This window comes from Capra hircus, chromosome 7, assembly GCF_001704415.2.
Source record: "Capra hircus breed San Clemente chromosome 7, ASM170441v1, whole genome shotgun sequence".
Classification (NCBI taxonomy): Eukaryota; Metazoa; Chordata; class Mammalia; order Artiodactyla; family Bovidae; genus Capra; species Capra hircus.
Genome location: NC_030814.1, coordinates 58,896,440 through 59,184,797, shown reverse-complemented (window position 1 = coordinate 59,184,797; position 288,358 = coordinate 58,896,440). Strand labels below are relative to the sequence as shown.

The window sequence follows — 288,358 nt, the reverse complement described above, 5'->3', positions numbered from 1 at the left end:
TGCTTTATTTGAGCTTTTTGTGTATACACAATCCCAAACTGGAAGAAATAATAATTTAAAAAAAAGGAATCCTGCTGTGAAAGGTATATATTACTCTAGATTTTTCTTACTGTAAATATTGTAAGATTGTAATACTGTCGATATTTTATTAACCAACAAATGTTAATCTATGTGAATTCAGACTTATTTTAAATGTGCTTCTTATTTACTGTGTGTGGTCCCTGTTGCTGACAGTATTAAGTTATATTCTGATGTAAGATTAACTTTATTAAAGAATGTAAACATTAATGTTTCCTTATGGGAAAACAAATAAAGTATAAAGAAGACAATTCTTTTCATTAAAATATACTGTGTATTTACACTTGCTAGACCCAGCACCACTTATAAATTTAGTACACTGTTCAAAATTTTAGTTAACACAGCTGACATGGTTGTGCTCTGAAAGCCTAAGAGTAGGTATTGTTGAAATATGAACAGTTTGTATTTGTCTGCTGTGAATCATAATCTTGAAATTTCTAATCAAGTTTGTAAAATTTTTATAGTAAAACATTTTAATGACAATTTAAAAATTTATCTTCTCTAAAGAATGGTCAAAACAATATCCTTTCAGAAATAGAATTGTTCTTTAATATCTTTCCAAAACGACTTTGGTTAAATGGACCAGATGTATATTAGTTAAAATTTAGGACAAAGTTGTAATATTCTTTGAGTTTACAAGTTAATCCTTATTGGAGATGTGCCAATTATACAGTAGAATATCATTAATTTGCACTGTTTGGGGACCCCATTAAGAATGCTGAATTTTGCCAACTAAGAAGTAAGCAAATGCAATTTAAAAAGTAAATTTGAGCATTCTGTATTAAATCTGTGCAGCTATCATCACATGAAGAAGCGCAGTGTGTCGGGCTGTAATATAACCATACTTGCTGTTGTGTCCTCCCATCTCAGTGCTGGGAACTCACCATGTGGAAACCAAGCAAATGTGTTGTGCATCAGCCGGCTTGAGTTTGTTCAATATCAAAGCTGAAACTAGCGAGGTCTGCTGTACTGCTTATTGAAGTATTGTGATTCTTTTAGGCATTGATTCTTAAAAAATATATACTGTAACAGTATACTTTGTACAGATTTAAAATTTTATTTGAAAAAAATGAAATAAAGTAGGCAAAAAAATAAAGATGTTTATTTTTCATGTGACCGTATAAACAGATCAGTCTTTTGTTTCAGTGCCTTTGGTGGGGGTGGTTATGGTTGCTCTTGGATTTTTTTTTTTTTTAATAAAAACCATTTTAAGGGTTCAGTAGCAGGTATATTTGTCTGATAATTGATTTGCTTCAGGCATTAGGTGTGCTGTCTCACACTGGAAAACTTTCCTATTTTAAAACAAATTAGATTTTATGTGAATGGCTTCCCTATCTTGCTACTTAAGTCCGTTTTAAAAAGTCTCTGGTGGTGGGATGGTTAACCAAGCCATCACGACTAAAGAGAAGGAAAAACTTTTCCCACAGACTATTCCCCTTTTCCACTGGAAGCTTTTTGTTTTTTGTCGTTTAAATTTGAAGTTGGTTTGGGTTACAAAAGAGTCATGACAAAAGATGAAGAGAATCCTCTGCAAAAAGTAATAGTTGTGCTTGAAAATAAGATCCTTTTGAAACTGCTTTTTTAGTGAAAGAAGTTACCAATAAAAATGTGCCACAGGAGTGATTTTCAGAATAATTTTAATGGGACCTTCTCATAGAAGATTAGATTATCCGACCAAAAAGAGCTATATCTGTTTTGGCCTCTAACTCAAAAACCAGCAGTGGCTTCAGTTGTATGGTGTTTTCCTCAACCTTTAGAAATGGAGTTGGAAGTTTGGATTTCTGCTTTCTCCTCAATTTATCTTTTCTGGTGCTTTCAGTTACTTTTAGGCTGGATATGAGAAGGCTTAGAACAAGTGGTTGCAGAAACAAAGTTCCTGTAAAAATCACACTATAAAAGATTTTTTTCTTTGCACTTCGAATGCAAGGAGCATGTGTTTAATCCCTGGTTGGGGAGCTATTTTGGTTGGTACAAAAGTAATTGCGGTTTTGAGGTGTGAATTTTAAATCATTATAACTAGACTCAAACACATCTTTATTAATCGAAATAGGAATCATTACAATTAACACATTTTTGCCAATGAGAAATAAGTTTGTTTATTCCTATAGTGTAAAAATCCATGCTTAGGGAGTGGACAAACTCCTGGGAAGCATTTTCTGCCTCCTGCTGGTTGTGGAAGCATTTCCCTGCAAAAAGTTGTCAAGTTCTTGAAGAAGTGGTAGTCAGTTTGCGAGAGGTCAGGTGAATATGGCAGATGAAGCAAAACTTTGTAGCCCAGTTCATTCAACTTTTGAAGCATTGGTTGTGTAACATGCGGTCAGGTGTTGTCGAGGAGAAGAATTGGGCCCTTTCTGTTGACTAACGCTGGCTGGAGGCGTTGCAGTTTTCTGTGCATCTCATCGATTTGCTGAGCATACTTCTCAGATGCAATGGTTTCTCCGGGATTCAGAAAACTGTAGTGGATCAGACAGGCAGCAGACTGCCGAACAATGACTTGACCTTTTTTGGTGCACGTTTGGCCATCGTAAGTGCTTTGGAGCTTCTTGGTCCAACCACTGAGCTGGTTGTCACTCGTTGTCGTGTAAAATCCACTCTTCATTTCTTGTCACAATCCAATAGAGAAATGGCTTGTTGTTGTTACATAGAATAAGAGAAGACAGCTCTTCAAAACGACGATTTAAAAAAAATTTTCGGTCAGCTCATGAGGCACTCACTTATTGCTTTTTCACCTTCCAATTTGCTTCAAATGCTTAATGACCATAGAATGGTCAACACTGAGTTCTTCGGCAACTTCTCATGTAGTTATAAAAGGATCAGCTTCAGTGATTGCTCTCGGTTGTTGTCAACTTCTGAAGGCCATCCACTACGCTCCTCATCTTCAAGGCTCTCGTCTTTGCAAAACTTCTTGCACTACCACTATACATTTGTTAGCAGTTCCTGGGCCAAATGCATTGATGTTGCAAGTTGTCTCTGTTGCTTTATGACCCATTTTGAACTCTAATAAGAAAATCACTCAAATTTGCTTTTTGTCTACCGTTTCCATAGTCTCAAATCTAAAATAAACAGCAATAATAAGTCATTACCAAAAAATAAAGTGAGAAATGCACATTAAAATGATGTACAACATAACCACATTTATTTAAGAATATATTCCAATATCAAACGGCAAATTTCAACAATGCAAAAACTGCAGTTACGTTTGCACCAAGCTAATAAGCTCCTGCATGCTGTGCAGCATGGCCAAAAAAAAGACAACCAAATAAATACATATACACATATACTTGTGTATAACAGTAGTTATATTCCAAAAACTGATGCATGGTCATTGAAATATCTCATGTGTGCAGTAACACAGTTTCAGGCTTCCTTGAGTAAATTCCAAGAAAGCTTTCCTGTTGTCATTTGGATTTTTTCTTGCTGAAATGGCTCTCCTTTGCAGAGAGCAGCAGACCAGCTATTGGAAGACAGTCACAGCTAGCCAGCTGTTGGACCAGCTTCCACACCTGACAACCACCAACTCCTATAAAAATAGCACAGACTTAAAACAGAGGGGCCTCAGTTTTGCATGGGTAGGGCAGGTGGCAGTGCCTCTGATTTAGGTGGCACGCAGAGGACAGATGGGTACTTCCTAAAGATTCCCCCTTTCACCTCAATGTAGAGTCAGACAAACTCCTGGGCTTGTCCCAGAGGAGGACTCTCTAGTATTGGAGATTGTGGTAGAAACTCCAGCCACGATTTGTGGTAAGGTAAAAGGGAGTGAAAAGCCAGAAGCCAGGCCCCTTCCTAACTGTCTCATGGCCTTAATCTTGGAAAGATTCCAAATGGGAATCCCTGACCTAGGGGAATATGCCCTGAGGTCATTTTGGAGAGGTGGAGGTGAGATTCTGTTGCAGGGCTGCAGGGGAACATCCCAGACTTGGGATGGGTCTGAACTCTAGGGCAAGAATTATGGGCCCATGGGAGCCCCTGAGGAAAGGGGCCCAGCATGGTCAACAGAACTGTTAGCCATTTTTATTTAGCACTTTTCTAAAGTGATAAAATTGGCAATCTCTCCCCACCCCCACCTCCAGTGGATGTTAACTTTCATTTAACCATGTAGTATGTCATTTACGTTGGCTCTTTTGCATTTTTTTTAGAACTCTGTTCCTAGTGCCGGTAACAGTTTCTTTCTAAGCAGACAGGACTTTCTGATTTGGGGTACTGGGTTTTGGAAGAGGTTCTGCTCTTATGAGATCAGAGGAAGGAGAGCTCTTTTTGTCTGCTAGCTAACCTCAGGGTTAGCACAGGCACTGCTGCTTTCATTTCACTTCAGCACCATCCCCCACACTTCAGGAACTTGAGAAGGAACCACTGATTTTTCCCTCTAAAAATGGGGATTTTACCTTATTTTTGCAAATCTCTGGAGTGTTTCCAATAATGTCATTCCCATTTTCCTACCAGCTTTGATTTTCATTCATTTTGATTTGTTCAAATCAGGCCATTTGGCACTTAGGTTGGCAGTGACAAAATGTCACAAAAAGGCTCACTGAATGTTGCAATATTTAAAAGAGCAGGATATCCCCACCTCACAGCCAGCAGAGTTGTCCAGTTAACCCCACCATCCTAGGAATCCTGACTCTCCTTGCTTGCTTAGCTCACAACTCAGACCTTCCCCAGGAAGCAGGAATTTCTTTGTCAGCCTCCCAGGGAGACTGGCAGCGGCTCCAGGCTCAGCTGGCCTTCTCTTTCTGCCTCTGGCAGTGACACTGAGGGTGAGTATGTACTGCCACCATCCTAAATTTTTCCAAGCCCCTCACTTAAAAAAAAAAAGCTCAATGTTGAGTGCTTAAAATATGCAAGCTAAATGTTTTGTCTAGGTTATTTCATTAAATCTTACCCTATGAAACAGGCACTATTATTACCCCCATTTTACAGAAGAGGAAACTAAGACACAAAGAGATCAAGTAACATGCCTGGGTCACACAGTCAGAATTCAAGTCACACGTCCTGGCAGATGATGCCAAGGACCCCCTTGGTCTCAGTCACTCTAGTGCCTCCTCTTCCCCTAACTCCTAGGGACTCCCTGACTCTGACAGTGCCTTAGCTTGGGATGTATTCAGCTGGAGGGCAAAGCCAATGCTCCCTGAAGTAAAGGAAGATTTCTCTGTATAGCTCACAAGCCACACTTCCTATTCGGAAGGTTGATTCATGAATGAATCTACATTTTCATTTCCCCCTCCACTTTCATGGGGGAGTGACTTACTCAGACAAGGTCTGAGGAAACGTGGTGAATGGCCCTTCCAGGCCTCTCTCCACTGCTCTTGCTTAAAGTACAGTGCTAGGTACTATTCCTGCCTCTTCTCATCTTCATGACAATGACCTGATCAAAGAGCCCTGTGAATGAGCCCTTCAGTTCTGTCCAGTGGAGCTGTTGATTCCTTTCTTGTCCCCAAGTTATACCCCCAGCAGATACCCTCTGTCTTCTTTATGGCTGACCTCCTATCTGGGCCCACTTGGCTGCAGATATAGGCTCAAAAGAGAACAGGAGGCAGCTTCCAGGAGAGATCTGGGTCTGCCCAGATTCCCTAAACCTCAGTACTTGCCAATAAATGGCCCAGTAATTGGATCCGTCAGGGCCAGCCATGTAGTTTCCAGCTTAGAGTTTTGCTTGGGCTTGTAACGTTTCTGAAGGCACTTAGCATCCTCCAAAAATGCTATTTCCCAGATGCTTCCTGAGCTCTAAGGGAAGGTCCTGAGTGTCACTCTCCTGGGGGCTTCTTCCAAATACAAAATATGAAATTCTTTGGGACTTAGGGCTGGTTTAGAGGGCTATGGTATCTATTAGAACTCTTGTCTGAAAAAGGACTCTCATAATCCCTCATGTTTCTTGTATCCTCTAAAGCAGTGATTCTCATGGGTGTTCCCTCACCCAAGAGCATTAGCACCCCGCTGGAAATTGTTAGAAGTGCAAATTCTTGGTCCAGACTCCAGACAGAACTGAATCAGAACCTGCCTGAAATCAGCAGTCCCTGTTGAAGCAAGCCTTCCAGGAGACTCTGATGCACACTGAAGAGTGAGAACCCCTACTCTCTAGAACAAAGGTTCTTTATCTTTTTTGGCGTTTTTGGTTTGAGAATCTGATGAAAGGTTAGGACCCTCTCACCTGCTTCACAGACCTCCTCAAGTCTGAGTTAAGAATCCCTGCTCTGGAACTGAGAGCTTGTGCATGCCTCTCTGGCTTCCTGCCTCTCCACGCTGCCTTGAGAAGCGGTGGCCACGCACTCTCTGTTAGCGCTTTCATTCCTGTCCTGTTGGTTGTTGCTGAGAGTGGGCAGCCCCCACACCAGGGGAAAGGGCTTCCTGCCCCATTTGTGCTGCAACTGTAACCCGTGGCCTCTAGACAAAAACCAAATGCTCAGGCATGGGGCATCAGGCCAGGGCCTGGGCAAACAGAAAAGTGATTCCATCTCCTGGAGCTGGGAGCTCTGTGTCAGAACAGAACTGCTAAAAACTGCGGCACTTCCTGTGACAGTCCCAGCTGGGGAAGATGACTGCAGCTAGAGCTTTGTCAGTGCCGAGGCCTGGTTATTCCGGTTGTCCCTGTTTGATTATTTGTGGTACCCCTGTTTGCTTGTATAAGTATCTTGGTTTAGACAACAAATCGTACATGGTCACCCCTTTTCTCACCTAACAGCCTCATCACTGATCTCCCTGTGGCCATTTTTGCCCCCCTGCAATCCATTCTCCATGCAGCAGCTCGCCCATGAATACGGTTACAAGGCCCTTATGACCTGGCCCCTCCTGACTCCTCAGTTTTGTCTCCTTCCTTTCACCTCTGTGTTCATCTCTCTTAAGCTAAGCTGGTCATCTTCCCATGTCTTAAATGCATGAAGCCCATTGCCACCTAAGAGTCTTCGGCCTTGCTCTGCCCTCTGCCCAGAACATGCTTCCCTACAGATCCTCTCACATGGGCCCTTTTTCATAAACAGGCATCAGCCTTCATGTTCTTTCAGGGAGGCCCCCTTCCAATCCCTCTCCCTCAGAGCTCCATTTCCATTTTCTTCCTAGTGCTTATCACTGTCCAAAATTGTTTTTTTCTTTCTCTGGGAGGCTAACACTGTGAGGGCAAAACTAAGGCATTCCCAGTGCCTGGATAAGTCTGGCACACAGCAGATACTCAGTTAACATCTCTTAGCTAAACAGTTGGACTTTAGCGATGCCCAGAGTGCTTTTGGGGCTGACTTCCTTATCCATGTTAAATGCAAGTACTGTCATCCTGTTTTATCTCACCTCTGGCCCACAGGTGGCATAGGACAGGGACCCTGAGTATGAGATGATTCTTCTCTGCCCGCTGCCAACTCTCCCTAGCTTCACGTACCTCCCATCTCTGAATAGGCCTCAGCATCTCCTCTCCCTAGGTATTTCATCTCCAGGTGAGCTTCTGGGGAAAGGACAATAACCCTGGCCTCAAAAGATGCTGCCCCCCAAGCACTGTTGTTTGGGGCTCCAGCCATTCAGTATGCATTTAGGGGGGCCCTCGACCACTAAGCTTTTGATGGACAGCATTCTTCTGGGCTTCTTGATGAGCTGGGAACTCAGTCTCCCTGGAATCCACTAGCTGAGGGAGTAGAGGAGACTAGCTCTTCAAGGAGTTATATTCCCTATTTCCCAGTGCCGCAAGCTGGAAGGTGTCTAGAGAATTATGGCTTCCATAGGGCACTGACATCACTGGTGACATTTTACCAAATCCTGGCTCTTCTCTTCTCTGTTCCTTGGCCCTCCCTCCGATCTTTATTTTTTATCTTTGAAACATTTATTCATTTATTACTGGCTGTGTAACATCTTAGTTGCAAGCCTCAGGCTCTTTGTTTCAGCATCCCTGCTTCTCTCCAGTTGCGGAGTGCAGGCTGAGTTGCCCCAAGGCATGTGAGATCTTAGTTCCCTGACCAGGGATCAAACCCAGGTCCCCTGTATTAGAAAGCAGATTCTTAACCACTAGACCACGAGGGAAGTCCCATCCTCCCAGTCTTTAAAATGAGAGCTTTGACAATGAACCCCTCCCCCAATTGCATTCCAGAGCAGCAGTGAAAAAGAACCTCCCTCCTTCATTCTAAACCTGAAGAGGAAATGAGGCTCCTGAGCTCAGCTGAGTTTAAAATAAATTTAGGCTCCAAGATAAATTTAGGGCTATGGAATATGGACTCAAATAGCAAAGTCATACAGAGAGAAGAGAGAGAGTTCGATGGTTTTCAACCAACTTGCCGTAAAGTGAGTCCTTGGTGAGAGCCAGGCTGCTGTGTGGTGGGCAGAGGACAGGGAAGGGGAAGCAAAGACCTGGAGACAGATTATCACTCTTGAGGATTTACAGGGTCTTTGTCTGAGTTCTGGCCTTTGAGGAAGGAGCATGGAGGTGGAGCTTAAAAATATTAGTTTTGAAATCAGATCTAGATACAAATGCAGACTCTGCCACTCACTAGCTTTGTGGGCTTCAGCACCTCTACCTAACCTCTCCTGGTATCAGTTTCCTCATCTGTAAATGGCATAAGAGTGCCTGCTTCATCTGATCGTCGGGAAGATTAAATGAAATAACTCATGTTAAGAAATTACAGCACAGAGTAGTGTTCAATAAATCCTTTCATCATCCTTTTCCTCATTGAGGTTGCTGGTCAAAAGGGAGACAAATGTAGAACTTGTGTAGTTGATAGGAGCACTTCCTCCAACAGCCTCTGAGTTCCCAGGTGGAGGAGCCAGAGAAAGAGTAGACTCCTCTTCTAGAGTGATCAGCTAGTCTGCATTTAGCTAGAAGGAGGGGAACCCATTCTGACCCCTTCCTGTTTTGGCTTTGGTCCTACATTCCTTTCCCTACTAGCCCAAGAGGATCCAGTCTGCGGTGCCCTCGTCACAGGCCTAGTTGTGTACCAGACCAGATTCCATTTTGGTTTGCCTCTCACTATCTCTGTTCCAGGCCTGGAGTGTCTGAGGTCTTTTGGCGATGGAGCAGAGTGCTCTTTTGAAAAACAAAAGGAGGTATCCGTCTAGGCGCTCTGCTTCCTTCTGGCTACAAGCCACAGCAGAGAATCTGCCATCTGCTAAGGGCATGGGATGACTAGAGGTCAATGCTGAATATTAATTCACCTGTTGGACATCTAAGATAGCAGTTAATCAGCCCTGGGGAACAGCTCTTGCATAAGGAAAGGAGAGATTTGCCTTTGGCAGACATTTTTATGCTGGGGCTTTTGGGGGTCTGTAAAGCTCCTGAAGTTTTTTAAAAATATATTTATTTTTAATTGGAGGATAATTACAGTGTTGTGTTGGTTTCTGCCATTCATCAACATGAATCAGCTATAGGTATACATATGTTCCTTCCTTCTTGAACCTCCCTCCCACCTCCCAACTCCGTCCCACCCCTCTAGGTTGTCACAGAGCACCAGACCAAAGCTTCCAAAATTTTACGCAAGTTTATACCTGTATGTGCAAGGTACATTTTTCTGAGAAGAGGATCCAGAGTTTTCTTCAAAATTCTCAAGGGAAGTCAGAGCCCAAATAGGTTCAGAATCACTGGTCCTGATCTGAGAGTAGAAATAGAACCGTCCTCTAGGGGGTCTCTAAGAGGCTGTGCCCTTCAGCTTGGCTGATCAGCAGGACTGTTAATGAAAAGCGCCTGCAAGTGAGGTTGCTGAGGCTTGGAGGAAAGAGAGTTATTCTCTTTAGTGGACCTGGGGTGACTGGTTGGAGCTTGCTCTATCCATTTGGGAAGTTGGGGATTTTGAGCTAGGTAAATATCCCTTGTTTCCCTGAATTTTGGTTGCGACATTATAAAGCACTCTAAACTGTGGTATTTTGTGCCACATGGGGGGACTAGTCCAATGTTGTCTCAGAGGTGAGAAACAGGGTTGAGTGACTTTGCTAGGTGTGTGCTGGAGGTAGGGGTCTCCTTACGGGGTCTCTTTACATGGCCCTAATTTGGCTGCTTGTTACATAGTTGGTACTCAGCCACAGTTTTTACATTGCTTTGTCTTTGTATCCTTCCTTTTGGAGACAATAAATCTAAGTTCCATAGTCCATTTTTTTAATTTCCCCGGGGCCAGTGGCTTCTCCTTACCCCTGTGGCATTCTTTCATGAGAGGCCAAGTGCCCCGGTCTTATCCCCAACTGTGCTTATTTACTCCTTACCCCTTACCCTACAAATCCTGAAAAATAGCTCTGAAGGCCAACTTGGGGCCTTTGAGATTGTCTGCTGCTTCTGGGAATATAATTCCGTCACTGAGTCTATTTCAGTTCTGGCCAGTCCTGGTACTATCTCCTGCTCTTCTCAGTACCCATCATTCCTTGCTTCATCTACTTGTTCCTATTGACAAATGGCATCTCTCTCCCTGCTCAGAATTTTCTCCCTCCTCTCCAACCCCAAGTCCATGTGCTCAAGCCAGCTCCCTGGATGGCCTCAGAATGCAGCAAGGATTTCCTAAGATGTGGCTGTCTTCCTGCCTGAATCAGGGAAACACGCTCTGAGCTCAGAGTCAGTTCACAAGTAGGAAGTATGAGCTGAAAGTAACTGAACACAGTGGTTCCCTGGACTCCCCTAAGAGCACAGCATGATCCCTGTAAGGTGAATTTACTGACAGAAGCCCCACGAGACAAGTTTCAACTTTGCTTTTGGAATACTCTCCAGACATGAAACGGAGTCAAGTCTCCAGACATAGGCCTCTGATTTGGAGTCATCAGACTGTGTAAGGTCCTCCAGCTCCCAAGAACATGGGTGCTTCCATCCTCACTGCCACTGGAGCTCTGGGCAGGGCCATCACCCCAGGACTGCTGTGATCCCCACAGAGCTGAGGGTTCGGATGGAGGTATTAAAGGCCACGCAGGCCAATATTTTCTCCAAAAGCTCTTCCAAAAGGTTCTCTATACAGGGAAAATGAGGTCCTGGGAGGAGCTGCCTGAGCCACATTCCCCTCTTTGAAAGGTGGGCCTACGGTCTGGAGACCATGCTGCCTGACAGAGGGTCAGGGCTTCCTGCCCCTCCTCACCCAGCGCCGGCAAAAGTGTTTCTGCTCCATCCATCTTGCTTCACTGCTCCTCTCCTGCACCCGGATGCACTTCACCCACTTGTTTTGCGCCGGTTCTGAACAACTATGACTTCGGATGCCTCTTGATTGTAGGGCTCTAAGGATGATAACAATGGGAGCAGCTACCCTCTGGTGTTTGCTTCCTCCTGAACCCTGACTTCCATGAAGGAATTGTGAGGGAAAGGAAAGGCCTCCGAGGCCATCCGGTCTCACAGTCTGCTCCCCGGCAGGATGAACTACCCGTTGGCCCAGGCTGACTGGTCCTTCTAACCTCATAATAGTTTCTTGGGTTATTACAGAGGCTTTTAATTTTGATCAAATTACCTATCCTTTCCTTTATGGCTTCGTATTTTGTGGTTTTTAAAGGTTTCTCCATCCCCAGATAGTAAATGTATTCTCATATTTTCTTATATTTCTTTTATAGTTGTATTTCTATGTTAGTCCTTTATGTGGAATTTATTTTCATATATGGTGTGAGCTAGGGATCTAACTTTTTTTTTGCAGAGGGAAATTCTGGTCTGCTGCCCAGAATTATCTGTCCTGTAAGCCATCTTCTCACCAGTGACTTGAAACACTACTCTTCTCATATTCAAGTGTCCCATGAATTCATGTGACTGTCTGGATTCTCTATTTTGTTACATTGAACTTTTTATATTCCTTGTACAGTTCAGTTCAGTTCAGTTGCTCAGTTGTGTCCAACTCTTTGCGACCACATGGACTACAGCACGCCAGGCCTCCCTGTTCATCGCCAACTCCTGGAGTTTACTCAAACTCATGTCCATTGAGTCGGTGTTGCCATCCAACCATCTCATCCTCTGTCTTCCCCTTCTTCTCCTGCCTTCAGTCTTTCCCAGCATCAGGGTCTTTTGCAGTGAGTCAGTTCTTCACATTAGGTGGCCAAAGTATTGGTGCTTCAGCTTCAGCATCAGTCCTTCCAATGAATATTCAGGACTGATTTCCTTTAGGATGGACTGGTTGGATCTCCTTGCAGTCTAAGGGATTCTCAAGAGTCTTCTCCAACACCACAGTTCAGAAGCATCAATTCTTTGGCACTCAGCTTTCTTTATAGTCCAACTCTCACATCCATACATGACTACTGGAAAAACCATGGCTTTGACTAGATGGACCTTTGTTGGCAAAGTAATGTCTCTGCTTTTTATAATGCTGTCTAGGTTGGTCATAACTTTTCTTCCAAGGAGCAAGCGTCTTTTGATTTCATGGCTGTAGTCACCATCTGCAGTGATTTTGGAGCCCCAAAATAATAAAGTCTGTACACCATTTTAATAGTTGTATCTTTGAGTATGTCTTGATATAATGTATTTTTCTCTTTTGTTCTTATTCCAAACACTGTTTTTTGTTATTCTTACATATGTTTTCTTTCCAAATGTACTTCCCTGTCAGTTTGTCAGATTTCTTTTAACAAGTACTATTGGAATTTTGGTTGAGATTTTATTTATTATGCAAATTAAGTTGGGAGAGAGTCAATATCTTTACGATATTGAATCTTCTTATCCAGAAGTAGAATGTCTCAGATGTGTTCCTAAGGGCCTCCAGGGGAGACTCTCTCTTCTCCTGACCCCCACAGTCCCTCAGTGGCCGTTGGCTAGTGCCTGAGCCTCCAGAGCCTTGTGTTGCAGGTACTACGCTTCTAGTTTATTCATTCCCTCTTCCCACTCAGAGATGGATGAAACAGTTGAATATTTGATTTTGCTCAGAAATTCCAAGTTTTATCTTTCCAAGACCTGAAAGTACTCAGGGGAATTGTCCCATCTCTTCTACCCTCTGCCTTTATATCCCATTCCTGGAATCCCCCTTCTTGTCTTGCTGTCTGCTCTTTAGAGTAGAACTGATTAATGGTTTCTTTAGTCCAGATTTCCCCAAGAATCAGGTTGGCCTGAAACACCACCCCTCATTCTGACCTCCTCTCTTTCACATTGTTCCATGTACTTTCTAAGCTTCATCCAGACAAGATGATAACTTGGAAGGAGAGCTCACAGGTATCTGAGGGTATAGCAGTGTTTGTGATTCTGTGCCTGTTGCCTACACAAGAAGCAAGAGCCCACTTCCCCAGATTTGCCAGCAGATTTGCCTGTGACTTGGCTTACCACCTTCAACTTTACTAAGGGTCCAGGAATTCCCAGCCATTTGTGACTTCTGATTTCTGTCATGTGCAACAGCTTCAAGAGGCAGGTTGTTAGATTCGACTGACTGCCAGAGGCCTAGGGGTGAAGCAAGGCGTCCTAGCCTTTCTGCTCAAAACTCTTTCAGGAATAGCCTTTTCCAGCTGTCTTGTTGCCAGTGTGAAAGCCTAAAGGGCCAGAACTAAAGTTCTGTGGGCTCTCACAACAGGTGTGATAGCCATGAAGAGGGAAAACAGGAGCCTGACTGGGGTCTAGGGCCCCACCTCATTCCCCAGAATACCTGAATGTGCTTTAAGAGCAGGTACAATGGCAACACAAAGACCTAGGCAGTTTGCCCAGAGTTTGCATATGCACCTGCTTACCAAGAAAGGCCACAGAGTCCCGACTGTCAGACACGCTTTGCTCAGCCATGTTCCTCTTGTGTTTCTGCATCCACTTGGCTGTCTCTGCATCACCTCCTCCTGCTTCCAGATGCCATTGGGTCAGGTCAGCACCAGTTAGCACCAAAATATCCCCTTGACACATCTTCACCTGCTGCTTATCCAAGGGATAAGATTTCAGGGTAAGGACTGCGGAATTTGTCACAGTGGTTGGAAAGTCACTCCCACATAAGACTCTTAGAGAAAATGATTTCTAGACATTTGTGTTCCAAGGGACAGAAGGAGCCACTACAGCACAGTGAACTGATTTCAGGGACAGGAAATCTGCCACAGGGACTGAAAAGTTCTATACACAAACATAAGTGCAGTATCTGATTCCTAGAGATCTCGCTTCCAAACACAAGATGCTACAAAGAATTTTCCCTGGCTATCTCCCACCACACCCCCCAAGTTGCTCAAGGCCCAGCCAGCCACCCAGTTTTACATGTCTAAATCTGAAATCAAAGTCCCAGGCAGGGAGAGGGATTGTCACAAGTAATTGCAACATCCCACAAGAATTTGTTTAGGAGTTAAAAGAAGCCAAACCTGGGCTTTCTCCAAAGCTTGCAAGTCTGAGCTTTTTGGGAACCACATCTGACCCGTTCCAGTGTGTTGAATGTAAATGTTTGTCTTGTGCCTGCTTGGCAGTTCTGGGGGACTCTGCAGGGCTCCTGTGGCCCACCATGGTGACCCGTGTGGCTTTCTCTAAGAGAGGACAGTGTGGGGGACTGCCTGCTATGAGCCACAGCCCCCTAGAGTTGGCAACACTATCCCAGGGAGAAAGGAGGGGTGAGAGCTCTGAGGGGCAAAGGCTCCAACATGGCTGCAGGAAGGGGCTTACATGGGACGGGAAGGGACATGGGAGTCCTGCCACACCGCCACATTCATTCTCAGCAGTTTGTGTACTCACTCTGCCCTTGCCCTCACCCTTACCTTATCTCACTCTATTCTTACATGTTAACTTCATGACATTATTTTGAGATGCTGTTCTTTCTTCTTCCACATAGAAAATATCCATCTTCAAAGTGACAGCTTAGGGCTCAAACACAGTAGCTACTCCAACTACATCTCAAGACAGACCAGCATTATTAGGGATACAGTTGGTTGTTACGAACCAGGGACAGTCATCATCAACATCAAGTAGTTACAACGTACTGAGCCCTTACTTTGTGCACAGGCCCCTGTGAGCCTGATATTACTATTTCCCTATTTAATGGAGTAGGGCCAGGCCTGATGAGGTTAAATGGCCTGCCCCAGGTCTTCCAGTTGGTCAGAGGAGGATCTGGGCCTCCAGAGGGCCTGGGCCATTGCCATGGCTCATTATCTTCAGGAAGAAGCAGAAGGAAGCAGAGCCCAGCAAGGCGCCTGCCAGCCCCAACAATCTAAAACTGCCAGGAACAGTTGGAAGGGGCTTTCAGAGCCTGTCTTTCCTAGGCCCCAGGTCACCTGCAGCCAACCCAGGACCGCAGGGACATGACAACTCAAGATGAGGATGAATGGGAAGGGAGAGGGAGAGCTGGGTGGTTCTGCCTTGTTCCCTACAGAACTCTCCTGTGGTTGCGGGCATAGGGGGCCCAGCGTGCATGTGCATCCTGCCTCATTCCTTCTAGTTCTCCAGGACTTCAGAGGGGAAGCTTTCTCTAAGAAGGGTAATTCCTTATCCCACCACTCTGGCTCAAGCTTCAGAGAATGCAAAGGGAGCCAGAGCAGGCCAAGATCAACTTCTACTTGAGGCCAACAGTCCTACTGTCTCCCAGCACAATTCCTCTTCAAAATAGCCTATTGTCTCTCTGTCCCCTCTGCTGATTTACATGGTAGTTTTATTTAATTAGCCAAAGGTAAGTTAAAGTGCAGTTTGTCCTCAAAGTTAATTAATATTTACTGAGCCACCACACAGCGAGTGACGCCAAAACTGGACTGTGTCCTCTCTATCAGCACAGGGGACAGACTTCAACCCCCTGTGCCTGGCTGGGATTGGGGACTGGAGCTAGGCAAAGGGAGGGTGATGGGGCCCCAAGCTACTGTGAGGAGCAGATGAGGCCATGCACCAAACACACTTGCTACAGTGCCTGGCACACAGTAGGGACTTAGATACTGATGGCTGTGTTTGTAAATTTTAAAAACAAGTTGGCAGGGAAAGGTGGCTGGAGGATTGTGTTCCCCTCTGGGACATGTTCCAAGGGAGAGCAGGATAAGGGTAGCCAGAGACACAGACCCTCAGGCATGCCCCCATCCCCACCCCCATACTGCCCATGAAGAAATGCGCATGCTTCTCCCTGCTTTCACCAGGCCCCTTTAGAAGATGGGGAAACTGCAAGTGGTTGACCCTGAAGGAATTCAAGCAGAGCACGTATACATGGAGGCTCTCCTTTAATTGTGATTTATTAGCAAAGGTGAGGAAATCTGTCCTGGGCAAGAGTACTACTAGCTTTTGCAGTTCTTCAGTTCTTGCTAGGCCAGAACCCTTCCCCTCCTCCTTCCGCGCCCCCTCCCCCTCCCCGCCATCCCCCCACCCGCCACCCATCCCACCTGGTCTCTGTACACACCAGAACCGCACTCCACCCTTAATCCAGAAGACTTTTTTTTCCCTTTTTTTGGCAGAGTGACGTGTGGAGTCCCTCAACATGTACCTGGTTAGTCCCTCAGCCAGGTATCGAACCTGTGCCTCCTGCATTGGAAGCACAGAGTCTTAACCACTGGACCACCAGAGAAGTCCCACCAGGAGACTTCTGACCCTGGCTTTCCTTTCAAATGGTGCTTCCTTGGGCCCTCACCGGTGGAGGGCCCTGATCACAAGGGCAGAATTTGGTGACAGCGCTTGCCCTCTCTCCCTCATCGAGGGCTGCCCCCATCTGACTATGGGGCTTCAGGGAAGCTCATTCCCAAAGCCCTTTTTGCAGCTGGTGGCTGGGGCATCGTGCTCCTAACTCTCTCAGTTCAACATCTGGGCAGTCTCAGTCCACCTCGTGGAAGTGCTGGTACAGCCAGTGCCTGGGTCTGTGGGCTCTTCACTCTCTGCCAGGCTTGACTCTCTGACCGTATCAGAGCCTGCCCCAGAGTGAGGATGAGAGGTTACCATGAAGCAGTTCAACCCCAGGCTGGCCTTCCTGGATGCTGAGGCCAAGTGGGAAGACCACATTACTGAGACATGACCCAGTGACTGTCTCCACTGCCAGAAAGATAGCTTTTCCAAGTCAGAGACAGAGGCAAGATACCAGCAGCTCTAAGACCTAGACAGGGCACTCCTTTGGGAAGGAGGGCACACTGAGGCTTAGAAGTTTCATCCTAGGTTTGCCACATCTTCAGTGCAAAGCCAGAAGCTGAGTGGGAAGCCTTCTTCTGAATTACCTGAGATGACTTTGGTAAGGAAAATGGAATGTGCAATGGGGCAGAAACTGACAAAGCCAGACTGTCAACTACCCTTTGGCTCTGGTGGGCCTGCAGTTCTTGGGGCCCCTGTGCCCCCTGCACCCCCTGCGCCCCCTGCGCCCCCTGCTGGCCCCTCATAGGGGCTTCTACCCTTCAGCTTCCTCCTCCCCAGGAGGTAGCCTGATGCTTCCTTCCTATCCCAGTGCTACTTCATCTTCCCCTCCCGCCTCACTCTCTTTCTCTTTTCACCTTTGGACCTAGCCTACAGCTGCTCCCTCTTCCTTCCATAACCTGGGTTTCCTCCTTCTGGACAGAAACCTCTGAGTGCGACCCGGGACTTCATTTTTGTAAGGTATGACCCAGCCTCTTGAAGAAGCCACTCAGAACTGTGCAGGTGGCAGCCTTCCCAGCCAGCACCTCGGAGCAGCCTCCTCTGCTGCTCCCCAGAGGGCACCTAGCCTCAGTGCTGCCTTCTCCCTCTGTGTCCCACTGCAGAAGCTGACGCTTCCAGCAGAAGCCCACCCTGACAGACAGAGCCTCTCTTGGCTCCCCAGCGCTCCCAGATCAGCCCTGCACACCACTCCACTCGACTCGGAACATCTTTCTCTCTTTCCCTCCCTCTCCCTCTGCTCTTCCAAACCCTGTCCACTTGGCAAGTTCTGCTGGCTCTAGTGGTCACACTCTAGCCCATCTCCACGATGTCCGCTCCTGAACCTCCTGCTGCCGGGTCACTTGCTATGACAAAAGTCTCCCAAGTGTTTTTGTCCTCTGAGATTGGAAGCACCCAGAAGGCAAGGAATTTTACCTCCTACAAAGCTTAGGCCAGCGCTCGCAACTGCGCTGAACGCTGATCCTCTTCGAACCTAGCGCTGCCTCAGGGCTTTCCGCACAAGGTCGGAGTGGCAGGTCTGGGTGTGGTTGGGCCTCCGAGGCGCCCATTGTCAGCTCACTCAGGGAGGGAAGACAGAGGAACTTTTCCCAAAACTGGTGAGGATGAGAGGGGAGGCTTTTATTTCCAGGGTGAAAGGAGTGAGGACCAGTCGGGAGTCAGGTCCCTGGGTGTCAGCCACCACTCTGGTGGAGAAGCGCACGCGGGTTGTAGAGGACGTGGATCTCAGGAAAACCCCCAGACCTCATAGTTGCCTACGCCCCTCCACCACCCCTCCATCCCTCCACCACCCCTATCCCTCCCAAGGGCCACCTGCCTACCGGTTCGCAGCCCTGGGACAGATTCTTGCGTGACTTCGGGCGGCGCCCAGTGCTACTGTGGACAGCTCATTCCGCGGCAGTGGCGGTGGCATCGGCGGCGCCCGTCTTGTCCCCGGCGCCGCCAGGGGGCGAATAGGGTGCCCGCAGGCTCTCGGGACGCCCGGGGCGCCGACGCAGCGCTCGGGAGAGGCCCGCTCAGGGAACTCGCGCCCGCCAGAACCTCCCAGCTCCCCGCCGCCGCAGCGCGGCTGGGCCGTGCCGCTACTTCCAGCCCCGCCTTCGGGCTGGCTCGGTCTTTCTGGGAGCCCCAGGCCTGGGCCGGGGCGCAGCCGCCGCGCGCCCGCACAGGTGGCAGGGCCGCCAGCGCACTCAGCTCCGCGGCACAGGGCACTGCCCCGCGGACTCGCCGCACTCCCTTCCCGCTCCTCCTCCGCCCTCTTGGCAGCCCTGGCTCTGCTCTCGAAGCCGCCCCGATTTGGGGGCCGGCGACTGAATAGGCCGCACCCCGGGCGCAGCAAATGGAGGACGCTGGAATTTAAGGAGGGGGCGAGGGAGGACGCGTCTCGGCCTCCCGCCTTTTCCCCATCCGTGCGAGGCGGCCGCGGGCGGTGCGCAGGCCGATCTCTAAGGCCTGGGGCTCCCGCCCTGCCCGGGCCGGTGTTGGTGCGGGTGCTGGGGAGAGACCCCGCCGAGGTTGGCCGGGCGCACCCGTGCCACACCTGTTGGAGCCGGCCTCCACCCGCTCGGACCCGAGCCGGGCCGCGGTACACGCTGCCCGGGCGTGTACTGAAGGGCCACAGCTGGCTTCAGGAAAACAAAACGAAATCGTGGGTTCACAATTATGTATGTCTGCTCCTTCCTGGGTCAGCCGGTTAGGACCACATTTCGGTCAGTCTAGGCCTGCCGGCGGAGACCCCGACGGCTCAGGACCTGCGCCCTGGCCTTGGCTTTGCTGAGGCTCTTCCGACTCGATGAGATGCTGTTTCCGTAGAAAAACTGTTCTTTGGAACCCAAATCAGCCTTTATCAAAACATGTCGGGCCTGACGGAGTTGGTGATAAACATGTGTGTGTTTAAATCCTCTTTGTGCCCACACACTAGCCTGCATCCATTCTAGGTAAGTATATCTACCACTGAATAAAAGGAAGTCAAGTTTATGTTTCGTTTCACCGAGAGTTTTGGAAACAGTACCTCTCTACTCGCCGCTAGTCAATCACACACACTTAATTTTGCTTTGATTTGGTCAGTTTCGGGGGTTTTGCAACCCTGAAAGTCAGAATTAAAGGTTAAATTATGTCTCAAGCTGCACAGGAGCTCTGTTTTCAAATCTGCATGCGGCTGTATTCGTGCTGGTTTGATATACGCTGAAACAAACCGCTGGGGGCGGGGATCCGCAGCAAGTGCGCTCCTCTTCCCCGAGAGAGTTGGAAATTCACAAGGCCTGACTGTGTGTCGGCAAAGAGGGACCAGCTCTGTAGTCTTAAGTGGCTTTCAGGCTCTGGGATGTGGTGTTGGGCTGCAAACTCCAGACTCTAAATCTGTTTAGCATCTGGGACCTGGGTCCCAAGAGACTCCCTGCCTCCTCCTCAGTTCATCTGGACATGAAAGGTGGGTCCAGAAATCAAGCCATGGTCAGAGAGCCTGGCTGCAGCCCTGAGGGAACCTCCCCTGTCCCCCTGTCCCCTGACCCCACACCTTCCCAGGACACAGCACTAAGTCTCCCTGAGCCACCCTATGCCCAAGGTGAGATCCCGGCCCTGGTCCCCCAGTCATTCAGTGTCTGAGACTTCCTTGCTCCGTGGAGACAAGAAGGGGCCTACAGTCCAGAGCCTCACATCTGAAGAGCAGCACTTATGGGAGCCCTGGCCCCCATCCCCACCTCAGGAAGCTCAGGAGATGGATGAGGTCAGGTGAACTGTCTGCCTGACCGCAGCCTCTGAGCTTGGCCCAGACACCTACCCTGCTGCCACTCTGTCTTCTCTGAGCTTCCCCAGAGGTGAGTGCTTGCCACGTATGCCTCCAACAGTTTCCCCATTCACTTGCTGGAAGAGCACCCCTAGTTCAGCCCACCCAAGGCCTCAAATCCTGTCCTCTTCTCAAGTCAACGCTACCCTTCCCACTGCCCAGCTCTGCCAGGGAGTCCTCTGTTCCCAGGAGACCTACCCAGAGGAGAAGGCCATGTCCTCACTACCTCGCAAGTGGGAAGGGATAGACAGGAATACACCTGCCAAGGTTCCCCTTGGCCTACCTTTAGTCACAGAGGGTCTTCTGTCCCACACTGTTTAGTGGGTACCTACTTTGTGCCAGGCACCATGGCGGAGGTTGGGGGTACAAAAATAAATGAAGCCATTCCTGCCCTCAGACAGCTCACCATGTCTGATAAAGGAGTTTATTCTCATTCTTTCACCAAATGAATGAGGCCCCGTGCCAACTGCTAGGGAGACAGCAAAGACAAGCACAGCGCTGGCCATCCTAATAGTGCCACCTTGAAGATCCACAGTCCATAAGGGATACAGACATTAATCAAGCCATCTGGCAAATAGAGAATTATAAGCCATGGTAAAGAGAATCACAGGATGCTTGTGAAGCGGTGAGGGGGAGGGATACAATCTGAGGGGGAGGGGAAGTGGGAGAGGACTGACCGGGACACAGACCCCCGCGGAACCTGGTATGGTGCTTATCTTCCTCCTGAAACGTGACCCCAGAGCTTTGAGAAGGCCCCTCCCTGTACCCTATCCCTCACCCCCAACACCCAGGAATTCTGCCAGCCTCTCTCCCTGAGGATGCCACGCACTTTTTCTTTGCTGCCCGTTGGTGGCAGGAGGCCACAGCGCCCCTTGTGGCCACTGACTGAAGTTTCCAGGACAGTGGCAGGGCGGGGTTTCAGGCTGTGGAGCCGCTGTGTCCCAGCCTCCTGAGCTCCAACTAGCCTGAGTCCTTGGGCAGAGTCTCTCTCTCAGGCCTCTTGGTGTCACCAAGAGACACCTCCAGGGTGGCCTGCTGGGAAGGCCAGGCCCCCTCAGCTGACACACAAGTACCTATGCCGCTGCCACAGGTTAGCAGGCAGCAGCCTGGGGTGGATGAGGTGGCCTAGACCCACAGGCAGCTGTGGCCTCTGCATTTGCTTCCTCGTGTCTTTACAGATGTGCTGGATATTAGCCCCTGAGTGCTCCACAGGATGAGGCCAGAACCTGGGACCCAGGGGAGTGCTTTACATACCTGCCGCCCTTTGTGGCCCAGGTCTTTGGGGATATGGGGCTCTCAGCCTCCCCGCTCCCTTCTGCTGGCCACTCCACTTTCTCAGCGGCTACAAAGCTCCATAGCTGGATTTGGTCACCCCTGAGACCCCAGCACAGAGAGGCCACTTCCCCTGCTGGTATCATTGTCCGTGAGTCGTGTCTGTGGAGAGGAAAGTCCTAGAATCCTCATTGGAAAGCCGGAAGCAGGCATTAAACAAAGATATGATCCTTGTTTGCACTTCCTAGCCAGGCATGCATCCCAGCCAGGGCACTTGGGCCTCAAGTAGCACGGCTGCCCTCCTGCCTGAGTTTTCACATCAGGAAAGTGAGGCAAGAGCTCCTGGAGCTTTTAGACATGGAAGAGCTAAGGCGAGCCGCAGGGTCACTGGGGCTCCAGGCAGGAGTTGGGGCAGAAAAGGAGAGCACCCCATGTCTTAGAAGCTGGTGGGCCCCTTTTTCCTCTCATTCAGTTGACTGAACACCTCTTTAAGGTATTATAAATATTTATTTATCTGGCTGTGCTGGGTCTCAGTTGAGGTATGCAAGATCTTCAGTTGCCACATGAGCAATCTAGTTCCCCTACCAGGGATCGAAGCCAGGCCCCCTGCATTTGTAGCGCGCAGTCTTAGCCACTACCACCAGGCAAGTCCCTTAGGCATTATAAATGTTGAATGAATTCCAACTCCATTAGTTTGGACGGCATTAAGGTATCCTGAGTAGACGGTGGGAACACAGCAAGGGACAGGTAATAATAGTAAGATTACTATGTATTGCTCACTTGTTAGGGGCACTCTGAGCTGCACGAACCACGTGGGTTATATTATTTCATCTTTATGACTTTCTCAGAAAGAACTGCTCCTGTCACCCCCATTTTATAGCTTAGGAAACTGAGGCCCAGGGAAATGAAGTCATTTGGCCACATTCACACACAACCAATTAGGATTAAAACTGAGGTCTCTGTGCCTCCAGGCTTCACACCTTCTTTCCCTCCTACAGACCATCCCTCAGAGCCCAGAGCTGGGGGAAGGAGAAGCACTGGAGAGAAGGGGTGAGTGCCACGCTGGCCTCCACCCCGGTCAAGTTCATCCTGCCCCTGCACAGACTTGGGGACGCTGGCCTGAGGGTGGGCAGTGAGCGCTTCAGATGCCAGGGCAGGAAGGTGGCAGCTCACCTGTTCCTGAGGGCTGAGCTCCCCAGATGCCTGTGCTCTCTGATATGCTTAGGTGGTGACTTCCCAGGGTCAGGCACCTGGCAGGCAGGTGGGCTTAGGAATAAGGATACATCTGTGGAGCCAGAGGTACCCCCCGAACCCAAAGCCAAACACAGACACATGGGCAGAAACCTGCCACTGAAACCCCTCCCCGGAGTTTGCTCCATGTCCCAGAGCAGCCCTGGCTTCTGCACTCTGGGAAAGTGTGGCCCTGGGTAGGGAACAGGGCAGGAGTGAGGGGTGTAGAGCTGCGGCAAGCAGGATGGGTGCCAGAGCTGCCCTTCCCTCTCCAGAGGAGATCAAGGCCTCCAGGAAAGAGAGTCACCAGTTAGGGGAAAGGGGCTTCTTATGGGGATTATCACATTCAGTCTTTAAAGCCATCCTATTATCCATTTTACAGAAGAGGGAACTAGGGCTAAGGGCTTTTCCAGCTGGGAAACCTGGGTCCTTCAGCTGCTGTGTAGCCTTGTGTCATCTCCTCGGCTGGATCATCCCCATGGCCTTTATCAGGTGGTGATGGGAGTGGAGCCAATGGGGAGGGTTTAGCAGAAGAGAAAGGACTCCCGAACCCCAGGAGTTAGAGAGGGGAGAGGCATTCTCTCTGTACCTAAGGTGTTGGACCTAAAGCCTAAATGTGACTGCCACTCATTAATCAATTCCAGTTGATCCCTTCCACACGTAGGTCCAGACATGGCAGCGTCCCTGTCCTGGGGCAGGTGAGAGGGGACAGATGCTTTCCAAGGCAAGTACTCTGGAACTAGCATATGGCAGAGTGGAGGGACACTCAGCCTGGATCAGCAAGGAGCAGAGGGGTCAGCAAGGCTTCGGCGGGGAGTCCTAATGAAATAGTAAAAAGTAAATCAGGGAGACAGACGGATGACTGGAGGTAGGGGCAGAGGGGACCGCAAGAGCAACGCCCAGGGAAGCCTAAGCCCTTTGAGGGCTGCTGAGAAATAGGGAGGGGGATGGGGGGAAGGTGAGCAGAGGCAGGAGAGGGTGGATGGGCAGGTCAGAAGTCACAGACCCTGAAAACAGGGCGTGTGGTTTCCAAGCTGAGGAACCAGAGACACCCTCCCACAGTCTCTCCTGTTGGACATTAGACATTGCTGCGAACCGGACTGGGAACATTCCAGCCTAATCAAAGATCAGATCATGAACTCCAGAGGCTCCACACACAGGGGCTGGTCTCCTTGGGGAGCTCACCTGTCCTCTCAGGCCAGTTCCCAGGGGTGCTGACAGGTCCTCAGAGATTCAGACCCTCAGCAGGCAGGAGGCCCAGAGTTTTCCCTCCCCAGATTCTGGGGGATCTGGGTAGGGATGGAGGTTAGGAAAATGGAAATAGAGCTGGTGGGGTTCACCTGCTGGAGGGGCCAAAAGACCCTGCTTGAGGATTGGGACTCCAGAGCCATCCTGCCTCTCGATGGGCCCTACTCAGGCCAGTGTTTAGGAAAAGGGCTGAAGGGCAGGATTTCAGTCCCAGCCTGAGCCTAAGCCCGCACGGCTGCCTTTGCAAGGCCCAGCCCCACCTGTTCTCAGGTTGAGCAAGGATACAGGCTGGGATATGGGAGCAGCAGCCCCCAGCCCTGGAAATGGGGTGTCAGATGGCCACCTGGACTGGAGATTCGGTTGTTGGAAAAAAGTCATTTTTACTTCTTCATTAAAGCTTCCATTCTTTTACTTGGCCAACAGCATCATGCTTAGGAAAAGAGCTAAGGGGATGGGGACAATTACCTCGTTTCAGCCGGAGGTAGAAGTGGCCCCATCCTCTTTATACACTGGAGAATCTTCTCTATCCACCGCCCCCCACCAGCTCCTTCAGCCTTCTACACACTCGACCCCGGCCCCCCCCAACCCCAACCTTACCCCGTCCCACCACCCACTGCACAGGCACTGGCAACAGTTAGAGAAGCAGTGAGAGGAAAGGAAGAGACACCAGGTTGCCTCAGGATAAGCGGTCCCTAAGCCATCTCACAGGCCGGGGGGAGGGGTGCAGAAGGGGTGGGGGACTCCCCCTTCCAGGACCTCTGAGCTTCCTCCTTCAGGTCCAAGGACCTGGTGTCATTATCAGTGGGACCAGGCAAGGAGGAAGCTTCCCCCAGCTAACCTGGCTGACCCTCTTCCAGAGGTTGGCCAAACTCTTTTCGTGGCCTTGTCCCCAAGCTGTCATCAGTAACAGTAGTAGCAACTACAGCAGCAGCAGCAAAGGAGATCATGTATGGAGAGCTGACTAGGTGTCTGCCTTGTGGTCCCACATTCTTCATGCATTAGTTTTTGAAGTCCCCATAAACCTCAGGTGAGCTTAATAACCCCATTTTACAGATGAGACAACTGAGGCTCAGAGAAGTTATGGCTTCCCAAAGTTAGATAGTTTATAAGTGACAGTATCTGGACTCAAACTTGGTCTCATTGACTCTGGAGGGTGGGCAAAGCTGGACTGCCTCTTCCCTTCCCCACCATGCCCACTTACTCCCAAACCCAAGGCCTCACAGGGCAGCATCTTCTACACTCTGCAGCCCTTCTCACCTCTTCTTCCTCAAGCTCAGTTCGGCCCCAGCTCCTGGCCTACCTTTGCAGAGCAGGGGAGGAAGCAGGATGGCCCTACTGCTAGGGTGGAAGAGCCCGTGCGCCCTGGCACTCGGGAGGGGGCCTGAGCTCAACTTGGCACGCTGACTGCCCTGGCCTGACCAGCAGGCATCACACACGAGTCAGGGTAGCCATGGTCACTTTTGTTATTCAGGACGACTGAATTCTGGAGGGAAGAGGAGAGAAGGAGGGGCCCAAGCCCAGTGGGACAACGTGGGTGTGTGGGGGCCGCAAACTCCTGGGGGTGCTGTGAGAGGAGATGTGTGGCTCAGGCTGGCCTGCCAGGCTCTGTAGGTGGCCTCAGCCCCTACCTGCCCTGCGGGGTTCCTTCCCTCTCCTTTACTGCCTGCTCTGACCCCATCATGCCTCGGGCACCTGGGACCACTTCCCTCACCTGCCAAGAGCACTGGCTCTGAGATCAAATCTGGGTTTGAATCCTGGAACCCTGAGTAAGTTACTTTACCTCTCTGGGTCTTAGGTTCCTTATCTCCAAACTGGCGGAACCTTGTGATAAAGGAGCTAAAGAGCGAGTGTTTAATGGTAGTAGCATTAATGTTAATAAGTGCCCACAGTGTGCAAGATGTTCTATGTGTTAGCTCACTAAATCCGCAAAACCACCTTAGGAGTTCAGTGCTATTATCATTTCCCCAATTTTATAGGCAAGGAGGCTGAGGCTTAAGGAAAGTGATTTGCCAACACTGGTAAGCCACAGAGCTGGGGTAGGCCTCCAGAGTCTGTGCTCTCAGCTTTCCCAGTGTGTGAAGTGCGGGTGCCTATGTGTTTGGGCCCTCAGATCCTCTGGCTCACTCCCCAGCCCACTTTGCAGAGGGGCTGCAAGAGTCCCTGATAGCAATGGGGACTGGAATGCTGCCAGGATCCTCTTCCTAGGCCTTCTGAGTCAGTGGCGGGCTTCTCTTGCTCACCTCCTTGAATGGCTCTTCTTCCTTCCTTAGGGCTGGGGCATGGTGTGGGTACATCTCCTGGTGACCCAGTGAGGATGGCAGGTCTCAGGAGGAGCCTGTGTACTGGGTGCACTTGTTTTGAATCTCCTATCCGACCACTTGCCTTGCCCAGGAAGGGCCTGAGGTTCCACTGGGTCAACCGATGAGGAAACTGAAACTCAGAAATATTAAGTGATACATGTAAAATTGCCCATCATATGTGGGGTGGAAGGGAGATTGTGGAGCCAGGCAGCTGGAGCCCAGCTCATTTATTATGCTGACAAATATTTGTAATTGTATTTATTTATTGTTGGCTGCACTGGGTCTTCGTTGCTGCACAGGTTTTTCTCTAGTTGCTTCAAGTGGGGGCTTATCTCTAGTTGTGGTGCTCGGGCTTCTCATTGAGGTGGCTTCTCTTGTTGCAGAATTCAGGCTCTAGGGTGCCCAGGCTTCAGTAGTTGCCCCCTGTGGACTCAGTAGTTGCAGCTGGTGGGCTGTAGAGCATGGGCTCAGTAGTTGTGGCACTGGGGCTTACTTGCTCCTTGGCATGTGAGATCTTCCCCAACCAGGGATTGAACCCATGTCTCCTGCATTGGCAGGCAGATTCTTTACTATTGAGTCACCAAGGAAGCCCCTATGTTGGTAGATATTTATTGAATACCTACTGTGTGCAGAGAATAGATGCTTTCAAACTGTGGTGTTGGAGATTCTTGAGAGTCCCTCTGACTGCAAGGAGATCAAACCAGTCAATCCTAAAGGAAATCAATCGTGAATATTCATTGGAAAGACTGATGCTGAAGCTGAAGCTCCAGTCCTTTGGCCACCTGATGCAAACAGCCGACTTATTGGAAAAGACCCTGATGCTGGGACGACAGAGAATGAGATGGTTGAATGGCATCACTGACTCAATGGACATGAGTTTGAGCAAACTCTGGGAGATGGTGAAGGACAGGGAAGCCTGGCATGCTGCAGTTCATGGGGTCGCAAAGAGTTGGACACGACTGAGCAACACTGCACCAGATCCTGTGCTTGGCAAACAAAAGTCAATCTGGTACCCGCTCTGCTGGAGCATATACCCACGTGGAAAAGAAGCAAACAAACGTGTCCAATTACTAGTTGTGATACATGACAAGAAGCAAAACTACAGCGGATTCTAAGGCACAACAACAGGGGGGACATAATTTACAAGAAGGGGTGGTGTGGTGCCGAGCAGCAAGGCCTTTTGGAGATGATGTTTATTATTATGCACTAAATGGCAACCCACTCCGGTAATCTTGCCTGGAGAATCCCATGGACAGACCAGGCTGATGGGCTGCAGTCCATGGGGTCGCAAAGAATCGGACACGACTTCGCGACTAAACAACAACCAATCAATCAGCCAGTTGATAACCCAGATCGGAAAGGCTTAGCTTGCTGTGATTTGCAGAGTAAAGAGGTTCCCACTTGGCTTTCCTCTCCATCAAGGAAAAGTGCTGTAGTCTACGGGCCGTTTGCTGACAGAAGAGGCCTTGAAATTTCAGGTCCGGAGACCTCAGAGTAAGGGTGAGGGAAAGCATAATGCGACTTGGTTTTTTGGATAAAACAGGAAGTGCTGGGTGCCCACTCGCCCTGATGGGTGATTGAGCGCCGGCCCCTGGCCTCGCTGCCCGCCCTCAGAAGTGCAGTGCTCTGTCGCCACCTGGTGGACATAGCAGGCCCCCGCACGGGGCCGCCCGGCCTCGCGGGTCTAGGGTAGGATCCGGAATGCGGCTTCCTTCGGGCGGAGGCTGAAAAGGAGGCAGTGGGTTTGGGTGACTTCCTGGCAGGGGGCGGGAATGGGGGGGAAGGAGCGAGGGTGGATGGGGAACTGCTGCTTGAAAGTCAACTGACTGGAGACCGACAATGGCCCCATTGTGTCCGGGGCCTTGACCTTGATTTCCTGCCGCTGTCGTCTCCCGGCGTGGCATCACCCGGGGCTGATTGGCCCGGAGTCCGCTCGGTGACACTGGGCGGGCCCCGGGGCTGGACCGTGAGCGCTGGGCTCCCGCGGGGGCTGAGACGCGCGACTGGTCCTGTCCCGCAGGGAATCCCAGCGAGGGCGGGTGGGGCAAGGGGCCGACGTCTCTCAGAAGTCGAGTCCTCCTGGCTACTCCCTGTCAGGAGTTTGGGGGCAAGAACTCAGGACTTTGTTTGAAAACCACTGCTGCCTAGCGGTTAAGGGCTACGATCTGCAGTCTGAGAGAACCGGCTTCGAGTGAGCTGCGGGATCCCTGGACACAGTCTTTAATACCGCCCACCTTTTTCTCTTTCTTTTTTCCTTCTTTCCTTCCTTCCTTCCTTTTTTTTTTTTTCCTTTCAGCACACACACAGGGATACACATTCCCTTGTAAAAAATATGAAACGATACAATTAAAATGCTAAAGCTCCGCACCCTTGTCGTACTCACCCCCTTCCCCCACCTCAGATAACTGCTACTGTTAGAGTAATATGTGTCCTTCCTGACCTGATTCAATGAATGTACATGAGCCTGACGTATGAAAATAAGTGATTTCGTGTTATGTACTCTCTAGGCCTCAGTTTCCTAATCTGAAAAAATGGGAATGAAAATAATAGTAGTTAAGTCTGAAGAGTTACTGAGAATGTTACCTGAGATCACTCATGTGGAGCGCTTATCTTAGCACCGGGCACACGGCATCTGTGACTATTGTCATCATCCACCATCCTTATTATTATTATCATTGGGCCCCAGACCCAGTTCTAAGGTCTGGATGGGAGCCCTGACTTCTACAGCCTGCTCTTCCCCTCCCCCTCTCCCTCCCAACAGCCTGATAAAAATCTGTGTTCCCTAATGCCTGTGTTTTTTTAAACCTAGAGAGAGCATCTGGTGTTTTCTGCATGTTCTCCCCTCCTTTTCCCTCCCTTCACCCCCACCCACCCCTTGCCTTCCATATTTGACCTAAATGCCACCGCTCACCCACTGCAGAGAGAACATTCCATTCTGTGTCAGGAGAAGAGTCCCAAGGTCCCGTGCAGTGTTGTTGGACCCACAGTGCTTGTGCATAAAGGCTGTTCCCTGGGTAGGGGTAGGGCTAGTGGATGAAAGGGAGTAGGGGTGGGGATGCTCCATGAAAGACAACATAGTAAAGCAGGTAAGTAGGCATAGGGTTGGTTGTCAGAACACCCCAGGGTGTGGCCAAGGGCAACTCATTTCACCTCTCTGAGTCACAGTTATCCCACTTGTGCAATGGGGCTGCTAACAATAGCCACCACATTCAAGCCCTATGAGGATAACACAGAGCCTGTGAAGGAACTTGGCACTGAGAAAGCAGATAGTAGTTATCAATGTTATTATGTTGGAAGACTAAGTGTCATGTTTGTTTAGCGTTTGATGTTTATGAGGAGAATTTCTAACTTCTTTTTTCTGTGTAAAATGAGCTAGTCTTTGCCACATGGAGAAGGAAGCTTGGTTTGGATTTACAAGTCTCAGGAGAAAGGTAAACACCTTTTCCTGGGTCTCTGTTGAAGCAGTGCCACTTCCTGGGGTTGTTGCTGGCCCCTCAGATGGCCACAGAGAGCATCAGGATACATGAGACCAAAGGACCTCACTGTTCCCAATAATACAGCAGGAAATACATCAAACCTGTGTGAGTAAGACAAGGCCATGTTACTCATAGAGGCATAGAGCAGAGCCTACACAGCGGAGGCTCCCCAGACTATAGGAGTTTTATTGGGGGAAACCTTACTGCTCATATGAGCTAATGTTTATTCAGTGCTTATTAGATGCTAGGTGTGTTATAAGGAAAACAAACAAGACTTAGATAAGATCTTTGCCCCCCAGGAGCTTGTGTTTTGGGCTTCCCTGGTAGCTCAGCTGGTAAAGAATCTGCCTGCGATGCAGGAGACCCCAGTTCAATTCCTGGGTTGGGAAGATACCCTGGAGAAGGGATAGGCTACCTACTCCAGTATTCTTGGGCTTCCCTGGTGGCTCAGACAGTAGAGAATCCACCTGCAATGCTGGAGACCTGGGTTCGATCCCTGGGTTGGAAAGTTCCCCTGGAGGAAGGCATGGCAACCCACTCCAGAAATCTTGCCTGGAGAATTCTCACGGACAGACCGACCTGGCAGCCTACAGCCCATGGGGTCGCAAAGAGTCAGACATGACTGAGGAACTAAGCACAGTACAGCTTGTGTTTTATTGTAATTTTATTTTTTTAATTTTACTGAAGTATTGTTGGTTTAAAATGTTGTGTTAATTTCTTCTGTTCTGCAAAGTGACTCAGTTATATGTATGTATATATATATTCTTTTCCATTATGGTATGTCACAGGATATTGAATTCAGTTTCCTGTGTGATACAATGGGACCTTGCTGTTTATCCACCCTATATGTAATAGTTTGCATCTGCTAAACCCAAACTCCCAGTCCATTCCTCTCCCATGCCCACGTGGCAAGCATATGTCTGTTCTCCCTATGAGTCTGTTTTTGTTTTGTAGACATTTTGATTTGTGTACTTTAGATTCCACATATAACTGATACCATATGGTATTTGACTTTCTTTCTTACTTTCCTTAGTATGCTAAACCTTAGGTCCATCCATGGTGCTGCACCTGGCATTATCTCATTCTTTTTGATGGCTGAGTAATACTCCATCTTCTTATCATTCCTCGTCAATGGACATTTAGATTGTTTCCGTGTCTTGGCTATTGTAAGTAGTGCTGCTATGAACATAGGGGTGCCTGTATCTTTTTAAATTATAGTCTTGTCTGGGTATATGCCCAGGAGTACTGAGCGACTTCACTTTCACTTTTCACTTTCATGCATTGGAGAAGGCAATGGCAACCCACTCCAGTGTTCTTGCCTGGAGAATCCCAGGGACAGGGGAGCCTGGTGGGCTGCCGTCTATGGGGTCGTACAGAGTTGGACACGACTGAAGCGACATAGCAGCAGCAGCAGGATTGCTAGATCATATGGCAACTCTATTTTTAGTTTTTTAGTAACTTCCATACTATTTTCCATAGTGGCTGCACCAGTTTACATTCCCATCAACAGTGTAGGAGGGCTTCCTTTTCTCCACACCCTCACCAGCATTTATTATTTGTAGACTTTTTAATGATGGCCATTCTGACTGATAGTTTTGATTGTAGTTTTGATTTGCATTTCTCTGATAATTAGCAATGTTGAACATCTTTTCACGTGCCTATTGGCCATCTATATATCTTCTTTGCAGAAATGTCTGTTTAGGTCCTCTGCCCTTTTTTGATTGGGTTGTTTGTTATTTTGTATTGAGCTGTGTAAGCTTTGTATATTTTGGAAACTAAGCCCTTGTCAGTCACATCATTTGCAAATATCTTCCCCAGTCTATAGGTTGTCTTTTTGTTTATGGTTTTATTAGGTCCTATTTGATTTGTTTTGTTTGTTTGTTTGTTTGTTTGTTTGTTTTGCTATTGCCTTGGGAGACTGACCTAAGAAAACATTGGTAAGATTTATGTCAGAGGATATTTTGCTTATGTTCTCTTCTAGGATTTTTATGGTGTTATGTCTTACATTTAGATCTTCAGTAGCTTGTGTTTTAATGGTTCTTCTACACATGATACTTCCCTTTTGGAAGGATATAATTTACACACATTAATTTTTACCATTTTGAGTGTATAGATCTATGAATTTCAACAAACACAGTCATGTAACCACCATCACAATCAAATAATAGAATATGCCCCCCACACCAAATTTTTCTTCTGTTCTTTAGTCATAAGACCTCTCCCCCAAGCCCAGCCACTGGAAACCAGTGATCTGATTTTGTCCTTATAGTTTTGCCATTTTTTCTAATTGCAGAATGGAATCTTGCAATTTGCAGCCATGTGCCTCTTTCATTTACTGCAATGCTTTTGAGAGTCATCCATATTGTCGCACATATCAGCAATTCATCCCTTTTCTCCTTTTTTCAACTTTTCATCACAAAATGTTTTCAATACAAATTTAAAAGAATAATGAAGTGAATACCTATAAACGTACCACCTAGTTCAATAATTGTTTGCATTTTGCTGTATTTTAAAGTGACATCTACAATAGGTATGTATTTGTTGAACCATTTGAAAGTAAGTAAGAAATGAACAACAGTTCATGTCTAAAACTTCAACATATATCACCTAAGAATGAGTGATGTGGGACTTACCTGGTGGCTCAGTGGTTAAGACTCTGCATTTCCACTACAGAGGGTGTGGGTTCAATCCCTTGTCAGGGAACTGAGATCCCTACAAGCCCCAAGGTGTGGCCAAACCACTCGCCCCCAAAAAGAAAGAGTGCTGACCATATGTTATCTTACCTAAGAGGGCTGACAATACATTCCCAAATGCCATCTGCTCTCCATCATTTGCAGATCTCCCCTATCTCAGAGAAAGCCTTTTATAGTTTTTTTATGCACATGCTAGAGTTTTATTTCTAAACTTTTAGTTTTGAAATAGACATACACTCACAGGACCCTGCAAAAATAATAGAGTCTCAGACATCTTATATTGTGCTACAGTAAAATATCAAAACTAGGACATTTGCACTGGTACATTACTGTTAACTAGACAACAGACCTTACACCACGTGGCTTATGGGATCTTAGTACCCCAACCAGGGATTGAACCCTCACTCTTGCAATGAAAGCAACACAAAGTACTAACCACTGGGCCACCAGGGAATTCCCTAGTTTTAACCAGTTTTTAACCTGCATTCATTTGTGTAGGGGAGCTGTGTGTGTAGTTCTATGCACGTAAATCCAGAGTAGAGATTCCTGTAACTACCACAGCCCGTTGAGATGGATAACTGTTACATCATCATGGAAGAACTCTCTCATGCTCACTCTTTGTAGTGATACTCACTCCCACCTCATGCCTCCCTGGTCCTCCTCCCTGATCCCTGGCAACCAATAATTTGATCTCCATTTCTATAGTTTTGTCATTTTTAGAATGTTGTATAAAGAAATCATTCAATATGTAACCTTTTGAGATTGAGTTTTTTCTCTAAGCATAAGGCTCTTGAGGTTCTTCCAGGTTGTTGCATGTATGATTAGTAGTTCATCCTTTTTTGTTACTAAGTAGTATTTTTACACGGATTTGCCACCTTTTAGCCTTTTACCAGTTGAAGGGCATTTGAATTGTTTCCAGTATTTTGGTGATTATAAGTCAAGTTACTGTGAACATCCGTGTAACAGGTTTGTGAATATAAGCTTCACTCCACTCCGGTAAATCCCTAAGAATGGGATTGTTGGGTTGCATGATAAATGTAAGTTTATCTTTGCTTGTCTTTATGTGAAATGACTGAACTCTTTTGCCAACTGGCTCTACCACTTTGCATCCCCCCAGCAGTATACGAGAGCTGCAGACACCCTGCGTTCCTGCCACCACTGGGTATTAGCAGTTCTGTTTTAATTTCAGCCATTCTAATACATGTGTCATGGTAGCCTGCACAACTTTTAAACCGTAAATGAGACTATGCCATGACCCTTCTTAAAACCCCCAGCGGCTTCACACCACACTCAAAATAAAGTTCAAATTCACTTCTGAGGCCTGCCAGACCCTCTCTCCTGGCCTCTGTGCCTTAAGCTCCAGTTGCAGTGACTTCCCTGTTGTTTCTCTAACACCCTAAGCTGCTTCTGCCTGGAATGTTCTTGCTCTCCATATACAGGTGGCTCAGTTTCTCACCCCATTTACTCTCTGTCTAATATCAGCTTCTCAGAGGCGTTCCCTGATGGTCCAAAGGAACCCCCTCCTGGCACTCAGCCTCACAGTTCTCCTACCCTGTTTTATTTGTCTTCATAGTACTTTGCTTGATAAAATGCTGTATCAGTTACCAAACTGTTTACTGTCTGTCTCCTGTTGGCTTTTTGATGACTGTCTCCAGTGCTTAACACAGGGCTTGGCACAGAGGAGACAATAAGTATTTGTTGAATGACTGTGGGTCCGAGACCTTTCGTGACGCTTCTCCCATGCTTCTGGCCCACCCTTTACTCAGCCATTGCCATGACAACAGCTTCGAGCAGGTTGGCTTAGCTGCTCCCCACAATGTGTGCCTTCTTGCTTGTATCTGGGCTCAAGCATGATGGTCTGGAAATGTGGGTGAGTTAGCCCTGCCAGGGTAACCCTGGACCCACAGGACTGGTACTGGTGGATGTATGCTCGCTGCTGTGATGCTCGGTGGACAGTTCTGAGGTGCCCTCTGTGCTGCTCCTCAGCAGGTCCTCGCTGGGTTGAGCCCCACGGTGGCCACCAACTCCACAGCACATGTCTTGCTGTCCTTCCTTCCCGTCCCACAGCCTACTCCTGTTCCCAGGGTCACGTCTAAAATTAACTGCTGAGTAAACCTTACTCTATTTCCTCTCCCTGCAAGGGGGTAGCAGTGGTGGAAAAGAGCCCAGATTCAGTTAGAACAAATATATGGAGTTTACAATCTAGTGGGACAGACAAATAATTAGATGAAAAATTCAGTAATTAAAATTTAAGTAACTATAGGTGAAGGGATAGACTTTCCAGCAGATGGTGCTGGAATAATTGAATATCCATACGGAAATGAATGACTCTCAGTCTCTACTTCACAACATGCTTGAGATGGATCGAAGAACTAAATTTTTTAAAAATAAAACTTTAAAACTTGTAGAAGAAAGCATAAGAAAATCTACATGACCTTGGGATAGGCAGAGATTTCTCAGATCATGGAAAGAACTAATTATAAAAGGGGGAGTGAGTTGGAAGACAGCATTAAGAACATGAAAAGGTAAGTTGCCAACTAGAAGAAAGTTTTGCAATCACATTTTTGACAAATAATTTGTATCTAAAATACATAAAGAAATATAACTCAATATTAAGAAGATGACCAAAATAAAATATGGGCAAAAGATTTTAACAAATACTTTAAAAAGAAGTGGCACAAATTCCATAAACACATGAAAAGCTGTCTAATGTCATTAGCTGTTAGGGAAATACAAATGAGATAACACCATACATCTATTAGGATGGCTAAAATTTAAAAGATCAGTAATAAGTGTTGTCAAAGATGTGGAACAACTGAAACTCATATCTTGCTGGCAGGAGTGTGAAATGGAAAATCACTTTGGAAAGAAATGTGGCAGTATCTTATAAAGTAAAATATACACTTACCATATGCCCAGCAATCTCTAATACAAGTATTTAGCTGAAAAAAATGAAATGTATGTCTACACAAAGACTTGTCACAAATTGTCCAAGCAGCTTTATTTATTTATTTAGATAATTAAAAATTGAGGTATACTTGATTTATAATGCTGTTTTAGTTTCTGGTATACAGCAAAGGGATTCAGATAGATATAGATATATTCTTTTTCATATTCTTTTCCCTTATATTTTGTTACAAGACATTGAATATAGTTCCCTGTGCTATACAGTAGGACCTTGTTGTTCATCTATTTCATATGTAATAGTTTGTATTTGCTAATCCCAAACTCCTTATTTATCCCTCCCCCACTCCTTTCCCCTTTGGTAACCATAAGTTTGTTTCTTGTGTCTGTAAGTCAAAGCAGCATTATTCGTAATAGCCTGAAAATGGAAATGGCCCAGGTGTCCATCAACAAGCAAATAGATATATTCATACAATAGCTTACTACTCAATAATAAAAAGAAACAGATGCTGATAACTGCTACAACATGAAGGGACCTCCAGAACATTATGCTAAGTGAAAGAAACCAGGCAGGAGAGTACATGCTGGTGGATAATAACATTTACACTGTTCTTTTCAGGGGGTGCTGCCTCTGCCCAGCTTGTGGGATCTCAGTTCCCTGACCAGGGATTGAACCCGGGTCACAGGAGTGAAAGTGCTAAATTCTAACCACTAGACCACCAGAGAACTCCCTGGATGATTACATTTAAATTCAGTTCTAGAACAAGCAACATGAAACTATGGGAACAGAAAGCAGAGCAGAGATTGACTGGGGCTGGCCCTGGGGAGGGGGCATACTGACTGGAAGGGGGAATCAGGAAAATTATACAGATTATGGAAATATTTTACGTCTTGAATAGAGTGGTAAATATTTGGCTATTTGTCAAAACTCACATAACTGTACACCTTAAACGTGCATTTTATCATATGCAAATTGTACTCCAATAGGGCTGATTTTTAAAATGAATTAACTATAGCTTATGGTAAGTGCTATGAAGGAAAGAAAATATAGTATACAAGAGGCAATGGAGGGAGGGAGGATTACTTTTGATTGGTTGGCCAAGTGATTCTTGAGGAGGTGACATTTGAGAGGAGATCTGGATGTCAAGGGGCTTCCCGGGTGGCACTAGTGGTAAAGAACCCGCCTGCCAATGCAGGAGACCTGAGGCGTGGGTTCGATCCCTCAGTTGGGAAGATCCTCTGGAGGAGGGCATGGCAATCCACTCTAGTATTCTTGCCTGGAGAATCCCCATGGACAGAGGAGCCTGCTGGGTTACAGTCCATGGGGTCACAAAGAGTTGGGCACGACTAAAGTGGCTGAGCACTCAAGAGAGACAGCCATGAAAGATCTAGGGGAGGCCATGCCAGAAAAAGGTCACTTCAAGAACTGTGACCCAGAACAGGAAGCAGTCTGGTAATCTTGGAAACAGTTCGAAGGCCGGAGTGACAGGGCGAAGTGGGTAGGGCAGAGTGATAGGAGTCGGGGTGAAGAGGTAGGTGTGAGCCAGATCATACTGGACCTTATCAACCCTGATAAAGGTTTGGAATTTGAAATTACTGAGATGGAAATCCCTCGTGGGTCTAGAGGGGCAGAAACACACAAGCAAATAAAGGCAATACAGAGTCATGGGTGATATTTTGAGGGCATGTACGGGGAAAGAGGAGGGAGTAGTCTGCACTACCTGAGAACATCTGGGAAGGTGACAGATATTCTATTTACAACCTCTCACCAGAGGAGGTGACACTTCAGCTCAGACTTGAGGGAAGAGTAGCAAAGAAGACTGTTCCAGTGAAGGGTGCTGTGTCTGTAGTAGCCCAGAGGCAAGCAGCTCCATGGAAAATTCAAAGATCTGGGCATCAGATAAGTCCAGCTGGAGTTTTCCTTCTAGGGGAGTGGCCAGAGAGATGAGGCTGAGGAGAAAGGCTTTTAACTGCTTCATAGACTGGATCCTGCAGGATGGGAAACCACTGGAGAATTTTAAATACGGGAATATTAGAGCCAGGTGTCCATTCCAGATCAAGACCTCCAGATTAGACAGGTGAGAGCAAGACCACTCATTCTGGTGTGAAATCAAGGGGAAGGCCTGAACAGGTCTAGGGGGTGAGGATAGAGGGAGAGGAGAAGGGCCAAACTCTGTTATGAGGTGATGAGGATGATCCCAGACTCCCAGGGGACTTCAGGTTTGTAGCTTGAAGGCCTGGCTTCCCTGCAGGACAATGGCCCAGTTAAGCAGGACACCGGAGGAGAGACAGGTTGAGGAAAACATCTGCAGAGTTTGAGGGACCAGAGGGCCGTAAATGCTAACTTTTATAGGCTTTGCTCCCTCAGAGGGTTTGTTACTTGAGGATTCCTGGGGCCCTGGCCCCAGTGATTCAGAAGCAGTGAGTCTTCCATGGACTGTAGCATGCCGGGCTCCTCTGTCCATGGGATTTCCCAGGCAAGAATAATGGACTGGGTTGCTGTTTCCTTCTCCAGGGGATCTTCCTGACCCAGGGATCGAAACTGCATCTCCTGCTTGGCAGGCAGATTCTCTACTACTGAGCCACCAGGGAATCCCAGAACAGCTCGTCCAGGACACCTTAGGATAGCACTCTCCAATAGAAATATAATGAAAAGCATACATGCAATTTTAATTAAAAGTAAAAAGCTCAGGTGAAATGAATTTCAACAATATATTTTTCACCTATGTCCAAATATTATAAGTTCATATAGTCAATAAAAATTAAAATATGGAAAAAAAAAAAAAAGAAGCAATGGGTCTAGCCTGGAGCCGAGGAAACTGAATGGCCACAGTGCCCCTCCCTCTCTGATGGAGGTGGACTCTACACCCAGGAAACTGCGAGTTTGGCCTCTCCAGGGAGGGGCCTGGAGCAGGAGGTAGACAGGCTTACTCTCCTCTGGCCTGTGGCCAAAGCAGCCCAGAAATTCAGGTAAAGGTGACACTTAAATAAGGCTCCGGGTGTAGTTGGTACCAAGGTCTCCCCTGCAGCAGCTAAAGAAGTGCACTAGAGGCAAACCACAAGGCCCTGCTCCACAGCGCAGGGATTCAATAGCCTATGATAAACTATAATGAAAAAGAATGTGAAAAAGAATATATAATGAGTCAGTTTGCTATACAGAAGAAATTAAACATAACATTGTAAACTGCATAACTGTGCTATGCATGCTATGCTAAGGTGCAGCAGTTGTGTCCGACTCTTTGCAACCCTATGCACTGTAACCCACCATGCTCCTTTGTCCGTGGGATTCTGGAGTGGGTTGCCATGCCCTCCTCCAGGGGATCTTCCCAACCCAGGTATCAAACCCCTGTCTCACATCTCCTGCATTGGCAGGTGAGTTCTTTACCACTCGTGCATCCTGGAAAACCCAAATTAACTATACTTCAATAATTTATTTTTTTAAAGAATTGTACTAGAGTGACCCTGGTCATCATGTATAACTCCTGATCACCTGACCAAGGAGCCACAGAAAAATTAGTGGTGGGGCCAAAGGGAAGCAGATGCCTTTTAATTTGTACCCTCTCCTAGGGTGTGGATGCTGGGTCAATGGTGGGGATACATGGAGGCTCCCATGACCTGGAGAACGTGTTCTGTGCATTTATGGGCATACCCATAAATGGTATGGGTATGCGCATACCATTTAACCCTTGCGACAGCTCTGTGTGTCTGGACCTATTATTATTTCCACTCTACAGATAAGGAAAGTGAGGCCTCAAAAGATTTAATAAATGGTTCTGGGTTCCAAAACAAGGATTTAGGGGAACCGGGGCTAGAATGCAGGTCTCTGAACACCCATAGCGCTGCCCTGCCTCCCTGAGTGGGAGAAGTCACTTCTCCTCTTAAATGATCTTTCGAGTAAGGAATGGGGGAGTTTTCCTGCTCCTATTCCTTTCAGAAAGTGTCTAAGTCCTTACTATGTGTGTTTTCCAAAAAAAACAAAAACAAGTCTTCCAGGGCCCAGGAGAGGTAGGGTTTAGAGCCTTGCAGTACGAACTGAGTTGTAGGGCCCCAGCCAAGAAAAATTGCCTGATCTTCTAAGAATCTCACAGCAGTGCCACATGCCTCGGCTTTATCCAGGCAACAGAAGGAGGTGGTGGAGGCGGTGGTGGCAGCAGCAGCCTTAGCAGCAGCAGCAAATCTGTCCCCAGCGCACGACAGCACTGTTGTGCTGTGATGGAATACACGTGGCATATGTCTGCAGAGTTACTATCTTGAGAACAGATAGAAAGGGGATTTTTCATGTGCCAGATTTCACTTTCCTTTTTGAAACAATCCTTGTAGTAAACAGAGGTTTTCTGATCTTGTGAAGATCCAGGAGATGGAATTCCTTTACTCATTTTAAGCAAAACTATTGTCTTGTAGAGTCTCAGCCTATTGATGGTGCAAATGTTTCTTTCACATGTGGAAGCTTTCCTCTCCCTCCCTCCAAAGGCCAGGACAGGAAGAGGCACTGCCACCAACAGGTGACCAGCCTTGTTCTGGTCTCAGACCACCCCAGTGATGAGACCACCATCTGTCCTGTGACTGCCAGTCGCTGGGGTGGGTAAGAGGAAAGGCTTGCTGAGCGCGGGAGTCCTGGGGCAGGGGGAGACTAGGAAGCACCAGGAAGCGAGCAGAATGTAATTTTTAGGAGAATTATTTTGAACTGCGTCTTGTGCGCTGACAGCATAATCATCATTATTAGGGCCTCAGATGTAACATGGAGCCCGCCCTGAAGTTAAATTTTCTGTTTCAGATAAGCATGGCCTGTCAACCCAGCCTAACATGGCTCACTGCAGCCTCCTCCATGATAGTGGGTAGGAACGCCCCATCTGCTCCCTCACTGTTAACTTTCATTAAGGACTTTGCTTTACTGGTAAACAGGGGCACCTGTTTAACTTAGCCTTATCAAATCAACCTGACAATTACTTCATGCAAGCCCCCAGAGCTGTATTTTTCTACCCCATTTTTCGTTTTGGGGTGCTTTGTCATAGAGGGGCAGACCTGTGGCCTGAATAATGCTCAGACAGATTTTGTTTATCTTTCACTGTATTTTAAAAACTGGTTTTCACATCAAAATTCTGTTTGCTAGCTTCTCTTGAAAAAAAATCGTAAGACTTGGCCACACTGGGCCAACTCCCGTGTGCCAAGTGGCTAGATAGTGGCTCCCTTTGCACAGAGCTTGTTCTCCAGTTTGCCATAATCCCACCACTTCGCATCATCCTCCTTCCACACTTGAAGAAAAGGGTACAAATTAAAAGGCAGATGTAAAGGGACTTTCCTGTGGTCCAGTGGTTAAGACTCTGTGCTTCTAATGCAAGGGGCTCAGGTTCAATCCCTGGTAGGGGAACTAAGATCTCATATACCACGTGGCATGGTCAAAAATAAATAATAAATGATACAAGCGTAAGGAATAAAATAATTTTTAAAAAGGAAGAAATGGAGAAATGAGTTTCGATCTTGGCTCTACCCCTTACTTCCTAGGGCCTCTTAAACAGGTGTGTACATCTCTCTGAATTCTGTTTTTAATCCCTAGGAAGAAGAGAATAATGAGAAAACGTACACAGAGCACTGGACAAAAGCCTTGCTTAGAGGAAGCACTCGCAAAGGATTTGTCCTGCATGTTTACTGGTGATTATGACAATCACTGTCAGTGACACAGAGGAGACCCAAAGCTGTATATGAATGGACACAGCTACTAAAATGTAAGTTTGATATAAGCAAGGATTTTGAAAATTTTGTATTGCTTATTCCTACATCTCCAGAGCTTAGAACAGCCCCTGGCATGTGGTTGGTGCTTAATACATGTGCTGAATGAATATGTGGATTTAATGTTTTCCCTGAGTTCATATTCTTCATATATCAAGTGCTAAATCATCATTTGTTATTGTTTAGTTGCCAAGTTGTGTTCAACTCTTGGTGACCCCATGGACTGCAGCCTGCCTGGCTTCCCTGCCCTTCACTGTCTCTCTTGGAGTTTGCTCAAACTCATGTCCTTTGATTCAGTGATGCCATCAAACCATCTCATCCTCTGTGGCTCCCTTCTCCATGAATCATTTGTTCATTGAATAAATATAAATGCAAATAGACATATAGGCTGAGTATCTCAAATTTATAGGTGCTGATTTTTTTCCCCCTTATTTTCAAAATATCAGAAATCAGGGAGATTCTTAAGAGTTGATGAAAACTTCATACTCAGTTGAGTCACAGCCTATGAGAAAAATGTGTTTTCCTCCAGGGCTGGGTTTCTAAGATCATTATCTAAATGCCAGGCCACTTTAGGAATCAGTGCTTTGAAAAGTCACAATTAAAATTGCACGCCTTTATGTGGTGCATCTTGAGAACTCAAGGTGCTGTACAAACACATTTTAAAGCATGAAGTACTCTCTGAAGCACTTTCCTCAGAAGTAATCCTTCCAGAGAAGAGAGTGCACTTAGGTAAAACCAGTGGTGGGTTCTCTACCATGATCTCAACAAGGCTTAACCTCTCAGTGCTGGAGTTTGCCCCCCAGTGGATGCAATTTTCCTGGAAACACTGGAGAAGGTGAGTTGGCTCCCAAGTAGAGTCAAAGCTACTCTTTTGGAATAATACTTGAATTTCATATTATTGAATACATGTGCCTACAGGACTCTTCAATAAGCTTGTGGTTTTGGTATCAGTGGCCTGCAGGGGTCAGCTGTGTTTTTTGTTTCCTAGGCATCTGTTCTTCCTAGTTCTGGTAACTAAACTTCAATTTTCCTGGGGAAGCTGTTCTTTCCGCACTTTCCAACGTGGGGTGTGAGAGATGGCTAGCCTTACCCCTAGTTCCAGATGACAGCAAGAACTAGCCAAGATGCCACATCCCCTGGCCACAACCACACATTCAGAGAGAAGCAGTTTACCCCAAGCCAATGCAAACAGTAAGACTCCAATCTGGAACTTTTCTTAGTAAAAAGTTCTCTAGGAAAAAGAAAGCCTTTTGTCTGTTTTGAGAATGTGCTTCTAACACTCTCAGAGGGGCTGCACTCTCAGAGAATGCACAGAAAAGAGAGCCAAGAGATAGAGCAAGAGAGGAGATTTCTGGTGAAACTGTTTGAGTGCCTGGATCCAGCTATGCCTGAAGTTCAGATTTGTGTCTGGACTCCTGGTTTCAAGAGCCAATAAATTCTCTCTCTCTCTCTTAAACTGATTTGAAGAGCATTTTAGTTCCTTGCAATGGAGACAATCCTGACTAGCAAATTGGAACCTGAAAATGTAAATCAGGAAAAAGATGTGTAAAACTGAAACTCATTGCTCAGGTGAAAACCCAAACGTCGAAGCACGACCGAAAGCAGACTGACACCTTTCTCCTTCACGTGGACCTCAAATCCTGTCACAATCAGGCAGACCAATGAGCTAGCAAACAGAAGTGAAGCTTTTTTTCCCCTTTCTTTAATATCCTCAAACATGAAAAAAAATCTGATTTTTTTTTTCTGGTTTCTGTGTATGTGCTGGCCACATTGACTGGCTTTCCTTTCACATGTGTTCCTTTGTCTGTTTCCATGGGAGGAAAGCCAGAGGCTAGCTTTCAGTGGATTCCCCAGTGCTTTAAAACTGTCCTGAGAGGAGTTCCACAGTGTTTGCTGCTGAGCCTGTGAGCTCCAGAAAGACATTATTTGACCTGTGCAGCATGTAGAGATGTTCATTTTAATAGGGTTTCTGTGCACCTCTGCCTGCCAGGCTCCAACTGCCACACACATGTGAGTAAAAGACAGCCCTCCTCCTCTCCAGAAGGGGTGGTTTCTAGTCCTTGGTCAGCCCTTCCTCAGCTCTTGGGGCTGCACCTTTGCCCCTACTCTCCCTTCTGACCATGTTGGATGCTGCTTCCAAACGATTCTTTACGAAACCCTACATCCTCCAAAAGGAGGGGATATATGTATACATATAGCTGATCCACTTTGCCATACAGTAGAAACTAATACGACACTGTAAAGCAACTACACTCCAATAGAAATTTTAAAATAAATAAAAATATATTCTTAAAAAACAAACACAAAAACATTGCCTCCCATTCCCACTTTCCATTCTGAGGAGCTTCAGTAGATTCCTATAGTTTTTGTATTGAATCCATACTCTTCTTCTCATGCCTTAATAAAACCAATACCAATAATAAAGAAAAGTGAACAGTTAGGAGCACTTCAGTTCAGTCACTCAGTCGTGTCCAACTCTTTGCAACCCCATGGACTGCAGCATGCCAGGCCTCCCTGTCTATCACCAACTCCCAGAGTTTACTCAAACTCATGTCCATTGAGTCGGTGACGCCATCCAACCATCTCATCCTCTGTCATCCCCTTCTCCTGCCCTCAATCCTTCCTAGCATCAGGGTCTTTTCAAATGAATCAGCTCTTTGCATCAGGTGGCCAAAGTATGGGAGTTTCAGCTTCAACATCAGTCATTCTAATGAACATTCAGGACTGATTTCCTTTAGGATGGACTGGTTGGATCTCCTTGCAGTCCAAGGGACTCTCAAGGGTCTTCTCCACCATGGTGGATTCATGTTGATGTATGGCAAAACCAATACAATATTGTAAAGTAATTAGCCTCCAATTAAAATAAATAAATTTACATTTAAAAAAAGAGTCTTCTCCAACACCACAGTTCAAAAGCATCCTTTCCAGTAGGAGCACTTACTAGGTGCCAAGCTCCATGTCTAGGTTTCATATACATTATCTTAGTTAATCTTCAAAATAACACTATAGATACACTGTGGTTAGGGATGGGGGTAGGAAAAAAATCTATAAAGTAGATAACAATGTAATCCATTTTTTTTTTTTCTGAATGAGGACACTAACACAGAAAGAGGTTAAATAACTTTCTCAAGGACATGTGGCCAATAATTGATAAGAGTTCGAATGCAACCCTGTCACCCTGGCTCCAGACCCTGTGTTGCTACCAGAAGATTCTGCTGTTTTAAAAGCTCCTCTTACAGTCTGCCTTGTCCCTGCCTTGCTTCTCACAACTCTCCAGTTTCCATAGCCGACCTAGGCTGGGCTTATGTCTGTGCCCACCATTCTTTAATGGTGTGGCTTTTGCTTATTTGTTCAATCTTTCATTCATTCATTTATTCACTCAGCAAATATTTACTAGGCCCCTGTCCCAGGTGTTCACGTCATCTGGATGACATGACCAAGAAGGCTCTTTTCTCTCACTGCTTCTCCAAATCTTGCCTTTCAGGCTGTGTTCCAGACCCTCTCTTTCATACATCCCACCTCAGCCAATGTAGCCAGCATGGTGTCCCTCTTCGTGAATGCTGAGGGCAGAGAAGGGCATGACATAGTTTAGCCTTTAGTTTCACAGGGCCTTTGTGGAGCTCTCATACTGTCCCACTGTCCTGTCGGGAGTCTGAAGTCTGGAGGACCAAGTCAGAGAACTTGCTCCTTTCATATCCACCACGGTGTAGTGTGTATATTAGGCATCCAAGAAACATTCTTTCATCCAGTTGGTGAGTGAACAAATGGGGCCAATGAAAATAGAGTGATTTTTTTTAATATTTATGTATTTGGATGCATCAGGTCTTAGTTGCAGCATGCAGGATCTTCATTGCACCATCCGGCATCTTTTGTTATGGTGCATAGACTCTCTCTAGTTGTGGTGTGCAGGCTCCCATGGGCTCAGTAGCTGTGGCACGGGCTAAGTTGCCCTGTGGCATATGGGCTCTTACTTCCCTGACCAAAGATTGAATCTGCATCCTGCTCATTGCAGGGCAGATTCTTAACCACTGGGCCACCAGAGAAGTCCCCCAAATACAATGAGTTTGAAATGGCCTTCTGAAAACCTGAATCTGTGTCTTTCCTTTGACCTAGAATTCACCTCGAGTTAATGACAATCTCACGAAGTAGGTATTATACCCATTTTACAGATACGACTGAGGCTCAAGGAAAGTGGATAACTTGTCTGATTTCACAAAATGGATAAATCACAGAGCATATGTTCCCCACCCCTGCATTATGCTGCCTCCGCAATCCTTGGATGGTTTTCCTGAGCTCACAAATGTTGAAAATCCTTTGCCATTTCTGTGGCTAATCCATTCACAAAACTTTGCATTGTTAAGACCTTTCACATAGGCATTTTTCTTTATTTTCAGGAAAGAAAATCTGAAGAAACTCCAGCAACTTCTACATCTGGCTGACTACTCACTTCTGGGATTGGAGGTCAAATCCTAGAAATGGCCATGCTCCTTGGCCATGTCTCAGTTCTGGATTGCTGCCAAGTGACACTCCTTGAGTTTGTATTCATGGTAGCACTCCTTCCTCAAGGGGGTGGTGGGAATGAGGGTGGGGAACATTCTGTTTTTCCTCTGATGCTTATGCCCCATCACACCCAAGTTCAGTTCAGTTCAGTCACTCAGTCATGTCCAACTCTTTGAGACCCCATGGACTGCAGCATACCAGGCCTCCCTGTCTATCACCAACTCCCAGAATTTACACAAATTCATGTCCATTGAATCAGTGTTTACATGCCATCCAGCCATCTCATTCTCTGCTGTCCCCTTCTCCAGCCTTCAATCTTTCCCAGCATCAGAGTCTTTACAGATGAGTTAGTTCTTTGCATCAGGTGGCCAAAGTATTGGAGTTTCAACTTCAGCATCAGTCCTTCCAGTGAATATTGAGGACTGATTTTCTTTAGGATGGACTGGTTGGATCTCCTTGTAGTCCAAGGGACTCTCAAGAGTCTTCTCCAACCCCACAGTTCAAAAGCATCAATTCTTCGGCGCTCAGCTTTCTTTATAGTCCAACTCTCATATCCATACATAACTACTGGAAAAACCATAGCTTTGGCTAGATGGACCTTTGTGGGCAAAGTAATGTCTGCTTTTTAATATGCTGTCTAGTTTGGTCATAACTTTCTTTCCAAGGAGCAAGTGTCTTAATTTCATGGCTGCAGGCACCATCTGCAGTGATTTTGGAGCCCTAAAATAGTCTGTCACTCTTTCCACTGTTTCCCCATCTATTTGCCATGTGATGATGGGACCAGATGCCATGATCTTAGTTTTCTGAATGTTGAGTTTTAAGCCAACTTTTTCACTCTCCTCTTTCACTTACATCAAGAGGAGGCTCTTTAGTTCTTCTTCACTTTCTGCCATAAGGGTGGTGTCATCTTCATATCTGAGGTTATTGATATTTCTCCTGGCAATCTTGATTCCAGCTTGTTTTTCATCCAGTCCAGCATTTCTCATGATGTACTCTGCATATAAGTTAAATAAGCAGGGTGACAATATATAGCCTTGACGTATTCCTTTCCCAATTTGGAACCAGTCTGTTGCTCCATATCCAGTTCTAACTGTTGCTTCTTGATCTGCATACAGATTTCTCAAGAGGCAGGTCAGGTGGTCTGGTATTCCCATCTCTTGAAGAATATTCCACAGTTTGTGGTGATCCACACAGTCAAAGGCTTTGGCATAGTCAATAAAGCAGAAGTAGATGTTTTTCTGGAACTCTGTTGCTTTTTTGGTGATCCAATGAATGTTGGCAGTTTGATCTCTGGTTCCTCTGCCTTTTTTAAATCCAGCTTGTACATTTGGAAGTTATCGGTTCATGTACTGTTGAAGCCTAGCTTGGAAAATTTTGAGCATTACTTTGCTAGCGTGTGAGACGACTGAAATTGTGCAGTAGCTTGAGCATTCTTTTGCATTGCCTTTCTTTGGGATTGGAATGAAAACTGACCTTTTCCAGTCCTGTGGCCACTGCTGAGTTTTCCAAATTTGCTGGCATATTGAGTGTAGCATTTTCACAGCATCCTTTTTCAGGATTTGAAACAGCTCAACTGGAATTCCATCACCTGTACTAGCTTTGTTCATAGTGATGCTTCCTAAGGCCCACTTGCCTTCTCATTCTAGGATGTCTGGCTCTAGGTGAGTGATCACACCATTGTGATTATCTGGGTCATGAAGATCTTCTTTTAATAGTTCTTCTGTGTATTCTTGCCACCTTTTCTTAATATATTTTGCTTTTGTTAGGTCCATACCATTTCTGTCCTTTATTGTGCCCATCTTTGCACAAAATGTTCCCTTGGTAGCTCTAATTTTCTTGAAGAGATCTCTAGTCTTTCCCATTCTATTGTTTCCCTCTATTTCTTTGCAGTAACCACTAGGGAAGGCCTTCTTATCTCTCCTTACTATTCTTTGGAACTCTGCATTCAGATGCTTATGCCTTTCCTTTTCTCCTTTGCCTTTTGCTTCTCTTCTATTCACAGCTATTGTAAGGCCTCTCAGACAACCATTTTTCCTTTTTGCATTTCTTTTTCTTGGGGATGGTCTTGATCATTGCCTCCTGTACAATGTTATGAACCTCTGTCCACAGTTCTTCAGGCACTCTGTCTATCAGATCTAATCCCTTGAATCTATTTGTCACTTCCATTGTATAATCGTAAGGGATTTGATTTAGGTCATACCTGAATGGTCTAGTGGTTTTCCCTACTTTCTTCAATTTACGTCTGAATTTGGCAACAAGGAGTTTATGACCCAAGCCACAGTCAGCCCCCAGTCTTGTTTTTGCTGACTGTATGAAGATGGCAAGAGTGAACATCAACATTTTAGGAATCTGCGAACTAAAAGTGACTGGAATGGGTAAATTTAACTCAGATGGCCATTATATCTACTACTGTGGGCAACAATCCCTTAGAAGAAATGGAATAGTCATCATAGTCAACAAGAGTCAAGTACAACAAATACAGTACTTGGATGCAATCTCAAAAATTACAAAATGATCTCTGTTTGTTTCCAAGGCAAACCATTCAATATCACAGTAATCCAAGTCTATGCCCTGACCAGTAATGGTGAAGAAGCTGAAGTTGAGTGGTTCTATGAAGACCTACACGACCTTCTAGAACTAACACCCAAAAAAGATGTCCTTTTCATTATAGGGAACTGGAATGCAAAAGTAGGAAGTCAAGAAATACCTGGAGTAACAGGCAAATTTAAATTTGGCCTTGGAGTACAGAATGAAGCAAGGCAAAGGCTAACAGAGCTTTGCCAAGAGACTGCACTGGTCATAGCAAACACCCTCTTCCAATGACAGAAGAGAAGACTCTACACATGGACATCACCAGATGGTCAATACCAGAATCAGAATGATTATATTCTTTGCAGCCAAAGATGGAGAAGCTCTATACAATCAGCAAAAACAAGACCGGGAGCTGACTGTGGCTCAGATCATGAACTCCTTATTGCCATCACCCCCAAACAACTCAGTAAAATGGGAGTGGCCAAGGACCTTACTGAAAACACCATTCTTCTCCCACAGCATGGCTCTATATGTCCAGCTGCCCTCTCTTCCAAGGCAGTTAACCTTGCCCCCACCCTCATCTCACCTTGCTCTGCCCACATTACAGCCTCAGAAGCTCTGGGCTTTCCCATAGGGCCTCCATCATGTTCTTCTCACTGCTCCTCCTTCCTTGCAGTCCTCATTTTTGTAATCTCCCTTTCCTTAATGCTGTTAGCACACCCTTCCTTTCAGTAGTCCCTCCTCAAACCACCGCTCCTTCTCCTTTCTCTAGATCCCTTCTCCATTCTCTCCACTCCCTCACTTCTCCCCTCTACTGCATCCCTCAAACCTCATTCCAACCCAGCTCTTCCCCCACACATCCCTAACCTGCACTTGGAGCTCCTCTCCTCAGACCAACCAGCCACCCCAGGTCTGGCTACCCCTGCCCTGCTCCCACCATCTTCCTGCCTCCTAATCTCTGCTCTTTGGGACCTGGGCTCATGTTTTAAATCTCTCTCCTTTTAGTACAACTCTGTCTGGAGCCATGATTCTTCTCTTTCACAGCTGTCTTCCCCGCACCACCCCCCGCGCCCTGCCATTTATATGCTAGTTTCTTTTTTAAATGTATAAAAATAAACAAGTGTCACTTGAAACAAAACTATTAAGTAAACAGTACAGGTGGTACTTGGATATAAGATGCACCACTCATAAACCTTCAGCCTTCAAGGATCGTGCCTTAAGCACCCATTGCCAGGCAAAGATGCTCACTGCTGCTGCTGCTGCTGCTGCTAAGTCCCTTCAGGCATATCCGACTCTGTGCGACCCCATAGACAGCAGCCCACCAGCCTCCCCCATCCCTGGGATTCTCCAGGCAAGAACACTGGAGTGGGTTGCCATTTCTTTCTCCAATGCATGAAAGTGAAAAGCGAAAGTGAAGTCACTCAGTTGAGTCCGACTCTTCGCAACCCCATGGACTGCAGCCCACCAGGGTCCTCCATCCATGGGATTTTCCAGGCAAGAGTACTGGAGTGGGGTGCCATAGCCTTCTCCGAAAGAAGCTCACTAGTTATTTATAAAATAACTTTTTGGTTTAAAATCCTATACATACTGTTAGAGGGAAGGACAACATACATGAAACTTCTATAATGGTGCAGGGAGTAGGAGAGTAAAACTTAAATGGAACTCAGAAAGAAGTAAAGGGACAGAATAAGCAGTGGCTCTCAAACCAGGACCTCCACAGGATCTTACATTTTCATTTTGAAACTGACTGTCTATGTCTAGTGAGTGGAAAGTCACAGAGATGTAGGCATACCATCATAATGAGCTAGGGGAGGAAACTGAAGGGAAAATCAAATCGGACTGAAAACAAATCGGACTTCAACTAGGACTTTCAGGCTTGTGCTAAGCTTTGTTCTGGGTGTTTCAATGCTTTCTCTTTCCGTTGGCTGAGAAGGAGGGCTGCAGGACAGGAGGACTGGGCTGGCCTACAGCCTGTTCTTCATCCTGAGTGAATGAAGTCTTATTATTACATTCTCCAGCAAAGGCTGCACTACTTGCTGTGAGGCTTATGGGTAAAGTTGCCAGTGAGCAATCCAGTTATCAGCCTCAGCCCCAGTCCTCTCATGTACAGTTTTCGAAGCAAACCCTCGAACCTAGCTGGATCTAGAAGGAGAAGACGCAGAGAGAAGCGGCCCACAAGCGAAGCCTGCAGCAAGCTTTGCACTGAATCCCTTACGGGTTCGGTGAGGACACAGGCCCTGACGCCAGGCACTTGCCCTGACGACGAGGGGATAACGTCTGGAGTCTCGGAGCACTGATCCAGCCTTTTGGAGTCTCAGGTATCCATGCCCACTTATCCATGCCTACTTGAAGGCCAGAGCAGAGAGGCTGGATGCGGACGGCCGGACCCTGACCTCGAGTTTCCGTAAACCGCTCGGGAGCGCCCCGGGTGGCGCCTCCAGACCTCGCTGCTAGGGGCGGGGCTCGCGCTGTGACGCCTCTCCCCGCCACGCCCCGCCCCGCGCGCGTTGCCAGGGTGATCAGGTGACTCCGCGCTCGCGGCGCTCGGGGAGGCCTTGACGTCAGGCGAGCCTAGTCTCACTCGCTCCTTGGCAGGTGCGGCGCCACTTGTGCGGTCTCGTCAGGTTCCAGCGGGTCCCGGCCGAACCAGTGCTCAGCGGATTCGTAGAGAGGAGAGGTGAGGCCCGCGGTGGACCTGGGCCCAGCCAAGCTGGGACCAGGGAGGGGGTTAGGCGCGGGCAGAGCTCTTCGGGGCTTTTGCGAGCTCCCCAGAGGGCGCCGGGAGAGCGACGGGCTCCCGGGCGCGATGGGCGGACTCGGGCCGGGAATCGAGCAGAGCTGGGGGAGAGGCCGGGAGCCGGCGGAGCTGTAGGAGCCGGCCTGATACACACCCCAGCGCTTCGCGGCTGCTCCTCCGGGTCCCGTCGCAGCGCCGCTGGCTGAGGCTGGGAAGATCCCGCACTGCCCGCCGGGCCTCTGGGCCGAGGACTTAGAGGCTCCGCGTAGCGAGGAGTCGGCTGACTGAGAGCTAGGCTCGCCACACCCGGTCTCGAGGGACGTTTGCGGGAGGCGTCCGTGTCTCTTCGCCTTGAGCTGCGATTTCTAGATCACTGCGGGCGACCCACTCCATGCGCAGAACCGACCCTGCTGAGTGCGCGCGCGAGGCGGGGCGGGAGCTGGGACCAGAGGTGTTCAGAAAAGATGTTTCAATCCAGTTGAGTGCGGTTGACAGAAATGTGAATAGATCCGTTGGGGGGAGTGAAATCTGAGCGGAGCCCCAAGGGATGGAGCTAATCTCTGGCAGCTGTGGGGGTTGGAAGAGTAGGGGGAGGGAAAGGGGACCTCTGGGAAAGAGACCTTGAGCTGGAAGTAAAGACTTACTGGATTGAGTGCTAGGGCAGTTTTGGGGGCGGAGAAGTTTGGAAAGTTAGGTTTGGGCCCGTTTGGAAAAACTCGTGAGTGCTCAGCTGAGGGTTTGTGGGTGGGAGCCCCTGTAGCGTCGGCTGGATTGCGGTAGGGGGAACACTGGTATGGGGAGACTGAGGAGGCTGTTGTGACAGCCTGGAAAAGAGATGACAACGCCTAGAACTCTAATCTGTTGGGATTCTGGAAACTTTGCTTCGGAAATGTTTGTAGGAGACAGAGATGGGGGCGTAGGCAGCCAGGTGCCAATTATCCTAGATTTTAAAAAAAATTTCTTCTTCTGAGGGAAAAGAAGCACCCAGCTGCTTTCTCTTATCTCATTTGACCCGATCAGTTATGGCTGTTTACGGGGTTTGCCTTCCTCCATATGCATGGAGGTTGTATTGTCCACAGCACTTACCCTTTAGAGGTTTCAGTGTTCTACAACACCTCTTATACCTAGGGTGAAACCCAAAGTCCGATTGAATGATAGGAGATTTAATGGCACAGAAGTTCTTGAAGGATAATCAGTGCCCAAAACATGAATATGGCGGCGCTGGGAAAGCTGAAAGGAGTTTCATGCTCTTTGCTAATTGTAGAACAGATTCCCCCCCTTCCTACCTACTACTTTCAGTTTGTGGGCTTTCCAGGTAACGCTGCATAAGTGTTAATTGGCCATTTGTGTCTTAAATTCTTAAGAAATGAGAAGAAGATATTTTGATTATCGAAGAGGAATGATTGAGTGATGTACAATTTTTTCCAACTCTGAAATTTACTGATCCTGTGGGGAGAAATTTTAAAAAAAAACCACAACAGCTGTCCCTTTTATATTGAATCTTCCACAAACTTCTTTTTTTCTGGAGGAAGTGAAATAGCTGAAACTTCTCACCAACTTGTTTTGTATTTGTTTGACTCCAGAAAACAGAATTGAACCTCCAGGGATCCTGTACAGTAAAAGCCAGTTGAGGGAATTGCTGAGAACTTGGCAAGGTTTGTGCATAAATGGAGAAACCAGCACAGCACCCAAGGGAGGATAAATCCAGAGTGGTGGTGGGGAAAGCAAACTTCCAGTCAGATCAGCAACATCATTCTCTGTAAATGACATCTTAAGACAGGCCAAAAAAAAAAAAAAAGACAGGCCATTTGAGCATTGAGCAATGTGTGTTTACAACATATTTCTACTAACCCGAAGAGCTTTTCCCCTTGTGTACTTATTCATTGGTAGGGTTTGTTAGTGTTTATTGGGCTCTCCAGGAGCCCCATAATATTAAGAATCACTGGAGATTAGATTTCTGGGCCACATTTTTTAAAAATTGTTATCAATTTTCTAAATCTCTTTGGAAATATTTGAAATGGCCAGTTAATCATGCTTTCTTTGTAAACGGTCCCCCCACCCTCCAAACATGATAACTAATAGGGATAGAGTAGGATATCCCCTGGAGCAGGAAATGGCAACTCACTTCACTATTCCTGCCTGGAAAATTCCATGGACAGAGGAGCCTGGTGGCCTGCGATCCATGGGATCGAAAAGAGTCGGACTGAGCACACACGCAAGCAAGCCCAAGGATAAGTAAATAGCTAGCTTAGAAACCCGGTTAGGGAATTGTAGTTAGAGAGGGAACTTCAGGGGGCTTTGGGAGACTACAGTAAGATTAATGCTCACTCAAAAAAATAATGGGACGATTCTGAGACCATGTGCGCTTGCTTGACTCATAAAGCAAAACAAGTGACTTAGCATCAAAGCCAGATTGGTTGGCTTAACAATAAAATCAAATCTAACCTGCTTAGCAACAAAACCATGCAACAGAAGCACCAGACGTGCCCCCAGACAATAAAGCAGTGGTGACATGAGACCTACCTCCTACCCAGTGAGCCCAGTGAGTTAACGATCCCCAAAACATACTCTTTGACCCCTAAGACATGTTCATTGCACAGTGCCCCTCCAGCAATAAAACAATAGTAGAGAGTAAGGCCTACAACCTACCCAGTGGCATCAACAAATTAATGACCCTCAGGACGTGGTCTGTGCACACAAAAACAGTCATTTATAGGAAGGTGACTTTTCAAAATGAAAGACCCACATTGTACTAAGACCTGAATAACTTTTCCAAAGTGCTGTGACAGTCCTGGCCTGATCAAATAGGGACAAGAAAACTTACCTGCTCTACCTGGGGGAAGAACTGATCATGGAAGTATGATACTACTCAAGAAAGACAAAGATCTTCTCCCCCACCCCTCTCTTTCTCTGATTATAAAAATGTAACCCACTGAGTACTCAAAGGGCAGTGCAACACTTGCCTGCCTGCTTGTAAACCTTATAAGCATCTTGTTCTAGTAAATCTCATCTGTGACTCTGCCTCTCGCTGAATTCTTTTCTGTGCTGAGGCATAAAAGACTGGGAGCTCTTTGGAGGCCCCTGAGACAACACCCAGCGGTTTCCTAACTGTCAGGGCAGTTAAGTAGGCCAAGAGTTTTAGGAAATTTTCTGCTTTCATTTACCCTTGCTACCTCCACAAGTTTCCCACTGGTAGAGAATTTAAGACTTTGATAGGAAGAAAAAATAGTGTTTCCCTAAACACAGTCTATGATAAACACCAGGGCTGGTTGGTCTTTTGAAGAACAGAAATAACCTCCCTTAAGGGAAACTGGGCCCAGATGAGAGGCAGGGCTGGGGTATGAGCCAAAGATCCCATGGAACCTTCTAGGCCTGTGCCTTTGTCACCCAACAGCAGGCCCTCCTTTCCTGGCTGGAAACATTCCTCACCCTTGAAATGGGGTAATGGGCAGTGCTCTCTTCACAGAGATTCTGAAGGAGTTTTCAGACAGGTATTTGAAATTTGAGCTCCTCCAAAGCAAATATTTTGCTTTGTTGGATGAATGGTATTTTTTTGAGATACCGTGAAATAAAAAAAAGAGGTGGACATTCTGAATTTTTATAAAAGCTTCATTGAGCACCCTAAGGCTTTTTTGTTTTTGTTTCCTGGTATATTTGGGTTTGGTCACCAGTAAACCAATAGTGTGATCTGGAGGCCTGAGGGTAAGTTCATGTTTGCATTTCATATGTAAATAAGTTCAGACTGTTTTACATTTTATCCAGCTGGTTTAGAGTGCCTGGAGTAAACCAGTAACCTAGCAGCCTCTTGGGCTTTTGACCCAGCATCCTTTCAACTCATACTTCAGCAGTGGCTCAGACGGTAAAGCGTCTGCCCGCAGTGCAGGAGACCCGAGTTTGATCCCTGGGTCGGGAAGATGCGTGGAGAAGGAAATAGCAACCCACTCCAGAAGGAGTTAGTTATTAAGCTTCTTAGTTATTAAGCTCTTCAGATACTGAAGTGAGCAATAATGCTCACTAAATTGAATGAGGAGTGAAATAGTCACCTTTTAAAATTCCCCTTTCCTACTATGTCACGCTGCCAGTCCTTGGTCAGGTAGGGATTCAGGTGCTTGCTGAAGCATCCAGGGACACCCTACAGAACTACAAAATCCATCTCTCAGACTTGTGGCATAGTTATCACATGAGGGAAGTTGCTGACAGGAGAGGCTTCCTGTTTTTCTCATGCTGAATTGAAAGCTGTATTCTAGGCCTCCAACCTCCTCTCACTTGAACAAGGCTACTAATTGACTTGGCCGTAAAATGGGAGTCAGCAATTAAAACCCAGCAGTTTAGAAGCAAGGGGAGTGGGCATGAATTGACCCTCCAGGCTCTGACCAAAAAGGTTCACACCATCTTGGGCACTGTATATAACAGGGTCTTCAAAAGGAAGTGAACTTAGAAGACCTCTTTTGTAGTTTTTCAGAGGCACATGTGGAATATTACTGCAGAATCCGCCTGCAGTGTGGGAGACCTGCCTTCAATCCCTGGGTTGGGGAGATCCCCTGGAGAAGGGAACGGCTACCCACTCCAGTATTCTGGCCTGGAGAATTCCATGGACTGTGTAGCCCATGGAGTTGCAAAGAGTCGGGCACGACTGAGCGACTTTCACTGTGCTGTGTGGAATATTAGTACTTACTTAGGCCTCAGAATCAGAGCTGGGAAACTGAATGGGCCCTCCCTTCTAAAGCAAGGGAGATAAATGCTTTGAATCCAGTCTCTGGGCAGGCAGCAAGTCTTTTATGTCTTTGCCAAAAACAAGAGATAGTGTCTATTTTTCTGAACCTTTCGATTATAGTGTCGACTTAAAAAATATTTGCAACTTAAAGTTGAGTGTTATTCAGTGGGAATTTTGAGGAATTTTAAGCCCAGAAGACATCTTCTGAAGTAATCCTGAGAAAATTGCTCCAAGGAGATAAGGGGAGCCAGGTTATATAGAAATTTTGCAACAAAAGGCAGGTAGTCTGAACATCAAAAGGTTATTATTATTTAAAGAAACCCAGATAACCCAAGTTAAGGAATTTATCCATTTTCTGTATGTGGAAGATGTGAGAGGCTGGGCTAGCTGAAATCATTCCTTTGATATACACCTCAGCTATCAGGCCAGTATCCTGTGAATGAATATCCTCAGTTCATCAGGGCTTACTCTCACTGTAGGAAGAGGCTGTGTAGTCTGAGGGAGGCTGGATGGCAGGCATTCTCCTTCCTGAGTTCCCTTGGGGCTGCCCGGCTCAGGCTCACGATAGAGGGCTGCAGTTGAATTGCTAATGATGGTGATGTCCCTGTTTACTAATCTGGCAGGAAACACTCCATTTCTCAACAGGCCTCCGTCATTTTATTGTACTTGGCTCTGTTGTGCTTTGCTTATACTGTGATTATTACAGATTGAAGGTTTGTGGCAATCCTATGTCTGTCGATGTCATTTTTCAACAGCAGTTGTTCACTTTGTGTGTCTGCATCACATTTTGGTAATTCTGTCAATACTGCAAACCTCCACTAGCAAAGAGATTACAATTTGCTGAAGCCTTGGATGTTTGTTAGCATTTTTCAGCAATAAAATATTTTTAAATTAGGTGCGTTCAGTCGCTCAGCTGTGTCTGATTCTTTGTGACCCCGTGGACTGCAGCACGCCAAGCCTCCCTGTCCATCACCAACTCCCAGAACTTTCTCAAACTCATGTCCAATGAGTTGATGGCGCCATCCAACCATCTCATCCTCTGTCGTCCCCTTCTCCTGCTTTCAGTCTTTCCCAGCAGCAGAGGTTGTACATTAAGGTGTGTACATTGTTTTTTTAGACGTAATACTTTTGTACCCTCAGACTATCGTATAGTGAATGCATAACTTTTATCTGCACTGGGAAGCCAAAAAACTTGTGTTAGTTGCTTTATTGTGATACTCAGTTTATTGTGATGATGCAAGTAAATAATACAAGGGAGTCTTGGTAATCGTGGTGAGAAGAGGGTTTGATTTACCTGAATTTACTCATTAGAGTAATGCCTTATTCACAGATGCCTCTTATCACTTCTCTGATTTGTGCTAAAGGGTCATTAGTGTTAAGAGAATTGGCCCAGAAAATAGTGTAGATCACGACTGAAAACTGTCTGACCTCGTGGCCAGTGTTCATAAAAAGGTAGGGGCTGGGGGCTGTTGAGTTGCAAAGTTCTTTGGGACGAAGAAACCTGGGAAGTGGCGCCTGGCTTCTGGCCTCAGTATTTCACCTGTCAGCTTTCAGTGCTGGGACCTTGGGCAGGATCATGTGGGTAGAAGGCATGTGAAGAGGGGGACTTCTGTAGGAATGTGCCCAGGTCATGAGTCCTTATCTTTAAGCGTGTTTTTAGTGCTTTCCTGCTGCCTGCCAGCTTCCCATAGACCCCAGACCCAGTGTCCCTCCTTCCTCCACCCCCAGCCTTTCTTCTGCAACACCCTCACTAAGATTGTGATTCTTCAGTCTGATGCAGTTTCTGCATCCTTCTGGTTCTCCTGGCTTTGTGGAGCTAAACCTTGGCAAATCTTGTATGTGATGGTGGCAGTAGAAACACCAGTGATGGCTGTTGTTGCCGTTTAGTCACTCAGTCGTGTCCAACTCTTTTGCAACCCCATGGACTGTAGCCTGCCGGGCTCCTCTGTCCATGGGATTTCCCAGGCAAGAATACTGGAGTGGGTTGCCATTTTCTCTTCCAGGGGATCTTCTCAACCCAGGGATTGAACCCATGTGCACTGTGGATTCTTTACCACTGAGCCACCTGGGAAGGCCCCAGTGAAGGCTAGTTGCATGCAAAGTCCAAGGGCTTAGAGGTGGATGCTTTACCTGTTTCTCACAGTTCATTTGTATTCCACCTGCGTGATTTTTGTCTTATTTCTTTGCTATCAGTACTGTTAACATTTTTTTCTTTAAAGTGTGCCATTTGAAAACAAAACACTCCAGAAGTTATTTCAAGGGGAAACTATGATTGGCTTAAATTGGAAACAACTATCACCTGACGCAAATAGAAGGCAAATCTTAAACAGCGTAACTGTTACAATTGTCCACATTCCCCACACCTGCCACATACCCCGCTTGGAAAAATACTGCCTTCATCCAAAGATATGACTCACTGGGAATTTTTTCAGGCAGCAGTAGACAGGTGATAGGGATGGTTTGATAGTAGCCAGGTTTCAAAGAGGGCCTCTTGAACCCCACCTCCTGAAACTCAGAGTGGCTCTGTGATACCAGGAAGACAGCAGAGTGAAGGGTCTGGTAACTGAAGAGAAAGGCATGCAGTCAGTTGAAACCACTGGTGTTTTGATAGGAGGTTTGCCAAAAGAAGGTCTGGGTGGTGGTGAACCTGTATACTATATCATCAATAAATTCTAGGCCCTCTGCCAAGGATGTGACTTTATTGATGCTGTGTTCTATTGCTGTTTCTGTGCAAGTGTGCGCTTGGAAAACTCAAAATTTTGCTCAGGGTGGATGCAGTTTGTGTTTTTTGTTTTGCTTTTAAGTAATTACCACCCCATACTCCTTTGATCTCCTTGGCTTCCATATATTGACATACAGTTGCTCTTGGTGGGTGTAACTAATGACAGAACTCTGAAGTTAGCATCTAGCCTCTGTTTTGTCTAACCTCTTTGTCTGTAATGCCTATTTTAAAAATTCTATGAAAATGAAGAAAAGAAAGGAGGAAGGAATGAACTGCTCTGGGTTGTCTGGTCCTTGGGGTGACCACATGGCAGGGGCGGCTGGTGCTTGCTGGTGTGCAGTGAAATCCACTCTTGTCCTTTGAAGCTGCCCTGCGGTGCTGACTGAGCGGCAGCTCCTGCACAGGGTCAGGAGAGCTTGCTTTAATGATGAAGCGAAGCCAGGGCCGGTCTGGTAGCCTGCAGGAACCAGGAGTGCTTAAATTACCAGCACATGAAGCTGTAGGGGCCTCTTTCTAAGCTATCAAGATTTTAACTTTCCCACAAAGCCTAGTCTAATACTCTGGGAGGGGCCAGGCAGAGCCCGTCTTTCAGGGGCTGAGCTGGTGGGGGACCTGGCCTGGGAAGTGGTCTTGTCAGCTTGTGGGAGGGATGGACCTGTGCCTTTCTAGTGTGTCCTCTCAAGTTGGCAGGGGGCAGAGTTCCTCCCTTTTTTCTCTCTCCCTGCTCTAACCTGTCCTTTCATCTCCTCAACTGACTTTCTCTGTTAACAGCTTTCTTCCCTTTTACTTTTCCTTCTGTTCACTGCTGCTTTCACTTCTACCCTCCCTCTTGCTGAACTCATTTTCTCTCCATTGTCACTTTGAGGACTGGCTGTTTGAAGTTGCAGAGTGACAATGCCGTCCTGTACATCCCAGTGACTAGATGTAATTCAGAGATCCCAGCCTTTCTTTCTGAGGAGGAGCCAGTCTTCTCTCCCCCATGGCTTTCAGATAGCTGCATTAGTGGGGTACTGACCAGAGTCCCTGAGCTTGTGGTCAGATGAAGCTGGACACTGGAGTTCCCAAGGAGGTAGTGAGAGGTGGGGGAATTGCTGGCATTTGGGGAGCTGTCAGACAAGGGGCTGAGTGAGGTCCACCTTTGAGAATTCCTTCCAGAAGCCAAAGACAGTAGTCTGTCCTGCATTTAGGAGTCCTGTGGTTTCTGCAGAGAGCCATCCAAGATTAATAAAGGCTGGAGAAGGAACCCTTGGTGAGGTTCGCCTGGAATCTATGGGTCTGTTCACAGCTGTGGATCCTGCCCTGAAACTGGAACAAAACATATTCTGAGTAGTAGTCAGATGGTTGTTGGAAGCATCTAGAAGCATGGCTTCCCTGCTCAATAAGTTAAGAAATAGGTTGTGTGCCTGCTCAGTTGTGTCCGACTCTTCACGACCTTATGAGGTATAGCCCGCCAGGTTCCTCTGTCCGTGGAACTGTCCAGACAGGAACATTGGAGTGGGTACAGTCCCTCCTCCAGGGGATCTTTCTGGCTCAGGGATTGAACCTGAGTCTCCTGTGTCTCCTGCATTGACAGGTGGATTCTTTACTACTGCACCACCTGGGTTCTCCTAAAAGCTATGAAATAGACTTTACCTAAAGATAATTTCCATTTTTTAGCATGTATAGGCACCTCTCAGTAGTTCCAGGACCCTCTTACCAAAAGTATGTGGATGTTCAAATCTCTTAGGTAAAATGACATAGTATTTGCATATAACCTATGCATATCCTCTGAATACTTTAAATCATCTCTGGATTACTTGTAATACCTAACACATTGTAAATGCTTTATAAGTGGTTGCCATTTAAGCTTTCCTTTCTGGAACTCTGTGGGATTTTTTTTTTTTCTGAATATTTTTAATTTGCTGTTGGTTGAATCCAAGGTTGTGAAACCTGCAGACACAGAGGGCCAACTGTGTAGAAAAGTGTGTATGACAAAAAAGTATAGTTTAATGAATAATTATATTCACTAATATAACTGTATCCTATTCAGATCTAGAAATAGAACTTTATTTTTAAGCCCAAATGGGATAGTGAGAATGCTTTGTATTGTAATTTGCTTTTTTCACTGTGTTGGCACTTTTCCATTATCAGTGCGTGTAATTCTACCTCATTCTTCTTAAGGGTCACCTCATTCTTCTTAAGGGTCAAATAACAGTTCTGTGGTTTGGAAATTCCATTGCTTATTTAACTGTCCCCATATTGGTGGACCTTTAGGATGTTACATATCATTTACTTATGTGTATGTATTTTATATATAATATATGTTATATAGTTATTATAACCAAATGTTATAATAAATATTTGTGTTTGTGGTGGCAAAGAATCTGCCTGCCAATCGTAGGAGATGCAGGTTCGATCCCTGGGTGGAGACGATCTCCTGGAGAAGGAAATGGCAACCCACTCCAGTATTCTTGCCTGGGAAATATCATGGACAGAGGAAGAGTTGGACACGACTTAGTGACTAAACAACAACAAACAAATATCATATATGTATTTGTATGTATTTTATATATAATATTATGTTATATAGTTGTAAACAAATGTTATAGTAAATATTTGTGTTCATGGTATAAAATTGTGTAAGTGGTGTTTTTTTTTTTTTTTTTTGCATACAGGCACTAGTCTATACCTGTAGGATAAATCCTAAAGGTGGAATTTCTCATTCATAGAATAGACTTCTTTTTATTATTTGAAAGTTTCACTTAAAAATGAGTCTTTATTGAAGAATTTATAAGGAAAAAGAATGAACTCTCAATAAAAAGAAGGGGTATTTCCTCCAAACATTAGAGAGGAATGGGATTCTGATGCCTGGATGGTTCAGCATACACTATTTTAGCTGTTGGTAGATATTTTCAGATGGCGATTTTTGTTGTTTTTGCATTTGCACTTCTCGTTTTAAATGTTACTGAGGTACAGTGGATCTACAGTGCTGTGTCAGTCTCTGCTGTACAGCAGAGTGACTCAGTCCTACATATATATTCTATTCATATTCTTTCCCCTCGTAATTCGTCACAGGATATCGAATATAGTTCCTTGTGCTATTCAGTAGGACCTTGTTGTTCATCCGTGGCATACATAAAAGTTTGCCTGTGCTAATCTCAGACTTCCAGTCCTTTCCTCCCCTACTCCCCCTCCCCATTGGCAACCACAAGTCAGTTCTCTGTATCTGCGAGTCTGTTTATGTTCCGCAGATATGTTGACTTGTGTTGTCTTTTATATTCCACATGTAAGTGATAGCATATGGTATTTGTCTTTCTCTTTCTGATTTGCTTCACTTAGTATGGTAATCTCTAGGTCCATCCATGTTGCTGCAAATAGCATTATTTCACTTTTTGATGGTTGAGTAATTCAGGAGCTTTTTTTTTTTTTTTTTTGAGGGCTGTTTAATAAAGGTTATATATCTTATTCCTTAGAGAGTGACAGGTCTCCCAAATGACAGGATCCAGCCAGAGATTCTGTATAGAAAGCTTTAGGCAGTGAGATTTTAGCAGATGATATGTTTTTCTGTGTTGAGGGGAACTTCTCCAGATTCTCACAGTCTCCAAGGCTGCAAGTTTATTGTTGGAGGGAGATGAGATTGGCTATAGCCATGCTTTCAAATAATATTGAACTATTGTGGGTTATTAATGTGTGTATGACTTTTCAGACTTCATTGTTCTTCATCTAATGTATCAGGACAAATGGAGAATGCTTACATCTTTGTGTTTAATGTTGGAGATAGTGGCTCAAAGCAATTACCTGAGTGGCTTTAGCAAGCCATGTTACTAAACAGTTTGTAGATTTTTTTAGTTTCGTGTGTAACTCAGTTGTATAAGCAATAAATAGTTTTTATAGCCTTTGTAAGAAGGGAAAACAAGACAGCCTGTGAAATTCTTCATTACTCTAGGACAGGGCCTCCAGCGGTGAATGATCCAATATTATTTTTTTGCCTCCTTTGTGCATTTTGAGGCCCTTGTTCAGTGAAGAGCCCATTTCTGAGCTCTGTGTCATTGTGCATTCCACTGAGAGGCTACGACGCTAAAGCCACAAGCCAAAATGCTGATACAAAAGGCATGCCCTGGTTTATTCATTCATTGATTATGTGAGGACTGCTCCAGGCCCGGTTAACTCTCTGGCAAACAAAAGATCATGAATGAAGTAGGGAGGGTTAATAATATTTGGGAGATTGATACTAGAATCAGTATTTAGACAGTAATGAATAAAACAGCAGGTTGTCTCCTTCCCGCCTGTTCCCCAAAGAAAAACAGCTTAGGAAATGGTAACACAGCCAAATGTGTTACCCATAGTGAGGAAGTCATAAAAGCAAAGATCTTGTCTATGTCACAGTATCAACTGTCGGAGTCTCCTGGTGTTGCTCTGTTATTGTGAATGTCACTGCCACCTTTTAGAAGGGAATCCTGGGAATTCCCTGGTGGTCCAGTGGTTAATACTCTGTGCTTTCACTGAGGAGGCCACAGGTTCAATCCCTGGTCCAAGAACTAAGATCTCGCAAGCCATGCAGCATAGCCAAAAAAAAAAAAAAATCAGTAGACGTGAACCCTTGTTGTTACTGTTCCCCAGGGCCCCAGTGTGAAGCTTGCATGTCAGGAGTAGGTTCTTCCTAGGTGAAGGCCTGTGGCTGGCTGTGGAATGACTGTTCTTGTGGCTTTGGGGTTCGGATTTGATTCTGTTGCTTCTTTTCTTGGCCCACAGCAGGCTCACACTATGTGGCCCACTTCCTCTGTTGGCAGGGTCATTCTCTACTTGTACATGAGTTTCAATAAACTTGAGTAACTCTTTGAGATAACTTCCCTCTGAACCAGGCAAAGGTGGTTTAGCCAAACTACCCACACCATACCCTTGAAATTTGGCGAACTTCCAGATTTTTCCATCTGATGCAGTAACCAACAAATGGAAAGATAATTTTATTTTTATTATCAGAGGTACTGAAGAGGAAGAGCAAGCCAGCTAGAGTTAGTTCTTCCTCTGATATCCTCGTTACTAGGCCTGTCAGGTAGTAAGTACTTAATGTTGAATAAACAAATGATCAGGTTTGCCAATAGTTATCTGCCAAGCAAACAGAATTGCATGAGATATAAAGAATAACTAGAAAAAGTTATAAAAATAATAGAAAAAGAAGCTGCAATGATCCTGAAAGTTTACTCTTAGCAAGGTTGTTTTTGAGTGTTATCTCTGACAAGAGTGTGAGGTTTGAGTAATCTGAATTCATCTTTCTGCCTAATTCTGTGTGACCGTTGCTTCCTCTTAGAAGCCTTCTCTGACTCCCCTGACCTGTTGTCTCTACTTTTTTTAGAATGGCCAGATGATTGTGAATAGAATAAACAAACATGTCAACACCAAAATTAACGAAAACTATAAACCTGAGATGGTAGAGCAGCACAGAGCTAGTAATTCTAAAGCTTTTTTTTAGCACAGTCATACCCAAAATTATGGGTATGAGAATAGAAAAAAACCTGAGCGACCTAGAATATAAAATAATCTATTCACAAAGATCCTATTAAAAGGCCAGCTAATTAGGGAGTTCAAAAAAGACACAGAGGAGGTCTTTAGAATAAGATCAGTTTTCATGTTTTCAAACTTTTCAGTTTTGTAAAATCCAAAAAAGGATATATAAAGAGAGAGGGATAAACATAACTTCTGGCTTTGAATATAAGAGTAGTTCCAAGGTGGGGAAAGTCTGTATGTAACCTAGAGAAAATTTTTTTTAACCCCAAGTTTGTTACTTAGCCAAATAACTTCTCAGTTTGAAGCAGAAGAAAACATTTAAACAGCTTAAGGAACTGTGGTGTCTTGTGAAGAAAAGAATCATGGGACTTCCCTGGCTGTTCAATGGTTCAGACTCTGAGTTTATACTACAGGCTGCACAGATTTGATCCTTGGTTGGGAACTAAGATCCTATATACCTTGTGGTATAACCAAAATTAAAAAAAAAAAAATCACAATTACAAAAATCACTGTAAAAAGCAATGATGAGCAGATATAAAGTAGTTTATCCATAAAGGAGAATTTTTAGTAATAGGAAGGGAAATTAGAGTACTAGAAGGAAACAGAAGGTCTACAGAGGCATTCTGCTGCTGCTGCTGCTAAGTCGCTTCAGTCGTGGCCGACTCTGTGCAACCCCACAGACGGCAGCCCACCAGGCTCCCCCGTCCCTGGGATTCTCCAGGCAAGAACACTGGAGTGGGTTGCCATTTCCTTCTCCAGGCATTCTAGCTATCTAAAAAAAAAAAATAGATGGGTAGCATGAAAACACCAAAAAGCACTAAGAAAACAATTTTATTCTGACTGTGGAATTTTAAAAAATACAGAATAAATAACAATTGCCTGTAATTCTAGCACCCAGGGAAAACCACTATAAATGTGTTGGGTTTTTTTTTCCATCTAGCCAAATTTTATCTGTCTACTGTTACTGTACACTTAAAGCAGGAAAATCTTAATGTACAACTCCAGGAGTATTCCATGTAATCATGACTCAGCTTAAGATGGGAAACATCTCCATTATCCCAGAAGTCACCTCCAGTGCCTCTTCCAATCAATATCCGTAGATTGGTTTTGGCTGTTCTTGAATCGCATATAAATGGAATCTTAGCAATATGAAGTCTAGGTTCTTTCATTGATCATTGTCTGTTTGACTCATCCATGTTGCTGCAGATAGTAATCATTCTTTCCTTATTGCTGGGCAGTTTCTATTTGATAGACTGTACTGTAATTTTTCTGTTCTGCTGTTGATGAACACTTGGATAGTTTCCAGTTTGGGGCTATAATACATCAAGCTGCTTTGGCCTTTTTTTTGTCCAGATCATACAGCATATGGGATCTTTAGTTCCCTGACCAGAGACAGCACCCGCTCCCCCTTATTGGAGGTGCAGAATCTTAGCCACTGGGCCACCAGGGAAGTCACTGACGACTCTTGCATATGTCTTCGGTGTGCTTATGCACTCATTTTATTTCAGTGTATTTCTAAGAGAAGAGTTGCTGAGTCATAAGGAAAATACTGCCTGAGTCATGAATATATTACAAACTTTGTTCTAAAGGTATGTTTGCTTTAGCTTTTATATAAAAGTCCATGGTGTAGTATGAATTATTCATGGTTTATAAGGATGGAGATCATTTTTTTTTCTCCCATAAGAATAGTTGGCACTATTTATTGAAAAGACTAATTTTTACTTTCTGAGTTGCAGTGGTACCTTTCTGTTAAATTACATGACTACTATGTGGGTCTCTTATAGGATTCTTGATTCTGTAACATCGATCCATTTATTAATATTTAAAGAAAATCAGGATCATGCTGTTGCATTTTTCTTACACTTAATATTATAGCATGCTTTGAAAGCAAATTAAAAATAAGTGCAAAGAAACTATTACATAGATATACCGTAATTTATTGTTTTGGTTTTTTTGGACATTTGGGTTTTCTTTCTTTTTTCTTTTTTGTTTTGCTCTTTTATGTTTCAGGCTTTCTGCAAATGTCTTGATAATCCTTGTTCATTCATTTATTTATGAGGCAATAAAAAGTCGATTAGAAGTTCTCTGTTCATGGGCTTTATTGTAGAATGACTAGGTGAGTCATTTCTTTGGACTCTCGAGTATCATTATCAATATGTTTTTCCTTTTGGGGCTGCAGTTTTTCCAGAGGAACATTCTCCACCCTACTGCCTGCAAGGTCAGTGCCAAGATACCAGGTATCTTGTCATTTAAAAAATAACTTTGAAAAATATTCTTTCCTTTATCTCTACTTTGCTGAGGTCTTTGATTGTTATCTCCATGGGCCACTTTCTGAAAGAATAGTTTCTACTCTTCTCATTTTATGGTTGGATGACTGAAAATCCTGTGACTTTGAGCATGTCTTGAGTGGGATCATCAGATACTATTCAACACAGTCTTTTAAAAAAGTTTTTATTTTATATTGGGTTATAGTTGATTTATAACGTTGTGTTAGTTTCAGGTATATAGCAAAGTGATTCCGTTATTCATATACAGGTATCTGTTCTTTTTCAGATGCTTTTCCCATTTAGATTGAGTAGAGTTCCCTGTGCTATACAGTAGGCCCTTGTTGGTTATCTATTTTAAATATAGTGTGTATATGTCACTCCCAAACTCATGTTTCCACTTCGGTTACCATAAATTTGTTCTCTAAGTCTGTAAGTCTGTTTCTCTTTTATAAATAAGTTCATTTGTATCATCTTTTTTTAAGATTCTGCATATAAGCATTATCATATGATATTTGTCTTTGTCTGTCTGTCTTACTTCGCTTAGTTATGATAATCTCCAGGTCCATCCATGTTGCTGCAAATGACATTATTGTTTTTATGGCTGAGTAATATTCCATTGTACGTATGTACCACATCTTCTTTATCTGTTCATCTGTTGATGGACGTTTAGGTTGCTTTCATGTCTTGGCTGTTGTAAACAGTGCTGCAGTAAACATATGGGTGCATGTATTAAGACATGGGATTACAAAAGAATCAGACATGGCTTAGTAACTAAACAACAAATTCTTTCAAACCATGGTTTTCTCCAGATACGTGCCCAGGAGTGGAATTGCTGAATCATCTGTGTTTACTTTTTTAAGGAACCTTTGTACTGTTCTCCTTAGTGGCCGCACCAGTGTACATTCCCACCAACAGTGTAGGGAGGACTTCCCTTTTCTCCACACCCTCCAGTACCTGTTGTTCACAGACTTTTGGATGATGACCATGCTGACTGATGTGAGGTGATGTCTCACTGCAGTTTTGATTTGCATTCTCTGATAATTAGCAACGTTGAGCATCTTTTCATGTGCCTATTGGCCATCTGTATGTCGTCTTTGGAGAGATGTCTATTTAGGTCTTCTGCCTGTCTTTTGATTAGGTTGTTTGTTTCTTTGATGTTGAGGTACATGAGTTTGTATATTTTGGAGATTAATCCCTGTTGGTCACATCACTGGCAAATATTTTCTCCCATTCTGTGTGTTGTCTTTTCACTTTATTTATAGTTTGCTTTGCTGTGCAAAAGCTTTTGAGTTTAATTAAGTCCTATTTGTTTAAATTTTTGTTTTTATTTCCATTACTTTCAGAGTCAGATGAAAAAGACTTTGCTGTGTTTTATATCATAGAGCATTCTGACTGTTTTCCTCTAAGTTTTATAGTATCTGGTCTTATATTTAGGTCTTTAATCTATTTTGAGTTTATTTCTGTGTATGGTGTTAAAAAAATTTATTTCATTCTTTTACATGTAGCTGTCCAGTTTTCCCAACACCACTTATTGAAGAGACTCTGTTTCCTCCATTGTACATTTTTGTCTCCTTTGTCATAGATTAATTAACCATAGTAGCTTGGATTTATTTCTGGGCTTTCTATCCTGTTCCATTGGTCTATATTTCTATTTTTGTGCCAGTACCATATTGTTTTTATGACTCTAGCTTTGTAGTATAGTCTGAAATCAGGGAACCTAACTCCTTCAACTCCATTTTTCTTTCTCAAAATTGCTTTGACTATTCAAGGTCTTTTGTGTCTCCATAAAAAATTTTTAAATGTTTTGTTCTAGTTATGTGAAAAATGCCACTGGTAATTTAATAGGGATTGCATTGACTCTGTAGATTGCCTTGAGTATTATAGTCATTTTGACAATATTGATTCTTCCAATCCAAGAACATGGTATTTCTTTCCATCTGTTTGTGTCATCTTCGATTTCTTTCATCAGTGTCTTACAGTTTTCAGAGTACAGGTCTTTTGTCTCCTTAGGCAGGTTTATTACTAGGTATTTCATTCTTTTTGATGCAATGGAAAATGGGATTGTTCCTTTAATTTCTCTTTCATTGTTAGTGTAGAGAAATGCAACAGATTGCTGTGTGTTAATTTTGTATTCTACAATGTTACCAAGTTCATTGATGAACTCTAGTAGTTACCCAGTAGCATCTTTAGGATTTTTTATGTATAGTGTAATGCCATCTGTAAACAGTGAAAGTTTTACTTCTTCTGCAGTTTGAATTCCTTTTATTTCTTTTTCTCCTCTGATTGCCATGGCTAGGGCTTCCAACACTATGTTGAGTAACAGTGGCAAGAGTGGACATCCTTCTCCTGTTCCTGATCTTAGAGGAAATGCTTTCAGCTTTTCACCATTGAGTGTGATGTTAGCTGTGGGTTTGTCATATATGGCCTTTATTATGTTGAGGTAAGCTCCCTCTGTGCCCACTTTCTGGAGAGTTTTATCATAAACGGATGTTGAATTTTGTCATAAAGTTGTTCTGCATCTACTGAGATGATCATGATATTTATTCTTCAGTTTGTTGATGGTGTATCACATTGATTGGTTTGTGTATATTAAAGTCTTTGCATCCCTGGGATAAATTCCACTTGATTATGATATATGAGCCTTTTAATATATTGTTGAATTTGATTTGCTAGTATTTTGTTGAGTATTTTTGCATTTATGTTCATCAGTGATACTGGCCTCTAATTTTCTATTTTTGTAGCATCTTTGTCAGGTTTTAGTAGCAGGGTGATGGTGGCCTCATAGAATGAGTTAAGGAGTGTTCCTTTCTCTGAAATTTTTTTGGAATAGTTTCATAAGGACAGATGTACAATTTTCTCTAAATTTTTGATAGAATTTGCCTGTGAAGCCATCTGGTCCTGGACTTTTGTTTGTTGGGAGTTTTAAACCATAGTTTCAATACTTGTGATTGATCTTTTCATATTTCTATTTCTTCTTGGTTCAGTTCTGCAAGGTTGTACCTTTCTAAGAATTTGTCCATTTCTTCTAGGTTGTCCATTTTATTGGCATATAGTTGTTTGTAGCAGTCTCTTATAATCGTTTGTATTTTTGTGGTGTCAGTTGTAACATCTTTTTCATTTCTAATTTTATTGATTTGAGCACTCTCCCCTTTTTCCTGATGAATCTGACTAAAGGTTTATCAATTTTATCTTTTCAGAGAACCAGCTTTTAATTTCATTGATTGTTTCTGGGTTTTTTTTTTTTATCTATTTCATTGATTTCTGCTCTACTCTTTATGATTTATTTCTTTTTATTAACTTTGGGTTTTGTTTGTTGTTCTTTCTCTAGTTGCCTTAGATGTCAGGTTAGGTTGTTTGATATTTTTCTTGTTTCCTGAAGTAAGATTGTATTGCTATAAACTTCTCTCTACTTCTAGAACTACTTTTGTTGCATCCCATAGGTTTTAGGTTGTTGTGTTTTCACTGTTGTTTGTCTACAGGTTGTTGTTTAATTTCCTCCTTGATTTCAGTGGTGATCCATTGGTTGTTTAGTAACAGTGTTTAGCCTCCATTGTGTCTGTGTTTTTTAGTTTTTTTCTCTGTAATTGATTTCTAATCTCATAGCATTGTGGTTGGATAAGATGTTTGATATTATTTTAATTTTCTTAAATTTACTGAGACTTGCTTTGTGGCCCAGCATGTGATTTCTTGGAGTATGTTCCATGTGCACTTGAAAAGAATGTATATTCATCTATTTGGGGATGAAATGTTCTAGAAATATCAGTTAAGTCCTTGTAGTCTAATGTGTCATTTAAGACCTGTGTTTCCTTTTAAATTTTCTGTCTTTATGATCTGTCCTTTGATAAAAGTGAGGTCTTAAAGTCCCTCACTATTATTGTGTTACTGTCATTTCCTCTTTTTATGGTTGTTAGCATTTACCTTAAATATTGAGATGCTCCTATGTTGGGTGCATATATATTTACAATTGTTATATCTTGTTCTTGAATTGATCCCTTAATCATTATGTAGTGTCCTTCTTTGTCTCATGTAACAGTCTTTATTGTAAAGTCTATTTTGTCTGCTATGAGTATTGACATTCCAGGTTTCTTTTGATTTCCATTTGCATGGAGATTACTATTCCCTCACTTTAGTCTGTATGCATCCCCAGATCTGAATTGGGTCTCTTGTAGGGAGAGAAAAATAGGTCTTGTCTTTTTTAAGACTAGCAGTCTCTGTCTTCTATTGGAACATTTAATCCATTTATATTTAAGGTAATTATCAGTATGTATGTTCTTATTTTTTTTTTTTTTTTTTTTTTTTTTCTTACCAGACTGCAGCAGGTTTAATAGCAGCCCCAAAGGTATGCCCAAGTTGTAACCTCCAGAACCTACAAAGAGGACCTGATTTGGAAAAACAATCTTTGTACATGTAACTGTGGATTTTGAGATAAGCTCAGTCTGGATTAAGGTGGGCCCTTGTTTGTGCTCAGCTGCTCAGTTGTGTCGACTCTTTGCGACCCCATGGGCTGTACCCTGCCAGCCTCCTCTGTCCACAGACTTTCCCAGGCAACAATACTGGAGTGGGTTGCCATTTCCTACTCCATGTATGTTCTTATTGATGAAAGTGAAAGAGGAGAGTGGAAAAGTTGGCTTAAAGCTCAACATTCAGAAAACGAAGATCATGGCATCTGGTCCCATCACTTCATGGGAAATAGATGGGGAAACAGTGGAAACAGTGTCAGACTTTATTTTGGGGGGCTCCAAAATCACTGCAGATGGTGATTGCAGCCATGAAATTAAAAGACACTTACTCCTTGGAAGGAAAGTTATGACCAACCTAGATAGCATATTGAAAAGCAGAGACATTACTTTGCCAACAAAGGTCCATCTAGTCAAGGCTATGGTTTTTCCAGTGGTCATGTATGGATGCGAGAGTTGGACTGTGAAGAAAGCTGAGCGCCAAAGAATTGATGCTTTTGAACTGTGGTGTTGGAGAAAACTCTTGAGAGTCCCTTGGACTGCAAGGAGATCCAACCAGTCCATTCTAAAGGAGATCAGTCCTGGGTATTCTTTGGAAGGAATGATGCTTCCAAAGCTGAAACTCCAGTACTTTGGCCATCTCATGTGAAGAGTTGACGCATTGGAAAAGACTCTGATGCTGGGAGGGATTGGGGGCAGGAGGAAAAGGGGACGACAGAGGATGAGATGGCTGGATGGCATCACGATGGACGTGAGTCTGAGTGAACTCCGGGAGTTGATGATGGACAGGGAGGCCTGGCGTGCTGCGATTCATGGGGTCGCAAAGAGTCAGACACAACTGAGCGACTGAACTGAACTGATGTTCTTATTGCCATTTTGTTAATTGTTTTGAATTTGTAAGTCTTTTTTCCTCTTTTGTTCTTGTCTCTTGTGATTTGATAACTAACTTTAGTGTTGTTTTGGATTGCTTTTCTTTGTGTGTGGTGTTTTTTTTTTTTTTCATCTATTGTGGATTTTTGGTTTGTGATTTCCATGAAGTTTTGATACAGTGGTCTATATATAAACAAAACTGTTTTAACTTGCTGGTCTTTTAATTTCAAATGCATTTTCAATATCCTGCATTGTGCTTTCCTCTTCTTATGATTGTGGGTTTTGATATCATATTTGTATGTGGATGATTTCCTACCTTTACTATATGTGTGCTTTGCTGGTGAGCTTTTCCATTCATAATTTTCCTGTTTCTAGTTTGGCCTTTTCTTTTCCACCTAGAGAAGCTCCTTTAGCATTTGTTGGAAAGTTGGTCTACTCGTGCTTAATTCTCTTAGCTCTTGCTTGTCTGTAAAGCTTTTGATTTCTCCATCAAATTTTAATGAGAGTCCAGCTGGGTGGAATTCTTGGTTGTGGGTTCTTCCCTTTCATCACTTTAAATATAGTGTGCCACTCCCTTCTGGCCTGTGGAATTTCTGCTGAAAAATCAGCTGATAACCTTAGGGGAATTCTTACATATGGTTTCTTTTTTTGGTTTTGTTTCTCCACTGTGCAGCTTATGGGATTTTAGTTCTACCAGGGATTGAACTCAGGGATATGGCAGTGAAAGTACTATATCCTAACCACTGGACCAACAGAGAACTTCCCCCTTGTATGTTATTTGTTGCTTTTCCCTTGTTGCTTTTAACAACTTAATGACTAGAGACATATTAATATATCTTGTTATCTAAGCATTATTGACTGGAAACATTTCAGTATTCACTTACGTAAGAAATTGCCAGCCACAGGCATCAGTTTCTGCGGAAATCTCCCAGTCAATAATGTTTTAATATTTTCTGTCAGTTTGATTACTATGCCTCTCAGCACGATCTTCCTTGGGTTTATTCTGCCTGGGACTCTCTGTGCTTCCTGGACTTGGCTGTGACTGTTTCCTTTCCCATGATAGGGTAGTTTTCAGCTATTATCTCTTCAAATATTTTTTTCAGGTCCTTTCCTTTTTCCTTCTGGGACCCCTATAATGCAAATTGTGTGTTTAGTGTTGTCCCAGAGGTCTCTGAGACCATCCTCTTTTTTTCCCCCCATTTTTTTTTCTTTATTTGGTTCCATGGCAATAATTTACACTGTTCTATCTTCCAGCTCACTTACCAATCCTTCTGCCTCATTTATTCTGCTATTGATTTTTTTCTAGCGTATTTTTCATTTCAGTTATTATTCATCTCTGTTTATTCTTTAGGTTTTCTACCTCTTTGTTAAACAGTTCTTATATCTTCTTGATCTGTGCCTCCATTCTTTTTCTGAGACCTTGGATCATATTTACTGTCAATACTCTGAATTCTTTTTCAGTTGATCCTGGCTCCTGCTTGATTTGAGCTGTCTCTTTTGGAGCTGTGAACTGTCCTTAATGCTGCAGTTTCTACTGTTTACATTTGATCTTCAGTATAACATACTCTCCTAGAGCAGTGCTTACGTTTCACCCAACCAAATTTATAAGGGAAAAATTCATGTTTTAAAGTTTTGTATCATACCTTAAATTTAAAGCTCATTTATATTTTTGTTATGTTAAATGGTTTGTACTAGACTGTGTTAATGTGAGGGAGTCTTTCCTTACTTGGGTTTCCTTCTGGGCAAACTTGGAAACAATTGATTCCCACTGGGTGAACTCCTGCTTTTCAGATGCCAGCTCTGGAATCCTTGATCTCAATATAGATGGAGTTTCTGTGATTTTTGCTGTTCACTTGTTGGGATTTTTTTCCAGCCTAGAGGACACTGAAAATAAATCCAGATGTTATTGCCCTAAGATGATTGTGTTCTGGGAACACAGGGACAGAGTGTGCAGTAGGGCTGGGTCGTGACAGCAGAGCACTGTTTGGTTTAGCCTCTTTATTAGTGCCTCTGAGTAGCACATGAGGTTCCCCCCAACCCCAGACATCAAGCAGTTTCTCAGGCAGGGGAAAGATATGCACCAAAAACGAGGGGGAAACATGATTGAGGGAGAAGGGGGAAGACACATTTATTTGAGAGAGTTTTGAGGGTCCCAGGAATAGTGAAGAATACATACACAGAAATCAATCAAGAAAAGTCATGAAACATTGAGATGTGAGGTTGTGATATTTCTAAATACTTTGTTCTCTTTACCCTTTCACTGCTCATTGTTTTTAGAAGGGCAGTGTCTTCCGAGAAATATAGGTCCAGACTTTGCTAGAGGGAGAACAATCATTATTACAGGGTCTTGTTGGATTAATGAAGTTATTAAACTAGTTTTGATGGAATTAGGTCAATTCAGAGGATACCCACTGACCCCAACCCCTATACACACCCACTGAATTTTAGGAAAGAATAGTTATGATGGCTGTGTTCTGTAACTAATGGGATAGCCATAGGGGATTAATAAGACTGATTTCTGTATTAACCAGGGCTCACTAGGTTTACCACAGCCTTCCAGGTAGGAGAGAGGAAATGCAAAAGTAATCAGCAGTTAAGTATGCTCAGATTCACATGATGATTGCAGTGTTAGTCACCACCAGCCTTTGCCTTAGGTTAAAGGGAAAGTCATTCCCAGATCAGAGTATGATGCCATGTTGGCACAGGCCAGAGAACAAACAGGGGAAAGAACTCCCATTCTTTTCTGAATCCCTGTTAGGCCCCTGGAAAAAGAAGACTGGAGACAGAAGACAGATGTGATCAAAAGAGAGAGCTTCCAGCCATTCTGACTCCATATTATAAAGTTTCAGTTTATTATCGCCTCCTTCAAATGACAGTCTCACTTGCACCTCCTCCCACTGGATTTAAGCTCCTACTCCAGCCCAGTAATCTATTTACCACCTTTTCTAAAAAACACTATCCTTATGTTTCTCTTTTTAACTCATTGTCCAGGGAAGGATTTGAACCATGTTCATTTCTATACCCCACTACTTAGACCAGTGCCAGGCATAGTCCGCACTATATAAATGTCTGCTTGCTTGAACATCACTCAGGGATTCCTTAGCTTACCTTACTATTGGCTCCTAGCACTGGAAATTCTACAGAGGTAGTAGTTTAGGTTAAGTTGGGATTCAGTCTGATTTATGAGCTATTATAAAGTCATCTTTTAATTTCATGGCTGCAATCACCATCTGCAGTGATTTTGGAGCCCAAAAAATAAAGTCTGACACTGTTTCCACTGTTTCCCCGTCTATTTCCCATGAAGTGATGGGACCAGATGCCATGATCTTAGTTTTCTGAATGTTGAGCTTTAAGCCAACTTTTTCATTCTCCTCTTTCACTTTCATCAAGAGGCTCTTGAGTTCCTCTTCCCTTTCTGCCATAAGGGTGGTGTCATCTGCATATCTGAGGTTATTGATATTTCTCCCAGCAATCTTGATTCCAGCTTGTGCTTCTTCCAGCCCAGCATTTCTCATGATGTATTGTGCATATAAGTTAAATAAGCAGGGTGACAATATACAGCCTTGACGCACTCCTTTTCCTATTTGGAACCAGTCTGTTGTTCCATGTCCAGTTCTAACTGTTGCTTCCTGACCTGCATATAGGTTTCTCAAGAGGCAGGTCAGGTGGTCTGGTATTCCCATCTCTTTCAGAATTTTCCAGTTTGTGGTGATCCACACAGTCAAAGGCTTTGGCATAGTCAATAAAGCAGAAATAGATGTTTCTCTGGAACTCTCTTGCTTTTTCGATGATCCAGCGGATGTTGGCAATTTGATCTCTGGTTCCTCTGCCTTTGCTAAAACTAGCTTGAACATCTGGAAGTTCACAGTTCACATATTGCTGAAGCGTGGCTTGGAGGATTTTGAGCATTACTTTAGTAGCGTGTGAGATGAGTGCAATTGTGCGGTAGTTTGAGCATTCTTTGGCATTGGCCTTTCTTTGGGATTGGAATGAAAACTGACCTTTTCCAGTCCTGTGGCCACTGCTGAGTTTTCCAAATTTGCTGACATATTGAGTGTAGCACTTTCACAGCATCATCTTGCAGGATTATGACCAACCTAGATAGTATATTCAAAAGCAAAGACATTACTTTGCCAACAAAGTCCATCTAGTCAAGGCTGTGGTTTTTCCAGTAGTCATGTATGGATGTGAAGTTGGACTGTGAAGAAAGCTGAGCGCCGAGGAATTGATGTTTTTGAACTGTGGTGTTGGAGAAGACTCTTGAGAGTCCCTTGGACTGCAAGGAGATCCAACCAGTCCATTCTGAAGGAGATCAGCCCTGGGATTTCTTTGTAAGGAATGATGCTAAAGCTGAAAATCCAGTACTTTGGTCACCTCATGCAAAGAGTTGACTCATTGGAAAAGACTCCGATGCTGGGAGGGACTGGGGGCAGAAGGAAAAGGGGACGACAGAGGATAGCATCACCGACTCGATGGACTTGAGTTTGAGTGAACTCCGAAAGTTGGTGATGGACAGGGAGGCCTGGCGCGTTGCGATTCATGGAGTTGCAGAGTCGGACGAAACTGAAGTGAACTGATAAAGTCATCTGGAATTCCATTTCTTTCCTTCTTTCTGCTGTACCTTTCTAAAGTACCTACTGCATCTTAAGGCTGGTGACCCCCTCAGGGCTGAAGATTGGCTGTCAGCAATTTGTAGCCCGTGTCCTTGCTGGACTATGTGTTTGCCTATGTTAAGGTAAAAGGACGTTTGGGAGTGTGTTTGAAGAGCCCTAAGATTTTAACTGATCAAACCACTTTAGAAATAATCCGAGTGACCAAGGATTGCCATTTGTGATTGGCTTAGTCCTAAATTCCTTGAATCAATCTTGATGGAAAAGAGGAAGGGGTGAACTGGATTGGCTTAGGTTAGACTAGGTTTACCCTGGAGCTGGTAAGGAGCTTCCTATGAAGCACATGAACTGCAGGAGGAAAGAATGGATGCGTAACTGGAAATCTGACTTATTATGAAGGAGGATATGGTTGTTGTGTGGGCAGCCAGCAAAGTGCACTATTTTAATCCATATTTTTTAGGGAGGCTTACTTTATTTATAAGTAAGAAAATTTATTACTTTATAAGAAGTTGTTCTCTTCTTTTTATAGAGTCATTTATGAATTTATTGATTGCATGTTATGAAGAATTAATGGTGAAATTATTAAATTTTGAGCATGAGACTCTTTCCTTTATTAACTTAGATAGGTAAAATATTACGTATCAGCACAGGAGAGGGGTAACAGTACCAGGCAGCAAGATGACAGTATCAGATTCATCCAGTGTGTATGGACTTTGCATTCTCCAGAAATGCTTTTAATCAGAAAGGCCTTGATCAGGCACTTCAGGGGCTACAGAGATGATAGAAAGGAGATGCTGACCCCCTCCAGACTTCAGGCCTAATCAAGAAAATGGATAAAAGGCTCTGGGGGCTGGGAGGAAATGGCCTCCCTCACAGAACCAAAGCACCCAGAACAGGAACTATAAAACAGTGGGGGTTCCTGGTGAGCCCTCCCGAGTCCTGGGAGCCTGGATGGTCAGAGAAGATGCTTGGCATCCTCTGTAAATAGCTCTACCGTTTGCACGGTGACAACCGAGCACACCGCTCAGCTGCGCAGAGCTAGGGGTCTGGGGCAAGCGACCAGGCCACCCAGTGCCCGGGGCGGAACAGCCCTTACCTCGTCCCTGGTCACTCACTGCTGGCATGGCTGCTTGGCCTGATTCCTGCTGTCACAGCCTGTCATCTAGTGAGGCAGGCAGACAAAAAGCAATCAGATACATAAGATATTCACGAGTGGGGAGAAGGAAACAAAATGGGCAGAGCTGAAAGTGTGCAAGAGGTTTAGGATATCTCTAAGGCAATTGGTAAATTGTTTCATGATTACAGTTTTTTTCTGATGATTTCCTCAGGTTAAAAACAAATAACTTTCACTGTTTGTCTCCTAGGTGTACTCTGCAGGTCCCTGATGAACCAAGGGAACCCTCCGCCGTATCCGGGCCCCGGTCCGACAGCCCCGTATCCCCCTTATCCATCACAACCAATGGGGCCTGGGTTCTACCCTCCAGGACCTCCAGGGGGACCCTACCCACCTCCTCAGGGCGGGTACCCCTACCAAGGATACCCACAGTACGGCTGGCAGGGCGGACCTCAGGAGCCTCCTAAAACCACAGGTACTGTGATGTCAATGGGGTGGGTATACAGTCGGCCCTCCGTATCTGTGGGTTCCGTACCCATGAATTCAACCAACCACCAGATTGAAAATATTTGGGGAAAGAAATTCTGGAAATTTCCAAAAGGCAGAACTTTTTGCTACACTCTAGAAACTACTTCCATAACATTCATGTTGTATTTACAACTATTTAAACAACGTTTACATTGTCTTGGGTGTTATGAATAATCTATAAGTGATCTAAAGCATACAGAAGGACATGTGTAGGTTATATGCAAATTTCTTTCATATAAAGTATTTATATATAAGGCACTCGAGGCACCACAGGTTTTGGTATTATGTGGGTCCTAGAACAAGTCCTCACGGACACTGAGGGACGACTGTGTGTGTACCCGGGTGCACGTGTGCAGTCCCACACCACCAAAGGAGATGTTTGCTTTGCATGTTTTCTTTGGCAGAGGAGAAACTCTGCCTCTGTGTGTGCTGTGGTTGACATTCCCAAAGCTTGGTGACTGCATAGATTGGCTTCTGACTCAGGAGAGTTGACTCAGCTCTGCTTCCTCCTTCATATCTCTTGACCCCTTCCTTCCTTCACTTCACTTCCTGGCTGGCATGTTTTTTGAGGGGACCTCCTCAAGCAGTGAATGGGGGCAAATTAGCAGTTGGATTCTTGCTCTGGCAGCCAGTTTTGTTTTCCAAGTTTAGCCTGTTGGGATTATTTTATCTCTCAACTTGTTGACCCTCAAGTCATCCTCTTGCCCCTGCTGTTGAGGTTGGTTTTCTTTGCTAATATGTTTTCATAATTCTGTGTAACCTGCTAGCTGAGTTGTCAGCAGGCTTGTGGTCCTTCTTGTGTGCTAGAACAGTGCTTCTCAAAGTTTACTCTGGAGACAAGGGCATGAGGTAAATACTGAAAGTGTAAACATTTTTAGAGTAAACATCAAAAACTTTGAAAACAGTTTGACATTGCCGTGACATTCAAGCCTGTAATCTCGCATTTTACAAAAAGTAGCAGTCTGTGAAGGGTTAGGAAGGAGACATCTTGAGAAGCACTGTGCTACATGTCTGGGTGACTGCTGTGACTGTTCTGTAACCTTTTGGTTTGCAGAATTGTTGCTCTCTTAGAGCTTTCAGCTTTTGAATATAGCTCATTCTTACTGAGTGCTTATTATGTGCCAGGTGCTTTCCTAAGAGCTTTATATACATTCACATTTAATCCTTGCAACAGTCTTATGAGGTTATTCCCATTTTACAGTGAAGTGATTGAGGCACAGAGTGGAGTAATGACTTGCCCAAGGCCACCCAGCTAGAAATGGCAGAGCCCAGATCTGAATCCTGACAGGTTAACTGTGGACTCTGTACCTGTATCTTATTGCTGTTGTCCCTCTCCTCTCTTTTCTGAACTGCCGCATTCGTCTGAATTTTAGAACCGTAAGCTGCCTCAGAGATTTTCTGAGGTTAATTTATAGTTTAACCCCTAAGGTTAAATTTTATAGTTTAACCCCTTACTAATCAAAAGTAGTAACAGAATTGAAGGTTCTTTTTATTTCAGAATTTGAGGGTTCTTTAGAATGGGTGGATACCAAAGAAGAAAAATAGGTTTAAGAGGAGTTGTGGGCTCAGTATGGGAAACATTACACTTTTATGGTATTAAGTCAGAGGCTATATTAAGGTTGAATAGATTTGAATACCTTTAAAAGATTTAGTTTATTTTGAAGAAAAACTTTTACAATCCAAGGTTCTGTTTCTGTTTTAAAGTGTTACAACATGTGCTTGGAGGAGTTCAGGAAGTACAACCAGTATAATCAGAATAGTTGGCATCCAGGTCTGTGACATCAGAGGGGGATTTCCTGAAAATAAAGCTCAGTTTCTAGGTTTCTGTTTCAAAATAAGGTAACCCTGTGATGAATGAAAGAAGACAGTCTGAAAAGACCACATAATGTATGTGGTCTGTTTATGTGCAATTCAAGACTAAGCCAAACTAACCTGTGGTTCTGGAGATCAAAATAGTGGAGTGGGGGGCTAGGGTGGGGTTTGTTATTGACTGGGAAGGGCACAGGGAACCTTCTGGGTATTGGGAGTATGCTTTTATCTTAATCTGGGTATAAACATTTTACAAGCCTCAAACTTTTTATCTGTGCACTTTAGTATATATGTCAATAAAAAAAAAAGTCAGCCCAGCATTTGTATTGAACAATAGACTCAGTCCAGTGCCTCCCTAGGTTGTATCTTTCACCCAGAGCCCTTCTGGCCTATACAATACAGGCAATACAGGCCTATCCGAACATTTCCGGGCCTGTATTGTTTGTACTGATTATAAGTAGCATTCAGTGGACTGGAATGTTCCAGAGCTCGTCTAGAATAAGTGCTTCCTGGGCTCATGCAGAAAGTATTCATGGGTTTGGCCCTCTTTCTTACCTTTGGTGTCATTTAAGTATTAATATTATGTCAGCATTTTTGAGGAAAAAATAGGATCTTAATTGTTCTTAGGATTAAAAGGTTCTTTTAGTTTAGTGTTATCAATTTGTCATGATTTCATAAATGCATTCAAAAGCTGTTGAACATCCTTCTCTACAGGGTTTCTCACTGACATCAGCCTGGGTTAATTGCCTACACCCATTCTGCGCCAGACTTGGCAGGCGATGCCAGATGCTGAAGTCCTTCTTTCAGTCTGGCTTCTGGGGGATCCAGATTCTGTGAATGGGACCCTCTGACCCCCCTCACTAAGGGATGCCCCTTTAGGGAACCCATTTCATTTATTTCTCTCTGTTGCTCCTGGAATCTTCAGTCAGAATCATTCTTGGGGCCTATATTCTAAGCACGAGAATTTGAGTGCTCTGCAGAAATTTAAAGGGTTTTTTTCCCTCTAGCAGGATGATTTTAGATGTATCTACTGCTGCATATGCCATCTCTCAGCTGGAGTTCTAGTGTGTAGTCCATTCTGTTAATAGCCACCGAGGTGGAAATTATTCCAGGGTCTTAGTGAAAGTGAAAGTCACTCAGTTGTGTCTAACTCTTTGCGATCCCATCTCCAGGCCAGAATATTGGGGTGGGTAGCCTTTCCCTTCTCCAGGGTATCTTCCCAACCCAGGAATTGAACCCAGGTCTCCTGCATTGCAGGCAGATTCTTTACCAGCTGAGCTGGAGGGGGTCTTAGCTATTCTTAATTGATATTTGGTAATTAGTAAGGATTTAATAAAGATGTGTTGAATGTACAAGAAGGTGGGTAGATGGCTGATCTAAGCAGACCCTTCTTTGGTACTCTGTTTATAGTTCAAATTTCACTTTCTCAGATACTATATATTTTTTAAGCATTTGTTTTCCTCAGCAAACCAGCTTTTTGGAAACCATGTGATTGGAAGGAGCAGGTGTTTGTGAGAATCAGGCTTCCCTGGGGAGCACACCCTCAATATGTCAAGGGTCTCCGGGGATGATTTTTAATAATAATAATAATAGTTAATATTTCTTGCATTGGCATTAGCTTCACATGATTGTCACAATGACCCTCTGGCATTAGTCCCGTGTTATAGTGGAATATGAAGCTCAGAGAGGTTGTGTTTCAGTTACTATTGTATAACATATCACTCTGAAACTAAGTGGCTTAAAACAACAGTGATTTATTATTTCTCATGGTCCAGTGAGTTGGCTTTAGGGGATCTCTCCTGGGGTCACTTGCATGACTTAATTCAGCTGTCAGCCTGGCTGGAGCTGAAATGTCCAAGACGACCTCACTCACATGACTTAGACCTCGTTTACCTCCATGAGGCCTCTCTCTGCACATCTCCCTGTCCTTCAAGAGTGTGAAGGTAGCAGCTGCCAGGCTTTTAATAGTGAGGCCCAGAACCGGCTCCGCCTCGCCCTGTATCCTGTTGCGCAAAGGCTGGCCAGGTTCAACAGGAGAGGAAATCGATGCCTTCTCCCCCACTTCTGCTTTTTACTTCAAGTGTACAGTCCAGTGGGTTTTGGTATAGTCACAGAGTTGTGTGACCATCACCACTAATTCCAGAACATTTTCATCACCCTGAAGAGAGACCCTTTGGCAGATATTCCCCATATCCTTAAATCTCCTCCTCCATTAATTTATTTTCTGTCTCTGTAGATTTGTCTGTGCTGAACTTTGAATCATGTAATATGCAGTCTTTTATGACTGGCTTCTTCTACTAAGTGTAATGTTTTCAAAGTTCATCCACATTGTAGCAAATATCAGTGCTCCATTCCTTTGCCAAATAATATTGTATGGATATACCATATTTTATTCATCCTTTCATTAGTTGATATATATTTGCTTTTGAAATATTATGAATAATACATAAATGGCTGTTACAAACATTGGTGTAAAACAGACTTCAGCTCACTAGGAGGAACAGGGGCTTCCTAGGTGGCTCAGTGAGGTAAGGAATCTGTCTGCAGTGCGGGAGACGCAGGAGATAGGGGTTCAATCCCTGGGTCGGGAAGATCCCCTGGAGGAAGAAATGGCAACCCACTCCAGTATTCTTGCCTGGAGAATCCCATGGACAGAGGAACCTGGCGGGCTACAGTCCATAGGATTGCAGATTTGAATGCAACTGAGCAGGCACACACTAGGAGAAACTGCATGTGAATCCAGGGTGAGAGGAGCTGTTGGTGGCCGTCTTGGCAATTGGTCCACCACGCACCAGCCTTCGCTTTTAACAGTTCACATCCCTCCCAAGCGAAAAATATACCCACCCCCTTACTAGACTATCAGATGTCTCATCCAGTAACTACCTTGGCTTGGAGTTAAGGATGTCACCACTGAGGATGGCCTCTAACCAGCCATGTTGCTCCCTTCAGTCCCTGCTCCTCATTCTCATTCTGCCCAGCCCTACAGAGAGATCAAACAGAATATCAGCACCTCCTTGAAACTTTCCCTCCTGAATCCCACACCTTCCTTAGAACTTAGCACTCCTAGGTGCTTCAGCTGCACTCCATACAGACTTCTTTCAAAGCGCTTCCTCTCAGCAAATTCAGTTAGGTTTCATGTTCTGTAAAGAACCTCTTAAATGACTGACTGCAGTCAACCTTGCTGTTACTGTTTTAGTTTAGACTTCCACCATTTGTGTTAGTCAAGACTCATAAGACTGCAAGTAATAGAATCTCAGCCTTAAATATTAACGAACAACAGAGGATCTTCAGAGACCTGAGTAAAGGCCCCAAATGATAAGACAGGAAAAAGGGTCACTGAGGGAACAGAGGCAACACAGGGAGCAAAAACCTTGCTACAAAAAGAAAGGGAGGAGAGGAATCTTATATTCTTAGATGTGCAAGGAGATTTCTTATTGAAATAGGAGGGATACTCTATAAAAAGCAACTCAGGAAACAAAAGCACTTAGGCAAGGAGCTGTATCAGCCCAAGGATTGGGTTCAAAGACCCACTTGGAAAGCCAGGTCTTACCAAACCAGAATTTAAGGCTTTTTCCCTCAGGTGGAAGTTTGACATATGTTTTGGGTGTCTACTACTACGTAGTCAGTCAGTTTAGTCACTCAGTCTCGTCCGACTCTTTGCGACCCCACGGACTGCAGCATACCAGGCTTCCCTGTCCATCACCAACTCCTGGAGCCTACTTACGTCCATCGAGTCTGATGCCATCCAGCCATCTCATCTCTGTCGTCCCCTTCTCCTTCTGCCTTCAGTCTTTCCCAGCATCAGGGTCTTTTCCAGTGAGTCAGTTCTTCACACCAGGTGGCCAGAGTATTGGAGTTTCAGCTTCAGCATCAGTCCTTCCAGTGAATATTCAGGACTGGTCTCCTTTAGGAGGGACTGGCTGGATCTCCCTGCACTAATACACATTACTACGTAGTAAGTTACCCTAAATCTTGCCATTAAAGATTCTGTAATTTGGCAGAACTTGGCCAGAAAGATGTGTCTCAGCTCACTGGGGCTGGAGCATAGAGGATGACCTAGAGGGGGCTGGGCTGAGTCTGTGTGCTTTCTGCCCTTGAATGGGATTTACAAACTTTCCTTCTTGGCTTTCATATTTATAGCTGTCTAAAGGGATACTCTTGGTTTGGCTTACACCTGTATCACAGAGGAAGAAGCTGTTTGGTTTGGCAGATTCTTTGGAAGGGAGAGGGGGGTGGGAGCATGACTGTGGCTGTCTCACTGCTGGGAGGGGTCAGGTGATGCACAGGCTGAGAAGTTACTCTTTTCATCTGTATGCAGTCCAGGCTTGGGCTTTTCCACTCCTGCTGGCTTGATCTGACCCTTTTATTTCCCATGAAAGTTTAAGTTTTGTAGTATTCTGTCAGTTGTTTCAGTTTCAGTTAAATCTTATACTTCTTCATTATAACAAGAAATTGTTCTTTCAAATGCAAAAACGAAACAAACAAAAACACCCAAATGCGTCTGCTGTCCTTTCCCCCTCGAGCTCCCTCCACATGGCCCCACAATGTGACAGCCTCAGGAGGTCTGGGCTCCTTTGGCAACTCCTTTGGAGTTGCAAAAGTAGCAACTCCCAGGCCTTCCTTAAAAAAAAAAAAAAAAGAAACAAAAAACTTTTCATTTAACTTCTAATTTTGAAAAAATTCTGGACTTTATAAAAGCTTTGCAGAAATAGTACAAGCAGTTCTGTGTACCTTTCACCCAGATTTCCCCAAACTTTGTATAACTTCAGAGTAACGATCAGCCTGGCTTTTTCACTGCCCGGACTCAAAAGTCTCAGCACATCACTTCGTCACACTCTCTGGTGGCAAAGCCACATCAACATGAGTAGGAAGATCGTCGGAAACCTCCAGGCCCTGGTGCGGGTGAGCTCATGCTCAGTGAAGCATTCTAAATAACGAAAGTTTCTAGGTTCTTGGGAATATGCCATAGTAACAAAACTATTTAAGGTGGCAGTTAAACACAGCAGCATCTCCAGTCTTATGTCAGAAAATAGGCCATCTGTCTTTTTAAGGAAAATTCTGTGAATTTGTTAGAAAGTCCTGAAGTCAGAGGTTTTTAAATTCTGTCACCAAAATTGAAATGGCTTCCACTCGGCTACCTCAAATCATCGAAGTGTCCGGTTGCCCTCACCCTCCCAAGCTCATGGGAGACGTCACTCACCAATTCCAGCTCTATCTGCTCAGCCCAAATGTGGCTTCGGAAGCCTCCTTAGCAAAGGGTCCTAGGCAGCAGCCATGAACAAGGCTTAAATTGTTTGTTAGGTAGGATGTGGCCATTTACCATTCCTTATTCAGCCAGTGCCCTCTTTCTTCAGTTCAGTTCAGTTCAGTCTCTCAGTCGTTTCCGACTCTTTGTGACCTCATGAACTGCAGCACACCAGGCCCCCCTGTCCATCACCAACTCCCAGAGTTTACTCAAACTCATGTCCATTGAGTCAGTGATGCCATCCAACCATCTCATCCTCTGTTGTTCCCTTCTCCTCCCACCTTCAGTCTTTCCCAGCATCAGGGTCTTTTCAAATGAGTCAGCTCTTCGCATGAGGTGGCCAAAGTATTGGAGCTTCAGCTTCAACATCAGTCTTCCAGTGAACACCCAGGACTTATCTCCTTTAGGATGAACTGGTTGCATCTCCTTGCAGTCCAAGGGACTCTCAAGAGTCTTCTCTAACAGTTCAAAAGCATCAATTCTTCGGCGCTCAGCTTTCTTTATAGTCCAACTCTCATATCCATACATGACTACTGAAAAAACCATAGCTTTGACTAGACAGATTTTGTTGGCAAAGTAATGTCTCTGCTTTTTAATATGCTGTCTAGGGTGGTCATAACTTTCCTTCCAAGGAGTAAGCGTCATTTCATGGCTGCAGTCACCATCTGCAGTGATTTTGGAGCCCCCCAAAATAAAGTCAGCCACTGTTTCCACTGTTTCCCCATCTGTTTGCCATGAAGTGATGGGACTGGATGCCATGATCTTAGTTTTCTGAATGTTGAGCTTTAAGCCAACTTTTTCATTCTCCTCTTTCACTTTCATCAAGAGGCTCTTGAGTTCTTCTTTGCTTTCTGCCATAAGGGTGGTGTCATCTGCATATCTGAGGTTATTGATATTTCTCCCAGCAATCTTGATTCCAGCTTGTGCTTCATCCAGCCCAGCATTTCTTATGATGTACTCTGCATATAAGTTAAATAAGCAGGGTGACAATATACAGCCTCGACGTACTCCTTTTCCTATTTGGAACCAGTCAGTTGTTCCATGTCCAGTTCTAACTTTTGCTTCCTGACCTGCATATAGGTTTCTCAAGAGGCAGGTCAGGTGGTCTGGTATTCCCATCTCTTTGAGAATTTTCCAGTTTGTGGTGATCCACATAGTCAAAGGCTTTGGCATAGTCAATAAAGCAGAAATAGATGTTTCTCTGGAACTCTCTTGCTTTTTCGATGATCCAGCGGATGTTGGCAATTTGATCTCTGGTTCCTTTGCCTTTTCCAAAACCAGCTTGAACATCTGGAAGTTCTCAGTTCAAGTATTGCTGAAGTCTGGCTTGGAGAATTTTGAGCATTACTTTAGTAGCGTGTGAGATGAGTGCAATTGTGCGGTAGCTTGAGCATTCTTTGGCATTGCCTTTCTTTGGGATTGGAATGAAAACTGACCTTTTCCAATCCTATGGGCACTGTTGAGTTTTCCCAATTTGCTGCCATATTGAGTGCAGCACTTTCACAGCATCATCTTTTAGGATTTGAAATAGCTCAACTGGAATTCCATCACCTCCACTAGCTTTGTTTGTAGTGTTGCTTTCTAAGGCCCACTTGACTTCACATTCCAGGATGTCTGGCTCTAGGTCCTCTTTCTTAGAGATACTGAAATACAGAGAGGTTTAGTGACTTGCCGAGATGCTTGTATTTTTATGAGGACAGAAGTCCTGCTGCTGCTGCTGCTAAGTTACTTCAGTCGTGTCTGACTCTGTGCAACCCCATAGATGGCAGCCCACCAGGCTCCCCCATCTCTGGGATTCTCCAAGCAAGAACACTGGAGCGGGTTGCCATTTCCGTCTCCAGTGCGTAAAAGTGAAAGTGAAGTCGCTCAGTTGTGTCTGACTCTTCACGATCTCATGGACTGCAGCCAGGCTCTTCCATCCATGGGATTTTCCAGGCAAGAGTACTGGAGTGGGGTCATAAGTCCTGAATCCAAGCTAAATGCATTTCCTCTTTACTGCATGCTGCTGCAATCCAGCACTAATTCCACAGCAGCCCTCAGACACCCATCCAAGGAAAGTAGCTTCTTCTCAGCCTATTTCTTCCCGTCTCCCCCTGTTTCCTCCCTCCCCCTCAGCCCCCAGCCACAGAAAGAAACACAGAAAACTGGTAGTTATAACAGGGATAACCGCTTTCCTGGTAGGCAGGTGGCAAGTGTGATAAAAGCTGGATTCAAATCCCCTTATTAATGCTAGGACCTGGGTAGATTGCTTAACCTCTCTGATCTTTGAGTGTGCCTGCTTCCCCTTGTAAGCTTCATGAAGGTGATCCTTTTCTCTCAGCCTCTGTTTCCACAGAACCTAGAACAGTGCTGACTCATGGTATATGCTCAGTAAATGTCTGCTGAATGGATGGAAATAACATCAGTTCGAAAGATGTTTGTGAATTCATGTTCCATTTCTGGTCCCCTTTCCCTTTGAGACTCTTCCCTTGCTATTTAACTGTCGTAGGTCCAGATACTGGGCTTTTATTCATGTTCTTCTGGGTTAGGACTGACATTTGGCAATGTATGGATATAAAATGAAATGAATTCTGCTTCAGCAGAGTCCCTAGGATGTCCCCATGGAGTTCAGAAGGCTGATTGGCCTTTGTGCAGGGTTTCTGAGCCTGTAAAGTGTGCCTGTTTTTGCTCTTTGTAATTTGAAGATGCAAAAGGTGAGTATTTGCGGCAGGAGAGCCCTACCCAGGTCACTGGCCAACCAGCCAGCCTGTCCCCAGTCCACAGTGGCCTGTCCCCAGTCCACAGTCGGTGCAGGCTGGCACCGCGGCCTGGTTTGCCTGCGCACCACCTTCATGTCTGACGCTGCTCTTTCACTCAGTGCAGGGGTAAACAAAGAATTGAATGATCCAGAGTCTCTGCTAAGAAATTACAGCTGGCTTGTTTGAGCCATTTATGCTTTTTTTTAAAATCAGAAACTCTGATGAGGCATTTTTCATTGCCCCGGGAAGCCTTTCCAGTGCAGATAAAGTCCAGCTTAGTACCTTCTTTCTTCACCAGGTGTCAGATGACAGAATGTCCTGGCAAGGACTCTGCATGGAGCCACCAAAAGCCACACTGGCTCAGGAATCTAGGTGGAGTCTGTCCAGTTCCTTGAGCTTCTGCTTCCTTATCTGTCCTACTGTGATTGCCGGACTGAGGCAAAGCACAAACAAAGTCATATACCGTCCAGTGTACAGGCAGCGAGGACTCAGCATCCTCCCTTGGCCCACACCACTTTTCTGAATTTTTATTTGTGGGTGGATGGGGCTGCTGAAGACAGGAAGCCCCCAGGGGAAAGGTGGGGATCCCAGTTGCTGAGAGTCATTCCTGATCTCCCCCCAAGAATCCCCACCGGCCTGAGGCAGCTATGGGACCCTCAACTCCAGAGTCACGTCATCTGCCTTATAGCTGGTCTCCCTCCTGCTCTTGCCCCTGCTGTCTGCTTTCTCCCCCAGGCCCTCTAGATGCTTCGCTTGTCACTCAGAGTAAAACCCAGTCCTTCGGTGACCAGCCAGGCCCTCCGTGGGCAGGCTGCCGCTGTGCACTGCTCCAGTGCTCCTTGGTATTTGTGCTGTTTGCTGTTCCCTTCCCCTCTGCCTTTCTCTTTGCTCCGAAATCGACCCGGCCTGTGTTCTCTTGATTCTTGCTCAGCTGTCACCTAGTCAGAGAGGCCTTCCACCCACCTTCCCTCTCCCCACCCCATTAAATATGACTCCCTAGCCTGCGCTCTCCGCACCCTGCCTGCCTCTTTCCCCTTCCCAGCACGGTGCTCCCGAGTTCCTTGGCTGCCTTCGTCCTCCTGCTGAACGTAGGTTGCTGGGAGGCGGGGCCTTTTGTGCGCCATGTTCACTACTTGATGCCAGGGTGTGTTGGCTGGCAGGCTGTCCCCTCCCCGTGTCCTCTGCCTGCACAGGTGTCTCTGTAGCACCCGCTTGTGATGTTACCTTGGGTTCCTCTCCCTTCTCATCTTCTCTGTATAGAATCCTGGGAGTGGCTGAGTTTTTGCTGTGGGTCAGACCTGGTGCTGAACACTATATATCCTTCAGCTTTTAATTAGGGGGACAGCTCCATGAGGTGGGTCTTATTAAAGAAGAGTTTGCCCAAGGTCAGAGCTAGTAAGTGGCAAGCAGTCATTCTAACACCATGTGTGACCTGAGACAGACCCAGTGACCACAAGGAGGAAGTCTCTAGAAAGGGAGGAGGAAGAAGAAGATGAGCAAGGAAGGGGTATGAGATGGAGACAGTAAGGTTCCCAGAGCTGGCACAGTAGCTGGTAGTGAGTAGGGTTTCCAGAAAGAGCTATGGAAAGCATCAATCCCCAGGGCCTGTCCAGACAAAGGCACAGAAATGGGGCAAAAGGGACAGTTGCCTGTGGTCTGAGCCAGCCTGAACACACTCACCTCCTTAACCAGGAGGAGGTGGGCTGCTTGTGGGGTCCTCCAGGGATCTGTGGCTCTTGACCAGGGCTGTGGCACCAGTATTTCTCTCAGCACTGGAGACCTCCCCTCTCCCTGATGGAGGGGGTCCAGGACCGCGGCCCACTGGGCTTTCAGCTTGCACATCCTTACTTTGGAGAGAAAACTGCTCCTTCTTACTTTTGGTCATGGTCTCTTGGCTTCCATTTAGTTTGAGGCTTTGCTGCTGGCCTGGGTTTCTGTGTGATAGGCCTGAAGTTTTGATTTACCTGAGGATAAAGAGGTTTTGGGAAGAGCTGTTCCTCACCTAACCCTTGAGTGTGCCAGAGTAGAACCTATACAAGTTAAGGATTTAAACATTTCTTTTCCCTTCCTATTATTAGAATAAAGACCAATATTTCCAAAGGCCTTGAGAGGTCCTTCATGTTCTAGCCTTGCTAGCAGATTCTGTTTTCAGAGAGGCCTCAACCTCCCTAGGCCTCTCCTCCCGTGTGGCTTTTGCAAATGGTGTTTCCTCTATATGGCTTGCAAAATCATAACTCTCCTGACTCGGTGCAAATAACTCTTATTAATCCTTCCCATCTCACTCTTGCGTCACTTCAGTGATGCTGAGTGGTACCTCGCCTTCACTCCCCAGCGCAGCTTGGGTCAGCTTTCTGTCCTTCATAGTGCGCTCTAGGCTTGTAATTTTACAGCCTTGGCTCTAGTTAGAGAGTTAAGGTCTCCACCACTGTCCAAAAGTGTCCTGATTGCAGACACTTTGAATAAATTGACTGACCCCTTGATTCCCCAGTGAGTACTTGTTGAGTGATTAAAGATGAAGAGGAGTTTGAAGATACGCAGGAGAGAGGACAGAATGAGTTTCAGAGTAAGCTTTGTCAAGTTGTTAAACTTTTGAACTTGAATTTGCAGAAAGGATCATTTACACCACTTTCCCCTCCCTCGTGCAATTCATTTGTTGGTCTGGGCTCTGAGCAGGATATTCACTGAGTCATGGGTGTGTGGATTATCAGAACTGAGAGATGCAGCTTTGGGTCATTTTTGCCTCCACTGAGTGGTCTGGTCACTGAACATAGTGACAACTCTGACAGGAAAAAAATTTTTTCCACTCATAGTCCAGATACCCCATTATCTCAAATCATTTTTGTGTTCTTCTTTCCCCAGCAGTTCTGCTTAGATGCACGTGTCGTTTGCACCTGGCGGCCACTGTAGTGTAGAGTCCGTTGTGTGTCCTGTCCCCTCCTCCAGCCCGCTTACCTGTAGAAGCAGATTCCCTGTAGGGCAGGGTTTCTCACCCTTGGCACCTTGATATTTGGGTTGGATGATTCTGGCGGGGGGAATACAGAGCTGTCCTGTGCACTGTATGTTCAGCAGCATCCCTGGCCTCTGCCCACTCTCTGCCAGTAGTATCCGCTCAGTTTTAACAACCAGCAGTGTTGTCCGGACTGTTGGCTTTGACTTCTGTATGTCTTCATATTAAAGCTGTAAGTTGGGCTTTTGAGCCCAGTGGAGGAAAAGGCCTTCCTAATAAACTTTATCAGCAGCTAAAAAATTCATGACTATTTTTTTGGTGGCCAGCCCAGGAAAAAGCCTCCAGGAACCTGGAGCTTTAAAGAATTCACTCGTGACTTCTTACTGGATAGACAAGCTTTGTTTCTGAGCCTCTCTGCAGGTAGGTCTGGAGAATCTGGGTGTCTGAAAGCAATTCCTAGATTAAAACTAACAGGACAAGAAGAGTTTGAGGCCAGTGGTCTAAGTTTTTGAACATTTAATATTAATTAGTAATTGTTGAATAATTAATAAAAGCTAAATAAAAGAATGAATAGTTATCACGTGATTATGGTGTATCAGGCATTTTTATGAGTCAGCTCTTTTAGTCCTTGTAACAACCCTGTGAAATAGGTTTTTTACCATCCCCATCATACAGATCAGAGGTCCCCAACCCCCAGGCCACAGACTGGTGCCAGTCTGTGGTCTGTTAGGAACTGGGCCACACGGCAGGTGGTGAGCCGTGGGTGAGTGAGTGAAGCTTTATCTGTTTTTAAAGCCGCTCCCCATTGTTCACGTTACCGCCTGAGCTCCACCTCCTGCCAGATCAGCGGCATGAAATTCTCGAGTTCAGGTCCTACTGTGAACTGAACCTACAAGGGGTCGGGGTTTTGGGCTGCTTATGAGAATATGAGAATCATCCCAAAACCATCCTCCTCGCCCCATCCATGAAAAATAATTGTCTTCCACGAAACTGGTCCCTAGTGCCTAAAAGCTGGGGACCACTGGTATAGATGAAGGGACTGAAGCAGAGAAAGCATGAACCTTGTTCATGGTCCTACACCTAGGAGGTTGTAGGGCTGAGATTCAGACCCACCAGTCTAACCCCAAAGCCTGTGCTCCTCAGTGGCTATTGAGCACCTAGTGAGGTGCCCCATGCTGTGCTGGAAGCTGTATGGACGTGGCTTTGATTCTTTCTATAGTCCTTCTGGGTAGGTTATCCCAGACCTTACACTCAGGGAACCTGAGTCTTACAGAGGCTGTAATGTCTTGACCATGGTTGCCTGGGGATCTGACCCAAAGCCTGACATGCTTCCATGTATCATTTGGCCTCCCATGAATAAGTAAAAGTTGGTTTCTGTTTGTTTTTTTTTTAATAACTTTGTCTTTCACTTTCCCTTGGAATCTCACCTCTCACTCCAATAGTTGTTTAAATGCCTTGTGTAATTTAGTGCTAAGCACTAAGTAAATGTTGCTGTTTCTAATTAGGTCTTGTTCAGGTGTTTTGTGTATATTATCCTATTTAATCCATACAGCAGTCCTGTGCTGGTGGTTTCCTATTTCAGAGATGAGGACACAGGTTCAGAGAGATGAATTTAACTGGCCTAAAGTCAGAGAGTCCCTGAGCCTTGAATTGAACCCAGGTCTGTCTGGTTTCAAATTGTATTCTTAACTTGCATGCTTATTTACATTACATTAGAAAATGCCCTTGAAATACTTCAAAATATTAATAATATATATAGTAGTTTAAATATAAAATGTATAATATTCATAACAATAACATACATTGTTAACAGCAATGAAGAGGCAGGCCCACCTCTTCTCTCTGGGACCCTCAGTTGCAACTCTTCACAAAAGAAGATGAGACTAGCCTTTCGTGAGTGGGCTCTTGGCACCAGTTTCGATTCTCACTCCCCGTGTTTGTGACCTCAGGCTTTAACTCGACAGATCTGCTCCGGTAGGCCTGCGCTTAAATGAAGCCCCATGCCCTGTCCCCCACTGCCTAGTGACTGCCCAAGGTCTAGGGCCTGGCGTCACATGAAGACAGCCTGGTCACAAGGACCCTGAGGGACCACAGGCTCCTAAAGATGGCCTTGGGTTTTTAATTCTTTTTGGATATAGAGACACAGTCTGTTTTGGTCAAGTGCTTAATGCAAAACACTTGCTTTTTCAAAAGCCTTGGCCCGCCCAGCACTCAGGGGTAATGGAGTGTAAAAGGGCGGCTGCTCTTTGCAGGTCCGGTCTGCTTGGCTGGCCAGGGGCATGTGGCGGGGGTGGTTAAAGTCCTGCCCGCCCCCGGACAACTCTGCCGCACTGCTTCCTCAGCCTCCCCCGCCCTCCAGGTGCTGCCGGGGTTTTCTGCTCTAATACTGCTCTCATCCAGTCTTGAAACTTGACAAACGCCTTTCCTTTACTTCTCACATAAGCCTTTTAAGTTAGGTTGGTATAAACAATGAGGAAATTGGTTTGGCGGGCAAGGAGAGGAAGGCTGCTTTGGGTGAATGGTATCCAGGGAAACTGGGAGGCATGGGTGGGCTTGGAGCCAGCACCAGGGTGTTGGGACCGCCCTGTGAGTGTGAGGCGACTAGAGTGGCAGGGTCTTTCCCTAGGACAAACGCTTCCAAACAGAAGGAAGACTAGCCTTGCTGAGAGCATCCCAGGCCCGAGCACAGGCCCTGAGGCTCTGCTGCACCCGTGCTGCTGTGGCCCGGTGCCCACGGGCACCTGTTTCCCTGCGGTCAGTGTGGTTAGCCACAGGGGGAAAAATCTATATTCTGTTTATATTGTGGCTCCCCAGAGTTGAGATTCTCTAAAAGGTGGGATGCAACATGGGATGGTTGTAACTAAAATGCTGACATTGAAGATGGTAAGGACTGGCATCCTCATTAGTGGATGAGGGCTTAGCCCAGCAGATGTCGACACGAGTGTGGGGACCAAGCGCAGTGTGGTCAGGGGCCAGAAGAGTGGCTTTCTCCAAACCCTGACTTAGCGCCACTTACGCAGACCCCAGGCCACTGCTCCTGGGGCCAACCAGGTTCTCACACAGAAAAGCACGGCTTTGTTTTTAAAGAACTTTTTAATTTACAGAAATAGCTCTTCCTTATAAAAAGTGATATACCCATACTTTTGCTATCCAGAGACAATAGTTTACATTTTCATGTAAATCTTATGGTCTGTGTTTCTTTCTTCATGATGCAGCCCTTTTGAAATTTGACTATTACGTTCATCTCTGTCCAGGAGATCTATTTGTAGCTGATATAAATGCTGCATAAAAGTGTGGTTTGGTGTTCTGGTTTTTTTTCCTTCTTCTTAAATTCATTAAGTCTGTGTCTCCTCAGCTGCATCTTGGCCCCATACAATGTGGGAGTCTTGTGAGCGGTGAGCAGTGGTTCTGTGAGGTCTCCATGCAGATGTCAGTCTCACCATGCTGACTTCGTGCCTGGCCTCCACCCAGTCTCTAGAACTGCTTTTCCTTCTAGCCATTTATTTTTTTACAGTAACAGTAATACTTACAATATATTATCCACTTACTTGGTGCCTGGCACTGTGCTGCTTTTCAAGTTAGCCATCTAATCTTTATAACAGTCCCAGGAGGTGGGTGGTGTTATTGCCTCCATTTTTCAGGTGAGAAAACCAAGCCACAGAGAAGTGAAGGGAAATAAGTGCATTTTATTGAAATGGGCTATTTCCCATGTGGCAGGCTTAGCCCCAGAGCCAGTGAACCTGGATCTGCAGCGGCTGGATTGGGCCGGGGGTGGGGCACTACAGGGATGAGGAGGGCCCAGCTCCCACCCTGAGAGCTGGTCTCAAACCCACTGAGAACCGCCAGCGAGTGGATCGTGGCAGTGGTAGTAGCCTGCCCTGGCCTTCTGCTGTTCCACACTTGGCCTTGGCTCCTTGAAGGAGTGGCTTCCTCCTCCAGGAAATGCACTTTCCTATCCACCCTTCTGGAAAGCCTTATCAGCTTGCAACCAGGAAGCTGTGTGCTGTCAAGGCTGCCCAGCCTTATAGAGAACATCAGGAGCGCTCAGGGTGGTATGGCTGTAGATACAAACCCTTTTAGTTTCGAGAAGCCAGTACCGCTTGCCTCCTTGTCCCAGTGCTGGGCTCGGTGGCTTTTTCCTCTTTAGATCCGTGGTGCGATGGAAAAGGTGCCTCACTCCCTCCGGCTACCCTTACACATTCTCAGCCTTTTAGACTCTAGAGGTTTTCCGAAGCCAGAGAAGGGCAGCCCCACCCTACCCCCCACACACATGTACAAGTGCAGGCACACGCACACACTTTTCCTCTAGAGGTTATCCCTGGGTGTGTGTGGTGACGTGGAGAGCTTTGTTCTTGGGATCCCAGGCATCAGAGTCTTTTCCCAGGGACATGCCTGCTTCAAGACTGTAAATCAAAAATGGTCCATGGAAGATTCTAGTGCCTTTCAATTGCATTTTCCTTAGGGGAAAAAAAATTCCATTAGATTTTCTTTTTGGTAGTGTCTTGATTCCCTCTGAGCTTTTCCATTTACCCCTGAAATAAGTCCATTTGGTATCCTGGGATACCTTGTCAGCCTGGAGGATTTTAGAGTGGATGAGATTGTTTTTGAGTAAAAATGGATTTTTGCTTCTGAAAGTAGGCGTATCATGGGTAGTTTACAAAGGATCAGTATTCCTCCCTCCACCCCAATCCCTGTCCAGCACCCCAGGCAGCTGTGGGTAACCATGAATTCCTTACAGCTATGGGCGCAGTGCCCTAGGCCTACGGATCTGAAGGAAGGGCTCTCAGGAGGGTCCTCCCTCTTGAGAAGGTGAATCCTGGGGCTCTGGGGCCCATTCTCCCCAGCCCAGCCAGACCTGGGATCCTGAGCTGTCTGTGCTTGCTTCACTCATTTCCAAGATATCCTCCTAGTCACATGGATTCCTTCTGGGATAGAGTGATAGCCCTGATACCCTCAGCCATTTCAGGGAAGTTCAGGATGAGCCAAGATCTCTCAAAGGATTTCAGTTGACCAAAGTGAGAGTGCCACCTTCCTTCAGAACTTCAGGCTGACAGGGTACTCATCTCTTCTTGGTCGCACTCTGCCATTGCTTCAGAGAGGAGCCAGCTGAGCCTGTATCTGAGCTTGCCTGCAGGGCCAGCTACAAACAGCTTTTCCAACTGAGGCAAAAGGTGCAAGACACCTTTTGTTCACTCCTCCATTCATTCACTCACTCATTCCATGTCTCCTGTACCTCAGGTCTGTGGAGTAGACTCGGGGCGTGGTTAGTAACGTTGGCATGTGCAGCAAAGAATTGGGAGCTGAGGGTCACCAGACTTCATCTTGGAGATCTAAAGGAATTCCTGGACTGGACCTTTCCACTTTGTGGACCTAGTAGAAGGGGCAGGAGGGTGAGGGACTGGTAGGATTCTTGAGGGTCGCCAGCTCCAGCTGCTGCTGTGGGGGGGATGGGGGGGTCGTGGGGATGCCTAGTGGTTGTGCCTCATTAGGCAGCTGTGCCCCCTGCCTTCCTGGGTCATTGCCCAGCAGCCTGGCATCCACAAGGAGGGGGTCTAGGCAATACTTAACGGAAATAGCCACCTCTTTCACCCGATTTCCACGTCACTTGGTTGTTGTTCAAAAACCTCAGTTCGTCAAGTAGAAGGAGAAGCTGTCTGTAGGCTCCTAGCAGCTTACATCGTGCCAGTGTCGCCTCCAGTGTCTCCGCACCTTCTGCCCTTCAGGTCTCTGTCTCGAGAGTAGTAATGGCAGCTGACAGAAACTTCGAGCCTGCCGTATACCAGGCAGTTAGTGTGGCTTAACTAAGTCCCCAAGGAACCCAGTGAGGGACAAGGTGCTGTTATTATTCGCATCTCACAAGTGAGAGAAACGAAGCTGGGAGAGGGGGTCACCCCTCAGAGTGGCACTTCGAGTGGACCCTGGGGCACCGACTCTGCAACCGCCTTTCCTCATCCCCACAGGGTTCCTTGGTGAGCTGTTAGGAGGCCAGGGTCTGTATGTGTCGTGACCTCGGGGTGCTCCTGACTCAGGACCACAGCTGGGCAGCAGGAGAGGCCCTCGGCCGAGGGGGCTGGGCTTTCTGACTTTGCTGAGAGGCCTTGCATTCTCCAGACCAGCAGGGCTGTGAATAAACCCACCACTTTGGGCAACTGAACCCCGCTCAGCAGATGAGGAGCAGTCAGCTGCCTCTGTCACTCTTGACACAATGGGGCTCCCTTTGTACCCGCTTCATCACCAGGGCTAACCTCACCTAGCTTCCCACCTCAGCCTTTCGTGGCAAGGATTAGCCTGTCTCTTCCTGTTTCACTGGAAAGGTGGTTGGTCACGATGTTGGGAGACTTTTTGGATCTAGCTTCAATGACAAGCTGGCTAGAACTATTAATATTAATAGTAGAGTTGACCATGGAAAGAAGCTTTTCCACGGGCCAGGCTCCCCCTCTGTCCCCCTTTCTCCACCAGGGAGGTCTCTGGCCTCGTATTTGCCGAGGGGCACACCTCAGCAGGTTGGGTGGTGGTTTTCGGGGCCCTTCCTGGTTGGCTTCTGGGTGGATGCTGGCTTGTGGCAGTTACAGAGCAGGAGGAACTGTTGGGGATTACTCGGCAGAGCCCAGGCGCCCCTCACAGTTCTTTCCAAATCTACAAGGACGACCTTTGTTGCTGGAAAATGGCTGGTGGTGTGCTTCAGGGAGTACAGGCCTGTTGAGGAGACAGTCGTTACAAGTGAGGTTTGCCTTGCTGAGATCACCTTCTCACCATGCTCACTGAGAGTGGTCATCCTGTCCCACCCCGCCCTAGAGGTCACTGTGTACCAGGGCTCTGCACTGGGGTGCATTCAGGTGAAAACACCTATTTTTACTGTCGCCAAATTAAGCTTGACCAAGGAGGAAGAAATCAACCTGGGGCATTTTGCATAAATATATCTGCTAGGACTGTTAATCAATAACGTAGGAACCTGGTACTTGCAGATGCCAGTTGTGGTCTGTATATGTAAGATAAAGACACACTCGGTGTTCGATAAAAAACAATAGGGTGGTGTTTGCCTTGTGAGAAAATGCAGCAAGACCTATTTGAATGAGACTCCTGAGGCCGGTGCTCAATGTGAGTCAGACTAACATTGCCGATAGCAGAGAGGCCTGTGCCCGTCTGTGCCTGGACACTAATGGGAAGGGTCTAGCAGTGACCTTCGTGCTGATCTCTGTCCATCTGGGCCCGTTCCAAAGAGCCAGTTCAGTTCAGTCACTCAGTCGTGTCCGATTCTTTGCGAGCCCATGGACTGCAGCACACCAAGCTTCCCTGTCCATCACCAACTCCTGGAGCTTGTTCAAACTCATGTCCATCAAGTCAGTGATGCCATCAAACCATCTCATCCTCTGTTGTCCCCTTCTCCTTCTGCCCTCAATCTTTCCCAGCCTCAGGGTCTTTTCCAGTGAGTCAGCTCTCCATATCAGGTGGCCAAAGTATTGGAGTTTCAGCTTCAGCATCAGTCCTTCCAATGAACACTAAGGACTGATTTCCTTTAGCATTGGCTGGTTGGATCTCCTTGAAGTCCAAGGGACTTTCAAGAGTCTTCTCCAATACCACAGTTCAAAACCATCAACTCTTTGGCGTTCAGCTTTCTTTACAGTCCAACTCTCACATCCATACATGACTTATGGAAAAACCATAGCTTTTACTAGACAGACCTTTGTTGGCAAAGTAATGTCTCTGCTTTTTAATATGCTGTCTAGGTTGGTCATAGCCTTTCTTCCACAGAGCAAGCATCTTAATTTCATGGCTGCAGTCACCATCTGCAGTGATTTTGGAGCCCCCAAAAATAAAGTCAGCCACTGTTTCCAGTGTTTCCCCATCTATTCCCCATGAAGTGATGGGACCAGATGCCATGATCTTAGTTTTCTGAATGTTGAGTTTTAAGCCAACTTTTTCACTCTCCTCTTTCACTTTCATCACGAGGCCCTTTAGTTCTTCGCTTTCTGCCATAAGGGTGGTATCATCTGCATCTGAGGTTATTGATATTTCTCCTGGCAATCTTGATTCCAGCTTGTGCTTCATCCAGCCCGGCATTTCGCATGATATACTCTGCATATAAGTTAAAGAAGCAGGGTGACAATATACAGCCTTGACGTCCTCCTTTCCCAACTTGGAACCAGTCTGTTGTTCCATGTCCAGTTCTAACAGTTGCTTCTTGACCTGCATACAGATTTCTCAGGAGGCAGGTAAGGTGGTCTGGTATTCCCATCTCTTGAAGAATTTTCCACAGTTTGTTGTGATCCACATAGTCAAAAGCTTTGGCATAGTCAATAAAACAGTATATGTTTTTCTGGAACTCTCTTGCTTTTTCAATGATCCAATGGATGTTGGCAATTTGATCTCTGGTTCCTGTGCCTTTTCTAAATCCAGCTTGAACATCTGGAAGTTCTCAGTTCACGTACTGTTGAAGCCTGGCTTGGAGAATTTTGAGCATTACTTTGCTAGCATGTGAGATGAGTGCAGTTGTGTGGCAGTTTGAGCATTCTTTGGCATTGCCTTTCTTTGGGATTGGAATGAAAACTGACCTTTTCCAATCCTGTGGTCACTGCTGATTTATCCAAATTTGCTGGCATATTGAGTTTAGCACTTTCACAGCATCATCTTTCCAGATTTGAAATAGCTCCACTGGAATTCCATCACCTCCACTAGCTTTGTTCATGGTGATGTTTCCTAAGGCCCGCTTGCCTTCTCATTCCAGGATGTCTGGCTCTAGTCCAGTCATCACACCATCATAGTTAGCTGGGTCATGAAGATCTTTTTTTGTATAGCTCTTCTGTGTATTCTCGCCACCTTTTCTTAATATATTTTGCTTTTGTTAGGTCCATACCATTTCTGTCCTTTATGGTGCCCATCTTTGCATAAAATGTTCCCTTGGTATCTCTAATTTTCTTGAAGAGATCTCTAGTCTTTCCCATTCTGTTGTTTTCCTCTATTTCTTTGCATTGATCGCTGAGGAAGGCTGTCTTATCTCTCCTTACTATTCTTTGGAACTCTGCATTCAGATGCTTATATGTTTCCTTTTCTCCTTTGCCTTTTGCTTCTCTTCATTTCTCAGCTATTTGTAAGGCCTCCTCAGACAGCCATTTTGCCTTTTTGCATTCCTTTTTCTTAGGGATGGTCTTGATCATTGACTCCTGTACAGTGTCAGGAACCTCTGCCCGTAGTTCTTCAGGCACTCTGTCTATCAGATCTAATCCCATAAATCTACATGTCACTTCTACTGTATAATCGTAAGGGATTTGATTTAGGTCATACTTGAATGGTCTAGTGGTTTTCCCTACTTTCTTCAATTTAAGTCTGAATTTGGCAATAAGGAGTTCATGATCTGAGCCACAGTCAGCTCCCGGTCTTATTTTTGCTGACTGTATAGAGCTTCTCCATCTTTGGCTGCAAAGAGTATAATCAATCTGATTTCTGTATTGACCATCCACTGATGTCCATGTGTAGAGTCTTTTGTGCTGTTGGAAGAGGGTGTTTGCTATGACCAGTGCATTCTCTTAGCAAAATTCTAGTAGCCTTTGACCTGTTTCATTTTGTATTCCCAGGCCAAATTTGCCTGTTACTCCGGGTATCTCTTGACTTCCTACTTTTGCATTCCAGTCCCCTATGATGAAAAGGACATCTTTTTTGAGTGTTAGTTCTAGAAGGTCTTGTGGGTCTTCATAGAACTATTCAACTTCAGCTTCTTCAGCATTTCTGGTTGGGGCGTAGATTTGGATTACTGTGATATTGAATGGTTTGCCTTAGAATCAAACAGAGATCATTCTGTCATTTTTGAGATTGCACCCAAGTAGCGACCCAGGAGAAAGGAGCAGTGACCCCACAAGAGACTGACCCAGACTTGCCTGTGAGTGGCCAGGAGTCTCTGGCAAAGGTGTGGGTCAGTGGTGGCCTGCTGCAGGGTCGGGGCCACTGAATGTGGCGGTGCAGGCGTGGGACCTTGGAAGGAGGCCGCCATTATCTTCCTCACCTCCACCATAGTTTGGCCTCAGGTCAAATAACAGGGAGGGGACACAGCCCCACCCTTCAACAGAAAATTGCATTAAAGACTTATTGAGCATGGCCCCACCCATCAGAACAAGACCCAGTTTCCCCCACAATCAGTCTCTCCCATCAGGAAGCTTCCATAAGCCTCTTCTCCATATCCATCAGAGGGCAGACAGAATGAAAACCACAATCACAGAAAACTAACCAAACTGGTCACATGGACCACAGCCTTGGCTAACTCAGTGAAACTATGCGCCGTGCCGTGTGGGGCCACCCAAGACTGACAGGTCATGGTGGAAAGTTCTGACAAAATGTGGTCCACTGGAGAAGGGAATGGCAGACCAGTTCAGTATTCTTGCCTTGAGAACCCCATGAACAGTATGAGAAGGCAAAAAGATACAACACTGAAAGATGAACTTCCCAGGTTGGTAGGCACCCAATATGCTTCTGGAGAAGAGTGGAGAAATAACTCCAGAAAGAATGAAGAGACGGGGCCAAAGCAAAAACAACGCCCAGTTGTGGATGTGGCTGGTGATCGAAGCAAGGTCCGATGCTGTAAAGAGCAATAAAGCATAGGAACCTGGAATGTCAGGTCCATGAATCAAGGCAAATTGGAAGTGGTCAAACAGAAGATGGCAAGCTGAACATCGACATTTTAGGAATCAGTGAACTAAAATGGACTGGAATGGGTGAGTTTAACTCAGATGACCATTAATATCTACTACTGTGGGCAGGAATCCCTTGGAAAAAATGGAGTAGCTCTCATAGTCAACAAAAGAATACAAAAAGCCAGCTACCCTCTGATGAACCTCACCTTTTTTTCCTATAACCTAGTGCCTGAAACCAAAAAAAAATAATTTTCCTAGTTCTGTTTAGCATCCAAAATCATGGCAATTGTTTTCTTATATTCAGGGGCAGCGACGTTGGGAGTTTGTGGGTTCTGAGTCTATTTCTGTTCTGCTCTTATCTTGTCTCTCAACGCTTGTTCCCCCAATTGCCTGGTTCTAAGCGTCTTTCCTGCTGCTCAGCAGGCTGTGAAATGACAGATCCTGCGGTCAGGCCCCGTCACCACCACTCCCTCCTTGAGATTTCAGGGCATGGTGAGTCTTACCAGTCAGGAGAGGTCGGGGCTGGAACACAGCTGGGCCAGCCTACAGCGCCTCCTGTTTGTAAGTAAGCCGCTCAAAGCCAGCATTTCTCTAGGCTTCCTTGTGAAGGAAGGAACGCGAGGACAGGGCAGTAACGGGCTGGCGTTCCTGTCTCCTCAGCTCACCGAAAGGCCTTGTCCGGGCTCTCTGTTGACTACTGGTGACCGCTGCCCCCAGCGTGGCGTGCCAGCGCGCGCTTCCTCAGCTAGCTCGTGGGCTCTTCTGTCCAGGCTGTCTGTGGGCCGCCTGAGTCAGGCCCGGTGTCCTTTATTCCCAGACTCTGCTGCAGAGTTGGCCATGTCAGGGAAATGTGAAGTGAGCGTGTGAGCTGGGAGGGACCCTGAGCAGTGTCCCTGTCTCCTCTGGCACATCCTCTGTCTGTGAGATCCAGCTGGAGCATTCTGGAGGGGTCTTCGGGCCGGAGGGCAGGCAGGCACCTCACTGGCAGAGCAGACCTCCTTTGCGGGGTGGCGGGATCCACCACCCACCAGCCCAGGAGAATGGACAGCTGCTGGGACAGAACGGCCCTGAGGCACCAGCCCACGGAGCTTTGCCTGCTGGGAAGCGAAGCTCTGACTCATATCCCTTTCCCCAGGTGTTGATATGCCTGGAACCCTCCCAAATAAGCAGAGGATGAGAGTATAGGGTTTACCATTTTAACCACTCATAAGTGTACAGTTTGGGTGGCAGTAAGCCTGTTGACATTGTTGCGCAGCCGTCACCACCATCTGTCTCCAAAACTTGGTTCATCATCCCAAACTAGAACTCCTCACCTGCTAAACAGTAAATCCCCTTTCTAGCCCCTGGCAACCACCATCCTACTTCCTGTCTCTACGAATTGACTCCTCTAGGTACCTCATGTAACAGAGGTCATACAATGTTTGTCCTTCTGTGACTGGCTTATTTCACTTAGCAAAATGTCTTTAATCCATGTTGTGTCATATGTCAAAATTTCTTTCTTGGACTGAAGAATATTCCATGTTCCTTTCGTCCACCAGTGGTATCTGGGTGGCTTCCACCTTTTGGTAATGCAAACACGCTGCTGTGGACATAGGTGTGCAAATACCTGTCCAAGCGCCTGCTTTCAGTTCTTTTGAGTAAGAGTTGTAAAGCACAGGAGCAGGATGTCTTTGAAGGTCAGTTTCTGATGACTCACCCTTTTCCACTGAGGGCTGGACTTACGGGCCAAAAGGAAGCTTTACTCATGGCCTAATTTTAGACTATAACGCAACCACCACTGGTCACTCGTAACATCAGGCTTCCTTTTGATATTTGATAGGATTTCACAACGTTAAAATTCCAGTTTTATGTATTACCTTTTGTTGATTACACCTAGCTGGCGACTCCCTTGTGATTGTGGCGGCCCCCTTGTCACTCAGTGGTGGGCATTGACCCTAGGCAGTGCACTTCCTTACAGCTGGCTTGTTCCAGGGGTGCGGGCTCTTGCTGACTTCGCCCCTCGTCACCCAAGTTGGACTGGTCTTCTGGCCTTGTCCCCACCCCGGGCTCCGTCCTGGGACCCAAAACCCTGAGCCCCTGCCAGCTGAGAATATTGAAGTCACTTGCTTCAACTCCCAGCAGCTTTGGGCAGGCATGGTGTTATCCCCCAGGTCTACTGGTTCTCATCATCTGTTTTTATTTCATCCAGTTTTCTTACACATTTAGTGTTATTTGAATTATATGTCATTTTTTCCCCAGGAAAATAAAATACTTTTCTGAAACAGCTTGGCATTTGGAGTTGCCACAGGAAGTGGTCTTCCCCGCACCAGCTTAGACCAGCCTGAGGGCCCACATCTAGGGATGACAGGCTTAGTGGATTCACCTGTCCTGTCATGGGTCCCTCGACCTCTAGGGGAGACTTCTTTGGCCAGTGCCCGTCTGTGCCAGACCAGTTAGGAAGTGGACATGGGAGCACTGGGAGAAGACCTGCTCCCTGCACTTGAGTACCTTTATAGTCTGTTAATAGTTATGGCACTTAGAAACCCTGAGGATAAATGAGCCATTTCTGAGGCAGTCCTGTTTTCTTATCTATTCCAGTGCTTCAGGTAAACAGAAAGCACTGCTGGCCCACAAAGGGAAAGGCCATCGCTCTTAGCCCCAGGCTTTGTTCTAGACACTGACTGACCACTGTACACGTAGCCTCCCCTTTTCCTCTGGGGACTGCCCTCAGGCCTATCTCTGTCTCCGCTTGGTATTTCTCAGACCAGGGTTTGTGAATGATTGTACTGATAGGTGATAGCAGCAGATCAGAGTCAGAAAGATCTGGGTTGGGCTGGACCAGGTCAGAAACGCTTCTCGGAGATGCACGGGGCCCCAGGTCAGGGTGCTGTCCTGCAGGTGGCCTTAGTATGTACTGAGTACCAGACAGCCATTCTAGTCTCCTGAGGGTTGCGTTATTTGGCTCTGGTTTTAGATGCTGGAGGAAGAAGGGAGGAGTTTGCCTTCAAACAGACGGCAGAGAAGATGCTTCTCAGAGGGTCTGAAAGATCTGTGTGTTGAGTGGAAGGGGAGAGCCTTTCACATAGTAACCCAACCTAGAGCGCGATCTCTGGCCTGACCCTGGGAGGAGCCTGCAAGTGGATCAGGCTGCTGTTCCTGGCGCTGACGTGGAGGACAGGGGCACTTCTCTGCCCTGGGGCAGGCGAGCAGTTCTCTGGCAGAGAGAGGAGGAGAGGAAGCTGTTCACGGGGTGCAGAGCCGGACCTGGGAGAGGGGCTGGCATCTCTGCTCAGGTGTCACAGGCTGGATGGGAACGTGGACGACTGGCAGGTGGTCTGGGAGGCCCTGTGCCACCCACTGTGGGCTCTCGCGCTGGGTCAGTGCCACAGAGTCCCGAGCGCCGGGTCTCAGCAGGTGGGGTGGGTTGTTGCTGCTGCGGTCCTGGCAGTCAGGATGCAGGTCAGCCTCTGGTCCTTGGGTTACACCTTGTGCTGTTGTCCTGTTTATCCCCTGCTAACCAGGCCCCTCTTCTGTCCCAGCTCCCTGTCCTGGACTCTCTCTGAACTTCCCAGAGTCACACCTCCCCAACCCTGAACTTGGGCTCTGATGCCATGTGGTTGGTTGAGGCTGAAGGAAGAGCGACAGGGAATGAGAAAGAGAGAGAATGTGTGTGTGTGCACGAGTGCCTAAGTTGGGGTGAGAGCAGGGCCTAGAATTGCTGGCAGCTCTCCTCCAGCAGTCTTCCAGCCTGCTGTGGGGCCATGGGAGGTGGGGGCCTGACTCTGTTCAGCCACTCCCCTCCTCAGAGCTTCGGGCACACCCTCCCTCGGGCTGGACGTACCTGCTGCACAGTGAAGGACTAGGCGACCTTGCAGGCCCTTGGCTCCCAGAACAGCCTGTAACTGCCTCCTGGCCTCTGGTTTATTTCTGAGTCCAGGTGAGCCCCCCAACCCCTTCTCTCTACCAGTGTGTAGGCCACCTCTTTTGTCAGTCCTGGGAGTCAGTCATTTTAATATGGTAGTAACACCAATGAGCATTTATTGAACAGTGACAACGTGCTGGGCACGGTGCTGTAAGCGTTTTACATGTCTAATCTCTTCATTTTCCCTGCAGCCCTGTGGGGTATAGATTACTGATGTCACTCTTGTTTTACAGCACAGGAAGCTGAGGCTGAGAGAGGTTGTCACCTACTCAAGGTTACATGGCCAAGGAGTAGATAAGCCTATATTTAAATCCAATTTGATATGTCTTATTAAAAATCTCTGTTCTGAAATTCTAATTGTGGTCTCTCACTAAATTGGAACAGAGTGTCTGGGAATTGAGACCTGGACTGGGGCAGCCATATCTGATAGGGAAGTTTCTTCCCTGCTTCTCTGAACTTCCCTATCTCTGGAATCTGATGAGAACCCACTGCCTACTTACCCCACCCCTACTCCTGTTGAACCTCGAGTTCCTAGGGAGAGACACTGGAACCTCTGGGGCTGCTTTAGGGGGACAGGGGTCTGTGCTGGGGGGCCAGGTCTGTACTGGAGGGGCCAGGTCTGTGCTGGGGGGCCTTGTCTGTGCTGGGGGGCCGGGTCTGTGCTGGGGGGCAGGTCTGTACTGGAGGGGCCAGGTCTGTGCTGGGGGGCAGGTCTGTGCTGGGGGCCTGGGTCTGTGCTGGGGGGCAGGTCTGTGCTGGGGGGCTGGGTCTGTGCTGGGGGGTGACTGGGTCTGTATGGGGGCTCTGCTGCAGTGGTGGGAACAAAAAGATCTTGATGTTGGCACTTAAAGCAGTGAGTGAGAAAGGGGAGCCAGGAGGGGTGGTGAGGGGCCTGAAGGCGGCCCCTGGCAGATCATGGGCTCCCCGGAGTTTGCAAGGCTAGACCGACTGTACCTGCTCCTCGGCGCCCTTTGTGCCAGACCAGGCTCAGGTGGGCTCCTGACTCCCTCCTGCCCAAACCCGAAGGAGCGGAAGAGAAGAGGCTGGCCTTGGTTGGGGAAATGCCAGCAGCTCCTGTCACTGGAGAGGGAGGAATGCAAAAGGAACCCTGGAAGTGGAGCTATTGGGGACCTGGTGTGGTGGTGGGTTTTCTGGCTCATGGGGCTCAGCCTTAGGAATTGCACCAGCATGAGAACCCTCTGGTCTCCAGGCTCCTTGCAGGGGGAGTGGTGATCTGATCCAGCCGCTGCTTGCCAGGTTGGCCCAGCAGAAACCCTAGCATGTGCCTGGGGCTGAGTCAGCAAAACCTGAGGGAAGTCAGAATGGCATTGAAGGCAAATCTGATGGGTCAAACTCCAGGCCACAGGGGCCACCAGACCCGGCTGTGAAGGGAGCAACATCACTGGGACCACAGGTTAGGGGAGCTGGGCCGAGGCTGGTCTGTAGGTAATCGTGACACTGGGGAAGACATCTGGGACTGAGGCCAGAGCACCAGGGAACCCAGATCAGTCGATGCCAGCTGCCCCCAGAGAAAGCCCCAGAGCCAGCACAGTGGCAGAGGCCAGAGGGGGTCTAAGCTGTGTTGAACCTGGACAGCCCTCCCTCCTGCCCACAGGACCCCAGCAGTGACATGGAGGAGCAGCAGCTTTGGGTGTGACTTTGGAACTGCACGAGCCTGGATTTGAGAAAAACATAAAATGCAAAGGCAGAGTAAAAGCCCCTACCCCTCCACATTCTGACCTTTGTTTCTTATATTCTTTCAGATATCTGTCTGTATGTCTGTGTGTGTATGTGTATCCTTTTCATTGTACAAACATAACAAGCGCACTGCTGTATACCTTGCTTCTATCCTTTGCTTAATTAATTGGCAGGATGGAAGAACCATCTCCGCCTTCTTAATGGCCATTTAGTATTCTACTCTGTGGGATGTATTAGCTTATGTAGTCAGTCTCCAGGTGACAGACATCAAGGTTGTTGCTAGCTTGGGGTTATTTTGATACAGCAGCAATCACAATGTACACACATTTTTGAACAATGAGACAACTGTTTCTATAGAAAAACCCTAGATACAGATTTTCTGGGTCAAAATTCTATGCAGCACCCTACCGCCCCCCATATTCTCTTTCAAAGGGCTTCTATTAATTCACACTCCTGCAGACTGTGTTTGAGAGTTACAAATGATAGTAACAGAGCTGTTGTGAGGATTAAATGAGACGATGTGTAAAGCTTTCAGCCAGTGCCTGCCACATCTGGCTGCAGGGCGGGCCTCACCACAAGCTGTTAGACTTTGTCCAGGCAGGCACTGGGCGGTGTTTGGTGGTCAGCGTGGGGGAGGGGGGTGGCAGGCAACAGTGATCTGCCAGCTGCCAAGCAGATGCCACCTTCACTCCCTCATCCAGGAAGCTGCCTGCCGCGCGTGCAGCGGTGACACCGGGGCGGGGCGGGGCGGGGCGGGGCGGGGCGGGGCGGGGCGGCCAGGCCAGGTGGGCGTGGCTCCCCTTCCCGGAGCCGGCAGTCTGGAGGGAGGGGGACTCGACCGGCTCCTCAGATGCGCTAGTGCCCGAGCAGCACCGGCCACCGCGGCTCGCGGTCGCCTCTGACTGGGTCTCTCTCTCCCCGCCCCTCCCCTGCCCCCCAGCTTACGTGGTGGAGCGGGAAAGGAAGACTGAAGACGCCGGGTGTCAGGCGGCCCTGGCCGCGTGCTGGGCTGCTCTCTGCTGCTGCTGCCTCCTGGAAAGCCTGGACTGAGCAGCGGGGCCCCAGGTGCCCCCGCAGGCCCGCTACCTTCTGTTACTGGAATAAACAACTAGTGCTGCACAGTTGACAGTTTTTCTTTCATTAAAAATTACCTCATCTACAGACTTCACATTTTAGCATCTGTGATGGGTGTGAAATGGTATCTCGCTATTTTACCTTCCCTGCTTACTAGTGACTTTGAACATAAATATACTTTTGACTTGTCTTTACAAATCTTGTGAATTGCTTGTTAAAGTCTTAGCCCATTTTTTCTACTGGTTTGTCTTCTGTTACTGATTAGTAGGGAAACTTAAAAAATTCCACACACTATTATTTGTCACTTTTATAGGCTTGGAGATACCTTCTGCCTGTCTCTTAACCTTTTTATCATGTATTTTCTAGTATGAAAGTTTCTAAATTATGTTTATTGATCTTTCCCTCATGCTTTGTATTTTAATCTTCGATGCAAAGATAAGTCTATATTTTCTTCTAAAAGTCTTTAGTCCACCTAAATTGGTTTTTGATCACAGTGTAGGATAGGGTTCTGGTTTTCTTTTTCTATTTCGATAGTTCCAACACCATTTACTGATTAGGTCACCCTTTCCCCATTGATTTAAAATGAAATTTGTCATATACCAAATTCCCACGTACAAATGGGCTAGAACGGGGAGTCTGGTGTGATAAGCATCTTCCTTGACCCCCGGACATGTGTACACACATACCCCTTTTTCTTTAGAACTTTCTTGGATATTCTTGGCCTTTTACTTGTTTAATCAGGATTTTAGGATCATCCTAAAATGACACAGTCATGGAAAACTACCATGCTTGACTTTGATTTAGAGTAACTGGGGGAGAGTTGACATATTTAGAGTGCTGTCTTCCTATCAGGAACATGATTTCTCTCAATTTTTGAACAAGTATTCATTTATGGCTGTGCTGGGCCTCCATTGCTGCGCGCAGGCTTTCTCTAGTTGAGGCGGGTGGGGGCTGCTCTCTAGTTGCTGTGCGAAGGCTCCTAACCGCAGTAGCCGCTCCCGCTCCGGGTGCAGAGCACAGGGGCCCCCAGGCTTCGGCAGCTGTGGTGCTCCAGCCTAGCTGACCCGCAGCATGCAGAATCCTTCCGGACCAGGGATTGCAGATTCTTGGTGGCTCAGATTGTAAAGCGTCTGCCTGCAATGTGGGAGACCTGGGTTCGATCCCTGGGTCAGAAGATCCCCTGGAGAAGGAAATGGCAACCCACTCCAGTATTCTTGCCTGGAGAATCCCATGGACTGAGGAGCCTGGTAGGCTACAGGCATGGGGTCACAAAGAGTCGGACACGCCTGAGCGACTTCACTCTTCACTCATCCCCCGTACCACCGCCCCTCTTAATCTTTTTTTCTAGTCATCTTTTATGTCCTTAGATAAAATTATGTAATTTTCTTCACACAACTTTCCTGTACCCTTTGTTGGTTTTAAAATTGGATGTCTTCTCAGGTGCATTGCAGTTTTAATGCTATTATATATGGACTCCTTTTTTAAAAAAATATTACTCCTTTTTTGGTGAAAATAATTTCTTCACTCTACTGGGGTCACAGACTGGATTTTCAATCCAGTTTCGTCACATCACCACCTTGGGGGCACTTTAAATAGGGAGGTGCAGTTCTTCAGTCTGCCCCAAGTATACTCCAGGGTTGGAAACAAAGGAAAGGAACCGTATTTGTTCAGGAGGAGGAAAATCATGTTGGGCTCTGAATGTGTTGGGTTAGATTGAGGTGTTAAGGTGCTTATCAGACATTCAAGTAGAGATGTCAGATAAGCAGTTGTAAATACACCTGGAGCTTGGAGATGTTGGGCTGGAGATGAAATGTGAGAGGCACTGGCATATTGGTAGCAATTAGAACTGTGAGAATGAATGAGATCACATCAGGTAGAAATATGGAGGGAAAAAAAGAGAAGGTGGCAATGTAGGGCTGAGCTTTAAGGAAAACTGACTTGTACCTGTAGATGATGAACCTGCAAAAGAATCAAAGATGGAAAACCAAGAGAATGGGATGCCCTGAAAGCAGAGAGAATTTGTATTAGGGGAACCATCAGTAGCATCAAATATTCCTGGGAAGTCAGGTACGAACTAAAAAACTGTGCACTGGATTTGGCCACACTATTGTCACTGAGGGTGGGTGGACTTCCCTCCAGCTTCTCTTCTGTGAAGGACACCAACAGAGGAGACAAGATTGCTAGGACCGAAAATACAGGTCCAAAGGAAGGCAAGTATGCATGCATGCATGTGTGTGTGTGAGAGAGACGAGCTCATAGTGCAGAGAACTAGCTGGGCCATGAAAGATCAAAGACTCTGCTAAATTGAAGAGAACCATACAAAAAAAGAAGTTCCAGAGGGGTCAGACACCAAGTAAGGGAGTCAGTTAATGCCACGCAGGTTTTGAGCCTCTAGACAGAGGAGACCTTGCTCTCCAAATGGACTCTGCTGGAGGGTCCAGCACGTAGACTGTCAAGCATGTGACTGCCCGTGCTGGGGAGGTCCTTCTGAACACCAGCATGTATAGATCATAACCACCATTTCAGTCTGATAGGGTTCAGGTTTTTCTAGTATAAATGGTTTTATAAGAAACTCCCCATGTAACTGCAGTGTGAAATAGATACTGTGGAACTGCAGTTGAGGCAAGGAGGAGCCGTCCCCTGCCTCTTGTCTGGGAGCCCGGGGATCTGAGGAATACATCTGAGAACCTTAGTTGTTCTGGATTTTCCAGCACATTTGGCCAAGGGAGATTTGGGCTGAATGGTTTCTCTGCCCTAGAATGTCCTTCTGAGATACTGCCTTGTAAGCAGAATTAATCAGTGTGTAACTGCTGGTGGATTTTCTGAAGATCTGGGTGTCATATTCCATTGTCTGGAGGTAACAGGTTATATTCACTTACCTATTGAAGGACAATTGGGTTATTGCCACTTTTAGGTAATTATAAATTTATGTACAGGTCTTTGTGTGAACATAAGTTCTCATTTCTCTAAGGGAAGTATGATTTCTGGCTTAAATGATTGTGTGTATTAACTTTAAGAAGCAGACTGTGTTTCAGAGTGGCTATACCATTATGCATCCCCGTCAGCAATGACTGAGGGTTCCAGTCGCCCTGTGTCCTTGTCAGCACTTATTGTCAGTGATTTTAATTTTAGCCACTCTGATAGGTGTGTAGTTTTAGTTTGCATTTTTAAAATGGCTAATGATGTTGTCATGTATGTATTTGTTCTTCTCAAATCCTATTTGGTGACATGTCTGTTGACTTCTCACTGTAGGGTTTTGAGAGTGTTTCTACATTTTAGATACAAGGTCTGTACTAGATGTTATTTCCATATATTTTCTCCCAGTCTGTAGCTTGTCTTTTCATCTCAACAGTGTCTTCCATAGAGCAAAAGTCTTAATTTTTATTAAATCCAAAGTATCATGCTTTTGCTGTTAGATTTGAGAACTCTTTGCGTAACTCCGGGTCATGAAGAATCTATTTCTTCTAAAAATTTTATAGTTTTACATTTAGGTCTATGAGCCATTTGGGGTTAATGTTTACATAAAACGTGGGGCTTAAAATGGTTGAAGTTTTTGGGGTTTTGTGCGCCAGCTGTTTCAACATTTGTTTGGAAAGACTGTCCTTTCTGCATGGAGTTGCTTCTGCATATTGTCAGACGCCAGCTGGCATGTGCCTGTGGCGCTGCTGCCGCCCTCCATGCCCCTCCTGTCGTCTGTGTCACTCCCTTCTCCTGAACTGTGACTGTCGGGACTCCTGTAGCTTTATATTAACCATAAAATAAGGTAGCATTAAGTCCTCCAACTTTATTCTTTTTCCATATTTTTTGTTATTCTAGTTCTCTTGACTTTCCATATATTTTAGAATCAGTTTATCTATAAAAAATGGTTGGGATTATGATTAGAATTGCATTAAGTCTATAGATTATGAGGCTTGGCGGGTATTTAATGGCATGACTTGTTCCCTCTTGCGCTTCCCTTGTGGCTCAGCTGGTAAAGAATCCGCCTGCAATGTGGGAGACCTTGGGTTCAATCCCTGGGTTGGGAAGATCCCTGGAGAAGGGAAAGGCTACCCACTCTAGTATTCTGGCCTGGAGAATTCCATGCACTCTATAGTCCATGGGATTACAAAGAGGTGGACACGACTGAGCGACTTTCACTTCACTTGTTCCCTCTTATATGCCATAACCTCTAATGAAGCCAGGCAGCCTGCTCCCTCATTTGCTCTGTTGTGATAATTCTAGCTTATGATTGATTGTATTGGTGTCTTTTGAAGCTTTGTGGTAGAGGTGTGTCTACATCGAATTGGGTAGGAACAGTCATGAAAAGATGACCAGTAATGTTGAGGGGCTTGTGGGCCAAGTCCTGCTCTGAGGCAGGTCAGCCACCATCATTCACAACCTTGATCTCTGCCTCCTTCCTGAGTAGGTTGTGAGCAAGACCTGCCAGTCATTAAAGGAATCTCCCTGCCTTGGGGTCTTTAAACCGCAGCCACAAGGTCATAGAACTGTCCTATACTGGGCATGATCTGAATTTTTTCTAGAGTCTCCTTAATTTCTTCTGCCTGGCATAGCAGCCTCACTCGTATTTATTTCTTAAAAACCGACATTAGAAACACATTCATGACGCATCACAATATAATGAATCGCATCCTCCTGTCTGCTGTAGTAACATCAGCCATGACGTCAGGACTTCTCATACACTTCCCTTTGACCTTCCCTAGGTCACACCATGGTTCCTCTAATCCGAGGCAATGGCATACACAGACTTGGAGCAGAATAGCCGGTGCTGAGAGCTCGCCGTGTACATTCTCAGCCTGCGTATTCCTCCCATCACTGTTCTTCAGTCCCCTCCCTAGTCTCTTGGCTGAATTCAGGATTCAAGAACACCGAGTGTCCTGTCTCTTGGTCTCCGGGTATACAAGGCCACTCACTGATAGGTGATTGGCCGTCACCCTGGCCAATCATTTGAGTTTCCCTTTTGATCACCTATTTTCTTTTCTCATCAGCGGAAGCAGTAGCTCTTGATTATCTTCTCAGATTTTTAGAAAAAATAAAAAAAGATTTATCTAGGTTTTTCATTTTATAAGCTTGAATAGAGCATCCGTCCCCTAAGCTGTTCAGCCCTTGCGTCAGCCTGGGGCATTTCGGTAGATGTGGGCCCGGGGTGCTCACTGTGGCCAAGTTGTCAAGACGAAGCTTGGTGCACACTGCCAGGCAGCACACGTGGTTGTAGAGGCTACATTGGAACTCCTGGCACCTCAGGTCTTCAGCTCTGTGAACATAAACAGTTAGCTTTTCAAATTGTGAAAGATAATGTCTGAAAGCTCAGTGGTAAGGAATCCACCTGCCGACGCGGGTTCGATCCCTGGGTCATGAAGCTCTCCTGGAGAAGGAAATGGCAGCCCACTCCAGTGTTCTTGTCTGGGGAATCCCACGGACAGGGAGCCTGGGGGTGCCACAGTCCCCGGAGTCACAAAGAGCCGGACATGACTGAGCACGAATATGATCTCAACCCACGGTGAAACCTGGCTGGAAATTGAGATTTCTTTTCTGACCCATCTTAATGATATCCACCTTTGTCCACTTTACATTTTCACATGTCCTCTTAAGGCAGCAGCTTCCCCTGCTGTCTTTACTTCCTACAGAGGATTCAGGAGCTCCGAGATGTCAAGTGACTTAACCCGAAGTCACCCAGCTACAGCAGAACAGAGCCAGGGCCTCTCAGCTCTGTGAGCCCTGGTCTTCCTCTTCTGTCGGTACAGGGAAGAAAGGAAGCCCTTGTTTTTTGTGTGTTGTGTAAGTGCAGTGAGTTCCTGTCTCCCCACATGTAGACAGTGAGCACTGCAGGATCTCCACCGCGTGCACCCAGACTGGCAGCTTCCAGCCCTGCGTCGAGTCCCAGCGGAGGAAGAGGGACAGCACTCGTGCGTTCTCGCTCATGTGCCCTGTTCAGGCTCCTTAGCAACCTCCTTGCCTTCTGCAGCATCTCCATTTCGGAGGTGGGAGGATGTCCTTTCACTTGAATATTTTATGACTGTGGACAGAAGTCTTTTTTTAACGTGTACATCCTTTGTTGACTGTTCTTTTGTATTATGTCCTCCTGCGGCCCTTAGTGGGTGCACTGTCTTAGTGGCAGCCACAGACGCACCACATCCAGGCAGATGCTCACCTGTGTATGTATGAGGGTCTCCTTACTCCCTGTATCTCGAGAAATGGGATGTTTCTAAATATCTCACTCTCTATTCTTTTGAGGGGCCTCAACAGCTAAAGCTGTTTGTATTCAGCCTTCCCCTTGCTTCTCCCTGGGTTGTCTCTTCCTTCCCTTTTCTGAACAGCTGTGCTTCACGTGGACAGCCGGCTCCTCTGCTTTTGCCATCCCGTGATTCAGTGCCGCAAGTGCAGATCCCAGCCTGAATGTGGACTAGTGGGAGGAGCCCCTCCCTGCACACAGACTGAGAACCCAGACTTCGGTGATCTTTCTGTAGGGTATCGTCACACTGTGGTTCCATTATGAGTCCTCCCTGCTTCACTCTGTGCCAGGCCCCAGGCCATACATTTTACTTTGTTTTTGTCACAAAACATAGGCTCTTAGGCACTATGCCCCTTCCCCACTTAGCCAGCCAGAGGCTGGGGCATGGGAAGCTGACTGTCACTTGTGCAGTGCCCTGCAGAGAGCCCACGTACGCAGCTGTTGCCCTCAGAGAATAAAGTAACTCAAGTGGTGGGGGCCCAAGGAAAGTCTGAAGTCGATTTCTTCAGGGGGACAGTCCAAGTACACCTCCCCCGCATGCCCCCAAGAAGTGCCTTGTTCTGGGCCGAATGTCTGTCAGGAGGGACCCTGGCACTCACTCGTCTCCCGGCTGACTGCTGCTGGGCCAGGGCCATTCTGCTCTGACTCTTTTGGACACACTGTGGTGGAGGGTGAGGGCTAGATCTTGCTCGCACACAAACCTTGGATTTCAAGGGAGAATGGGGCAGTGGAGGAGAGGCCTTCCACCTCTTCACAGTCTATTTTTCAGGGCACTTGCAGGCAGCCTGGCGTCTGATCTGAAGTGAGCCTAACCTTGATGTGCAGACAGCACTGGGCCAGGAGCACCGGGTGACAGGCCAGGACCCACCATCAACTCACTGTGCAGCCTTAGCTACCACCTCCCTTCTGAGCTCAGGATCCTTTTCTTACCAAAAAATGACTGCCACGTGATCTCCAAGGCAGTTTCATTTGCAATTCTGGCATCCGGGATGTTCTCAATTGCCCCCGTATCCACAACCACCTCTGTCCCAGTGGCCCCAGCAGGTCTAGCCCAAGGAGAGGGTCACAGGAGGTGGTGGCAGTCCAGTCTTACTTGCCAGACTGGTGTGAGATGTCCACATGTAGTTAACCTTTTTGTAGTTCATGAGAAAATTTTGCCATCAAGTCTGCTATTCATAGGACTGACTGTGCTGGACAGGGCAAAAGTGCAGGCTGGCCTGTGACTGAGCCCTTCTCTGGGTGCTCGGGCTGAGGCAGGCTGGGGTCACCTAGACCCCGGGAAGGCTTGGCCATGATGGCTGCTGGGTTTTGTCCAGCAGCTCCTCCTCGGAGGATGGTGGTGGCTGCACTTCTGGAGATCTCGGGACAGGGACCCACACAGCAGACTCCCACCCTTTCCAGACCAATCCACACCACCACTTGGCACTCTGTCTGACAGTGATCCTGGGCTGACTGACTGCTCAGTGGGGCGGCAGGCGGCAGGCAGCAGGCATGTGAGTGGACGGATGAACTGGTGGGCCAGCTCCCAGACTGCTGTGCCTTGGAGTAGGTGTCTTGGGACACTGAAGCAAGGAGAGGGACAGGGTCGTGGAAGACATGGCTGAAGTGGCAGGAGTAGCAGGGCAGGCGTGAGGCCCTGAGGACCTAGGTTGTGACGGTGCACCAGCCCCACAGCCCTCCTGCTGTGGGGGAAGAAGCTGCACCTCACCTCTCCCGCTCTTAACCTCCAGACTCCAGTGAAAACCACACTCCCTTGACTGCCTCTATGCTCCTGGCCGCCCTTCATCCCCTACGCAGCCCTCCCCCAGCGTATTTACCTGGTGCTCATGGCCTTCAGAGCAGGTGGCAGAGGGGTACTGCCTTTAGGACAGCTTCCGTCCCGAGTGCAGCCCCCTTGTGCTGAGTCAAAAATGGTCCCGCCGTACGTGCACATCCAAGGAAAGCGCAAGTGCATCCTCAGCCAGCAGTGTGTTCTCTCTGGCTGCTTGGAAGGCGCAGGAGCTGTCCTGGGGCCGTCTTGAGATTGTACTTATTCCTCAGATGCATTACGATTTTTCCCTCTTCCTCCCTCTTGGTCTGAGCAGTAGGAGGGCTGTTTGGCATCCTCTGATACCTCGCGGAAGGCTGGCCTTCTTATGTTGTTTTGGATGCTGGTTTAGAAGATGGGGTGAAGACAGCTGAGCACTGACCACAGGCCTCCTGCCTCTGGCAGAGCTGTCACCTCTGCCGGGGGCACTCCTGGGGCGGCACTGGGCTGTGGTGGTCTCGGCAGTAAAGGAGCAGCATGGGGTGCCCACCACTGGTCTGAGCCTGCACAAGAGGCCAAGGTACAGCTTCCTTCGTTTCTGGAGCAAGAAGGCCCGAGATGTCAGAACTGTCTGTGAGGCCCCGGTCTTTTGTATCTGCTTCTCCTTACTAACTTCCTGGGCTGGGACTGCAGACAGATGCAGGCACAAGAACTAATGGCCTGCTAAGGCTCAATTACCACTTCAAAGCCCTTGATTAATCATTTAAAATGTCTGAGCTGAGCAAGTCAAGGTTTCAGATTCCAGGATGGGGCTGACTGAGAACTGGAGCCTTTGGCTGAGTCTCCACTCACATTCCTGCCCGGGTCCCTGTGTGGCCTGGAGCCCTACTTGCCCAGTGCGTGCCCGGAACCGGGGTTCTGAGTAGCCCATGTGAATACCTGCCCCCTGGGTGTACACTATGGTAGTCCTAGAATTTGGGACCGCTGGTTGGTGTGGCTGGTGGCCCTGGAGAAGACCCCAGGACTTGGTGAGCAGGCACCTGGGCCCAGGGGGCTGCATGCCTCCAAGCATCTTGCATCTGTCTTCTCTGCTTCCAGCTGAGGCAAGACAGTGGATGAGGATCCTCTGCCAGAGTCTGCTCAGCTCCCCTGGGCCTTTCTGACCTAGGCTGGGCCTCCAAGTCACACACATGCTCACTCACCCTTCCCTCTACACCCCCAAGCCCGATACCACCACTACTCACGCTGTCTTTGCACCTGCATTCATGTGGCAACTCTGAGTACCTGCCCCTCTGCAGGCCACACCCCTGGAATGGGGCTGAGGACACTGAAGGTTGGTACCAAAGGGCTGTGTCAGGGCAAGGCAGACAAGCTGGTGAAGGAACCCCTAGACCTGCTCTCCAACTCACCCACAGTTTTCTGGAAATTGAGAGTCTGTTCAGTCCCTTCCTGGGACCAGGGCACAGGCTGAATAAGGTGGCCTTGACTCCTGACACACTACGCAGCAAATGGGATGGTAAGCCTTTTGGGTGCTCTGCGTGTGGGCCCATCTGTGAAGGCCTGCCTGCATCAGCAGGAGCTGGCGCCCAGGCTGGCCACAAGGGGGCACTGGACCCCTAAGTAGGAGCGCTGTGTGAGCAGTCTCTGCACCATGCCGGACCCAGTGCCCCTCACTGGGCACTGACTGCTCCCACTGCACTTTTGATCCTGCTCCATTGTTCCTTCCTTTAAAAGAAAAATTTTTTTTTAAATTCTGGAATAATTGTAGATTTACAGATGAGTCAGAAATAGTACAGTTGCTGTATACTCTTGATCCAGCCTCCCTTAATGTTTAACATCTTACATAACCATGCCCCCATGCTCAGCTTGCCAGTACAGGCCAGTTGCCAGTAAGGCTCATGTGGCCTGGGTGTGGAAACACCTGTGTTAGAATCCTCTACGCCCCAGCTCCTGCTGGGGAACCAGTACGGCCAGCGAAGCTGTGGTGTATATACAGTGCCCTGACTTAAGGTACCCAGGGAGGCTGTCCCGGCCCAGGACTCGGGCAGCACGGCTGCATCCTGACTGCTGAGCTAGGGCAATATGGGAGCTCTCAAGGGGAAGCGGGGTTCACCACTGCAGGGCAGGGATGGGGACAGGTGGCACAGTAGAGGATGTGAGGAGCAGAAACCTCGAGGTGGGGTGGGCAGACCAGACCGGCAGCTCAGTGCAGCAGGCCCCTCTGGAGGTGCAGTACCTCAGACTGCGCAGGTAGGAAGGGCACCTAGGAAGATGCAGTTATAAAATACGGAGTTCCTGGGCCCCACAGTGAGTGCTGTGAGGCGTTCCTCAGAGCATTCTCCTGTGCCCATCATCCCTGCTTTGGCGATGGGAAGAAAAGCAAGGAAATCACTTCACTCATACCTCCAGACTTACTTTACCACACAGACTCCACCACCACCACCCCCATCTTCTCTACAGTCTGTGGGGATAGGTTCTGTCCTCAGCTAATGTGAAGGAAAAAGTCATAATAAGGGCTTTGGAAGACTCAGTGCTCCAGGAAATAACTGACCGGGTTTCTAAGGTAGGTACAGCACTAACTACCCCCATCAAGGCTGACACAGCCCTCGGGCTTGAAGTTCTGTTTTTTGGGGGTTTTTTTTAGCCAGACTGACTATTTCTAACCTCTGTAACCACTGTCTGGGGGTAATCAGCTCAGAGTCTCTACTGCACCAGGCTGTGGAGGACGTCATGTGAAATAAGCCCTGTCTAGGACGGATGTGGACTAGAGGAGGAAGGTGACAGAGGAGGCAAGACGGAGACATCTTTGTCTTCCTGATGAAGCTACCTGTGGGTCAGTGGTTCTGACAGGAGGAAGGGTTGGGAGTGGGGAAGCTGGGAGCAGACAGGTGTCCGGTGGGGCTGTGAAGGCCCTTAGCACGGGCTGAGTAGTGAGCACCTCCATAAAGGCAGCTTGAGAGAGACTGCAGGGCCCAGCACACAGGAGCCCAGCCATGGGCTAGGTCTCTGGCCTGGGTCCAGCAGGCTGCCTTTGCAGGGGAGGGAGCCTTTCTGTCCTCAGGGCAGCAGAGCCAGTCCACTGACAAGGAGAATGCAACCAGAGATTAGGCAAGGGAAGCAACAGCCAGCTGCGTTTTGGGTTTCCCTGTCCAGCGCTACCCATGCAGGATCAGGGGAGGCTGGGAACCTGGGTTGGTCATCGGGGCAGAAATGGCAGGTTGCGCTGCCTGGGGCTTTCCTGCTCTGGTGACCCCAGAGTTGGGTGGGCGCTGCCTGGTAAGAGAGGACTGTCCTGGAGCCCATTCACTCCCGGGCTCCTCCTGGTCCCTTTGCTACCTTAGCTGGGGCCTGGGCTCACATTCCTGCTCTGGCTGTTTCTGTGCTTGCACAAGAGACCTGACCTTCGTGAGCCTCAAGTTCCTTACCTGTGAGATGGGAACATCCAGCACACAGTTACTGTTAAGACTAAACCAGGTCATGGCCTTATCAGGTGGTCTTCTTTTTGACTAGGCTCCCCTGGTGGTGGGTCTTGACTCCCAGACCCTGAACAGTTTTTCCTATGTCGCTGAGTGGGGCCAAATGAGATTAGACCTGTGCCGTGAGAGGAGAAAGGGCTATCTCTGTGGAGGGCAGCTGATACAACAGAACTTGAACAAGCTCACAGTACCCAGCGTGTTTTAGCTACTATACCAGGCTCGAGAGAGAGGAGCTGCCAAGCGAGGAGGTATAAAAACAGATACGCAAAAACAGAACTGAAAGACGACTGCCCAAGGATTGGTTTAACTTAGAAGATTCATGTATTCATGAACTTGCAAAAAAAAAATAAGATCCTTACTGCTTTATAACCTGAGTTTGATGATGGTAGCTGTTTTGGGATTTTCTTAAAAGTGTCTGCAGATCCTCTGAGGCCACAGTCAACCATCAGATATTCTAACAGGAAGTGAGGCTGATGTCAGCCACAAGTCAGTTGATGAGTAAAGGGCGGCTGGGGGTCCTTCTTGATCTAGGGATTGTTTAGCACTCATCTCTCCTAATAGAGCACTTAGCCCTGACAGGGCTCCAAGTTCCTACTCCATTCAGAGGAAACATAAGAGTACCAAGCTCCAGCCATACCCTCCCACTTACCCAGGTTTTCATCCTACCTTCCATTGCTTTGTGCAAAAGTTTAGAGGCTGGAGCACATTCTGCATTGGTCAGGTATGAAAAAAAACAAGATTCTTGATTAATCTTTTAAAGCCTAAAGCCCCTTTAGATTATAGTTACCCTCTTGCTCTTGGGAGATGGCTTAGGTGTATCTGAGGAAGCCCCCCCAACCCCCTGCCCCCAGTTCCCCTGTAAGATTTGGAATAGGGTGCTCCCTGGTTTATAAACCAGTAGTGTTGGCCAGCTCTGGCCAGAGCACAACAGACACTCCTTACTTAACTCAGGCTGGCCTGGTGTGAGGCCACTGTGGAGGTTCCCCTGGGCTCACCCTCCTACGGGGATGACTGTCCTTAGCAGGAGGGGGGACAGTCCTAAGCAACCGTTCCTGCGTTCATCACTGAGACTGCCTCAGCGGCTCTGGCTGCTGTGCGGAGCTCTCCCTTGGTCTGGGTGGTGCTGGCCCTGTAGGGCCTGGGGTTTACTATTAAGTTACTGTTAGAGTTCATTCTCACCCTGTCCCCTTCCCCCTGCAGTGTACGTGGTGGAAGACCAAAGAAGGGATGACCTGGGCACATCTACCTGCCTCACAGCCTGCTGGACGGCCCTCTGTTGCTGCTGTCTCTGGGACATGCTCACCTGACCAGCCCAGCTCTCCTGTCCTGCCAGCTCTGCCGCCACCGCGCACGGCTGTGCCTGCCCCGCCTCTTCTGATTGCTGAAATCAACGACTAGCTCTGCACAGACATTTCTACCTTCAACACAGTGGGATTCTAGATTAGCAGGGGTTGCTGCTGTTTAATTCAGTGACTTGATCTTTTTAATGTTCAAATCCATTCTTATTGGCCTTTCACAAATGTGCTAAATGACTTTTCTCTTTATTTTTTTGGCCAAAGGCTTAGTTATAAAATATATATATTTATAATTTTAGAATTATATTCAGGTTTGATGTAATTTACCACTGAATTATTTCTCTGCTCACATCCTGTATGTTTCAATAAATTTGTCTAAGCCTCAACTGTCTCAGTTATTCCAGATAGAATCTAAGCCCTGGATTTCTCAGCCACTGACCAGTATACAAGGAAGCTGATTTACCTGTTCATCCTGGCAGCTCCTAGGAAGGCAGGGTCCAAGGCCAGGTGTCCTTCAGTCGGGTCATGGGGCCCTCGCCAAGCGAGCATTCTCTCCCCAGGCCCACTGAGAGACACGGCCTCAGGAGCCACACTGGCTTTTTCCCTGAGCCTAGAGCAGGGTGTCCTGGTAACCATGGCTGCCCCCAGGGCCGGACAGACCTGAGTCTTTCTTTTCCTGGTATGCCTTCCCAGAACCTGCCCCCTCTGTTACCACACAAGGAGAGAGGAGAGCTGTCACAATATTAAATACAAACTAGCCGGTCAGGCCATCCATCTCAGCTTTGGCCGCAGGGTGGCGCTGGGCCGCCATAGCAGCGAGTTTCATTTTCCTTCAGCGGCCGGTCCTGAGGCACAGCTGACAGCTCTCCCTGCCTAACTGCGGCTGCCCACTTTTCCTCTACAGTTGCTGACGAATATTTAACCATTAGCTCTCTTGCTTTAAAAACGAAAATATTTAACTACCATCTCTCTCTTTAAAAGCAAAAAGGCATGATTTTGTATCATCACCTGATTTCTGTGGAGTAAACGGTAGGTACCCCCATGGCTGATTTCAAGCTACCAATGTGGTATCTTGAACATGGAGTCGGGAAGAGAAGGGCAGGCTCACACTACTAAGTTGTATTTCCACCATCCAGACACAACAGACTGTCAACCTCAAAAACATAGATAATGGTCAAATTCAGTAAAGTAATTCAGAAAGGATAAGTTCTTAATAATTATTAACCTTACTTTTAACATAATAGTAAATTTACAAATGTAATTTTTAATAATGGCTATTGTCTAACTGACTCAATGGACCTGCATTTGAGCAAACTCCAGGAGACAGTGGAGAACGGAGGTGCCTGGCGTGCTGCAGTCCATGGGGGCTGCAGAGAGTCAGACACTGGGACTCCAGGCAGACTGCCACTGAGGTACCACTGTTGTGATCATGCATTCAGCCATGCCTGCTCTCCTTTTCCCTCATCTGCATACTACTGATAATGGAGGCTCAGAAGTTGAGGGGTTTACCTAGAGGAACAGAAACGAAAAGAAGAGGGCAAGGCTTCGATGCAGAAGGAGCAGGGCCACAGCCCTGGAGAGGCAACAGGGAGGACTGAGGTGGAGACACCCTTTGCCTCTCTGGTCCTCTGTTCTCATCCATCAGCTCAAGAAAAGCAGACTTTGTAGAGTGGGACAGATGTCTTTTATTGGTCTGACCGGCGTGACCAGCAGTAGGCCCCGGAAGAACTCCCCTGTCTGTCCTGGCTCCCATCTTCCCTTCCCTGGAGTTCATGATTCAACCACAGGGGAGAAGGGTAGCAGGCAGAGCCAGGATAAAACATACAAGGATGAGAGTGTAAGGGGCTCCAGGCCATGCATAAAACATAAGGTTACTAGACCATCCAGATAAAATGTCCCTCAGGCAGAGCAGTTTCCCTACACAGGCCCCTCACCAGGAATGGCAGGGCTCAGAAGGAAGAGGTTCCTGAGAGGCTGCCTACTGTGCCCTTCGCGCCATCAGCATCTCCCGGATATTGTCCTCGGCTTCCTTCACACTCCGCTCCAGATAGGATTTTTTCTGCTGCAATATGAGAAGGAAACAAGGGTTAGGATCAGGGTGAATGTGCCAAGCTGACAGATGCTGCTTTTATGCCCAAGGGTTATGGCTTCTCTGCGACTAGTGACTTCCAGGAGCCTACTGTCTATTGAGAGCCAGGTGTACACGCCTGCCCCCAGAGCATTCCCCAACCCCGACGCCTGGGCACCAGGGAGGGTGTCGCTTGGTTCCGGAAGCAGAAGTGCTCTGTGGAAAGCAACAGCACTCTTCCCCCAGAAGGAAGCAGACTCTAAAACAGGCGGCATAGTACATGAAGTTACACTAGACAGACAAAGGCCAGGAAATTCCAGGACAAAGCTCTGGCCCCACAGCAGACTGTCTCTCAAGGTTTTCCAAAGCCCAGGCCAGGCGCCTGTAGCTTTCGCTGCTGCGAGCGGACAGCATGCCCTCCGCTCTGTCCAGCGCGACGGGAGACAGGCTGCCTCGCGGACTGAGAAGCTGTATCACACGGCTCACCGAGGCAGATGAGTCAGGATGAAATCTGCTTTTCTAATGAAACCACTGCCTGCCAGGAATCCAGGACAATGACACACTGAGTAAAACAGACCTTCTGGAAGTGTACCTCCTACCCCATCTGGGTCCTAAATTAAAAATCTCGACTTAGACAAAGAACTTCACTTTCAGGAGCCACATCTGGACCAGGATTACGAAAGACTGGTCAAAGGAAATTATGTCTGTGTGTTATTTGCCCTGTGGTCACCCCAGAAGTGTGGCTTTACCACTGGCCCCTGCCCTGAGGACACACTGTGGCTCCGCCCACTGAACAGACATGACCCGAAGCCTCCCTTTTGGGGGATGCCAGGGCGCATGGGATGGAGCCACACTAGAGTCAGAGGTGCAGAGCCCTGGCCCAGAGGCAGCCAGTGCCCCTCCCTCACCCCAGCAGCTGAGGGTTTTGACTGCTGAAGTGCCCAGATGACCCGGGAAAGCCAGGGGAGGGCAGCGGCAGAGGGCAGGTAAGCAGCCTGGTCTCAGGCCTTGCTTGGGACCTGATCCCCAACCTCTGAAGCAGAAAAACAGAAATGAGGGCTTCTACTGCCCAGAGCCTTCACCATGAAACCTCTCTGGCGCCCCTTCTCCATACCCCTGCCTCCAACTTCTCCCACTCTCTGTCCAGACATTTATTAAATGATACACTGGAAAGTACAGTTTCCTTTAGGTGCCGTGTGCTGAGGCAGCCACAATTTTAAGTATAGTTGATTCACAGTGCTGTGCCAATTTCCACTGCATGGCAAAATAACTCAGTACACACATGCACGTTCTCTTTCGTATCCCTCCACCATGCCCCTCACAGGCCATGGAGCACAGTTCCCGGCTCTACACGGCAGGGCCCGCCATTCATCCACCCTGTGCAACGCTCTGCATCTGCTAATCCCACAAATCTTTATCACAGTTCTTATGTGAACTTCTGGTTCCTGTTTGTTTCCGAACTTCAAATTTCTTGAAGGCCAGGAAGAGCCCTGTCTCTTTACCCATCTCCCATCCCTTCAACTTGCACTCAATTCCTTACAAAAGAACAAGAGTGCCACAAAAACTCCTAGTGACCATGGTGAGTCTATGGCTCCAAGTGTGTTACTGCCAATAAAATTGTGTGCACCGCTAAACCTGGTACAGTCCTATCTACCACTGTGATATCAGAGTGGGAACTTAAACTTTCTCTGATAAACAATCGTTAGATTTACTTGTGAGTAAAAAAGGCAAATACTAGTAACTCCTGACACACTGCTGAAGAATGTACATGTACCAGCTGTTGCACGGCAGCTAGAGAGTGAGTGTCATGCGCCATCCGGGCACCTTTTGGGTCCCAGCCCAGTAAGGAATCCAAGGAAGAGGAGAGGGGAGCAAGGGGGGTTCTAGCCCTGCAGTTCAGCCAGAGTTCAGGACCCACGTCTGCTGCATTTCATGTCCACCCACTTGCTGCCCCAACGAGCAAAACCATCAAACTGAACATCAGCAAGAGCCTTTCTCCCTACAGCCCCGGCCTCTGGCCAGTTGAATCCAGGTTGTAACTCTCAACTTTAAAATTCTTTATTCTGTCACATCTCTTCCTTCCATCTTCCACTTCCAATTTCATTACTTTTTCATGATTTTTACTACTGCATATCCTAAAGTCTTCAAGTTTCAAAATAATGTAAAATGAACTTGTCTATCCTTAAATCTTCAGTTTAAACAGACTTACTGTACAGTAAAGAATTTTTTTTTCATCCCAACAGATGGGGCAACTCTAGCATAGTCCTGCCTTCCAACTGTATTTCAGTTGTCTCATCCTCAAACATACATAAGCCCAGCAGACCCTCACAGTCAAACCTGTACCAAAGCACATGACATGGGTTGAATCGTGTCTCACCAAGAGACATGAGGCAGTCCTGACCCCTAGTATGTGTCAATGTGACCTTATTCGGAAACAGGGTCTTTGCAGATGTAACCACGTTAAGATGTGGGCACACTAGGTTAGGGCAGGCTCTATATCCAATGACTCCTGTCCTTGTAAGAAGGGCACACAAAGACTAAGGGACACATGGGGGCGACGCCGTGCAGAGTGGGGGATGCACCTCCAAGAGGAAGAAGGCTGAGGGTGGCCCAAAGCCACCGTCAGCCAGACAGCAGGAAGGAAGGAGTCTTCCCCAAAGCCTTCACACGGAGCACGGCCCACAATACCTTGATTCTGGACTTTTACCTTCTAGAATTGCAAAAAAAACCACAATTTGTTGTTTTAAACCACCCAGTTTCTGGTAACTTGTTATGCGGCCCTAGGATACCACCATAGCACCTGAAATGAAGGGAGCTCCCAGAGACAGAGTGTACCCCAAGGCTCTTTTGGGCCATACCTTTCACCACACCGCATCACAGAGGCTTAGTTAAGGAGCCCTGAAAGTGAGAATGCTGGGGTTGTATTTATCTCAGAAATAATTGTTGTAGAATTGACCCACATACAAATGAGACCATCAGAGAGAATGGAGAAAATTAAGGAACCAATGATTAAGTTAAACCTTCTCTTCCTTGAATCCCCACAGTTTAAAACCATTAGTCAAACCAGAAACTGTGGACCTGGCTCTTCCTCATTCCTGTAAATAACTCCATTCTCGCAACTCAAGGCAAAAACTTCAGTGTTATCCTTGAATTTTCTTTCTTTCACACCTGACATCCAATCAAACAACAAATCCTGCTAGCACTATCTCAAAATATCTCCAGACTCTGACCTTAATCAAGAGCTTCCTAAGTGGTCTCCTTTCTTCTATCCTTGACCACCCCCTTCAGTTTCTTCACAGTGGCCAGAGTCACCTTTCATTTTTAAAACCTCCCAATGGCTTCCCGTCTCTCTCAAGAGGCAAAAGCCTTTCAAAAAGCCACTTATAGTCCTGCTCTGACTCTCTGGCCTCCCCTCCCACGTCTCCCTCTCTCACTTCGGCTCCAGCCCACTGGCCTCCAAGCTGTGCCACAGATCCACCAGCCAGGCCCCTGCCTGTCCTTTGCCTTTGGTTCTCTCTGTGTAGGGTCCTTCTTCCCCAGATATCCGCATTACTTGTTCCTTCAGGTCCTGCAGGTCTTTCTCACATGTCACCTATGGGAAAGGCTTTCGTGACCACGTGTAGTGCCATACTCTATTCTCCTCACTCTGTGATTTTCCTCCTTAGCACCTGTCCACCTGAAGGCGTGTATGTGTCTGTCTGTCTTCCCTATGAGAAGAAATGGTCCTTGATGGCAAGACTCTGCTCATGACAGAGTCCCAGTGTCTAGAAGAATGGCTGGTTTGTAACAGCAACTCAGTAGTATAAGGACATTTATCACGGGAAACGAGGCCTTTCTGATTTCCTTGTGTGCACACTCTGTTTTAGTTTCCCTCCCAATCTGAATGAATGAGGAATACCCACCAGAGGAAGCAAAGGCAGAAAATGGCCATTCTCTTTCAAGGTGGTTTTCAGTTTCTGGCATTGCCCTCTAACCTCTGCCTCAAGAAATGCACAGGTTTAAAACTCAGACCTCACTGATGCTGACACGGACATCAAAACCTCGCTCCCGTGAACAGGCCCTATGTACGGGTCAAAGCCCTTATGCTTTAACTGGTTAACTTGTGAAACCATAAAACAAACCATCCCCATTTCCTGCATCCTGGAGTCAGAAATCCTTGAGAAAGGGCTCCACGTGATGTCTGTCAGGGCTGCTGTGCACGACAAGGGCGTAATGACGGCTGTGGAAACTCTAGGAGGCATTCTGAACCCCCACCTTCCATCCCGAGGCCTGGGAAGGCATTTGCTGGCCTCAATGCAGCACCCTTCTGCCTTCCTGAGCACTCCCTGAGAACCCTTTCCGTAGGAAATGCTCTAGTGGCATCAAACCACAGGGCTCTGGGCGCAGCAACATTCTTGTGGGCCTTGTCCTGACACAAAATTCTGAGCTTTCCTGTGGGGCTCAGCACAGCCAGGGAAATGACATTGTTGGCCTTCTTGCTCATCAGCGTGAAGTTCTTTCCGGAGTCAGACTGAGGGCCTGGAGTTCATTCTCATCCTCTCTCAGAGGAAAGAGGCTCAAGTCCCCTAGAACTTTTCTGACATGACACAATCTCTCAAATAGACTCCTGAGGTAATGCATCTTGTGACATTATCTCTATAGACTTTTCTTAGGAACGTTGTTTTCCTCTCTTTCTCTAAATTAATGCTTTTCCTCTCTGTCCTACCTTGAGGTATAGAAAAGCTTTTTCCTCTCTCCCTTTTTATTTTCCAACTTATCAAATGAGGATTTAGACAATACCAAATTGAAAACTCAAGAGCCTCAATGATTCTCCTGTTCTCTCAGGTTCGTGGAACTATAAAATCGTCAGAGGAGGCTGGTTGCCCATAATGGGGAAATTTAGCAAGAGGCCAGCATCTGAGGCTGAGAAGGCATGTTTTGGCAGATGGGGTAAAATGTGAGGAGGGCAGGGAAACAAGAGGAAGAAGAGAAAAACAAAGGCAATGCAAGAGCACAATGAGAGAAGTCAGAAAGGGAAATGAGACAAGGATGGGCAGAGCTCTGAAAGTGCAAGTGCGACGAGAGTCTGCGTGGGTGAGGAGCATCAGAGGCAGAGAGGGCAGGCCAAACCTGACCAGGCCCTGAAGATAAGAGACAAGTGATCCAAGGACACACAGCCACCTGTGAACTCACCTGGGTTTATCTACTTCACCATTAGGAAACAATGAGGCTGCAAGGTAACTGCTGAGCTACATATGGCCGGGAGATGAGCTCAAAGAACAAGAGAGCAATTTTAGGCATGGAGCAAGAGAATAAAAAGAAGCCTAATAAGGGGTTACTGTCTCCATATCTTTTAGAAACTGCTTTCAAGACACCTTTCAGAAGTTCCTCTGCTGAAAGACAGGGACAAAAGACTTGGATTAGTTGAGCAATGACCTTTTTTTTCTCCCAGATGTTCTTTTACTTGATAAATAGATTCTAACACAGCTACCATATGAGGCCAGACTCCCATATCCCACCTATGATCACACAGCTCAATCTACCCAAGGCAGAGCAAAACTCTGCTCTACTCAAGTTCCTTAGAGCAGAGATATTCCAGGGTGGAGGCAGGGGGAGGAAAGGGGTCATATTTCCTCCAAATAATAACGTTTATTAGCATTTTAGTCCATCTAAAGTTTGTGATCTCTACCTACTATTACCCTCCCTACCACATCAGTTTCATTTAAGTCTCAGAGAAAGACCCATACGTTAGACAATGTGAGAAACAAAGAAAACAAGCTCACAGGTTAAGTGAAGAGCAAGGTCGGGCACCTGTTCCAATGCATGTGGCAAAGATCAGGCCTTAGCCAAAGAATCATTATGTTCACAGGCACCAAGCTTAAAGCGGGTAAGATAAGACAATGATCATGTTAAAGAGATATATAGCTAATGGAGGTAGGGAACTTGGCTCAAAGAATATTAAGCGGAGAAGGAATCCAATCACTAACTTAAATATCTAAAACAACAGCTCTTGAAGTGTGGTCCCCTGACCAGCAGCACCATCAACACCTGGGAACTTATCAGAAATCCACGTTCTTAGGTCCCAACCCAGACCTACTGAATCAGTACCTCTAGAGAGGGAGCCTGGCAATCTGTTTTCACAAGCCCTCCAGGGGATGCTGATGCACACTGAAGTTTGAGAACCTCCTTCAAAAATGGACTCCAGCAAACTCCTTCAATAAAGGGCCAGAGAGTAAATATTTTAGGTTTTGTGGAACTGCCTCTGTCACAGCTACTCAACTCTGCCACTGTAGTGCAAACGCAACATAAAAAATATGTAAACAGGACTGCCCAGTGGCCCAGTGGTGAAGAATCCCTGGGCTGGGAAGATCCCACATGCTGATGGGCAACCAAGCCTGTGCGCCACAACTACGGAAGCCCACACTCTAGAGCCGGTGCCCTGCAAGGAGAGCAGCCACCACAATGAGAAGACCACGCACCGCAGCTAGAGAGCAGCTGCCACTCACCACAACTACAGAAAGTCTGAGCACAGCAACAAAGACCCAGCACAGCCAAAAATAAAAATTTTAAATATGTAAACAGATGGGCTAGCTGTGTTCTAAAAACACAAAAACAAGAAGCAAGCCAGATTTAGCCAGCAAGGTTTGCCAACTTCTCTTCTTTAAAAAGAGGGAGCCTTACAAGGTAGAACTGAATCCAGCAAGCAGAGATTTTAACTTTCAATGAAAGCTGCCTAATAAAAGCATAAATCTCCATCCATCCATCCTTCCATTCATTCATCAAGCCTGCTGTCAAACCATTTTCTATTTGCTCCAAAATCCCTGGTCCTTGAAGTTTGTGGCATCACAGTGTGCCATCCTCTTCTCCCTTCCTTGCTGCTGCAATCTACCAGTAGTCTGGGTGCGGCCCCTCATTCATCGATAGCTCACCGTCTCCCTCTCCACCACAGCTGCACTGCTCACGGTGACTTCAGCAAGAGTAGAGATGATCCATTCAATACTGTGACCTTCTCTCCCCTCTCACAATTTTTACTTTACCCCACCTGAGTCACCCAGGCCATAGTCATACCCCAGAGATACTGACACCAGTAACTGTACCTCCTCCAGAATTTCAATTTCACCACCACCACTTCATATTTTTCCAGGTCATTTCGATCTGATAACTCTCCTTCCAGCACTTCTTCAACCTCATCACTCAACAAATTCTTCATTATCCACTCTGCTTCCAGGACTTTCTCCCCTCCCACACAGCTCAGCTTCCACAGTCATTCATTTATATTTATTCCCCTTCTGAACTCCCTTTTGTCCCCTCTCCCTCTCTGTTGCACTTCCCTGGCAAAATACTAACAACCCAAGCTAATCCAAACACCCATCTATTCCACGTTTGTAACCCACTCCAGTACTCTTGCCTGGAAACTCCCATGGACAGAGGAGCCTGTAGGCTGCAGTCCATGGGGTCGCGAAGAGTCCGACATGACTGAGTGACTTCACTTTCACTTTTCACTTTCATGCATTGGAGAAGGAAATGGCAACCCACTCCAGCGTTCTTGCCTGGAGGATCCCAGGGATGGCGGAGCCTGGTGGGCTGCCGTCTATGGGGTCGCACAGAGTCGGACATGACTGAAGCGACTTAGCAGCAGCAGCAGCTGAACGCAGCTGGAGAAAAACACGAAACTGCGCTACACGTTTCACTTAAATTCAAGACCATGAATTTCAGCACTCACCAGTGTCCAGAAGCTCTATTAAATTTCCTTAACATATTAACTTCTCTACTCTCCCAAATAACTATTTCATGCTTTCCTGTCTCCTCAAATTTCCTATACTCTTTCTTCCTCTCTCATTCCCAGCTCAGAGAAAACAGAAGCAATCTGAGGAGAGTTCTCTCTTTTCACTACCAAATCCATCACCTGACTTACACCTATACATATACTCTCTTCTTTCTCCATGTTGGAGACACTCAAAATGGACAGAGTGTCTCTGTTTCTATAAAAACACAACAATTCCACTTGGGGGTTGAATCCATCCCTTTTTCAAAATTTTCACTCCCACAGTTATCCTTTTTCTTTCTTCTTAATCTTCAACTTCTCTTTCTCTGCAAGGTAACTATTGGTGAGGCAAGTCACACACCCAACACACATCCACACTTTTCTTGACCTCACATTCCCCTGTACGTACTGTCTCCTCTCTCTCCTCTCCGTCTTGCAAAACCTCCTGAACTAACTGTTCAGCAGCTGCCTTCACTTCCTCACCTCTCATTATCTCTTCAAACCTCTCCAGTCACGTTTCCCTATTGAACTGACTGAAGTCCAGGTCACCAATGATCTCTGTTACCCAAAGCAGTGGCTACTCTCTGTTCTCTTCTTACTCAACCTGGTCATTCTTACTCATCAACAGCATTCAACACAATTCTTGAAATAACTTCCTCTCTTAGCTTTCATGATACCACACTCCTATCTTTCTCCTACATTACTGGCTACTCCTTCTAAGTTCTCTTTTGCTGACTACTTCTCTGCTCAACTTCAAAATGTTGGTATTTTCTGGGAAGCTGTCCTTAACATCTCTTCTCTTCATCACTCTCTCTTAGAAACCCTCATCTACTCTCAGCTTTAAACATCATAATTCCCAAATCTGTATCTCCAACCCAGACTCCCCTTAATTCCAGATTTACACATCAAATTGCTTATAAAACGTATCTTCCTTGTTGTCAAACCCAAAATTAACATGTCTAAAATAAGCACAATTGATTTATACATTCAACTGCTCAATTTAAAAACCAGAGAAACAAAAAGATACAGAAGCCACTCTTTTCTTCTCTTTTCCTTGAACCCAATATCCCCCCTTCCACCTATCCATCAGTCTTAACTTACTTCCAAAGATATCCCCAAACCATCCTCTTCTTTCTATCCAGCACCACTGCTACCACCCTAGCTCAAGCCTCTATCATCCTTGCCTGGATGTTTGTCATGGATATTGTAACAAGTAAATCAGGGTTACTTTCTGCTCAAAACCCTTGAATGTCTTCCCATTACATTTCAAATAAAATCTGAACTCTTCAACCCAGCAGATAAGGCCCTGCATCATCAGGTCCATGCTAACCACTCCAACCTCATTACAACTCTTTCCTTTTCTCACTTGCTTAAACAATTCCAAATGTTTTCTAACAAGACATTTGTATCATCTGTGCCCTCCACCTGGAATGTTCTTCTTTGGATACTTTTAAGTGGCTGGCTGTTTCCTCTCATGCAGACCTCAGCTGAAATTTCATCTTTTCTGAGAGGCCTGCCCAACAGCTCTCTAAAACATCACTTTACTATGTATTTTCTCGCTTATATTGTCATTGTCTATATCTGAATATGAGTTTCATAAAAGTAGGAATCTTCTCTGATGTAATTAATCCTTCATCCTCAGTACCAAGTGACACATAATTTAACCAATATTTGTCGGGCACTCAATACATGTTACACCCGAAGAGCACTGGGCTTACAGCAGTGAACAAGTCACACACTTATTCACAGAGATCACACTGTTGCAGGACACACAGACATTTAATCACCATTGCAACAAGGGCTCTGAGGGGAAAGCACAGTGTCTAAGAGAGGAAGGGGCTTCCCTGATGGCTCAGCAGTGAAGAATCTGCCTGCAATGCAGGAGATGTGAGTTCTATTCCTGGGTTGGGAAGACCCCCTGAAGGAGGAAATTAGTAACCCACTCCAGTATTCTTGTCTGGGAAACCCCATGGACAGAGGAGCTTGGTGGACTAGAGTCCAAAGGGTCGCAAAGAGTCGGACACGACTGAGTGTCTGAGCATGTTAATACAGGAAACACCTGGTATAATCAAGGAAATCACAGAAGCACTTTTGAATAAGCTATGAAGGATGAATGGAAATTAAGTGGAGAGGTTAGCAGGGGGAGAGAGCAATTCCAGGCAAATGGAGCAGCATGTGCAAAGGTCAAATGAAGCAAGACACGTCTGGGAACTAAATGACAGCAAGTGAGGATGAAGTACTAAAGGGGGAAGAGGAGAATAGATAATACAGAAGGATAAGGCTGGTGAGGTTGAGTCAGATCACAGAGGGTCAAAAGCCGTATTAAAGATCTTAAAGATGATGAAAAGCCACTGGGTCTTAAGACAGTAACAAAAATCAAATTTCCACTGGAAACAAAAACTACTCTGGCTGCAACACAGAGAATGAGCTAGGCTTCCTGCAGAAAGCCCGACGAGTAATGAAAGGGTAATAGATGTATCCATGATATTGATCCCTTTAGTCCCCGGAGTAGCCAAAGGGACCCCCACCTCTCCTGGGCAGTTGCTGCCACCCTGAGCATCCTCTGTCCACTTATCCCAGTGAACTATGCAAATACTATTCTCTAGGTGCCTGTGATGTGAAAAGGGCTGGGAAGCACTCGGTTAGAGAATACAAGTGTGAATGCTGAGAAACCTATTAGGAAGCCATTGTAATAATCTTGGAAAGAGATGACAGTATCTTAGTGGTGGCAATGGAGCTAGAGAAGAACATATTTAAGAATTATTTAAGAGAAAAAGCTATCAGAGGACTTCACCATAACTTTCATTATTAATCAGAAGTGGGGGGGTGTCAAGGACACCTCCCAAGGGGATCAGGTTTGGAAGGAAAGATTTTAAGTTTAGTTTTAGACATGCTGAGTTTAAGGTACTTGTGAAACATCTAAGTGAGATGTGAAAAGAAAACTAGATCGCATCCTTGAAGTTCACAGAAGTCTGGGCTAGAAATACAAGTTTACACATAGGTACTTGAAGCCATGAGAATGATTGGAATTCTTTGAGAAAGAACTCAGAATACAAGGACTTAGCCTTACAGGAAGTCAACATTTAGGAAGAATGAAAGGAAGAAGAGGAACCAGCAAGTAGTATCTAAAAAGGAGGGGCAATGATTCATAAAAACCAAGAGAAGAGTGGTTCAGGAAAAAAGGATGAGATGACTAGAAATCACTGGATGTGTTCAAGTAGGAACCACGACAACACATCAGAAATGTTGAGGGCAGTGGGCAGAGTGTTCCATCAAGTAGCCTCTGGAATATCTTCCAACTTTAAAACGTCTAGGAAATTTCCTGGCAGTCCAGTGGTTAGGACTCCTTGCTCTCACTGCTGAGGGCCCGGATTCAATCCCTGGCCAAGGAACTAAGATCCCACAACCCAGGCAGCACAGCCAAAAAAAACTAAAAATATAAATTAAAAGTCTATAGCTCTTTGAGACCTGATCCTAAAACTTCATGAAGGGAAACCACCTGATATTTTAATTGTCACAGATGAGCCCTAAGAATACGTTAAGTGTCAGGACAAAATAATTTTACCTCTTAACTTCAAAGGAGACACTGTGCTTCACACAGGTCTAACACAAGAGCTGTAGAGTATCAGTATACTTTACACCCAGGGAAATTATTAGAAGGGCCGAATTGCTATATTCAGGAAATAAACACACAAAGAAAATATCCTTCAGAGATCACGCAGTGCCACAACTGAGAACTGTGTGTTGTACAAATCTCCTAACAATATACTAAACATGCTAAGTGTTTGATTCAGGGCCTGCAGGAAAGAGATAACTTTCCTGCAAAGACAACTACCAATATCACAATCCTGGAGTCTCTGATTCCTTTCTAAAATAAACAAACCAAAAAACCCTAAAAATTAGAGCCCAACTAGAACATTATTCTAAGTTTCATCGTATTTGAGAAATAAATGTACACAGTACATAATAAATAAGTCTCATGAAAACAAGTTTTACAAAAGGAAATTTTCTAATACGCATTAGTTTCTTCTGCTTCTCCAGGGTCAGAAAGCCTGACCTATCCCAACAGGACTATCGAAACTCTACAAGTCTTCTAAATGAGCAAATAAAACAAGTTTTACTATTTCAGTTTATCTTTAGTTTGCCCTCTTATAAGAAGAGCAAGAGGATCAAATCAACAGTGTTTACGATGGAGTTTGGCCTGTAGGCATGGTAAAGGGTTAGGTGAACAAAGGCGTGCCTTCTGAGAGCGGAAGTAAGGGCAACACCTTGCATTCTTAGAAGTGGAGGTGTAACTGACTCACCTGTGGTGGCAAGACTAACATGCAAGTGTGTGTGCCAAAAGCCAGAAGTCAGTCTGATTCTGCTCTTTGCTCCAAGCAAGTTAAAAATTTCTATTTTCTTACAACTCAACAACAAAAGATATACAACCCAGTTAAAAAACAAGCAAGGGACCCTCGAGTAGACATTTCTCCAAGGAAGATATATTAGCGGGTGATTAGCACATGAAAAGATGTTCAACATCGTTATTCACTGGGGAAATGCAAACAAAACCATGATATGATACTATTATACCCACTAATATGGTTACAATCAAAAATGGAAAATAAGTGTTAATGAAGACAGAGAAATCAGAACCCTCATATATGATGGTGGGAAAGGTAAAATGATGCAGCTGCTATGGAAAACCGTTTAGTAGCTACTCAAGAAATTGAAAAGACAAAATAACCATAAGACCCAGCAATTCCACTCCTAGGTATATATCCAAGTAAGAAAAATGAAGACAGGTGTAGTACCAGAAATTTGTGATTGTTAGTAGCATTACTCATAACAGCTCAAAAATAGGAACCACCCAAATGTCTATCAGTTGATAAGCAGATAAACTAAATGTGGTATATCCATATAACTGAATATTATTCAGCCATAAAAGGAAAGAAGTACTGATACATGTTACAACACAGATGAACTTTGAAAACACTAAGCTAAGTGAAAGAAGCCAAACTCAGAAAGCCACATACTGTGTGATCCATTTATACGAACATCCGAAACAGGCAAATCTACAAAGACAGAAAATAGATGAATGATTACCAGGTGCTGGGGGAAGGGGAAATGGGAAGCAAATGCTTAATGATTAACGGGTTTCTTCTGAGGGGTGATGAACATGTTCTAGAATCAGACAGTAATAAGGCTGTAAAAACAGGCATAGCAATACAAGTTCCGAATGAATTATTTTCAGAGCAAATTAGTCTTTACTCCACCCAGAGGCTGACAGTAACACATACACAAACCAGGCAGGATAAACTGACATATTAATTTCTGAAAATTAATGTTATCAGCAGAAGCATTAACATTTCATGAGTTTATAAGGTACTCTGGGAGAGACTATGGACAAACAAAGGCAAGGAAACTTCTATGTGATCACAATATTACTTTCCAATCATGTAACATATTTATACAACTAAAAAAATAGAGATACGGCAACCGGAAACCCATAAAAGGACCAGGAGACAGTGAAAACAAGTAAGAGCTCAAAGCCACTACAAGCACAGAAGCATGACTCATGGGCACCTCCTCTGCTGATTTGTACAGGTCATCAGAGGGCAGAACCAGAGAACTACAAACTCAGTCTAACACCAAAGGGTTATTTTATAAAGCTTTCAAAAAACCTCAGCTTTCTTTTTACTCAGAAAGAGAAAAGGGAAACTGATAGTTACGCCTGTTCATGTCACCAAATCACTGCTCTCTAACTCTGAGCTAAACCTCTAGGTTGGACAAGCAGCCCAAGGCCTTGGCTCATTGCTCTGAGGGCACTGGAAAGTCAGGTCACATTGCCGAGTGACACTTCTCCATCCAGGCTGATAAAGGGGCTCGTATCATGATGAAATCACTCCACAGACCAGACGTCGCAGCTGCCACTTGTCCCAACTCCACACCCACCCAAGTTACCATGGAACTGGTACAAACAGAATGGAGTTGAGCATGCTATTAGCTCTGATCTAAGTAGCTGACATAAGACCAATTAAATTTATAATGACACTGGAGTAATAAAAGAGCACTTGGCACACTTCTCTTTGCAAACATGATTCAAGGGGTGGTTTTTCTTTTGCCCTTCCTTCAATTTCCAGACACAAGGCCACTTAGAAGCCACTTTATCTCTTTACTCAAAAAGTTGGTCTTTAGGGGTTTATAATTTTATAAGAAAAGGATCACTAATATTAGAGGACCCAGCTACTGGAAGTATCCAACCATGGCACAGGAATCCTCATTTCTTTCAGAGCAAAGGTGGCTGGAAATTAGAATCTGGAATCCTGGGTTCCCACTATGGCCTGCCCTCTCTTTCTCATCAATTCTGATTCCAGCTCTGTGAAGGACATGTGATCTCCATTTCTAAAACACTGACAGAGGCCAGCTAGTGTCAGTCAGTTCAGTCACTCGGTCGTGTCTGACTTTTGCAACCCCCAAAGACTGCAGCACGCCAGGCTTCCCTGTCATCACCAACTCCCGGAAGCTACTCAAACTCATGTCCATTGCATCAGTGATGCCATCCAACCATCTCATCCTTTGTCATCGCCTTCTCCTCCCGCCTTCAATCCCGCCCAGCTAGTTTAGGAGATGGCTTCACCACAGAATCCACGGCCATTAGGAAGTGAGAGCAGGAGATCTCACCAACCTGTTGGCACTTGCATCCTTGAGCCCACTGACTAGCCTTAACAATGTCTGTATTTATGCTACATGTGAAAGGAGTCATCAGGTCCCTTGCCCACATTTACATGTATACACTAAAGCTATCAACAATGGATCCTTTGAATAAAATACAGAAAGTTACATGTTCTTATAGAATACCCTGCAGTAAACTGAATAAATTACATATATTTATTAATGTGAACAGAACTCAAAAAAAGGCAAGTTACTTAAAGACATGAACAATATAATGTCATTTGTTGACTATAGGATGTTATGAAACATGGCTTGGAAAGTTATACCTAATAGCTCATTGTAGTTTCTCCTAGTTAGTGGGAATGAAACGAATGTATAGCCAGGAGGCAAGTTACAAAGCAGATTTCAATTTCATTAGTATGGTTTTATTTTTGTAAAAAAAATAAACATTACAGTATGCTAACATTTGTTAGCTCTGGGTGATGAGTACACAGGTGTTTGTTGTATTAGTTTTGTACATTTGTGTATCTTTATTTTTTTCCCCAGTTAAAAGGAAACTTTTATCTTAGAAGCATGTGGTGGCAAAATGCTCCATCAGTAAATAGTTACTGAGCATCCATCATATGCAAGTAACAAAACCCTGCATTTACCGAGTAGTTAATGTGTGCCAGCCACCAAGTGATTTGTATGTATCATGTTATGAGGTAGGTACTTCCTGTAAGAAGGAAGAAATGCTGATTCTCTTCACCTCCAGTTTTCACTAGCTATCCATCCTGGTCTCCCCAATCTACTCTCAGGAAGACTACTGGCTTTTCTGACTGGTGTGTTTAGGAAAAAGAACTATGGCTTGGCCCCTGCCACTCTGCCAGGATCTGCCTGCTTGCAGAAGGTACACATTTTCCTCATAAATTTGACAGATATGCTCTCCCTGCCTCTGCAGAGAGAGACCTGTGGTTGTCCCAAACTTCCAGCGATTTGCTGGGTAACTTAATTCTGGACCAGTATTAGAAATCATTATTACTGCTGCACACCTAAGACACATCCTTCAACCTAACCTTCACCAGTAATTAACAGTAAAATATATTTTAAATTTTCATATCGATAGCCCAACTTTCAGTTGATTCCATACTTAAACAGGAAATAAGAGGGTTATTTACTGTCCGTATCCATCAACCCTGCTGTTGTTGCTATTTTATAGAAAAGTATATTCAGCCTTAGAAACACTAAGTAATTTACCCAAGGTGATAGTATGTGGCAGAGTCAAGATTTCAAATTCATATTCACTGATTCCAGAGTTCATCTTCTTAATAATTATGTCAAGGCATTATGCTATGCTTATCAGAGCCCAGAAAAGCAGTGCCAGTTACTTGCTAAGAATTTGTAAGAGGAACTCAAAAAATATTCTAAAGGTTGAAGTATTTAACATACACTGAAAGAGGGCAGGAGACGGCATCCTTGTATACATATGTGTTGAGTGTATATAAACAACAGTAAACGCACTGTATTATAAAACCCTTTTAGGGAACTTTTACCCTTCAGCAGGCACGCTTGCTCCCACCCATGCAAGCACACTCCTCCCTCAGGTCTCACCCAAGAAACCAGACATGCACAGGCAGTGTTATAATCTCCTGCGCTTTAAAGGAGCTATGCTGCACCACTCCCTGCAGTGTAGCCCCCAGAGCCCGGTCAGCTCTGAGGTTAACTAGATGTCGGTCTCTACATTCTGCAGTCTCTCCCCAGAGAAAGCAAACTGTCCCTCAACAGACCAGGCCTGTCCAGCTCTAGGTCAGTGCTAATCAGAGAAGGCCACAAAGCCCTAGAAACTCAGGGCTAATTGGGCTGACAGTGTCTGCTGCAGCACAAAACCAGGGGCCCGCACAGCCCCCTAACCATGGAGGAAGCCGGTCTCATCCCTGCGGCTTGGCCCCTTCACAGCAGAGGGTGTTCACTCAGTTCTCTGAATTCACACTGCACACTGTCCACACCTCTGTACAGAGCTTTTACATCCTGCCCTTGGTTCAGTACATGAACCTTTTTTATACCTCCTATAAGCAGCTACCTTTTCTCCTTAGTTGATCTAATCCAGTTCTATGACTTTAAATGCCACCTATAAACTGACAATTTATAGACAATTCTCAATTTTATTTCACTAGCCTGGAGTTCCAGATTCCTATTTCCAACTGTCTCTTCAACATTTCTACTTGGGTGTCTAACAGTATCTCAAAGGTTAACAAGGCCCAAAACAAACTTTCAATTTGCTTTTAAAATTACTTTTGAAACTTGAAAACTGACTAAGAAATACTGATCTATGAATTATCAACAGCATATATGTTCCCATAAACACACGGAATCTCTGTGGAGCCCATCACACATGGAGTGCTGTGTGGAAACCACAGTGAATGAAGAGCATTGCACTGGGAATAACTACTCGTCCAGAACAAGGAGTACTTAAAGTGAGTATACACCATACTGATTTCATTCATTTTAGCCTTCACTTCTTTCCCTCAGGCCTTTCCAGCTTCGTTTCTCACTTTAACTCTCCATTCTACCACTTTATTTTCAGACTTCTGGTCATAGCATTTTTTTTGCTTTGAAATGCTGACTCCCCTGAACCAATCCTATGTATTAATAATAAAGTTCTAATTGATCTTCAAGGCCCAGCTAAAATGCCTCCTTCTCTCATGAACCCAATCTAGATCTCTACAACAGGTGATGAGTGATATATGTGGGAGGAAGGAGGTATGATTCTTTTGTAACAGGTTCAAAACTTTCAGTCTTTCTTTCATCCCTACACTCAGTTGTTTTGGCTCTACCTTAGAAATATCCAGATTCTGATCATCTCCACTGCCACCACCATGGGCCAAGCCACCATCAATCTTAATGCAACAGCCTCCTGACAAGTCTCCTTGCTCCCACACTTACACTCCATAATCCATTCTCACCAAAGCATCCAGAATGGTGAGATTTTAAATGTAAATCAGATAATATCATTCCTCTGGTTCAAAACCCTCCAAAACTCCCAACTTCAGACCGTAATACAAAATTCTTAATATGGCCTACAAAGCCCTATATAATCTATTCCCTGATACCTCTCAGCTGACATGGCCTCCTTGCTGTTCCCACAACTCATCAAATATGCTATCACCTCCAGGGCTTTTATACTCGCTGTTCCCTCTGCTTGGAACCCTCTTCTCCAAGATGTACACACAGCTTGCTCTCTTACTCTCTTCAGGTCTCTCTGCTCAAATATCACCTTAACAGAGAAACCCTCCCTGGCAGCACTACAGAAGACAGCTTATATATATCTCACCATTCTCTTTATTCTGTGTTGTTTTTCTAACATTTATCAATTATTTATTATCTGTCCCCTCACTCCCATTCTCCATAATATAAGTTCCATGCCATCAGGGTCTTTGCTAATTATGTCTTCTTTGCCTATAATAGTGCATGGCACACAGAATTACAATAGACTGTAGGTTCCTTGATGTAGCAAAATAAGAACAAAAAACCTCCATAGTTAGTCAAAACACCAAAGTACACTGTATAATCAAGACACCCAGCAAACATTTAATGATGCATTTTTTTTACATGCATACACTTCTTCTGGCCTACTTATTGGTCAGAGTCTTATCTCATGAATCTTAGCACTGTTTACCCAGGTGGCACTAGTGGTAAAGAATCTGTCTGCCAATGCAGGAGACAGAAGAGACGCAGGTTTGCTCCCTGGGTCTGGACGATCCCCTGGAGGAAGAAATGACAATCCACTCCAGCATTTTGCCTAGAAAATCTCATAGACAGAGGAACCTGGCAGGCTACAATCCATGAGGTCACAAAGAGGTAGATGGGACTGAGTGTACACACAGCGCAAAGGAAGGAAAAATCCACTGTAGGTGGGAAATTCAAACCCTGATACTGAAAGCATCAACACTTAAAAATTAAGGCAGCTGACATTTTACAATGAATTTCAAAACTTGATCCATTTTAAGGATCAACTCTAGTACCAGAAGCTCCTCTTCCTCTTTTGTTTTCCATCACCATCTACCTTTTATTTCCCTCTCATGCCGTCTCTAAAGAGATAGACACTAAGCCTGCCTTAATGAAGGATCTGAATTTGAACCTCAAAAATCCAGAAGTGCAAAGTAATTTTTTTTATACAAATTTCTAGAGATGATTAAACTTGGCCATAAATGCTATCAATCTTGAGCTACTTGTAAAGGTTTTAAGTGCTGCCATACATGTCATTCCACATGAGTCACAAGACTTCATCATCAACTATAGAGCACAGATAGTGCTGAAGACTGTGCTCTAAACTATATCTCTAAGACCCTTTAGTTCAGTTTAAATGATTGTGTTTCATTAAATTAGGCAGTAAGGCAGGTTGGTGACTTAAGAAATGCCTAAAAGGAATAAGCATTCCCAAAGCTTGCAGTGTCCAACCGCTCAGATTTCAAAGCTTTAGGTAAATATCAGGATCTTCATTAAAAACAGGCTTTCCCAAGATACTCCTTAGCAAGAATCTCTAATAAAAGCAATCCACTCTTTCTTTGGCAGTAAAGTGGCCAGATTCAAACCAAAACACACACTGAAAAAACAGAAGAATTACACAAAGGATAGGACTTCAGACACAAAAATCAATAAGCAACTTCAGAATATAAAAATCAATAAATGCTCAGGTCAGTCAACAAAGAATGTGGAACACCAGAAATAAAACTGCAAATTTCCTTCCAGTTTTCACACACTCTCCTGCTGGTAAATGCATAACAGGGGACAGGAAAGACACTTAACTCATTCCTTCAGTTATCGTCAATTCCTGGGTAGGCAGACCCCCTGCAAAAGGGATAGGCTGCCCAACTCCAGTATTCTTGGGCTTCCCTTGTGACTCAGCTGGTGAAGAATCTGCCTGCAATGTGGGACACCTGAGTTTGATCCCTGGGTTGGGAAGATCCCCTGGAGGAGAGGAAGGCTACCCACTCCAGTATTCTGGCCTGAAAAATTCCATGGACTGTATAGTCCACGGGGTTGCAAAGAGTCGAACACAAATGAGTGACTTTCACTTCAGTGATCTTCAATAGCTTTACTAACAAGTACTAAATTGCTTTCATTACAATCCCAAAGAAAGGCAATGCCAAAGAATGCTCAAACTACCACACAACTGCACTCATCTCACACGCTACTAGAGTAATGCTTAAAATTTCTTCAAGCCAGGCTTCAGCAATACATGAACCGTGAACTTCCTGATGTTCAAGCTGGTTAGAAAAGGCAGAGGAACCAGAGATCAAATTGCCAATAACCGCTGGGTCATAGAAAAAGCAAGAGTTCCAGAAAAACATCTATTTCTGCTTTATTGATTATGCCAAAGCCTTTGACTGTATGGATCACAATAAACTGTAGAAAATTCTGAAGGAGATAGGAATACCAGACCACCTGACCTGCCTCTTGAGAAACCTGTATGCAGGTCAGGAAGCAACAGTTAGAACTGGACATGGAACAATAGGAAAAGGAGTACGTCAAGGCTGTATATTGTCACCCTGCTTATTTAACTTATATGCAGAGTACATCATGCGAAACACTGAGCTAGAGGAAACACAAGCTGAAATCAAGATTGCTGGGAGAAATATCAATAACCTCAGATATGCAGATGACACCACCCTTATGGCAGAAAGTGAAGAAAAACTAAAGAGCCTCTTGATGAAAGTGAAAGAGGAGAGTGAAAAACTTGGCTTAAAGCTCAACATTCAGAAAACTAAGATCATGACATCCAGCCCCATCACTTCATGGCAAATAGATGGGGAAACAGTGGAAACAGTGACAGATTTTTTCTTGGGTTGCAAAATCACTGCAGATGGTGACTGCAGCCATGAAATTCAAAGAAGCTTATTCCTTGGAAGGAAAGTTATGACCAACCTAGACAGCATATTGAAAAGCAGAGACATTACTTTGACAACAAAGGTCCATCTAGTCGAGGCTATGGTTTTTCCATAAGTCGTGTATGGATCTGAGAGTTGGACTATAAAGAAAGCTGAGTGCTGAAGAATGGGTGCTTTTGAACTGTGGTGTTGGAGAAGACTCTTGAGAGTCCCTTGGACTGCAAGGAGATCCAACCAGTCCATCCTAAAGGAGATCAGTCCTGGGTGTTCATTGGTAGGACTGATGCTGAAGCTGAAACTCCAATACTTTGGCCACCTGATGCGAAGAGCTGACTCATTTGAAAAGACCCTGATGCTGGGAAAGATTGAGGGCAGGAAGAAAAGGGAACAACAGAGGATGAGATGGTTGGATGGCATCACCGACTAAGTGGACATGGGTTTGGGTGAACTCCGGGAGTTGGTGATGGACAGGGAAGCCTGGCGTCCTGCGGTTCATGGGGTTGCAAAGAGTCGGACACGACTGAGTGACTGAACTGGACTGACTAGACTGCTATCTCCACTTTATAGAAAGTTATTTCTATTACTAGAAAGAAGTTAAGGTGAAGAAAGATCAAGAGCCAAATCCACAGAAAGGTTTATGCTGGCAATCTGAGTTAAAATTATCAATACATGCAGATGTACTGAAGTCACATATGTGGTTAATTTTAAACAACCTGATTCTCTGGGAACACTGAATTAGTGTAGTAGAGAGTGCTATATAGATTTCTATTCTTATAATATCCATTTCTAATCACCATCTTCTCCACCTCACCCTCTCTCACAGGCTAACTGCACATTTCCACTGTCAAAAACCACATTAAAATTACGCACAAGACCACAATCACTTGGTTAATCTCAAGCATAACCACTGATTAGAACATGTTCTTTGAGTTCCCCAGCTCTGGCTCTCCACTATAAGTGGATGTACATATGTGAGCCCTATGGGGTTTGGGAAAAGAGAGAGCTCAAACAATGTACTTGTCAGCACTTCAAACAAAAAACCCATTCAATGAGAATGGCACCATGTTACTTTTGCCCTTTCTCCTTAGGAACTAAATTAAACAGATTACAGACAGTGGCAAGAGCTGGTCTTATAACAGCCTCCCCCTTATTTGTTATTTTTAGCAATTTAGTCTGACAACGCCCTACAACTAAACATGCCTAGAATAGCTAAAGGGAGGGGGATTATCAGATACTACCAGCAAAACACTAGTCATCACTTCCTCCAACCCTAAGAAAGAATCATTTTCCATGTCTTTATAGCATCACACAGCATTTGAGCTTTTAGAGTCTCATATAAAAACAGAGCATGTATAAAACATCAGTGGAAACTGATAATGCTTCCTGACATGAAGTATTGTTCCACCCTCATGTGTTTTCTTAGAAACAAAAGCAGAATAAAATGAACTAAACTGTTTTACACAAAAGTTAGGAGTTTAATGCATGTGTGTCCATTTTGGAAAAATTCCCTCACAAGATAATTACCTACCCAAAAAACAGCCTCATGAATAGTGATGGAATTCAAATATTTTTATTATCCTGGTGGCAAGTGAAAGATTTGTTTGAAACAAGATAAAGTGAGGGATAGGAGAAAATCCTTTAATTAATCATAATTAGCAAGACAGCATCAACCATAGACACTACTTTTAAATGAAATAATGGAGTAAAAATGCTTTGAAAAATGAATAAAATGGTAAAAATAAAAATAATAAAGTCCTAAGCGTTATAACTATCTATATCAGCAGATTAACTAAAATTCATTAAAATATATTTTATAAAATTTGCCACTTATAAAAACCACATACACTCAAGGAATTTAATAATTTTTCAACATTTTCTTAATATTTTTGCCACTATTCTAAGTATCATGTATTTTACATGATCACTAAAAGATAAAGCACTACAAATGATAACATTCCTTGAGAATGCTACTTTATGAATGTAGAGCTAATAAGCTGTTACACAGCTCTATCCAAAAGTATCTCTAGAACAGGTGATACCTAATGCAAACTACCTTTAAGCCATCACACACGCAATCTCTGTGATTTCAGTAACTTAAACATCTACTGCAAAGATCAAAGGAGATGCTGTCACCTTGTATTACATTTTAGCTGGCAAAGCTGCAGACAGACAACTAATTTTATTTACCTGCAAAAATATGATTACAATTCACTTTTTAAAATTAAGATAATGATCTGAATAGAAAGGAAACTGGGTTTTTTTTGTTCTGGTCTGCTTACCTCCATCTTTTCATTTTAAGGGGGCACTTTTGCTTCTCAAGTGGCAATTCAAAAAAAGAACAAGGTTCTAACAATAAATGTAATAGAAGTGACCCTAGATATCTTCTAGTCCAACCTTCTTCTTTTACAGATGAGGACACCAAGGGTTAGAATACAGCAAGGGCTAGAATCCAGAACTCATAACTCAACAGAAGGTATTTATATGAGAATTTAGCATTTAAATTAGGAATTTAGAGTAATGAATGCTCTACTACAAGTCTAGTTGACTTTGAGATCTCCATTTATGGTTCAAGTATCAGTTTGGGTCTTGTGTTTTTGAGTTAACATACACAGTGTGCTCACTAATACAGGTGTGGCCTGTCCACATTAAGCACTGAACAACTCATTTCTTCTGGCCAGCGTCTATTACTTCAGATTAAAGATCTATCATATAAAGACTGATCAGAGTAAGAATCTAGTATGTGCTGTGTGCGAAAAGTCACTTTAGTCACATCTGACTCTTTGCAACCCTATGGACTACAGCCTTCCACACTCCTCTGTCTGTGGGATTTTCCAGGCAAGAATACTGGAGTGGGTTGCCAAGGCCTCCTCTAGGGGATCTTCTCAACCCAGGGATCAAACCTGCATCTCATGTCTCCTGTATTGCAAGGTGGGTTCTTTACCACTGCCACCTGGGAAGTCCCAAAAATCTAGTACAAAGAAAAGTATACTGACAACCTTACCTTACCGTCAAGTTATAAGAGCAAGGAGGCATACAAATAACAGAAAACAAAATTCAAATTCTAACTCATCAAAAGAAATAATTCACTAGGCAGCCTGAAAATGAATGGAGGAACTCTCAGGCATGGGAGGGAGGAGGCTAAGGACAAATATTTATGGTTAGACAAAGAAAAGTACAGACCAAATAAAGCATACAGCAGCAAAGGCTGAGGTCAACAACCCTCTAAAGCATTCAAAGGAAGAGTCTGGTGTGGTCATGGACAAGTGTTCCACCCTGGGAATGTATCCTAGAAGAAAAGAATAACTGAATTAAGATGCAAAAAGCTGAATTCTGTACTAACTGGAATGCAAAGCCTTTTAAAAATCTTAATCACAAAATGAAGACAAAGAAATGAACAGATCAAATCAAAGGAGTATGTGGTAAAATATCTGTAATATGCACTTCACAAACAAGAAATGGTCAATAAAGGGCAAATCTATCTGGACTGGTTACATCTAAGTTCTTACCAGAACTGAAATACTTCTACTGAGGAAATAAAATATACCACAGACAGTTTACATTTGGGCAAATATTAGCACTTGAATCATATCACATATATTGACCAAGATACTGATAATATTGATAATAACCAATAAATATTCAACCAGAAAAAGGACCATACATGGGCTTTTTCAGATTCACTGTTCTCTGAAAGCCACAGAGGAGAATCACATAGCTAGCTACATTAAGCTACATGTCCTAAAACATCAGGACATGGAGAATGTGTGTGTGTGTATGTATAATATATATATTATATATATATATATAGTTCACTATAACTCTAGCCTTCCAACCATCAAGCCCTTTTAGACTTAAGTCTTAAGTAACTAAAATTATTTTAAAACATTCATTTTATGTATGCTGAGAATGCAAATGAACTCTACAAAGAGATAAGTATTCATCAGATACACAGATGACACTACCCTTATGGCAGAAAGCGAAGAAGAACTAAAGAGCCTCTTGATGAAAGTGAAAGAGGAGAGTGAAAAACCTGGCTTAAAACTCAACATTCAAAAAATGAAGACCATGGCATCCAGTCCCATCATTTCATGGCAAATAGATGGAGAAACAACGGAAACCGTGACAGACTTTTCTTGGGTTCCAAAATCACTGCAGATGGTGACTGCAGCCATGAAATTCAAAGACACTTGCTCCTTGGAAGAAAAGTTATGACCAATCTAGACAGCATATTAAAAAGCAGAGACATTACTTTGCCAACAAAGGTCCATCTGGTCAAAGCTATGGTTTTTCTAGTAGTCATGTATGGATGTGAGAGTTGGACTATAAAGAAAGCGGAGTGTCAAAGAATGGTTGCTTTTGAACTGTGGTATTGGAGAAGAGTCTTGAGAGTCCCTTGGACTGCAAGGAGATCCAACAGTCCATCTTAAAGGAAATCAGTCCTGAATATTCATTCGAAGGACTGATGTTGAAGCTGAAACTCCCAATCCTTTGGCCACCTGATGCAAAGAACTGATTCATGTGAAAAAACCCTGATGCTGGGCAAGACTGAAGGCAGGAAGAGAAGGGGACGACAGAGGATGAGATGGCTGGATGGCATCACTGACTCGAACATGAGTTTGAGCAAGCTCCAGGAGTTGGTGATGGACAGGGAAGCCTAGCATGCTGCAGTCCATGGAGTTGCAGAGTCAGACACAGGACTGAGTGACTGAACTGACTCATATCTGAAATCCCAACATACGGAACAATAAGAGAAGTTTCACCCAAGACTCCCAAATTCAAATCAACATAGAAAGGAGATTATTTACTAAACTTGCAATTATTTCTTTTTTTAATTTTAAAGACACCAGACATGCCTAGCTATCTAGTTACTACTGAAGGTGGGTAATCACCATTTCACTTCTCTCCAGACACTCAAACTTTCCTGGGATAGAGTAGGAGATGTCTCTGGAAAACAGATCTCCTCAGCAAGAGGCTAACAGATAAACTATGCAAATATTTTATGAAAACATCTTGCCTTCTTAAGGGTAAAAATGAGCTGTCTGTATGTACCCCAACGTTCACTGCAGCACTACTTGAAACAGCCAGGACGTGGAAGCAACTTCAGATGTCCATTGACAAATGAATGATGGAGGTACATATATTCAAAGGGATATAAGCCATAAAAAAGAACAAATCTGAGGATGAACCTAGAGCCTGTTATGCAGAGTGAACTAAGTCAAAAAGAAAAAGACAAATATATTAATGCATATATATATGGAATCTAGAAAAATGGCACTGATCAATTTGGGGGGTCGCAACAGAGATGCAGACACACAGAACAGACTTGTGGACATAGTGGGGGAAGGAGAGGGTAGGATGAATTGACAAAGTTAGCACTGAATCAAATACATTACCATATGTAAAACAACCAGGGGGAATTTGCTGTATGACCCAGGGAGCTCAGCCAAGTCCTCTGTAACAACCAGGACCAGTGGGATAGAATACAGGTGGGAAGGAGGTTCAAGAGGCAGGGGACATATGTATACCAATGGCTGATTCATGTTGATATACGGTAGAAACCAACACAACACTGTAAAGCTATCATCTTCCAATTAAATGTTTTAAACATGAGCTGTCTGGAAAGATAAACTGTGGCACAACTATATAATGGACTACATATAGCAATGAAAATGAACAAATCACAATCTCAACATGAACATATCGAATAGTTTACAGACACAATGTTGAGGGAAAGAAGAAAAACAAAAAATATGGAGATTGATTTTGTTCATATAAAGTTCAAAAACTTTTGAGGGGTACCTACAGAGGTAGTAAAACTTTTTATAAAAGAAAATAAATATCCAAAAGTTAGAGTTACCTGGGGGAGTGGGAGAACAGGCAAATGGAAGTGGGTGGCACTCTGGTGTCCTGTCAATGTTTGCTTTCTTGACTTGGATGATTGTTACAGGTGACTGCTTTATCATTACTGATTAAACTACATGAATTTTAATACATATTTCTGTAAATGCTGTATTTCACTACAAAATAAATAAATGACAAATTTTTTAATGGATTCTAAACTTTTAGGTATGCAAGCAGATGAACCATTGGGTATAATTCTTATTTAATATATGTAAAACATTCTGCCACTGGCTTTGCTCTCACCTGCCCTTCTCTCTTCACTGAAAACACAGATAAGAATCAGTACTTAACATACAGTAGTGTCCACCTGACATCACCTCCAAAGAGGGTGTCCCATTATACACACAAAGATACCAGATACTTAGTTTCAGCATTTAGATGAACTAGGCATCCATCCAAGTGCCTACCAGTCACCACCCATGCTGTGGAAAAAATGATCCTCCTTAGGCAGAGTGAAATATCCTTAATCATGGGAACTATTCCAAAACATTTTCTCATCAGAGTCTCAGAGCTCAGCCAACTGCAGAGTGTCACAGGCACCTCCTATCTTGCCACTAGTCTTCCTAGTGGCAAGTATCTCTCCTAATTTTCTTGCCACTAGTCTTCCTACTTGTTTTAGGAACTATCATCTGACCATAATAGCCATTTTTATGGAAGAGTCAGGACTTTCACAGTTTCTCAGATTTTACTTATAGCATGGGCTGGAGAGCTATTTCACAACTCTGGGATTGAAACATTCTGCGTCAGAGTGGTATTATGCAGGACAGTATGTCTTAATTTCCTTATTCTTATTTTTATTGTGTCATTGCTGAGCTAACCCGGGTGGTGGAAGGGTGGGAACCACGTCAGAGAAAGAGAGGAAGGAAAGTGGTCAACTGGTATTTGCATGTGCCTAAAATATAAGGTGAATTTTAGACTTTAGGCAGATGAGCCTGAAGCAGTAATACAATGAAAGAGAACACAGGAGAATGACGGTCAAAATGTATTCAAACACATCACTGAAAGCTTACAGTTATCTCAACTATTTCAAATATTTGAGAGTCAAAAGGCAAAAGGGGTCAAAAATTCAGCTCTAGCTCATCTAAATGCTGAAACTAAGTTTTTGCAACTGTAAAAGTCCACAAGTAATTGTTTTTTTTTTTTACCCCCCAAAAGTAAGCAAAAATATAGGATGTATTTTTCACTCTTTAGAAGATACATATCTTTTCAATCCATCAATAAGGTTTTAGGTCAACTTTAACTAAAACTGAAATTAAAGAAAAAAAAAAAACAACTCAGGTCTTCCCTGGTGGTCCAGTGGTTAGGAATGCACCTGCCAGTGCAGGGGACACAGGTTCAATCCCTGGTTCAGGAAGATGCCATATGCTGTGGACCACAACTACTGACCCCACACCCCCAGCAAGCCACCACAATGAGAAGGCCCCGCACTGCAACTACACAGTAGCCCCTACACGCTGCAGCTAGAAAAAGCCCGCAAGCAGCAACAAAGACCCAGAACAGCCATTAAAAAAATAAGATTTTTAAAAACTTGTACTTTCCCGGAGAAGGGAATGGCAATTCACTCCAGGATTCTTGCCTGGAAAATCCCACAGACAGAGCAGCCTGGCGGGCTACAGTCCATCGGGTCACAAAGAGTCGGCCATAGCTGAGCAAACAACAATACACTACTACTATATTTTGTGTCTGATACCTCAAAAATGTCTGTGAGTTTAATGATAGGGTGTCTAATTAAACTCTTCAATCTCAAAAAAATAAAAACTTGTACTTTATGTAGCAATGCTATATAGTTCAAAAATTATTTTTATACAGACAGATGAGACACATGAAGTCCTAATCAGAAATCCCAATTATATGCATGTCATTTTTAAGAAGTACAACTTTATATTTTCTAATAACATATACTGTATCATGTGTTATATACTCAGCCAGCTTCCTTAAAGTTATTTGTTATCAGTATTTTTTTAAAAAAATAATGAATTCCCTCAATGACATAAACAACATGGTTACTCTACCATACTAAAGGCATCATTTGATTTTTTTCTCTTCAATTGGAGTAGCATCATTGGTCTGCTAATCACCACGAGGATGAAACTGTGACATTTGCTCCCAGAACCTGATCAATCATCTTTATAAAGGAAAGGTAAAAATCTATATAACACTATCACATTGTGAGTCTGTTATGAAGTCACTTCCTAATCTAACCCAAGAAACTGATTACAGCCTGAAAACCAACATAGGGCTATTAAAATGTAAAATACTGAATTTTAAAAAGAAAAAGATAGCCTATCTTCCCAAGGTTAACATGGTACTTGTTTCTACCCTTCAGTAGGTAATGTAACTCCCTATCAAGAGGACATGAGAGCAGAGACTCCCCTGGAGGTCCAGTGGGTAAGACTCTGGGCTTCCACTGCAGGGGCCATGGGTCTAATCCCTGGCTGGGGAACTAAGGACCTGAGTGCAACATTACAGTATTCCCACTTTTGCTCCAGAAGAGGAAAGGGGCCAGAAAGTGAGATACCAGGCTAGTTGACAATGTTGGCACAGCATACTAGCATTATTAAAAGCTAAACAAATTCCAGGTAATCCTTGCACTCATAAGGACTAGGGAAAAAAAATATGGAGAGGGCAAAAAGAAACTAAGAATGGAGGTGGAGAAAGAGCAGTCTAGAAAATACTAACGAAGGTGGGCTCTCAGATCAGACCGGCACCTATGCTATGTCATGGTGGATCCACAGTGTCATTTATATAGACTACTGGTAGGGGATGCAGAGGCATACCCAGTGTAACCAGGTCAGAAACTGAACTCTTGACCCAAACCAAAAACCTTACTTCATAAGAGATGACAGCTGCTAAACGAAGCAGCCTGGCCTTAGGCTGCAGAGTTATTGTATAAATTATGCCTCCTCAATTTAATAGTAAGGGATCTGAGGGTACAAATTAATAACAATAATGATCATTATGTTGGACTAGCAAGAAATACTAACGCTCAAAAGAAGAGACTATATTTGAAAGGCAGAGTAATAACTGGAAGACCTTGGGAAAAACTATTTAGAGCTCTGAATCTGTATTAGGCTGCCCAAGTAATAGGAAGTAATATCTGTAATGACTTCAACTGATAATAGTTTATATGCTCAAATCCTCACATTGTGCTAGAACAAGAGGAAAGCACTTAATTTAATACTGAGGAACAGAAAATGCTTCTCAGAAGCAGCCCTAAACTAAAATCTTAAGGATTAACAGAGTTGGTAGGAAGAAGAGGAAATTCCCAGACAGAGAGAATTACTCTTTTTATAGTTGTTAACAAGCATTTCAAATACCAACAAGCGAGCTAATCTATTCTATCATCTGACAGATATCAGAATACTCTTACCAGTATTTAAGAGACTCCATTAAAGGAAACTTTTGGAAAATGAATTTCCTGATATTCACCAGAGCTAAACAGAATGCTAAAATCATCATCTGTGGCAATTTTACCTTGATGTTTCTTTTTAAATATGAAAGTTAATATATACTTGTTACAATTTATCCAACACAGAAGTTATAAGAAAAAAAACAATTACAGCCACACCCCATCTAATTTCCTTAGGGAAACTAGTGTTAATTTAATACACATACTTACAACAAATCATATTCAATGTTCATATACAGATCTTGGCTTTTGTTTGTTTTCATAAAAAGAGAATTACTTATACATTACTTTGCCACTTATTCATCAGGACAATGTTCAGATATATCTATCAACAATTGCAAAAACACATTTTCTTTTTTCTTTGGTACTCTAAATGAAATAGTTTTGTTCAGTTTTTTTTTTTTTCTTTAAGGTATTTTTGTTTGGAAAACTCAACCTAGAAGAGTTGAGCTGACAAAAATTATAAAGTAGGAAATAATAAAAACCTGGTTACTACAAGGTAAGTTTTCTTTTTTCCGTCGTTTGCTTATTTGTTTTGTTTCACAATACATTTTCTAAGCTACAAAGCCATTATCAAGTCTGCTTAAATTTTCATCAGTAGTCAAACAAAAATAAGCCTAATTAACTTAAAACACCACATGCTTGCCCAGGCCACGCCAAGTTGGTGTCCCTGAGAAATCCCCAAAAGGCTATAAGGGATGTCTCATCAATTCAGTAAAAGGCTGAGTCAGATTCTGAACCACTGCCTCAAATAGTATTCAAAGAAATTAGATAAAGTGACCTATGAAGTCACTGTATCCACCCCCATCTCAGGAAATCCTGGTCCCCAAAAATAATGACCAATTTTTTGTCCTATCCAACTTTTACTACATAGAGGATAGACCATTCACCAAAGTCCAAGAAAACTATTTCATTAAAGGTTTTAAGGACTTCCCAGGTGCCTTCCCTGGTAGCTCAGCTGGTAAAGAATCCACCTGCAATGCAGGAGACCCCAATTCGATCCCTGTGTTGGGAAGATCTCCTGGAGAAGGAAATGGCAACCCACTCCAGTGTTCCTGGACAGAGGAGCTGGGCAGGCTACAGTCCATGGGCCTAGTCATAAAGAGTCAGACACAAGTCAGACAACTAAACAGCAACAGCAAAGGTTTTAATGTGTAAGAAAATGATAATAATAAACTCCCAATTTTCCAAACACTTATAAAGTTATTATTCTTACCTATCATCTTTTTCCTTAAGATAAAAAAGATTGTTTTCTTGACTAGAGCACTATCCTTCAGATAGATAATTAGTTTTAGCGTGGTTGCCATGCCCTCCTTCAGGGAATCTCCCCAATCTAGGGACTGAACCCAGGTCTCCTGCACTGCAGGCAGATTCTTTACTGTCTGAGCCACCAGGGAAGCCCAATTACAGCTTACTACTCACTGTTCCAGAAAAACATCTATTTCTGCTTTACTGACTAGGCCAAAGCCTTTGACGGTGTGGATCACAATAAACTGTGGAAAATTCTGAAAGAGATGGGAATACCAGACCACCTAACCTGCCTCTTGAGAAATCTGTATGCAGGTCAGGAAGCAACAGTTAGAACTGGACATGGAACAACAGACTGGTTCCAAATAGGAAAAGGAGTACATCAAGGCTGTATATTGTCACCCTGCTTATTTAACTTCTATGCAGAGTACATCAAGAGAAATGCTGGGCTGGAAGAAACACAAGCTGGAATCAAGATTGCCGGGAGAAATATCAATCACCTCAGATATGCAGATGACACCACCCTTATGGTAGAAAGTGAAGAGGAGCTAAAAAGCCTCTTGATGAAAGTGAAAGAGGAGAGTGAAAAAGTTGGCTTAAAGCTCAACATTCAGAAAACAAAGATCATGGCATCTGGTCCCATCACTTCATGGGAAATAGATGGGGAAACAGTGAAAACAGTGTCAGACTTTATTTTGGGGGGCTCCAAAATCACTGCAGATGGTGACTGCAGCCATGAAATTAAAAGATGCTTACTCCTTGGAAGAAAAGTTATGACCAACCTAGAGAGTATATTCAAAAGCGGAGACATTACTTTGCCGACTAAGGTCCGTCTAGTCAAGGCTATGGTTTTTCCTTTTGTCATGTATGGATGTGAGGGTTGGACTGTGAAGAAGGCTGAGCACCGAAGAATTGATGCTTTTGAACTGTGGTGTTGGGAGAAGACTCTTGAGAGTCCCTTGGACTGCAAGGAGATCCAACCAGTCATTCTGAAGGAGATCAGCCCTGGGATTTCTTTGGAAGGAATGATGCTAAAGCTGAAACTCCAGTACTTTGGCCACCTCATGTGAAGAGTTGACTCACTGGAAAAGGCTCTGATGCTGGGAGGGACTGGGGGCAGGAGGAGAAGGGGACGACAGAGGATGAGATGGCTGGATGGCATCACGGACTCGATGGATGTGAGTCTGAGTGAACTCCGGGAGTTGGTGATGGACAGGGAGGCCTGGCGTGCTGCGATTCATGGGGTCGCAAAGAGTCGGACACAACTGAGCAACTGAACTGAACTGAACTCACTCTGTCCTTATCTAGAATTACAACATGTAAGAGTCATATATCTAGATTCTTTAACTACTATTATCATTACCCACTCTCATGCCCATCTACCACAATATGTGGTATTTATATACACACTGTGCTTTTATTTTTTAAGAATAAACATATTCACTCAAAGGCAATGGAAGAAACACATTCAGGTTAACAATATCCTATCCTAAAGTATCAAAACTCCCTAAAGTTTTAAGAGACTAGTCTTTTTTTTTGGTCATACACTGCCATAAAAAGACTGCATCATTAGCTCTAGCACAATCGGAAAAAATAAAAACAATGTGACATGACCTTGGTAGGCATACATTTTCATTTATTGTGACAAAATGAGATCATTACTTTTCTCCTAAAAGCTGACTACAGCTATCATTATTCACTCAAAACCTACTTACTTCCAATTCTTTAATTTTTTCTTCTGCTATCTTCTGTTTCTCTAACAGCTGATTATGAATTGCCTCCTTGGATTGAAGAATAAACCTAAAAACACAAAAACGTTGAAGATTAAGCCACTTGACCACTATGTTCATCAATAACCATATGCCACAAATACTAAATGAAGAAAACCAGAAGGATCATCGCCCAACTTAGAACAAACAAAATGCATTATTATGTTAATATGACCAACTTCCTCAGGAAACGTCTTCAGGCTGAAGCCTTCTTGGCTGAGAAGGAATAAAGTTTAAAAGTAAATTTTGCCTTCATGGCTTAAGAAGGGAATCAGGCTTCAAGGATATTCATAGACAAGAAAAAAAGAAAGGGAGATAAAAATCTGTTGCAGGCTAAAAGAAAAGTGAACAAACAATAACCCCCCCCCAACTTTAATTTTTCAGTTTTCTGTATCAAATTTTATCTAGATATCTTTCAAACAATATTTGTAAGTCACAGCTCTTCCTCCAATTTTAAAGATTTTCTCTGTAACAGCAGTAACTCATGACCTTTTAAAGTCACAATCAAGTACTGTGTTAGGATCAATGCATTAGTGTTTATGAGTTCCTCACACAAAAAGCACTGTATAAGGCCCAGTATCTTTTACTATATCCAGAGTGTATAATAACTCTGAAAAGCTCAAAAAGCACAAGTGGAAATTTTCAACTTTTTCCATTTTACATTTGGGCACATTAGTTACAGTAGATGAGGGCAGAAATATGGGGAAGCTTTAAAAATTAATACTAAATCTGTTTTGGGACTTTATGTTCATAAGTCTTGCTGCAGGCAAAGGAAGAACGAACTATTTTTATGGCCTAAAGTAAGTAAACCGAAATATTTCCCTTCCACTGGAAGCAAGGGGAAAATCTCAATTACTCAAATCTCTTTCAGAGTTGTCCAACTCAGTTATAACAAATTTTTTTCAAAATTAATTACACAGACTGTTTCTTCTCTTTGCATATAACGTAAGAGTTTAGCAAAAAACTAAACATCATCTCTTAAAAAGCCCTACAAGAGAGCATATCAAGTTAGCAATAGAATGTTTCCTCTAACAGAGTCACAAAAACAACACTGTATCTAGGTAGGTTCTTACCAGGAGGGTCTGTTATCACAGACAAAAACAACAAAAAAGAACAACTCTAGCTTTGCCCAGACACCTGGGAGGAAACTTTTTTCCTCTCTTCATGAATACACCCTGTCATACATAAAATATAGTCTGGTGTGATACTTTCTTTCACTCCACAAATTATTAAACATGTGTCCTGAGAAGGACAGGCCAAGAAATTTAATTGATAATCCTAGTCTTCAGTACTAACTTGACCCTTTGCAAAAATCTTATTCATATATTTACTGCAAAGATAGCCCACATTCATGCAAAACAAGGATTACCATGTAATGCTTTGTGTCCAAAATACTCATATTATTAGTCCAAGAGACAGGTGTTATTTCTGATAAGACTACTATTTACAGAATATTTTTCTCAGAACTAATTATTTAGTGTAGTATTCAAGGAAAAGAGTTGTTTTGAACTGTAATAAGTCTTGGTGACAACATATAAAAAGGATCACAACTCAAGGCCCCAGAGTTACCAAATTATGTCATTATATGCACAATTTTACTAACAAAGGCTTTTGGCCAAGGAAATAATTTTCAGAGTAAAATATACATCTTTAAATAGCACTGATTGCTGGCCAGAGAGTAGTATTCTCAAATTATAGGTCATTAAACATTATCTTTATTAGTGTCTGGGAAATTTTCAAAGCTAAGATTAGAGGTCAAGTCATTACTTATGTGGTCTTTAAAAATAAAGTATCTGAACAGATACTAAATCCCTTGAGCAGAAAATAAAATTACTAGAAAGCAAAAACACTCAACAAAAACATGTTTTTCCATGACCACACACACCTGAGGTATCTATACTGAACTGGGCCAACTTCAAAGGCCAGAGAGATGTCATCAAACCTGGCCAATCTACTTACAAGCCTGATGACATCTCAGCCTTGAAAATTTTTAACAGGGATGAGTATGGAGTAAATGCAAATATCTACTTCAAAGAATAATTACATAGACAAAATTCAAAAAAAACTTACAGAAAATTTGGTTTAGTCCTCAATTTTTAAAATGCCAAAAATACACTGTATTGAGGATTGGAAGGAGTCCCCAGAAACATTTGAATTTCTGGGAAAAGTCTTTAGAAAACACCTTTATCTAGTGTCAAAAAGAAAAAAAAAAAACAAACGAGTTATTAGATGTTATTTTGAAGATAGCTGTTCAAAGAAAGAGAGGAAAACAACAGAATGGGAAAGACTAGAGAACTCTTCAAGAAAATTAGAGATACCAAGGGAACATACCATGCAAAGATGAGCTTGATAAAGGACAGAAATGGTATGGACCTAACAGAAGCAGAAGATATTAAGAAGAGGTGGCAAGAATACACGGAAGAACTGTACAAAAAAGATCTTCATGACCAAGATAATCATGATGGTGTGATCACTCACCTAGAATGATTCACTTCATCCTGGAATGTGAAGTCAAGTGGGCCTTAGAGAGCATCACTACAAACAAAGCTAGTGGAGGTGATGGAATTCCAGCTGAGCTATTTCAAATCCTGAAAGATGATGCTGTGAAAGTGCTGCACTCCATATGCCAGCACATTTGGAAAACTCAGCAGTGGCCACAGGACTGGAAAAGGTCAGTTTTCATTCCAATCCCAAAGAAAGGCAATGCCAAAGAATGCTCAAGCTACCGCACAATTGCACTCATCTCACATGCTACTAAAGTAATGCTCAAAATTCTCCAAGCCAGACTTCAGCAATACGTGAACTGTGAACTTCCAGATGTTCAAGCTGGTTTTAAAAAAGGCAGAGGAACCAGAGATCAAATTTCCAACATCCTCTGGATCATCGAAAAAGCAAGAGTTCCAGAAAAACATCTATTTCTGCTTTATTGACTATGCCAAAGCCTTTGACTGTGTGGATCACAATAAACTGTGGAAAATTCTGAAAGAGATGGGAATACCAGACCACCTGACCTGCCTCTTGAGAAACCTATATGCAGGTCAGGAAGCAACAGTTAGAACTGGACATGGAACAACAGACTGGTTCCAAACAGGAAAAGGAGTATGTCAAGGCTGTATATTGTCACCCTGCTTATTTAACTTATATGCACAATACATCATAAGAAACGCCGGAAGAAGCACAAGCTGGAATCAAGATTGCTGGGAGAAATATCAATAACCTCAGATATGCAGATGACACCACCCTTATGGCAGAAAGTGAAGAAAAACTAAAGAGCCTCTTGATGAAAGAGAAAGAGGAGAGTGAAAATGTTGGCTTAAAGCTTAACATTCAGAAAACGAAGATCATGGCATCTGGTTCCATCACTTCATGGGAAATAGATGGGGAAACAGTGGAAACAGCGGCTGACCTCATGTTTTTGGGCTCCAAAATCACTGCAGATTGTGGTGACTGCAGCCATGAAATTAAAAGACGCTTACTCCTTGGAAGGAAAGTTATGAGCAACCTAGATAGCATATTGAAAAGCAGAGACATTACCTTGCCAACAAAGGTCCATCTAGTCAAGGCTATAGTTTTTCCAGTGGTCATGTATGGATGTGAGAGTTGGACTATAAAGAAAGCTGAGCGTGAATTGATGCTTTTGGACTGTGGTGTTGGAGAAGACTCTTGAGAGTCCCTTGGACTGCAAGGAGATGCAATCAGTCCATCCTAAAGGAGATCAGTCCTGGGTGTTCACTGGAAGGACTGATGCTGAAGCTGAAACTCCAATACTTTGGCCACTTCATGTGAAGAGCTGACTCATTGGAAAAGACTCTGATGCTGGAAGGGGACGACAGAGGATGAGATGGCTGGATGTCTTCACTGACTCGATGGACGTGAGTTTGGGTGAACTCCGGGAGTTGGTGATGGACAGGGGTGCCTGGCACCCTGCGATTCATGGGGTCGCAAAGAGTCGGACACGACTGAGCAACTGAACTGATGAGTGGTATATAAGTATTATGTACACTACTTCTCAAAGTAGAGACTCTCATAAGCATCTTGCCTGATAATTTATTGCAAGCCAAATGGTAGATAAACTGTTCTACAGCTCAGAATTTGCCCCAAAGGAAAAATAGAGCATGAAATGAAAAGTTATTTTCATATAACAAATGATATATCCAAAACATACTTATTAATACTCAGTATTACCTAACCTACAATTGTCACTGCTTTGTAAAAAAGCCTCTACATTGGAAATCAATGCCATGTGGCTATGCACGTAATCCATCAATGATGCGTAGCCTGCTGTTTCATTTCCTCATTTATTTATAACTATGCCATCTGAAAAACATAATTTTACAATGACTTCTGGTTTTATTTGAGAAACATCAGAAGCTGTGTTCTGAACTGTCCTACAGTTTGATACATAACTTCCATTTTCTAATGATTCAGCATGTATCAAAAGTGTTGTTCACTGCCAAAACACAACCTGGAATCAGTAGCAATGCTGTCTTTTGGCTACACTTGCAAAGTATGGTAACCTGGACACACACTATTCAGAAATAACAATACGTTTATGATAATGCATTTTGTCTGGGTGGGAAATTTTTAGAATTTAAAAACATATTTTAGTGGTATTTAAGGAATCCACAAATTATACAGCATAGAAAAAGCTAAATAAGAATGAGCATATCTTATTCCTTTGTCTCATTCCATGATGATGCAAAAACTCTTTGCCTGTGTGCACAAAGACCTACATGCAAAATTTTTTTATTTCATAGTTTTTTAGCAAAACAAAAACAAACAACAACCTAAATCCCTAAATCCCTAAAAAAGCAATTAAAAAATTACTCAGCCTTTCACAACTCTCCACAATGTAAAAGGCTGAGTAAGACTTTTATTATTGGCATCTTGTAGAGCAGAAATCCAGGACAAAGGAAAAAAAAATGTTTTTTAACATTTTGCTGAGCAACCACAAATATTCCACAATGTGGAGAAAAGCAAACCCTTGTACACTGTTGGTGGGGATATAAATTGGTGCAGTGACTACAGAAAACAGTATAGAGATACCTCAAAAAATTAAATATAGAACTATCCTATGATCCAGCAATTCCACTTCTGAGTATTTATCAGAAGAAAATGAAAACACAAATTAGAAAAGATATATTCACCAATATGTTCATTGCATCATTATTTGTAATAGTTAGGATATGGAAAGAACCTAAGTGTCCATCAATAGATGAATGGATTAAAGACATAAGATGTATACATATATATACACACCTAAATATATGATGAAATATTACTCAGCCATAAAAAAAAATGAAATCTTCCCATATGTGACAATATGAATAGAACCAGAGGATGTTACGCTAAGTGAAATTAGTCAAAGGAAGACAAATACCATATGATTTCACTTATATGTGGAATCTAAAAAACAAATGAACAAACTTAGCAAAAAAGAAACACTGTTATAGATACAGAGAACTAACAGGCAACCATCAGAGAGGAGAGGGTAAGGAGAAGAAACAAGTGAGGGAGATAATAAGGAACAAAATTCCAGGTGCAAAATAAATGAGTAAAAGGTATAAAATGTACAGCATGGGCGTCACACTCAACAACATCTTTCTATGGTGACATATCACAACTAGATTTGCCATGGTGATCACTTTGAAATGTACAGAAACATCAAGTCACCATGATGTATAACAGGACCTAACATAACATTTTAGGTCAATTATACTTTAAAGACACACTAACTCATAGAAAAAGAAATCAGATTTGTAGTTATGAGAAGCAGGGAGTGAGGGAAGGGGAACTGGATAAAGGCAGTCAAAAGGTACAAACTTCCTGTAAGACAAATAAGTATTAGAGATGTAGTGTTTAACACAGTAAATATAATTAACATTACTGTATGTTATATATGAAGTTGTAGAGTAAGTCCTAAAAGTTCTCCTCACAAAGAAAAACATATTTTTCTCTAGTCTTTAATTGTGTATCTAAGAGATAAATGTTCACTAAACGAAGATCATGGCATCTGGTCCCATCACTTCATGGGAAATAGATGGCGAAACAGTGGAAACAGTGTCAGACTTTATTTTTGGGGGCTCCAAAATCACTGCAGATGGTGACTGCAGCCATGAAATTAAAAGACGCTTACTCCTTGGAAGAAAAGTTATGACCAACCTAGATAGCATATTCAAAAGCAGAGACATTACTTTGTTAACAAAAGTCTGTCTAGTCAAGGCTATGGTTTTTCCAGTGGTCATGTACGGATGCAAGAGTTAGACTGTGAAGAAAGTTGAGCGCTGAAGAATTGATGCTTTTGAACTGTGGTGTTGAGAAGACTCCTGAGAGTCCCTTGGACTGCAAGGAGATCCAACCAGTCCATTCTGAAGGAGATCAGTCCTGGGTGTTCATTGGAAGGAATGATGCTAAAGCTGAAACTCCAGTACTTTGGCCACTTCATGTAAAGAGCTGACTCATTAGAAAACACTCTGATGCTGGGATGGATTGGGGGCAAGAGGAAAAGGGGACAACAGAGGATGAGATGGCTGGATGGCATCACGGACTCGATGGACGTGAGTTTGAGTGAACTCCGGGAGATGGTGATGGACAGGGAGGCCCGGCGTGCTGCGATTCATGGGGTCGCAAAGAGTCGGACACGACTGAGCGACTGAACTGAACTGAAATTCAGGTGACAAACATTTCATAATGTATGTAAGCCAAATCATTAAGCTGTATACCTTAAACATACACAATGCTTTTTTGTCAATTACATCTCATTAAAACTAACAGAATAAAAAAAGAAATACTCTACAGAGGGCCAAAATGAAGTGAAATGTGGACATGAATTTGAGCAAACTCCAGGAGATAGTGAAGGACAGGGAAGCCTGGTGTGCTGCAGTCCATGAGGTCACAAAGAGTTGAACACAACTTCACAACTGAACAACTACAAGAAGAAAGCAATAAACTGGTTTTCACCTTGAGCGATTCTGCTGAATCCTAGAGACCCTGAGCATCCAAACTGTCAAAGAAACAGGATTTAAAACAGGAGATAAAACCTAGGCACCATCCAAAGTAGATAATCCTGAATTAAAGGATTCCACCTCCAGTCTAGGGAGGGGGGAAAAAAAACTTGTTTCTCAGTATGTAAAATAAAAGAAACTCATTTATCTATACCATGATATTGAGTAAAATGAAAAAAAAAAAAAAATAAGTCCCCTAGGAATTTGTAACACTAAGCTGACTTCCTCATGGGCTGTGGTCCAAATTCAAGCTGATTTCCTCATGGGCTGTGGTCCAAATCCAACCTATCAGGGAATTACCTGGAAGCCAGTGGTTAGGACTCCACGCTTTCACTACCAAGCATGCAAGTTCAATCCCTGGTCAGGGAACTAAGATTCCACAAGCTGTGCAGCATGGCCAAAAATAAAACACGAAAAAAAAAAAACCACCCTAGTATATATGGTTCAGAAAATTTCACTCACAGAATTTATAGTGTTCCTACTCACATAAATGGCAAAGGTCTAGTAAACGTGAAGATGGGTTAAGAAAAACTAATCAAACTGAAACACAAAGAGGAAAAAATGGTGTGAAAACCAATAAAACAAAGCAAACACAGGATACAGTAGGCAAGAGATAATAATTAAGCTGCCTAACATATGTGTTGGAGAAGGAAATGCCAACCCACTCCAGTATTCTTGCCAGGATTCCATGGACAGAGGAGCCTGGCGGGCTACAGTCCATGGAGTCGCAAAGAGTTGGACACAACTGAGCAACTAACACACAACATATGTGTAATTAGAGACCCCAAAATAGAAGAAAATTAGAGAAATATTTGAAGAAATAATGGACAAAAATTTTCCAAAACAAATGAAAAAAAGAAGCCAAATCACAGTTCCAAGACACCCAGAGAAACCCAAACAAAAATAAATACAATCAAACAAAATTATGTGTAACATAATCAAACTATTGAGAAATAGAAAGAAAACTTTGAAGGTAGAAAATGACACATTGTATTAAAAGAAACAATGGTAAGAGTTACATCAAACTTCTTGCTACAAATTATGCAAGGAAGAAGACAATGGAATGACATTTTCAGTGTACTAAAAGACAAAAGCTATTAACCAGCATTACACACACATTGAACATATCTTTCAAAAATGAAGAGGAAATTCAAACTAACACACACTGAGAGAATTTATTCTAGCAAACATAAACAAGAAATTTCCTAAGTAGTTGTTCCAGCAAGAGTATGATAACATATGTCAACTTACAAAGAAATGAAAAGCACTAAAAATATTACAAATTAAGATAAATATACTGCTCAATGTTATGTGCCAGACTGGATGGGAATGGGGTTTAGGAGAGAATGGATATGTGTATATGTATAACTGAGTCCCTTTGCTATTCACCTGAAACTACCACAACACTGTTAAAATCGGCTATACCCCAATACAAAATAAAAAGTTTAAAGTTTAGAATAACAACAAAAAAGATGTAAATATAAAATACATGTTTTCCTCATTGTTAATGATTTTAAAAATAGTTCACTGTCTAAAACATGGGTTGACAAACTTGCTTGCAGGCTGAATTGGTCACACTCATTTGTTTACAGAATGTCTATGGTTGCTTTCTCCCAACAATGGCAGGTAAGTAAGAGAGCTGAGACAGGAATTATACAGTTGGCAAACCTATTTATATCCCATTAAAAAGCAAGCTTGTCAAATTCTGTAAAGCAATTACTCAATAAAAAAGCTTGTTTACCCTTGATCTAAAGCAAAATAGTAACAATATACAGTGGATTTCAACACATATCTTTAAATGTATAACAATAAAAAAAGAATGCAGAAATTTGAAATATAACAAGATGAAGTGATATTATTTAACAACAGGTTACAATAAACTAAAGACATATTGCAAAAAACTAAGGTAATAGCTAAATAAAAAAAAATTTTACTAAAGACTAATAAGCCAAAATGAAGATAACACAGGATCATAAAACATACTCAATCTAAAAGAAGGCAGAAAAAAAAAAAGGAATATAGAATAGATGAGAAAAAGACAAAGCAAGCAGCAAGGTGGTAGATTTAAATCCAATTACAGCATTAATTACTGGAAATGTAAATGATCTAAAGACCCCAATTAAAAGGCAAAGATTGCCAGATTTAATCTAAAAGCATGACCCAACTACATGCAATCACAAGAAACCCTCTTTCAATAAAAAGACAGATTTGTCCCAAGTAAAAGCACAACCACACCCTCAAGGACGGAAATAATCAAAAGATAATAATTTTTTAAGAGCATATTCAAAAGTTGGAACCCTCATACTTTGCTGATGGATACATGAAATGCTATAGCTGCTGTAGAACATTCTGACAGTTCCTTAAAATGTTAGTTACACTTCAGCAATTCTACTTCTAGAAATATACTAAGAGAAAAGAACAAATACAGACACATGCACAAAAACTTGACTATAAGTGTTCAAAGTAGATTATTCACAGTAACCAAAAAGTACAATTAAAATGTGCATCAAATGATAAACGGATAAATAAAATGTGGCATAGTCATACAAAGGAATATTATTTGGCAATAAAAAGGAACAAAGTACTGACACATGCTACAACGTGGATTAACCTTTAACACATAATGCTGACAAGATAGACACGATCATACACTATATGACTGTAAGGTTATATTCACGTGAAATATCCAAAATGGGCAAGTCTATACAGACAGAATGATTAGTGATTGCAAACGGTGAGGGGGAGGGCTTCCCAGGTGGTGCAGGGGTAAAGAATCCACCTGCCAATGCAGGAGACACAAGAGACATGGGTTCAATTTCTGGGTTGGAGAGATCCCTTAAAGAAGGAAATGGCAAGCCACTCCAGTATTCTGGCCTGGGAAATTCCGTGGACAGAGGAGTCTGGCAAGCTACAGTCTATGGGGATGCAGAGAGTCAGACACAAGTAAGCATGCGCGCGCGCACACACACACAAAACACATGGCCAGAGGAAAGGGGTATTATGGAATAACTGATAATAGGTGTAAGAATACTTTTTGTGGCTATATTTTTTTGGAGACTTCCCTAGTGGTCCAGTGGTTAAGAATCCACCTGTCAATACAGGGACACAGGTTCGAACCCTGCTCCAGGATGATTCCATGCGTCATGGGGCAACAAACACCTTGAGCCACAACTACTGAAGCCTGCACACCCTAGAACCTGTGCTCTGCATTAAGAGAAGTCACTGCAATGAGAAGCTCACTCATGTACCCCCGCTGACCACAACTAGAAAAAAGTCTGTGCACAGCAACAAAGACCCAGTGTAACCAAAAATATATAAAAGTCTTTTAAAATTTCATAAACATTAAAAAAAAACACTAAACTGTATACTTAAAAACCATTAAGTGAATTTTATTATAATTTATTTTATCTTTAAAAAAATAACCAAGGGACTTCCTTGCTGGTCCAGCGGCTAAGATTCCATGCTCCCAATACAGAGGGCCCGGGTTTGATCCTGGTCAGGGAACTCAATCCCACATGCCGCAACAAAAGAGTTGACATGCCACAACTAATGGTGCTGCGTACCACATCAAAGATCGAAGATCCCGTGTGCCACAACTAAGACCCAGTGCAGCCAAATAAATTTTTTTTAATATTTAAAAAATAAAATATAGCCAAGAGTGAACTTTCCTGGTGGCCAGGTGGCTAAGACTTTGTGTTCCCAATGCAGGGGGCCTGGGTTCAATTCCTGTTCAGGGAAGCAGATCCCACCATGCTGCAACTAAGAGTTTCCATGCCACAACTAAGGGTTTGCAAGCCGTGATTAAAGATCCCTCATGACACAACTAAAAGATTCTACACTCTGCAAATAAGACCTAGCACAATCAAATAAACAAGCACAAACTTTATTTTTTTTAAGCAAAAACTTAAAAAAAAAAAAAAGCCAAAATACTTAAACTGACATTTCATCAAAGAAGAGGTAAGAATGACAAATAAATGCTCAACATCATTAGTTATTAAAGACAAAAATTGAGCCCACAAAGAGATACGGTTACAGTTATTACAACAGCTCGAATTAACAACAAAAAAAGACAATACCAAGTGTTGGTGAAGATGGAAGCAACTAGAACTCTCACATATAGATGGTGGGCATGCAAAATGGTATAGCCACTTTGGAAAAGAGTTTGGCGGTTTCTTATAAATGTAAGCAATGATTTACCCTTCAACACAGTAATCCCACTCCTAGATATTTACCTAAGAGAAACAAAATATATGTCCATGTAAAGACTGTACACAAATATTTATGGCTGGGTTATCCAGAATTGCCAAAAACTGGAAACTCAATGTCCACCAAGAATTGCACGGACAAACTGTGGTACAATTATACAACAGTATGCTATTGAGCAATAAAAACAAACTACTGATATACTAAGCAACATGGAGACGTCTCAAAACCATTATGTTAAGCCAAGCAAGATAGATGCAGAAGGTTGCATAATTATGATTCTATTTACAAAACATTCTTAAAAAAGCAAAACTATAAGAACAAAAAGCAAATCAACAGTTGTTAGTGGGTGAGGGTAAAGAGACAACTAACTACAAATGAATATAAAGGAATGTTTTGAAGGGATGTAAATATTCTATAACTGTGGTGATAATTACACAGCAGCATGTTTCTCAAAACATACAGAACTATACAACTGAAATGGGTACATTTCACTCTATATAGATTATACATGAGAAACAAACATTACTTTCAACAAAATGGAAATAACAGACTAATTCTAAAATGTTGTTAACGCAGAAGAAATCCACCCTTACACACTGATCCCCAGCTAGCTACCTGCTTTGGATAGCATCATGTGGACCATGCAGATCCCACCTGTCTCCAAAGTTTGGGGCGTGGGGGGCCTGGGGCACATGGTGTGTAGTTATGGTTCAGCTGGAGCAGTCTGGGATCTGGAGCAGTCCTGGGAAGATGTTGCAGAAGCCTCACTATGCGTGAAACAGCATAGAAGCCCCCTTCCTTATTACCAGTCTCTTCACACCGTATGCCAGATATTCTCAATATTACAGTGAAATATTACATTAAATTATTTTTGGAATATTTTGAGACTGCTGAATTAAATATCAACTAAATGTAAATAATAAACCTAAGATGGCATAGTGGAAGGACGTGAGCTCACCTCTTTATGGAAACCCCAAAATCACAACTGCCGAACCATTAACAGAAAAACACTGGAACCGACCAAAAAAGATACCAAAGATAAAGAAAAATCCACAAGACAGCGCAGAAGGAGCACAATCATGATAAAATCAAATCCTATATCCACTGGGAGGGCAACCCACAAACTAGAAAATAACTATATCACAGAAGTTCTTGCACAACAGTTCTAAGCCATGTGTCAGGCCCTCCAGCCTGCGGATCTGGCAACAAGAGTAGATCCCAGAGAATCTAGCTTTGAAGGTCAGCAGGGTTTGATCACAGGAAGTCCACAGGACTGGGGGAAACAAACTCCATTCCTGGAGGGGGTACACAAGGTCTCAAATGCACTAGGACCCAGGGAAAAAAGCAATGACCTCAGAAGAGCCGGGGCCACATCTACCTGCTGGAACTGGAGAGTCTCTTGTGGAAGCAAAGAGTAGCTGGGGCCCACTGCAGGGAAAAAAGACACCGGCAGCAGTAGTTCTGGGGAGTGCTCACTGGCATGAGCCCTCCTAAACGCTGCCATTTTCTCATAAGAACTGGCCCCACCCAACAACCTGTAGGTTCCAGTGCAGGTACATTTTGGATCAAAAAACCACAGCCCCATGCATTAGTAGAAAAAGTGCTTAAATTCTTTCTAAGCATACAGCTGCCTGATAAACACAACCCTTGACACAGCCTTGCCACCAGATGGACAAGACCCAGCTCCACCACCCAGAGGGCAGGAACCAGTACCTCCGAGCAGGAAACCTGCACGAGTCTCTTAGACTCATCCACCAGGAAGACGACAGCAGAATCAAGAACTACAATCCTGCAGCCTATGAAAGAAACTGCAATCACAGAAAGTGAGGCACACGGAGACACCAAGGGAATATGTCCCAGATCGAAGAACAGGATGAAACCTCAGAAGAAGTGAACTGGAGATAGGCAATTGAGACAAAAAAGAATTTAGAATAACAACAGTAGAGATACTTAAGAATCTCAAGAGAAAAAATGGAGGCACATCAAGAGGATACAAGAAATGTTTAACAAAGACCTAGAAGAACTAAGAATGAACAGAGATGAACAATACAATACCTGAAATGAAAAGTACACTAGAAGAAATCAATTGCAGAGTAACTGAGGCTGAAAAACGGGTAAATGAGCTGGAAGACAGAACTGTGGAAATCACTGCCATGGAACAGAAAAAAGGCAAAAGGAATCAGGACAGTCTCAGAGACCTCTGGGACAGCATTAAACACACTAACTTGAGCATTACAGGGGTCCCAGAAGGAGACAGAGAAGGCAATGGCAACCCACTCTAGTGTTCTTGCCTGGAGAGTCCCAGGGATGGAGGAGCCTGGTGGGCTGCCGTCTATGGGGTTGCACAGAGTCGGACACGACTGAAGCGACTTAGCAGCACCAGCAGAAGGAGAAGAGAGAGCAGGAAGGAACCTGATAAAATATTTTATAATAAAATTTTTATTATATAATAAAAAATTACCTGAACAGATAATGGCTGAAAACTTCTCTAACATGGGAAAGAGAAGAGTCAGCCAAGTCCATGAAGCACAGAGAGCCCCACGCAGGATAAATCCAAGGAAGAACACGCCAAGAGGCAACAGCAATCAAACCGACAAAAATTAAAGACAAAGCAAAAAATATTAAAAGCAACAAGGGACTCAGCCATTAAAAAGAATACATCTGAATCAGTTCTAATGAGGTGGATGAAACTGGAGCCGATTATACAGAGTGAAGTAAGCCAGAAAGAAAAACACCAATATAGTATACTAACACATATATATGGAATTTAGAAAGATGGTAACGATAATTCTGTATGTGAGACAGCAAAAGAGACACCAATGTACAGAACAGTCTTTTGGACTCTGTGGGAGAGGGAAAAGGTGGGATGATTTGGGAGAATGGCACTGAAGTTCCATGCCAAAAAAAAATAAAAGCAACAAGGGAAGAGCAATAAACAAGAAAACTTTTTCACAAGATTATCAGTTGATTTCTCAGCAGACAGTCTGTGGACTGTAAGGCAGTGGCACAATATATTTAAAGGGATGAAAAGGAAGAACGTACAACCAAGAACACTGTACCTAGCAAGGCTTTCATTCAGATTTGATGGGGAAAAAGCTTTACAGGCAAGCAAAAGCTAAGACAATTCAATGCCACAAGATAACCTGCAACAATTGCTAAAGGAACTTCTCTAAATAGAAAAGGCCTCTATTAGACATAAGAAAATTGCAATCACAAACACCACCAGTAAAGGCAAGCATAAAGCAAAAGTAGTAAACATCTACACACAAATATGACATCAAAACCAGCAATACTGAGAAGAGAGCACAAATGCAGAATATTGAAAATGCATTTGAAATTAGAATACCAGTAACTAAAACAATCTTGTTTATATATAGACCGCTATAGCAAAACCTCATGGGAACCACAAACCAAAAATCTACAATAGATATGCACATAAAAAAGAAAAAGCAATCCAAACACAACACTAAAGACAACGTCAAATCACAAAAAGACAAAAGAGGAAGGGAAGGAGACCCACAAAAACAAATTTAAAACAACAACAGAAATAAACATATTGATAATTACCTTTAATATAAATGGATTAAATGCTCCAACAAAAAGACACAGATTGAATGGCCTCAAAAACAAGGCTCGCATATATGCTGTCTATAACAGACCCTCTTCAGATCTAGGGACACATACAGATCCAGAAGTGAGGGGACAGAAGGTATTCCATGCAAATGCAAATCAAAAGAAACCCAGAACAGCAATACTCACAGCAGACAAAACAGACACTAAAATAAAGAATGTCACAAGAGAGAAAGGACACTAAATAATGAACGAGGAACCAATCCAAGAAGAAGAGTAACAATTATAAAATATGTATGTACTGAACATAGGAAGGACAGATGCTGAAACTGAAGCACCAATACTCAGACCACCCGATGTGAAGAGCTGATTCACTGGAAAAGACCCGGACGCTGGGAAAGACTGAAGGCAAAAGGAGAAGAGGGCAGCAGAGGATGAAATAGTCAGACAGCATCATTGACTCAACACGTCTGAGTTTAAGCAAACTCCAGGACAATGAAGGACAGGGAAGCCTAGCATGCTGCAGTCCATGTGGTCGCAGAGTCAAGATAAAACAGTGACTCAACAACAACCCAACAAAGGAATACCCAAATATATAAGGCAAATTCCAACACTCGAAGAAAGAGAAATGGACATTAACACAATTAATGGTGGGGGATTTGAACACTCCACTCTCACCAATGGGCAGATCATCCAGACAGAATATCAATTTTAAGAAAACACAGGCTTTAAATGACACATTAGATCAGACAGACTTAACTGATACTTATAGGACATCCAAAACCAGCAGAATGCACTTTCTTCTCAACTGCACATGAACATTCTCTAGAACAGACCACATCTTGGGCCACAAATCAAGACTTGGTAAATTTCAGAATACTGAAATCATATATAGCACCTTTTCCAACCACAATTTTATGAGATTAGAAGTCAATTACAGAGGAAAAAAAACTGTAAAAACACAAGCATATGGAAGCTAAACAACATGCTACTAAACAACCAATAGATTAGTGATGAAATCAAAGAGGAAATTTAAAAAAATACCTAGAGACAAATGACAATGCAAATACAATGCAAAACCTGAGATATGGCAAAAGCAGTGCTAAGAAGGAAGTCCACAGCAACACAACCTTACCTCAGGAAACAAGAAAAATCTGAAACACTCTAACCTTATACCTAAAGTAACAGGGGAAGAGGAATAAACAAAACCCAAAGGTAGCAGAAGTAAGAAATCATAAAGATCAGAGTAGAAATAAACAGAGATGAAGTAAACAATAAAAGGATCAAACTAAAAGTTGGTCCTTTGAAAGATAAACAGATCTGTTAAACCTTTAGCCAAACTTATCAAAAAAAAGAAAAAAGAGAGAGGGCTCAAATCAATAAAATTCGAAATGGAAAAGGATAAGTTTCAATGGACACCACAGAAACATAAACGATCATGAGAGACTACTACAATCATACGCAAAAAAACCGTGACAACTTAGAAGAAATTTTCTAAATTTTTAAAAAGTACAACATTCCAAGCCTGAACCAAGAAGAAATAGAAAATATAAATAGATCAATCACAAGTACTGAAATTGAAACTGTGATTTTAAAACTCCCAAATAAACATCATAGTCAAAAGAGTCCAAAATGCAGTACCTGGATGCAATCTCAAAAACAACAGAATGATCTCTGTTCATTTTCAAGGTAATCCATTCAATATCATGGTAATGCAAGTCTATGCCCTGACTAGTAATGCTGAAGAAGTTGAAGTTGAATGGTTCTATGAAGACCGACAGGACCTTCTAGAATTAACACCCAAAAAAGACGTCCTTTTCATTATAGGGGACTGGAATGCAAAAGTAGGAAATCAAGAAACAGCTGGAGTAACAGGCAAATTTGGCCTTGGAGTACAGAATGAAGCAGGGCAAAGGCTAACAGAGTTTTGCCAAGAGAACGCACTGGTCACAGCAAACACCCTCTTCCAACAACACAAGAGAAGACTATACACATGGACATCACCAGATGGTCAACACCAAAATCAGACTGATTATATTCTTTGTAGCCAAAGATGGAGAAGCTCTATACGGTCAGCAAAAACAAGACCTGGAGCTGACTGTGGCTCAGTTCATGAACTCCTTATTGCCCAATTCAGACTTAGCTTGAAGTAGGGAAAACCACTAGACCATTCAGGTATGACCTAAATCAAATCCCTAATGATTATACAGTGGAAGTGAGAAATAGATTTATGGAACTAGATGTGATGATAGAGTGCCTGAAGAACTATGAACAGAGGTTCATGACATTGTACAGGAGACAGGGATCAAGACCATCCCCAAGAAAAAGAAATGCAAAAAAGCAAAATGGCTGTCTGGGGAGGCCTTACAAATAGCCGTGAAAAGAAAAGAAGCAAAAAGCAAGGGAGAAAAAAAAAGGTTAACATGTTTGAATGCAGAATTCCAAAGAATAGCAAGGAGAGATAGGAAAGCCTTCCTCAGTGATCAGTGCAAAGAAACAGGAAAACAACAGAATGGGAAAGGCTAGAGATCTCTTCAAGAAAATTAGGAAATACCAAGGGAACATTTCATGCAAATATGGGCTCAATAAAGGACAGAAATGGTATGGACCTAACAGAAGCAGAAGACATTAAGAAGCAGTGGCAATAATACACAGAAGAACTATATACAAAAAAGATCTTAATGACCCAGATAAGCACAATGGTGTGATCACTCACGTAGAGCCAGACATCCTGGAAAGTTAAGTCAAGTGGGCCTTAGGAAGCATCACAATGAACAAAGCTAGTGGAGGTGATGGAATTCCAGTGGAGCTATTTAAAAATCTGAAAAGATGATGCTGTGAAAGTGCTGCACTCAATATGCCAGCACATTTGGACAACTCAGCAGTGGCCACAGGACTGGAAAAGGTCAGTTTTCATTCCAATGCCAAAGAAAGGCAATGCCAAAGAATGCTCAAACTACCGCACAATTGCATTCATCTCACACGCTAGTAAAATAATGCTCAAAATTCTCCAAGCCAGGCTTCAGCAATACATGAACCATGAACTTCCAGATGTTCAAGCTGGTTTCAGAGAAGCAGAGGATTGCCAACATCCACTGGATCATCAAAAAAGCAAAAGAGTTCAGAAAAACATCTACTTTTGCTTCATTAACTATGCCAAAACTTTTGTGTGGATCACAACAAACTGTGGAAAATTCTGAAAGAGATGGAAATACCAGGCCACCTGACCTGCCTCTTGAGAAACCTATATGCAGGTCAGGAAGCCACAGTTAGAACTGGACATGGAACAACAGACTAGTTCCAAATAGGAAAAAGGGTACGTCAAGACTGTATATTGTCACCCTGCTTATTTAACTCATATGCAGAGTACATCATGAGAAACGCTGGCTGGATGAAGCACAAGCTGGAATCAAGATTGCCAGGAGAAATATCAATAACCTCAGATACACAGATGACAACACCCTTATGGCAGAAAGTGAAGAAGAACTAAAGAGCTTCTTGATGAAAGTGAGAGAGGAGAGTGAGAAAGTTGGCTTAAAGTTCAACATTCAGAAAACGAAGATCATGGCATCTGGTCCCATTACTTCATGACAAATAGATGGAGAAACAGTGGAAACAGTAGCTGAGTTTATTTTGGGGGGCTACAAAATCACTGCAGATGGTGACTGCAGCTGTGAAATTAAAAGATGCTTACTCCTTGAGAGGAAAGTTATGACCAATCTAGATAGCATATTAAAAAGCAGTGACATTACTTTGCTAACAAAGGTCCATCTCGTCAAGGCTATGGTTTTTCCAGTAGTCATGTATGGATATGAGAGTTAAACTATAAAGAAAGCTGAACGCCAAAGAATTGATGCTTTTGAACTGTGATGTTGGAGAAAACTCTTGAGAGTCCCTTGGACTGTAAGGAGATCCAACCAGTCCATCCAAGAGGAGATCAGTCCTGAGTGTTCATTGGAAGGACTATGCTGAAGCTGAAACTCCAATACTTGGCCACCTGATGCAAAGGGCTGACTCATTTGAAAAGACCCTTATGCTGGGAAAGATTGAAGGCAAGAGGAGAAGGGGACAACAGAGGATGAGATGGCTGGATGGCATCACTGACTCAACGGAGTCTGAGTAAACTCCGGGAACTGGTGATGGACAGGGAGGCCTGGCGTGCTGCGGTCCATGGGGTCGTGAAGAGTTGGACACGACTGAGCAACTAAACTGAACTGAATAAATAAAAGTCCAGGACCAGACAGCTTCACAGGGGAATTCTATAAAACTTTCTGAGAAGAATTAACATCTATCCTTCTGAAACTCTTTCAAAATATTGCATAGGAAAGAACATTTCCAAGCTCATTCTATGATACCATCATCACCCTGATACCAAAGCCAGACAAAGATACTACAAAAAATGAAAAAATTACAGGCCAATATCACTGATGAACACAGATGCAAAAAAAAAAAAAAATCAACAAAAACTAGCAAACTGTATACAACAATACATTAAAAGGATCATATACCATGATCAAGTGGGATTTATCCCAGAAGTGCAAGGATTCTTCAACATATGCAAATCATGGGATATATCACATCAACAAACTGAAGAATAAACATCATATGACCATCTCAATACATGTAGAACAACGTTCTCACAAAATTCAACACCCATTTACGATAAAAAAAATCTCCAGAAAGTGGGTATTAAGGGAACATGGCTCAATATAATAAAGGCCATACCTGACAAACCCACAGCTAACATCATATTCAATGGTGAAACGCTGAAAGCATTTTTCTCTAAGATCAGGAACAACGAGACAAGGATGTCCATTCCCACCACTGATATTCAAAACAGTGTTGGAACTCCTAGCCATGGCAATCAGAGAAGAAAAATAAAAAGAATCCAATTGGAAAAGAAGTAAAACTGTCACTGTTTGCAGATGATGTGATACTGTATTTGACAATCCTAAGGATGCTACCAAAAGCTACTAGAGCTCATCAATGAATTAGGTAAAGCAGCATGATACAAAATATACAGTATACAGAAATCTGCTGCATTTTTAAACACTAACAATGAAAGATCAGAAAGAGATCTTAAGGAGCCAATCCCAGTTACTACTGCTAGGAAAACTGGACAGCTACGTGTGAAAGAATGAAATTAGAACAATTCCTAACACCATACGCAAAGATAAACTCAAAATGGATTAAAATGTAAACGTAAGAGCAAAAACCATAAAACTCTTAGAGGTAAACATAGGCAGAACATTTGACATAAAGCAAGATCCTCTATGATCCACCTTCTAGAGTAATGGAAATAAAAACAAACAAGTGGAACCTAATTAAACTTAAAAGCTTTGGCACAGCAAAGAAAATTATAAACAAGGTGAAAAGACAACCCTCAGAATTGGAGAAAATAATAGCAAATGAAACAAGTGACAAAGGGTTAATTTCCAAATTATACAAGCAGCTCATACAACTCAATACCAGAAAAATAAACAACCCAATCAAAAGGTGGGAAAAAGATCTAAACAGACATCTCCCCAAAGAAGACATACCAGCAGCTAACAAACATGAAAAGATGCTCAACATCACTCATTATTAGAGAAATACAAATTGAAACTACAATGAGGTATCACCTCACACCAGTCAGAATAGTCATCATCAAAAAGTCTACAAACAATAAATGCTGAAGAGGGCATGGAAAAGGGTACCCTCTTGTACTACTGGTGGGAATATAAACAGCCACTATGGAGATTCCTTAAAAAACTAGGAATAAAACTACCACACGACCCAGCAATCCCACTACTATGCTTATACCCTGAGAAGACCAAAACTGAAAAAAGGCACAGTACCCCAATGTTCACTGCAACACTATTTACAATAGCCAGAACATGGAAGCAACCTAGATGTCCATTGACAAGTGAATGGATAAAGAAGCTGTCATACATATATACAATGGAATATTCAGTTCAGGCGCTCAGTCGCGTCCAACTCTTTGCGACCCCATGAATCGCAGCATGCCAGGCCTCCCTGTCCATCATCAGCTCCCGGAGTGCACTTAAACTCATGTCCATCGAGTTGGTGATGCCATCCAGCCATCTCATCCTCTGTCGTCCCTTCCTCCTCCTGCCCCCAATCCCTCCCAGAATCAGAGTCTTTTCAAATGAGTCAACTCTTCACATGAAGTGGCCAAAGTATTGGAGTTTCAGCTTCAGCATCAGTCCTTCCAATGAACACCCAGGACTGATCTCTTTTAGGATGGACTGGTTGGATCTCCTTGCAGTCCAAGGGACTCTCAAGAGTCTTCTCCAACACCACAGTTCAAAAGCATCAATTCTTCAGTGCTCAGCTTTCTTCACAGTCCAACTCTCACATCCATACATGACCACTGGAAAAACTATAGCCTTGACTAGATGGACCTTTGCTGACAAAGCAAGCTCTCTGCTTTTCAATATGCTATCTAGGTTGGTCATAACTTTCCTTCCAAGGAGTAAGCGTCTTTTAATTTCATGGCTGCAATGACCATCTGCAGTGATTTTGGAGCCCAAAAAATAAAGCCTTATTCAGTCATAAAAAAGAATGCATTTGAGTCAATTCTAGTGAGGTAGATGAACCTAGAGCCTATTATACAGAGTGAAGTCAGGAAGAGAAAGAGAAATATCATATACTAACATGTATGTATGGAATCTAGAAAGATGGTACTGATTAAATTATTTGCAGGGCAGCAGTGGTGAAACAGCCTTCCCTGGTAGCTTAGCTGGTAAAGAATCTGCTTGCAAAGCAGGAGACCCCAGTTCGATTCCTGGGTCGGAAGTTCCCCTGAAGAAGGGACAGGCTACCCACTCCAGCATTCTTGTGCTTCCCTGGTGGCTCAGACAGTAAAGAATTCATCTGCAATGCAGGATACCTGGGTTTGATCCCTTTGTTGGGAAGATTTCCCTGGAGGAGGGCATAACAATCCACTCCAGTATTCTTGCCTGGAGAATCCCCATGGACAGAGGCATCTGGTGGGCTGCAGTCCATGGTATCTCAAAGAGTCAGACACAACTGAGAGACTAAGCACACACACAATGGAGAAACAGACATAGAGAACAGACCTATGGACACAGGGAAGAGAAAGAAGGTGATATGTATGGAGAGAGTAACTACCACATGCGAACTTATATTACCACATGCAAAACAGACAGCCAATGGGAATTTGCTGTATGATTCAGGGAACTCAAACAGGGGTTCTGTAACAACCTAGAGGAGTGGGATTGGGAGGGAAATGGGAGGTAAGTTCAAGAGGGAGGGGACATATGTATACCTGACTTATGCTGATATTTGGCAGAAAACAACAAAATTCTGTAAAGCAATTATCCTTCAATTAAAAAACAATTTTTTGAAGAAAAAAAAGTAAAATACCTAGGAATAAACCTACCTAAGAAGGCAAAAGGCCTGTACTGTAAAAACTATGACACTGATGAAAGAAACTGAAGATGACAGAACAGATGGAAAGATGTACCATGTTCTTGGATTGGATAATCAATATTATTAAAATGAATATACTACCCAAAGCAATCTATAGATTCAATGCAATCCCTGTCAAATTACCAGTGGCATTTTTCACAGAACTAGATCAAAAAATTTAATTTCTATTGAAACACAAAAGACCCTGAATAGCCAAAGCAATCTTGAGAAAGAAAAACAGAGCAAGAGGAATCAGGCTCACTAGCTGTAGAGTATACCACAAAGCTACAGTCATCAAAACAGTGGTACATATGCATTACCATAGGTAAAATAGCCCATGGGAATTTGCTGTATGACACAGGGAGCTCAAGTGGGTGCTCTATGACAAGCTAGAGGGTGGGATGGGGTGGGAGACGGGAGGTAGGTTCAAGAGGGAGGGGACATATGTATACCTAGGGCTGATTCATGTTGATGTATGGCAGAAACCAACATAACATTGTAAAGCAATTATCCTCCAATTAAAAATAAATAAATAAAAAACAGTATGGTACAGGCACAAAAATAGAAATACAGATTAATTGAATAAGACAAAAAACCCAGAAATAAATCCAAGCACCTATGGTCAATTAATCTATGACAAAGGAGATAAAAATATACAATGGAGAAAAGAGTATCTCTTCAATAAGTGGTGCTAGGAAAACTGGACAGCTACATGTAAAAGAATGAAATAGAACTATTTTTAACACCATACACAAAAATAAACTCAAAACTGTTAGGCCAGACGCTATAAAACTCTTAAGAGTAAAACATAGGCAGAATACTCTATGATATAAATCGCAGCGATATCTTCTCTGATTCACTTCCTAGAGTGATGAAAATAAAAACAAAAACAAATGGGACCTAATAAACTCAAAAGCTTTGCACAGCAAAGGACACCATAAGCAAAATGAAAAGACAATCCACAGAATGGGAGAAAATATTTCCAATGATGCAACCATTGATGGATTAATCTCCAAAATATACAAAAAGCTCTGGCAGCTAAATATCAAAAATCAATCAAAAACGGGACACAAGATCTAAAACAGACAATTCTCCAAAGGAAACACAGAGCATAAACAAGAAGCACACGAAAATATGCTCAGAATATATATGGCGGAAACCATGGTGTGAAAACACATGCACTCCAGTGTTCCCTGCAGTACTATTTGCAATTATAAGACATGGATTTCATCAACAGAAGAATGGATAAAGAAATGTGGTGTACACACACACACACACTCACACACACACACTCACACACACACACACAGGAATATTACTCAGACATAGAAAGGAACGAAATAATGCCATCTGCAGCAACATGAATGGAACTAGAGGTTATCATACTAATGGAAGTAAGTCAAAGACGAATATCAAATGATATCATTCATATGTGGAATGTCATTTTAAAAAAGTGATAGAAATGAACTTAATTACAAAACAGAAACAGACTTACAGATATCTGATTAAACAGATATCCAGATATACAAATATTTTACAAATATGGTTACCCAAAGGGAAATGTGGTGGGGAGGGATAATTAGGAGCTTGAGATTAACATACATGCAGTATTATTTATAAGACAGATAATCAACAAGAACCTACTGTATACCTTAGAACTACTCAATATTCTGTGATAACCAATATGAGAAAAGAATCTGAAAAATAATGAATATAAGTATAACTGAAAGACTTTACTGTATACCCAAAACTAACACAACCTTATAAATCAACTCTACTCCAATAAAATGTTTTAAATAAACAAATAAGTACACTCAAAGATATAACAACAGAACTGACAGATGAAAACACTGTGAGAAAAAAAGGAAATTAAAAAAGAAATGAAGGCTTCCCTGCTGGCTCAGTGAAAAAGAATCTGCCTGCCAATGCAGCAGACATGGGTCGAATCCCTGATTCCGCGAAGATCCCATATACCACAGAACAGCTAAGCCTGGGCACCACAGCTACTGAGTCTGTGCTCTGGAGCCCGAGAGCCGCGACTACTGAAGCCCTTAGGCTCTAAAGCCCATGCTCCACAACAAGAAAAGCCACAATGAGAAGCCAGCAATTGCACCTGGACAGTAGTCTCTGCTCACTGCAACTAGAGAAAAAGCAACAAAGACTCAGCACAGCCAAAAATAAACAATTAAAAAAAAAAAAAAGAAGTGAGCTGGAATTTCCCTGGCAGTCCAGTGGCTACTCACCACTTTCAATGCAGAGGATATGGGTTCAATCCCTGGCTGGGGAACTAAAATACTACACACATCTTCTGACTAAGCCACCAGGGAGGGCCACTGCATCTTATTAATCATAATGTATCAATATTCCTTCAACTGAAACAAATATACTACACAAATTCAAGATATAAAAGGAAGAGACTGGGGAGGAAGAATGTGAGAGCTCTTGGTACTTTCTGCTCAGTTTTCTTTTAAACTAAAAGTTATGCTCTAAAAAATAAGTTTCTATTAATTAAAGCAGGTTGAGGACATGTTAAAAGCATACAGGAGATCCCCTGATACAAACCTACAGAATATTATCAAAAATTAATATAAACTGAGTGACACTGCTGCATCTTAGCACTATACTATTCATGCTCCCCTTACCAACTACTATATTCATAAGTCCCTCTTTCCTTTTCTCTTCCAGTGCCCATATTAAAAGTATTATGCAAACTCTGGGCTAAGCTATTTGTACCCAAAGTCCCTCTGAGAACTCTTTTATTTTCAAGGCTTAAACTTGGCTGTCTCAGCAGTAAAGAATCCACCTGTAATGCAGTAGATGCAGGTTTAATCTCTGGGTCAGGAAGATTCCCTGGAGAAGGAAATGGCAATCCACATCAATACTTTTGCCTGAGAAATCCCATGCACAGAGAAGCCTGGCAGGCTACAGTCCATGGGGTCACAAGAGTTGGTCATGGCTTTGACTAAACCACCACCACCACCACAAACTTGGCTAATGAATCTCAAAATAGTACAAATCCCTATCACTTGCACTATCATCTAATGGTCACTTCCACTTATATTTTCCACATTTCCTCAAATTCAACATGTCCCAAATTAAACTCATTTTATCTACCCAGGCCAACACTGCCTACAATCAGGTTTCCCATTTCAAATGCAGTCTCTATCAATAATGTCACCACTTGCCCACTCACCTAAGTCCCAAACCTACAGCTATTCTCTGTGTCCCCATATTCCCAATTTATCTCCAAGGCTCATCACTTTCTTTCACCCTCTTCCTCTCCATCCCACTTCTGCCACCTTAATTATGCCCTTATTACTATACTCCTGAATTACTTCAAGAATTTCCTACCTATATTCCCTAATTAAATTCCTTAATTCTTCTTAAATATTTTACATAATTCTCATGTAGCTAGCCCTGAACTGTTGGACACTGCAATGATTATTGTTGATGATTTTAGCAGATGCTACTGGCTGACTATCCAATATCTGTTCTTTGTTGACAAAGCCCCAGTTTTGTCTGGGTAGCCTGCACTGCTGAGTGACTCCTGCGGTAAATCTTGGTCTTATCTAATTATGGCAGTTCCAACCCACAAGATTTAAGCCAAGCATGTAGCTCAGCTCTTGTCGTGCAATGTGAGAGATGGTCCTTTTGACGACTCCCAGGAAAGATTTCCTTGCTCACAAAAAGTGACACAAAAAAACATGGTAACTTTCTAACTAAGATGTTGTCACATCTGAATGAAATCCTTGGAATTCCTGCAGCCAATCTCAAGATGAAGCTGGCAAACACAGCGGAGAGGGCAGAGGCAAGAATACTTTAAAAGTGGAACTAAAGCCCAAAATACAGTCCCTGAGGAAGACTAACAGGCACAATATGGACAGATCTCAGAAGTATTAAGCTTAATCAAAGAAGCCACAAAAGGAGTATATACTATAATGATTCTACTTATATAAAGTTCTAAAATAGGCAAAATTAATCTACAGAGATAGAAATCTGACTATCAGTTGCCCAGGGCAGGATTTAGGGGAGTGACTTGTCTAAAGCAAGAAAGAACATTTTACAGAGATGAAAATGTTCTATATCATGATTGGAGTGCAACCACCACTTTGTCAAAATTCACCCTACTCTACTCTTAAAATGAATGCATTTTACTCTATGTAAGTTATAGCTCAATAAAGTTGATTTAAGAAAGACAAACAGTTAGTACTATGGTATGCCACATGGTTTAAAGTGGCAGGAGAAAAATAAAGCCAAGGGAAAAAAAGAGCACACAAGGCAAGTAGCTGGGAGGTGAAGTATGCATATACCAATTTTATACTGGGTGGTCAATAAAAGAATGGATATATGTATATGTATAACTGATTCACTTCGCTATACCGCAGAAAATAACACAACATTGTAATTATCAATTTAAAAAAATTTTAATATATAACTAGATAACTAGTTTAGATATTTAATTTAGATAAATAACTAAAAGGGTAGTCACAACAGGTCTCAATGCCTACTTAGTACAGACTGAAGGAAGGGAAGTTATAAGCCATACAGACATTTGGAAGAAAGATCTATATTTTAAAAGAATCACTCTCGGGCTTTCCTGATGGTTCAGTGTTTAAGCTGCCAATGCAAGGGACATGGGTTCAATCCCTGGTTGGGGAAGACTTCACATGCCAGAGGGCAATTAAGCCCAGTGCATCACAACTACTGAGCCTGTGTGCTCCAGTTACTGAAGCCCCGTGCCCTGGAGGCCATGCTCTGCAACAAGGGAAGCCACCACAATGAGAAGCCTGCAGACTGCAACTAGAGAAAGCCTGCAAGCAGCAATGAAGACCCAGCACAGCCTAGAAATTAATTTAAAAAAGAATGAATCACTCTGGCTACACAGTTGAGAAAAGCTATAATGTAGTCAGGATGGAAGCAGGAAACCCATTTAAGAGAAACCTGCAATCCAATGACAGTTTAGACCAACTTGGTAACAAGTAATGTGCAGATTCTAGACAAAATTTAGACAGTCTTTGCTAATGGACTGAACTTAAGACTAAAAGAGAGGAGTCAAGGATGAGCCAAGATTTAGAAGAACTAAAAGGAAAGAAAAAGCATTTGCTGAAATGAGAAGGAAGAAGGAACTGGTTAATTTGTAAATAAGGAGAATTTTGTGTGGAGTCCCATCCCAAGGTCACAGTAGCAAGGCCTTCCTTGTACCAAGGCCACAGAGGCAGAGCCCAGAACCAAGGTCACCCTTGAAGTTGACTGAGCCCCTCTGTAACCACTGCCTGCCAAAAGCCCCCCTGATCATTACCAGCCAGCTTCCTGACTCCCAATTAGGCCAAAAATGCCCACTCCAGTACTCACTCTATAGCACCCTAACCAATTACCTATTGCCATCCTTCCAGTAGGATTCTTCTTTGTCCTGAGGCTATAAAAATTGGGTACTTAAACCATGAAAAGCGACAGCTCTCCCTGAGCCGGCCTGTTCTCACAGCCGGCCCTCCCTGGTCTGTCAGAAAGTCGGCATTTGCAATGCCCCTCACTATCTCTGCTCTTTGTTCTCAATAAATTCATTCCTTTCTGAAACACTCTGTGTCTGGAAATTCTTTTCCAACTCGTCAACCCTATTCAGACTGCCACAACATTTTGGACTTCCCTGGTGGCACACTGGAAAGAAATCCACCTGCGAAGGCGAGTGACAAGGCTTCAATCCCTGGTGCAGGAAGATTTCACATGCCATGGAGCAACTGAGCCTATGCGCCACAACTACTGAGCCTGTGCTCTACAACAAGAGAAGCCACCACAGTCAGAAGCCTGCACACCAAAACAAAGGGTGTGCACACCCCGTTCGCCGCAACTAGAGAAAGCCCGTGAAAATGAAGGCTCAGAGCAGCCAAAAATACACAAAATTTTAAAAAATAATAATAATATTTTTATTTTGGTCAAGTTAGTTTCGAGATGCCTGTTAGCCCATTGAACAGAGGTGTAAAGGAAGCAGGCAGATATATCCAAGTCTGGAGTTCAGGGAAGGGAAGATAAAATTCTAGAAGTTGTCAGAATACAAAAAAGCATTTAAAGAGATAAGCCTGGATGAAATCCCTAAGAAACTGACTATATATAAGAAAAGAGAAAAAACATCCAAAGGCTGAGATGAGCCCAAGTAATATTTGGAAATTGGAAAGAAAAGGAAACAGTGAAGGAGCCTGAGAAGAAATGGCCAGTGAAATTGATGGAAAACTAAGAGGCAGTATCCTAGAAGCCATGGGAAAAAAGCACATAAAGGAAAGAAACATAAACTGGACTAAATGCTACTGATAAGTTAAATAATATGAGGATTGGGAATCCATTGGAATTATTTTAAAAAATCGGTTCCTTCAAGAACCCAATTTCACGTAAACATTCCTTGTTCTAGATGAGTAACTCACATACTGATAGGTTCAATCTGTACTAGTTAAAAATCACTGTGTATTTTTAAATCAAAGTATTACTCCAGAATTAGAAACAGTAGTATGTTAATCTATTTTAAACATGACACTTATTTTTGGTCACTACTTGGTATTCTAAGCATTCTGGTAAATAATCACCTCTGATGTTTACCACTTTTACTCTGGCCTCATCAACACCTAAACATTTCCACACATAAGCATCAAGCTATGCTATAAATTTTTCCAAGATGTGATCTTTATTTCACTCGTAGGTTAAAATATAACACTGGATAAACTAGAATCACCAGATAATAAAAAATGAGTACTGAAGAACACAAACAGAAGACTATTGGTGCAAAAGCAGAAAGTCACAGAGAAACATAAATACAATTTGGTACAAGCACAAGATTACACACATATAGGATGCATCCTGTGGTCCAAATCTTTTTACCCTGAGCCAAACAATGTAAAAGGCTTTGCTTAGGGCAGTTATTCTCTTACCTATTTAAAGATACATTTTTCAATACTGGGCTCCTGCTGCTGTGAAATTTTGATGTAAGAATATTTCAAGTCCTCTTCAAAGCCAAAGGGTAGTGTTTTCCAAGTAATCTGGTTCATTTCAAGGTAACTGATCGTAGAACAAGAGTCGGTAATGAGCATCTCTGGTCAGAACAACGAGATAACATTCTCCCATAATGTCTATTCAAACCTAAATTCTAAAAATAAAGTGGGCATGCATTCTTCACAAAACCACAGGCCCTAATGGTACATGCAACACGACGCAATCCTAATTATTCTATCTGGGCAAAAGACATTTGCAATCCACAGCAATTCCTGATAAAACTAATAAATTAAAACACACCAATAAGTCATTACTGGTGTCTTCAAATATATGGACTGGCTCTTACCTTTTAAGCCAGTTGTTTTTTTTTTTTCTCTAGTTCCTTTTTGGATGTTTCATTAAGCAGATTATGTTCCTTGACCTGACCATATCAGTCGTCTCTCAAACAGATTAGATAGCAAGTTGTTCCTAAATTTGCCACTATGAGATAAGTGGTAGCTAAAATCAGAAAATCCTTGGTATAGCTTAAAATTGATTGTTTTTTACTTCAGAGAAATTCAACCTGATTTAAGTCAGTTATAGCACCCAAATCACCAAGGACAAAGGAACAAAGTTCAAGATTACTGCTAGCTTTATTTTTATTTACATAGGAATAACAAGGTAATTTTTTTCACCCTTCCCTCAGTTAACTACATTAATTTCTTGTTTATCACCAACTGGAATACACTGTACCACTATCCTCTCGTGTTGCTGATTAATTACTTTCATGCAACAAAAGCAGATGGGGGAAAAAAAAGGCAGGCTTTTTGATGTCAGGAGATGGCAGAAGCAAACTCCTCCAAGTAACGGTAACAAAATGAATCAATCACATTTACCTCTTCTCAACAAGTTCTAGCATAAATGAACCAACCCTACAACAAAGACACATTAAATAAAATTCTTATTTTAGTATGTTTGTACATCCCAAGGTAAGTATACAAACTCTCTCTTTTTTTTTTTTTACAAGAAACTCCTAATTAACACAACATTTTGGAAATTAATTTCCAGTGTTTCAGTGAGATTGTTTGGATCTTGGAGGACATGGGAGGGGAAGAAGGGAAAGAATTATTAAAACTACTCTTTCTGCAGAAGAAACATAGCTATGTCATTCCTACGCAAATGTCTGTTAACTTCTCCTGGCATAAAAACAGTGATGTCATTCTGCACAGCAGTCAGAAGAGTTATAATGAACACCAAGTTTTTAAATCACTGACAGCTTAAGGAAATTAAGACTATGACTCAGAAATCTCCTCTCCCTAGAGTATCACATCTGTGGAAGAGGAGACTATGCCCAGCTGGGGTTATATACATACTCAACATCAACAAAACTGAAGTCATTTTCCCCTGCACAACAGGAAGAGTTGTTTTTTCACCGTTAGAACTCTGAGCAATGAAAGCCATGACTTTATACAGCTCTGTATAAAAACACAAGAAGGGTGGTTCATATTCTATTAGGAAAAGCAGCTCAACATCAAAACTCCTCTCCCTTCAAAATAAAATCTAAAAAATGATTAAATTTCTTCCTACCTCTGAAAATTATTTTATCTTTGCTTCATTTTCTCTGCTCTAAAATACAGACTAACACCTTTAAAGACAGTATAAAGGAGCTTATAAGTAGACTGCATTTTTTCTCTCCAACAGTAAGCATAAAATATCTAAACTTGGCTCTAGAGAGAACAATAACATAAACTATTATTACTATAATATCAATAATGCTTAACAATGTCTATTACACCATGATTTGTGGTTTGTCTCCTAATGTATTAGGAATAAAATATAATGCAACTTATCTTCAGCTTTAAAATTACCTCAAATTGACTGGAATATCAACTCTACATGAACACGAAGTAAAACGGCTGCAAAACTTAAGACAGCCTGATTATATCCCTTTTGACTAATATTTAATATATCTAAACTGAGAGCAACTGCAGATGTTTCATCTTGACTTTTCTAAATGTTACAATCCAAATTACAAGTCAACATTCAAGCTAACAATTAAAATCAAAACAAAACGTAACATTCTAAACAAAGGGCAGTTCAACCAAACTGTCACAGTTCAGATTTCTACATAATTAGTTGAAAATCTGTTCAATTATTTAGATTTTTTTAAATTTTGTTACCCATCAGAAATATACCTAGTGTTTTCATTTTCTACCTGTGCCACATTTATCTTAAGTTTTATTCTTCTGGATTTTTCAACCACCAGAGATCAACCATCAAATTACTTCAACAAGTAGAAATAGCAACACCGCTCCCAAACAGCAATTTCTGCATTGCTAGACACTTATCTAGTTGGTAGATTTATACCATTGTTCATTCTTAGTTCCTTAAATGTAAAAAATATCCACAGAATGGTGGCATACCTCTAAATTAGTTTAAATATGGTACAAAGTTATTTTTAGTTAGGTTCAAGTTTTAGAAAAGCACTAATCATTCTTCTCAAAGGCTAATCTACTCAAGTTCCTCTCATTAAAGAAATATAAAGCTTAATTTTTCTCTTTTGGAAAGAAGAAATGTTATTAATGTAATGCTCAAGCACAAGGATATTAGAATAATGGACCTAATATCAAATCAGAGTCTGGATCATACCTATTGTTAATAAAAATAAATTTGACCTTTATTCTAATGATGGTCCTTTCAAACATTAGTATGACTAAATGTCATTTATGTGCACTTTCAAATGTAATACTAACTTTGAAAAATATTCTTATTTCTACTATGCAAAGGAAAATGGAAGAAAACTAACATAAATAATTACAAGCTGGTTTTTATTCACACAGAAAAAAACAACCTACAAGAAACATTCATGTAATATTTATTTGAGATCTGTGTCTATTCCTTCCTTGCATGCTAGAAAGATGAAAAGACAAACACGTCCAACTATTCAGACACATCATTCCACAGTTGTAACTTTCATCATAGTTCTCAAAGCAGTATGGTGAGGTCAGCTCACAAACAGCTTAAGTAGCAAAACTAGAAATTGGTGGTAGTAGTATCAGGCTACATAACAGCCCCTCCAAAGAATATGAAGTAAGAGAACTAAAATGTGCTGGCAACATGCCAAGAGACTAGATGGACTATAGCTTTGAGCAACGAATATGCAGAGTTTACAGTATACAGCAATTCATCATCTCTTACCCTGTAGTTTGATTTTCTTTGTTTTAACCTGAAAATAGCCATATACAAAAGATATTTAACACTACCAGTTTTCTCCATACTCATGACTGGGAAAGGCATCTGGGCTTGAAATGACTTTGTAAACTAAATACACACCCTAAAATGAAAAATATGACTTCCATCCTATGTAAGCATAAGCAAGGTAAAATATACAATTATACCAGTAATACTCTGCACAGAACAGCCTTTACTCTCCAAGGATTATACTGCCCTCAGCGTAATCCTAAAGGCTTGGGGTTTTCCTATATTGTCAATGCTGTCTATCTCTGCAACTGGTTGGCATTTAGAATTAGTCAACCTTCTCAACAGATTTAATAAAGAATTAATTCTGTCAGATTACAGGACATAATTTTGGTAAGAAACAATTCCTTTGACCTTACTCAAAATATGTTACTTTTAAAATTTCTTCTTTATTGAATCATATATTTAAAAAGCATAATAAACTTTAATTCTTAAGTCTCTGACACTTACTAAACATTTTCTTTCTAGAGGACCAAAAGAAAATGCAGTTATTTTAGCCAACAGAATTATATTCAATTCAAACCAACACACGTTTAACATGTGAGTGCCAGACATTATACTGAGGACTGAGGAAACAAAGATAAATATGTATATGGTCTTTGACAATCTAGTTGGGGAGGGCAGACCATTTCAAACTCAGTCAAGTTCTACCCACTACCCTCATCCCACCACCCACGTACTCTACTAGCTACAGGAACAAAAGCTCTGGTATCATTCAGGAACGTGTTAGTAAATCTGCCAGGGAAGATGGAAAACTCTTCAGAGAAGATAAACTCTGTCTTAAAGGATGTGAGTTTCAGGAGGCAAAGTGGGATACTGCAGGCGAAGGACAGAAGGAGCAAAACCAAGAAAACACAAAACACAGCATGTGTGAGGAAGCCCATGTGATGAGGGTAGGGCAACAATTTTGGGTACATGAGCTACTCCCCTTCTACCTTCAGCCCATGGCAGACCTCACTGATCAATTAAAGCATGTTTAAGCCCACAGGAGACTCAAACTCAACAGATAACTCAAAACCAATGAAAAGAAGTAAGTCTGTGAGATGAAATTTATGTGCTATCCTCAGCTTGGGAACAGAAAGTGGTGGGATTTGAGGCTAGAAGGCTCAATTAGAAGGCTAAATTAAGGACAGATTATGAATGACCATGAATGCTAGGCTAACAAGTTTAGATTTTATCCCATGGGCAACCAAGGATGAACAAAAGATTTTATGAAAAATAATGACATAATCTTATCTTGCAGATGTGTGAAGAAAGCATTTAAACCAACACAGTAAGGGCAGAAAGAACAGTTCAGAAGCTATTGCTTCTTAGTCCAGGCAAGAGGGCCTAGATTTCAGCAATGGTAAAACTGCAGGTTCTAAAACAAAAATGTAATGTTTTAGATTTTACAATTCTTGGTTTTAAAACAACAGTTTGAGAAAAACTGGCATTCTAATTAGAATTCCCTAACAATTTTCAAAAAGGAAAAGAAAAGACAAATTAAGGTAAAGACTAGAATTAAAGAAGTGAATCACAATGATACTCAAGATTACTCAAGACTATAAATTCAGAAATAGCTATTTCAGGCTTAGCATCAAGAAAGAGAAATCCTCATGACCAGACTAATACTCAGCAAGTCTTTTCCTCCTGAGGGCACTAACACTCTAGCCAAACAACAAACACAACTTACCTTACATGCCCCTACAAACTCCAGTGAGATGCACAAAGTACAAAAGACAAATTTAAAACCAAAGTTTAAAACCATGTAGATATTCCACATTATCTAAACACTTAAAGCTACTTATTTCTTTTAAAAAACATAATTCACATGAAATAAATCTTTTGGAAATACTATTGTTCTACCATTAACTAATTCATAGCCCAGCCTTTAAACTCTAAAATTCTTTGAGTGGAATACAACCAATAAGTAGCACTTTGGGCAATAAACAAAAAAAGCAACTTGCCTACCATCTCTGCAGAATGTTTAGTAAACGAAATTATTCTATTAAAAATTAAAACTTCACTATAGATTGGGCTTCTCTGGTGGCTCACTGGTAGAATCCATCTGCCAGTGCAGAAGACACAGGTTCAATCCCTGGTCCCAGAAGATCCCATACACCGTGGAGCAGCTAAGCCTGTGAGCCACAACTATTGGGCCTGTACTCTAGAGCCCGGGGAACCACAACTATGGAAAACTGTGCACCCTAGAGCCCGTGCTCTGCAACAAGAGAAGCCACCACAACAAGAAGCCAGAGTGCTGCAACCAGAGTAGCCCCTGCTCCCCAAAACTAGAGTGCACCAGCGTGTAGAAACAAAGACCCAGCAAAGCCAAAACAAATAAAGAAACAAATATTTTTTTTTTTAATTCACTATAGATCAAAAAACCAAAGAGTTTTTCTTTTCAGGAGAGAGACATTCTTTAACTGCAGCAAGCAAAGGCTAATGTAATGATGTGAAACCGAAGCACAACATGTTAACAAGCATGCTATAAAAGCTACCGTTACTGTTTTAAGACCTAAGGATATTCATAACAAAGATAAAATTATCCTGCAGTGAGTGCCAACAATGCACTTCATGCTACACAGACACATATTCAAGGGTTCTACTTTGTTTTCATCCCAATTCTTTTGCGTCCCAGTAACAAACTCTCAAATTGGAATTTTCTTCCTTTTAAAACAAGCTAAAATGAAAAAATAGACTCCAACAATAAGTTTTTATTTACTTATCCATGCTGTTTATTCTCAGAAAGCAAATCAGATGAACAGTTTATCATAACCTATCTCTGTTTCAAACCAATATGGATTAACTAGTCATGAGCAGGGTCTATTTCTCATGATGTCATTCTAAAGCCATCAGTAAATGTTACACATGCTGTGCTTCCTTCAAATCAATCACAAAACAAATCATCCTAGACTGAGGTCAAATTCCTTTCCAACTAAAGGAGCTCCAAACTTAAGTAATGGTCCACTTACTAAGTAATATTCAAAGACCAAATTCCAGAAAAACCCTTCTCTGTACCTCCTCCACTTAAAAAAAAATCGGTCTCCTTTTAGCTCAGTGTAATGGAATGTGACCTGCAGTTAAGGGCTTTTCCATTCCTATTTACTGCTTAGAGAACATGAAGCAGATGTATTCTCCCTCAGAACGGCAATATAGTTTAAAAAAAAAAGTGAACTGCAGGTGGTTAATCATATAATAAGAATTAGAACAAACAACGTAAGTTGACTTACTAGATTTCTCATGTTTGACAGAGTGAGTATATTTAAATAGACAACTGAATATTTATTTTTGTTTTACAACCTGATCAGACATCTAAGATTCATGACTTGTGTGACTACTAATAATTAGGTTGGGAAGAGGAGGTTAAAACTATAACTACTTAAAAAAATCTTCACACACAAAATTACTATAAACATCTTTTCACAATAAATCATATTTTACCATTCAAGTTACACACATAAGTACCTAAGTATGGAGAGAAGAACTTGGAATAAATATTTTTAAAATGTACTTCAAAGTTTAAGATTAAACACATTTACCTAGAATTCAGTTTCTCATTTAAAAGAAAAAAGATATTTGACCTAGTGTTCTTTAAAGCTACTATGATACTTTAACCCAAGTTGTAAAGTGAACAAATTCTATGACTTAATTCAGATAAACTTCTTTCAGGATAACCCCCTTAAGGATATACTTTACTTACATTCTTCCTACACCTTCATACATGTTAGTCTCATCTACCAAAGTCATAATCTCTGTATCTGTAAGATGTGCATGCTTTTTCGTTCTGTTCAGCTGTTCAATCTGTACATCTGCAAGCTTCACCTTCTGTTGAGTGTCAATAACTTTGGCTTGAAGCTCTGTGAAGGCCTAAAAAGAAATAAGTCCTTGATTTAGTAGGCGCTACATTTTACAGTAAATGTTTATATCAAATCTATTAAAATGAAGCCTGCCAAACAGACAAAGCCATGAAATTTACCACAGCAGACATCTCAAAGCTGGTCTGCTAAAAACTTGAGCCCTGAACAATTCAGTGATTAGAAGCACTAACCCTCTGTACAGTTGAAAATCCAAGTATAATTTATAGTTGACTCTCCATATAGCAGTTCCTCTGTATCCCTGGTTCTACATTTGTTGATTCAACCAACTACATATCATGTAGTACTCTAGTATTTACTATTTTAAAAATCTGTGTACAACTGGATCCCTGAAGTTTAAACCAACGCTGTTCAAGAGTCAACTGTACTGAACTTACCCAGTCCTCAGAAGATGCAACCTATCTGAAGAAGCTGAACAAAGGCACGGTAAATAATAACCATATCAAGTAGCAGGTACCCAAGGAGTAATAAAAGCTCTAAAGGCAACAATCACAAACCCAGAGACCCAAATCAGGAACCATTAATGTAACAACTCACCACATCTGTACTACTCAAGATTATTTAAAGCACTTTCCCACACTTGTTTGAAATATTAACATGTGAATATTAATATGAGAATACTGACATATAATAAATGTCTCATTTTCTCTTTTCAATAATCCTGAGTTAAGGATGGCAGATTCATCAGCACAGTTTACAAATTAACTAAATGTTTTAAAGAGATATAAATGACTTTCACAGGGCTGAACAACTACTAGGTCAAAAACCAAGTACTTAATTAACTTCTTCTGACCGCTAGTTACTGAATCTTTCTACTCTATCCACAGTAATATTCAGAAAATGAATATTTTAAGAGAAAGACACACACAAAAAATTCAAAGCATTGATAAAAGAATTGCATCATGATCTTCATATGCACATGATAAGCCAAACTTGACCTCTGAGTACTCTTAAAAGGTTTTCAATACTTCTGAAGTGCCTAAAAGGTTTTCAATACTTCTGAAGTGCCTAGAATGATTTTCACATGCTGTCAAATTCTGACTTAATAATAACATCTGTGGCTGCAATACATAGCAAAAAGCTACTAAACTTTTATTCTGACTTTGTTCTCACCTACTAGTAAGGTTTTAAAAGGTTTATCTAGAGGGGAGAGGAGGTACCTAAAGTTTCCTATTAGTCTCCATCCCTTCCCCTCCCCCCAAAATTATAAACATTAAAGGACCTTTAAACAAGTTTCTTCTGTAATTTTACTGGTTGACAAAACTACCCAATTTACGTCTGTAATTATCTTCTTAGTTTGCATTCACTGTCCACAGGTTTCCCAGCAACAGATTGAAATAATACTGAGGGGTAAGTCCATTCATAGCTGTATTCTATTGTTAGCTCTCACTAAACCCTAACTTAAATTTGAACTTTCAACAGAAAAAAAAAGGTAAACTTTTAAAACACTTTAAGACACAGTTTGGTAAGGAAGCTAGTATTTTGTTAAAGCTGAGATAATACAGCACTAGACAGCACCATAAGGAGTAAAGGTACAAGTTCCAAACAAAACGCAATACACACACACAAATCCTCAGAGCAATAATACACTGCTTCATCTATTACGTGGAAGAGCTACTTCAACTGTCTTATTTCTCATGCAAAGATAGATTACAAGACAGTCTTAAACAAAATTTGCTCTTCTAACCTCAAGTAGTGGTCAAAAGGTGGAAAGTGAGGCAGAGAATGCAATATTCTAGAACCAAGCTTGGGCTGACTCTTCTGTTAAACTGTTTCCTTTTCTAGAAAAGTATCGGTTTAAAGTAGATGAAGTCTAGGCTCCTTTCCAATCCCCATTCTCCTTCTCTTCGCAAAAAAAAAAAAAAGAAAAAGGATACGCTTCTGAGTCAGTAGTGGTGTCAGAATCCTGACAACTCTTAGGTGGTGAAAACATTTCTGTGTAACAACACATTTCTAGGCAATTGTTTGAAGAGAAAAACTCAATTCCTTCTGATACCAATTTTATCTGGAAACCTTTGACTTGTTTCTTCTTCGACAAGTCTTTAAAAACGAGGGTGGGGAGGGGGCGGTTGTTGGCAAAGCCCTAAGATGAACATTGCTATGAGGATACCTGACTGAACTGTATGAAGCGACCTTACAAGATATGGGATTAAAGAACTGACCTAAAAACAGACTGGACTTGGAGTTTTTCAAAGCAAATTAGTATACAGAATTACAGATGCTACAGCTCGGGCAAGCAGGCTAAGAGGCTCCAACTGGAAGCGCTCATTTCAGGCCTCACTATGGAACTGAAGGCACCAAGAGCAACGAAAGGTCTCTGGAGCTCGGAACAAGGGAACAAAACAGCTATAGGCCCGCCAAACTTAACCAGGCCCAGCCCAACCGGCTCTTACCCGGCAAAGAGCCGCTCGCCCTCGACTCCCGCCTAAGGAGGCCCGGTCCCGCCTTTGCACTCTGAGAAACCACTCCCCATTTCCCTGGGGCCTCTTTCCTTCCGCAGCACTCGAGACTCACTCGACATTGTTGTCCACAGTCCCCTTAGCTTCCAAAGAAAAGCTTCTGCCTGCTCAAGACCCTCTTTTACCTTCTTCAACTCCAGATCCACGGGGGCCGCCATCTTGCTTCACTACTGCGCCTGCGCAGTGGGAGAAGCCCGGAAAGAGCGTGGGGGAAGGGCGCGCCCTGAAGGTTTGATAGGGCCTCTTCCTTCTGCGCCTGCGCATGAGTGGGGCTGCTTGGTTTTCCTACCTTCCCCGTCGTTATTAACGCCTGAAATAACCGGGATTCCGATTCAGAGTACGTCTTCCCCACGTGACCTGTGGGCCTGCCGTGATTCTCCACATCCTTGCAAACACGGCACAATGTGCAGATTTCGTGTGTGTGTTTTTTTAATATAAATTTATTTATTTTAATTGGACGCTAATTACAATATTGTATTGGTTTTGCCATACATCAACATGAATCCGCCACGGGTGTACACGTGTTCCCCATCCTGAACCCCCCTCCCACCTCCCTCCCCTCGTGTGTGGTTTTAACCACTTCGACAAATAGTTTAGTTTGTGTCGCTAAATTAAGATGTATGTAGATCAGGCTAAAACCTTTAAAGTCATTCATACCTTCAGCGAGTCCTGTGCTGTCAGGGAGGGATGAGAAAGAATCAGCCTGAGTTTCAGACATGGCAGCATGGAGAAGACCAGAAGGCTTCAGTTCAGTTCAGTCGCTCAGTCGTGTCCAGAAGGCTTAGTTTAAGCGTTTTCCCAAAGAACTTATTTATACTGAATGCTCTCAGAAGACCTTGTAGACACAGGAGTTCTCACGAGAAACCAAATTTCTTTTTAAAAGAAAAAAAAAAATGCAGATTCTCTGATCCTCATCCCAAACTTACTTAGAATCTTTGATATGGGGCACAGAAATACGTACTTTTGCAAACTCCTTTTATGATCTGATCTAAGTGGACTGCAAACCACATTTTGAAAATCTGCTGTAAAATAGCTGGCATTTGAACCAGAAGGATGACTAGAAGGATGGACATGAAAGAAATGGATATCTTCCTTACTCTAAAAACCTGTGAGGCAGGGGAAAGGGCAGGGAGTTTGGAACTAAACAAATCTGTATTCAAGGTTTGGTCTACATTGAGCGTAGGTATGTCTGCTTCCATTTACTAGTTGTGTATCAATAGAGTATGTCTCCTCATTTAATATGAGAATAACAGTACTGACCTAACAGAGTTATTCGGAGGAGTAAACAAGATCAGGATGGAAAGCTCCAAGCATAGCACAATGCGCACAGTAGGCACACAATAAAAAGGTATAATTAACTTCATGTAGTTAGCATTGTTATATTTGTCTTTCAAGGTACAGCAAGCAGACACATAATATGTATCCATTATGTATTTTTTTATTTTTTACATCACACAGACCATAAATAATCTCTCCTTGGAATTTCAAGACTACTTCTGTTCCTTTTTCAAGACACATGACACTATCTGTCTTAAAAATTTTTTTTTATTAGACTTATTAGCTGTTCAAATGTCCATCATTGGACAAATGGATAAACAAAATGTGAGGACATTATGCTAAGTGAAATAAACCAGTCACAAAAAGACAAATACTGTATGATTCCATTGTACAAGGGACTTGGTGGTGGTGGTGGTGGTTTAGTTACTAGATTGTGTCTGACTCTTGTAACCCCATGGACTATAGCTAGCCAGTCATCTCTGTCCATGGGATTTCCCAGGCAAGAATACTGAAGTGGTTGCCATGTCCTTCTCCAATATGAGGGACTCAGAGTAGACAAAATCATAAAGACAGAAAGTAGAATGGTGTTGCCAGGGGCCAGGAGGAAGGGATAGAAAGGAAAAAATTTTTAATGTTATTTATTTATTTTTGGCCATACTGGGTCTTCGTTGCTGCACTCTCTAGTTGTGGTGCATGGACTTCTCATTGTGGTGGCTTCTCTCGTTGTGGAGCACAGACTCTAGGGTGCAAGGGAGTCAGCAGTTCAGCCACATAACTCAGTAGTTGTGGCTCCTGGGCCCTAGAGCACAGGCTCAATAGTGTGGTGCATGGGCTTAGTCTCTCCATGGGCATGTGGAATCTTCCTGGATCAGGGATCGAACCAGTGTCTCCTGCATTGGCAGGTGGATTCTTTACCACTGAGCTACCAGGTAAGCCCAGGAATTCTTGTTTAATAGGTGTAGCGTTTCAGTTTTATAAGATGAAAAGAGTTCTGGAGAGGGATGGTAGTGATAGTAACACAATAATGTCAATGTATTTAATACCACTGAACTGTACACTTAAAAATGATTATAATAGTAAATGTTATGTATATTTTACCACATTTAAAAAAATGAAAAAATATATTTTTTCTTTTTTCAAATCTACATGTTCTTTTCTTTTCCATAATGATATGCAATGATATGTTCTTACCTAATGGTGAAAATAATTAAAACATAATTAACATAACTATTTTTTTATTTATTTCTGTCTTATCAGTTGAAATCTTTGGGGTATGAATTCTTCCACTGTTGGGCATCTGCTGGTCTTTCTTATGAGAGCTGATTTTCTCATTTGACTCATAAATTTTTTATTAGAACCTGTCTTCAGTGTCCAGCATATCCATGGACTTTAGAAACATCTCACATTCACTTTTTTTTTGCTGCACCTTGTGGCTTTTGGGATTTTAGTTCCCTAGCCAGGGACTGAACCCAGACCCTTGGCATGAAAATACCAAGTCCTAACCACTGGACTGGTAGGGAATTCCTCCACATTCACTTCTACCAGAGCCCTGAGAGAGTCATAGGTTCCAGACCAATTTTTATGCTAATTCTTGACACTACATGAATGAAGCAAACTTAGGGGAAAAGAAACTTTGCCCAGAGCATAAAGTTGGCAGAATGTGATATACATTTATGTGTGGGCAGCCACTATATTATCACCCTTTTATTTTGGACTTCAAAATAAATGTTATTGCCTTTCCCTCTTTAGAGTTTCTAAAATGACAGGAAGACACTGTCTATGAAAGCCCTAAAAAGTTTTCAGTTCTTGGACACTTGTCTAGAGAATAACCATGCTGAGCTTGCTTCTATTATTTTCATTAAAAAAAAAAAAACAAAACAGCTTTCACACTGAAAACTTCACTAGTACAGGGATATACTCCTGAGGTGCAAACAGACCACAGTTGTGGAACTTAAAAAGTGATCCCCTATTACCATTCAGCTCTGCCAACCCATGCACAATACCCTAATTTATTCATTCAACAAATATTTATTGAATATCTATTAGGTCCTTGGGGTATAATAATAACAAGAGACAAATTCCCTGTCCCCATGGAACACACATTCCAGTGGGAAAAGAGAAACAATAAACATGCCAACAAATAATTTAATAAACTAATAAGTGTTATTAAGAAGAAAACAGCAATGTGGTTAGAGGCTGCTGGGTGGATACCACTTAGGTGTGGGAAGCTCTCTGAAAGGCCATAACATTTGAAATCAGACCTGGAAAATGAGAATTAGATAGCTGTGCAAAGAGCTGGGGAAACGGCCTTCCAGACAGAAGAAACAGCAAGAAGTTTAGGATGGGAGCAGTCTTGGCATATTTGAAGAACAAAAGGAAGATGCCAGCATGGCTGGATGTGGAGAATAGTAGAAGGCAGTGATATCAGAGAGTTGCACTGGAGGCCGGACCATGAAAGACCTTTAAGCTATAGTCAGGGGATCAGAATGTTATTCTGAGTGTGTTTATAAGCCAGTGAATAATTTCAAGCAGAGGACTGATATGATTTGAAGAGATTGATATGATTCTATTTTAAGGAGACCATTGTGGGTTCAAGGTGGAGAATGGATTGGAAGGAGCAAGGTTGGAAGCAAAGAGACCAGTCAGGAGACTATTGCAGTGGTACACGAGACAGACGCTAATGATCTGAGGATGATGGCGATGGAGACAGATAGATGGATTCGGGTAGAGGTTACTAAACTTAATGAAGGAATGGATTGGGGGCAGAGAGGGTGGCAATGAAACAAAGAGAGGAATCAAAGATGATTTGTAATCTCAAAATAAATATGCTGAGTGAGAGAAACCAGATGAGAAAGAGTAACATGCTGAATGATTCCATGTCTAAAGTTCTAGAATATGCAAACAAATCTAAAGTGACAGAAAGAAGATCAGTAGTTACCAGATAGATTGGGGGTAGTGAAACCTAAGGAAGAGGCAGAAGGAAGTGATTACAAAGGAGCATTAGATAATTTTTGTGGTGATGGATATACTTATTATCTTAATTCTGAAGATGGTTTCCTAGGTGGAAACTTATCAAAGTGTACACTTAAATATATTCAGTTTATCATATGTCAATTATATCTCAATCAAGTTGTTTTAAAAGAAAAGCAAAGACTCCAAGGTTTTTGACCCAAGAAAACTATTAATAGTTGAATGATAATGTCTTTTACAGAGAAGAGAAAGTTAATTCTTATGATACAGTCTATAAGCATCTCAAAGCAGCTCTATAGGAATAGTAAGAATAATCTTTCTCCCTGTGAACAGACTATATTAGTTAGAGATACGTTCAGCTGCTATAATAGAGATCCAAAACAACAATGGCTAAAACAAGATAGAAGTTTATTTCTCTCCATCTCAATCATCCAGGCAAAAGCAATGTAGGGTAAGTATGTGAGTTCTACAATGCCACAGTTCCCAGGCTCCTTCTATCTTATCCCTGTGATCCAAGATGACTCATCACCACCATGTTCATAAACTAGCTACAAGGAAGGGGAAAGGACCCAGGGGTGGGGGAGGGGGGAGGGGGACACTCACTCTGTCCTTTTAAAGGCGTATCCCAGAAATAAAAATGTGGCTCTGTTCACATCACATTAGCCCAGACAGAATCACATGACCATTCCTGGAGACCAGAAAAACTGGGAAATGTAGTTATTATTGCGGGCAATTATGTGACCAGCTAAACACTAGGAATTATATTATTATGAAAGAGAAACCAAAGAGAGATTTGGGTTAAAGTTTCTGACATCAGAACTTTTCAGCTTACAAAGCCATTTCTTATTTATCAAGTTATTTGATCTTAACAACTTTGTAAGATGGATAGACTCTGAAGGGTTCACTCCATCTGAAAGTTTAGCAGAGTAGTTAAGAGTATAGACTTTGAAATCTGACCTTCTAGTTTCAAATTCTGTCTCTACCATTTACCAGCTGCAAGATTCAAGGAAAAGGACTTAACTTCTGTCCCCTTCTCTTCAACTATAAAACAGAGATAGTAATAGTACCCATCCCATAGGTTGTTATAAGGATTAAGTGAGATAATGCATGCAAAGTTCTTGATATACTGTTACACCTAATCTACACTAGCTACTATTATGCATCAAGTATTACAAACCTACAGATAAATAAAAGAGCAGTTCACAGTACAGCAGGGGTCACAGATAAACAGAAAGTTATGAAAGAATCTGAAAATTTAGCTGTAGAGAAAGTGACACCAGGAGTTGGAAGAACAGAGAAGAGGGACTCCTAATCCAGGAATCTTGCAGGAAAATTTGCAGGAGTTTGCAGCAAAGAAAGGAGAAACGATATTCCTAGAAGAGACTAAGACACCAAGGCAAGAGCCTAGCATCTTTGGGGGAATACAAATTGTTTGGTATGGGTGAAGCACAGAGCATGCTAAACACTGAGAGAGAAAGGGACAGCGAGGTGAGGGCCAACAGTGGAGGGCCTTCCAAGTCAAGCTCATTGAGTGCAATGGTCATTGAATGCAATGGAGTGTTGTAAGCAAGGGAGTGACTGGTCACATTTATTTACACTCCAGAAAATTGTGATGGCTGCTTTAGCGGGAGTGATTCCTAGAAGGCAAAAGATGAGAAACCAGATCAGAACAAAGCAGCCATCCAGATAGCAAGGGCACAAAACTAAGGCAGTGGGAGAGAGGCAAGCCCTAGGGTTCATCTGCTTTTCAAAATTCCTGTTTTGAGCAAGTTCTTTCTTAACTCTGCCTTATCTCAGCTGCTTTTGCATCACTTAATTTACTACAGAAACATCTTCTTTGATAATATTTCTATATTCAGGTGATCATCATGATTTACCCAAGACTATGGAGATCCAACACAATCCATTCTGAAGATCAGCCCTGGGATTTCTTTGTAAGGAATGATGCTAAAGCTGAAACTCCAGTACTTTGGCCACCTCATGCAAAGAATTGACTCATTGGAAAAGACTCTGATGCTGGGAGGGATTGGGGGCAGGAGGAGAAGGGGACGACAGAGGATGAGATGGCTGGATGACATCACAGACTCAATGGATGTGAGTCTGAGTGAACTCCGGGAGTTGGTGATGGACAGGGAGGCCTGGCATGCTGCGATTCATGGGGTCGCAAAGAGTCGGACACGACTGAGTGCCTGAACTGAACTGATACCAGTTTTTGTGCTGAAAGCCCTGTGATCTGAGAAACCCCTTAATCCTGGGCAGGCCAGGACACCCATTCAGCTTACAGAGAGGCTGTGTACTGGATAAAAGAAAAATTCTGGACCCAGATTGCCTGGATTCAAATCCTAGCCCAATCATGAATCAAGTGTAGGACCTTGAGCAAGTTACTTTACCTGTCTGTAGCTCAATTTCCCCACATGAAAACTGGAGATGATGCAATGTAGTAACTACAGGGTTATTGTGAAGATTAACTGAGTGAATAATATAGAGCTGGCCTTTTGTATCTGTCGATGCAATTTCAAAATAAGGGCTGACTCTAAAGGACTCGGACATCCTGAGATTTTGATATCAGAAGAATCAATCCCTGGTGAATACTGAGGGACAACTATACTATTTAAAATTTAGACTGATACCCAGAAAATTGTATTTGCCATGACCATTCTGAAATTATAGCTGTTATAAACCTACCTGGGCTTCCCAGCTGGCACTAGTGGTAAAGAAACTGCCTGCCAATGCAGGAACCATAGGAGTCACAGGTTCGATCACTGGGTTGAGAAGATCCCATGGAGGAGGAAATGGCAACCCACTGCAGTATTCTTGCCTGGAAAATTCCATGGACAGAGGAGTCTGATGGGCTACAGTCCATCAGGTCGCAAAGAATCAGACACAACTGAGTGACTGAACACACATAAACCTACTGCCTTCTGGTTGATTTCACTTCTGTCCCACACATCCTCTTGCTCTGTCATTATTTCTTGGATGTCTCCAGATCTTTCACTTCAAGCTCCCAGTCACCTCACCCAAGGATGGTGAGAAAAAGTAGTTCTGTGATCCTGGGGACTCTTGTTATCTGTGGGTAGCCTCTGGGAGCATTAAATTGAATTTAATAGTGTTGAAGGCCTTTAAGATTCTCTTCCAAGTGGGCTACTTCCTGATATCCTCAGGAATAGGGAATTTGCACATTTCCTCTGAAAATGAATTATGCACGGGTCTGCCTAGGAGTAGGGTAGGATCAGGTGGGGCATTTGTACAGCTTATATGGTTCTTATATGTGAGGACTTTAGGGACAAGAATAGGGAGTGGTCCTTCCTAAGTGACACATTTGCAAAAAAACTGAAGTAGCTCTTCTGGCTGACAAAGTAAGATTTGGGGCTGGGACATTCCTAGGAGGGAGCCTTAGCTGTGCCTAGCAAATGAAACAGTCATTGTGAACTGCAAAGAGAGGAAGTGAGTTGTCCTAAGCAGGAACAGTCAGCAGCTTTTCCCAGGCACCTGGCCACATTTGATTCAAACTGTTTACGAAAAGTCCAAAGAAAGTGGGTACTTTCAATCAATCTGATGATTTAACCTTGCCTTAGAGATGAAACTGGGTAACAGAGCATAACAAAGACTGGGATATTTATCCCATTGCTCACCAGAGAAAGTGAGGGTGTGGGGCCTGGCAGAGGTGAGAGCCAAGAATAGGAGACTCAAGAATAGGGAAGCAATAAAATCAGGAAAATCAAAAGCTTAGTGGAGAATCCATGTCTCTATCGCCTAGCTCACCCTAAATGGAAAATATTCATTGTCCTGTAAAACAGGAAGAAGAATACAATGGAGTTGGGTTGAGATCTGGACAAAACTCCACATGCAATTTTTAAATAAGCTCCAAAAAAGCATCAACATGGAAGAATGTTTTTCTGTCCTCAGAGCTGTTCCTAGGACATGGTGACTAAAGCTTTTCCCCAGAGCACTCACATAGAGCAGCTCCAAATTTTTTAAACAAAGGTTTCTAAATTGTAAGAAGCTTTAAAACTTACTATTTTTCCTTTCAGAAATTAGAACATGAGTAAGTGTAACACCTAATAAGCAGAAAACTTAGTTGAAACAAGAAGCCACACATTGCCCACCTTGTTATTAACTCTCATCTGTAGTCACAAGCAAATCCAGGCTTCCATTTGACCACTTTAGCCTCCAAGCAGAGAGAGACCTCTTTCCTTTATGTTTCCAGAAAGAGTGCCAGAATTGGATTTTCCAGGCCTAGGTTGTATCATATGCCCATCTTTGAAACAACCACAATAGCTAGTGGCATGGCTCTTGATCGGCCAGGAACAGGTCATACAGCCATTTCTGGAAGGTTAGGGGTACAGCCCCACCCAAAAAGCACATGGACTGAGAATGAGGGGAAAGTGTCTTCTTTACCAAAGGATAAAGTGTAACTATCAAAGAAAGAGGCAATGGATGTCACAAATAGGAAAAAAAATGTGTCCACTACACCTTAGTGTCCAAAATTTCAATTTTCTCAATCCTCTCTCCTAATGACTAGGTCAATTCCATTTCAATCAATCCATGAACTTCATGATAGTGAACCTCTGTTCTGCCTGAGATGGTGGAGGTCAGGGACTTCAAGGAAACAGTCTTGTTTTGCAATGGAGTCCTTGGATCATTGGATATGGAGGGTCCCACCCAAGGGCACTAAATTTAAGTTTTAGTATAGTTTGGCTTTTCTAGCTCAGGGACACTAAGGACTATCTCTTTGTTTCATTAAAAACAAATTGTAGCAGGCATTGTTGAGGGGATGTGGAAGTTACCACTTCCTTTTGTCCCCTCAGCTAAGGTCAAATGCTAAGGTCAGCTTGGGCTTGGGAAGATGGCAAAGGGTAGCTGGCTGTGGGTGAGTGACCTCATAGGTCTTGGTCTTTCTAACCACAGGGATTAGAAGAATACATAAGAAGTCCCTAGCAGAAATACTTATCCTGAAACATCAGCTTCTGAGGACAGAAAGCCACATAGAATCAGGGGGCAAACTGCAACGGATCCTAATTAGTCCATCCATTTGTCACATTCCCTCTCATTTTATAGTTGAAAATATAGAAAATGCACAGAAATATATAGGACAGTATAATATATAAATATAGAAAATGAACCTCACAAAAGAGAAGTAGTTTGTCTAGAACATAGCAAATTGGTATCCAAGCTGAGACTAGAGCCCAGGAGTCTTCGATTTCCTTCCAGATTCCTTCCACGCCACCCTATGGCCTCTTTTGAGTGGATCCTGGCAAAACTATGCTGAATCTCAAACAGAATTTAGAATCAAAAGGTTCCATTTGTCTTGGGAATATGGGACTCCTTTTTGTACCCACTTACCCTTGACTAGACTTGAACATGCAGATCTTGGAAAAGAGCCTCAGTCCCAGGACACAAAGAGAAGTTGAGATAGAATAAGCTCTAGGCTTCTGCTTGCTAGAAGAAACATGAACCTGATGTTATTTCAGATTTGGACTGCACGTGAATTCTGGGTACACCATAAGCACGACTGCGCTTCGTGACTTGTGGGATCTTAGTTCCCCAACTAGTGATCACATCCGGGCCCTTGACAGTGAAAGCACAGTCCTAACCACTGGACCGTCAAGGAGTTCCCCAGGAAATCTTCAAAAGCACGATATCTGGGCCCCTCCTTCTGGGGAGATAGATTCAGTGGATCTGTGTGCTGGAGCCCAGAGAACCTGCATGTTACCAGGAACTTACGAGGATGGAAATATTAATGAAATGCTTTTCTGAAAGAGAGAAAGAAAAATTAGCTCAGAACTTTAAAGCCATTCTGATATAAATGCTTCAGGTGCTTAGACAAAGAGAAAATGAGAATTCCTGGAAAGGGAAGGAAGTTGAAACCCAAGAAGCCGTAGAGAGAACAGTGGAATTAAGCAGGTGCCGAGTTTCTGTCGTACTGCACTGTGACCACAGCTCATACCCAGCAGATCAGCTCCTAGCCCAGACTTTGTTTCCCTGACTCTACCCACCAGTGACTGTGTGATTCTGTGAATTCCCAGTCCTCAGGGCAGTAAAGCATTAGTGCAAATCAATCCCTTCTTGGTATTTTCATAGTTTTACTGAACAAAAACTACTCACACGTTGGCTTTGTGCATCTGCTGACCCCGTTAGATTCTAACTCTCAACCCAGCCCCTACACCCCTCTCCCTCGGCAACTGCAAGTCTGTTCTCAGTTCTCAGTCTGTGCTGACTCCAAAAAATGTAAAGTAGACGCCTCTGTTACCTTCTCAAAGAATCCTATACTTCTTTTTCATGGCACTTATCACAGTTTTTAACATATTTATTTGCATGATTTTCAAAAAATATTTATTTATTTGCTGCACTGGCTCTTCACTGCCGAATGTGGAGTCTTAGTTGCAGCATGTAAGATCTAGTTCCCCTACCAGGAAGCAAACCTGTATCCTCTGCATTGCGAATGTGGAGTCTTAGCCACTGGACCGCCAGGTAAGTCCCAAATCACTAAAAAAAAAAAAAAAAGGCAACTCATGCAATAACCACATATTAAATAAAAACTGTATAAATTATATATAACAGGAAAAGAAAATTAGCTTCATGCTCTTGACCCCCTGATTCTCAGCTCTTCTTCCCACAGCCAAATGCCATTATATTCTATAAAAATTCTATATAGTTTTGTGGGTCCATGTAATTATTCGTTAAATGGCTGTCTTCTATATTAGACTGAGAGTATGTACTGTGTGTATTTGTTCACTGCCTTATCCCTAGTGTTTGGCACATACTTAGAAATTCATCGATGTTTGCGGGGTAAAAGAAAGGATCTCAAAAAAAGAGAGACTGGGTCAGTATCAGAACTGCCAGCTTTTGCACATCTTCCCTGCCCCCTCAGCTCGGAGCACACGGTAAACCTGACCAAAGTTCCTGTGCTCTCCCAGCTCTCCATCAATACCTTCTTGAGAGTAGTAGCTGCTTACATGATGCTGAAACTATAGTTCCCTCATCTGTCTGTCTCTCAGTTGTCAGTGAGCTCCTTCAGGGCTGGGACCATGTTTAACTCTAGAAATGTCATGTTAAGCATCTCAGACATTATTGAACACTTTCTGACTGGCTGCTTAAAGTAACCTGACTCACCGGACTTTTGGCTCCTTTGCAATTCTGTTCTCAGCCTGTTGGAGCAGCTCAGAGTTATTATTTTTCTGAGAAAGACTAGCATTTACTTCAACATTTCTAGTTTAGAGAGATGCACTTTACCTAAGCCTTCCTGCTTTGGGACTCAGTTTCCTCATCTATAAAATGGGGATGGTCGTGCCAACCTTCCAGGGTTGTTGTGATAATTAAATGAGGTCTTATGTAAAAGCACTGAGCACATCAAGGCGATTATTCAATTCTCAACATCCTTTCAGCAAGAAGAAGAATCTAGGCATCTGTTTTGCTGAAAAGAAGAGAAGCTCTCTCTGTGTAGGAAGGAAGGCAAGCAGACAGGAGCTTTCATTCCAACCCACGTTCAAACACTATTGAGACAGTGACGTGCAAATCACTAGTGAAGTGAAAATTGCCCACTTTGGACAATGACTTGAAATGTAATGGTTGCCTGTCAAAGATGCTGCGGAGTGATGCACCCTCAGGACAGAATACAGAGACTTAAGAGGTTCCTCAAGGCTATATGTGGGGCTTCCTAGGTGATTCAGTGGTAAAGAATCTGCCTGCCAATGCAAGAGACAGAAGAGATGCGGATTTGATCCTGGGTCGGGAAGATCCCCTGGACTAGGAAATGGCAACCCACTCCAGTATTCTTGCCTGGGAAATTTCCATGGACAGAGAGAGGAGCCTGGCACGCTGCAGTCCACAGGGTTTCAGAGTTGGACATGACTGAGCACACACGCAAGGCCAAAGGCAGTCTGGTCCCGCCTGCCACTGCCTCATCTTGCAGCACTTCCTCCATCTTCCCCTCTAGGGTCCAGACACACTGAACTTCCTTCATTCTTCCACACACCCTTTTGATGCCAGGCTTTTGCATATTCTTCCATCTGCTGGTCACCCACGTATTTTAAGCTTAAAAATTTCTTTTCCAGGAAGAGCTCTCTTGACCTCCTGAACCAGAACAGGTCACTGTTGTGGGCTACCCCATAGAAACCTGTCCTTCTCCTTTCCTAGCACTCATTGCATATGTAAATTCCCAAAGGGCCTTATTCAACCATCTATGTATTCGACAATCATTTCTAGAATTCCTACTATGTGCTAAGTCTTGTTTGGGAGACTGAGGATACAGTGGGGGGCAAAATAAGCCATAGACCCTACTCATGACACTAACATTCTAGTGAGAGAGGTGGACAATAAACAAATAAGCCTGCTCTTTTCATTGCTGCATTTGCAGAACTGGACATTGTATACCCCCATACAGTAGATACTCAATAAATGCTTGTTGAGGTGAAGGAACGTAAGGAAGGGTGAGTGGCAGCCAGCCTCAGGGAAGAGGCAAGGGTGGCCAGTGTCAGAATCAACGTGCCTCACTACTGCAGGATCACTTCACCCTGAAGATCTGTTGAACTTACAGGAGGGATCAAAATGGGTTGGAGTCTACCCTCTCCTGTTGGTCTCCAAGAACATGAGCCTGGGGAGGGGAAGAAGCGGCTTACCTTCACTTCTGTCTGGCCTGGGCCTGTGTAGGCATATAAAAAATAGGGACAAATGAATAGGCACAAGCCCCAGGCTTGCCAGATGATCTTATCCTCTCCTGTGCCTTCCTGTGCCAGGCCCTGGCTAGCTGGTTGCCAAACCCATCTCCTCTTTCTCATAGACACCCACCTAGACTGTGCTTTCCCACTTCTCTTATAGCTAGATGTGACCACATGATGAGCTTTCGTCAGTGGGATGCGGACAGCAGTGATAGAAACTCCCATGCACAATCCTTCACGCTCTTGCTACATCACAGTGACCTCAGCAGTCGAGTCATGTATTAAAGATGGCAAAGATCCAAGATGAAAGGACTTAGGTCCCTGAACTAATATTTGGAGAAGAGCCTCCCATTTATTAGGAACACCCTATTTTTTTTCCTTTTTTTTTTTTTTTTGGCTGTGCTGCATGGCATTCAGAATCTTAGTTCTCCAACCACAGACCAAACCTGTGCCCCTTGCAGTGGAAGTATGGTGTCTTAACCACTGGACCACCAGGGAAGCCCTAATAATACCCATTTTAGACTTGATCTGAGAAATAAACCACTGTGATGGACCACTGAGCTGGGCATTTACCTGTTAAGAGCTGCTAGCATTATCTTAATCATATAGTTCCTTACTCTGTCCAGGATGATGATACCTCTCCAGCCCAGAGCCTCTCCTGGGCTCCAAACTCAGCTCTACAACTAAGCACCAGACATCCTACTGATAGGGTGGGATGTCAAATGTGGTCAAAACTGGGCTTGCTCTCTTTATCCCCAACCAGCTTCTCCTTCTCCAGTATGGCCCATCTCAGTGGATGGCACCACAGTCAATCTAGGCATATAAGCCTAAAACTCAGAGTCTTCCTTGACTCTTTTCCCTTTCTCTCATCCTCCACATACCTCATAAACATCTCTTGCATTCATGTACTTCTCTTCTTCTTCACTGCTACCACCATCAGATACTGCTATCTGGTTACTACACTAGCCATCACTAAACAGTCTCACTACTCTACCATTGCTACCCTTCGAGCTCGCTCTCCATACTATAGCCTGAGTCATCTACTCAAAAACAGATCCAGTCACAGCATCCCCTACCCACACTTACTATTTTTTAATTAATCAAATTTTAATTGACATATGGTTGATTTACATTGTTTCAGGTATATAGTAAAGTGGTTATATAAAACCTTTTTCAGAATCTTTTCCATTATAGGTGGTTATAAGATATTGAATATAGTTCCCTGAGCTACACAACAGATCCCTGTTGTTTATCTATTTATATTTTATATATAGTAGTATGTATCTGTTAATCCCAAACTTCTGATTCATCCCTCCCCCACCCCATTCCCCTTTGATAACCATAAGTTTCTATATCTTCTTTGTCCATTCACCTGTTGATGGACATTTAGGTTGTTTCCATGTCTTGGCAACTGTGAAGAGTGCTGCTCTGAACATTGGAGTACCACACTTACTTTATACCCTAGGCTGGCTCCCCATCACCCTGCAGATCCAGGATAAACTCCTTGGCAGTGTCTTGAAGGCCCTGCATGATCTGAGCCAGCTTCCCTCTACCTCCTCGTCCCTCTGCTGACCCCAGCCCAGCTGTCTACCTTCCTGTCACAGCAAACTCAGTTCCTCATTCACATCATCCTCCCTTCCCCCACTGACTGTTCCTCTGCTTAGAATAAGCTTAACCCCTTTCTTCCCCTGGGCCACATCTACGCATCTTTTAGGACTCAGCTTGAATTTCACTTCCTCAAGAGGTGGCCTCCTTGACCCCTGGAGCAGGCTCACCCACCTGGCACTGCCTACTGCCCATCACAAGCCTCTGGACACTTGATTGGTGCGACTTGTTAAATTGTCTGTCTTTCCTGTTAGAGTGCAAATTCCGAGAGGGCAGAGCCTGAGTCTTGTTCACTCTTGTTTTCTTAGCTTCTAGAACAAAATAGGAATCACTGTATGACGGTAAATGAACACATGCTCTCAGTAAACTAGATCAGTAACTATCAACTAAAAGTTGCAATATGGCCTCACTCAGCAGCCTCTTAGGAATATCAGTGCTCTTTCATGATAGCAGTTAATTCTCAGAGTTTCTCTGTGATCTGAGTCAGCGGTGATGTGCTCTGATTTCTTAATGAGGAAACAGAGCTCCAAGGGAACAGGTGATCTGCCCCAGGGAAGCAGAGAGGTGAGGCAGTCACAGGGATCCAACTATGACCAAACCACCTCCACCTCCCCCCACCCCACTTTTCTTGTTTCTGAGCACCAGGCGGAAATGTAATGTCATGACACACTGGGGGATTTCTTCTTCCACTGCATTTTTCTGATGTGACTCCAGCCTGGGGGGTTGGGGGAGCACAGGCCACAGCGGGAGGGAGGCGGTGGCGGGGAGGTTCGCTGCCACCACATTCCTCAGCGGCCTCCGTTTGCATAGCTCTGAGAGAGAAGAAAGAAGTTAGCAAGCTTTGGCAGACGCACTGGGCATTCAGCTCCTGTTCTGGCAGCTGCGGAGCCTGGGCCCAAACACATACTCTGCCAAGGCCAGGGAGGCCGGCCCTCTCCCGGCTCAGGCTGCCAGAATGAGGTAGAGGAGGTCAGGGCCTCTGCCTAAGATGGGGGATCACAGAAAGAGTCCCCTTCTTTCTGCCTGGTCTGGCAGCCAGTTGGCCAGGAGCCAGTAAGTGTGCATGCATGGGGTGGGGAAGTAATGTCAGGGCTTCAAGGCAAATCCTTCCAGGTTAGAGGGCTGGTGTGGACACTGGAGAGCCTGGGGGGCTATCTCTGCCCTTGCAACACCCTGGAGATATTGGAGGGGAAGCCTCTGGACAGATGTCCCCACCCAGTTGCTGGGGCCACTGCCACCACATTCCAGAGAGGACCACAAGTCACAGACCGTAGCTTGAGAAAGAACACGCCTTGCTCACCATGGAAACCAGGCTTCCTAGGAAAAGGTCACATAGTTGATGTGGCTGTCATCCAGACACCTTAAAAGAAGCCCTGTTCCTGCTTTTTCTAGGGATGCCTGCCCATAGAGAAGGCCTGAGATAATGGGGATAGCCGCTGACCTGATGTGCCCAGCTCAAGGAAGGCCCCTGTCAGAGCTTCCACCTCTCAGGAAAACCCAGTGCTTATGCACATCCATAGCCTGACTCTGACTTGTACCTGCACAGCCATGAGTCTGGCAAGAAGACTGCCAACAAGATCCACAGTGGTAAAAACCAGCAGAGGGCTAGAAGTCAGAGCTTGTCAATAGCTATCCTGGATTGAGTACATCCTTCACACTGGGTATTATGATAAACGCTCTGCATGCACCATAATCCTCACAAAAATCTTAATAGGAAAAGTGAAGCTTTATACAACTAGAGATTATCATACCAAGTGAAATTAGTCAGAAAGAGAAAGATAATATATGATATCACTCATAACTGGAATCTAAAATAACACAGATGAACCTATCTATGAAACAGAAACAGAATCACAGACATAGAGAACAGACTGGCGGTTCCCAAGGGGGAGAGGGTTGGGGGAGGGATGGAGTGGAGATTGGGGTTAACAAAGCTAAGCTTTTATATAGAACAGATAAACAAGATCCTACTGGTTAGCACAGAGAACTATATTCAATATCCTATGATAAACCATAACAGAAAAGAATTTTTAAAAAGTAAAGCTTTGAGAGGTCAAATAACTTGTCTAAGATTATTATACAACCAGAAATTGACCTGGTCAGGATTTGAGGACTTCCCAGATGGCTCAGCGGCAAAGAATCCACCTGCAGTGCAGGAGCCACAGGAGCTGCGGTTTCAGTCCCTGGGTTGGGAAGATCCCCTGAAGGAGGAAATGGCATCCCACTCCAGTGTTCTTGCCTGGAAAATCCCATGGACCCAGCTTTGTCTAATGCAGAGCCTAAACTCTTAACTTGTACCCTATTTTCACTCATTTCTTTATTCATGCATCCATTCATTTACTCAACTGTCCATTCATGTATGCATCAAACATTTAGTGAAAGCCTCTGATGAGCTAGGAACTGTGTCAGGTACAGGCAGAGAGAACTGCAAAAGAACACTCTCCATGACCTCCATGAGCTCACAGTGGGAAAAACAGATGAGCAATGACCATACACAGTGCAATGGAAGCCATGGGAGAGGAAAACCAAAGCTGCTATGAGAAGAGGACCAATTTTCCTTGCATTGTTCAGGCGCAGGTGCTGTGAAAGCACAAAGGAGGAGTGACAAACACAACTGGGACCGGTGGACTTTCTCCAGGTGTCCAAACTAGGAAAGGATGTTTGTACCTGCAGGGTGGAACTTGCATCAGGCTTCTCTCACCTTAAATCTTGGGGTCTGGAGCTACATCCACTGGGCAGACATGCAGATGGACCTGATCAGGCCCTCCTTACCAAGCACAAGGCTTCCCAGGGCCACTGATCCACTCAGTACCACCGAAGAAATAGAAAGAAATCAAGCCTTCCTAGAGAGTCTTGGGGAAGAGTGTGGTATACATAACCATGCTTAACCCAGACACTAATGGCATAAGGAAGAACAAGCTGGTAGCTTCTTCCTTTTTTCACACTCTCAGTGAAGCATGCCTGCTATCGAAATCTGGAGGACAACAAAAATAAAACCAGTCTCTCATCATAGGGAAACCAACCCAATGACTTCTAGGTTACAAGGAAATGAGGGTTGGGGAAAAGGGTGACTTAATTCCTCCCATCTGTCTGGTTGCTGCACCCACATCATACATCTTTGGGGAAGCCTCCCACACAGGCTATGAGCCACTAACTACAGCACTCCAGCCCTGAAAGGAGCCCTTTTCCTTAGATGCCCTGTTGTTTAGTAATGGCCAAGATGCTGGGAGGGAAGCAAGAAGGGAGGGGGGATGTTCTCTGAAGAGCAAGAGGGCTGGCTTCCTTTACAGCTGTGTGGGTGGCAGTGAGCTAAGAGGTCCCATTTTCTTCTCCATCAGTCAAGGGGACAATCAAGAAAAAATGTGCAATTTTAAAAATTCAAAAAGAAAATCCAAACCACAACAACCTCCAAATTATATTAACATGGTGGTGGCCTGACACTCCAGAAACCAGCCATCAAAGGGGCAATTCTAACTTCCCTCACCTGCTCTCAGACAAGTTTAGCCTTTTCCTTTTTTCCAGGAATGACACTGCCTAGTGTCCTGTTCCCAGAGGCCTGTCTCAACTTGGGCACCTCACCACAGCAAGGAGGAAAACACAGAGCCTTTTTCTCTCTTTGGAGAACAGGGGTCAAGATAGAAGCTCGAGGTCAGTGAGGAGCCTGGGCCCTGCCAGACTAGGAAGCATCCACCAAATTGCATTAGGTAGTAGTCACCTTCATTCCTCTGATTTCAGGGCCTTCTTCCATTAAACTGGAGATAATAATACTACCCATCTCCCCCAGGAACCATAAGGATTAAATAAGATACTCTAACAGAAGAGTTGTGAAATACTACCATATGTCAAGTGTCTTTATTTTTTTCCTTTTTCTATCTTCAAGTCCTTCTTATTTACCCTTTTGGTTCCATTTTTCTCCTCCTTGCATCTTTTTCCCACCCATCACTCTCACTTGTAGTGCCTTTCTTTACCTCATTTGGAGTTAATATGTCCATGAAAGAATTCTTGATTTCTGTGGGCCCTGTGAACATGCTCCCCTATTCCTTCCCATCCTGATGAACAAAACCATTAGGCAGCCAGTTTCTCAGGCTACAATCCAAGAAATCAACCTTGATTCTTCTCTCTCCCATAGTGCCCGCCTTTGATCCATCAGCCTATCTTACAGGTGGTTCCTCCAATATGTATCCTGTATCTGACCACCACCTCCTCTACTCCCACCCTAATCCTGGCCACCATCATGTCTTGCCTGGATGACTCCAAAGGTCTCCTAACTTTTGTCCCCTAAGACTCCTTCTCTGTATATCAAAGTCATATGTGTTAAACGTACATCAAATCATATCACTCCTCTGCTCAAAACACTCCACTGGCTTCCAGATTGTTCACCACAGCCTACAAGGCCCCACATGATCTGGTCCTTACCTCCTTTTTAAGTCTCCAATGCCTATGCTGCAGCTCAGGGGTTCTTTTTTGTCACACACACATACTAAGCTTATTCTTTGTGTGCCTGATCTTGTCTTGTCCCAGTTCAGATGTTATATCCTCAGAGAGAACTTTTTTGAGCCACCTATATAAATTAATTCTATACCCACTGACTCTCTAGCAGATCACACTTGTGTGTGTATTTCTGAAATTATTCTACTTCTTTATTTACACACGTATTGTTGATCCACGTGTCATTCTTGTTCACTGTTCTCCAGAAACAAGGATAGTACTTGGCACATTATGAGTGCCTGGTAGATTTTTTTTGAATGAGTAAATGAATGTACTTGCTGCAAGACAACTTCTTCTCCCTCCCCTGCCTCCCACAACTCCATCAAAATGCCCTCCCTCTTCTTCAGAGCATGGATTTCATTGGAAGCTGACAGAGAGGCCTCTACAAATATTCACTGAATGAATGAAGCTAAAATGAATTATGTCAACTAAGAATGCTAGCCTCTTAACACATGGCTATTCCTAGGAGTATCAGCATTCTCAAACAGGAAGCTTGAATTTCAGGCACCGCTGACAGAGGGAAAAATTTCAGGCCAGCCAAGTTGAAGTGATATGTTTGGATTGAGTTGCTGTTCCATGGTTTCTTAAATCCACATATATTTGTTAAAAACCAAAACTGATGGCAGAATGTAAGACAATTGAAAAGTATTGCTTGTTTCTAAGGAAAAGAACTGTGGACTGAGAATCAGAAGCCTGGGTTTCAATCCTGGATGTGCCACTAATTAGCTTCTTGGACAGGTTGCTGATGATAATCAACATTTACTGAGCATCTAACATTTGGCTGGCCCTGAGTGAGGCACTTTACTCACACATATCATTTCTGCAACTCTTCCAGGTGGGTATTTTTAGTATGTCTAGTTTATAGGTAGGGAGGAAGGTTCAGAGCGATCAGGTATCGTGCATGAAACAGTGGAGCCTAGACTCGGGCTCAATTGTGTATCAGGCTGCACTCCTGCTCCTCCCCTGGCACCCTAATAAGGCACCTTGGGGCAGGAGAAGAAACTCTGAGGAGCTGCTCTCTCAGATTCCTTTGATGGGATTTCTTCACTATATTGTTTTTGGATTTGGGAGGAAGAGAAGATAAATATGGCCCCAAGAACTCATTTAAGAATGTAGCTAGTGGTAAAAGGATTAGGTTAACAGTCTGACTTTACCCCTTAACTTAAGTAACTACAACACAGGAGAGTCAGAGCACTTCTCTCCTAACCCAGCGGACCCTGTTCAGTGAACACTCAATGACTGTTAAATCTTTATTAACCTGATAACAATGATTATGAACATCATAAAATAAAGTCTCTCTAAGGCTGCTGAAAGGGAAGTTCATATACAAGAGGTAGATGCTTCTCTTACTCACGAGGGCCCAATCTCTTCTGCTGACCAATCGTGAAAAGTGGCTGATGGTTCAGAGGCTCCCGGAGTCATTGTATCAGCCAGGTAGATGCCCAGGGGACCTCCTCTGAGGATGCTGAGGAGAGCTTTCAGCAGCAGCAGGGGCAGGAGGAGAAAGCAGCTGAAAGGCAGGAAGCCCAGAGCCCACAGGAAACATTAGCTGTGCTCAGAAAAGCCCATCCCTGTGTGAGGACTAGAGGCTTGAAGCTTAGAAGCAGGAAAGGGAGCCCCATGAAGAGTTCAAAGTAACTCATACTCCAATTACTTCTGACATCTGTACCATTTTTTCTGACTACTACAGTAATACATTGGTATTTTACAGAGCTTTGCATAATGCAAACAGCAAAAGAGTCCCCTACCCAAGTTTTAAGAATCTGAAGTTTAAACAAAAAAAGAAAAAACAAAAAAAGAAGAATCTTTGAAGTTTAGTACCTATAAAAAATTGCACAAATCACACTCAATAAATTTTCTCAAAGTGAGGGGCACCTAGGTAGTCAGTACCTAAATCTTGGAATATAACATTATCAGAACACCAGGAGTATCACTATCTGTCCCCTTCCAGTCATTACAGATCCTAATAGCAATCCTTTTCCTGATTTCTTTCCCTATATATTAGTTTTAAAATTTTAAATAAATGGAATCACAGAATCCTTTTGTGTCTGATTTCTTTGATTCAGCAGTATGTGGTGCTGTGTGCTCAGTTATGTCTGACTCTCTGCGACCCCACAGATTGTGACCCACCAGGCTCCTCTGTCCTTGGGATTTTCCAGGCAAAAATACTGGAGTATGTTGAGATTCATCCATATTGCTATTTAATATTTCATTGTATAGCTATACCACAATGTATTTATTCATCATCAAATACTGATGAGCAATGGGGTAGTTTCCAGTTTTAAGTTATTGTAAATAATGCTAAGATCATTCTTGCACATACCTTTGGATGAGCATACATACTCATTTGTCTTGTGTATATTCCTGGAAGTGCTTGGTTACAGATGTGCATGTGTTCAGTTCTGGATATTCAGAGAGACATAAGATCTCTGTGTGGGCTCCTAGAGAAACTTCACAGTGTCACAACTCTCTAAGAGAAGAGGATGAGGAGGGGGCATTCATTAGCTCTTGTTCCATGGCCTCCCAATAGATCTCTGCCTCCAGTCTATCGAGGGCACCATGACCTGCCCCAAATTCCATTCACCCTGTCATCCCCATCCATCCTCCCCAACAAAGACCCTTCTTTAAACCCAACCACACTTCCAGGGCAGTACTGCATCCCATTTCTGTCCATTTGCTGGCCTTGGATTTTAGTCATCTCTTGTGTTCACTTATCCACATAATAAATATTGTGTGCCTACAACTCATGGCATCTGGTCCCATCACTTCATGGGAAATAGATATGGAAACAGTGTCAGACTTTATTTTTTTGGCCTCCAAAATCATTGCAGATGGTGACTGCAGCCATGAAATTAAAAGACACTTACTCCTTGGAAGAAAAGTTATGACCAATCTAGATAGCATATTGAAAAGCAGAGACATTACTTTGCCAACAAAGGTCTGTCTAGTCAAGGCTATGGGTTTTCCAGTGGTCATGTATGGATGTGAGAGTTGGACTGTGAAGAAAGCTGAGTGCTGAAGAATTGATGCTTTTGAACTGTGGTGTTGGAGAAGACTCCTGAGAGTCCCTTGGACTGCCAGGAGATCCAACTAGTTCGTTCTAAAGGAGATCAGTCCTGGGTGTTCATTGGAAGGAATGATGCTAAAGCTGAAACTCTAGTACTTTGGCCACCTCATGCAAAGAGTTGACTCATTAGAAAAGACTCTGATGCTGGGAGGGATTGGGGGCAGGAGGAGAAGGGGATGACAGAGGATGAGATGGCTGGATGGCATCATTGACTCGATGGACGTGAGTCTGAGTGAACTCCGGGAGGTGGTGATGGACAGGGAGGCCTGGTGTGCTGTGATTCATGGGGTCGCAAAGAGTCGGACATGACTGAGCGACTGAACTGAACAACTCAATTACACTGTTTTACAATCTGGGATTGGAGCAATGTCCACACCCCAAACTACATGGAGCTAGCATTCTAGTAGGAAGAGATAGACAAAAACAAATAAGTATATGTTAGTGGTGATGAGGGCAGTGGAGAAAAAAAACAAGGCAGAATAACAAGGAGAGCAAGAGTGGGCTGGGAAGGAATGTGCTGTTGTGTAACAGGGTGGTCGAGAAAGGCCTGCAAGGCAAACAAGATCTGGATTATGTTTTAAATGATCACTGAGTTTTACATTGGAAATGGGCTATATGGGAGTAAGGAGGAAGAAAGGAGCCATCACAAGAGTCTGGGTAAGAGAGAATTCCCTGGTGGTTCAATAGTTAGGACTCCACACTTTCACTGCTGAAGGCACAGGTTCAACTCCTGGTCAGGGAACTAAGATCCCCACAAGTGGTGAGACAAAATCAAAAGTTAAAAAAAAAAAGTCAAAAAAGTCTGGGTGAGAGATGATGGTGAAATTTGACTGAGGTGATGATGGTGGCAGTGATAAGAAATGGCTGCACTCAGCATATATCCAAAAGGTAGGTCTGACAAGATTGGCTGATGGATGATAGACGGAACGTAGAGCACGAGAGATGGAGAAGGCAATGGCACCCCACTCCAGTACTCTTGCCTGGAAAATCCCATGGACAGAGGAGCCTGGTATGCTGCAGTCCATGGGGTCATGAAGAGTTGGACATGACTGAGCGACTTCCCTTTCACTTTTCACTTTCATGCATTGGAGAAGGAAATGGCAACCCACTCCAGTGTTCTTGCCTGGAGAATCCCAGGGATGGCAGAGCCTGGTGGGCTGCCGTCTATGGGGTCGCACAGAGTCAGACACGACTGAAGTGACTTAGCAGCAGCAGAGCACGAGAGAGGAGTCAAACGTGCCTGTTTCCACCAGGAGCAAGGCCTGCTTGCACAGACAGCATAGCAGGTCAGGCCCTGAGGCCAAAGTCTGCTGACTGAACAGGTAGATGTCTTTCTTGGTTACAACCTTTCCTTTGTGAAAGTCTGTTCTCTCTTGCCTCAGATATGCTATCATGTAAGTATTAAGACAAATAAAAGTCAGATTACTAGTTGCAGCTCTGTCGCTTACCAACTAGGTATCCTCAGGCGAGTTACATAGACTTTCCAAGCCTCAGTTTCTGATTTTGGAAAAATGGGACAACAGTAGCTCCTACACAGGATTGTTGGGGATACTGAGATAGTATACATAAACAGACCGGGTGCAGAGCCCACCAGAGAGTCAGGGCTTAGCAAATACCTACATTAAACCACTTCCCAGTTAAAACAAGCAGACAGAAGGCTACAGAGTAAGGGTTATCTTTATTTGAATTGCAAAGTATAAATATGAACCAAGTTTGGAAATACAGTTTTAGAAATACAAGTTTGGAAATACAGGTTTGTAACAGTTCAGTAATGGCACCAGAAACTTCCAGAAGGGACCATGACAGCATACCTTTGTAGTTTGGGTGAGGTGGGTGGGATTACACAAAAGCCCTCCTCACCTCCATCCTTCTCTGTAGCAATTGGTAGGTTATCAATTACTAAGAACAGTCAGCTCCACTGTTTCCTGTTCCTCCTCAGCCTTTTTCTTTGCGAATACCTTCGCCCTGCTGCATTGACCCCTGCATGGAGTAGCACCAGAAGAATGGCAGGAGTAAAAGAAATGTCTTGACACAAGGGACAGTGAGTTCCCACTCTGTGGACCTGGGCCCACGGAGAGTGAGGGGCCAGGAAAGCTGGAGGCATGGAAGCCCAACCTCTTCTGGGATCGGGCAGGGAGAGGACACAGGATAACACTGATATCTGTTACATCTTGACATCAGCACCGCGGGCTTTCAAAACACAAACGGTAGACACAATCGCCTAGGCAAGACTGCAGTCCAACTCACAGAGTGGATCTGACAAAGTTAATTCCTACATCCTGACCATACAGAACTCCCCCTGTGGCACTCTGATCATGGAAGATCTTCAGAAATGTGGACAGACAATGGATGACTACAGATGGATCACAGAGCCATCTCATGTTTGCGGCAGAAGAGTCTAATGTTGAGCCAGATGGTGGGGGATGTGGGGTGGAGGGCCAGGAAATTGCCAAAGTAACAGTCTAGGCACTTGAAAAATTGTTGTTAGATTGTTAAAAACTAAATAAATTAACATACATAGAATAAAATAAATATATAATTTAAGAGGCATTTTACAAACAAACAAACAAACAAAAATAGTTGTTATTTTTCCATCTGGGTAGAAGTCCCAAAATTCAGAGTTCTCAGGTCTATGGTATTTCACAGTTAACCCATCAAATCCAGCGCTGGAGGGTCCAAATGGCAGATCCCTTGGTGGTGACTTAAGTACATGGCTTCTCAATCTTTGTTACTTTCTTCCAGTCCCCAAATCTTTCTTTCTTCCTCTCCTTCTGTTTTTTCAGTCAAAGATCCTGGAGCATATGGAATTTAACTGGCATTTTTAATCCAGAAGAGAAGTGTTCAAACAAACGTATGGGGGTAAGTAGGGCTTGGTGCAGGAGAATCAGGAGGACACGAAGGTCCCTCACTTTTGCTTTCTTCTGACCCAGATCCCACTGGACATATTCTGTTTGGCACTTGAAAGCTCTGGTATTTTGGCAAAGCAATTATGGGAGGCCCAATCTAGATGGCAACTGGGGATGAAGGAATCTTCATGGCTAGTTGTGAAGTCCTTCCCCTCTGTAGAATCTGTGATCAACTTGTATCTTCTCAGAGGTAGCAGTCCCCAGCTGATTCCTAAAGTACAAGAAGAAGGCATTTAAAGCTGGATCCAGCTTAAGAGGTCTTAAGAGTCTCCTAGGTCCAGCTTTAAGAAGTGGAAAATCTAAAAACAAACAACGACAAGAGGTGGAAAGATCTTCTGGGAAGGGGTGGGAAGGAGAGGAGAAGAGGATGGGAGAAGCTGTCTTCTCAGGCATCTCTCTTGGGTATCTCTCTGGCAACTTTCACCCTAAGTAGAGACGTAGCACTGACAACCTTTTTGAAAACAATTCCGCAATGGGTCCCTCACTCCACGGTAGCCTGGCCCCTAACTCCTAGGTCAAGAGAAGAATGCCTAGAAAAGAATCCAGCATGCCTGGATCACTTCCTAGATCCAGGAAAGGCGGTGATGGTACCACGGGGCAAATGATGGATCATTACCTTGAGCGCAGGTTCCTCTCAGTGGGACGTAGTCATGCCCAACTTCACTTTCTCTTCATTTTCCACGTCATAACCTCCTCTCCTGTGGTACCTGAGGAAGATAAGTTTTGTGAGCAAGTTCTGCCTGCTGTAACAGGGTGTGAGTCCCAGAGCTGGCCCTCCTAAAAGATTCTGGCCCAGTGGTTCTCTTCACACTTGGAAAAACCCAGAGGACATGGTGGGTCAACAGACCTCTGCCCAAAGGTCCAAATGCCCATATCCAAAGGATGCCTGTCTCTTAATTGCAGGCCACAATTTGCCAAGAGCTTTCATCTCATTTATACAATCCTCACAACATCTTTATGAAGTAGGGGAACAGAGATTATAATCCCTGGAAGATTACAATTCTTATAAAGACAGGTAACTAGATCCAGGTCTCACAACAGATGAGCTGCACTGCTTATAAATGGGCACAGAGTGCTTAGTAGGTCCCTCCGATCTAGAACAGAAGCAGGATCAGAAGTGTGGCCTGAGGTCCAGATGCCTCAGATTTAGAAAAATATACCAATAGCACCACTCATGCTCTGTTGACCAAATCACATCCTGATGCCAACAGAAAATAGAGTCAGGAAAAAGAACCGTGTGAAGATGTGGCTTCATGGGAGAGCTGCAGAGCCTGCCAGCACAGGACCTCCTATGACCTGGCGACTTCGGCCCTGGGCTCTAGACACTGGACATATGTCATACCAAAGAAGCCAGGCTCTTGGAGAGCCCGTACCCAGGAATGTCAGTCAGGCTCTTAGCCAAAGATTTGGCAGAGGGTACAGGGAGTAGGGGGTGGGGTTGGAGGTTTGGAGGGCTCATGTGACCATCAGATAAAAGATCCTAAAGGAGGAGAAATAGAAGTGATTTGCAGAAACAGCCTGTAACACTCACCAAAACATGAGAAGCCCCATGATGACCAGCAGACAGACGGATGACAGCACCACAGCCACCACAACCAGGATGGTTGTGTGATCGTACGTATATAAGCGATTTTTCACCGGGAGGCTCAGCCCATGGCACCTCTCTCCATGATAACCTGGGTGGCAGCTGGTCCAAAACAGAACAAAGAAGAGATGAAGTTAGTGGTCTGGTTTCACTCCTGGTGATGGGCTGCCTACATAAGCCAAACCCCACTCCTCACAGCTTCAGCCTCTCTGTCTCTGTGATCCCTGTTGCTCCTGTACTCTTCTTTAGTACAAGACTCTTTGGAAGCCCCTCTAAAGGCTCTGTGGCCTTCCTCCTTCACTCCAAGCCCTCCCCTTCTTCATTCCCTTTGGTTTTCTGGCCCCAGATTCCTGCTCCAGGCAGGGAAAAAGAATGGACTGCAGGTTTTGGCTAGATAGGTTCCACGTATGGCTGATTAACTACATGTGTGTAAAGATGTTGTTTCAGTCAGTTCAGAGGAATTAGGCACAAGAGCTGGTGGGTTGAACTGAGGGGATTCAGTATCACTCCCTCTAGTGAGGCCCCTCATCACTCTGACCCAGAAATAAACCCAGCCTTCCCCATCGATGCTCCCAGCAGCCAGTCCCTCTCTGCCACTGCCCAGCCTATTAATAGGCCTTGTTCCTTTGCCAGGAGTCGTTTTTCTCAAGTTTCCTTCATTTAACTCCCAGCTCTCCTGGGTGCAAGGCCCAACTTGAAAGCTGAATTCTGGCCTTTGGCCTCTGAACATCCAGCTATCATTCCAAGACAAAGCAACAAAGGAAGAAAAACATCTTGCCCAGCTGTCCTGCCAGTGCATTTTAGACCATCAGAAACAACCCCCTCAGCTTTTTTCACTCGCGAAATAAATCAGGGGCTTCCCTGGCGGTCCAGTGTCTAAGACTCTGTGCTTCCAAGGCAGGGGATGCGGATTTGATCCCTGGTCAGGGAACTAGGATCCTTGCCACAGGGCATGGCCAGAAAGAAAAAGAAAGAAATCACAGGCAACAGCCTCTTCTAACACAAAACTTTTCCTGGAAGCTCTTGTGAAGACTGAGAAATGCCCACAGTTGATCAGGCACATTCAAGTCCCTTTCTTTATCTGAGCAGCCCACGGATCCTTTGACGTAGGTGGGAGCCCATGTCACAGAAAGGCAGAGCAATTTTCCCCATGGTCACACAGCAGGGCAGAAACACATATGCAGATAGTCTGACGCTGAGCTCAGCGTGCTGCTCATTTGCACCCACGAATACCTGGTCAGGGCTGCAGTGGCACTGCCTGCCCATGGCCTCTAGGCCATTTGCTACAAAAGGGAGCACCAAGAAGGTGGGGCCCTGTATTCTGAACTGCACGTCCTCTAGGGAGAAGGTGAGGCACCTGGTTCCTCAGAGCAAAGCATCTCTTTTTCCTGTGGAGAGGTAGCAGGCAGTTCCAAGGAACAGACCGATGCAGACCCAGGGGCTGGGTTGCCCCTGCCATCCTGCCCAGCACCTCTTCCTCTCCCAGCTCCTGCACGTTTCAGGGAACCATCTCATTGCAAGATAAAGGTAGGTCAGGCCCACAGCACAGCACACAGTTCCTTGCCCAACCTCTCCACACAATTGTCCCATCGACCCAGGTGGGCAAGACAATGACCCCTATTCCTGCTGGGACATACAGGATGCTCTCAGGAGCACCCCTGGAACATCACCTGTGCACCACACTTGACAGTTTATAAGACACTACTCTTATCAACTAGCTTAACTAAGACAACACCCTGGTAGGCAGGGATAGCCTCTTTGACATATTGAAAGACTAAGATTAAGGTCAGAAGACAGTAAACAATTTGCCAAATGTTTCAAAACTAGAGAGCAGAAGGGCCAAATTCCAAATTCGTAATTCTTTCCATTCTGAACAGTGTTACCCCAAGGAAACACACATCTGATGGGCTTGATGGATTTTGGGTGTTGCCTGACTCTGATTTCTCAATTATTAGTATCTTGAATGATAAATAAATAATAATTAATAGCACACATTATAGGTTTACTATGAGCCAAGTACTGTGCTAATGGCTTTACAAGGATCATTTCTTCTTAAAAATATCCCTCTGAAGTAGGAGTTACTATCTCCATTTCAAAGATGAAAAGACTGAGGTTAGACTTCTGTTAGATAACCTGCCTAAGACTACACAGTGTGTGAGTGGTAGAGTCGAGTCAGGATTCAACCCAGCAATCTGGCTGACTTCAGAGACTGTGCTTTCCTGGGGGGAGGAGAGCTGAAGTTGAGTCTGTTTTTCACTTCAAGCCCATCATTCAAACCCCACAGGTACTTACTCAGATGATAGAAATAAAGCTTGGCCTCAGAGTCCCGCAATTCAGTTACATAATCCCTCCACCCCCTCCGCCACCCTGAGTCAAAAGGATAATAATGTAAACATCCTAATATTACCCACCTCCCCCTCCCTTTGTAGACAACTCCTGGCTCCCCTAGGGGAGGGGCATTCCAAGCATCGCAGGGTGGTGACAAGATCGTGTCTCTTGCCCAGAGCCAGCGACCCATCAAATCGGGACGTGTTCCTCCTACCCACGTCTGTGGCCCATTTCAGAACGTGTATTATAACAGAACCCTCTAGAGTCCAGAGACATCTTCCAAGTTGGATTTCTCCATGCCTGTCCCAGGAGGTGGAGGGGCACCATTTGGCAGAGGGGACTCCGCATATATGAGTTTCAGACTGGCTCTGCTACTATTTCTAGCCAGGTGATCTGGAGCAAGGGAGGGTCACGTTTCTAAGCTTTGATTTTCTCATGTGAAAGACAGGAATAATAAGTGCCTACCTCACTAGAGCTTTGTGAAGATCAAATGAGATAATATGGATAAAAGCAATGAATAAAGGCCAAATCCCACTTGTGTGGAAGTTAATCAGATTCCAGAGGATACTGCCCATATCCTTAGGAAAAGGGTACCAGAGTCAGAGTCAAGGGGAAGGGAGCTCACTATTGCTCCTTGGCATCTGGGCAGTGAGGCCAACTAGAGCCCTCTTTCAGCCCTGAGTCCTCCTCAGGCTAACTGCCCCTAGGCTTCCTCCAGCCACAGGAAATCTTGCAGTCAGTTTCTGGGTCAGCAACTTGTCAGGAGCCCCAGGAAACTGCTCTTTGAGGGTAACTTCTGGCTGGTGACACAAAAGGGTTTTCCTGTGGATGATGGCTGCGGAGGGCTGGTTTAGGAAGCCGGCCAGCCTCAAGCTTACCACGGCAGCCCAGACACACCCTGGCTGGCGGTTGCTGCGTCTGGAGGCTAGAAGAAGCCACAAAAGACCCCAGATTTAGGTGCCCAGATGTCACATTCTCCCAAACCAGGAGCTCTGTGTCTTCTTGCTGCCTGCTGCCCTGAGTACCAAGGGCTGGAGGCAGAAAAACAAGACACAGAATCCAGCCCCTTGAAAATCTCCCTTGGAAGCAGACATAAAGTCATCACATCAGACTTCAACATGCTCTTCAACTAGTAAAAGCCTTAAGAGACCTCTAGTATAATAGCTGCGCTCTATAAAACTGTGCTCCAACTCTGTAAGAACAGATGGGGAAGAAGGAAGCAAGCCAACACCTAGTGTAGCCTGGGGGCACGAAAAGCATGTTGGACTGGAAGTCAGGCACCTGAGTGCCTGTCCTATTTCCACCCACTTTATTTAGCTGCTGATCTCAAACCAAATCATTTCCTACTTCCGGGCTCCAGTTTCCTTATCTTTCAAGTAGAGACAGCAAGCCCTGCCTAACCAGCAGAGTGTTTTTGAGAATACAGGGCTATATTTTCCCATCCCCTAGAATAACTGGCACCAAGTGGGTGGTCAACATATACCTGCTGGGCTCAATTCATATTAAATATAAACTGTTAAGCTCCAGGAAAAAGGAGAGAAGGCATCATCACAGTCTTCATCACCATCCCTAGGGGCATCTTGGTCCTGGACACCATTACCTAGGCTCTTTGGGCTTAGGTGGTGGGTTGACCCCAGGTCTCCAGGAGAGCAGCCTTAGAAGGGTTCTCAGCTGAGCAATGGAAGTCCATCCACCAGAGCCCTGGCCAGTTCAGCCCAGACAGATTCCTGGCCTGAATCCATCTTGACAACCCTCAGAGTCACTGCCTCCACCCTGTGTTAATGAGGCCATTTTACAAATTTAAGACAAACATTCCCTGCCCTGTCCCCAGACCTCTAGAAGAATAATATGGGGACTGTTTAGGTTACTCTTAAGGACCCTCATCCAATACCAAGTTCCTGATACAGATATTAAAGGAGAGGACCCACAAGTGACTGTGGGTGTGGAGGGGTGATGGATCCTATTGCCAAATACAGGGCAACTCTGCTATATGAGATCAGATGGCAAAAGCAAGCTTTAAAAAAAAAAAAAATCAAAGGATCTGTACCAATCACAGCAGCAGAAGTGCCAGGCAGCCAAGCCTTCCCGCCACGCTGGGAGGCAGTGTGCACACAGTAGTTTCCTGATCTGCCCAGAGTCTCCTAGGTCACAGAGGCTGCCTCCCCATAGCAACTCCAGCCCAACAGAAAAGAGGGCATGATTGCAGCCTGATGTGGGTGTGGGTCTCGGGCACAGTGGCGACATTATGCCTGCCGCAGAGCATGGCAGTGTCGTCATCCCTGAGGGACTGCCAAGGCAGCCGTTTGCTGGGCTCAGCCTAGCAGAGTAGCTGGGGAACCCATGGCCCCTCCACCCACACCCCTGCCCAGGGAAGGGGTGGTGCCGTCTGACCGGGGGGTGATGCCTACTGAGACGGGTTCTATTTTCCGTTAATCCTGCACAAAGGAAGTGTTCTCCCACCCCCATGGCCAAAGGTCAATACCCACCACGTCCCCCACATCCTGGCCCTCGCTGGGGTGAGGAAGAAGGGTTTCTCCCTGCTCCCACAGTGATTGCTTTCTGTACAATCCTGCCATGCCTTACAATTAACCCACATCTGCTCACTCACATGCACATTTGTCTGAGCACACCTGCACAGCACACATCCAAAGGCACCTGGTACCCACCTGCAGGACTTAGGAAAGGAGGCCACAGGAGCTGCACTCCACCCAGGAGCCCCACTCTGCCGTGTTTCCTACTCGCTTCTCCCATCAGGAGTAGGGCATGAGGCAGAGATGAAGAACCTGCCTTCAGGTGTCAACTGTCCTAGTCACATGCTCATTTCTGAGCAAGCAGGAAATGCCCCCAAAGATGAAAGAGCGTCACAAACCCACGCCACAGGAAATTGCATCCTATGTTGGAGGGAGCCCCTTCCGCTGACTAAAAATATTTCCCCTCCTCCCAACTTCCTCCCAGAGGGTGAGAAGAAACTGAGTGGATTTATGAATTCAAGGAACAGTGATAACAGAACAGCCACTAGGCTGACAGAGTGAGCTGATAACAGCCCCAGGGAAGGGACACTTACATGCAGGTTGGAACCCGGAGCTCCTTCACGTATTTGCATTCTCCGTGGATGCAGAAGTCCTTGTATCTCCGAAGACATGGGTTTCTCTTCTTTCCTAACCCCTTGCCTTTCTTCTTTCTTTTCCCACGCTCCTCCTTGCTTGGTGTGGCCAGAGCTTGTGGCTTGGAGGAAAAAGCAGCTGTAAGAGAAAAGTACCGTTTAGTCTTTGACTCCCTCAAGGGAAAAAAAAAATCAGAACAGCAGTGTTTGGAAGGACACTTCGATTCTACCTAAAGTCAGTCTGGGCAGACCACCCAAAAGTGGTAGAGGAAGTAGAGGCTGGTGGCGGGGTCCCAACAAAGGCATTTCACAACCTCATTTTAAGAACCTCATTCTAAGAATGCTAGCTTCAGTTGAGTAATTGCAGCTGATTGGGCAATTCCACTGACCTCACTCCTACCCCTGTCTGTCCTCAGCTCCTACTCCCCCATACCCACTTGGTTCTATTTTGGCCTTAAATCAGCCTCATTTCCTGATGTTGCACTCAGTGACCCACTTGCAGGAAGACAGTCAGAGATAAAAACTGCTTCTGGAGAAGGCACTTGGATGGTATTTTAGAGGAAGGAGGTTTCTAAAATAATAATAATGCCCAGGCAGTACCCTCTGGGGTACCCTTTAGCACCAGGGTACCATAAGCCCAGACCAGAACCCGGCTCAGGGACAGCAAGCAGGCCATCCCTGGTCAGACACGTGCTGCTTAACTTTAAAATTTTTTTTTAATTTTTAAAAATATTTTTATTGATATATAATTGATTTATAATATTGTGCTAATTTCAAAGAGCCTTGTTTATTTAACATCAAGCAAAATATTTACCCTGCTTGGTGCTCTTTGCAGTTCACTACTTCTCGAAGGCCCATTTACATTTATCCCCAGATGTCCTGTTTATTGCTTTCTAGGATGGGGTGCCCAAGAGGCAGAAAGACGGAGAGCAAAGAACTATCAAAAGGAACTAGAACAATGACGGCTCTCTCCATTCTTTCCATGCTTCAAAGGGGAAAAACAATCTCACACAGGCATCCAGCTGGGACTGACCTTGGGTTATGCCCATCAGCCCAGGGGTCTGACGCCAGTCTTCCCTCCCCTGTCCCAGCAGAAGAAAAGGTGCCTGCTGTCTATGGCTATAGGCACATGTCTGGCAGAGGGATGAGCATCATACATTATTAGACTGAAGGCTTAGGATTCTGGAAGTAGAATTTACTTCAAAATATATGGCTTTCCATTTTCAGATGAAAAACCTGAGGTCCCAAAAGGTAGTGACTTGACCGAGATCATGCAGGTTTGGGATCCTAAATGTGGTCTCTGGACTCCATATCCAGCGCTCTTCCCCAACACACTAAGCTGCCTCATACACCCCAGCAGTGTCCTCCTCCAGACAAGCCCAGAGCACCTGGGATGCTGAGCCAGGAACCAGACAATGAATGGGCTCTGAAGTCAGCAGAATGGTGCTCGAATTACAGTCATGTGATCCTGGGCAAGTCCCTTAATCTCTCTGAACCTTGGGGTTCTTGGTGAAAAGTGAACAGGCTTTCCTATTTCAGAGGGTTGCAGCAGGATTAATTAATTCACAATAACATGTTAAGTGACTAGAAGACAGGAGACACTTAGTAAACGGTAACAGTTACTTATTTCAGGTGACAGGATCCCTAGACTTGAAAAATAGTCTTTGCCCAGCAAACCTGAGGAAAGAGAAGAGACAGGTGCCAATAGTCCCATAGTCCCCTGTTCCTACAGTGCAGACCCAGGCCCCTTCAGAACTCAGAAGAGGCACATGCTCCGAGGAAATTAGTGACCACAGTTGTGGTGAAACTGAGGCAGGAAGAACAAGCCAAGCAGAAAAGGGAGGGAGAGAGTGACAGGGTGACAGCCAGGCTCCTGCTGGGGAGAGGGAGCAGTGAGTCAGGTCTGCGAGGTATGAGGAGCAGCTGTGTGGGTGGAGAGTGAGTCACAGCCCAGCTCTGCCCTGCCTAGGAGAGGGCCAGGAGAATCCAGGTTGTTCAGGCCGGGGTGACCCCTGCCCCCTGGAGGGCTACTGTGAGAGGATGGAAGGTGAGAGCCCAGCCTCAGCTTTGGCGTGGACAGCACCTAAGGGAATCCCTGGGTAAGGAAAAAGAAGCGTGGCAGAGAAGCAGGCGGAGTTAGAACAGGTGGGTATCTTTCCAACCAAATATAGTCATTCCGGGGCTCCAGGGCTCAGCCCCAGCTCCACCCTCAAGAATCTCTGCAGGTGACTGGGGGCAGGAAAGCAGGCAATACTGGAGCCTCTGGACTCTGCCCTGCGCTTGTATGCACTTGGCCACAGCACCTTTGCTGGTTGAAGGATCCCACCTGGCCCTTCCTCCTCTGGAGCCCTTCTCAGGGTCTCCAAGTGGTCAGGAAGTATCCAGGCTTGTGAAGGACTCGTGGACACCCAGCATATCAACACTGGACTCTCTAGGGTCCCAGTGCTCGCCATTCACAGCCTCCCCAAGAGTGCTGGCCTCACCTGGCAGGACCAAGTGTTCCTCATTCCCCACTGTTTCCCCAACCTGGAGACAGGTGGATGGAGACTAATCCTGCACACCTGGTATGTGCCTAGCATCTCCACATCTGTGATTTTATACATAATAGTCAATTAATGTGGAAATTAGATCTTGTGCACATTTTTACATAGAAACTGTAGGGAAAGCATCTCAACCAGTCCTTGTTCCTGTCACCTAGCTTACCTCAGAGAAGAACACACAAAACCCAAGCACCTGGCCTGTCTCAATTTGCCCCCAAGTATGCAGAAGGGCAGCAATGTGGCATGTGAGACCCGAGGGCAAGAAAGACAACAAGACCTACATTCTAGGATCCCCCAGGGAGCTTGTCAGGCCAAGAGGCTTTTCCTTGAAGTCCTCTCTTGAAAAGCCCCAAACCACAGGTGTGCCCAATCGGCATAAATACCAGATTCTATGATAGTTCAACTGATCACCAGGGTCCGAGGATGGGCAGCCCCCACACCCACCTCTGAAAAGGTCCAGGTTTGCCTCTTCCAAGTCCAGGACTTCCCGGCCTTGGCCACCTCCCGCGGGCAGCAGCTGGTCCGTAGATTGAGTAGGGGAGTCCAGATTGCTGGTTCCAGCAGCCAGGCCTCTCCGAAGCCGCTCCAGGCTCTCGCCAGTCACCAACGCCGAAAGCACTGCGGGAAAGGGGCGAGGCCGCCTCAGACCCCCAGCCCAGACCCCCGTAGCCATGCACCGCGGCCGGCTCCCGCCAGCCAGGGAGCACGGGCCCCACCAAGTGGCTCACGCCGGGGACGCTGCAGCGATCTTCCCTCGTGCCCCCAGCAGAGAGTCCCCATCCCCCCAGACCCCCGGGAGCGGCGGCAGCCCGCTTACCTGCAGCAAGAAAGAGCTTCAGCACCACCGACGGCAGCAGCTTCATGGTCCTGGACTCGGCGGAGGAGGCGAGGCAGCAATCACTTTGGGGGGCGGCGGCCACCGGACGCTGGCACGGGAGCCGGGCGAGAGAATCTCTGGAGATCCCGGCGAGCACGGTCGGCTGCTGGCCTCTGGGTGCAAGCCTGCCTGGGATTTGCGCGGAGCTCCCGGCCGCTGGGCGTCTCTCTATTCACTCCGTCTGTCCGACCGCCCGAGCCCTGGTGCCTCAAGCAACAGAGCCAGCTGCTTGCCGCGCGCAGCTCCCTGGGTCGACTGAGCGCTTCTCGGCGTGCAGCCTGGAATAAGGCTCCGGGAGGCGCCGAGGCTCCGCCCCGCCCCCCGCGGCCCCTTCCCCCCTCCCGCTCTGGGATGCCGGCCGGGCTCCAGGCGCCGACCGCTCAGCCCCCGACCCCGCGGGCGCGGCGGGGAAAGGGGGCGGGAGAAAGGGGCGGCGCTCACATATTTTGGGACTAGGCCAGTGTAGCCGCGGCCTGTCTGTGGGTAGGGCTGCTGACCGGCAGGTGGCGGGGACCAGTTCCTACCTTTCCCCAAATGCTGGTCCGCCGCGGCAGCCTTGTGACCGCTGAGCTGCGCTTCGCCCTTGGACACCCCTCGTTCTTTCTTCTCTTCCAGGCCTGGTCCCTCTGGTTATCCGTGCTCTAAACCAGAGATCTCCGCCCATGTCTTCTTCTGAGTTTCAGAAACCTGCTTCTTTGCCTACCCACAAATCAAGGAGCAAATAATAATTAATTCATTTATCACTTAAAAATTAAACACATGAATGCCAGCAAGTGTCGTAAGCCTAAGGTTACCAGAGTTGCAGCTGCAGTCATCTGGTATCAACCCAGAAAAAGCAAAGAAAGTTAGTATTCTTTCATCCACCAGAGTGGCTTCTTTCCATCTTTGTCCCAGATGACATAGTCTCCTTTAGGATTTTTGAACTCTGGATTATAATTCCCAGGCTTCTGGGATTGAAGAAACACAGGCTGTGAAAAAGCCTCATACTTTTCTTTGTCTTTGAATGCCATCTTCTTCAACAGAAAAGCTGAGCCCCCTCCCACAGGACCCAGCTGGCTGGCCTAGGTTGCCACCTTCAACAGGTGCCAGGAGACTGATGTGTTTCTCTTCCAATCTATGTATTTTTACAGAAGTCCTCTGGAGTCAATGTCCTGACCCAAAGAAATAACTCTCTCAGTAGGCATTTCAGCTCCCAGGGACATGCTGGGGCGGGAGTTATATGACACAAGGCTGGGTTGGCATTCAGAGCCCTCAGATTGTGCCAGATAGAGCTGCTTGCCTGCTTCAGCCCATGTGTAGGGATAAAAACAGGCCTGCTATTTATACACAGCCTGTTCCACTCTCCCTCCCCATCCATAATTCTGCAGGAGTCCATGGGGCTCTGCCTTCTTAACTTGCCCATAGCAACTCTCCCCAGGTTTAGGTTTCCACAATGCCCTGGAATCACTATAGACTTAAACTGGAATCCTGACTTGGCTTCTTACTGTGTGACCTTGGACAAGATGTTTAATCTCACTGAGTCTCAGTTTCCACGTCTCTCAAATGGGAATAACAAAAATAATAATGCCTACTTTATAGAGAGCTTCTTGAAGATTGATCAAGGGAACAGACATGTTCTAGTAAATGTGCGATATTATTATCGTTATTATTACTAAGCATTCTACATTGACCATTGCATTTCCTTAGAGACTTCTTTTCTCTCCCTTCCCCACAGGTCTGAGGCTTCATGTGTGGTTGGGCTGGTTTTAGAAGGAAGCTTACCTATTGCCTATTTGGCCAAGTGCCACTGTGGGATTGTTCCTTTGGGTGATCAGTATCGGGCCTCGGACCTCAGTAGACAGTCACCACCCAGGCCACACCTTTGTTCTCCCTCAACAGCTGCCTGACAACCTGCTTCCCCACAACATAACTACCCCAGGGTTAGGGCTCTCCCCAGGGGAGGGTGGGGGGAAACACTTCCTGACACACAGCCAGGTCACCCCTCCCCCTGCCCCTGCCAGGGCCACACCCTGCTCTCCTGTCTCAGCCTGCCTCTCACACGCTCTGTCCTTCCGCCTTCTCACCCTCGCATCAGTCGTAGTCCATTCATGGGGCAACTCCAAGTTTTCATCACACCTGTGAGCCTCACCCCAGCTACATTTGTGTGTCAGCCAGTTTTTACAGGAAGGACATGGAGAAAGAATTCAAAAGGCCTGGAATGGTTTGGGGATAGTCACTTCTCTCAGAACTTTGAGTGTCCTCTAATCTGAAAAAGAAATCATGGACTTACCTGGTGGTCCCGTGGTTAAGAATCCACCCGCCAATGCAAGGGATACAGGTTCGGTCCCTGGTCCCAGAAGATCCCACATGCTGCGGAGCGACTAAGCCTGTGTGCCACAACTATTGAGCCCCCGAGACCCAACTACTGAAGCTTGTGGGCTAGAGCCTATGCTACCCAACAAGAGAGTAGCCTCCACTCATCACAATCAGAGAAAGCCCACACGCAGCAAAGACCCAGCTCAGCCAATAAATAAATTAATTTTCAAAAATAGAAAAAGGAGGGGCTTCCCTGGTGACTCAGTGGTAAAGAATCTGCCTGCCAACGTAGGAGATGCAGGTTCAATCCCTGGTTCGGGAAGATCCCACATGCCACAAAGCAACCAAGCCCAAGAGCCACAACTCTTGAGCCTGTGCTCTAGAGCCTGGGAGTTGCAACTACTGAAGTCTGGGTGCATAGCGCCTGTGCTCCTCAACAAGAGAAGCCCGCAGTGAAAAGCCTGCACAACAGCGAACCCAGCAGAGCCAAAAATAAATTATATTATATTTAAAAAATAGAAAAAGGAGTCACAGTTCATTCTGGGGCAATATCATTAACTCATTTATTCCACAAACAATCACTGAACACTTTTCAGGCACTAAGAGACAGCAGTAAATAAGACAGCCAAGGATGTGCTATTATGGAGCTCACATTCTACAGCAGGGGGAGACGGGCAACACATTAAATACATTAAAAAGGAAAATAGATCCTATGATGACAAACACGAAGATGAAAGTTAGCTTTTAATGATATACTCTAGGATGCTATGTCCCAGTGTTCAGAACAACACTTTAGATTTGGTGACTGATTAGCAAAGGTCTTTCTGAGCCTGTGACCTGGAAGCTGATGCTTGAATAACAGAAGGAACCAGACTTGTGATGATCCACTGCTGAAAGTGAAAGTGAAGTTGTTCAGTTGTGTCCGACTCGTTGCGACCCCCGTGGACTGCAGCCTATCAGGCTCCTCAGTCCATGGAATTTTCCAGGCAAGAGTACTGGAGTGGGTTGCCATTTTCCTTCTCCAGGGGATCTTCTGACTCAGGGATCGAATCCCGGTCTCCCGCATTGTGGGCAGACGCTTTACCATCTGAGCTACTGCTGAAGTATTCTAAGCAGAGCAACTCGGGCAAAGACTTTGAGGTAGAAACAAGCCTGGAGCACTCAGGGGAACAGCAAGAAGGCCAGAAAGGAGGGAGGGTTAGATAACATTAAAGCAAAGACCAAGGACAGATAACAGAGGATGTTATAGGCCCCAGGTTGTTGTTATTATTTGCTAAGTCATGTCTGACTCTCTTTGAAAGCCTTTGAACTGTAGCCCACCATAATACTCCTCTGTCCAGGCAAGAATACTGGAGTAGGTTTCCATTTCCTTCTCCAGGGGTCCTCTCCTGCATTGGCAGGCAAATTCTTTACCACTGAGCCACCAGGGAAGCCCCCAAGCCCCAGGTAGATCCTGGATTTTATTCCCTATCTCTGTGAGCATCAAAGGCGATGTCAGTGGGAAAGCACAGTTATAAAAGATTCTTTCACCTCCTCCCCTTTCTCCACCCAGGCCTCCTCATGCTCTCTGGCATTCAAGCACCAAGGGCACACTCCTGAGGAAGCAGACAGGCCACTCTGCTTTCCCTGACTATCTAGTGATGGACAATGGGCAACTGAGGCTTGGAAACCTGCTGGCCCTGAGCCACCAGTGAGTCCCATGGGGGCAAATCCACAGCAGAAACCCTGGCATCCTGCTTCCCAGCTCTGTGCTGGGTTACCAGGCCACTGGAAAGGCAGGCTTCATGGGATCCTCTGTGTCACTGACTCTCTGCTAGGCCACACAGACCTACATTTGGGAAGAGCACTTGTGAGCCAGTGGGGAGGAGGTACTGGTGGTGACAAGAAAGTGGAGAAGGAGACGTGGGGAAGGGACCCACCTGAGTCCCTTCCCCAAATGTGGCTGAGATGTCTATGCAGGTCAACTGTTGCTCCCACACCTGGCTGTGCATCAGAATTATCTGAGAATTTATTTAAGATAAAGAGGTCCAAGCCTCATCCCAGTCCTCCTAATTCAAAACTTCCTGGGGTGGGGCCCGAGTATTTACATATTGAGCATGTAATTCTGACATCAACTAGGGTTTGAAGCACTGGTCTACATAATTAACTAGGGTAACGAATTAAGCATCTGAGGAAAATCTGAACCTCTGGGGCAGAGACAGTCGAGCTTTAAGTAATGACAATTGCCATGCGTTCATAATCTTGCATGATCTTCACAACGGCCCTAAGAATAGATACTCCCCCCTATTTTAAAGGGGTAAAGCTAAAAACAGGTGAGTAACACCCCAAGGCCAGCCAGTTATCAAGAATCTCAGACTCAGTTAGAATTCCTCTCTTTCTTCTGGGCCTGTGCTCTTAAGGTTCAGCGCTACTCTGAACAAGCAAATGCATGAGACGATGGCCGCCCTTCCTCTGCCTCTACGGACAGTAACGTCCTCAGCTTCGCTGAGGCTCAGTGCTCCATCTGTACTGGGGGAGGTGGTAAGAATCTCTGCCTCACAGACTGGAAGGAGGCCTAGGTAAGAGCAGCAGGGCAGTTAACGAAATGGGTACCCTCTCTGGAGCCAGACTGCCATGGATTCAAATTTGGGTTCTGCTATTTTTCTAGCTTTCTAACTTTGGACGTGTTAGTCAATTTCTCTGATCTACAGTTTGTTCATCTGAAAAATGGGGGCAATAATAATAGAAGAATATGATGCCTGGGCCATTGTAGGTGCTGACTTGGTGACAGCTGCAGTTAAGAGCAGGTACTTTCTTCCTTCCTCCCTTCCTTCCTTTCTTCCTTCATTCTCCCCTCCCTTCCTTCCAGTGGGAGTTTAGTAAGGTGCTGCTCTAATCTGGACCACTCATCCTCAGCCGAAGTGGTCCCTCTCTGCTGGGAGATGCCATAATTACCAATGAGACAGTGGCTCTGCAAGGCCACTCAGAGTTTCAGAAATCTCCACCCAAGAAAGCAGTCCTGACTCACAACATGTGTCCCGTGGGGAAGGGATACAGCTGCCTTCTCCTTCTATTCTGACCCAGAGAAGTGAGTGCTAAGTGGACCCAGTGTTCAGCTGGCTGGGGAGACTGATAAGGGAGGGGTTCCTCCATGGAGGATACTTCTATCACCAGGTGGCCATGAGCCCAGTTACCCACATTTGGAAGCTCAGGGTAAGGGGTCACTGCTCCTATCCCAGTGTGATTTCTCTCATCCATATCTCTTTCCCCATCAGAGCCAGTTGATCCAGCAGTTTTGGGGGTGCAACTGGATTTGAACTCAGACCCACCCTTTGAAGTCCCCTTGCACCTCCTATGTTGACTGGGGGCCCCTAGAGGAAGTGCCAGATGATGCTTCCTGCATCCCCAGGGGCTGGAGAGGCTCTGCTGTCTGATGGCCTGGAGTCAAGATCCTTTGAATAGGATGAAAGAAGGGATGGATGAAGGGGGAGGTTAGAGGATGTCTGGAACCCCTGTCATCCACAGAAGATGTTGAGGAAAGGGATTTATGATGTGCTTGGCGAAGGCCTGGATTCCAGGCCATCCTCCTCCATTTCTGGGCCCATTTCTGTGACTTCAAGAGATTTAAATTTCCAGTCCCAGGACTTTACCCCTTCAGTCATCCCCTAGCATAGACGGCTATGTGATTCTTGTGCATCACACAACCTGCCTCCCTACTCAAGCCTCAGGTTCCTCTATGTAAAATGAAACTTTGAAACAATTGTTCTGTATTCAGGCACTGGCGAGTGATGTCCATTGTGGACTGTTTGCAGTCATGTTGCTGTGAAAAGGCTTGCCGAGACAGTTCTATGATGATATACAGTGCCTGATCTACTAGGTGTGATAAGCTTTCTATGTGATAGCCCTTCTCTTTGTGCCTCAACTTTGTCTTCTGATGGGGAAAGAATAACAATCTTCTTAGGGGGCTCTTGACAGTTGAAGGAGATAGCATCTCTGAAAGTGCTTGGCAAAAGGGAAAGCACTATATGAATAGGTCAGAACTACTATTAACATCTCTGGAGCTCAGTCTTGGAACAAGGTCACATCACGTCCTGTACCAGGAATGTGCAAGTTTCATTCCCTTTAGAAATGTGGTCAGGGCTTCCCTAGCGGCTCAAGAGTAAAGAATCTGCCTGTCAATGCAGGGGACATGGGTTCTAATCTCTGATCCAGGAAATTCTCACATGCCTCGGAGCAACTAAGTTCGTGAGCCACAGCTATTGAACCTGTGCTCTAGAGCCCATGAGCTACAACTACTGAAGCCCGTGTGCCCTAAAGCCCATGCTCCTCAACAAGGGAAACCACAGCAGTGAGAAACCTAAGCACTGAAACTAGAGAGCAGCCCTTGCTTGCTACATCTAGAGAAAAGCCCCTGTGGCAGTGAAGACCCAGCACAGCCAAAAATAAATAATAATTTTAAAAAAAGAAAGAAAGAAATTTGGTCACAGAGAGCTGCAATCTAACAACATCCATTTGCCTTTTTTTTTTTTTTTATTTCATTTTGGGGGCTGTGCCTAGTGGCTTGCAGGATCTTAGTTCCTTAACCAGGGATTGGGCCCATGCCCCTTGAAGTGGAAGCACAGAGTCCTAACCACTGGACCACCAAGGAAGTCCCATTTGTTCTTTTTTATAACTTAGGACTGATCTAAGACAATGATTCACAAAGGAAGAGGTACTAACTCCTAGGGGACATTTTAGAAATCTGTGGGAAAGTTTTCATTGTCACCAATTGAGGAATCCTCAGGCATTTATTCGCAGAAGGCAATGGCAACCCACTCCAGTACTCTTGCCTGGAAAATCCCATGGACGGAGGAGCCTGGTAGGCTGCAGTCCATGGGGTCGCTAGGAGCTGGACACAACTGAGCGACTTCACTTTCACTTTTCACTTTCATGCATTGGAGAAGGAAATGGCAACCCACTCCAGTGTTCTTGCCTGGAGAATCCCAGGGACTGGGGAGCCTGGTAGGCTGCTATCTATGGGGTTGCACAGAGTCGGACACGACTGAAGCGACTTAGCAACAGCAGCAGGCATTTATTTGTGAGGGAAAGCTGTTGGGCTCACACTATTAAGAACTGCCTCTTGTGGAGAAGGCAATGGCACCCCACACCAGTACTCTTGCCTGGAAAATCCCATGGATGGAGGAGCCTGGTGGGCTGCAGTCCATGGGGTCGCTGAGGGTCGGACACGACTGAGCAACTTCACTTTCACTTTTCACTTTTACGCATTGGAGAAGGAAATGGCAACCCACTCCAGTGTTCTTGCCTGGAGAATCCCAGGGACGGGACGGGGGAGCCTGGTGGGCTGCCGTCTATGGGGTCGCACAGAGTCGGACACAACTGAAGCGCAGCAGCAGCAGCAGCAGACCATATAGCATACTATGATTACTTTGTCTTTTCCAGTGCATTTTGTTTTCCCTGGAGTGAAATTATTTTCTGGCATTTTTATATTGATTTAATTTTCTATGTACTTAGTAGTAATTCAAATTCAAACACTTCCTCAGTTATGTAAATCTTTTCTCAAAATCTTCAGGTTCATTGAGGGTTGTGTTAAGTTTGTCTTCTTGAAGAAATCACTCCTAAAGTTCTCTAACAATGTGGGTTCAGTGTTCTCTTAGCCTGGTTCCCTGTTACTGTCACCCTCAGGATTCCTTCTGATCCTGTCTTGTGTTGGATCTTCTGAACCCTGGACCCCCACGTCTGTATGTATTTGATTCAAACCCCTATTTTTTGGTAGAGGACATTCTCCAGTAGTTTTCTAATAAAAGGAGTTTGGGAGATGGAAAAAAAAAGAATTGCCCCTGGGAATTGGAGGATGCTTCAGTGACATTTAAGATTCTTGATGGGTTGTTTGTAAAGGTGACTTGGCTGGACGTGTCAATAAACAATTTATGGAGGAAAAAATTGCCGCCCATTCCACACTGCTGTTGAGTGTCCCACCAGACACTCATATGGGTAAAACTCTTAATTACAATTACTTGAACCTAGATCCCTAATTCATAAACACAAAAAGAGGGACTTCCCTGGTGGTGGTGTGGCTGGAACTCTGTGCTCCCAATGCAAGAGGCTTGAGTCTGATCCCTGGTTGGAGAACTTCTGCAGCTAAGAGGTCACACACTGCAACTGAAGATCTAACTGGCTGCAGCTAGGACCTGCAGCAAGGCCAAATAAATAAGCAAATATTTTTTAAAACACAAAAGTGGTTTTTGTACTGCTTTCCAGGAATGAAATTAAGCATGAATTATTAATTTTGGTGGTATTTGAGTTACCGAACAACAAACCTATATTCATATTTCTAGTTGTCACATTCAAGACAAGTCTATGTAGGTGCAAGTAACGGCCTACTTCACTGAGATTTCTAGAGCAGTTGTGGCCAAGCATTTGATATTTAAATATCATATTTTTAATCACCACTTTTATATTAATTAGGGCATTGACTATATATATATATATATATATATATATATACACATATACACATACGCACACATATATATTTTAATGCTTTAGAGCACACCACATGGCACACCACATGGGATCTTAGTTCCTCAACAAGGGATGGAACCCATACAACCTGTACTGAGAGTGTGGAGTTATAGCTGCTGGACAGCCAGAGATGTCCTGGGTATTGACTTTCTTTAAAGAGAAAAGTGTGCAGATAGGATATTATTGTTAACTTCATTTCAGAATATTAAAGTGTTGTTAATATATTTGTAATAAAAAAAGGAAATACTGATTCAGAGAGGGTTGAGAACCACTAACATAAGACATATTCACATGGATATGAATATCTGTATCCTTTGTAAAAGCACTGTTCTAGATATTACTACATATAAGGCCCCTGGCCAGTGCCTGAATGAAGTACAATAAATTATCTTGTAGCTCATTGTTAGGAAGTTTGGCTCATCTGGTATCTGGTAGAAGTACTTCCTCTTATGAGACAATGCAAGTGTAGAATTCATATATTCCTTTTTTGCATCCACCGCCAGGAAGCTCACAGTTAAGCTTTGATGCTCAATTACAGCAATTACCCCTATTCAGCATTTTGAGGACAATTCTTTCTTTCTTCTCCAATTTCATTTCATTACGGGGCTCTTTAATCATTCTTTAAATACTTGTTTCTATGTCTCTTGCTGTCTAAACTTTTTCTGGAAGTAAGGGGAGCATAAGTAATTACTCTGAAACTCAACAATCACATACCTGCAGTTACCTTTCCAACACTTCCTGGGCCTGGCAGTTTGGGTCAGAGGCACCCGGTAAAGCAATTTAGGCTCAGACGGTTTTGCTCTTTTGCCTCTGCTTCTTTCTTTCAAGTGGTTCAGAGGTAAAGAATCTGCCTGCAATGCAGGAGACCCGGGTTCAATCTCTGGGTTGGGAGGATCCCCCAGAGAAGGAAATGGCAACCCAATCCAGTATTCTTGTCTGGAAAATCCCACGGACAGAGGAGCCTGGCGGGCTATAGTCCATGGCGTTGCAAAGAATCGGACATGACTAAAGTGACTAACACGATTTCCCTTCATAGGCTCTCACTCTTCCACTCCAGATGGAGTCTGGGTATTGTGAGAAGTGGAAGCAGACTCCAGCTGTTAGGGTACGCTCCAAGTCTTGACTGGATGTTGGTGATCTGGGGTCAAGGTGGGGTCAGAGAAGGGCACCCCAGCTCCAGGATGAGAGAAGCCCAGAACTCCAGCTGGAGAGACCCTCCCTCCACACACACTCTGCATCTTGTCTGAATCCCTCAGCAAGGAGGATTTGAAGCTTAAGTTGAGGCATGCAACTGACGGCTTTTTAAACCCTGAGCCAATCAGATCCTAGCTTTGATCTTGAGCAAGGTACCTCTCTGAGCCTCATCTGCTTCCTCACCAGAAATGAGAATGTTAGCTATCTCAAAGGGCTACTACAAAGACTCACTGAGATAACCTGCAAGGTGTTCAGGCAGTGACTGGAACATAACGAGTGTTCAGAAACCACCAGTGGCTGTTCATTCCAGTCTGCTCTGGGTTGGTATGACTCATAGGCCTGTCTGCTGCCCCACAGCTCCTGGAGGCAATAGTATGCATTCAATCATGGCTCCTCATTTATAAGTTTAATGACTATGGCAAAGTGCTTTCCTTTCTGAGCTTCAGTGTCTTTACAATAAAATAAGGATAATGAAATACACCTCAAATTTGTGGTGTGAGTAAAATTAGGAGGCATGGGCATTTGAAAATTTATTTTAGTTTTAATCTTAAGAATATTTTCTGTTTTTTTCTATAATGTGACGTGAAGTCGCTCAGTTGCGTCCAACTCTTCGTGACCCCATGGACTGTAGTCTGCCAGGCTCCTCTGTCCATGGGAGTCCTCCAGGCAAGAATATTGGAGTGAGTTGCCATTTCCTTTTCCAGGGGATCTTCCTGACCCAGGGACTGAACTTGGGTCTCCCACGTTTATCCTCTGCGCCACCAGGGAAGATATTTTCCATAACAAATATAAGTTATTCATATATTATAAGTCATTTTTTTTAAAAACATGCTTTTTTTCTGGAAAAAAAAGAAAAAAAACTTAAATTTATTGAATACTTGCTACTCAATTTTAGGTGTTGTTCTAAGCACTTTACATACATTATTTCATTTCATTCTCACTCCCATTTTATAGATGAGAAAACCAAGTCTTAAGGAGCAATTTGTCCAGTTGGGTGTAAGTGAATCTATACCTATGATAAAATTGCATAAAACTATACACATGAACACACACAGACACACGAGTGCCAATAAAAACAAGTGAAACCTGAATAAGGCCTACAGTCTAGTTAACAGTGTTGTACTTATGTCATCATCCTGGTTTTGATGTTGTGCTGTTGTTATGTGAGATGTTACGACTGGGGGAAGCTGGATGATAGATACCAGCCAGAGACTTACTTTTTTTTCTTGCAACTTTTTCTATAATTAGACTCACATAAATAGTTTTTGAAAAATAAATTTAAAAGTTTGTAAAAATACAGTTTTTTAAAAGCTTGTCCTAAGGATAATATGAGAAAATGTGCCACGCACAATGGTTGGATGCAATTGACATTTCTGCATACATTTTCCTTTCTCTCCACTCTAGAAGTGACTATATTCATAGTTTTTAATAATAACAGCCTCCCTTTACTGTGTTTACTATTTACCAGGCCTATTTTACATGCATTGTTTCTTTAAAAAAGCCTGTGAAGTGGGCACGTTTATTATTCCCCTCCTGCTGATAGGAAAACTCGGGTTCTGCAAGGATAAATCTCTTCTCCACTTGCTAGACAGTGACCAAGCTGGCATTTACACCCAGGCAGCCAGCTGGTGACATGGTTCCCCCATGTACTGCTAAAGGTCTGCTTTAAACACTGTTGCAGTTTTGGTAGAAGAAAAGGGGCTCAGAGGCCGGAAGAGCTTGGCTCAAGAACACCTGACAAGTCTGTGACTGAGCCAGGAGGAGAATCAAGTCTTTGAATCCTGGGCCAGGGCATTTTCCAGGGCTCATGCCCAGTACTGATTTCTCAGACAGCACACTTTCACTGGCCCTGTCTGGGAGACCACTGATGCCCACAGACAGATAGATCCTCACTCACTCCCTCATCAACCTGTGCAGCTCAGAGCACTTGAGACCTAAGAGGAAAAAGGGTTTGGAGAGGATGGAGGCATGGTGGGCCCTCTACTATGGGCAGCCTGGGGAACCAGAGTAGTTGGGGCCAGAGAGGGCAGGGCAGACCCTCTGAACTTTAGCTGGAGTGGGGTTGAGAAGGGAGGACATGCTTGTGAGGGGGTATTCATGCTAAATCCAGCTCCTGTCCCCCTCAGGCTCCCTGAGTCACTGGCCCCTGGGGTTAGGACGCATTCTTGAAGTAGTGGTCACAGGGATTCCCTGAACTTTCAGTTCCTAGGCCAGTTTCTATTCATCCTGGACTGAAACCAATTTCCCCCCTCAGACTCAGCACCCATTCCCAACTGGTAATATGGTGACTCGCCCCTCTAATTCCTGCCCTGGGACCTCCGTGAACTTGGACATATTTGCCACAAGTCCAGACCTGGAGTTGGTGGGGAGGACCGACCTGAGTCCCATTTCTCAGAGAGGAAATGGGTCCCAAGTATCTAGTGAGGGGTTTGATTGACCCACATCAGATGGGCCTGATGGGTCTCTCGCCCCAGGCCTGTTGCGCCCCGCTACACCCTAAGGCAAGGCAAAGGATTCAAAGACCTCCTTCGTGCCGCCCCTCCATCTGTGCACTCTAAGGGCCCGCGCAAGAAGCAAACTCCGCCGCTTGGCCCAGGGGAGCGGCGCTAGCGATCCAGTCCGCGGGGAGCAGCGCCCTCGTGTGGTCTCATAAGAAGCGCAGCGCTTTCCCCAGTCCCTCCCTTTCTATGAGCTCATTGAACAGGTATTTATTGAGTGCCACTAGGTGTTCTAGGGGCAGTGGTGAAGAAGATAGATAAAATACCTGCTTTGTGGACTGTACATTCCAGTGTGTGTGTGTGGAGGGGTAGGCAATAAACGATTAAAAATAAATAAATAAACAAGGCAGTTACTAGTAGTGACAATTGCCAGGGAGAAAATAAAACAGAGAAGTGATGAAGAAACTAAGAATTCCATGAGTAGGTAATGTCCGAAATGAGATTTAGGTGACAGGGATTCAGTCCTGTGACTATCTGGGGTAAAAACCCTCCTTGCAGAGAGACGTGCTGCACAGACCCTCCCTCAGGAGCAGGCTTCACATATCAGAGGGAGGCCAGTGTGGCTGGAAAGGAATGAGCAAGGACAGAACAGTAAGAGCCCATCAGGGAGGTGGGCTGGGGCCAGACTATAGATCAGATCTTTAGGCCATGACAGAGTCTGATTATTCTGCTAAGAGTAATGAGAATGTATTGTGTGGATTTTCAGCAGAATAAAAGGACCATTATGTTTGAATGAAATGGAAATGTAGTTTAAACATTAAAAATAAAAATAATAGGGCTTCCCTGGTAGCTCAGTGGTAAAGAATCTGCCTGCCAATGTAGGAGACCCAGTTTCGATCCCTACTCTGGGAAGATCTCTCATGCCATGGAACAACTAAGCCCGTGCTCCCAACTATTGAGCTCAAGCTCTAGAGCCCGAGCTCTGCAACCAGAGAAACCACTGCAGTAAGAAATCCACACCTGGCAATGAAGAGCAGCCCCACTTCATGCAACTAGAAAAAAGCCCTCGAAGCAACGAAGACTCAGAACCGCCAAAAATAAATAATCAGATTATTAAAATAAATATAATAGGGCTTCTCTTGTGGCTCAGCTGGAAAAGAACCTGCCTGCAATGCAGGAGACCTGGGTTCGATCCCTGGGTTGGGGAGAAGGGAAAGGCTACCCACTCCAGTATTCTGGCCTGGAGAATTCCATGGGCTGTATAGTCCATGGGGTCGCAATGAGTTGGACACGACTGAGCGACTTTCACTTACACTTACTAGTAATATAATAAGGTCCTCTTGGCTGCTTTGTGGAGAACGAAAGAGTGGAAGCAGAGAGATCTCCACAAGAAATTAGAAAGCTGCTGAAATAATTCAGGTGAGACGTGATTATAGCTTGGAACAAGGAGGCCATGTTGGAAGTGGGGAGGTGTGGTTGAATTCTGGGTCTATTTTGAAGGTTGAGTCAATAGGACTTGCTAACAGACCATGTTCTCCCTTGCTCATCTAGCTCCAGGAACTCCTCCACACATACACCTTAGGTGGCTCCTCCATCTTCACTGGGGGGCTGAGTTAGAGAGGCCAATCCCAGGCACACAGCTAAATTAGGAAGTTTCCAGGTGTTGCTAGACAAATGAAGTCAAGACGCGGGCCTATGTTCTCCATGAACTGCCTCCACTTTCCATCGTTAGCCCATTTAATGACAGGGCCTCTGCTTGCTGTCTTCCTTCTTTGTTAGACTGCCTAACTTCTACAGACCCAGTTATTTAGTAGGGCCTCTGTTTCTCCAAATGGGTACCTTCAGGGTATGTTGGTGACACCCAAAACAGTCCACTGTATTTGGTGTTTGTATTTGATACAGAGTATGGGGTGGTATAATCTGGGGGTCAGTCCTCAGACCCAAGCCAGTGATATACTCCCATTAATTTACAAAATACAGTGGGGTCAGACCTGATCCCACAGGAAACACGCATAACACTTTTGCCCCAGGTTGGGCATTTCTGGAGATCCTGGAAAAGGTCAGGTTGGCCTCACACTCAGGCTAGCCTAGTGGGGAAAACAACCACAGGGGAGGTGACCAGCTGGCTCTGGAGTCAGCAGGTCTGGCTCTGTTTGTGTTGTGTGGCAGGGGTGGGGAGAGGTCGGAGTGGGGGGTGGGGGGTGCATTATAAATGCAGCCAGCCAGAGGGCTCCTGGCCTCAGAACCTAGGACCACACCAGTCCCTGAGAGTTTGTAGAAGCTTCACTGAGATGAAGCTGCCAGGCCAAGAGGAGTCTGACCTCTCCAGTGCTAGTGAAAATGTGCCCACAGGAGAGCTGGACAGTGGCCCTGGCTCCGGCCTCAGTCCTGATGGCCCCTTAGACACAGACAGCAGGGAACTGGAGGTACCCAAGGACCCTCCGCTCTTCATTCAGCTGAATGAGCTACTGGGCTGGCCCCACGCGCCCGAGTGGAAAGAGACAGGCAGGTGAGTGGGATCCAGGACAGTTTTACGGGGTCCTTCCCCTTCCCCCATTGGGACCTCCTCCATGACCCCCAGCTCTTCCTGTGTATGAGGTTGGTATTATCACCCCCAGTCACGAGTTTCTTTCTGTGTTCCCCATTTCAGACCCTCACTCTCTATGGTGCTCAGCCTTTTCTGCAGTCTGGTTTTGAGTTCCCCAAGATCCAAGATGAGGGGGTGACTTCCCCGGGGAGGGGCTCTGAACCACTGGGCCCACAACTTCACCCTTGTCTCACCTTCCCTGACTCTCCTGCATCTTCACTCTTGGACCTGGGAGAGATGCCCCCAGTAACACTGACTGCCCCTCTCACCAGGTGGGTGCTGTTTGAGGAGAAGTTGGAAGTGGGTGCAGACCGGTGGAGCGCCCCCCACGTGCCCACTGTGGCACTGCCCAGCCTCCAGAAGCTCCGCAGCTTGTTGGCCAAGGGCCTTGTCCTGCTGGACTGTCCAGCTCTGAGCCTCCAGGAGCTCGCAGGTGCCCTGGGACCCTTTGCTGGGAGGGCCTGGGCATCCTCATGATTTCTCTAAGACTTTCCCCATGAAGTCTTAGAATTTTCCAGAGGGCTCCCCCCCCAACTCTTGAGAATTATCCACCCCTGTATCACAAGGGAGAGATGGAAATGCAGAGGGGAAGAGCAAGTCCGTTGGTTGGACTTGTTTTCCCCAAGAATCTTGGAAGGGAAAGGAGCCTGGGCAGAGGGGAAAGGGAAAGAATTCAAGGGAAGGGAGCTCTCAGGTAAGGGTGGGAGCCCCACCTCTGTTCTCCAGAGCAAGTGACCAGAGTGGAGTCGCTGAGCCCAGAGCTGAGAGGGAAGCTGAAGGCCTTGCTGTTGCAGAGACCGCAGCACCTCATCCAGACCCCATGCACCAGCCCCTGCTGGGGTAAGAGGCCCTCCCTGGGCCCAAGACCAAAATCCCTGGGGTGGGAGGACCCCAGGTCTCCCCTCACCTTCCTGTACCAGCAGTGGCCTAGCATGGCTCAGACCTCAACTCAGGACTCAAGGGTGAGAAGCAGCAGGGGCAGTGAGGGGAGAGGAATGGAAGAAGCGCAAGGGCCAGAGCCCCATGAGGAGATGTTCTTGGCGGGCATCGTGGTGAGCTTCACACATAGCAGATCATCTCATCTTCACAACAACACTGGGAAGTAATACCATAATTATCCTCATTTTAGTGATGGGAAAACTGAGGAGTAGCGGGGGGAAGGTGTGCTCCAGTTTCCACAACAATGCAAAGCTGGTCAGGGAATCCACCTGGTGGATCCACCCCCAAGGCCTGTGGTTTTTTATAATATAATATATAGATATTCAGTTCAGTTCAGTCGCTCAGTCGTGTCCGACTCTTTGGAACCCCATGGACTGTAGCACACCAGGCCTCCCTGTCCATCACCAACTCCCGGAGGTTACTCAAACTCATCTCCATCGAGTTGGTGATGCCCTCCAACCATCTCATCCTCTGTCGTCCCTTTCTCCTCCTTCCTTCAATCTTTCCCAGCATCAGGGTCTTTTCAAATGAGTCAGCTCTTCGTATCAGGTGGCCAAAGCATTAGAGTTTCAGCTTCAACATCAGTCCTTCCAATGAACACTCAGGACTGATCTCCTTTAGGATGAACTGGTTGGATCTCCTTGCAGTCCAATGGACTCTCAAGAGTCTTTTCCAAAACCACAGTTCAAAAGCATCAACTCTTTGGTGCTCAGCTTTCTTTATAGTCCAACTCTCACATCCATACATGACTACTGGAAAAACCATAGCCTTGACGAGACAGACCTTTGTTGGCAAAGTAATATCTCTGCTTTTTAATATGCTGTCTAGGGTGGTCATAACTTTTCTTCCAAGGAGTAAGCGTCTTTTAATTTCATGGCTGCAGTCACCATCTGCAGTGATTATGATGTAGGTTTTATTTATTATTATTATTTGGCTGTGCTGTGTCTTCCTTGATGAGCAAAGGCTTTAAGCAAGTAGGGGCTGCTCTTTAGTTGGGCTTAGTTGCTCTGTGGAATGTGCGGTCTTCCCAGACCAGGGACTGAACCCATATTCCCTGCACTGACAGGTGGATTCTTAACCACTGGACCACTAGGGAAGTCCCAAAAGCCTGTGCTCTTAATCACCACATAGTCCTGTTTTGTAGGATCTGCCCATTCGAGAGAGGCTTCTCAGGAGGAGGAAGCCCCCCTGAAGGAACAGGTTTGTGGCCCTTCCAAGGGCAGGGCTGGGAGAAAGGTCAGGGGAGCCACCCTCCATTGGGCTCCTCATCAGTCGAGATCCTGCCTACATCCTCTCCCCTGAATAACCTTTCATCCTCTGTGTCTCCTTGAACCCCCACCCAGCATCAGAACCCTCGAAGACAGAAGTTCCCTGCAGGGGCTGAAGCAGGAGCTGTGCTGGCAGGACAGCTGGGCTTCCTGGAACAGCCACTGGGGGTCTTTGTGCGACTGCAGGATCCAGTGGTGCTGGGGCCCCTTATTGAGGTGCCCCTCCCCAGCAGGTGAGGTGGCTGAGTTGGGGGTCAGGGATCCTGGAATCCAGAAGAGGCTTTTACCCAGGAGGGTATTAGGAGGTCTTTGGGCCCAGTTCTCTAGGGTGTGTGGGGGTTGGTGCTTAGGGAGGGGTAGGGGTTAGAGCTGCAAAGAAGGTGTGAGCATGTATATGGAGAGTAATGAGGTCAGAGGCTAGGGCTGCCCTGTGAGATAGCAGCCTCTGATTCTCTCCAGGACCTGGTTCTTCCCTCAGGTTTTTCTGCCTCCTCCTCGGTCCCCCTACACTGGGCAGGGGCTACCATGAGATGGGCCGAGCAGCGGCCATCCTCCTCAGTGACCTGGTGAGCTGGACAGGCATGTGTGTCTGTGTGCATGCACATAGGCTTGTGTCAAGTGAGTGTGTGTGTGTACTCTCTAGGTGTGACTGAGTACCACAGTGAAGCAGAGTGTGGCTTCCTGACTGTGACCAGGAGGGTTGACGTTGCCTTGGCTACCACCACAGCCCCCCTTACTTAGCACAGAGCTGGCACAAGTAGGCACCCACAGATACTCCCTGAATGCATGCATGCCTGAATGAATGCTTGAATGACTCATCTGCCTATGTGACCTGTGTCTAGTTTTGAAACTGTGAAAATGCATGTAAGAACAGATCTGTATTTAGTGCCTCTCTGTGCCCCTATCCCCAGCAATTTCAGTGGAGAGTTCGGCGGGCCAGCAGCCTTCATGACCTTCTGGCAGCCCTGGATGCTTTCTTAGAGGAAGTGACAGTGCTCCCTCCAGGTCGATGGGACCCGACAGCCCGGATTCCCCCACCTAAACGCCTGCCCTCTGAGCACAAAAGGTATCTGAGGGGTCATCATGCCATAGAGATCCTTCCAGTGTTGAGGAAGGGCAGTGGGGGTGGGGGGCGAGAGGAAAGGGGCAGACCTGCGTTCTGCTGGACCCTGGCTTTCACTATTAGAAGGCGACCTGGACCTTGCGGAGTTGCGGCACCCCCAGCCCGCAGACACACAACCCGCCGCCAGGGGGCGGCCCGCCGAGAACTCCGGCGCCGAGTCGCGGTCTGGTCGCAGAGCCTTAGCCAACTCGGGTTCCCCTGGTCCTCAGGCTCCCCTCGCAATTGCGGTTGGCCAAGGGGCCCTCTCTCCGGAGAAGGACCCCAGCTGAGGACAGGCACGGCCGCAGGCAGCACGCGGCCAACCCGGAGTTGCGGCGGACAGGCAGGTGAGGCGTGCTGAGGTGGGAGCCAGGGTACCTTGAGTTGGGGGGGCAGTGGGGTATCATGGGCCCGAGGTGTGCACTCACTGTGGGGGGCGGGAGGGGGGAGGCTAACCTGGCCCCAGGGACTTGGGATGCTGAAGCCTGGATCACTGACAACCCACGGGCGGAAGGCTGTTCGGGGGCCTAGTCCAGGACGTGCGGCGGAAGGCCTCGTGGTACCCCAGCGACTTCTTGGACGCCCTGCACCCCCAGTGCTTCTCGGCCGTGCTCTACATTTACCTGGCCACCATCACTAACGCCATCACTTTCGGGGGTCTGCTGGGAGAAGCCACCGACGGTGCGCAGGTGGGTGGGTGGGAGGGAAGCAGGCCTATCTTCTGTGTTTCACCAGCCATGCCCTACGCCCTCCTCTAGTGTCTGTGGGTGGGCTGAGGAGGCTCCCAGGGAGCTTGGGTACCTGTGCTGACAGGGGCCATTGTTGGCTTCTAGGGGGTGCTGGAAAGCTTCCTGGGCACGGCAGTGACTGGAGCTGCCTTCTGCCTGACGGCTGGCCAGCCCCTCACCATTCTTAGCAGCACCGGGCCAGTGCTGGTCTTTGAACGTCTGCTGTTCTCCTTCAGCAGGTAGAACTCCCCACGTCCCCTGACCTCACTAGCACACCCTCAGCCTGGTCTCAGCTGGGTCAGTAGGGCAGGGTAGAAACTGGCTCCAGAGGCACCTGACCTGGGTGAGGTTGGGAGTAAGAGTGGGCCCAGGCAAACCCTGCTGTCTCTCACCGCCCCCAGAGATCACAGCCTGGATTACCTGCCCTTCCGCCTGTGGGTTGGCATCTGGGTGGCCATCTTTTGCCTGGTGCTGGTGGCCACGGAGGCCAGCGTGTTGGTGCGCTACTTTACCCGCTTCACCGAAGAAGGCTTCTGTGCTCTCATCAGTCTCATCTTCATCTATGATGCTGTTGGAAAAATGCTGACCTTGACCCGTGCCTATCCCATCCAGAGACCTGGCTCTCCCACCTATGGCTGTCTCTGCCAGTACCCAGATCCAGGAGGTGGGTGAGGGGAATTGTTGTTTGGTCACTAAGTTATGTTCAACTCTTTTTGCAACCCCATGGACTATAGCCTGCCAGGCTCCTCTGTCCATGGGATTTCCCAGGAAAGAATATTGGAGCGGTTGTCATTCCCTTCACCAGGGTATCTTCCCCACCCAGGGATCAAACTCACATCTCCTGCATTGGCAGACAGATTCTTTACCACTGAGCCACCTGGGAAGCCCGAGGGAAATAGGGAGCTTGGCAAAATAAGGGAGGATGCAGGAAGGGTTGTCCCCTTAGTTAAGTTCAGCAAAATGCTGAGGACCTACCCAGTAGCCAGCAGCAAACTTCCTTTCTCTGGTTCTGAGTCAGATGAAAAATAAGTCAACAAGAGCAGGCCCAATTTCATCTTTTACTTCTGCCAGTGCTAAGAGAAGACCATGGTTATATCTATGAGTATATGGGCTTCCTAATGATGAAACCAAAATTGGATCGACTTACCCACCCAGTCACGGCCATCCGGGACAGGGACTGTCTCGCCCTAGAGGAGCAGAGCTCAATGCATGCAGGGTGCTTACTCCCTAGAGAGGGAGAGGAAGGGGCAGGACCAGGCATGCCCAGCTTCTTCTCCCAAAGTCACCAACCAAATAAATCACCACTCTTCCCCTGGACCATATGAGTGACTGGGTGGAGAGGAGCTCGGACTATTGCATCAGCACATTTCCCTCCACATGGCCAGGAACACCAGGATGGGGAATAGGTATCCTCTCAAGAGTGCCAGACTCTGTACCAGCCATGAACAAAAATAATTCTGACGCTGGTGGAAACACACCGATGTGTGTGCTCAGTCATTTACTGGGCACTTGCTTTTTGGCCGGTCCTGTGCCAGCCACCAGGGATACAGATAGGGAGGGAATTTGAAGGGATAAGGGCAAGAGGCAGTGTCCTGAGAACAGACTGGGTAGTGATTGGAGTCAGCAGAGAGATGAGTCAGAACAAAGAACTCTCTGGTTCAGCTGGACCTGTGAAATTGGGCTTCTGATTAGGGCTGGAGAAGGTTCCCGAGGGAAGAAAACTCACTTGAATTCTCTGCTTCCCAGGAAATGAGTCTCAGCGGACAAGCACAAACCCTAAAGACAGAGATGACATCTTGAGCATGGTGAGGGCCTGTTCCTGGGAGGGCCTGAGAAAGAGAGGGTGGAGGTCAAAGAAGTCAGTGGTTCCAGGCTCTTCTGACCCTTCATAGGTCACTGAGGCCCGACCATTTGCTGTGGCTGGAGGTCTCTTATCTGGTGTCCTCAGTCTCAGCGGGCATCAGTGGACCTTTATCCCACTGCCCATAATCCCATCCTGGATGACCTCTCCACACAGGACCTAGGCCTGGTCAATGCATCCTTGCTGCCCCCACCTGAGTGTGCCCAGCGGGGAGGCCATCCTCGTGGGCCCGGCTGTCATACAGTCCCAGATATTGCCTTCTTCTCCATCCTCCTCTTCCTTACTTCCTTCCTCTTTGCCATGGCCCTCAAGCACGTAAAGACCAGTCGCTTCTTCCCCTCCGTGGTGAGTGTCACCTGTACTTCTGTGGGAGAGAACTGGCCCTTGGCCTTGGGCCCTGTCTGTAAATGGGAAAGGGGGCAGAAGGAGGGGGTGGTGGCCTGAACCTCACTGAGTGTCTGCTGGGTGGCCAGGTACGCAAGATGCTGGGTGACTTCTCCTCGGTCCTGGCCATCCTGCTAGGCTGTGGCCTCGATGCCTTCCTTGGCTTAGCCACACCGAAGCTCATGGTGCCCAGAGAGTTCAAGGTGAGAGCTGGGCGTGGAGGGGAGAGGGCAAAGCAGGGTCAGCAGACAGGACCCTAGAGGAGGAAGATGAGTAGATACCACACTTCTCTAGCCTTCCGTTTCCTCATTCATAAGATAGAAATAGTATAATAATGGTCTTACAGAATTGTTGTGAGGGCACACTGTGTGCCAGACACATAGTAAGCCTAGGATAGGTAGCTACTGTTGCAGGTAAGAGGTTAAAAGAGTGGGTTCTGGTCAGCCGGCCCTGGGTCTGAGTCCCATTTCTGTCACTTCCTAGCTGTGTGTCTTAGGGAAGTTAACCCACATTCTGAGCCTCAATTTCTTCATCTATAAAGTGGAAATAATAAATAACAATAGTTTCTGCCTCATAGGTTGTTTTGAGGTTCACAGAAGATCATAGTCCAAAGCACTGTCACATTACTGGGACTGGTTCATACCAACACCTCAATTAATGCTGGTTATTGTTGTTCTCTGTTCTCCCTACCCTTGGCATGGCCCTACTCACTACTCCCCACTCTCTACTTTGCACCAATTGCCTGCTCTGATGAGGTCAAGCTAGAGCTCCCTGCCCAGGGCATGACAGTGCACAGAACAAGGCTCAGTGCTCACTTAGTACCTAAACTTTGTGCATTTGGAGACCTCCCTTCCAGCTTCCCTCAGGACAAGAAAGCAGGGTGGCTCCAAGGCTCCAAGGCAGCCTTAGGGGCTCAGAACCCAAGATAGCAACTGAGGCCCCTCCCACAGACACAGACACAGACGCCTTGTAATCAGAGCAGACGCAGACACACCCAGCCCTACCCCTGCCCCAGCCCCAGATCGAGGCAGGTCTGAACCTGAGTTGCCCAGCCCTTGGTAGGGGAGGAGGGTGGTTGCTTAGGGAGAAGTACTCTGTACATCAAGAAATGTGCGTGGGCTTCATCCACTACCTCCTCCAGGACCCTAAGAGTCAAAGTCCAGAGCCCCTGGTTCCAGCCCAACCCCCAGGCTGGTCCCCATCCTGCTGTTTGCCATCCTAGCCCTGGGATGCACTGAACCATCTGCACACACACAGAGTGCTCCCACCTAGCATCCAGTGTCTTAGAGCCGGTGGGGAGGGGGTACTGTGGAAGAATGCCATGGCTGGAGTGTGTAGATGAGGTATTCTAAAGATAGCCTCTCCAACTTCTCCATGGACTCCTCTTCCCCAGCCCACACTCCCTGGACGTGGCTGGCTGGTGTCACCTTTTGGAGCCAACCCCTGGTGGCTGAGTGTGGCAGCTGCCCTGCCTGCTCTGCTATTGACTATCCTCATTTTCATGGACCAGCAGATCACAGGGGTCATCCTCAACCGTGCTGAATACAGACTGAGGGTAAGACTTGCAGGGTCAGACCCCAGGTCCCTAGCCCAAGTGACAGGAGCTCCAGGGTGGGGTCTGGGTCCCCCCTTTCCCACCCCAGAGGACAGAGGGCCCAGATCTGGGCTAGCTTCATCCTTACTGCTCCACACTACCTGCAGAAGGGAGCTGGCTTCCACCTGGACCTCTTCTGTGTGGCTGTGCTCATGCCCCTCACATCAGCGCTCGGGCTGCCCTGGTATGTCTCAGCCACTGTCATCTCCCTGGCCCACATGGACAGTCTTCGGAGAGAGAGCAGAGCCTGTGCCCCAGGGGAGGCTCCTAGCTTCCTGGGCATCAGGTAAGGCCAGTATTCAGGAGACTGGAATGAGACGTGGGCAGCAAGGTCGGGTACTGGGTACAGGGCAGAGTTATTTGGGCAACTTAATTTCTAAGCTGGTGACTCCAGAGGGCTCTCTCACTGCCCCATGAGCATGCAGTGGGGTGAACGGGTGGGTGCTGGACTCCTTCAGCCGTGGGACTGGGAGGGGCCTCCAGGGGAGCATCATGGAGGTGAGTGTGAAGGCTGAGCAAGGATGAAGTGCCACCTAAAAATCCCACTCAGTGTAGAAGCACCTCGTTGATCTTATAGAGTAACATCACAAAAACAATTTTATTGGAAATGCAATCTAATTGTTGAAAGTATGGGAAATCAACTTTGTACATTATGAAGTAAACGTTTTTATGGTAGTATAAGATTGCTTAATTTTCCATCAAAATAAAAACAAAGAGCAACTTTGAACTTGAGTTGCTGAAGAGGACTGGGAGCCTCGAATGGAGGTAACCTGTCCTTTCTTCTCCACCAATTTTTCACACCAAGCTCAGGTCCCCTCCCTTCCAGGGAACTATCAGGGGATCCCTCTACTTCCCTCCTGCCAGGGCCCCCAACCTGGCACCCCAGGGGCTCCCCCAGAGCTAACTCCTCCTTTCCCCACAGAGAGCAGAGGCTGACAGGACTGGCAGTATTCATCCTCACAGGAATCTCCATCTTCCTGGCACCTATACTCAAGGTACCTTAGACAAACCAGCATCAGGGGCAGGGCAGTAAAAATAATAAATATAGCAAGAACTGACATTGACCGAACATTACTACGTACTGGGCACTGTGTTAAGTTTTCTTCACCCATAGTCTCATTTAATCCTGACATTACCCATGAGAAGCATATGCACTTTTAAAGTGAGGAAACTGAAAGTTAAAGAGGTTAAGGAACTTACAAGAGACCGCCAAGAGAGCTGGTTTCTCAGATCTATCTGAGAACCTGAACTCTGACCCAATTGGCTTTCTACCCAGTGGAGCCGAGTAGAGACATGCCATCATCCCCAGGGGCCAAGCACTAGCTACTCTTACTCCACATTCAATGAGGTTTGAACTAAGAACATGATCATCACAATCCAGGAAAACTTTTGAGGCAAAAACCCTTCACATCTCCCTCACCAGATGTTTACAGAATACCTGCTGAGTGCAAGGCTCTGAGAGGCACCTGGGAGAAGGGGATGGGAAGGGGAAGGATACTGAAAAAGAATATGGAACCAAGCCCCTGTCAGCAACTCATACACATGAATAAAAATTATGTAACAAGTAACAGCAGAAAGGTTCAGCAAGCCAGTACGGCAGAGCAGTCAAGGAGGGCGTGGAGAACTGCACACAAGAGTCACTGGCAGGACGACAGGAGGTTAGGGGAGGGAAAGGTCGTGGAAGCTGGGTGAGAGGAGAGTAGTTCAAAGAGCCAGATGGACTGGATCGGCCTCTGGCTAAACTAGGCGACTCCTGTTCAGCAGCTATTTACCGAGCATAAGCCATATGCCAAGCACTGTTCCAGGGACTGGGGATATAGTGGTGATCAAAAGAGGTCATCCACATCTTGCATTCTGGTGAGAGGAGACAGATAAAAACAATTAAAACAATAAAATAGGATAATTTCAGATAGTGATAACTCCTGTGGAAATAAAAGAGGGTGGGGTGATCAGGAGCGCCTTAATGGTGCTGGGCAGGCAAGGCCTTTCTGGGGTGTCACGACAGGAGTAATGAGAGGGGGGTCAGGGAAGAGGATTTAGGTGGAGGGACTAGCAAAGCAAAAGGCCTTGCAAAGGGGTAGAAGTAAACTTGGGCATATTGAGGAAAGGAAAGGGGGCCACTACAACAGGAACAGAGAGAACAGAGAGGAATGTGAGAGAGAAGAGTGGAGAGGTAATGGGCAAGTTACTTAGCCTCTCTGAAATACATCTTCTCCATCTGTAAAATGGAGACAACTGTAGAATTTACCTCATCTGACTGATGTGAAGATTCAATGAAATCAGGCATGCAAAGTGGGTATGTTTAGATCTTGGAGGCTGGAGGCTGGGCTTGGGGCCTAAATGGGGTTATCTGGGCAGCTAGCAGAGGCAAACTGCTTCGCCAGCTCTCCAATTCTCTCTACCAGTTCATCCCAGTGCCTCTTCTCTATGGCATCTTCCTGTACATGGGGGTGACAGCGATTAGCAGCATCCAGGTGAGCCCATTACTTCCTGCCTCCATTTGCTAGTTCTCCTCCTCTCCTCTTTTCCTGCCTCTCCTGGGCACAGGGCCTCTGCTGCCACACTCTGGATGGAGAGGGGACCAAGGGAGCCTTGTGACCTCCAAGCTAGGCTTGGATAGCTAACAGTGACACCTTCCAGTCTACCTGAGTACCCTGTTTTCTTCCTCCCCTTGTCCCCCCAGTTCACGAAGAGGGTGCAACTATTATTGATACCAGCGAAGCACCAGCCAGACCTTCTGTTCTTGCGGCATGTGCCCCTGAGCAGGGTCCACCTGTTCACAGCCATCCAGCTTGCCTGCCTGGGTCTGCTTTGGATAATCAAGTCTACCCCTGCAGCTATCATCTTCCCCATCATGGTGACCTGTGGCAGGGTTGGGTAGTGTCCTGGTGGCTCTCTGAGCCTGGGGGTTGGTCACGGCCTCACAAGAGGAAGAATCTCTCCTCTGTCACTTGTCCTGGCTCTGCCTGGTTGGGAATCTCAGGACAAGGAAACATGGCCAAGGGATGACTGTGAGGCTCTGGACCTAAGATATCTGGTTTAATTCTTTTCCCAACCTCTTTGGGCTCATCAACCACAGGTAGGGATAGAAGGCCCAGAAAGAGACTGAGGACCTGGGAGAGGCAAGGCTGGCACTCTTTCACCCAGTTAGGTGATACTGTAAGCTTCTGGCTTTGTTCTTATCCACTGAGGAAGTTAAGAGTCATGGGCTTTGCTTTGGAACCAATCTGGTTACTACATCTCAGTTCTGTGACCTCTGAGAAGTTAGTAAGCTCCCAGGGTCTCAGTTTCCTCCTCTGTACAATGGAAATAATTATCATGTCTACCTCATATGAATGTATTAGCATTCACTGAAACTATACACAATGCTTTGCACATGGGAAGTGCTCGATAAATGTGACTGTTGTTAACGTTCCTGCTGCTATTGCTGACAGCCCGTGGCTTTGTTTCTATCCCTGCAGTTGCTGGGCCTGGTGGGGGTCCGAAAGGCACTGGAGTGGGTCTTCTCGCCACAGGAACTCCTCTGGCTGGATGAGCTGATGCCGGAGAAGGAGAGAAGCATCCCTGAAAGCGGCGTGGAGCCAGAGTGCTCGTTCAGTGGAAGTGACAGTGAAGATGTGCGCTCCTGGAGAACAGGGGAGGGGTAGGGGAGAGAAGTCATCTCCAGGAGTTGTAACTGAAGTATAATATCTCTATTAACTCTGAAGATTTGATCAACACAGTGACTCCTCCTAGTTCTGTATTAACATAGGCACACTGAAGGAGTGAGGGAAATTTTTCTTCATAAGAGTCCAGGGCTGTATGAGGGTTGGAAATGGTCAGGGACAACACCCTTAAGTGGACTGTCTTACCCAGGATCTTTGTCTTAAGGTGGGTTTATATCCTTTCCCTCTCTGGGTCCTTTTCTGTCTGCTCTCTCTCTGTCTTCTGTCTTTTTATTCCCAACTCATCTTGAGATCTCTGTTCCACAGTCAGAGCTGATGTATCAGCCAAAGGCTCCGGAAATCAACATCTCTGTGAATTAGCTGGAGTAGGAGTATGGAGTTGAGACCCAGGAAACTGAGGTAAGGGTGTGAGGGAAATGCCCTCAGTGTCGAGGGTGGGGCAGTAGGGGCTCCGGTGGTGGAAAGCTCGACTGTGTGCTGAATGGCTGTTTCCTCTACATGCTCCAGTCCTTCATGAACCCCAGAGTCGGGGAGTGGGTAGAAGAATCTCTCCAGAGGAAAGTTGGAAACAAGAGAGGGTACCCGGGCATGGCTCCCTGTGGCACTGAAGTCTAGCCAGTAGAGGGAGCTCAAGCTCACACCAACCCGGCAGGGATGGGAACTGGAGGAGGGAAGGGTTCGAAGATAAAAGAATGGAAAGGAATAGGAGGAGAGAAAGAGGATAAAGCTCCCAGCAGCTTGCTTGCTTGCTGAGCCTTGGAGGCTCCTTCCAGAGGCTGCCAAGAACCACACTACAAACAAGTGGGGGCGGGGGGGGGGTTCTTTGTCACTTGCCCTTTCTGCCATTCTTTTATTTTATTCATCTGTTTCTCAAAATATTTTCTTAGCACTTCTGGAGTGTCCAGGTCCTAGTGGTATAATAGTCACAGTTCCTGACCTCAGGAAGTTAAAATTCCTGTGGGAAAGACACACTGGCAACTGTTAGAGTGGGCTAGTGCTGGCTCAGGGAAGGAGAGGCTGTGGCAGCAGAGAGGCCTCCAAGGAGGGTGGTGAAGTGGTGAGAGTTGGGTAGGGCTTCCAAGAGGAAGTGGTCCATAATTTGAAATCTAAAGAACAAACAGAAGCTAGTCAGAATAAGATGGAGGGAAAACGTTCTAGGCAAAGGGTGCAGCATGTGCAAAAGCCTGGAATTTTTCCCCTTTGATAAAATGAACTCTTTGGGGTTTGTCCTCTCCATGGTTTCCCAAGTCCAAGAGCCTGAGTCCCCACCAGCTGCAGTGGAAAATTCTGGGGGCTAGAGGGAGACAGGGCAAATCATGGGCTAGCCCAGAAGAAGATCTCCTGAGCTCCCCTTACTCCCTGTCACTACTGCGCGGCTCTATTCGTTGTCTTACTTGTGTCCCTGAGCACTTGCTCTGACCCCACTATGCCTTCTCTCTGTTCACAGGTATTTACTCAGGAAGTCAGGAAATTACTGGCCTTTGGCTTAACTGCCAGATGCTCAGTCAGCTGGGAACCTGGAACGCTGGGGCAGGACTGGAAGGCAGCTGGCCAAGACCTCAGTCACCCTCCTGAGCTGGGGGTGGAGAGTGGCAGGGAACAAGCAGGCTTGCTTTGTGGTTAGGAAAGTCTGGTAACTCAGAGGGACTGACCAGGCCCCATTCACCCTTTACTCCAGTAAAGGAACATAAGTCTAGGAGCCCTTCTCATTTTGAAACTTCTATCCTCACAGATTCTCTTTTATACAATCGGGGGGTTGTCAGGGAACTCTTCTCAGTTTGCAAAAGGGAAAAATGTCCCTCTTTTCAGAATAAGTATTCCTCTATTTTAAAGTGTTTTTACATGTATAAAAATAAACTTAATTTTTTAAACCACAGAAGTGAATGAGATTACTGCAGAAATATTGGAACACTCTAGATATGCATAATTTTGAAATGGAAACCATTCCAGAGATAACTAGGGCTCACATTTTAGTATATATTGTTCAGATTTATTGAGTTCTATAACATGCTTGATACTTAGGATGTATTGGATGTTTTCCCCATGTCAGTACTGCATACATATCCAACTTATTTTTTTTTTTGCATAGAATAAATAACTTTATAATCTGGGAAAGATATCATATATATCAAAGAGTATAAAATGTCTTCTGCAAGGGCAAGAATTTCTCCAGAGTATATACCTAGGAGTGAAATTAAGGAGTAACAATAAAAAGAACACCTGCCAAAGGAGATATAGAGAAGGCCAACAAACACACGAAAAGAGTATCAACACTGCTCGTTATTAGAGAATAGATATCAAAACTACAAAGAGGCACCGCCTCAAACCAGTCAGAATGGCCATCAGAAAAATATCTGCAAACAATAAATGCTGGAGAGGGTGTGGAGAAAAGGGAACCCTCTTGCACTGTTGGTGGGAATGTAAATTGAGAAAACCACTGTGGAGAAGAGTAAAGAGGTTCCTTTAAAAATGAAACTACCATATGATCCAGCAATCCCACTACTGGGCATATACCTTCAGGAAACTATAACTCAAAAATACCCATGTAAAAAATAATTAAAAAAAAAAAAGCAAGCAAACAAACAAAAGGACATATATACCCCAGTATTCACTGCAGCACTATTTACAAGAGCCAAGACATGAAAGCAACCTAAATGTGCATCAACAGATGAATAGATAAAGAAGATGTGGTACACATGTGCAATGGAGTATTACTCAGCCATAAAAAGGAACGAAACTGGCCATTTGTTGTGATGTGGATGAATCTCGAGTCTGTCATACAGAGTGAAGTCAGAAAGAGAAAAATATTGTATATTGACACATATATATGAAATTTAGAAAGTGGTACTAATGAACCTATTTGCAGGGCAGGAATAAAGATGCAGACATAGAGAATAGACTGTGGACACAGAAGGGGAAGAAGAGGGTGGGATGAATTGAGGAAGTAGCATTGACATATATACAATATCATGGGTAAAACAGATAGCTAGTGGGAAGCTGCTCTTAAACACAGGGAGCCCAGTCTGGTGCTCTGTGATGACTTAGAGGAATGGGATGGGATGGGGGAGAGAGGGGATATATGTATACATATAGCTGATTCATAGTGTTGTACAACAGAGTGTAACACAATATTGTAAAGCAGTTATATTCCAATTAAAAAATAAATAACAGACAAGTAAATAAATATATAAAAATTTAAAAAGAATACATGTATCCAACACTCAGCTAAGAGGTATCCTGTCATTGATGGTGGCGTTATTCAGTCACTAAGTCATCTATGATTCTTCGCCACCCTCGGACTGCAGCATTCAAGGTTCCCCTGTCCTTCATTATTTCCTGCAGTTTGCTCAGATTCATGTCCATCGAGTCAGGGATGCTACCCAACCATCTCACCCTCTGTCATCCCCTTTTCCTTTTGCCTTCAATCTTTCTCAGCATTAGGATCTTTTCCAAAGAGTTGGCTGTTTGCATCAGATGGCCAAAGTATTGGAGCTTTGGCTTCAGCATTAGTCCTTCCAATGAATATTCAGGGTTGCTTTAGTTTAGGATTGACTGGTTTGATCTCCTTGCATTCCAAGGGACTCTCAAGAGTCTTCTTCAGCACCGCAATTCAAAAGCATCAATTTTTTGGTGCTCAGTCTTCTTCATGGTCCAAAATTCACACCTGTACATGACCATAGGAAAAAACATAGCTTTGACTATATGGAACTTTGTCAGCATAGTGATATCTCTGCTTTTTAATATGATGTCTAGATTTGTCATAGCTTTTCCTTCAAGAAGCAAGAGTCTTCTAATTCCATGGGTGTGGTCACCATCTGGAGTGATTTTGGAGCCTAAGAAAAAGAAAGTCTGTCACTGTTTCCACTGTTTCCTCATCTATTTGCCATGAAGTGATGGGACTGGATGCCATGATTTTAGTTTTTTGAATATTGAGTTTTAGGCCAGCTTTTTCATTCTGTTCTTTCACCCTCATCAAGAGGCTGTTTGAGTTCCTCTTCACTTTCTGCAGTTAGAGTGGTATCATCTGCATATCTAAAGTTGTTGATATTTCTTCTGGAGTCTTACTTCCAGCTTGTGCTTCATCCAGCCCAGCATTTCAAATGATGTACTCTACATGTAAGTTAAATAAGCAGGGTGACAATACACCAGTCACCCCTGACCAGTAATGCTGAAGAAGCTGAAGTTTAACAGTACTATGAAGACCTACAAGACCTTCTAGAACTAATACCCAAAAAAGATGTCCTTTTCATTATAGGGAACTGGAACACAAAAGTAGGAAGTCAAGAGATACCTGGAGTAACAGGCAATTTTGGTCTTGGAGTACAAAATGAAACAGGTCAAAGGCTAACAGAGATTTGCCAAGAGAATGCACTGGTCATAGCAAACACCCTCTTCCAACAGCACAAGAGAAGACTCTACACATGGACATCACTAGATGGTCAATACTGAAGTCAGATGATTATATTCTTTGTAGCAAAAGATGGAGACGCTCTAGACAGTCAGCAAAAAAAAGACTGGGAGCTGACTGTGGCTTAAATCATGAACTCCTTATTGCCAAATTCAGACTTAAATTGAAGAAAGTAGGGAAAACCACTAGACCATTCAGGTATCACCTAAATCAAATCCCTTATGATTATACAAGTGGAAGTGAAAAATAGGTTCAAGGGATTAGCTCTGATAGAGAGAGTGCCTGAATAACTATGGATGGAGGTTCGTGACATTGTAGAGGAGGCAGTGATCAAGACCATCCCCAAGAAAAAGAAATGCAAGAAGGCAAAATGGTTGTCTGAGGAGGCCTTATAAATAGCTGAGAAAAGAAGAGAAGCAAAAGGCAAAGGAGAAAAGGAAAGACATACCCATTTGAATGCAGAGTTCCAAAGAATAGCAAAGAGAGATAAGAAAACCTTTTAAAGTGATCAATGCAAAGAAATAGAGGAAAACGATAGAATGGGAAAGACTAGAGATCTCTTCAAGAAAATTAGAGCTACCAAGGGAACATTTCATGCAAAGATGGGCTCAATAAAGGACAGAAATGGTATGAACCTAACAGAAGCAGAAGATGTTAAGGAGAAGTGGTAAGAATACACAGAACTATACAAAAAAGATCCTTGTGACCCAGGTAACCATGATGGTGTGATCACTCACCTACAGTCAGACATGGAATGAAAAGGCAAGTGGGCCTTAGGAAGCATCACTGCAAACAAAGCTAGTAGAGGTGATGGAATTCCAGTTGAGCTATTTCAGATCCTAAAAGATGACGCTGTGAAAGTGCTACACTCAATATGCCAGCAAATTTGGAACTCAGTAGTGGCCACGGGACTGGAAAAGGTCAGTTTTCATTCCAATCTCAAAGAAAAGCAATGGCAAAGAATGTTCAAACTACTGCACAATAGCCCTCATCTCACACGCTAGCAAAGTAATGCTCAAAATTTTCCAAGCCAGGCTTTAACAGTACATGAACCGTGAACTTCCAGATGTTCAAGCTGGATTTAGACTAGGCAGAGGAATCAAACTGCCAACATCTGTTCGATGATCAAAAAGGCAAGAGAGTTCCAGAAAAACATCTACTTCTGCTTTATTGACTACGCCAAAGCCTTTGACTGTGTGGATCACAACAAACTGTGGAAAATTCAAGAGATGAGAATACCAGACCACCTGACTTGCCTCCTGAGAAATCTGTATGCTGGTCAAGAAGCAACAGTTAGAACTGGACATGGAACAACAGACTGGTTCCAAATCAGGAAAGGAGTATGTCAAGTCTGTAAATTGTCACCCTACTTATTTAACTTTAATGTAGAGTATATCATGCTAAATGCTGGGCTGGATGAAACACAAGCTGGAATCAAGATTGCCAGGAGAAATATCAGTAACCTTAGATATGCAGATGGCACCATCCTTATGGCAGAAAGTGAAGAGGAACTAAAAAGCCTCTTGATGAAAGTGAAAGAGGAGAGTGAAAAAGTTGGCTTAAAGCTCAACATTCAGAAAACGAAGATCATGGCATCTGGTCCCATCACTTCATGGCAAATAGATGGGTAAACAATGGAAACAGTGATGGACTTAATTTTGGGGGGCTCCAAAATCACTGCACATGGTGACTGTAGCCATGAAATTAAAAGATGCTTGCTCCTTGGAAGACAAGCTACGACCAACCTAGACAGCATGTTAAAAAGCAGAGACATTACTTTGTCGACAAACGCCATCTGGTCAAAGCTATGGTTTTTCCAGTAGTCATGTATGGATGTGAGAGTTGGACTATAAAGGAAGCTGAGCGCTGAAGAACTGATGCTTTTGAACTATGGTGTTGGAGAAGACTCTTGAGAGTCCCTTGGACTGCAAGGAGATCCAACCAGTCCATCCTGAAGGAGATCAGTCCTGAATATCAACTGCTCCAAGTTGTGGCTCTTGGGCTCAGCAGTTGCGGGCTTTAGTCGCTTCTTTGCGTGTGGAAGCTTTCAGGACCAGGGATCAAACCCGAGTCCCCTGCACTGGCAGGTAGATTCCTATTCACCGTACCACCAGGGAAGCCCTGTTCTGCCAATTTTTGAATATTATATAAATGGAATCACAGAGTATGAATTCTCTGGCTGCTTCTTTAACTCAACGTTGTCTTGAGAATCATTGATGTGATGTATGCAGCTGTAGTTTGCTCATTTCATTGCTGTGTAGCACTCCATTGTATGTCTCTACCACAGTCAATTATCCATTTTTCTTTTGACTCCAAGAATTCATTCCTGAAGCCATCTAAACCTGGTGCTTGCTTTGAGAAGAGTCAAGTTCATTCAAATTCTTCAGTGGCTATAAGATTTTTTTAAATTAAAGACTATATATTTTTAGGGTGGGAAAAAAATCTAACTTTAATTTATAATTAACAAAGGTAAAATGAAGTTTGATTTCTTTGTTTTTGTTTTTTTCTTTTTTGGCCTTGCCATTTGTAGGACCTTTGTTCCCTGACCAAGGATTGAACCTGGGGCCCCCAGCAGTGGAAGTGACAAGTCCTAACTATGGGATCACCAGAGAATTCTCAAAATGAAGGTTTTTATTGGATTATTTGACAGCCTAAAAATTTTTCACCAAAGCAGGACAAGCCAAACGTCCTGTGAACAATAAACTGTGGATCCAAAGCACACAGCCTTTTTCATTACCGAAAATATTATCTTTATCTTATTTCCATTGGTCCAAGGTGGATTTTAGCGGCATTATTTTGGTAGTTTGGGCTTCTCGTGGCTTCATTTTTTAACCCTCAAAAATGAAAACTACTGTCTCTTTTGCCATGCTTTCCCAGAATGATTTAAGAATCTGCTTCACTCTTTGCAACACTGGCTGAGAGTAACTTTTGGGGGAAGGTACACAATGAAAAAGACAGCACATAGTCTATTAACATAAGTTTATGACCTCAAATAAAGATTTAAATAATCGGAGGGGACTTAACTGTTGTTCCCTGTTGTCCTTGGGTTTCCCTGGTGGCTCAGAGGATAAAGCATCTGCCTGCAATGCAGGAGACCCAGGTTCAATCCCTGGGTTGGGAAGATACCCTGGAGAAGGAAATGGCAACCCACTCCAGTATTCTTGCCTGGAGAATCCCATGGACAGAGGAGCCTGGCGGGCTACAGTCCACAGGGTCACAAAGAGTCGACTTCAATTTCTTTCACTTTCCCTGTTGTTCCAGTGGCTACTCCAGTCTCCCAGTGCAGGGGACTTGGATTCAATTCTTGGTCAGGGAACTCTACCCCACATACTGCAGCTAAGAGTTAGAATGCTGTCAACAAAGACTGAAGATCCCAAGTGCCCAAACTAAGGCCCAGTGCAGCCAAAGAAAGAAAGAAAAATGGGAGCCTGAATCAGTTGTGTAATTTTTTTCATGGTGATGAAAGGCACTAAAACAATGACATCTGTATCCATAAAAGAAAGGAAATATGAAGTATTAAGTTCTTTTTTTTTTTAGTTCTATCTGTTTATTGCTACCAACTCATTACCCTCCACCCTCATACATACATGCTCAGTCATGTAACCCCATGGACTGCAGCCCGCCAGGCTCCTCTGTCCATGGACTTTTCCAGGCAAGAATACTGGAGTGGGTTGCCAATTCCTTCTCCGAAGTATTAAGTTCTTAAATGTAGTTTTAAAAATTGAAGAGTCCTAATTTTCCCTTTCATCACATAGGCAGCACTTTTGAAGTAAATAAATGCCTAACTTGATCAGTTTTTTGGAATGCAGATCCCCAACCCAGCTTCTGATGGTTAGCTGTATCATAAGCTCCACAGCCTCATCTCTGGGAAAGATTATACTTTTTTAGCATAGTTTTAGGTTCATGTTACAGATTATATGATTTTTAGGCTCTTTATTTCTTCTTTAGCCAGTTTTGTGGAATTGTACTTTTCTAGGAATCTATTCATTTTATCCAAGTTTTCATATATATTGGCATAAAGTTATCAAAACCTTTGCCTGTTTAATCTATGTAGCACACTTAGTTATAGTCCCTTATCATTTTGTTGTTGTTGTTGTAAATATTTATACATTTCTGAATTTTTAATATCATTTGCATTTTTTAGTTTTATTTTTGGTCACTCTTGCCAGAAGTGAGCTAGTCTATTTTATTAGTCTTTTCAAATTAACTTCTGGTTGATCTTCCCTATTAATCCTTTTACTTCATTAATTTCTACTCTTTATTATTTCCTTCATTTTCTGTGGTTTATTCTGTTAATTTTCTAATTTCTTAGCTCATTATTTTGAACTTTATTTCTGCCATTGATTTTCTTCATAGTACCACTTCAGCTGCACCCCAGTTTCGATATTGTATCCTCATTACCATTTATTTCTAAGTATTTTCTAATTTCTACTATGAATTCCTCTTTGACCCGCAAGTTGTTGAAAAATATATTTTTAAAAATTTCCAAATAACACTTAGTAAAGTAGGCACTTGAAATTCCAGGTGGAAATTCAGAATGTATATGTATTCAGAATTCTTCTTTACAAATATAAAATCTTTCATTAAATAGGAAAGTCTTAAATGCCAGTCAAAGCAACTTACTTTTAATAAGCATTCTTAGACGCAGTGCTGTCATAGTAAAACCATTGCTGGCTAAAATACCTATCAGAGATTAAGACATATTTTCTCCAGGTCTTCGTGGGGAGTTTGGTTATAATACAGAAAACTCTAAAGGTATATAGTTAGCCTCTTAATGGCTCTAGTAATTGTTCCCAGTTTACTCTGCCTTCCTCCATAAACATGTATTAAATGAAGATCTTCTCCAGCACCAGGACACAGCTGGCAACAGCCTGTGCTGAAAGAGACAAGTGTCAGGTGTGTTCCCAAGACTCTTCCTGCCCTGTTGGAAGCTCCGCGACTAAGGGCAAATGGGTCACATGGTTGCCACTGAGAGACTGGCTGAAGTGCTTCAGCTTTTTCAGAAATCATTTTCATAAAGCTTGGACAGCAGGCCAATCTGCTGAATGGGTGGAAATCTTGTCTTGTCATTCTTTCAAAAATGGATGATAGAGGTGAAAATAAAAGATGGAAGATACAAAAAAGAAAAAAAAGAAAATTTTTTTCAGGGACTTCCCTGGTGGTCCAGTGGTTAAAAATCTACCTTCCAGTGCAGGGGATATGGATTCGATCCTGGTTGGAGAACTAAAATCCCACAAGCCGCAAGGCCCACAAGCTACAACTACTGAGCCCATACGCTCTGGAGCCCAACTCAACCAAAAAAAAAGATTGTTTCCAAACATATGACTTTTTCCCCCTTATCTTTTAATAGCTGGTTTCTAACTTAACTGCATTTAGATATTTGTTGGGCTAAATTTATGTGTGTGGTTGATTTTTGGAAATGTTCCATAGGTGCTTGAAAAAGAATGTTTATGCTCCAGTTTTGGGGAGCAATTGCTATCTATTTCTATTAGGACAGCCTACTAATGGTGCTGTTTAAAATGTTCTATGTATTTCATAACTTCTTCTTGGGTCTATTTGAACTATCAAATACTAGAGGAGGTATTTTAATATACTTACTTTGATAATAAATTGATTAATATCTCCTTGTAGACATGTCAAGTTTTGCTTTCCTATTTTTTTAAAAGCTGTGGTATTGGGCACTTTCCAGTTTAGAATTGTTATATTTTCCTTGTTAATTGGTTTACTATTTTTTAATGACTAGGAATCCTTTCTGCTTAAAAGTTATTTTGTCTTCTAGAAATACAGTTAATTCAGCTTTCTTTGGTTAGAATTTACCTATATTGTACATTTACACTGAATTTTAGTCTTTCTGTGTTTTGATATTTTAGGTGTATCTATTATAACTAGCACATAGCCAGATAGTTTTTTTTTTAAAATTCAATTTGACAATCCGTTTTTTAGTTAGAGAACTCAGTACATTTATATTTAGACTAATTACTAACATAGTTGGTTTTCTATTTCTTTTCCCTTTTCTTGTCTTATTTTGGATTGATTTTGCTTTCTTGTCTTTTATTTCTCTTTTCCATTTTCCTCCCTCTGCTCATTTAGGATATGAAAAAAAAATGGAAGTTAAGGATGACTGCAATGTTTTTCATGTAAGTAACAGGAAGAATGGAACTGCCATTGACTGAGTTGATATTTGGGCATTTTAAGTATGATGCTTTTTAGATAAAAAGGCAGAGATGTCAAATATGCAGCTGGTCATGGAAATCTGAAAAGTTCAGTGGGTGAGGTCTGAGTCAGATAAAAATTTGTAAGTTTATTAGTATATAAAATATATTTAAAATGGACTAGGTAAGATTGCCAAGGGAATGGATTTAGAAAAGAGATCCAAGGATCAAATTTTGGAACATTCCAGTTTTAGGAGGTTGAGGAGCAACTGGGAAAGAAGAAGACTGAGAGGCTGGTGACATGAAAACAAAGCCAGAAGAACATGGCATCATTCTTGTAGCAAGAAAATGTTTCACAGAGATGTGTCTGTTTGGGGATCATTCTCTTTACTTTTGTACCAATTCATCTATGAATTTTAAAGTTAAAAAGTACATTTAACCTAGCATTATATTTGTTTAACCTAGCATTTAGTGTTTAGGTTGTTTGGAAATTTCAATCCACACAATGCCAGAAATGGAAATTCTGATGCCTTATTTTAGTGTTGTAAAGAATAGTCCAAGTGTCTATTGATTGAAAGAATATGTACCAAAAGTATCATTTAAACTTTAGATAATTGTATATTTTGTTCATTTTAACAGCATCTATATATTGTTGAAAGCACCTTTATTTAAATGCTTAAGAATTTTTAAAACATTTATTTTTAAGTCATTATTGAATTTGTTACAATATTGCTTTAATTTTATGTTTTGATTTTTTGGCTATGAGGCAAGTGGATCTTAGCTCCCTGACCAGTGATCAAACCTGCACCCCTTGCACTGGAAGGCAAAGTCCTAACCACTGGACCACCATGTAAAACCCCTAATATTTATCTTTATTTATTTGGCTGCACCGTGTCTTAGTTGTGGCATGCAGGATCTAGTTCCCTGACTAGGGATTGAACCCAGGCCTCTTGCATTGGGAGTGTAGAGTCAGCCACTGGACCACCAAGTGATTCCCAGAAAACATCTTCACTAAGACTTATTTAAATATTCAACAAACACGTACTGAACATCCACAGTGTCCTATCAGATAAGGTTTCTGATTTCATGGAATTTACATTATAGTTTAGGAGAGAAGTAAAAAGCAATGAATAAGATCATCTCAGATAATGGCAAATACTTTGAAGAAAATCAAATAGGGTAGTATGCTAAGGATGGGGAGAAGACATTATTTAAGATGAATGTTCAGGGAAGGCTTCTCTGAGGTGATCTTAAGGTAAGACCTGAGTGACAAAGAATCAGTCAAATTACCATCTACCTGCAGTCAAGGAGTGGTAAACATACACATGAATTTAGGAGCTCTATAAAGTAATGACCAACTTAGATAGCATATTGAAAAGCAAAGACATTACTTTGCCAACAAAGGTCTGTCTAGTCAAGGCTATGGTTTTTCCAGTAGTCATGTATGGATGTGAGAGTTGGACTGTGAAGAAAGCTGAGTGCCAAAGAATTGATGCTTTTGAACTGTGGTGTTGGAGAAGACTCCTGAGAGTCCCTTGGACTGCAAGGAGATCCAACCAGTCCATTCTCAAGGAGATCAGCCCTGGGTGTTCTTTGGAAGGAATGAAGCTAAAGCTGAAACTCCAGTACTTTGGCCACCTCATGCGAAGAGTTGACTCATTGGAAAAGACTCTGATGCTGGAAAGGATTAGGGGCAGGAGGAGAAGGGGACAACAGAGGATGAGATGGCTGGATGGCATCACTGACTCAATGGATATGAGTTTGAGTGAACTCCGGGAGTTGGTGATGGACAGGGAGGCCTGGAGTGCTGCAATTCATGGGGTTGCAAACAGTTGGACACGACTGAGTGACTGAACTGAAATGAAAACTGAATAGTCTTTTTTTGGTCGTGCCAGGGAAACATTTTAGTTCCTCGACCAGAGATTGACTCTGTGCTCCCTGAAGTGGAAGCATGGGGTCCTACCCACTGGACCACCAGGGAATTTCCAAGAGCTCTACAGTCTTTAGATTGGGAACCATTGTCAGAGCAAAGATTTTGCGGTCAACACTGGCTTCAAACTTAGCCCTTATCTTGCTCAGTCCAGACCATATGAGCCTGAGATATCCCTTTCCAGGCTCTAACCCACAGACTACAGTTTTCTGTCAGTAAAATGGGGCCCAGAGCCTGGATTCTAGGGTGCTACAAGAGTTAATTAATGCCTATAACATTCTTTAATTTCTTTAGATGAAAGACCTAGTGCTGCATACAGGGTTATTAGAGCCTCCCCAGCCCCAGGGAAAATGTCTCCATATCAGTAACCTAGGTTCTCTTCTCTCCAATCTGTAGGCTATGGAACAGTGGTTCTCAAACTTCCATGGGAACTAAAATCAAAGGTTGTTATAATGTGAATTTCTGGGTTCTCTACTTCAAGTTCCTTGTTTGTCTACTTGAAGTTCTGATTTTCCCTAAGGTTCTGGTTCTCATCTTCTTGGTTCTGTGTTCTGTCCTCTTGTCCTGTGCCTCATACTTCCCATTACTCCAGATTTTTGTCTCTGCCGATGGACCTGAGTGCACATTTGTCCATATATACTATGATCAGAGACATCTTTGGTCATTTTTCCTGAGAGTCATTCAGAACAGCTATTGCGAGAGGCAGGAATGTGTCTGTATCTACTTCTCAAATGTAGCCATGAGTTAGAAGGAGGATTTGGGGGAAACTTTAAAAAAATATATTTATTTATTCATTTTTGGCTGCTTGCACTGGGCCTTCTTTGCTATGAGCAAGTTTTCTCTGGATGTAGCAAGCAGGAACTTCTCTCTAGTTGCAGAGCACAGGCTCTAGGTACATGAGCTTCAGCAGTTGTGATGCAAGAGCTGAGTTGCTCCTCAGTGTGTGGGATCTTCCTGGAGTAGGGATCAAATGTGCGTTCTCCACATTGGCAGGTGGATTCTTTACCACTGGACCACGAGGGAAGTCCCAGAAACTTTCAAATAAAAGGAGGGAGGAATTGTTGACTGGTACTAAATGGGAGGTAAACACATAGAAAGTACTTAATCCTGGTTTGAGGACAAGTTCACTGCTTCTTACTTTTTTGGGGGATGCTGTATCCCAGTATAGGGGCTGTGCAGGTTTTGAGTGATCAATTCATTCATTCAACAAATATGTATGTATTAAATATCCTATGTCAGGTAGTGTTTATGTGTTGGAATTCACTGTTAAATAAGATCTCTCTTTTTCGTGGAGTACCCATTCTAGTAAGGTGAGACAGAAAATAAATATATAAAGATATATACATAAGATTGTTTCAGACACTGATAAATACAATAATATAAGTTAATGTGATAAAGAGGGTGGGTGACTACCTTAGATTAACATTTGAGCAGATACCTACATGACAAAAAGGAAGTCTTGAGAATAGAGAGGAGGGAACAGAGGGGAAGCATTTTTGGCAAAGTGAATATCACTGCAAAGGCCTTCAGGCACGAAGAACTTAGAATGTTTGAGAGACTGAGAAAAGGCCCATATATCTAGAGTGAAGGAGTGAGGGAGAGAAAATTTCAAGATGAGGCTGGAGTGTCTGAGGATTAGAGTTGTAGGTACAATGTATACCTTGGAAGAAGTAGCGTTGGTGAGACCTTGTCCCTTGGGGTAAGAATAGGAGAGGCCAATTCAGAACTGCCAAAACAATCTTGAAAATGAAGAATTGTATTGGGATACTCACACTTCCCAATTTCAAAACTTAATTCAAAGCTACAGTAATCAAGACAATGCAATACTGGCATAAGGAAAGACATACAGAATTGATAGTCCAGAAACAAACCCTCACACTTATGGTTAATTAATTCTTGATAAGCATGCCAAGACAATTTAATGGTGAAAGAATGGTCTTTTCAACAAGTGATACTGGGAAAGCTGGATATCTACATGCAAAAGAATAAAGTTGGTCCCTCCCTCACACCATATGCAAAATTTAATTCAAAATGGATTAAAAATCTAAATGTAAGAGCTAAATCACCTCTTAGAAGAAAACATAGGTATAAATTTTCATGACCTTGGATTGGGAAATTGTTTCTTAGATATGATACCAAAAGCACAAATAACAAAATAAAAAAATTAATTAGGCATAACCAAAATTTAAAACTTCTGTTTTCCAAATGACACTGTCTAGAAAGTGAAAAGACAACCCATAGAATGGGAGAAATATTTGCAATCATATATCTTTTAAGGGACTTTTATCTGCAATTTATTAAGAACTCTTACAAAATAATAATAAAAAAGACAAATAACCTGATTTAAAAATGGGCAAAGGGGGAACTTCCCTGGTGGTCCAGAGGTTAAGAATCCACACTCTACTGAAGGGGGCATGGACTCCATCCCTAGTCAGGGAACTAAGATCCCACATGCAGTGCAGCATGGCCAGAAAAATAAATAAATAAATATTTTTTTAAGTGGACAAGGAATATAAGTAAACATTTAGACACACAAATGACCTATAGGCACATGAAAAGATGCTTAACATCATTAGCCATCAGAGAAATGCAAATCAAAAACACAATGAAATACCATTCATATCCACTAAGATGGTTATAAATAACAAGCATTGGTAAGGATGTGGAGAAACTAGAACCCTCACACATTGTTAGTGGGAATGTAAAATGGTACAGCAGCTCTGGAAAACAGTTTGTGTTCCTCAGAAAGTTAAATACAGGATTAACATATGACCCAGTAATTCTACTCCTAGGTATATACCCAAAAGAATTGAAACCAAGCACTCAAATAGACACTTGTACATCAGTGTTCACAGCAGTGTTATTCACAGTAGCCAAAAGGTGGAAACAACCCAAATGACCCAGCAACTCAAACTGATGAATAAACAAAATGTATTATATCCATACAGTGAACTATTATTCAGCAATAAAATGGAACAAAGCACTGATACATACTACAACACTGATGAACGTTGAAAGTATCATTCTAACTGAAAGAAGTTAATCACAAAGGACCACGTTGTATGATTCCATTTATATGAACTATCCAGAATAAGCAAATATATAGAGATAAAAGGAATACAAGTGGTTGCCTAGGACTGGGAACCTAGGATGTTGAGAGATAATGGCTAATGGATTTAGGATTCCTTTTTAAGGGTGATGAAAATGTTCTGAAATAGATATGATGGTTATGCAACTCTGTGAATATAATAAAAAGTCACTGAATTATACACTTTGGATGAATTGTGTGGTATGTGAATTATATTTCAATAAAGGTGTTAAAAAATAAAAAGAATGGTAGGGGCCAGAACCTGGTATCTAATTAGCAGAGTCACAACAAGGAGGCTGAAAACCTCTAGGGTCTCCAAGACCAAAGGAATTACCATTGCTGGGCAAGAACTGGGGAATTCTCCAATACCAACTCTAGGAACATACTAGTTAAGTGAGCCCAAGGGAAGAACCATAGCCTTAGGAGGTTTCTGCAGGTTGTTTTCAGAAAACTGTTTGTGTTCATCGCCCATGAATATATCCATGTCCAAAGGGGATAATGTGTAGTGATGCAAATAGAGCTATGCTCCTTCTCTCGATCCTTTGCTCTTTTCAATGACAACATATTTATTTCAGAATCCTTAACTCCAGCCTGGACATATCTCCTGTTCATTAATAACTATAGGGTCACAGAGCTGGAAGATCATCTCATTTGAAAGATACAGAAACTGAGGGTCCAGAGGAAATTGACCTGCATGATCACACAGCCAGTAAATGGCACAGTTGTTGTTCAGTCACTAAGTCATGTCTGACTCTTTGCCACCCCATGCACTGCAGCATGCCAGGTTTCCCTGTCCTTTACTATCTCTTGGATAGTAAAGGAGTTTGCTCCAAACTCATGTCCATTGAGTCAGTGATGCTATCCAACCATTTCATCCTCTGTTGCCCCCTTCTCCTCCTGCCCTCAATCTTTCCCAGCATCAGGGTCTTTTCCCAAGGGACTCTCAAGAGTCTTCTCTAGACTCACAATTCAAAAGCAATTCTCACATCCATACATGACTGCTGGAAAAACCATAGCTTTGACTATATGGATCTTTGTTAGCAAAGTGATGTCTCTGCTTTTTAATATGCTGTCAAGGTTTGTCATAGTTTTTCTTCCAAGAAGCAAGTGTCTTTTAATTTTGTGGCTGCAGTCACCATCCACAGTGATTTTGGAGCCCAAGATAATAAAATATGTCACTGTTTCCACTTTTTCCCCATCTATTTGCCATGAAGTGATGAGACTGGATACCATGATGTTAGTTTTTTAAATGTTGAGTTTCAAGCCCGCTTTTTCACTCTACTCTTTCACCCTCATCAAGAGGCTCTTTAGTTCTTCGTTTTCTGCCCTTAGAGTGATATCATCTGCATATCTAAGGTTGTTGATATTTCTCCCGGCAATCTTGATTCCAGCTTGTGATTCATCCAGCCTAGCATTTCACATGATGTACTCTGCATTAACATAAATAAGCAATATATAGCCTTATAGACAATATACAGCCTTGACATAGTCCTTTCCCAATTTTGAACCAGTCTGTTGTTCGACATTGGTTATAACTGTTGCTTCTTGACCTGCATAAAGGTTTCTCAGGAGGCAGGCAAGGTTGTATGGTATTCCCATCTCTTTAAAAATTTTCCACAATTGTAATCCAGAGTCAAAGGCTTTAGCATAGTCAATGAAGCAGAAATAGATGTTTTTCTGGAACTCCCCTGCTTTTTCTCTGATCCAAAGGATGTTGGCAATTTGATCTCTGGTTCCTCTGGCCTTTCCTAAATCCAACTTATACATCTGGAAGTTCTTGGTTCATGCCTAGCTTGAAGGATTTTTGAGTATTACCTTGCTAGCATCTGAAATGAGTGCAGTTGTATGGTAGTTTGAACATTCTTTGGCATTGCCTTTCATTCCTTTGGATTGGAATGAAAACTGACCTTTTCCAGTCTTGTGGCCACTGCTGGGTTTTCCAAATTTGCTGACATATTGAGTGCAGCACTTTCACAGCATCATCTTTTAGGATTTTTAAATAGCTCAGCTGGAATTTCATCACCTTCACTAGCTTTTTTGTAGTAGTGCTTCCTAAGGCCCACTTGACTTCACACTCCAGGATGTCTAGCTCTAGGTGAGTGATCACACCATCGTGGTTATCTGGGTCTTTAAGATCTTTTTTATATAATTCTTCTGTATATTCTTGCCACCTCTTCTTAATATCTTTTGCTTCTGTTAGGTCCATACCATTTCTGTCCTTTTTGTGCCCATCTTTGCATGAAATGTTCCTTTGGTATCTCTTTTTCTTGAGGAGATCTCTAGTCTTTCCCATTTGATTGTTTTCCTCTATTTCTTTGCACTGTTTGCTTAAGGCTTTCTTTTATCTTAATGGCACAGAGGAGACTCAAATCGTGGTGAAATGCCTTATGCCTAAATTCCCCATCCTAGTGACTATATCCCTAATGAATCAGTAATGGCCTAAGGAAAGAAGGGCTCAGACCAGGAGAGGGGTAGGAGGTAAAGGAGAAGCTTAGGTGAATGTGGAGATAGAAGGGGAGAAATAAGGAAAAGTAGCAGTTACTATCATGTTGGTTTACATTTTTTTCTCTTTAAGTTTGATTTCTTTCCATTTTGACTTAATTAACTATGTGGTACTATGGCCCCGAAGAATTGTTCATTCTTAAAGGCCATTGAAGGGTCTGTGCTTACTTGCTCAGTTGTGTCTGACTCTTTGCAACCCTGTGAACAATAGCCCACAGTCTCCTCTGTCCATGGGGATTCTCCAGGCAAGAATACTGAAGTGGGTTGCCATGCCCTCCTCCAAGGAATCTTCCCAACCCAGGGGTCGAACCCAGGTGTCCCGCATTGCAAGCAGATTCTTTACCAGCTGAGCTACCAGGAGGCTCATTGAAGAGTTTAGGCCATTTTAAGAAGTAGGCCAAAGCAGAAGGAAGGGAATCCAAAGATTACTGCTTTAGGGATGTCCCAGGCTCCTTCCTGTCCATGCTATTGAGCCCAAGTGGACCAGATGTGGCCCCTGACAGTTTGTCTTTACTGGCTAACTCTGGGGTTTCTAAATAAACTCCTTAACAGCTGTCAAGGTGCATCACTCTCATCTGCCCTTTCCTAGTCTCTTTACTCAGCACAACCCATAAGTCTTATCTGGAGACTTAGACAAGGAGAAGAAGGGAAGGAAGTACCTTTTCCCTTTCACAGACTGACATCAGAGATATGCAGAGCACAGTGCAGACCTCTTATTCCCATGCTCAGCTAATGATGAGTGATGGCTGAGTGGGAAAAGACTGAAAACCCAGCAGAGTCTCCACAGGTCATCTACTCCACTCTTCTGCCTCCACTGGAACTGCTATACTACAGTGCTGCAGCAGCTCTGAAACTTTTTGGTCTCAGAACCCCTTTACACTATGAAAAATTATTACAGACTCAAAGAGCTCTTGTTTATATATGTAGGCTTTGTCTATTGATATTTTTGTCTATCAGTGTTTACTGTATCAGAAATTTAAACTGAGGAATTATTTTTTTTCAGCCATACTGTGCGGCGTGTGGGATCTTAGTTCCCTGACCAGAAATCAAACCTGTGTCCCCTGTATTTAAAGCGTGAGTCTTAACCACTGGACCGCCAGAGAAGTCCCTAAACTGAGAAAATTTTTTAAATCTGTAATTGATTTCATAAATGTGAACACTAGTTACATATTTTTATGAAAAAAATGTATCTTTCAAAAAAAAAGAATTTAATGAGAAGAGTAGAATTTGTAATGTCTGGCTTAATAAAAGACAGATGGATTCTCTTATCTGCTTCCAAATTCAGTCAATTGCAATATAGCATTTTGGTTGAATAATAGGAAGCAAATTTGGACTTGCACAGATATGAGCTGGAAAAGGGAAAAATATTTTAATGGCTTTTCCAGATAAGCTTAGTTATTTTCTTTAATACCACACCAAAATTAAATGACTGTTAGTTTTGTAAAGATTTAAAACAAAACTATAAAGATTTCATGCTCTGTTACATTAAAATCCATTGGTCTATCTTTGGATGGTTCTTTTATTCATTTATGGGTTTGCAACATCAAATATTGATCATTTGGGAAATATCAGTCCATTGAGTTATGAAGGACTTGCAAATACTGACACATTTAACAATATAATTTTTAAAAACCACATTTGTTAATATTATAATTATCTCTTCAGAAAAATCTTTATGTTTTGGGAAACAGTAAACCAATGGTTGTGGATACAATTTTTAAAAATCCTCATTTTTGCCCCAAAGCCTGAATTTTATAACTGGAAACAGATACTGTCAGCTGTTTCCTTTCAAGTGGCAGGCTCCAAAAAATGTCTGCCAAACACACAAGTCTGAATTACCAAATTTATCTGTCAGTCACACTTTCAAGTAAAAATGATATTACATGAAAAAGTGGTTAGTTCAGCTTTGCAACTGGAATAGTTGCCTAAGTGATTTTCCTTGAGACAATCAATGTATCTGAGACAAGCAATGTATAGAAGTGCTTTATGTATACTTCCCATTTCCTCATGTAGAATGTTTAAAATATATATACGCAAGGGTTGAGTTTTAATAAAATTAATTTTACCACTCCATTAAGGATATTCATAGTAAACTTGGCTTTTTTTCCCTTTGAGTGCTGATTAGGGAAGACTACATTAACTACTAGTACAGTTTGATACCATTGCCTTGAATAGTGCTAAGGCACCAGCAGTTTGAACCCACCATTGCTTTTGTACTATCAGAAAGTCAACATGGTGAAATGCAGTATAGAATGATAATGGAAACAGTTTGACTCACAGCCCTGAAGAGGCTCTGGGGCCTCCAGGAGTCTATAAACCATACTGTGAGACTGACAATATATGTATGTGTGTATGTATGGAAACATATGTAAAATAGTTATCTACTAAGTTGACATTTCTCTGAGTTAAATATAATTCCCTACATTTGGCCTAAAAAAAGGTGCATTCTAAATTTTAACTAATTTGCTCCCCCCCCCAAGTTTAATTTATTGGATAAGTAACATAACAACAATAAAGATATTTTAAATAAAAAAAATCATCTACCAATTTCTATAGTTTAATTTTAAGGTAGTAATGGGAGTGCTTTTGGAAATCTTTTATTACAAAAGTATTGTATGCTCATCATAAACAAATTCAAACAATAAATGTACAAATATTTTTATTCAAAAGCAGAAATAATTGCATATACTTTTTCACTCAGCAGTTTACCATGAACATTTCACTCACAGGGATTAACTTGGTGGTCCAGTGGCTAACACTCCACACTCCCAATGCAGGGGGCCTGAGTTAAATCCCTGGCCAGGGAACTAGATCCCACATGCCATAACTAAGATCTGACATAGCCAAATAAATAAATAAATGTATTTAAAAATTTTTACAGATTTCACTCATTCTTTTTAACAAATATATGCTGTTATTTTATAGCCATACTGCAAGTTATTTTAGCCACTTTTTTTTAAGCCACTTCCTTATTGACAGACAAGCAGAGTTTCAATGAATATCTTTGTACAAATATTTCTGAGCTCATATATGAGTGTCTCTGTGCACTATACCCCTCAGAATTGGAAGTGGACTTGCTAATCAAGCAGTATGTACATTTAAAAATTTGAAGGCATTTCCAAACTGAATCCCTAAAGACTGTATCAATTTACACACCTGATAAAGGTATATGAGAAAGCAACATAGGACTTTTGAGTGTAACTGTTGCATATGAGATGATTGGACTTCCCTGGTAGCTCAGACAGTAAAGAATCTGCCTGTAATGCAGGAGACCTGGGTTCGACCTCTGTGTCAGGAAGATCCCCTGAAGTAGGAAATGGCAACCCACATCAGTATTCTTGCCTGGAGAATCCCATGGACAGAGGTGACTGGTGGGCTATAGTCCATGGGGGTCACAGAGAGTTGGACATGACTGAACAACTTTCACGTCACATGAGATGAGCAGGGTCTGAATAGTGGTCTCACTACTGTTCTCCAGGATTTTTTTTTTTTTAATATTTCTGAATCCTTTGGTCACTCTTCAGGGAACCTAATACTCATTGAAAATCCCTACTAGATAGATTAATATTGCTGCTTTCTTAGGATTTTCTATTATGGCTCAATTTTTGTATAAAAACCCTGCCAGATTATGGGCAGAGGCATTGGGACAATCAAGGGCTTTAGCCAAACCCCAGAGGCCACTGACAGGCTTGCCCACTTCTCAGACATTTGTCCCACATAACTCTTGTACTGGTGAAGCAATCTTCTTCAACTGACAAACCTTTTGCATCTACTTATCTCTGCTGGAAAAGTTCAACTCTGGCTCTTTTCTTCTTGTCACTGGCGTGCCAATGCCAGAATTTAAGAGGGCCCTCTATGTGAGAAGTTTCATTGCAGAGTCTTGAACACAGTTTTTCTTATAGTTTCTGTGAACTTGTATCAGACACATGTCTCACTGTCCATAGATATATTTTTGGGGCCATAGCAGACACTATGCCACTTCTTTAGGGCAAAACATCTGGGAGGTAGCATTCGTAGCTGCCCTGCAGGTGAAAGCCATGCTGCGTCTCCTGATTTATGAGCCTGGCTTGATGAGCAAGGGGTGTGGTAAACTGAGTTCAGTAAACACTCCACAAGAGTCTCCAAGATCAGCCTTCAGAATGACTCAGTTTTCACGTGTAAGCCAAAATTCCTCCCCGAGCTGGAATCCTGGGCTTGCTGTCTTCTCACTTTGGTAAGCAACAATGTACCTTGGATTTTTATAGAAAACAGAGGGTTAGATAGATGGGGTCATATAGGAACCAGAGATTTTCCTGGAAGACACTGACCCTAATACCCATTCCTCCAGTTCCTCCTTTATTAAAAGGAGGAGTACTTATTAAAAAGACTAAAGGACTCCTTAAGAGCTCTTCTGATTCAAAACTGCAGATTTACTACATGCCAAAATTAGAGATACCAAGGGAATATTTCATGCAGAGATGGGCTCAATAAAGGAAAGAAATGGTATGGACCTAACAGAAGCAGAAGATATTAAGAAGAGGTGGCAAGAATACACAGAAGAACCGTACAAAAAAAGATCTTCACGACCCAGATAATCACGAAGGTGTGATCGCTCACACTCATCTAGAGCCGGACCTCCTGGAATGTGAAGTCAGGTGTGCTTTAGGAAGCATCACTACAAACAAAGCTAGTGGAGGTGATGGAATTCCAGTAGAGCTATTTCAAATTCTAAAAGATGATGCTGTGAAAGTGTTGCACTCAATATGTCAGCAAATTTGGAAAACTCAGCAGTGGCCATAGGACTGGAAAAGGTCAGTTTTCATTCCAATCCCAGAGAAAGGTAATGCCGAAGAATGCTCAAACTACTGCACAATTGCGCTCATCTCACACGCTAGTAAAATAATGTTCAAAATTCTCCAAGCCAGGCTTCAGCAATATGCGAACCGTGAACTTCCAGATGTTCAAACTGTTTTAGAAAAGGCAGAGGAACCAAAGATTAAATTGCCAACATCTGCTGGATCATGGAAAAAGCAAAAGAGTTCCAGAAAAACATCTATTTCTGCTTTATTGACTATGCCAAAGCCTTTGCCTGTGTGGATCACAATAAACTGTGGAAAATTCTGAAAGAGATGGAAATACCAGACCATCTGACCTGCCTCTTGAGAAACCTGTATACAGGTCAGGAAGCAACAGTTAGAACTGGACATGGAACAACAGACTGTTTCCAAATAGGAAAAGGAGTACATCAAGGCTGTATATTGTCACCCTGCTTATTTAACTTATATGCAGAGTACATCGTGAGAAATGCTGGGCTGGATGAAGCACAGGCTGGAATCAAGATTGCCGGGAGAAATATCAAGAACCTCAGATATGCAGATGACACTACCCCTATGGCAGAAATTGAAGAAGAACTAAAGACCCTCTTGATGAAAGTGAAAGAGGAGAGTGAAAAAGTTGGCTTAAAGCTCAACATTCAGAAAAGAAAGATCATGGCATCTGGTCCCATCACTTCATGGGAAATAGATGGGGAAACAGTGGAAACAGTGTCAGACTTTATTTCTCTGGGCTCCAAAATCACTGCGGATGGTGACTGCAGCAATGAAATTAAAAGATGCTTGCTCCTTGGAAGGAAAATTATGACCAATCTAGATAGCACATTAAAAAGCAGAGACATTACTTTGCTAACAAAGGTCCGTCTAGTCAAGGCTATGGTTTTTCCATAAGTCGTGTATGGATGTGAGAGTTAGACTATAAAGAAAGCTGAGCGCCGAAGAACTGATGCTTTTGAACTGTGGTGTTGGAGAAGACTCTTGAGAGTCCCTTGGACTGCAAGGAGATCCAACCAGTTCATCCTAAAGGAGATCAGTCCTGGGTGTTCATTGGAGGGACTGATGTTGAAGCTGAAACTCCAATACTTTGGCCACCTGATGCAGAGAGCTGACTCATCTGAAAAGACCCTGGTGCCGGGAAAGATTGAGGGCAGGAGGAGACGGGGACAACAGAGGATGAGATGGTTGGATGGCAATTCTGACACAATGGCTATGGGTTTGGATGGACTCCGGGAGTTGGTGATGGACAGGGAGGCCTGGCGTGCTGCAGTTCGTGGGGTTGCAAAAAGTTGGACACGACTGAGCAACTGAACTGAACTGAACTGAATTGAGACCACTATGACTTGAAAAATTAGTTGATTCTTGCTGTGGGGGTTACTATTTGACTGTTTTCTCATCAGTTTCTACCTAACTATGCTCAAACCATGAGATTCCAAACTTTTGCCAGTCCTGGGACTTTCTAAAGTCTATGGAAGAAGGCTGTGGTACCAGCCAAGAAGAGCTTCTAGAGAAGATGGATGTGGCTGCCCGAGCTGTAGGACACAAGCGGATGTTTGGAGTGGTTAGCCTCAGGTTCTCTAACTGTGGAACAGGAGAGGTAGGAGCTTCATTGTGATGCACATGGTATGACTCTGGGTTTCTCCAAGGCATCTATTGATTGCATTCTCTTTGAACCCTGTTCTTGTCAATGTACTTTACAACCGTGGACTAGTGCATCTGGGCTGAACTGGAGCCCCTATTTACTTGCTGGTTCTTATTCCTCAGTGTTATTCTTGATTTTCCCTTTGAATTAGTACTGAGGGATGGTGGGAAGCTCACAGAATTGCTACTAGTAACACTTTCAGTAAGTATGTATCTTTTAGTGCAGGCAAAACCTAAAACATATTCACCAAGGATCCACTCAGGGGTAAGTGACTTAACTTTCATTGCTAATCACATGACTTTTTGCAAAGCGATGTTTCTTTTGTGAAAAGCTACAACTTGACATCTTTTAAAAATTTATTTCCAGTTATGGTAAAGACATACATCTGCTTCTGTTCAGTATATTTCTCTTGAGGGTTTCTCGCTGACTTACCATGCAATATTCTATATTGGCTAAGTTACTCACATTGCTTTCTGAAACAAACAGACTTCTTCATCTGAAAAAGAACCATTCCTGCTTAATTTTTCTAACACTGCCAATAAATATCCTATTTGATCAGTTACTTGACTTTATACCATAAGTGATTATTTTTTACAAACTTTATTAAATTTTTCCTGATCACTAGAGTAATATCGGAGAAGGCAATGGCAACCCACTCCAGTACTCTTGCCTGGAAAATCCCATGGATGGAGGAGCCTGGTAGGCTACAGTCCATGGAGTCGCTAAGAGTCGGTCACGACTGAGCAACTGCACTTTCACTTTTCACTTTCATGCATTGGAGAAGGAAATGGCAACCCACTCCAGTGTTCTTGCCTGGAGAATCCCAGGGACAGAGGAGCCTAGTGGGCTGCCGTCTATGGGGTCGCACAGAGTCGGACACGACTGAAGTGACTTAGCAGCAGGAGCCGCAGAGTAATATACTATTTAGAGAAAAATTGAAAACATAAATAAAATAAATAAAAATCACCCATTATCCCACCATCTACAGATAATCTCTCTCCTGGTGTATGCCATTTTGATGTATGGGAATATTCTATTCATTTTAGTGTACTGGGATTACTACATACCCTTTGTTTTATAATTTTATCTTTTATTTAATATAATGTGAACTTCATTTTTAGTGACTATAGGATCAAATTGTATAGTAAGAACTGGACATGGAACAACAGACTGGTTCCAAATAGGAAAAGGACTACGTCAAGGCTGTATATTGTCACCCTGCTTATTTAACTTATATGCAGACTACATCATGAGAAACACTGGACTGGAAGAAACACAAGCTGGAATCAAGATCGCCAGGAGAAATATCAAGAACCTCAGATATGCAGATGACACCACCCTGATGGCAGAAAGTGAAGAGGAGCTAAAAAGCCTCTTGATGAAAGTGAAAGAGGAGAGTGAAAAAGTTGGCTTAAAGCTCAACATTCAGAAAACAAAGATCATGGCATCTGGTCCCATCACTTCATGGGAAATAGATGGAGAAACAGTGGAAACAGCGTCAGACTTTATTTTTCTGGGCTCCAAAATCACTGCAGATGGTGACTGCAGCCATGAAATTAAAAGATGCTTGCTCCTTAGAAGAAAAGTTATGACCAACCTAGATAGCATATTTAAAAGCAGAGACATTACTTTGCGGACTAAAGTCCGTCTAGTCAAGGCTATGGTTTTTCCTGTGGTCATATATGGATGTGAGAGTTGGACTGTGAAGAAGGCTGAGCGCCAAAGAATTGATGCTTTTGAACTGTGGTGTTGGAGAAGACTCTTGAGAGTCCCTTGGACTGCAAGGAGATCCAACCATTCCATTCTGAAGGAGATCAACCCTGGGATTTCTTTGGAAGGAATGATGCTAAAGTTGAAACTCCAGGACACTGGCCACCTCATGAGAAGAGTTGACTCATTGGAAAAGACTCTGATGCTGGGAGGGATTGGGACAGGAGGAGAAGGGGACGACAGAGGATGAGATGGCTGGATGGCATCACAGACTCGATGGACGTGAGTCTGAGTGAACTCTGGGAGATGGTGATGGACAGGGAGGCCTGGAGTGCTGCAATTCATGGGGTCGCAGACAGTTGGACACAACTGAGTGACTGAACTGAACTGATGGCAAAATTCAGCTAACATCAATCAGTTCTTGTTAGATATTTAGGGTTTTTGGGGTTTTTTTTTTTTTTGCTATATATTTTGTGCCATGTCTGATTAACTGTTAAATTCCTAGAAGTCCAAAGAATAAGCATTTTCTAAAAGAAAATTTTATGAGAGTAGATCTTAAAAGTTCTCATCACAGAAAAAAACTAAAACTATGTAAGATGACATTTTTTAACTAAACTTATTGTGATAACAATTTTGCAAATATATACAAATATCAAATTGGGCTTCCCTAGTGGCTCAGCAGTAAAGAATCCACCTGCAATGCAGGAGACAAAGGAGACGCAGGTTCAATCCCTGGGTCGGGAAGATTCCCTGGAGGAGGACATGGCAACCCACTCCAGTACTCTTGCCTGGAGAATCCCAGAGACAGAGGAGCCTGGCGAGCTATATTCACAGGGTCACAAAGAGTTGGACATGACTGAAGTGACTAAGCATATATCAAATCATTATGTTGTATACCTTAAACTAATACAATTAGTGTCAAAAATTATATGTTAATTATATCTGAGTAAAACTGGAAAAAATAAAAACAAAATAAATGAATGTAAGTAATTAAAATTTAACTTAAAATGAAAACTTTAAATTTTGGAATAGTTTTAAAGAAAAGTTGCAAAGATAGTACAGAGTTCCCAAATAGCCCATCCTGTTTCCTCTATGACTAACATCCTACATTAGTATGGCGCATTTGTCACAATTAATGAGGTAACACTGATGTATTATTGTTAGCTGGTTGACACATTATTATCAACTAAGGTCCATACTTTGTTCAGATTTCTTTCTTGATAACCTCATATCCTTTTTCTGTTCCAGGATCCCATTCAGTATACCACATTACATTTAGTCATCATGTCTCCTTAGTTTCATTTTGACTATGACATTTCTCAGACTACTTGCACATAATGTCAAGGATATGTAGTATCAACATGGTTCATAACTGTTGATGTTAGTCTTGATACCTGGGTGAAGTAGTGTTTGTCAGTTTTCTCTACTATAAAATTACTGTTCCCCCTCCGTTTTCCATACTGTACTCTTTAGAAGGATGTCACTAAGCACAACCTACACTTAAGGAAAAGGGAGTTATGCTTCACCTCCTTGAGAGCAAGTAAGTACATAAATTTGGAATTTTTCTACATGGAAGACTTATCTATTCTCTCCATTCATTTATTCAGTCATTTACTTATATCCATGTGAATTCATATTTATTTTATACTTTGGGTTATAATCCACTACTATTTATTTGCTCAAATTGTCCCAGCTTTGGCTATTGGGAATTCTTTCAGTTAGCTCCTGTATCTGAGATACCCTCATTATTTTGTGTATGATTAGTACTTTCTTACTTTCTGGCGCTATGAGATGATCTAGGCTCATCTTGTATATTTCCTGCTCCAGTCCTAGAATCAGTCATTTCTCTAAGCATCCATGGTTCCTTTTATTGAAGCATGATATTAAAAACCAAGATCTGGGTATAAAGTGTGCATGTTGCTACTGGAATGTAATTTCTAGCTGACAGAGCAAGAAAAAAACGTGTGTATCCAACTTGTGTATATATAAATACCTACATATATTTCTACATTTATCCACTTGTAACTATATTAAACTAAATGAGTCCATACTGATGTTTCTAACTCTGACAGCCATCACCTTACAGACCACTGTAGCCTATTCCCCTTGTTTATCTGCAATGTTCCACTCCAACAATGAGAAAGTAGGCTCCCACCATTTGTCATCTATTTACATAATTGTTCAATTTCTGTACATATACATAGTTGTTTCAAAACTGCTAATGTTTATCTCCATGGGGAACAACTTGATTAACAATAGTACAGTGCTTACGTGCTGTTTCTTTTGTCTTTAGTCTTAGAGCCACCCACCAGCCTTCTTTGTCCATGGGATTTTCCAGGCAAGAATACTGGAGTGGGTGGCCATTTCTTTCTCCAAGAGATCTTCCCCACCCAGAGATCGAACCTGGGTCTCCTGCACTGCAAGCAGATTCTTTATCAACTGAGCTACCAGGGAAGCTCAGCCTTAGAGCCACCACTCATTTCCAAAGTTACATAGGTAAGTATATTTTCCTCTGCTCCCTTCAGTAAGGTTGTTTCACACATCTGTGATACAATTAGATTCTTTAGTCATAGTCTGCATTCCATTCTGGGATCCCCTGGACTACTAAATGATTTAAAAAATTTTTTTCATATATTAAACATCACCCTTTGTACTGTAATGTTCTATAAGTTAAATGAATAGCATCATATAGAATACAATATCATAACAGAACTGTACCACTGTAAAAAAATCCTCTGCTTCTTATTCAACTCTTTCCCTACTTCGATCCCTGGCATATTGATCTGTTTACTATCTCCATACTTTTGCCTTTTCCAGAATATCATATAAATAGATCATACAGTATGAAGGACATCATGGTTGCTTCCAAAAACAGTGATTATGAAGAAAGCTTCTATAAACATCTCCATGAAGGATTTTACATGGATATAAGTTTTCAAATCATAAGGGATTTGATTGGTGGCTCAGAGGTTAAAGCGTCCGCCTGCAATGTGGGAGACCCAGGTTCAATCCCTGGGTCGGGAAGATCCCTGGAGAAGGAAATGTAACCCACTCCAGTATTCTTGCCTGGAGAATCCCATGGACGGAGAAGCCTGGTAGGCTACAGTCCACGCAAAGAGTCGGACGTTACTGAGTGACTTCACTTTTTTTTTATATTTGAATGGTCTAGTGGTTTTCTCTACTTTCTTCAATTTAAGTCTGAATTGGGCAATAAGGAGTTCATGATCTGAGCCACAGTCAGCTCCCGACCGTAAAGTAGTGTGGAAAGTTAACCCAGGGGCTGGAACTACCATGTGCAAATACTTAGTATTAAAATGAAGGTGGGAGTGTTGAGGAAGCACAGGTATCCTTATCTGGAATGAACACGAAATATAGGATGAATACCTGAGAAATTGAGCATCTATTCTGGAGGTATTGGGTGGTTTCAATCAGAGGAGGGTTTTGCTGACTGTATAGAGCTTCTTCATCTTTGGCTGCAAAGAATATAATCAATATGATTTTGGTGTTGACTATCTGGTGATGTCCATGTGTAGAGTCTTCTCTTGTGTTGTTGGAAGAGGGTGTTTTCTATGACCAGTGCGTTCTCTTGTCAAAACTCTATTAGCCTCTGCCCTGCTTCATTCCATATTCCAAGGCCAAATTTGCCTGTTACTCCAGGTGTTTCTTGACTTCCTACTTTTGCATTCCCCTACAGTGAAAAGGACATCTTTTTTGGGTGTTAGTTCTAAAAGGTCTTGTAGGTCTTCACAGAACCGTTCAACTACAGCTTCTTCAGCGTTACTGGTTGGGGCATAGACTTGGATTACTGTGATCACTGCAGATGGTGATTGCAGCAATGAAATTAAAAGATGCTTACTCCTTGGAAGGAAAGTTATGACCAACCTAGATAGCATATTCAAAAGCAGACATTACTTTGCCAACAAAGGTCCGTTTAGTCAAGGCTATGGGTTTTCCAGTGGTCATGTATGGATATGAGAGTTGGACTGTGAAGAAAGCTGAGCACAGAAGAATTGATGCTTTTGAACTGTGGTGTTGGAGAAGACTCTTGAGAGTCCCTTGGACTGCAAGGAGATCCAACAAGTCCATTCTAAAGGAGATTGGACCTGGGTGTTCTTTGGAAAGAATGATGGTAAAGCTGAAACTCCAGTACTTTGGCCACCTCATGCAAAGAGTTGACTCATTGGAAAAGTCTCTGATGCTGGGAGGGATTGGGGGCAGGAGGAGAAGGGGATGACAGAGGATGAGATGGCTGGATGGCATCACCGACTCAATAGATGTGAGTTTGAGTGAACTCCGGGAGTTGGTGATGGACAGGGAGGCCTGGCGTGCTGCGATTCATGGGGTCACAAAGAGTCGGACACAATTGAGTGACTGAACTGAAGTTTTCAAATGAGTGTAAATACTTAATACTGGACTTGTAGATTGTATGAAAGAGCATGTTTAGCATTGTAAGAACTTTCCAAACTCTTTTCGAGAATGGCTGTACCATTTTGCATTCTCATCAGTAATGAATGAGAGTTCCTGTTGTTTTGCATCTTTACCAGCGATTAGTATGGTCAGTTCTTTTTTCCAGTAGTCATGTATGGATGTGAGAGTTGGACCATAAAGAAGGCTGAGTGCCAAATAATCAATGCTTTTGAATTGTGGTGCTAGAAAAGATTCTTGAGAGTCCCTTGAACTGCAAGGAGTTCAAATCAGTCGATCCTAAAGGAAATCAACCTTGAATATATATTTTGGAAAGACTGACGGTGAAGCTCCAATTCTTTGGATATCTGATGTAAAGAGCCAACTCATTGGAAAAGGCACTGATGCTGGGAAAAATCGAAAGCAAAAGGAGAGAGGGCAGCACAGAATGTGATGGTTAGATAGCATCATTGACTCAATGGACATAAATCTGAACAAACTCTGGGACACAGTGAAGGACAGGGGAGCCTGGCATGCTGCAGTTCATGGGGTTGCAAGGAGCTAGACATGGCTTAGCAATTGAACAACAACAACAATAGGAGGAAATAAAAATTTAAAGAAAGGATCTTGATACACAGTGCCACATTTCTCTTTAGAAAGTTTGTACTTATTTCTCTGAAGTAACTTGTTCCTAACTCTATTGTTCCCCACATTTCATCAGGCACCAAGTCATGCTGATTTTTATGCTTGTTGACAGTTCCATTCTCTCCATTCTGAAAGCCACTCCCCTGATTCAGGCTTTCATTACCTCACACCGCGACTAAACACAACAGCAAGACTGCTTGTTTCCTAGACTCCAGTACCTCCTTGTTACATATCCCAACCACACAATGCAGCCCAAACAAGACAAAACAAAATGATGTAATCTCCCTGTGACAATTTTTAGCTTGGTAACTTTTTCTTTTCAATAACTATGAAGTAAAATTTAAAGCCCTCAGTCCAGTATTCAACATTTCTTTAACCTAATTTCTCTTTAATCCTCTTTCTGATTTCCCTGCACTGACCAAATTAGTCTTTTAGCCATTCTTTTCCATTTGGAAAGCTTTACTTTTATTTTCCTCAGTTAGTTCCAAGTTCAAAATGATAATAATCAAAGATTTTGCCTAAACTTACTGTACTTTGATTTCTCTTTTATTTTCTATCTACTCAATACTGCAAAATAGTTTATTCAGTTCAGTTGCTCAGTCGTATCCAACTCTTTGCGACCCCATGGACTGTAGCACACCAGGCTTCCCTGTCTATCACCATCTCTCGGTGCTTGCTCAAACTCATGTCCACTGAGTTGGTGATGCCATCCAACCATCTCATCCTCTGTCATCCCCTTCTCCTCCTGCCTTCAGTCTTTCCCAGCATCAGGGTCTATTCCAAGGGGGTCAGTTCTTTACATCAGGTCGCCAGAGTATTGGAGTTTCAGCTTTAGCATCAGTCCTTCCAATGAATATTCAGGGTTGATTTCTTTTAAGATTGACTAGTTAGATCTTGCAGTCCAAGGGACTCTCAAGAGTCTTCTCCAACACCAGCTCAAAAGCATCAATTCTTTGGTGCTCAGCTTTCTTTACAGTCCAACTCTCACATCCATATACGACTACTGGAAAAACCATAGCTTTGACTAGATGGGCCTTTGTCCACAAAGTAATGTCTCTGCTTTTTAATATGCTGTCTACGTTGGTCATAACTTTTCTTCCAAGGAGCAAGCATCTTTTAATTTCATGGCTGCAATCACCATTTGCAGTGATTTTGGAGCTCCCCAAAATAAAATCTCTGTTTCCATTGTTTCCCATCTATTTGCGGTGAAGTGATGGGACTGGATGCCATTTTCTTAGTTTTTTGAATGCTGAGTTTTAAGCCAGCTTTTTCATCCTTCTCTTTACCTTTCATCAGAAGGCTCTTTAGTTCTT

The 288,358-nt window shown here is 44.1% G+C and overlaps 6 protein-coding genes, 1 long non-coding RNA gene and 1 other non-coding gene across 17 annotated transcripts; 4 read left to right on the top strand and 4 right to left on the bottom strand.

Moving 5' to 3' along the window:
• IGIP (IgA inducing protein) lies at positions 815–1,027 on the top strand. The gene has a single exon (XM_005683028.3). It carries the CDS (start codon positions 884–886, stop codon positions 1,025–1,027), a length of 144 nt encoding a protein of 47 aa, XP_005683085.1. The 5' UTR covers positions 815–883.
• On the bottom strand, positions 3,053–20,574 carry LOC108636425 (cuticle collagen 2-like). Its single transcript, XM_018051647.1, has 3 exons — positions 20,558–20,574; positions 18,262–19,047; positions 3,053–3,131 (listed from the first exon to the last, which is right to left on the bottom strand). Exons 1-3 carry the CDS (start codon positions 20,572–20,574, stop codon positions 3,092–3,094), a joined length of 843 nt encoding a protein of 280 aa, XP_017907136.1. The 3' UTR covers positions 3,053–3,091.
• CYSTM1 (cysteine rich transmembrane module containing 1) lies at positions 50,636–120,777 on the top strand. Of its 2 annotated transcripts, none has more exons than XM_005683029.3 (3): positions 50,636–50,784; positions 77,333–77,557; positions 107,511–107,694. In XM_005683029.3, exons 2-3 carry the CDS (start codon positions 77,353–77,355, stop codon positions 107,618–107,620), a joined length of 315 nt encoding a protein of 104 aa, XP_005683086.1. In that variant the 5' UTR covers positions 50,636–50,784; positions 77,333–77,352; the 3' UTR covers positions 107,621–107,694. The 2 variants fall into 2 exon arrangements, with proteins under 2 accessions (XP_005683086.1, XP_017905780.1); XM_018050291.1 differs by lacking the exon at positions 107,511–107,694 and adding an exon at positions 120,297–120,777 and having other exon boundaries at positions 50,640–50,784.
• Positions 110,848–120,299, bottom strand: LOC106502354. The gene is made up of 2 exons (XR_001295912.2): positions 115,691–120,299; positions 110,848–112,895 (listed from the first exon to the last, which is right to left on the bottom strand). It is a non-coding gene; the product is annotated as an uncharacterized LOC106502354 (long non-coding RNA).
• On the bottom strand, positions 122,053–194,049 carry PFDN1 (prefoldin subunit 1). The gene is made up of 4 exons (XM_005683032.3): positions 193,922–194,049; positions 191,163–191,329; positions 155,001–155,085; positions 122,053–122,453 (listed from the first exon to the last, which is right to left on the bottom strand). Exons 1-4 carry the CDS (start codon positions 193,952–193,954, stop codon positions 122,370–122,372), a joined length of 369 nt encoding a protein of 122 aa, XP_005683089.1. The 5' UTR covers positions 193,955–194,049; the 3' UTR covers positions 122,053–122,369.
• Positions 217,521–248,783, bottom strand: HBEGF (heparin binding EGF like growth factor). Of its 2 annotated transcripts, none has more exons than XM_018050289.1 (7): positions 248,673–248,783; positions 229,141–229,899; positions 228,768–228,941; positions 225,745–225,922; positions 220,299–220,454; positions 219,384–219,474; positions 217,521–218,978 (listed from the first exon to the last, which is right to left on the bottom strand). In XM_018050289.1, exons 2-6 carry the CDS (start codon positions 229,184–229,186, stop codon positions 219,402–219,404), a joined length of 627 nt encoding a protein of 208 aa, XP_017905778.1. In that variant the 5' UTR covers positions 229,187–229,899; positions 248,673–248,783; the 3' UTR covers positions 217,521–218,978; positions 219,384–219,401. The 2 variants fall into 2 exon arrangements, with proteins under 2 accessions (XP_017905778.1, XP_017905779.1); XM_018050290.1 differs by lacking the exon at positions 248,673–248,783 and adding an exon at positions 229,995–230,502.
• Positions 243,789–257,706, top strand: SLC4A9 (solute carrier family 4 member 9). Of its 8 annotated transcripts, none has more exons than XR_001918297.1 (22): positions 243,789–244,137; positions 244,488–244,648; positions 244,942–245,055; positions 246,299–246,354; positions 246,498–246,655; positions 246,901–246,988; positions 247,334–247,488; positions 247,755–247,871; positions 248,039–248,213; positions 248,358–248,491; positions 248,654–248,916; positions 249,999–250,057; positions 250,270–250,458; positions 250,587–250,700; positions 251,891–252,052; positions 252,199–252,377; positions 253,014–253,086; positions 254,497–254,565; positions 254,775–254,948; positions 255,553–255,734; positions 256,063–256,155; positions 257,204–257,706. XR_001918297.1 is itself a non-coding variant. In XM_018050286.1 (22 exons), exons 1-21 carry the CDS (start codon positions 243,920–243,922, stop codon positions 256,114–256,116), a joined length of 2,748 nt encoding a protein of 915 aa, XP_017905775.1. In that variant the 5' UTR covers positions 243,789–243,919; the 3' UTR covers positions 256,117–256,155; positions 257,204–257,705. The 8 variants fall into 8 exon arrangements, 6 of the variants coding, with proteins under 6 accessions (XP_017905775.1, XP_017905774.1, XP_017905773.1 ...); XM_018050286.1 differs by having other exon boundaries at positions 252,011–252,052; positions 255,553–255,708; positions 257,204–257,705; XM_018050285.1 differs by having other exon boundaries at positions 252,008–252,052; positions 255,553–255,708; positions 257,204–257,705.
• TRNAC-GCA lies at positions 263,214–263,285 on the top strand. The gene has a single exon. It is a non-coding gene; the product is annotated as a tRNA-Cys (tRNA).

Excerpts from the sequence above, each read along its gene's own strand:
- IGIP (XM_005683028.3), top strand. The coding sequence starts at position 884 with ATGAAGAAGCGCAGTGTGTCGGGCTGTAATATAACCATACTTGCTGTT.
- LOC108636425 (XM_018051647.1), bottom strand. Across the intron at positions 3,132-18,261 it reads TGTCCCAGGGCTGCGAACCG|ATTTGAGACTATGGAAACGG; the intron begins GTAGGCAGGTGG and ends TGTTTATTTTAG.
- CYSTM1 (XM_005683029.3), top strand. The coding sequence starts at position 77,353 with ATGAACCAAGGGAACCCTCCGCCGTATCCGGGCCCCGGTCCGACAGCC. Across the intron at positions 77,558-107,510 it reads GGAGCCTCCTAAAACCACAG|CTTACGTGGTGGAGCGGGAA; the intron begins GTACTGTGATGT and ends CCTGCCCCCCAG.
- PFDN1 (XM_005683032.3), bottom strand. The coding sequence starts at position 193,954 with ATGGCGGCCCCCGTGGATCTGGAGTTGAAGAAG. Across the intron at positions 191,330-193,921 it reads TGGATCTGGAGTTGAAGAAG|GCCTTCACAGAGCTTCAAGC; the intron begins GTAAAAGAGGGT and ends ATTTCTTTTTAG. Across the intron at positions 122,454-155,000 it reads AAAAAATTAAAGAATTGGAA|CAGAAAAAATCCTATCTGGA; the intron begins GTAAGTAGGTTT and ends CTCATATTGCAG.
- HBEGF (XM_018050289.1), bottom strand. The coding sequence starts at position 229,186 with ATGAAGCTGCTGCCGTCGGTGGTGCTGAAGCTCTTTCTTGCTGCAG. Across the intron at positions 225,923-228,767 it reads AAACCTGGACCTTTTCAGAG|CTGCTTTTTCCTCCAAGCCA; the intron begins GTGGGTGTGGGG and ends TTTCTCTTACAG. Across the intron at positions 220,455-225,744 it reads CTCCGGGTTCCAACCTGCAT|CTGCCACCCAGGTTATCATG; the intron begins GTAAGTGTCCCT and ends GTTTTGGACCAG.
- SLC4A9 (XM_018050284.1), top strand. The coding sequence starts at position 243,920 with ATGAAGCTGCCAGGCCAAGAGGAGTCTGACCTCTCCAGTGCTAGTGAA. Across the intron at positions 244,649-244,941 it reads GAGCCTCCAGGAGCTCGCAG|AGCAAGTGACCAGAGTGGAG; the intron begins GTGCCCTGGGAC and ends TCTGTTCTCCAG. Across the intron at positions 250,058-250,269 it reads GAGATGACATCTTGAGCATG|GACCTAGGCCTGGTCAATGC; the intron begins GTGAGGGCCTGT and ends CTCTCCACACAG.